The sequence below is a fragment of the Dunckerocampus dactyliophorus genome, chromosome 12 (assembly GCF_027744805.1).
Source record: "Dunckerocampus dactyliophorus isolate RoL2022-P2 chromosome 12, RoL_Ddac_1.1, whole genome shotgun sequence".
In the NCBI taxonomy this organism is placed as follows: domain Eukaryota; kingdom Metazoa; phylum Chordata; class Actinopteri; order Syngnathiformes; family Syngnathidae; genus Dunckerocampus; species Dunckerocampus dactyliophorus.
The window spans coordinates 1,774,541-1,979,634 of NC_072830.1; the positions used below are offsets into that span (position 1 = coordinate 1,774,541).

Sequence of the window (205,094 nt, forward strand, 5' to 3'; positions counted from 1 at the left end):
ATACGAGTCGGCTGCGCCTTGACTGCTAGTCGAGTGACGGTGGGAGACGACAATTAAGCACTGTTATTTTTGTCAACAAAACACAGAGGAGAGAAAGTCAAAGCCATCAGGTGCACAGTTTAGAGAGAAGAGGAAAGAAGAGGAGGAGCGGGGGCCAAAGATAAAGGTACGGTCACAGGATATGCTGGATATGCTGCCTTTGTTTTTTTTGCTTGTAATTGATTGCAATCACAGTATTTCTTCATAGAGTGGCTATCAGACCATTTCTCTACTCAACTGCAGAAAGGACCTGGCGTCTGTCTACCAAGCAGTCATGGTGAATAAATACGTCTTCAAAAACCCTCCGTTTCTTTACTTTTTTGTCGTACCTTGGCAAGAATCCCTTCAGATCAATTTTTAATCACAGGAATAAGATTAAAAGTAGAGACGAGTGTCAGCCGTTCCCTTTGAGGTTGTGCAGCCGCCGCCGTCGCTCGGGGTGACCTTTCTGCTCCGTGATTTCAGCGACAGATACACAAAGTGTGCACACTTGAACACCCCATCCATCACTGAAACGCTGCAAAGAACCAAGGGTGAAAACGCAAACGCCTATGAGGTTCTTGGCTGTGGTTTTTACACGGCCCCCCCACGCTGTGCGCTCATCGTAAACACAGCTAAGGACGCCGTAGCTGAGGGTTTGGTGGCTTCAACGCTTTTGGTCTGTCAGCCTCAAAACAGGTCATCTTTTACGTCGCTTAACGTGTCTGAAGCTGAGCTGGAGGAAAACAAGGGCCTTGAGCCACACACCCTTGCTTCACTCGTTTGCTGAAAGCTGTTCTTTCAGTCTGAAGGCTGAAATGTTCTAAGAAATTGGAAAGGAACGGCGGGACTCACTGATATTTATACGGTTTTTTGCTTTACTTCAATGTCAAAGATGTGGCTCAAATTTATTTATTTTTTCCCCAAATTGGGATTTCTTTCATTTCAAATATCTCTAACATGTCGTCAGGCTTGAATAGTTACAAGAGTGCATAACACGCTGCTTTGCCACCAACACGAGGTTAGGAAGTTAGGAGAACGTGCTTACACTCCGCATAGCCACATTTCACCACCTCAAGTAAGTGTTTTTGGAAAAAGGGATTAAGTTTGAACAAAAAAATGTTCACAACTTTGCAGATCTGCAGGAAAACTGGTTATTTTAACGACATTGTGGATATTTTAGTTCATGAGATAATGACAGTGTAGGATATGCTGCTCTGCCTCCAAATAAGTCCCTACCAGGGATGTGAACGATAAACCGATGCGACCGGACATCCGGTTTCGAGAGCAAATGATTCCGATTCGTCGGTAAAAGAACCCTGTATCGATAATAATCAGCCATAACTCTTTAGATTAATCGATTGTGGAGCCATGCACGGGCTAGCAATGGGTTGACAGTGTCTCATAATCAACATGAGAGCCTGGGCTGACGGCACTAGCTAGCTAGCTGGCATTAACTAGCTAAACAGCCGGCTTGCTGGCAGCCCAGGCTCTCCTGTTTATTATGACACACTGTCAACTGATTGCGAGCCGGTGTTTGAACGCCGACGTCTGGAACGTCTTTGGATTCATTTCAAGAAGGGTGCAAGCAGAATTCACCAAGCGTTGGATTGTTCACCCATTCATCGGGAAGGTGGGACCAGCCAGACCAACAGATGCGAGTATGCTAACTTTTCTGCTTCGTAACTTGATTACTAATAAACTTGATTACCGTTCCAGCAGGCTAGACTACTGTAACGCCTTCTCACCGGGCTCTCTAAACGAGTAGTAACACAGCTGCAGTACATCCACAATGCTGCTGCTCGAGTCCTGACTAGAACCAGGAAATATGAGCACATCAGTCCAGCACTCGGATCTCTGCACTGGCTTCCTGTGGCCCGGAGTATAGACTTTAAAGCAGCTCTGCTTGTGTACAAGTCAAAGTACTTCTCTGACATGTTAGCGCCACATAAACCATCTCGGGCTCTGAGAAGCTCAGGGAGGGGTCTCCTGCGGGTGCCCAGAGTCAGGACAAAACACAGTGAGGCTGCGTTTCAGTTTTATGCTGCCAAAATCTGGAACAGTCTTCCAGACGATGTGCGACAATCCTCAACTTTGGCAACGTTCAAATCCAGGCTGGAAAGACTTCGATTCAAGTGTGGATATGACATCTTTTTTTGGTTTTATGGAATGATTTATGGATTTTACCCTTCTCATCTGTAAAGCACTCTGAATGACCTTGCGTATGACTTGTTCTCTAGAAATAAACTTTAAAATGTCGCACCCTCCGGGGGCCTGGCCGTCGCGGTGGCTCGCCTGGGGCGGCCTGGCCTGTGGGGTGCCCTTGTCTGGTTCGCCTGCCCTTCCCTGGGGTGGCCCTCTGGGGCCTGTTGATGCCGGGGCTTGCGCCGGGGGGGGGCGGCTTGCGGTGCCCCCCCTGGACTGACACGTGCCGCGGGCGCCTCTGCGCTCTTGGGGCGGGTTCGGCGGTCTCCGGGGGGCGGTGCTGGTGCTTCGGGTGGCCCGTGTGCTGTCGCGGCGGCCGGTGGTTGCTGCGCTGTGGTGGCTGCTGGGGCGCCGGGCCAGCTGGTGGGTTGGGGCTTGGTCATGCTTGCGGGTACTGTGGGCCTGGGTGGCGGGGTGGGGGTGGGGGGGCGGGTGCCCTGGGGCCGGGCTCGCTGGGGGGGGGTCGTGCTCTGCCGGGCGCTTGGGCGTCTGTCGCCGTTGCGCTTTGTGTGCTGCCGGGCCGCTGTCTGTGTCCTCGCCTCCCCCGGTCTGTCTGTGGGCTTGTCGGGGGTGGGGCTCCGGTGCGCGGGTGGTGCGCTGTCGGCTCTGGTGGCATGTGGCTGGTCTGGCTTCTGGTGGTTTGTGGGGGCCGTCGGCTGGTCGGCTGCTGGTCTCGCCTTCTCGGCTCTGGTGCTTGGCCTCCCTGCGGCTTGGGGTGTGGTGCTCCCGCTCTCTCTTCGGGGTTTGTTGGCCCGCGGGTGTCGGTTGGCGCTGTGTGGTGGTTCGCCTGGCTGCTCGCCCGTTTTCCCGCCTGCCTGCTCGGTTTCCCGCTCTCCTCCTCGCTGACTCCCCTGTCTGCCTCGCTGGCGGCGTCCTACCGCTGGGGGGGTGTGGCCGGGTGTCTTCCTGCTCCCCGGCGGTCTGCGCTCTCCGCCCCTGGGTTCTGAATCGTATGTCTGGGACCCCGGGGTCCCCGGCTCCGCTGCTCCTTGGGTTACCAACGGGGGATAGGGTGGGGCTTCCGGGTGTCGGGCAGTCGACCACTGTGTGTGTGTGTGTGTGTGTGTGTGTGTGTGTGTGTGTGTGTGTGCGCGCTTGATTAAGTAAGAGTGTGTATGAGCGTGCGCATAGGGGTGTGTTTGTGCGTAAGAGTGTTTATGTGCGTGTGTGTGGGTGCGTAGGAGTGTGTATGTGCGTGCGTGTGTGTATTTTTATTTATTTATTTATTTTAGTTATTTATTTTGGGGGGGGGGGCATACAGGGGTTTGCTCCGTGGGGTCAGGTGCTGGGCGATACATCTCTGCCGCCCGTGCCTCCGCCGGGTGGGTGGAGGGTGTGCCTCCTGCATCCCTTGGCGGGGCGGCCCTGTGTCGGGGGTCGGGCGGGGGTTGGCCCGGGGCGGGCCGGGCTCCGCTCCCTGGGGGTGGGGGTGGCGGTGGGCGGGAATTGGCGCTTCCGGCGCGGGCGGGCCTCTTTCCGGCTGTGGAGGCGTCTCTGGGCCTGCCGGTTTGTGGCCCCCGGTACCCGTCTGCCTTTGTGGGGTGTGATCTCTCGCTGGTCTCAGGGGTTGGCAGTCCTCCGGCCCGCTGGCGCCCTGTCCTTGGCTGGGATTACCTCTCTTCGGCCCCTTACTGGTCTTCCCGGGGGGGGGGGCTCTCTGGGCTGGCTCTTGGGGCACTGATCTTTGTGCTGCCTGCCCCTATGGGCCTGGTGGCCTTCTGGCGGCCGGGGCCCGGCCTTGCTATTTGGGGCGGGGCTCTCTGGGAGGTGGAAGGCGGCCCCTTTCCTTTCATGCACTCTCAGTGACAATCACACGCCCACACATTCCTGCACCTTTATATATATATGAAGTCTTCCTTACATACAGAGATACCTGTACATGTGCACACTCACAGTACATACGTACTTCCCCACATTACTCACTGAGTTAACCAGGGTGTTATTATGTTGTTGGTTTTATTACAGCGACGGTGATTTCAGCAGTATGACTATATATATATATGTGTGTATGTGCGGTATATATGTGTATATGTATATATATATATATATATATATGTATATATATATGTATGTATGTGTATGTATGTATGTATGTGTGTATATGTATAATTTTTTTTTTACAATGATGTGCATTACAGTAACTTTGATTCTATTCACTATCATGGATAATCATTTCATTACTACAGTTATGTGTGACTGTTTCAATGCGGTATTATCATGGTGATCACTATCATAATTCATCATTTCATGACTGCTATTGTGTGCGACTGTTTCAATGCAGTATTGTCATTGTGATCACTGTCATAGTTCATCATTTCATGACTGCTATTATGTCTGATTGTCATTGACAGCTTTGTCATTGTGGTTGTTGATATTGATTTGTCCTTTATCCTTGTTCGTCTTTATAGTTGTCACGGACATTTATTTGCTGATGTCGTTCTGTATGTTTCTGTTGTTCTGTCACAATTGTTGTTGTTGCTGCTGTTGTCCTTGTCTCTTGTCTCTTGTCTCTCTCTTGCCCCCCCCCCCCCCCCCCCCCCCCCCCCCCGTTTCCTTTTCTCTTCTTCTCTGTCCCCTCCTGCTCCGGTCCGGTCGCTCCAAATTTGCTTTATAACAAGCATCAAGGTCGAATAAATTTTGTATGACAGGGGAAGTGTATATCACACTTCTCTCTGGCAGAGTAAATCTGTTGAGCACTTGACGGCATTTAGGTATACAATTCTATCTGCTTTAAAGGCTGGACAGGACAGGGGTAAAAAAAAAAAAAAAAAAAAAAAAAAAAAAAAATGTCGCACCCAGAGTGTGTTCGCTATGCACAGTCTGCAATGCTGTATGACAACCATTGTTGTGACATTTTCAGTATGGCATTGCTTACTTTTCCAAGCTAAATCAGCATTTCCATTGCACCCATGTGACAAATACTTCTATTTACCTGTACTTATCTGTGCTTGGAAGAGACGTGGCATCATTTAAGGGGCTTTGCACTCGGTATTCACTGCGTATTGTTAATTGGACGAAAGGTTAAGACTTTTTGAAATAGATGGATTGATGTTTATTGTCATTGCACACACAATACAAGCACACTTAGTTTGGCGGCCCCACTTTCATTTGTAGCAACATTAAGACAGGTTAAATGTTCCAAATGTAACAGGTATAAAAATATGCATATAAAAGATAGAATGAAAACATTGATCCCATCAAAGAAGTCTTTTTTGGATTTTGTTTAAACAATATAAACATTCGCCATGTTATTCTGCTGACGTTCTTTTTGCCAGTGCCTGACAGCATGATCCCCCCCCACCGTGTGGCCAACGTGCTAACCACTCGGCCACCGTGCAGCCTTGGACAGTCCACTTTTGTTTGTTTTTTTTTTTTTAGGAACACCAGGATTCATTTTGACCGAAAAAATGTGCCAAACTTGCTGTAAAAATTGGCCCGCGCTTGAGGGAGGAGTGAAAACATATGCTTACCGTATTTAAGCCAATTGTACGGATTTTTTTGCTCAAATTAAGCATTTTCAAGCATAAAGTGGCTAAATGAAATAAAATACAAATATAAGCCATTCAGAAGACGCATTCAAAGGCGCTGTGAATGAAACATAGTATTCTACACTGGTCAATAGGTGTCAGTAATTGTTTGGTGAGACAAGCACCAGACTTCATCCCTTGAACAACAGCAGGTTAAAATGATCTGACAATAAGCACAATAATAATAATAATAATAATAATAATAATAATAATAATAATAACTACTGTTGCGACTGCGATCAAGATAAAACTCAACTCTGAACCCCCGACTCACCTCCTGTCCTCCACAAGGAACACATTAGCTGCGTCTTAAAGGGCTTATTTTCTCTGATTTTATCAACTATGTTGGGTAACATTAATGTAAAGGCTCTAATGTTAAAAACCCAAATTTAGAAGGTCACAAGCACGTTTTCCATACTCCTGGTCGGGTCTGGAACCAATTAACTGCAATGAATGAGGGATTTCTGTTTCAGATGATGACTGTGCATGATATGCTGCTTTGCCTCCAAACAGGACATCTCCAAGTCACATTACCAAAATCTGGATTTGTTTTTACACCAAAAAAACGTTGTGAATCTGGTAGGGCCGGGCGGTGTTAGGTTTAGCAGATAATGACAGTGCATGATAGGCTGCAACGTCTCCTGAAGGGGTAGAAGAGGCGTGCGTAAAAGGGGCCAATCATGTCAGTAGTGTCGGGTAAAAGGCGGTGAATAACACTCAGCTTCAGTCTTCACTGTGGTTGTGCGCAGGCCTCGGTCTGAAGACAGCCGAGTTGTAATCACGGCTTCTGTCAGAGCGCCGCGACTGCCTAACAACAACGTCATTTGCTGCAGCGCACCTCCGCAGCCATCAGGGCGCCCAATACCTCCTCTGTATCGGTGCTCCAGTCAGGTTAACCGCCTAAAAGTGGTCTAACGTCAAGCCAAGGACGAACAAATGACGCTTGGAAAGTGGAGAGAGGGTGTAACGGATGCACAATGTGGGCCAAAAGTATCGGGACACGGCGCCACGACACCGACAGGAAAAGCGAGTCTGTCGGTGAAGCGCCAGACGATTCCGCCCAGCGAGCGTGGCGTTGAATATCGATCGCTTTCCGTCTGTCAGCTGGAGTTCAGCCATGAAAGAGTCTGCGGGGACGAGCGCTGCGATGTCTGGCTTATGGACGTTGACGTGTGGTGAAATAGGAATGACTGAGCGGAGGTGGCCGAGGTGCAGCGGAGGAGAACGTTGATCTTGGAACAAAGGGACATGTCACTGATACTCATGCTGATGCCTTTTGGCTTCCAGGCATTTCCTTTTCACTCCGTCTTTGAAGAGAAGAGAGAGAATAGAGATCGATGGGACATTCATTTGAAAAAACTGATTTCATTATTGCTGCATTTTGAATAAATGCTCAACTTTCGACCAATCAACGAGTGGATGAATATTTAACGTGCATCTTCGAACATGGAGCACGCTTTTTACATGTTTTATTTTCTATTTAATATCAACTTTACAGCCTGGAAAGGCTTCATAAAAAACTATTTAAAATCAAGCAATAAAATGTAACATACTTTGCACTAACCATAATATATAACAATTATTATAATTATATAATAAATCATAATTGTAATTATTACATATTATAAAATTACAAACATCCATACTTTAAAAAATTATATATATATATATATATATATATAATTTTTTTAAGTATGGATGTTTGTAATTTTATTTTTATCGGTAATTAGTCATAATCTGGTAATTAGTCATAATAACTCTGTAATTTCCAGTGTATAAGCTGAACATAAATTGCATGTTGTAACGCTCATGAGAGGGTGAGGACCAGTCAGCTCTTAATTTGACAGGAGCCAATCATGAGCTATTAATAAACTCACCATAAGCTTGTCAACGCATCGGAAATTGCAGGAGGTCATGACTCATAATAACAGTGTTAATAACAGACATAATAACAGACGGTGTCGTCTTACAAACAACATTAAACTCATCACACAGCAACTTAACACTCAAGCGTTACACCTCAGAAATACAGAAACACGTCCAACATTTGGGATATTTCGTTTTAATGCAACAGAACGCATCATCAGTAGGGTGAAACTAACCCGTCTCACGACGGTCTAATCCCGGCTCACGTTCCCTATGAAGTGCCTGAACAAGCCAACGCTTGGTGAATCCGTGTCGGAATTGAACAGCGTCCCATTTCCGTCAAAACGTCGGTGAGCTGTGTCCTCCAATGGCAGTAGTCCTACGTGAAGCAGCCACGTTTCTTTCGCCATCCATCCATCCATCCATCCACCCACCCATCCATCCATCCATCCATCCATTCATCCATCCATCCATCCGTCTTCTATGCCGCTGATCTCAAACAAATGGCCTTAACTATCTTAGTAAAAGCGTATGACATATTAGTATATACCCATGTATTAGTATATTAGTAGTAGTTGTGAAGTATAGGAGATGCCAAGAGATTAGAACGTGACCTCAGCAGGCACCGTGGGAAATGTAGTTTTTAGCCGCAGGCTTCAAAGTTTGAGGAGAAAGTATCGGCTTATACACCGGAATTTGTGGTATATAATTATTTTAGAAATCGGTTGAGATATTGTTGTTCATGTTAAACACTGGTAACAATCGTAAGATGACAGTCTATGGCAGGTGGTTAAAATATACATTAAATTCAATTCATTTTAATGCAAATGAGTGTATTTCATTTACCGTTTATTCCTTTCACTGCCAAACACTGTCTGACATCATTCTGTTAGCTGATTTAAATTATGTTCCCTCGTTTTGCTTCTGTGCGGTGTTCCCTCGCTCCATCGCAGATTTTCAAAGTGCATTTTGCATGTTCTTTTTTACAGCGTAAGAACGCGTAGGGTTCTGCGTCCTTGTGGTGTATCGCAGCCATCTATCGGTGCTCTGTTGAATGGGTCTGTTATTGCATTAACGACTGCAAACGGCTGTTTGCTAGCTGTAGGGCGCCACTACGGAATACTGTAAACGAATCATCGGTTCATGGAGGACGACGAGGAGCAGTGATCAAATGCTGGCGTCTGTCTGAAAAAAAGTGTATCAAGCGCATGGTGAGGGCTTTTACAGCCGGAAAACATATCATCATTGGAAACAAATAACGTTGGCTACTTGGTGGGTTTCACTTATTGCGGGCTTTTTTCGGAAGCCGTCCCCCGCGAGGAGCGAGCGAGCATTGTATTGATGACACCGCCTGGACATTGGGAGCATCTCAGCTCACAGCTGCTGGTTACTGGTTTGCATTTGCACTGATGCTGTCTTGTTTCGATGATTTCAATGCGACGTTGGAGGATTCACGGCTAGCCAGTTACTATTCTGTAGCGACGCTGCAATGAAACCAGACAGCAAGCTGACAACAAAATGATTACCCAGCGAGCCACTGGGGTGCCGCGGGCAAGGCAACCACAACACAATGAATTATAGAACATTTTTGGGATTAGTCCTTAATCCTTAAATGAACGGCCGGGGGTGTGGAAAGCACGCCATCATGTTTACACATTTTTGTTATGAATATATATTCATGAACAAGTACGTCGTTGCCTCCGTAGCAGTGAAAGCATGTCTGCTGCACGTACGCGTTGCGTCCTGATGATGCTGCAGGAGAAGATCCTACGCATCGATGAGAAGAGTGGGATTCCCATCATGCCGCGCAGATGCTGATACCGGGCTTAAGATGGAGCCTTGCTCTTTTATGTGAACCGTGTTGGCTGATTAGATGGAACGGTGCACCTCCACCACCACCTCCACCACCGACGTGGGGGGAGAAAGCAATGTTCCACAAGACTACACTTTCATTACTGCAAATAAATCTCCATTAACACAAATGCCACATGCATAATCAGGCTGTGGGAATAATTAGGCTTACCATCACTTTCTCCACGGCAACATCCTGACCAAATGATGACTGACACCCACAAAGGAAAGGTCTGACCTCTCGGGACGCACAACAAGTGTTTTTTTTAGTTTTTTAACAGTCATGCAAGTGTAAAAAGAAGTTAAAACTACAAAAAAAATAAACGACTCACTGGAAAAGACGGTGTTTAAGTTGTGGCATAGGCAAGTCATGCTTTTTACAATTCAGAACGGTCACACAAGTGGAAGAAGATGCTAACTACTGCATAAACAAGCTAAAATAAAAAATACAAAACTAATTCAATCCCAGACAGCTTTCAAAAGACAACCCCTTCAGTAGCGGCCATTTTGACTGATTTTTCAGGGCACACAGAGAATATAAAGAACGATTAGACGCCCGTCTTTCATCAGGAAAAAAAGGTTTGTTTCTACCTTTTTCCGTTCTTTAGAAAACAGCAGTAGAACACTGGTAAGTTTCAGGAAAATATCAGTTCCAGACTAAAACAGGGAGGAAAAACTGATTTTTGTGAAAAGATACATTTCAAGCATAACTTTCACTTTGACACAAATATGTTTTGCTTTTGTCAAAGCTCAAATATGTAAACAACTATACCAACTACACAAGACAAAAAAGGCTTGTTTTTACATCAAAATTACACTTTATTTGCAAATATAACACCATCAACTAGTTACAATTTTCACATTTGGAACTGGAGTCTGTGTGTGTGCACGTGAGTGCGTGTGCATGTGTTAAAATTTCCCCACAATGCGTCACCTTCTGTTCGCTACACTCCTCCACGCTCGCTCACTTCCTCCTCCCTGTCATGTGTGTTTTTCTTCCCAAATGCACCTCTGCCACCTTGTGGCTGCTTTTATGGCTCAAAACTGCTCTGAAGTGAAACCCATTAGTGTGGAGTTGCATCATCGCCGTTTTTTGCCTCTCGCGCAAAACAAAACAACCTAGAAGACGTACAGATACGTTGTTTGCAGTGTTCGGGTTTATAAAAGTACATCTTTGGTATGGAATGAGTTCATAAAAGCGACTTTTGCCATTTTTGTGCGTATTTTCCTGACTGTTTTGCTTCAATTCAAGGGTTTTTCTCGACCAACAAGTTCATGCGGTTTGTGGCGTTGCAACAAAGCAGCATGAAAACTCGCAGCCGGTGGTGAAAGCTGGAGCGGCGAACAGAATGCTGATAAGGTTTTTATCCAGAAAAAGTCAATCAGTCATGCAACACGAGGCGTTGCCGGGGCTTCGCTCTTCAGAAGCCGGCCTGCGCAGGCGGTGGGAACCTTGATGTGGTGCAAAAGCGCTCCGAGATCCCGCTGAGCCGTGCGGACCAGATAATTCACGTGAGAGCCCGTTATTAGTGCCGCGCCTTCCACTCCACACGCTTTCATCTTTTTCAGGAAACAAAGAGCTGCCCTCCCTTTTGAACCCGCCGGCTGAGGGCAGCACTGATGGTGTGAACAGGCGAGGGGGGGGGGTATTTTGCACAGGTCCGGTTATAATGCAGAGACGGGAAATGATGAGAGCAGTTTAACGTGGATGCAGGAGGGACGGAGGGTGGCGGGTTACGTCTCCTCTTTTCCATTTTAATGAAAGCGCTGGGAATAAAAGATAAAGCCGCTGACAGAAAATGAAAAATGTGTCTGCCGCCGGTGGGCTCCGTCCAAACACGCCCGCTGGAAAAGAACCACAGGAGAATCACACGGCCAGAACTCATCAGTCAGTCCATTCGTGGCAAATATGTCTTTTTCACCCCCCTTGAAAACACCCCCAAGAAGACGGCGTTGCGACACAGATTTGCACATATATTAATACCATCACCGTCATCAGTCCACTTTGACAGTTACGACTTTTTCACCAGAATGACATTCCCCTCCGTGTCGCTAAACCAATAAAAACACCTTTTATAATGCCAGCCTGGGAACACCGGCCGTGGGTGAAGGGACTTCCTGCTGCTAAATCTGTCTAACAGTCATTTGTAGATCAAAATTGCACAATAAAAGTTTCCAAAAAGGCAAATAAGACAAGCACGGTTGTGAGATTTGTCAACATTCCTTTAAGATGATTTCTATTAGTGTTCCCTCGCTCCATCGCGGTTCACCAGGGGAGAACCCGCCCGTTGTCTTCTGCGTCCTGAATCAATCTCCTTCGTGCCCAACGGCCGTGCTTCCTGTTGTCTGATCGCTAGCAAACAGACAAACTTGCAGAGTGTATTTGCACGTTTTCTCCCCGACAAAACCCACGATGTCGGCGAAACGTTCTGCGGCCAAAAGGCAGAGGGAGACGCTAAGCATCGCACAAAAAGTTGGACTTGTGGACACGCTGAAGGGAGGTAGACGTTACGCGGCGGTAGGGCGCCGTTACGGAATGAATGAATCAGTTGGAGGAGGAAAACACGACGACAGGAGCAGCATGTTTTCACAAGGATACAAAAACGCTTCAGCGGAGCAGCGCCAGGACAACGAGGCAACGGTCGGACGAGTGAAATACGAGTGAGTCTCTTCATTATTTCCTGTGTCCAACCTCGTAGGTTGATCATTAAAATTCTAACAAAAGGTTTGAACTTCTTTGAGTGTTTAAACAAGAGAGAAAAGTGAGAAAATGTTCAAGCCTGTCTGAGAAAAGTGTGTACAGCCTTAAAACACATTGAATCATTGTGGGCTATTTTGGGAACCTACTGTATCCCGCGTGATGAACGAGGGAAGACTGTATTTCTAACAAAGCGTACAGCCCTGATTTGAGCTAAAAGATCAAGCAAAGCTGCCCCTTGTGGCTCAAACGTGGACTATTAGATCTTGAAAATTCCCTTTAAATTTGTGCTCTTTTTTTATTTGCTCTTTTGTCTCCACAACACACACTTAAATGTTTTTGTGTGTTAGAAAGGGCAACACAGTGGACCCTCTAAGATTTAACAACATCTTTTCCAGGAAGCTGTTTGACCACCAACAAGTTTTCGTACGCCATCTCGGTGACGGCACTGCCAAACTGCACCTAAAAAAGTAGCAAAGCATTCACTCTGAAGAATGGATTGTGCTTCTTTTAGAGTTGGGACACTACAGAAGCATTCTGCCCAGGGAATCATTCAGCCATCTTTATTATGTGTGTGTGGTGTATTTCTTCATAGATCACACACAAAACGATGAACAACTCTGTGTCTGTCTCCTTCCTTCCTCCTTTCAAGCACTGCTGTGCGATGAGACGTTCAAGTGCAGTTTTTCTGTGTGTTAGAGGAACATTTCTGCAGCAAAAATGCTGCAGAAATGTTTCATTGGGGTGGCCGAGGCGAGACCATTACTCACATAGCAGTGGCAATAAGTTGATACCTGAACTGTCTAGATGGCCACTGGGGTGGCTGGAGAGTGACCAGGGGTGGCCACGACCACCACTAGCCACCCCGTAGCTCCGCCGCTGCTTTTGGACTGTCTATTTAAGCAATTAATAGCTGAGCAACGCACGGTTTCTGGATTCTGCTCACCATCATGGCGGTCAAACCCGCACGGGGCATAATACGGAAGTGGATGCCGATCAGCATTCCTGTTTTAACTCCGAACTTCTGCTACAGAAAGCTTCCTTTATTAACAGATTTATGTGCTTAATCACGCTTCAGAATAGTGAGTAAACTAGCCAGGAACCCACCAAAGTAATAATGGAAAACTTACCTACCGCTAGCAGTTCGTGCAAGAATCGCTTTAATTGACAGGTCCTCCCACTGATCTGTATTATAAATCTGAATAGACCATACGTCGCACCCGCCCGTGCAAGCAGCTGAAGCCACAGAGAGGCCATCTTAGCACTCACATCTCGTACGTAGCAGACTACATTGGCACAGCGTACATAGTGTACAAAGCAGATGAAGAGACAGAACATCTATATTTTAAGTAAAAAAGCGGGGAGATTCTCCCATTCCTTCAAGTAACGCAACCTTCGTCCCTTAAAAACCATTTGATACGTTATTCTCTATCTTTTGGCTATATTAAATGTACTTTTTCCCCTTCCAATTCTCATTGCCTTTGGGACAAAATTCTACTGTGCACCCTGGCTCAGCACTCCCCTATAGCAATGATAGTTTTACTCCTCTAGAAAGAGATTTTCATTTGAACTGCATATCCCATCCCTTTTTTCCACTAAAATCCATGGTCATGATCCCTTACTTTTTATTCTTACTTTCATACAATTCACTATGCTCTCGTCTGTACAACATATGAATCATCAAAGAGACAAGTTTTAAAATCATTTCACATTTTGATGATTTTTTTTGTTTGTGTTATGAAATAGAAATAACCTTTTTTCTGATATAGAAATATATTGGAACAAAAACCACAGGGATAATATGTGATATAATATGTAATAATATATAAACATTGTCTCCATATGGGAGTTCATTTTAAATTCGGGTAAACAAAATAAAAAACGTATTTTGTTATATTTGCAAGCAACCGCAAATGATTTAGTAGTCTAGTGGCGGTTGTTTGTTTCCATATCCCCCGCTGCCCCCTATGTAAAGCCGTTATGACTGAGGTATGGTATGATATCGACAGAATTTTAAAAAATGATCATACCCGAGTCCTTATGACTAAGCTCAAGCACACCATTTAGTGTGAGTGGGTAACAAACGAACAACACACTTAACTCGCAAGTTCTCACATAAGTCATTGTCCGAGAAGTGTTTCTTGCGAGTGGTAATATGGCGGCCGCGTGGCTTCACAAGTCATTGACCAATGGTGTATCCAGATATATAAAACAGATCAGTGAGCTCCTCCACACCGAAAGCGGAAACGGCGGTTAGGTTGAACTAATGTTCGGCACCACAGAGCCGCGTTTGTCAAAATCGTGGGGGTGGCCACTGGGGTGGCGGGAGAGTGACCCTGCCCCCCAGCTCCACTACTGGTTGCACGTGCTTCAATTTTGATAAGAGGAGAGAAACACGATTGAATCCAAAAAAGAAGATCGCGTTTGCTACAATTAGATTGTACACTAAGTAAGTTAAATGGTTAACAATGGTTGCAAGGGAGACAGTTTAAGGGAGACATGATAGGACACGATAGGACAGACATGATAGGACATGATAGGAAAGTGAGCCGGCCCACCTCTAACAGTCCTGTTTGCAACTGACTACAATCAAACAGTGTCCGCCTGGTTATTTCGTCCCCTCCCTCGCCCCGTCTTTGCTAGTCTTCATTAAAGGTAAAAGTGATGTTAAATGCTCCTAATCCCTTTCATTGGTAATTTATATACACAGTCATCCTTTGCTACATTAAGGTGGGAGCATCACTCCCTCCTTCTATATTGTTTCTTCTCCAAAATTAAGAAACAATTGCTGTTTCAAGGTTGACTGGCCTATTATTAGTCCAAAAATATTGAACGACAAGTCATATGTAGTATTCTGGTCGTTAGGCGTCAGTAACATTACCTTGATGAGGCATGACATGACATTAGATTACCTTCACACTGCATGTAGTCAGCCATGGCACGTCTGACATGATAGTGAACAATAAAGTTCTCTTCCCATTCCGTGTGGAAGTGGTACGTCACTTTGTCCTTTTTTCTCACTCTGTTTCAAACACTTTATGTTTAGAACAAATAAATGGCAGGCTAACTAGTTAGCTTGTTAGATTGCTACGTGCCCTGGCCTGTGCATTAATGTTGCGCAATGTGCTGTAAATTAGTCGTGATAAATGAGGGACGACTGTATTTTGCTTTGCTTTCTAAATGAAATGTTTTTTGTGTATCTGGAACGGATGAATGGGATTAATTAAATGATTTCTTAGTTGGTTTTCATCCAACTTATTGTGAGGGATGTAATGTTGAGGTTCTACTGTACTGATGAATCCGTTCCAGGGTCAAACTTACCCAAAACCTTTGTTTAGATCATAGCATTTTTAGGGGGTATTCTGCTAAAGTGGCTCCACCAACCCAGGCTTCGTACTAAAGATGCAACTCCTCAAACAGAATTAAGCGGTGGTTCGACGGTGGTCATCAGCTTGCTTTGTCAAGTCCGGTTTTCGGCTTTGTGCTCAGTGCGTGTGCACATGAAAGTGAAGCGATCCCAGTCAGTGTATTTGACACAAGATGAGCAAGTAATTATTATGGAGCGTTATGAGGAGTTCCAAAAGGATTATGCCTGCTCAAAGAAACACTGTTGGCGCCAACAGAGTGAGGGAGGACCGCTGGCGTGCCAGGGTGGAGCGTGTGCTCGACTCAACAAGTGAGCATATCTAGCATGTTCACCTCGCTTATGGATGAATATCATCAGGGAATGCTTCATTTCATTCTTTTACCCTCCATGTCCCCTCGCGGAATCCGTAGGTTCTCAAATGTGGCGCCATCTCCAAATTGGTGGGTATTCTGCGAAGCGAGTTTAGTGGGTTGGCGAGCCGGACTTGCATGTTCAGCGAAGGTAGCTCTCCTTTAATTTAAGCAGCTGTGTTACCATGGTAACTTAGGCAAAACTCATAACCTGGTGGGGACCAGGTTATGTCCAGGCTTTCATCTTAAAATCGGCTATGAGAGCGCCACTCTTTCACTGTGGCGTCATCATTTATTAAGCGAAAACTGGACTTGACTAAATGAGTTGAGAACCTGCGTTGCAGTACCATTTAATTCTGTTTGGGGAACTTGGGTTTTGTTGCGCGGCATCTTGAGCACAGAGCCTGGGTTAGTTGAGCCAGTTTGGCAGAACACCCCCCTAGTGTCCCACAAGTGTCAAATGCATTCCGTTGGTTCCAAATGTGCAACTTTAGAGACATTTTTTCCTCAAATCCCAAACTGTACAACCATAGCAGCGTTCATCATTGTTGGTTCCACTTTGATTTTTGTTTTGTGACCCAAACATTTGACTTCAGCTTAATATACAACAAAAACAACAAAAACAAAAAAGACAGCTCTGATGATATGTTCACATTTATTGTGCGGTGACTTTTTATATACATCCAATTTTATTTATTTTATACACCTAATTTACATGACGGGAAAATAAATTAACTGGACTAGCGATGTTCAGGCTGTGACACAGCAAAACGTATCGCGGGAGCAAACGGCACAAACATGAGTTGTCTAATGGTGCGTTAGTGTTTCTCATATATTTATACAGTAGACACGAGTCAAGAAGCAGCCGGTAGGAGTTGAAGTGGTCATTGCGGTGCTCCACGAGCCATAAACATAATATTGTTGTAGCGTCTGCATTAGTGTTGCATTGATCTTATTTGCGTGTCCAACATGACCACAAGTCTTACAAACTGCCTCTTTTTTTCTTTTTTTTTTTACGTTAGCGTCAACTACTACTAGTGTGCTACATACAGCGTAGCTTACAGACATACACGTGAAGATCAGGATAGGTCATTTGTTCTTTATAAAACTAAATTGTGTGGAAAAAAGGTGTACATTTTAGTGTGCGGAAAGTAAAAGACCAGAGAATCATCTTATGTACAACAAAACCTGCTCTTGCGGTTATTCTGTCTAAACATTCTACTGCTATTTTAGGATTAGAAACACCGACGACTAAAAGTGACATGCGAGGCCCCGCCCCCTCTGACCACACACACACACACACACACACATACACACACACGTGCACGCAATCACACACACACAGAAAGACAGAGAAGGTACAGGATACAATGACGGTGCCTCACACTAAACATGCATCCTACAGTACTACTGAGCAGATGGGTGGGTGGGTGTGTGTGTGTGTGTGTGTGCGCGTTTAGAACCCAGAGTTTGTTTTTATTACTGATTACATTTCTAGCACTACATGACCATTCTCAACATGGCTATTGGCGCTCTCTCATTAATGACATGTGATTATTGCACACGAGCACTGAACTTGCAAATGTTCATGCAGAATGAACGATGAGAACCAACGCACCATGTGACCGACGACTCTTTGGAAGAAGACTATTATACATTGTCTTGAGAGAGTGTGTGTGAGATGGCGTGAAGGAGGGTAGTATATGGTTACGTGGCACACTACCAATGCTACACCCTAAAGCTGAGCATACACTGCAGAAGGGTGGTTTTTCATTGGAAATTGAGGGAGTGTACTACTTGGTAGCAACCAGCAGAGGCGCTGTTGAGCAAACCGACTAAAGAAGGAAACATGACGTCGCCTATGGGAAGTTGAGCTACATCCACTGTGTCATGAGAACAGGAGTTTAGAACATTCAAAGAGACAACTATTGCTGTAGTTGCACTTTTATCCTGTAGATTCACAGCGTCATCTCCTGTTTCAGTGGCAGATTACTATCACTGCCCTGCTCCACTGATACAATGAGCAGATCATTCTTCCCCCGCGCCATGCAGCTTTAAAAGGCGGCTGTCTGTTGACTGGCAATGCTAATGCTAACAACAAAAAGAGACAAAAGCACAACCAACCTGTTCATAGCTTGATTTTAGCTATGCCTTGTGCAGGTGCAGTGAAGAGTAGGCTCTCTGCACAACTTTGCCGACTAAATAGTGAAACTACAATACTCCACTAACTACGTCTATTGCAATTTCAATTCCGTCGATTTACTTTTTGAGCTGCAGCGTATGGCCAGCTTTAAGGTGTTACGCATGTTTCCACCAATCGGTACATTTGCAGTCGCTTTGGTAGCTAATATGATTTAGTTTCACAGAGTTTGTCAAAAGTGATAAAGGCGAGCATGATAGATCTGTACTCCACCACCTTGCAGCAGACTTTCAGGACGCCACCTAAAAGGGTGGCGCTGAAGATGTTGCAATACACGGATTGGTCGAATGGAACGGAATGGGAGGACGACATCTGCGTAAACAAAGCTCGTGTCCTCGTCATAAAGAACATGAAATGGTGGTTGTTAGTGTCTTATCACCCTACGCAGTGTACCACAGCGAGCTAAAGTGTACTTCTTGGTGGAAGGGTGGGGGGTGTTAGTGTCATCATTCTAGCATGTAAAGTATTTTACATTCCAACATTCTACGCATTGTTTCTGTTAAAACACAAAAATAGTTAAGAACCACATCAAAAGAATCCAGGCAAAGAAAAAAAGGATGCTGGAATTCCATCTATTAAGAGAGGGGGGTTAAAAAACAATGCAGACAAAAAAATAAAAAAAAAAAAAAAAGGTGGAGTGGGTGGGTCGCACATTATCCCCCCTGCAAGATATTCCATGACACGACAGGACGAGTGGGTGTAACGGGAGGAGGAGAGAGAGGACGTGAGTGACTTGGAGATGTCTGCGTGGACCTTCATGGGGTGTGGCCTCAGGGGGACTGAGAGCCCGACCTGTAGCTCTTGAAGCTGCCCAGCAGACTCTGCACACCCTTCCTGACCCGACGAGCCACCGAGTCGGCGGGAGGGGTGGGAAGGCAGGAGGCCAGGCTGGGAGGACGGGCGTCAAGACATTTCTGGTAGCGGAGCTTGAAAAAACAAGAAACGTAGATCACATAAATAAAGATGAATGCTTTGTATGCCACCATACAGTCTACTTACACTCATGCATTACAACACAATGAATGAATGAAAAGCACCATTGGAATGTAGTTGCTCCACCTGGTGGTGATGAGGTATATTGCCGTTTAAACTATTTAAAACTATTCCTGAAGATTACAGCAGATTCTAGAGTAAAAGCCAGAGTCTCACCATGCATGCGGCCTGCACAGCTTCACTCAGGCTGGCTGCGTTGGGCTCGCACCAGAACTTGTGACAGGTGAACTCTCTGGGACCGTTGGCCATGATGAAGGCGAAAGTGCGCACGTCCTTGCCCACGCCCATGAAGGACAAGAAGCGGACCCTGCACTCCGACAGCACCTCTTCTGTCTGGGTGTTAAATTATATGTGTGTTATTGTTTATCAAATAAATAAAGCAGGGGTGCCCATTACATCGATCACAAGCTACCGGTCGATCGCATAAACGTCACTTTGTAGATGTCATACGACGTCCGTCAGCTGACATTAAGCTCCCCTCCCGATTTGCTCTTGCTGCCCTGCGGCAATGGTGAACATCATGTCTCAAACAACACACAGAGGTTAAAAAAAAAAGATAAGGTTACCCACCAGCGAAAAATAATGTGCATTTCAGGGACCACAAAATGGGTCAACAATTTAAAGCTGTTGTGCAGAAATGGAGGTGGATCAAGCCTTGGCAGTTAGTGAAACATTCTTACAGGCTAACTGCCTCCTCTGTCTGCATAAAAACAGTGTTGGGAAGACATTGCGGTACTATGCTCTCGTGAACATCATTGTACTGGAGGAAGTGATTTGTTGCTACAACAATGGCGAGGGCAAAGGGAATTAACAACAGAAGAGAGACAGAACATCTTAACACTTCAAAATGGAGAAATTGGAGTGTTCTAAAACGACTGACCAGTAGTGTACATGTACAATGTACATAAATACTCATTTATCCAAACCCTAAATACCGTACATATGTTCTGTATTTATAGTAGGAGGTAGTTCTTTGGGACTTGGTCATTTTAAAAGTAGCTCGCAGGTTGAAAAAGTGTGAGCACCCCTGAAATAAAGAATAAGTGCATCCTCTGGAGTGTTACCTGTTTTGAAAGTATTGTGAGCGTGGCGGGCGCCACATTCACAGAAACGGGAGTCCAGTCGTTTTTTTCTTTGCCCTCCACGGCAACCTCCAGAGCATCATTGATCACATCCATACCTGAGAACCGTTGTAGAATATATTCAGAAGGCCAAGGATTGATCGTAATGATGAGACCAATACAAATCTCAAATCCAAGACATAACGCGAGTGTTTTCTTACCCACAGGCTTTGCCACAGGCTCACTACCAAGGTAATAAACATGGAAGCGCTGGAAAAGTTCATTTTTTGGAGCTGGAAACTCTGGTGGGAAATAGCAAGGCATTAAGAGGTCAGTTTCATTCAAACAACAAACAAACTCTGAAAAGAAACTTTGTTTACCTTCAGGGATGCCCAAGGGTTTGCCAGTGTCAGAATTCAGGTGACTAACGCCCGGCCTGGATGCTTTTCTTTCCATCATTATCTATTATTCGGGAAATAAAGAGGTTTTGGTTTTGATTTCATGTGGTGTGTTCAGGATGCACTGACAGCATCACGAGCTTGACCTTGGAGCACATCTCGTGCAAAGTGGTGGCGATGTTCTTAGCCGGCGAGTCACAGCGGAACACGTGACACTTCAGGACCTGCGTCAGGTTGTCTCGGGCGACATAGGCAAAGTCTCTGCAGGAGAGAAAGCATTGTTAGCATGTGTGTGCGCCCGTCAGTGCAACTGCACAGTCCCTCACAATGTTGCGGTTCGAACATACGTTTTTGGCTGCTTATTTTGTCCTCCTTCCCAATTCAGATTCCAACCCATCCTTACGTTTAGCATAAATAAACTGGAGGCTAACTAGTTAGCTCGGTATAGTGCTATGCCTAAAGCGGAAGCCGTTGTACTTCAGAGATCCCGTAGCCCGCGCATAAGCGTGGCGAAATGTGATGTAAACAAAGCTAGCAGTAGTGTCGGACTCTGCGTATGCCAGATTCATGTTAGACTGGCATGAATGCATCAATAAAGTCATAGTGAGGATGGGTGAGAGGGCTGATGTACATGTTTTTTAATGCCATTACATTAGGGTTACGTTACGAGATGCTACAACAAGGAACTATCCCAATGCTAATGGTGAATTATTATTGCTTATCATGGCTACTATATTAGGTAATACAAGTAAAAAGGTGACTATAGGGGTGTTATTTCATGTTTACAGGGCTCTAATGTTAAAAACATTTTTGGAGGTCATAAATAGGTTTTCTCTGCTCTAACTACAAAAATATTCAATTTATTAATATTGCATCCTATTTCGTGGAAATGGACTTATCGCGGTCGGGTCTGGGACGAAATATATATATATATATATATATATATATATATATATATATATATATATATATATATATATATATATATATGAATACAAGACACACAGGAACATGACAAACTTCACAAAGAGAAAAATATATTGGAGTATACCTTTCCCTGTTCATGTTGGAAAAAGCAGCATGAAAGAAAACGAGTGTTAGAACAACGTGAGGAAAAGACAAGCAGCAGTTCATATACATGTAGTATCACAACAAGTCCACAAGAGGGCCTCAGCGTACACTAACGCTACAATTCCAAAGCAAAAGCTGGAGGACAAACAAAAAGGTTGCTAAAAGACCCTTTTACAGTTAAAATGCAAATAAATAAACTGTTACATTGTTGAGAACCAATGTAACCAATGAACCAATGATATAACTGCTGTCAAATCAAGGGTTAAGGTTCAAACAGTGATGAGGTTGGTCAACTGTGCCTTGATTGTTAGGAAACACACCTGCCGTTGTCTCTGCCGACGCCCCACACACGGATGCTGCCAATGGGCTGCGTGTGCAGCAGCGTCTGGCCCAATGGATCGATCAAGTTCATTGTGTCATTCTCCAGCACCATCAGCATGTCCTTACCCTGCAGGAGAACACACACACAGTCACGGATTAGCACACAACATTCAGCAGTAAACATAACCGGAGATTATTGGATGGTCGCACCTCTCCCCAAATTCCAGCAGTGTCGTGCAGGTTGTGTTTGTGGTAGGAGAGTTGCCTGATGCAGTTATTGACCGCCACGCTGCTCTTGCCCAGTGCCATGTCCTCCTCGGACATCTCCACCCAGCCCAGAGAACGCACTGCAAAACACTACGAGTGCACCAGCAGGCAGTCAACAAATGCTCTTTGCTGATTACACAGCAAGTACACCAAAACAGGCCTCCAAATGTATTTATATTTAGGCATGCCACATAAAACACTTTAATACCTTGCTCTCTAAATCAGTGCAGAGTGGAACAAGTTTCTCTTCCTCTTCAGACTGGGTGCAATTGTAGCTACAAAGTGAAGAACAGACAAGGACGTCAACAAGAGACAACAAGCCAGTGTACATAAATAACTTCAGCGTGACATACTTGAGGTTGATGGAAGCGTAGCGTAGCGTAGCGCCCTCAAACTCTCTCAGGCTCTGATCGGAGGTAACCTCTCCTTCCTCCTGACGACCAGGATGTGACAAACATCAGAAATGTTTGGCAATTAAGAGAGTTAAGAAGATTGGCAATTGCTACCGCTTCCATTCCTAAATGACTATTTGGACTTTACCTTCCACGCCGGCCCATCAGCAGCGCCTTCATCAGCACTGGAGAACTGAGCCCAGGATTCCTGGAAAACGTAGCATTTGACATTTAACATTTGCAGTCCAACATGCTGTGGAACATCTCTGGAAACCAGGCCACCCAAAACCACGCCGTTTCATGTAAACAGAAAGGCTTGTCTGGAATCTGACTTGAAACAGGATTTGGAGTCAGTGTGCAGTGGCAATTTCTTCCGATTTCAAGAATATTTGTCCCCAAGCCGATGCCGATAACTTCCTGCTTCTCAAGACAGATACCGCTTCAGAGAGCCGATAATAAGAGGGCCTTTTTATATTATACTATTATTTTTTAAATTTTGCTTGAGCTGTACTTTGTGCACACCTGGAGACAAGAACAACTCAAACTTGGATTTGACAAAGCGTACCTGTAGATTTGTCCTTCCCAAGTACCATGACATCACTACTGGCCAAATGTCTTCCTCTGAAACTGTGTGAAGCAATCCACGGCTTGTTTGTTGACAAGAGAGCTCAGGGGAAGTTACCACAGGCCGTTTGCAAAACGTCACAGAAAAGGAGCGCTTGATTTGCTCACACTAATCTGCCTACCTAATGAATCTCGCCTCATTATCTGAACTATTGTTTAATGTTATCGGAATGTTGACGTCATAATTCCTCATATCGGTCTGATAATTATCGTGCACCCCTAGTTTTAACTAACATTAAGATGATTAACTGTCTTTTAATGGCTAAAAACAATAAAGTACTGTTTCACTAACAAAGGTAACACAGCTGCACTTTGTGCATTTTGTCACACAAGCGTGAAAAGAAGTTAACCACTAGTAAAATGTAAAAAGAGTACTAGTTTATGTCACAAGATCTGGTGAGATTAGAACATGACAAGATATCTCGTTCAGGAAAAAAAAAAAAAAAAAAAAAAAAAACGCTTGTGGGCACTACGACAATAACTAAATTAATCACACAATACAGTAAATGAACATTAATTTGGCAATTTTGCCGGCCTCAATATATTGCCATGTGCATGCGAGTCCGTTTTCCTCGTCTCTCGCCTCCAAAGAGGCATGAAGAGGGTTCATTCTCTGTATTGCTTTCAGCACCTTGGCGTGTGTTCCATAAAACAGCGGCATGAACGGAGTGAGCCCTTTTGTCAGTCATACAGTTTCTTTGTCTCAGTGGGTGGAGACGGGGCAATTAGCATACACACAAGACGGCAGAAGCGTGTAGCCTCGGGACGAGCAAGGCAAGGCATCGTAGTTGAAATTAAACTAGTACATTAGTAGATTGCGATATATTGTCACATATATTTTTTCATTGTACTTTTCTTAAATGTTAAAATCTCATCTCGTCGACCCAATCTCGTGCATCGTCTCGTGAGACCTCTACCAGTTGGAAATGTTGCCCATTGAATACAATGGAATTAGAAGAAGTCTGTTCCAGTGGCAGCATATGAAAGGCAATGAATGTTTTGACTAAGATTTTAACAACCTTAACTGTCATAAAAGTGTGAAAAAGACAACACTCTTCTTATAAACAACAAAGCGATAACGCAATGGTGATTTATGTCAGACGTGTGCCTCGCACATCTTCATTTGTAGCACTGTTATTGTCACAGAAGTGCAAAACAAGTCAAGCACTATAAAATGGGAAAAACCACAATACAGCTTGTCACAGTGTTAACTTTCATAAGAAGTAAGGACGCACAGGATGACATTTTTGGACTGAGCACCAGTTAACTTTCTGTGCATGTTGTTCTTAGTGAGGCTGAGCCTTCTTTTGGAACAATGCATGCAGGACTGCAATGCCTGTCATTCAAAGTCCCTTTAGAGAGAAAGATGTTTCCCCAAAAAGTGCCCTAATTCAATTCATACAGTAGGAGGTTCCACGGTAATAATACTGACATCAGGATCTTCAAGCTCTTACCTCAGGCTCGTCGCACGGCGTGGTCTCCAGGGACATGGTGGAGGACAACATGGAGTCTCCCACTTGGCCCAGCGGGGAGGGGGGCTCCCACTGGGTGGTGCCAGTGGGGATGTGCCAGTAGTAGGTGCCCGACGTATCTCGCACCCTCATCCAGCCGGCGGGGAGGTCCGTGTCTGTCTCAAAGGCGCTGGAGTCCCAGAAGGACTCTTGAGAGGTTGATTAGGTTAATATACTTAGTACTATACGGTACCATACAAGGAACGTGGGTTTACCTCTGTTGCCGTTGGGCGAAACGTCAGAGGTGTTGTCCTGACACACGGCAGGCCAGTTGGACTCGTCATCGCTGGGCGTCCCGTTCATGTTGGCAAACAGAAGGCATGCGTTCCTCCCAGTGACGCCGCCCTCTCTCTGGGCCTCTTGAGCCCCTTCCTCCCCCCCAGCAGGAGTCTCCTCATCCTCCTCCGACTTCTCCCCCTTCTCCTCCTGTTCTCTCTCCTTCTCCTTGTCCTCCAGGCTGTGGATGACGAGCGGCTCATTGAGGATGTTCTTGGCCTCCTCCTGGCTCAGGCCTGGGGTCGTGGCTATTTTCGGAGACTTGGTCTGCTCCTCGTTGCCCTGCCGTTCCTCCTCCTGGCCCGGGAAGTCCTCCCGGTTGCCATTGTGGCTGATGTTGCAGTTGTGGTCCTGCTCCTGCTGGTTCTCGCTGACTTTGCGCAGCTGATTCTGGCCCTCCTTCAGCCACTTGGCATTGCTGCCCGTCGACTCCTGCTCGCACCAGTCGTTCAGTTTGTTTTTCAGGTCCTCATCGTGCTTCTGCTTGTTGGCCACCACGTAGGGCATGTCCTCGTCCTCGTGGCCACCCATGGTCACTTTCCAAGTAGCTGGAAGAAAAAGACAATGAGACTGGATGTTGTGAGGAACTGACACAGAGAGACACCATTAGTAAACCTGCTCCTGTTATTGTTTGGGATCATATTTATTTTGATCTAGCTTAGGGCAAAACAAGGTGCTAGCCTACCAATTTAACGCTTTGGTCATGTTTGCACATTCTGGCATTACATAAACCTACTATTGAACAAAATAAAACCCTGTGTTAACAATGGATCTGTCACTACGTTTATGTGCAGTCAATATTCGGGTTAAGGTCAAAATTACGGTTTCTGAAGCGTTCTGAATAACCCGATTACATGCATGATGTGGAAAAAAAACAAAAAAAACCCACACGGAAAACGTCCTGACGCAATGTGCTTCATTTCTGCTTCTTCCTGTATCCAAAGACAACAACAACACTGGCATGGTGGACAATGATCATTAATGGAAGGCAAGAATGTGAAGGAATAGGAAATGAAGCCAGAGCCGTGCCATCCATATCCACGCTACATCCCGGACACTTTTGAAGGTGCGTTCGTACAAACTCTGCTTTGCGTAACTTCTCGTTCACCTTTTGATAGATTTCACTATTGGGGTACTTTCTATCATCAATAAAAGATGTGATGTTCCTGTCTTTCACCACACTAACGAGGTGGCTTGTTTCCTTCTCGCTCCAAAAGTGTGGGGTTTTGCGTGTCGCCATGTTTACAAGTAGTTCCTGCCAAAGACACAAGATTACTTTCAAACCAGAATATGAGCAGAACAAAAAATAATTAGTATTCCTTTCGATCCAGATGTCCCGATAAGCATATACATGACCCAATTTTCAGGTTAGAAAAGGAGCACCGGAACCGGAACATGAGCATATTCCGTTTTTTCTAAAGGCTTATAAAGACGAGGAGGATGGACTAACACTTGGTCGCTTGGCAACCATGGTGAGAATGGCCAATGAACTTGAGCTGCACAAGAATGCGATCCTCTGATGTTCCGTTCATTAAACTTCTCAAATATAATGGAAGGGGGCATGTCTGATTATAAGAATATTCTGGCCCAGAAGAAAAAAAAAAAAAAAGAGAGAGCCAACAACTACCCATAACTATGTACTTCACCTGCACCGAAGCCGAAGACGCACGATCAGGGGAATTTAAAAATGCGCGCGAGTCACTATGAATCATTTCTAATGTGTCCAACCTCATAGATTGATCATTAAAATTTAATTTGTTATTTCTAAAAGCTATCATATTTTTCTTTTTATAGGAAAACGTTTATAACCGGCCTTGGATTAAGCAAGAGAAAATGGATGGAGGGACGTTTATATATTTATTTGTCAAATAAATGTTTTGGCCTAAAACAGGTTTTGATCTTTGGTTTCATTCTATAATACAGTAGTGTACTTTTTGTTTAATCTACAAAGATTTGAACTGAGTGTTTAAACGAGAGAAATGTGAGAAAATGTTCATGCCTGTTTGAGAAATGTGTATAAAGTGTGTGGTGAGGGGTTTTACAGCCTTAAAACATATAATAAACGAAAAACATATCCTGTAAACGAAAAAACATGCACTGTAAAAGAAAAAAACAAATTAAAAAACTTATGCTATACATGAAAAAAAACATTCGGTGTAAACGAAAAAATTCAGAATGAACGAAAAAATATACATAAAGAACGAAGATTTCACATAACACTGGTATATTTTTAACCTAACCCCCGTGTTAAACGAGGGAACACCAATTGCAAATGAAAAAACACCATTATGGGATACGCTGAATGAGTCTTCTTCTTAACCTTTTTGCCCGTTTGTACCTAATTGCTTACATACTTAGCATATTATATATTACTAATGGTGTTTTATGTGCTTTGTGTCTCTGCAACGCTTCGATTTGAGCAAATCTGAGCGTTTTACAATCCTAAATAAAGTAAATAAAAAAACAGAGATTGGATGTTGTTAGCATGCTAGCTTGCGAGCCAGATCTTCGGCTTAGGTCGTCACTGTGAGCTTTAATCGGTGTACAAGTGAGACAATATTAATCAATACTGACTAAAGCATTGCCACAAGTGACACAATATACACAAGATTAATTTATTTTTCAACCATTACTACAGTCAATTTATGTTTGCCCGTTATTGGCTTTAATCCTTCGAATCACGCACATACTTTCGCCATTTGCTAACATACCCTCCGTAAATAATATATGTTAAAATGGTGATGTACCATAATGGCTTTTGTTAGTCGTTATGCAACACAAACGAGCCTTCTGTAACCCACACAGCTCGCTGGGTGGTCAGCTCCATTTTTGGGATGCCATCGCCGCAGCTGGCTGGTAATAATAACGGGCACCAGCCACTGTCATCGCCGTCCTCCATCTTGGCTAGGCTAATGCTAGCTACCCAACGTCGCCACAGCGGCGAATTAAACGCCTCATTTGTAACCGAAGAGAAGGGGAAATATTCGCACTTACCGCCAGACCCTCCTTGGCTTCGAAGTATGTCGAATATGTGAGAGCTAAGCACATATTTCCATTTTGACGTGAGCGCTTAAGGTGCCATCGGTCTCTAGATGGTGGTGTTTGGGGGGCTGGTGATGGAGGAAGGCGAGAATGCGTCAGCTGCTTACGTCAGGACCAGTGCTCACGGCTGTGCTCGACATGACTTTTATGCATTTACTATAACTACACCGGAAAGCAATGTCATTAACATTGTGGCATTATATTACTGGATTTATACGGCTTTAAATTGTCCATAGGTATGACTGTGAGTGTGAATGGTTGTTTGTCTATATGTGCCCTGCGATTGGCTGGCGACCAGTCCATGGTGTACCCCGCCTGTCGCCCGAAGTCAGCTGGGATAGGCTCCAGCATGCCCCCGCGACCCTAATGAGGATGAAGCGGTATAGAAAATGGATGGATGGACGACAGGAGCCCTCTGCTTTTTGAGGACCCACTCCATAAATACTAGTCAAAATCCTCTAACAGGAGTGTGCTGCTGTTTTTAAAAACCTATGGAAGACATGCACCTCTATGTGACAGGAGCATGCCGCTGTTTTTAAGGACCTACTGCAAATACAAGAATCAAAGATCCCCTACAAACAGTGTTATGCTGTTTTTATGCATTAACTCATTATCTGACAAGACTGCTCTGCTGTTTTTAAGGCCATCCTGTGAATACACTAGTCGAAGATCCAATTCGGGCCGCATGTCACCAGTTGAATTGCCCCAGACTTGGAATTGATGGCCTCTGTCGTACTATGAATGAGCACTGAATGCACCACAACCAGGATTTTAGCTTTCATTTATGAAAACACACAGAAAAGCTACACGTCTTTTCCTTTTAATATACTCATATATATATAAATACATACATTTGTAAAGGTTGCTTTAGATTTTGGCTTCAGCAACCTGTGATTGGGCACAAACAAGCAGAGCTGGTGGAGGCACAGAAAGGACGAATGAGATACATGAGTGGGCCAATGAATGCAAGTAAGAAAAAGAAGCAGTAAAAGCCAGAATATTATCATAAAACAAGTCAAGAAACAATACCAATGCTGCAAGTATATGTGTTGATTTACAGTCTGGGAGACAGGATTGCATGTTTGCCACAATTCAACATAAAAATAACACGTCTCAACGCAGGCACTTTTGAATTGATGTTGTACAGCTGAAAGACTTCAATGTCATAATTAAATGCACATTTGGGGTAGATTTATTTATTTTTTTTTAATCGGGTGTTAAGTAAAAATAGTGGATTTATATTTCAAAATAAAAAGGAGCAAATTAGCAATCTGTAACACACTGAAAAAGAAAAGTAATTATTAGATGATGTCGGAGAAACACTTTGGATTGGACAGCTTTACACATCCTAACTTTCTGCTAGAAATGCTGACAGGTCTGGAAAAGACCTGCTTTGGGGTAGTATGTTCCACGGCACAAGTTTCCAGCGTAAAAAGACCATTACGATGCAAATAAAACCCGCTGAGGCGATGCGTGGTGCTCCCCTCCACAGGTTATATATTCAGCCCCTTGTATTCAGTCCATTCGATTACAGTCAACATGATGGAGAGTCTTGCTGAGCTCCTGAGAAGACTGCATCAGCAATGACGACAAAAAAAAACACATTGAAAAAAAAAAACTGCTGCTGAGAAGCTGTTACTCAATGCTGCGTTAAGAAGAAGAAAAAAAAAAGAAGTTTAAGGCAATACTGGCAAGTGCCAACATCCGTGGTAAGATGTCCACTACAAATGGAGGGGCTTCCTTTCACTTGTCCTGCATCTTTTCCAGAATGGGCACAATCATGTCAAATTTGGGCCTCTTGGCCGGGTCCTCGTTCATGCATATCTTCATCAGCTTACAGATGTGGGGGGAAATGCCGGGGGGAATTGTGGGTCTCAAGCCTTCCAAGGCCACCTGAAGGACAACAGAGACCAGGATAATTGTGGGTGTATAGGTGTTTACTAAACTGTCATAAAATAACCGCAGACGTCTCGAATGAGCGTTGGGTAAAAAAAAACAAAAAACAATGACATTAACAGCTGTGGCTGTAGACAACCGCTTGATGTAGTTTTTAACTCCACATAACGTCAGTCCATGCATTTCAAGTATCATGAATGGTCAGCCTCCAGTAGCTTTATCTATCTCTGCATGCGATTTCAAAATGTGGGTTGTGCAACTCAGCTGGTGGTGTGAAACTCATGCATGTTACATTTGTTGTGTACAACCGACGTGTCAGTGTGTCTGCTTCTAAGGTTCTAATGCAGGGGTGTCCAAACTATTTCCACTGAGGGCCGCATACTGAAAAATCAAAAGATGCGGGAGCCGCTTTTACATTTTTTTTTTTAAAAAGAAGCCCAAACAAAATATTTAATATATTATAATAAAATATATATTTATTCATTTTATCATTTATTATTATTATGAACGGTTTCTCCTCATATTACTTTTTGACTGTTTTTTTAATGTTTATTTAAGTATTTAAGTATTTCAATGTTCTCCATGTACATTTTTTTCCTCATACTAATACAACTTATTCTCATAATATTTTGACTTTACTATCATAACATTATAGCATCTACCCAACCTCATTTTCCTAAAATTTTAACTTAATTCTTTGTTTGGTTTGTTTCTTATATTACAACTTTTTCCTGTAATATTTCACCTTTATGCTATTTTTTTCTGTTAATATCATGACTTTACTCCCTTGATATTTTGTCTTTATTCTTGTAAAATTACCGCTTTTCTTCATTTTTGCTGTTGCTTTTTTATTTTTTATTTTTATTGTTTAATCGTATTTTTACAATGTGCCATGGGCCAATAAAAAAAGCAGTCGCGAGCCCCCGTTCTAATGCAATAAACACACTTCAAAGGTCCCTATGTGACAGGAGTTTGCTCCCCACTGCTATTAATAATAATAGATTAGATTTTTATAGCACTTTTCAAGGCACCCAAAGCGTTCACAATGATGTGATCCCATTATTCATTCACTGCTCAGTCACACACTGGTGGTGGCAATCTACATCTGTAGCCACAGCTGCGCTGGGGTAGTCTGACAGAAACGCAGCTGCCAATTCGCTTGTTAATAAATAACCATGTGGTCAAAAAGAGCAATGTTTTCTTTCCACATTCTCATGCACTCCAAATCATTATTAAACTGTTACATATAATGAGTTTTCAAATTCGGCAAGTAAAAAAAAAAAAACAGTCAATATGTCTGAACCCAAGACTACACTCGTCTTTTCTAACCTTCATGCCAATCTCCATGTTGGAGAGGTCTGCAAAGGGCACCTCCCTGGTCACCAGCTCCCACAGCAGCACAGCAAAGCTCCACATGTCTGCTGACCGTCGGTTGATCTCTTCCGGCTTTTTCTGCAGGGCTGACCACCAGCGAGAGCAAGCGTGCAACGTTAGAACCATGCAAGTCGCACAGATGGCCGTGTCTAATGTTTTGTTAAATTGGTGAATTATCGGCAGAAGCACCGCATTTCACACGGCAATTACATTTTTGTGCATCTGTGTCTTTTCAAAACATTATTCTCATCTCAATTCCTCTGTGCTTTCTTTCTAATCAGTTTAGATAAGACACAGTGCTTCTCTGGAGATGGAGATTGCATTTTATTTACAGAGTTGCCCCCCCCCCCAAAAAAAACACCATCATTCTCGCTCCAGCTGTCATTTTGGATCTGCGCGGCATCTGTGACACGTACCCTCAGGGGCGACCCAAGCGGGCGAGTACATCCTGCCGGGACACTGGAAGCTGAACTTGACGTCTGCCATGCTGATCCTGGCTGTCATGTCTTCATCTATCTGTGGAGACGCCAGAATAAAGATGTCACTCCTGTCCTGAGTGAAAGGGACACTGCATCCTCGCAGGACATTACATGCACTATATGGACAAAAGTATTGGGACATCATACCTACACGATGTGAAAATAAAACAAAATGTTGAGCTGCAGTTAAAACAGACTCCACTCTTCAGGCAAGACTTTCTGTAAGATGATGATGGACTTCTTCCACAACAATCTCATCCAAGCGTGCCTTTATGGCCCTCGCTTTAAGCACTGGGAACGGAAAGGAACCTTCCCAAACCGTTGCCATTACAGTACGTTAGTCGCATACAATCATCCAAATGATTTTATAGGTGGTGCAATAAGCAGTGGTCTCTCACGTTGCTCGATCCAGTTAGAAAGTCGATCAATTATAGTTCCATCAACCGCAATCGTTGTCCATATACTGTATTGTTGTGCACGTATTGTACATTTATGCATGACGATAGGTCTTCTCACCATGATGCTCTTACTGTTCAGGTAGTGGCGAGGGATCATGGGTTCAAGCGTGTGCAAGAAGGCCATCCCGCAGGCAATGTCCAGAGCAAACTTCACCGCCTGCGTCTGGTCCACCACAAAGTCTGACACCAGGATGAAGCACAAACATCACAAAAAGAAAAAGGCATTTACATTGAGATACATATAGAATCTAAGTATATACAATATAATATAAGTGGGTAATCATTTATAAATATGTGATAGTGACGCATATTATGTACAGCATAATAATACAGCATGAAGCATGCAACATGGCAGCGGTGGGGTTTCCACTCCATGTAATCGATCGTGGCGGTGCGCCACTACAAAATAAAAGCCGCCACACCTTAAAAATGTGTTGTTTTTTTTAAACAAGTAAGTTTTAAGTAATATATTGTATGAATTGATATATATGCTATATAGATACATTTACAGCCTATTATTTACGCACACATTGACCACAATTAGTTGAAAAGATGTAAAATATTATAAAAATGTTTCACTGCGCTTTATTTTGATAAGTTGCGGAAAACATCAACGTCAAGCAGGCAAAAGAGTTTGGAGGGGGAGGAGCGTGTAGCGGAGTCGCCTTGATGCAGCAGCATAAGCCACGCTTTATTAAGAGTGTCAAAATAGACATTTTTATGGGTGTCTCAATTACTTGTGTTTATTTGCTATTCACGGGTGGTCTCAGAATGTAATGCACGAAAATAGTGAGGATGTACTGTATAGACAGTGAGAAAAATAACGTGTGGGACAACAAGAGACAATACATGTGTGAAAAGTACTCACTGGTGCCCTCATGCAGCACGTTGTAGAGGGAGCCATAAGGCATCCAGTGTGTGATGATGATGGGGTGAGGGGCGGGAGGAGACTGACATGCTCCCAACATGGGTAGGACATTCGGGTGGGAAAAAATCCTGGGGTGGTGCAGCAAGGATGAGGACGAGGAGGAAGACAGACCCAAGACAGGTTTTGACATCAACAGGAGTGTGAGACACAACCCCAGTGAAACTAAACAGAACTCACAGTTTGGTTGAACAACAGACAAATGGGTGATCGCAAGAGAAGAGATCACAGAAAGAGAAAATAGACTTAAGATAAGAACCTGAGTTTGGGATACTCCTCGTTGAAGTCTCTGCTTTTCCTCGTGGTCCAGTCACGAACCTTTAGCACTTTGACCACAATCTCGTTTCCTTGCCAGCGCCCTTGCCACAACTAGATAATGACAGATGAAGTCGTATTCCATTCAGATTATTTGTATCAAAACAACATTGCATCATTAGTGTAAACGTACCTCTCCAGACTGGTTCTCATTTATTCTAGCCAGGAGAGAGAGCTGTTTATAGTCAATGCCCGCATGTTTGTTCAACGTGCCGTTGCCTTGAAACACGAGGAAGAAAGATACTTAAGTGACGAGTAGAACCATTTTCAAGAAATTAACTATTCATGTGGTAACTGACCCGGCATTATTCAGCAGCAGGTGGAAAAAAATAAAACTAAGTAGTGGACTCACGGGGTCGAGTTCTGGTGGTGCCTTTCCAAAAGGTGTCCTTGAAGGGAATTTTGGTCAAGTTCTGTCCCATTTTCTCAGCTTTTTCTGTGTGAAAGGGGAAAAATGAGCACTCAGAAGCAAACAGGAGAAATGACTTGAACTACCAAGTGGCGGGTGTGATGGGATACCTCTGAGGAGCTCTCGCAGATGAGGTTTGGCTTTATCCAGAGGAGTTTCCCCATATTTGTTACAGATGCTCACCTGAGCCCCATTGTTCACCAGGTCCTGAGTCAAGAGAAAGCGTAGTTCAGCACATTTAACAGAGACTTCCACTTGGACGCCACAGGGGGGCGCTCTAACCTCCGCCACTAAGTCTTGGCCCCAGAAGCAGGCGTAATGCAGTGGTGTGTTCCCGTGTTCGTTGGCTGCATTGGTGTCTGCTTTGCACTGAATCAGCTACAAAACAAACAAAGGATTAACTGTTGAAGAGGACAGGTAGAGTTTGTTTGGGTTGCGCGCACACAGCAAAGCCGGAAGAGAGCAGAAACACAAGAGGCTTGCTGAGACTGCAGCCTACCGAGATGTGCCTAATATTAAACTGCATATCTGCCTGGCGGCATTTCTAATTCCGACACCCTGCAGCAGTTAGAACTCATGCCATGGCACATCTGAGACTAACAAGCCCTGCCAACAATACCACCAACCTGACAGATTATGACAGGTTCCGAAGCAGACGGCAGAGCACGGTGTTCAGCGATAAATCTCTTTTATTTTGCAGACACACTGAGCTCTGCACATCACAACTACACCAGCAGGGCAAATTCTTACACAGGTAACTACAACAAAAAAACAAGACACAAAGTGGAGCTGAAGACAAGATGTTGGGTGTGTTTTGGACACAGGGTAGCTTCAAGCCGTCAGCACTTGAGCGCGTGAAATAAGCGACATCATTATATATTAAAAACATCCTGGCTCAACATGACATAAACAAGTTACAAAGTGCTTCTTTCATCTTGATGTGTGCAAGAACAGACAAGACAATGGATGAGACTAGAGCTTTCACAACACCCTATGATGCAATTATAAAGACACATCAACAATAAGGCAAGGCTGCATCACTTTGAGGTTGAAGTCTGACTCAGTGGTGCACGTGACCCAAAGTTTCTGTAAATGTACCTTGCCCACGATGTCCCGATGTCCGTGGCTGGCAGCCAGGTGCAAGGGCGTGTCGTCTCCGCGGTTCATGACGTTGATGCGGGCGCCTCTCATGATGAGCATGTCCACGACGCTGGAGCGGCCCTCCCTGCACGCCCAGTGCAGAGGACTGAAGCCGTGGTCGTCCCTGCAGTGGGAGAGACAGTGACATTTCTTTTTAATGCTATCGTCCAGGCCCTCGTGTGCAGAGGTGGGTCTTGGTCAAAAAATACCCTGGAATGGTTCTGGTGAAATATGAAATCTACGTGGACTAAATAGCGGAAAGCACATAGAAAAACTACAAGAGCTGGTACCTAGTCAGAGCCACAGTTTCCTTGCTGTACAGCTCTGTTTGCACGTTCAACAGAGGAACGTTGATGCTTTTTAAGTCCATCGTTTTTAAAACCGGTCCATGGAATCTAAGCTGAGAAAAATACCACCAAGACACATTATTGTTTTGGAAGCTTGAATTTCCTGCCACAATCCATCACGAACGCTGTCCGATCCATCACACTCGGCTGTGGTCCATAGCAGAAAATCAAATCACGATTGTGAACACCCTTGACAGCATCAAGATGACCTTAAAGTTTTTTCAAGGCACAACGTCAGAAGTGGTTATTCTGACAAACACGATCTCTTGTGATTTATTGTATCACAAATAGCTGGACGGACAACCCGTCTTCTTCATTGTGTGACATTGTCAGTGACACGTGCAGCACGGCGAGGCTTGTGTCAGCCAAAGAGTGATGGCGCACTGGCAAAGTCAATCAGGCTGGATCATAAAACATCAACCAGATCATTGGCTGCAGTCCTTATAAGGACAGTGAGCAAGGCTGCACAAGCATGTGCTCCATCTGCTCTGTGTCATTTATTCATTTCTCTGCTGGCTTTGGTCACCTCCCCACCGTTTTGTTATCCACTACCTCATCTCCTCCACTGACTCCTTTTTTTGATGGCAAGTCCGCATGCAGCACAAAGCAAGTCCCGAGTACTGAAGAAGCATTATGTAGGAATCTGAACCGCCCATTCACCGGCTTGTGTTAACATGTCTTTCATGGCTCAAAGTCCCACGAACACAGACCCCCTCAGTCCCACGACACAAGCCTATCAGTGCATCGAGCGGGAGAATTTCCTGTCTGAGCAAAAGGCCAAACCCTAAAAACTAATTAGTCCAACTTTATGAGGGCACAAATCCCTGCATAATCACTTTAAGGGAGGATGTCTGGTGCTAACTCAGACTACACATAATATACAGCAGTCCTAACCATGTCTGTCTGACATGCGCAAGGCAATATTATTCCACCCCAGGCCTGCAGATGGCAGTATTGCTAATTTACTGATCATAAACAGGCTAAAAGGACACGTTACTGTTGACATGTAGCATTATAGCAGGCCTTTAAATTATTCCCACAACGTAAGAAACGTGTCAAGGCAGCACTGAATGTTAATTGTTGGGATGCAATGAACATTCAGTCTGAAATGATGGACAAAGTGTTGGCACACTGGATGGACGGCGAGCAGCTCTCTGGTTTCTTGTGTGTATTTCTGCTCGCGGAGGACTTTTATGGGATGGATTTTCTCTTTAAAGCTGGGCTTCATCCACACACCCCAAAGGCAGTGCTGGCTCAGCCCCCTCCTCACTGGCTGTGATCATTTATTTCAGGCACTTTCACCTGCCAACAGCCCTCAGTCTGGCAGACGCAAAAGCCAGAAAACGAGCCCTGCACAGCAACGCCAGCTCTTCAAACAAGAAAATGACTTCTTAACATGGGATGATTCATTTCTATTAAATATAATAATCATTTTAAATGCCTAACCCAAAGGAAAAAAAACACCAATTTGAACTCATTCATAAAACATGTCCACAGGAGTTATGGCCACCACTAAAAGTCTGCTTAGTGCCGCCCTGACAAAGGGAGTTATATATAAAATCCCTATTCACCCTGTAAACCTCCCACCTTCCCAAACAAGGAGCCTTTGCTCTTCACACCACGTAACTCTGCCTGCGCCGCTACTGGAGGTAGATGTTTTTTTTAGCTAAATAAAGGCAAGAGCTAAGTCTGTGGTTTAGCTGTTAAGTCAAAGGAAACACGAAGCAAGAGCTCGCTCGCTGCTCTGTTTGAGGCAAAACACCTCACCATCCCGCCAGTGGGGGGTAGTTAAAGGTCAGAGGTGGCCGCTGCCGCCTCCTGGCTCGTTAGCGATGCCATACCGCAATCCTTGAGTGCAGCAGCTGAAGACTTTATATCAACAAGAGGGGAAAGGTATAATTAACTCTTACAAACACTGAGAGAGGAATGTTGAAAAAGCATGAGTGGAGGAGGGGGGAGGTGATGTGCATTCCTGTCACTGTGATACACAAACACGTACACGCTAAGATTGTCTGTCTGGGCACACTGAACTCCTCCAGTCCGGCCCACCATAATAATCCTCCGGAGGCGGCGGGTTGCTGCGTGTTATTCCTTGTAAGGAGATCCAGCATTCCGCTACTACGCTTCCACTGGTGCGTTGCATCGGCGTAAACAACCCGTGAAGTATTTCACTTAAAGATGGAGATAAAGTCTTGGAGGTCGAGCCCAAGCTGACTGCTTAATATTTGGAAGGGACTTTTTACTGCAGAAATTAATGGGGGGAAAAATCTGCTTGATTCCAGATTTGATTTCATGATCCTCTCTATGGACTAGTGGTGGCCCGATCCGATATGGATGACATCAGCAAAAAAATTAGTATCCAATTATATCAGCCTGCATTTAAACTCTCCAATTGTGGCACTCTGAGGCCTGTCACGATAATCGATAAAGCGATTCATCGAACGATTAAAAAAAATACAGGTCAATAACTGACATTTGCATGTATGCGTGTGTTGATAGGAGGGCTCACTCCAACATCATCACACATCTGAAGCAGCACCACAAAAAACACCATGAGGATCCTCGCACGACCACGGAGAAACAAACCGATACCAATATGTGTAACACACATGTCTCCTGTGGAGGAAATAACACATGTCTTGTGAAGCTAATGGATACAGCATCAGCAATTAGCTTCTCCACGTGGCTGTAAAAAACATTGTACAACATCTGAGAAATATTTGCGATTAGGCTTAGGCTGTGAGTAGCCATTCTTCATGGATGCCTAGCAGTCTTGTATTATATGTATTGGTTTCCACGCACCACTACAAATTGCATGTACATAGTCATTCTAAAATTATAATATTTCGCACCATCCGATTTGAATGAACGTTCATCTGCAGATAGATATTAAGGTGAATTTATATCCTCCATAAATTTGATCTCATCCTGAAGCTCCCATTCATGTGTTTGAAAGGCTTAAAGTTGGACTAAACATTCGAAGCAGTCGTATGAGTCGAGGTGGTCCAACGCTCCCATACGAAATTGAAGAGGAAGAAGTCATCTCCCTAACAAACATGCATAAGAATGAAAATACACCCGATATCATATGAAAAAGCAGCATTTTCACGGACGTCCCGATGGACTCTCCTCGTCGAGAGCGCACACACAGTGTCAGATTTCACCGTCGCTTACTTCCTGGAATGGTAACATTCCAACTAGTGAGGATAAACAGCATAAAAAAAATGGATGCATGGAATGGAAAGAGCGAGCTAGTTTGCTAGTAGCCACTCAAAGCTGCTTACACGCTTGGGAGGCGGTTTGATGAGGTCATCACATGCATGCCGGCAAATACGCACAGCATTAGGTTTATTATCAGCTTTCATTATAAGGAAAATCACGATATTGACCAATATTACATTTTTATACCAATATCGGGATGATAATATCGGTGGCCCTTACAACCTGGCTGCGTGCAAGGTTTTCCTGTGTGATCGCAGAAAATAATTTGAATCCCGACATTCTTCCGATGGTCTTTGCGTGCTGTCTGCGTGTTTGAAAATACGTGCGGGCCACATGCGTGTCTCTTGCGATTCTCCCCATTTTTGCACGTAGGGGCACGTGCGTTGCGATGTAAGGCCCGCTTTTCCACTGTAAATTAATAAAAACAAAACAATCTACCTCAGCTCAACGGGTGGTGGCGTATATGACTTTTTCTTCTTTTCATACAGCTTGTTGATGCTGACCCCTTTTCTTTGCAAAAAACCCCACTTGCACAAAGAGCACTCGCTGAGCCTGAGTCTTCCGTGACGTACGACAGCGGTTCAAACTCTTGATGGTTTGTGTGACTGTAGATGCATATTTTTTGCCCAAAATGTAGGAAATGTACAATGTCAGGGGTGTTCTTCTTTAAAAGGTTGCTCTGGATTGTAAACTTATACTCAAACATCACTGCAGCGTGGATGAAAAAGTGAAAAGCGCTCCAGCCGCTAGAGACGATATATCAGCCAGAGAGGGGGGGTAGGAGGAACCTGACATGATGCAATCGGCTAATGGAAAAGTCACCCATGGGGATGATTATATCCACAGACATTTGCTGCTGTGGAGCATATTTGCTCTGTCAAGGGGGTTATTAAAGACACAAAAAGAGACGTGGCATGAATTCTATGTTACTCGCTGCCGCTCTCATTTAGCCAGTACAAAGCTCCAAAAATTCCAAGCACCCTGATGGGGCATTCGGATCCCTGTAGCATGTTTCATGTGAGCGTTGACATGTCAGTCATTGCAAGGAAATGGCTCCATTTCTCCACACAGTCCTGTGCAGACGCTGGATGTCATCGGGAAGCCTGCTAAGTGCCAGCGTAGTGAGCTTCCTGTGCAGGCGTCACGCTTTTGAAGGATTCTGCTGGCATTCAGGACATATAAACACACGCTTCCGAGGAAATGGGTTCAATCCCAGGCCAGCATCCCTCAGGGGACAAACAAACGGGCTGCTTGCAGCAGAGAGTCCAAGTTCAAGTTTGCTAACCGTGTGCGGAAGTGACTGAAGGAACTGTGGTGAAGTCTACCATCATACTGACAGTTTAAACCACAGTTACTCAACTAAATTGGTGCTTGACTATTGGACCTATTTTGTATGCCCAGTCCTTCACATTTTTACTCTTACTTTAAACAAATGGCTTATATAGCAATAAATGAACAGGACATATACTATGCTGTCAAAGATCATCTATGTGACAGGAGCACTGTTAAGGACATCCTGCAAAAAAAAGCTACTCAAAGATTATGTTTTGAAGTGAACTCGCAGGCAGTTCTGACGTCATTCCGAGGCCAAATTTGGCCCACGGGCCGCCGGTTGAATGTGTAAACAGTGTAAAACTCACCCTTGGTTTAGGTCATTTTCGGTGTTGTCCAACCACAGGCGCACAGCCACGGCGTTGCCTTCTCGACACTGCGTGAAGATGTCATCCATCTTGGATGGGGCACTCGAGATTTTAAGGCGAACCTGAGAGAGTCGACGAAGCCAACGGTCGAGACGGGTGGTGGGGGGGGAAGGTTTTAGCCAGCGGGGGTTGTGGCGTGCATCCGTCCCTCACCCAAAACAGTGAGGGACACGACTGCACAGCCTTGAGGGGGTGGCGGCACTCACACAACCCTGAAATGTAAAAACTTGCGTTCAGGAAACAAATACACAATGGTGTTGTGTTGCTAACATGATAGCATCCAAGCTACTAAGGAAGAAGACATTGCACAAGTGTGTCACACTGGGTGCACGCACACACACCAGTCATAACGCTGACTCACAACACAAACTGTACACCCAGTGGACACGGCATTAGGTATACCATGAGAGTACAACGCCTAACAAAGACAATAATGCGTTATTGTGGCATTGTGACGTTATTGTGTGCAGCCCCTCCCATGCAGCTAAAAATGTACAAAATAGAAATCTCCACGTCGCGCTTCAAATTCAAAAACACATTCATTAATAAATCACGGCATTTCATGGTTGAGTACGGCCTATAATTACTCAAAAGCAGGCACATTTAAGCCAATGTTGTGTATTTTCCACCTAAATGAAACATCTTTAAACATAGAAATGGCTGAATGAACTCAAATACATATAAGACATTCAGAAGACACATTCAAAGACGTGAATAAAAGGCAGTACTCTGCACTGGCGCCAGTAGGTGCCAGTTATGATACTGTAATGTTCGCTGAGACACACAAGGACCAGACTTGATCGCCAAAGTAAGAGCCTTTTATTGCAGGTTTGAGTGAGCTCACAACAGGCACAATAATCCTAAAAAAAATCCTTAATTATACACGGGCTACTATTGCGGCCATTACCCATGCAAAGCTGCAACTCAACTCTGAACCGCTAATATCACTTACTGTCCGTCCCTCACTCAGGTCCCTGAGGGGAACACATTTATAGTAACACATACACATTATTTAGGTCTTGAATGATTAATTTACTCTTATTTTGTCCACTATATTGGGTAATATGACTGTAAAGGTGACTGCAGGAATGTTATTTCATATCTAGAGGGCTCTAATAATGTTAATAACCGTATTGAGAAAGTCGGGAACAGTTTTTCTCTGCTCTAACGTCAAAAATATACATTTTTTTTAATAGGAATCCTACTTTGCGGAAATTCACATATCACGGTCGGCTCTGGAAGCAATTAGCTATGATAAACAAGGATTCAAGTGTCTGCAAGACCGTTTTTTCAAGCCTTTATGATTAGTCTGAATTATTATTTTACAAATTGGAGTTTGTTTCAGCAGAGGGAGGTTATATAAAATGTGTACTGTGTTTGCTGTCAAAATATTTCCAGGTTCAAGGCCCTGAGAGCAGTTTAGGCCACAATTCCAGCACCCCCCCCCCCAAAATCACACATTTCTGTCATTTTAACACCTTTTAGGATCTCCCCTGTGGACTAAAGTCTTTTTGTTGATGCTTTTAGGGTCCTGCAAAAAAAAATACCACATATTTGCAGGTTGCAGCTTTATTTGTATATGTAAACATGCCAAACTCACAAATAGGTGTAGAATAACTGAGATTACAGTACAATAAGCACGGTATTATTGAAAATAGCTCCATCCTGCCTTGTCTGTTGATGTCATTCAAAGTTGTTTAAACTTTTAGAGCACTTTATCCCAAAATTCCAGCACAAATTCGGGAATTTTATGTCACTTTGACACTTAACTAGGTTTTTCCCCATATGCTATCGTGTTTGTTGATCCTTTCAGGGTCTTCTCAAACAACAAACGACAACAAAAAAATACTTGCAGGTTGCAAAGTGAGGAATTGTGACTCAAACTTGAAAGCGGCATTGCAGTATTAATCATTGCAGTTGCAATATTTTGTGTACTGACAGCTACGATTTATGTGATTAAAGTGCATTGATGGTTGATCTTTATGTTACATTTAAAAACGAAAACGCCAAGCTTAGAAATAGCGGTAGAATAACTAAGCCGACGTTCAAATAAGTATATAGTCATTGAAAATGACGGCAATGTGTTTGTAGTTTATCTATACTTTTAACATCGTATCGCTGGTTAGCAAAGATGCTATGAACGCCTCTCGCTAACACACGAAAATATCTTTAACTTTATCGTGTTGCTGGTTCTTTCCACGTCCTTCCCCCACCTCAGACGACAAAAGTAAACATCCAGGCTGGGTAAGACACCTTAATGGCAACAAAAAGGTACATTTTGGCAGCTTTAGCTCGCTAGCAGGCAAGCTAACCAACAATCTTCAGCGAGCGTCTCTCATTGGAGTAAAAAGTGAAACAACGGCTTCGTGGTTTACCGAACACAATACAGGAATAAATCAAGTCAGAAGCGAGAACTTACCCGATATATTAAGATGAAGTATCCGAATGAGAAGTTAATAGCGGCGTCCCAGTGTCTTCAAGGAGTGTGTACAGTGCCTACGTCCACACCCTCACCGCCGTAAGGACGTGTGGTAATGCAGCGGACCTGGAGGAAGAAGTGTTACGCCCCCTACAGGCGGCACGGAGCGTTGCAGCTAATATTACCATACCTCAGGGGATGGATTTTGGATGAAGTTATTTACATGTCTCCCAGGGAAAATTGACAATAAAACTAAATTAGTTTAATTATAGGAACATTGCTATGCTATAAAATGATCATCTAGCCTACCGATTGACCGAAGAAGAAGATTAAATAAATGGGATAAAATGTAATAAAGACATATGTCTTTACGACGACACATCATGACTATGATATCGCTAATATTTCTTGGTATGCAACGTGTTGTATTTCTTGACACCAAAAGGAAAACGATGTCCAATTTTATTTGTTTTATTTTTAACTTTTTTTTCAATCAACTTTATTAATGCCTTACAAATTACATTAACAGTGCATCAAACCACGGGCATTAAAAAACAACAGTTGGATAACACAAACACATAAAATAAATCATACAAAAATCGACATTAAAGAAATAAAAACGTAACAGAAAAGTGATAAATAAATAAAACAAATAAATAAAACAAATAAACAAACAAACAAACAAACAAATAAATAAATAAATACATAATAAGCAGTGTAAGAAGTGTAATAATAACAGTGTAATAATAACAATAATAATAAAAGTAAGATACACCAGGGGACATGAGCAATGAAAATTAAATTGAATTAAGGATACTGAAGTGGGAGAACAGATTTTTTCTTGTTATTAGCAGAGGATATTGATTTGAAGTACAGCTTTCATGAAAACATAAAAAAGGGGTTTCACTTTGGCAAATTTACATTTGTGGATGTAGAATTTTGCAAGAATTAAAATGAGATTAATTAAAAAATATTCTTTGTCAGCTGGAGCATCATTCTTTACGAAGGCAAAAAGGACATTTTGTAGGAGGAGCTCAAAATCCCAGCAGATACGATCTAAAATAAATCTATAAACATCTTGCCACAGTTTACGGGTATATTCACATTTCCAGAACAGATGAACAACAGTCTCAGTATGGGAGTCACAAAAAGCACATTTCAGATCTAAATCATCATACTTGAATTTGATAAAGAATGATTTAAATGGATAACATCGGTGAATGATTTTAAATGACACTTCTTTCACTTTGTTAACCACAAAAAATTTTTGAGGAAGAGACCAGATTTTTTCCCAACACAAGTTATTAACACGACTGGTCCAGTGAGTTATTACAGGAGAAGCAGAAGCAATATTATTTTGGAAAAGAGCACGGATTTTACAGTTGTTCTTACTACCAGATCGGTTGAAGCATATTTTACCAACTGGTGAGTCCGTTACGACAGTAAAGGGAGCATCAAGTACAGAATATTAACAGACATACTACTTTTGAACAACATGAGTACACCAGATGGAATGGCGTCAAATACTATGGCATACTGTTTGGGAGTTATAGGTATAACATAATATTGAAGAAACTCTTCATAGGAAAACAAGACACCATTGCCGTTGAATAGCTGCCTTACCCAAATAATATTACTGTTAAACCACTCTCCAAAGAATATGGATCTGTTCTTGTAAAGTATATCCTTGTTATTCCATATAGAGTATCGGTGTGGTGAAAAATTGTGTTTGTATATCATAGACCATGCAAGCAGTACTTGTTTATGAAAGCTGGAGAGATGAATAGGGATTTTTTCTATGTTATAGTTACACACTAAAATGAATTTGAGACCACCAATTTAAGAGAAAATACCGTATAATTGGAGATACAGTTCCATATTGAGTTTGTTCTTTTCAAGAATTGTTTGATCCAATTGATCTTAAAGGTATTATTTAGAGAAGCAACGTCCAAGAAATTAAGTCCCGCATTTTATTTTTAACTTTTGCAGAGTATCCGTGTTTCTGACGTCATCAACATGCGCCGTTGTTTTGCTTACAGCGCCATGCGTATGAAAACTGAGTGAGGGAAACGTGGTCAATAAAAGTAACCTAAATAAATTTTACATTCGTATTGACGGCTGTTAAACACAGCCAGATCAGGAAACGCTTGAGGGCAGCCGCGTTTTGGAGCGAGTGTGGACTCGTTTGACCGGTGAGTAAATATCCCGTACGTTAGCTTATTTAGCATAAAAATAAGTGCTAGTGTATAATATTGTTATTATTATGAAACGTATTTGTGTGTGATTTTTTTTCAGTGTTTTGGAAACCATGTTTAATGAGGATGAAGACTGGAATGATGCTGCAGACGTCCTGAGTGAAAGGTCTCTGCAAAAGAAGCCAAAGAACAGCAACGGCGTCAACGTAAATGTATGCGTGAATTACTCGTTTGCATATTATTAGTGCCAGGGGACTAATTAATTATAATGTGGTTAAAGTAACGTTATAGCATTGATAATCAAAACCAGACACACAATTTCTGCAAACATTAGGTTTGTTTTTCCAGAATAGTCATACTATCTTATTTGTTTGCATCTCCTATAGTCCAAAAGTGTAGGAAAGAGGAGTCTGCTACGGACACTGCAGACGCTGGGATCAGTACCTGACTGGAAGGGCGATGACGTCGGCCATCCGCCTGACAGCGACAGCGAGGCCGAAGCCACCACGCCTCCCGTTAAGACAAAGAAAAAAAGAAGGAAAAGGACAAAACAAACCACAACAACGGGAGAGCAGAACAGCAACGTGGATGTCAAGGAGGAGAAAACCGTAACCAAAAAGAAAACTGGTGAGTGCTTAAAGTTTGTGATTGAAAGCAAATGTATTATTTTGTTTGTATTGACGTATTATGTTCCTGAAGTGGTCCCAAAAGCTTTAAACACACCTGCAGGCCAGACGAAGGGCAACGAGACGCCCCAATTGGAAAAACAAGCAGGGGAAGCACAGAAACTACTAAGCAGGCAGCAGTGGAAAAACAAAATGAAGAACAAGAGGAATTGTAAAAACAAATACCGGCCTAATAAGCCTGAAGTGGAAGTGAAGGCAGCAAATAAACCACCGCTAACGACAAGTTTATGCATCAGCAACGACAAAAAATGTAACCAAATAGAACTGCAGGATGAGAAAAAGTTAAAGAAGCCCCAGAAGAGGAAAAATGCCGACAAGGACACAGAGACGTTACAAAGAAAAACAGCTAAAAGAGAGGCAATCATCACCAAACTTGAAAACACTGTAGTCAATGGCTCCAAAAAGGGAGCAGCTGAGTCCAAGGTAAAACTGCAAAAACCCGAAATGTGCAAAGCCGAGAGGCTGAAACGTGAGCATCTTCGGAAGCTTCTCCAGCGCCGCGAAACAGAGCAAGAAGAAGAAGAGGCAGCGTCTGAGAAGGCGGCGGCAGATGAGGAAGCGAAACAGGGACGCTCCGCCTCCCTCCGCTCCCGCATGGAGCAGCGCTTGGAGTCGGCCCGCTTCCGCTACATCAATGAGGTCCTGTACAGCAGCACCAGCGGCGAGGCCACGCGCATGTTCCGGCAGGATCCAGAAGCTTTCTGGATCTACCACCGGGGCTACACGGCGCAGGTGCAGAGGTGGCCCACCAACCCCGTGGACGCCATCATTGCGTATATTCGGCAAAAGTGAGATGCACCCCCTCATTGTATGCCGTATCACACCTTCATTCTTTAACAGTAATCATGATTTGGAGTGCATGAGAAAGTGGAAAGCCACGCTACTCTTTTGTGTTCCAGACCTTCCTCGCTGGTGGTGGCTGACTTTGGCTGCGGCGACTGCAAGATAGGACGCAGCGTCAAGAATAAAGTGCACAGCTTCGACTTGGCGGCAACCTGCGATCTGGTCACGGTGTGCGACATGGCCAACGTGAGCGTGTGTCCTGTGTGTGTTTCCGCTACAACATGTGCACATGCGCCAACATCCACTCATTTCCTCCCTGCAGGTCCCGCTGGAAGACGGCTCGGTGGACATCGCCGTCTTCTGCCTGTCGCTCATGGGAACCAACCTGGCGGATTTCCTCGTGGAAGCCAACCGTGTCTTGAAAAAAGGGTAAAAGCTCATTAGTGCTGCGTGTGTGGGGGTGAGTAACCGCTGCTTCCTGTAGGGGCGTGCTGAAAGTAGCTGAGGTGGCGAGCAGATTCGACAACGTGAGGAGCTTCATCAACGCTCTGGCCAACGTGGGATTCAAGATGGCGTCCAAGGTAAGGAAACAAGCATGAGATTTACGCCATATGAGAGGTCACTTCATTAGGTACATCCGCACCGCATAATAAGGACACATGCAGACTTTTACCACAAGAAATAATGTCCAGTAGGGATGTCCCGATCCACATTTTTGGCTTCCGATTCAATACGATTTTTTAAAATAGTTTTGCTGATCTGATCCCGTCTGGTACCGATCCTTAAAAATAATGCTAATAAAGTATTGCTGATTTACTTTTTTATTGCACAGCATGACCAACAATATTGTTTGGCTTTTGTAACAAACCTCTGTGAGTCAGGCCCCTGATCCAATCAAAGATAAAATTGGAAAAAAGTGAGCGTGGAAAATACTTTTAGGGTGGGGCTAATCATCTGACGTGGTTATAGATGAGTTTGTGGTGTGATTTACAATACAGGACATTGTCTTTTTTAACAAACTCTCTTCAAGGCAATAGTAATTTATTGACGGCCCCTTGTGTAAACAACCAGCGGTTAGAGCGGCACTTCCCGTGGGAGCTCCCCCCACCGTGACACAGCAGTCCGGGCACAGTGAGGGGGAACTACTGCCGTAGCTACGGACCCGAATATCTGACGTCCACCGTGAAACTAACTTGCGGGCGGCGGGAGTCGAGTGGCAACCAGCTTTGAGGCGCACCTACCGTGTTGGAGTATGGCCCGGAGTCACAACCGCGATACGGCAACCGGATCGGCCCGATCTCGCTATGAAAGCCGATTTTAACCGCTCTTCAAAATGCTGCGTATCGGCAGCCGATCCCGATCCTGAAGATCGGATGGGGACATCCCTAATCTCAAGTGAAGTAATTGCTTCCAGAATCACCTTCATACAGTAACTGTACAAGTAACTTTTTAACATTCTTAGCTGTCATTCAAGTAAAAAATCAGTTAGCCAGGCTATGATACGCCAAAAATAAAAGTAAGATAATGTCAAGCTACACTACACTTGAACTACACACTATGTACTGTACTTGATCGTATTATGTTTACCATCACACTTCTGTGGTACCTGGCAGAGGCTCCTGAGATTGGACTTCCTTATCTTGCGTATCCACATGTATACCTTATCAAAGAGATCGGACTACAGGTATACCTTATAAAAGTCATACTGTGTGTGACTTAACATAAGGGGGCGGGGGGTGTTTTTTTTTTTTTTATTTTAGGACACAGAGAACAGTCACTTCTACTTGTTTGAATTCACCAAGACGGGCAACGCTCCGGAAAAATTGAAGAAATTTGGACTGCAGCTGAAGGCCTGCTTGTACAAGAAGAGATGAAGCAGATATTTTCCCTAAAATGTACGATTTCTTACACTGCTTCTTGTTTTCATGTGCCCTGCGATTGACTGACCAGTCGAGTAGCACTGGGATAGGCTCCAGCATACCTGCAAGCCTAGTGAGAAAGTCTGTCAGATGTACACCATTGTTGAAAGATATCAGAATTTTGAAAAATGTCAAAAATTCTTTGTGATTGTATTTACTGTGACCTTATTTCTTCTTGTTCTTGAAATAATACTTATAAAAATAGGTACATTTTTATAATATACAATATTAAATTGCTTACATAAAATAGATTAAACTATCATAAAATAAAAAATATAATAATAGTCATAATTTCTTTCATATTTTCTTTGTTTCTTCCATTTAGCTGCTCGTGCTGCCAATAAAAAAGTAAATAAAATAAACCACAAAAAAGAAAATGCTATTTTCAATGTACTATACAGTAATCGCTTGTTTGACAAGGGAACTTCTGCAAGGAGGATTCCTTATTTATAAATGGAATATGTTCCTAGTTACAACACAGAAATCCCATTTACAACCTTCTGAAAGCATTATTAGAGTCCTCTAGATGTGAAATAACACCCCTATGGTCACCATTGTACTCGTATTACCCAAGTAGAACAGAAAATAAGACATATTAAAGCTGCAAGCAGCGTTGAACGAGCCCACACAACTCAGGGTTCACGTAAGTCAGAGGGCATGCGCATTCCATTTCCTGTTGCCACTGGGTCTGTGAAACTCGTGGCAGGGGCTAATTTTTTCACAATTTACTGGGGGCGCTACTGAGTGAGTTTTGGTGGCTCATGTTCGGGAGCATTTTTCGCCGGGCCTGATGCGCTTGCACATGTTGGTGAGTTTTCATGCACATTAAGGCCCTCAAAAATGCACTGAAATCGTGAGATTAATAATAAACAGCAGTTTCAACAGGGCCTTTGCACAGCTATCGCTAGGTGCTCGGGCCCTAATTAGACATACATAAGATATAAGATATTGTTTTTTTCGGGACAGCGTACTTCCTGTGGTGGCTATTGCCTCATCAATGCAATGAATGTACTGACACCTAGTGGCCAGTGTAGAATACTACATGTCACGTCTTTGGCTGCATCTTCAGAATGCCTTTGTGTTTTTGTCATTTAGCCATTTTTGGCGGTGTGGTGTCGGCATGTTGGAGTTCAGTGTGGTTGTGGCTTTGGGGAAAAAACTGTTCTTCAGCCTGGTGATCCTTATTTTGATATGAAATTTGCTTGAATATACACATTTTTGGACAAATAAAAGGCTGTAGTCAACCACGAAACCGCAATAATTAAAAATATATATATTATTCAAAATCCGTAACTGAATCAAGTCGCGCAACGTGGCCAGGGGTCGACTTGTTATTGCAATCGTAAGTTTGTCATTCATGCTTTACCACAAGGGGGCGTAGTAACACTGCTGCATCCTAGCAAGAGCCGCATTGATTGACGTTAGTTAAATGATTCAAATGGATCGTGATGTGAAAAGGTATCTTAGAGTCAACATTTTGTTGAAGTAGGCAACATTATATACAAACGCATCACAACGTAAACACATGATTATCTTTTTAAAGGCAACTGTATGAAGATATAATGATGCAATCACAAATCAAGACGCTAGATGGCGGTATAAATTCGTTCAGGCTAACCTGTGAAGGCACAACATGACCTGCTGACGTCATAATGACCTGCAGAGCGCATGTTGGGTCCCCAAAATAACCTAAAATGACCTCAAGGGAGTCATGTAGCATTCCTCCTGTTGAGACGGACTTTCCCAAATGAGCCCAGGCAGATGAGGCCCAAACTTTACAATTTAAAACCTCGGCGCATGGTGTGCTTTTTAAACATGCAACAAACAGCCAAGATGACAGCAATGGTGATGCCTTATAAAAGCTCAGACGCCTCCTCCTCCAGGTCGTGGCTGCTTTGTTGCTAGGCAGAATTCATATGGCATCATCACTGAATTTTACACAAGGCCCAACGTGCTCCTAATAAATAAACAGTGTGGAGAGATGTCATGTGGAAAGTTCTAGCGATGGAGAAAGACCCATAAAGCATCTCGCACAAATCCCACATCAGTGCTAACCGGCGTGTGTGACTCACTCAGCTGTGTTTCCAGCACAAAACTCAACAAAAGATAAGAGTTATGAGTCGTACTTCTGTATTCTCGGTCCAACGTCAGCTTGAATTTCGCCACAAGGGGGGAGCTTCCAATGTTTGTTTTTTTTAATCCTCTTCCTTTTGCAACATGACCCTGTTGGTAACAGGGATGCATGTTTTTGGGGGGAACACTGCTGTGGTGACACACGTGTAAGCTTTAGACACACTGCTTCCTGTTTGCAACTGACTTCTTGTCGGCTACTTCATGCGTGATGACTCATTTTGTCTCTCGTTTACTTTCATGTTGATCTAATCCCCATTTAAACACTACAACGACACACTAAACCTATTTCATTTGAACGTCATACAAGTGTCCACAAATATGTTGTAATAGCTGTAAGAAAACCACAGTAAAGTAAAACTACTCGCCCTTTGAAGACACCTGAGAGACATGTCGTGTAGACCAGTGATGTGTTGGTCGCAAATGAATCGGCTCCAAGAGTCGGCTCTTTGAAATGGCGACAGGAGCCAATTGGGAGCCGATTAGTATTTTCCTTGTCTTTTTGCTGTTAAAGGCGAATGTCATTGGTCAAGATGTGTGGCGGCGTCTCTGTTTCCACACTGAGCAGGGCCATAGAGGGGAGGGGTTAAACACACGCTGTGGTGCTCTTAGAGCCGATTCGTTCGTGACAAATTTGCATGAAGAGATTTGACCTATTTTGACCTAACTTGTCTGTTGAGATGGGTCTTTGTTTTAGTATTTTAGGATATCATTTATTTTTGTAGCTGAGGAGCCACTTGGGAGCCGAAAGAGACGGCTCTTTTTAGTGAGCTGAGCCAAAAGAACCGGCTCTCTGAAAAGAGCCAAAATTTCCATCACTAATGTAGACAGAGCACTGATCTGTATTATATATCTGGATACACCATTGGTCAATGACTTGTGAAGCCACGCGGCCGCCATATTACCACTCACAAGAAACACTTGTCGAACAATGACTTATGTGAGAACTTGTGAGTTGTTAAGTGTGTTGTTCGTTTGTTAGCCACTCACACTAAATGCAAGGTTAGTCTTCAGACTAAGGAGTAAATGAAGACAAAAATAGATGGAACGTAGATATGCTATCGCTAGAAAAGAGTCAAGGAAGTGTTTGTTTGGGCTGGTCGCGTTGCATCCCTCAAACAAGGCCGCCAGAGACCACCCAGCGCTCCGTTCCTGCTCGCTACACATCCTCTCCTCTAATACTTTTTTTTATTATTATTATTTTTCAAGGCTTAATGTCCTTTCCAGCAAATTAAGAAGAGCGCAGGCCTGTCTTGGATCAGAACAACGAGGCGAATGTTAGCAAAACACAGCCGTTAATGGGCTGGTACTTGGGTTTTGGACTCTGGAGCTTATCACCTGTTCCATCTGTTGGCCGGGGGCCCTGCCGAGGCTGACAGCAGACGTCTGGCCCACACAAGCCCGGGCAGGACCATTAGAACCCCAGTCCATTATGGAGCACATCAACAGCTCTCGCTGATGAAGGAAGTGACACTTCCTAACGGCTGCCAAATGATTAAAGACAGCTAATGAAGTGTTGATTTAAGAAGATGACATCTTTTAACGGTGGGACCGTTGTTATCTAGCCATGATCACACAAACACAGAGCAAGAATCGTATTGATTCTGAAGGAACTCTGTGGTCAAAGGTCAATAGCACGGTCGCTGGGTACAGTACATCTTTCCTCCATTTCACAGCATTCTTTGCCAAACTTTTTTTTTTCTTTGCTGTCTGAGCAAGAATCCTCTCGGTTTTAAAGGCTTTTTCTTCTTCTGCTTTACACCTGACGGCCGCATCATTGGCGCATTTGCAGAGAACGCAAAAGGAGGCCCTACATCAGGGCTGTGTTTTAAAATACAACCAAAAAATAAAACTAACACAAACAATCACGAGAAGTGTAAGAAAGAGCGGCCATTTTACAAAGTATTACAATAAAGTCATAATATTAACAGAAAAATTTTTCTACAAGCATAAAGTCGTAATTCTATGAGAACAAACCCAAACCGTTCTGAAAGTTAGAATATTAAGGACAACATATCTACATGGGTTGGTTTACAAAATGCCAAATATCAAAGTGGCCCCTGCATTCTTTGATTTTGGCGCATGCGGCCCTCGCTGGGAAACGTTTGCACACCCCTGCTAGCTAGATGATCTACCGGTCACAATGTTCAGCTGATCGCCAGCTCACGCTCACGTATTGTTAGTGCTCGGTGTCGGAGCCACATTTTGAAGCACACCTGGCAGAAGACGGCAGAGGAAGCTGAGGTCAAAGGCTAATCGACATCTCAAGCAGTCCCGAATTTCATCTGATCGTCACCTTTCAGGAAGCGTGTGTCAAAGCAAGAAGTGCAAGATGCTTGAGCTCAGGCTCAAAGGTAATCTGGAGCTAATTCTCCAATCCATTCACAGAGCCTACACACACACGCACACACACACAGCGTCTGCAGCACTTTTCTGACTCATATTTTCCCAAGCTTGCGCACCCTGCAAAGCCTCATGGGAGCAGCGGCGAGCACTTGGAGGTCTTCCACGAGGAGTTCTCCTTATCTTTTGCCAAAAAGCATTTTATTTATTTACTTTTTTTGTTTTGTTCCGTTTCATAAGGCTCCAGGAGTGGAGAGACTCGCCGCAGACGGGACGGAAGGCACGTCATCGTGTCACGTTATTGTGTCGCCACGGCAACAGGAAACAAAAGCGTGGCGGCCGCTCAACCGAAGCATTTTCTCCATGAGTCACGACTAGTTCTTCTCCAGTCATGACCCAGAATAAAACGCTTATTGCGGTCATCAAAGTGCCCCATTAAGTTGCATTTGAATTGTGTTACATTTCAGTCGTGTGTAATATTGCTGATTACTTGCTGACTGTGCGTGTCGCGTGTCCTTAAATGAGTGCTTTCTTTTGCGCGGCCTGATTTACGACCTGTCAGCACCCGCGTGGACCGGCCTGTGTTGGCGTTGCAGCTCTGCTGAGTCATGATTCCGGAGGTGGCCGTAACATTAGGTACACCTTCACAATCCAGTACAAGAGTTCCATAGAAAAGTGGTCAATTTTGATGGATACTGACAACAGATTCAACACACCCGAGTAACACAATTTTGGACAATAATGAGAAGTCATAAGGTCACCGCAAAAACAAACAAAAGCAGAATTGTGTGCAAATATGTTGTTGTTGCTAGCGTGATGCTAATGGACGTCCACTGTTGTGCTACTGAACGTCATGAGCACACATCCTCATTGTCTTATTATTTGATAGATGATCTGAATGACCAAGGTGAGGCTTAGCCATTTTAGCACGATTAGCTCACGTCAGGTCATCAATAGAAACAATGCAGCTTACAACGTCGCACGCAGTGTCTCCTGAAAAGGTCAAAAAGTTAGGCACCGGCAACAATCCGCTCAGAAGAAGACACTTAACTCATTCAATCCCAGCCATTATTCAAAAGACAAGCCCTTGAGTAGCGGCCATTTCAGGCCATTTGGACTGATCTTTCAAGGCACACATTGTGTTCTCTGGCGATAGAAACATGGAAGCCACCAAAAGAAAGATTAGACTCCCGTCTTTCATCTGGACAAAACGTTTATTTCTACCTTTTTCCGTTGATTAGTAATCAGCAGTGGAACATAGGGAAGTTTCAGGAAAATATCAGTTCCTGGAATCTCATTTCAGCCGCTTGTTACCGCGTTCTTTCGGTCACGACCCAAAGCTCGTGACCGTAGGTGAGGGTGGGAGCATACATGGGGGGTTAAATTGAAAGCTTTGCCTTCCGGCTCCTCTCTCTCTTCACCACGACGGTCCGGGACAGCGGTCGCATGACCTCATTCCACCCTCTTCCGACTGAGAACCGTGGCCTCGGATTGGGAGGTGCTGAGTCTCATCCCAGAAGCTTCACGCCCCAGTAAACGCTGAAGGTCACAGCCCGATGAGGTCGTCAGGACCACATCGTCTGAAAATAGCAGTGACGAGATCCTCGGGCCCCCGAACTGGACTCCCTCGACGTCCATGAAGATGATGAACAGAATCGGTGAGAAAGGGCAGCCTTGGCGGAGGCCAACGTTCAAACTGCGGCCTTGTCGCCTTTGAGTGCATCCTTTAATGCAGCAGGTGGCAACAAGGTTGACGGCCTCTTAAATCCACTTAAAGGCGGAGGAGTAAATATGCTGTATCAGTTGCTTTGTGCCCACCGGGCTTCATCATCATTTGTTTGCCCTTGTGGGTTATTGCCAAAATAAATGAGCCAATGAGCGTGGAGGAAGCTGACACACTAAGTGATAGCCGAGGTATAAAACATAGCGCATCATTTTGGGAGCCTTGGGGGCTTATTTTCGAAAGCAGCACACGCAGGAGCATCTCCATGAACTGTTTGAACCACACCTGCGACCACAACACCTGACATGCAAAAAAAAACCTTTAACGACCCGAATATGTGGACTTCAGAGGGCTGTGAATAAGATGATGTGGTCTTTAGCTCACAGACGGCACCCGAGTGCAGGAAAGCGTCCAAAGTGGACCGGTGACAAAGAAAGCACACTTTTCGCTTGAAGCTTCCAGCAGGTTGAAGAAAACCTTGCGGGCCAGTAAAGTACGACGCTCGGTCGCTGCGGATGTTCCCAGAATTTTCCAAGCATGCGGGAGGAAGTCCAAAGTTAATATGTCGCAGAGTGAAATACGGCGGCGCTTCGCCGAGCGTGTGTTAGATATAAAGTATGAGTGTGTGTTTTATTGTTGCAGGTGCACAGCCGTTGAGCAGACACATTAAGTATCTAATGAGAGCCAACGCTGCTCTGCCTCTATGAAGACATGATGCTGTTATTTCAAATGTGATTTTTTAATGATGTTCTAACAGTCACGTGTGGCCATAAAGCCAAATGCGAGAAAACCGATCATCTCCGTTTTTGTTTTCTCCACTTTTGAGAGAATTTCACGCCTGCTTTTGAAGTTGCAGCTTCCTCACGGGCATGAGTCCACACCTCGCTAGATAAGTCTACCCCATGTGTACGGGTAACCCGCCTGCTTGGCACTGCCCGCGCCCGGGCTTGAACACAGGACCTTTGGAATGGGAGACAAGGGCGCTGACCATTGGCCCAAAAGCCCGGACTGTCGACCCAGCGTTCAGCGCGGCTCTTAAAGCCGAGGGAGTGAGGTTTGCCAACGTACGCTTGTGCAGCCGCACCGGCTGGCATGCATTACATACGCACACCACTGTATAGACAAAAAGGCTTCGCTACACATCTTAAAATAAACCTCCGCCAACTATCAGTCAGTTTGATCATTTTGTTTTTTTTCAGTGAATAGGCTAACCTAGCGCGATGTTGCTGTTAAAATGTGAGTGTAATGTTAGCACTGTAGCGTTGCTAACGATTGCATCGTCCCGTCCCACTCCTCAGTGTTACGTTGTTGTATGTGATCTATGGCGTCTGTTGCACTGGACAAGTGCAGTGTTACGGTGAATTTGTAAAAAGTGGATCGAGCACACGACAGAGCTTCCTGGAGCCACATGCTCTGCCGAAGAGAGGCGTGGACAAACACAGCTCATTAGCATTAAAAATGGCATTTTCTTAGCAGGGCTTACTCAAAGCACTTTTCAACCGTCTACATTCCAGTATCAAGGTTAGATTTTGGCCAACACATTTCCAAAACACTGTCGTGGACCTCAGAGACGTATTTAAAACTGTTGAAAATTAATATAAAATGGGAGCTTTTAAAGGTTCACGTGATGAGTTTGTGCTTTTCCACAAAATAAAAGCGAGGTTTTGTGTAGTTTTCTTCATGCAGGGTGAGCGCGCCGTGTTCCTCGGACTGCATCATTTATAGCATCGCATCCCTTTTGGGTCCTCCACAAGCTGCATGCCTGCAGGACTCGCTCGTGCTCCCCCAACTTCACTTTCTTTCAGGCTCTTATGCGTGACGCTTGTTCAACAGAAACAAGCATGGCTGACAATAAGTCCTGACAGTGCTCTCTTTTACAAGCTGAGTGAGGACTCTTGGAGACCACGGCAGAACGAGAGCGAATGAAATGGGAAGACTGCCCACACGTTTGCCATTAGTGGTTTGTAAAAGCTGGTAGCTGGAGTAAGACGTCCAGCAGAAGTGCCCCACGTCAGACATGTTCATGTTTGTTTGTCTACGCTGCTCTACTGGCCATACCCTGTATGCCACACTTCCTCTTCTAGTATACAGTATATAAAATATACCACAGTAATATACCAGATTTATGAGATATTTCTATTTATTATTGTTAAAAATATGATTACAAGTTCTGCTTTTTTCTCAAATGATTTTATTATGAAATATCAATATTTTATTTTGAAAAATGAAATATAATAAATAGTAACTCATTCAATCCCAGCCATTTTTCAGTACTGATGTTTCAAGGCATGCAAAATATTGTGTTGTATGGCTGCACAAACATGGAACCCACCAAAACAACGATGAGACTCCCGTCTTTCGTTTGATTCTACCGTTTTCTGTTCTTTAGTAATCATCAGTAGAACATTGGAAAGTTTCAGGAAAATATCAGTTCCCCACTAAAAAAGGGCAAAAACCAGCTTTTTGTGAAAAGATACATTCCAAGCATAACTTTGACTTTGACACAAATCCTTTTGCAACTAAACCAACATAAACAATGCAAGAAAGGGGTTGTTTTACCTCAAAATAAGCACTTATTTACAAATAGAACACCATGGACTATTTTCACATTTGGAACCGAACTACGTGTGTGCACGCGTGCGCACGTGTGTGTCCATGCGTTAAAATGTCCCTACAATGCGTCACCTTGCGCACGCTTACACTCCTCCACGCTCTCTCACTTCCTCCTTCCTGTCATGTGTGATTCTTCCATCCACATGATCCACGCCGAGCTCCTCTCAAATGCACTTCTGCCATCCTTGTGGCCGTTTTTATGGCTTCAAATTGCTCTGAAGTGAAATGCATTAGTGGGGCGTTGCGTCATCACCTCTTCTTGCCTCTCGTGCTAAAAAAACGTAAAAGACGTGTAAATACGTAGTGGGGATCGGGCGTTGGGGTTTATAAAAAGGTACAACAAATTCTACGAATATACTACGACTAATATATAAATACACAGTAATATCGTTACTAGAATACAAATGATTATTATTAGGATTATATTGCTTTACTGTCGCTGTCAATCACTGGAGGGAAAATCTGTATGATTGTTTTTATGATTTTTCCAGACAAGACTCGGTTGAGTTGTGCACGGACTAAAAGCTCGCTGACAAACCCAGCGGGTCCTTACTGTTGAAATGTTGAGTACTTTTTGTTCCACAGTGCATACAGCTTTACAGATGCCATGTCTGCTCTGCACAGCGTGGATGTCACTCACATCATGTTGGTCTTTAGAATTAGGATTAGGGTAGTGTTAGGATTAGGGTTAGGTTTAGGGTAGGATTAGCATTAGGGTTAGATTAGGGTTAGGATTATGATTACGGTAGGATTAGGGTTAGGGTAGGGTAAGGGTTAGGTTTAGGGTTAGGATTAGGATTAGGGTTAGGATTAGGGTAGGGTTACGGTTAGGTTAAGGGTTAGGATTAGGGTAGGGTTACGGTTAGGTGAAGGGTTAGGATTAGGGTAGGGTTAGGTTTAGGGTAGGATTAGGGTTAGGGTAGGATTAGGGTTAGATTAGGGTTAGGATTAGGGTAGGATTAGGGTTAGGTTTAGGGTTAGGATTAGGGTAGGGTTAGGTTTAGGGTAGGATTAGGGTTAGGTTTAGGGTTAGGATTAGGGTAGGGTTAGGTTTAGGGTAGGATTAGGGTTAGGTTTAGGGTTAGGATTAGGGTAGGGTTAGGGTTAGGTTTAGGGTTGAGTTAGGTTTAGGGTAGGATTAGGGTTAGGTTTAGGGTTAGGATTAGGGTAGGGTTAGGTTTAGGGTTGGGTTAGGATTAGGGTAAGGTTAGGTTTAGGGTTAGGATTAGGGTAGGGTTAGGGTTAGGTTTAGGGTTGGGTTAGGATTAGGGTAAGGTTAGGGTTAGGTTTAGGGTAGGATTAGGGTTAGGTTTAGGGTTAGGATTAGGGTAGGGTTAGGGTTAGGTTTAGGGTTGGGGTAGGATTAGGGTAAAGTTAGGGTTAGGTTTAGGGTAGGATTAGGGATAGTCGTAGTCGTGTGCATGCGGTGTCTCCCTGTTGGGTGTTAAGTTGCTGTGTGATGACACCGTAAGTCAGAGCGTCATGTCGAGTCTTCATCTCCTCTGTTGACCAGTTAGCCACTTGGTTGAAATGTGACTCCTGACTGAATGCTTGATGCTCACCCAGACTCTACCGCCGGTGGCCCCCGGGTACGTTGCGTTTGAGACCCCTGGTTTAAGACATGTGAAACATTCAGGGGCGTAGCACGTGCTCGACATGGAACAGATGGCTACAAAAAACACATGATAAAATACAAAGAGATAACCACCTCAAGATGGCGCCCTCCGTGGCAGACGTCTCTGTTTCAAGCTCCAGTTTTTTTTCTATTTTTTTTGCTATTTTGTTGATCATATTGGACAGTCAACGTGCTGCGTTGCATTGCAACATAAGAGACAACCTTTTGAACATCAGCGGGGTTCACCATGAGCTTCCGTTCAGCCTCATGGACTGGCTTTCTTCTGCGTCGGGAGGACGCAGCAGCTTGCGGGCCTGGTGAGCTGAATGCGAAGCGTCCGGGGCGGAGGCGAGGCAGGAGGGGCGGCCTGCGTGCTGGGCTAAAAGCTGGAGCGGCTGGGCCACCGCTACCGGGCCTGCTGCTGGCCAGCGTCCGCTCTCTCGAAGACAGGATGGACAAGCTGCGAGCAAGGATTGGAGCTCTACGTGAGATCGGAGAGTGCTGTGTGCTCGTGGAGGCCTGGCTGGACGGGGGATATACCGGACTCGGTGGTCCGGTTGGGGACATTTGCCGCTTGCCGGGGAGATCGGACTTCGGCGTCTTGTGGACACAGAGCCTCGGGACTGTTCTCCCTGAATTTTACCAGCATGTAGGCTTTCCCACGAGGGCAAATAGCATCCTGGACCAAGTCTACAGCAACATGAAAGGTGCTTTGAAGGCTCTTCCAAGTCCCCACTTTGGAAAAGCTAATGTCTCTCCTGTTGTTGTTGCTTCATTTATTGGTAGTAATGTTTCTTCTGTTCTTATTCATTTTCTTGTGTTGTGAATGAACAGAATAAGAATTTCATTGCATAGCAGAACCACCAGTTTTACTGTGCATATGACAATACAACTCTTCAATCTTGAATCTTGAATCATTGAGACAAAAAGGCCTGATGTTTGTGTTCTTTGTAACTGTGACTGTGTCTCTTCCGGCAGCCTGATTGTTTCCTTGCGGGGGACATGATGCTGTGTCATAGAGCAGTGGTCCCCAACCCCCGGGTCGTGGGTCATTTGGTACCGGGCCGCACAGAAAGAAAAAATAATTTCCATTATTCATTTTTTTATGTTTTATTTTGAAAAGTTGCCGGATTCTCTCTGTTACATCCGTCTCACTTGACGCATGTCCATTGTGGGTGTGCTAACTTTATCTCATGCCGCACAGATAGACTACTACTGTATTTGTACCATTTTTCTTTCACCTCATATTTGGTGTCAAATGCTGATACTATGTGGGAATGCATGAAGGTAAGTTTTGATGACTTATTGAGTGCTAATGTGCACATTTGTCTCAAGTTAATTCATGCTAGCACACTTTCTTTTAGCACACACGTCAAACAGCCATGTCATCATCTCTCTGGAAACACTTGGCTGGAACTTGAACTGGTGGATGGTGGGTCGGCATTCATTTTGGGCTTTTAATTTGATGTTATTCATGTCTTAGTTTTACAGAATACATCATAAATAAGATAAATTAGATCGCTATAATGTACAACCCCCCGGACACAAGCCGGTCCGTGGGTCAAAACAGGTTGGGGACCACTGTCATAGAGCACCGTGTGCGAATGGGTCGCTTAGCAATCCAGCAACCTTTCCAGCAACCCACCAGTTCCACCAGGTGGAATGAACCACTTTGCAATTTAGGCAGGCGGGTGCAGGCGGGCCATGCATTCTCAGTTTCACTGAAGCAAGCTTATTGTTGTATATGACGCTGGTTTTTACAACTGACATAATATATACTATATACTATATTCATGAAAAATAGACTTTTTACATCTTCAAAACTTTCCTGCCCCCCCCCCGTGCTTGGAGCCCAGGGACACCATTCCAATTTTCCCCCCATTCCGACAGCCCAAGTGTCATCTTGTGGGCTCCAGAAGGAGTCTGTGAGTTGGATTAAAGCGGTGTCTTCACTCTGTGGACTATCATATTTCCGGAAGGTAAAAGTCAGGTCAGCTTCGACACACGGAACATTTCATTTATTTTATTATTATGTTTTTACACACTTGACACCCCCTCTTCAAACTGCTGCCATCACGTGAACTCACGTGACGTCCGCAGGTCATTTTTCAGCTAATGAAGCGACCTGAAGCGCTTCCTTCCTCCCACGAGCGAGCCAGTGAGCCGAACGGAGGCTGGAAGGAGAGTCCGGAAAACGTCAGCCTCTCTGGCCAGCCGGGCCTCGCGTCTGCTGGGGAATGTTTTTCCCAGACTCGGAGCTGACATGTTCAGGTGCATTATAATATGGAGCATTTAGAGATTTTACAGATGTGTATCCTTTATCGCGCTATCTTCCTCTGCGGACACGCATGCACAACATCAGATGGAAAAGCTGCTTGGTGCGCAGCCACCAATAACAAGTAAAACTGCTGGTGATCGACTTAACTTCTCCGCAAACTTTCTCATCACTTTACAGTCTTGGGAAAAAATGAGGACACATTTGTGGCGCCGCCTATGGGTTGTGCCCAAAACGCTTGGGAGACATGCTAGCATGCATGTAATACAGATGTTCTCATTGTTTTTGAACCAGAGCTCAGTCACTTACGAACAATTAGTTGCTCAGTCCAAAGACGTTGTGCTTGATGGCGGAAAAGTTTTTCAACCAATTCTGCTCAGATTTTATACACACGTGCTTGGCAGTCCTCTGATGGTGCGTAGTAAATTTCGTGGTGATTTGGCTAAATACCCTAAAGTTACAGTGGGTGTTTTGCGCAGCTGTGTGCGGGAAATTTCAAGTCAATTTGACTTATGGGTTTAATCATGAGGAAGTTGCAACACAGTACGGGTCTTGGAGTTCTGGCACATTTTCGTCCTTCTCTGTGCAGCGGTTCAGGAGTAGAAGAGTACATAAAGTCACGGAAAAAATGATTAGCCCAGCCTTGTTTCTTCATTTTATTGATCCATTTGAATGCCTGCGACAGCTAAAGGTACATTTGCTTGGACAAATAGAATGATGATAACAAATAAAGCTCACAAGAGTTTCATTTAGGAGCTGATATCTGGCAACTTCCTTGCTTTTCTTGATAACCAAAATCACTAACTGTAAGGTCTTAGATGAATAGCTGTAGCACTGCACTGCCAAAACATTGGAACTCTAATGAGCTGTTTTTGTTGTCATTGTTATATTTGTCCAAGCAAAGGTACCTTTAGTTGTATCAGGCATTAAAGTGAACAAGAAACTGAAGAAACTAGGGTGGTTTCATCATTTTTACCATGACTGTGCTGGACTGTACAGTCATCCCTCGTTTATCATTAGAGCACAGAAAACTTTCTAAATGTGTTTTTTAACATTATTAGAGCCATGTAGGCATGAAATAACACCACTATTTTCATCTTTACACTCCTTTTAGTCATTGTTTACACCACATTGCAACTCTAATGCTGTAGGAACTAGAGATGACTGCTAGCTAGCAAGCTAGTGAGCTAACCAGTTAGCCTCCAAATTATTTCTTCTAAACTTAAGAAGTCAAAAACTTACCACTTTCCCACGGGATGGCAGAACATTTTTTCACTCTATCATGTCCGACATGCCGTGGCTGACTTCATGACTTCTGGGGTAAAATGACGGGGCAATGACGGGGCAAAAACGAGTTCCAAGACCAAAAACCACTGCTGAACAAAAACAACATTAAGGCTCGTCTCAATTTTGCCAGAAAACATCTTGATGATCCCCAAGACCTTTGGGAAAATACTCTGAAAATACACTGGTCTGACGAGACAAACGTCTTGGAAGGTGTGTGTCCCATTACATCCAGTCACACCGCATTTCAGAAAATGACCATCACAGCAACAGTAAAATATGGTGGTGGTAGTGTGATGGTCTTCAGGACCTGGAAGACTTGCTGTGATAAATGGAAGCATGAATTGTGCTGAAGGAGAATGTTGGTGACCTCAAGCTGAAAGCAACTTGGGTTCTGCAGCAGGACAATGATCCAAAACACACCAGCAAGTCCACCTCTGAATGGATGAAGACTTTGGAGTGGTCTAGTCCAAGTCCTGACCTGAATCCTATTGAGATGCTGTGGCATGACCTTAAAAAGGAAAAGCCTCCAATGTGGCTGAATGACAACAATTCTGCTAAATTCCTCCCCAGCGCTGGAAGGGACTCATTGCAAGTTATCACAAACGTTCGCTTGCAAGTTTCATTGAATAACAGCATTTTGTGTTCGGTTGTGTTGTCACTGACTAATATTTCCATTTTTTTGATGATATGAAACATTGAGTGTGACAAACCTGCAAAAAAAAGAAACCAGGAAGGGGGCACACAGCTTTTCACCCCCCTGTGTATGTCGCTGCATGTGAGCTTGGGCACACGCAAGCCTTGTCTGTTGATGCAATTTATACCTTAAATAGGTATAAATCAAAATCAGATGCTCCATTTTTTGTTCCGAGCAGAGAGTCTTTTTGCATTTCTACTTATCGAGTGTCTGCGTGACTTCCTGTTGATGCGGCGGTGGACTTGAAACCGCCTTAATGATTGTTTAGTGGACGTCTAATGGTTGTGACAGTGATGATGAAGCATTTATTACACTGCGGCCACACAGCTGAGCGCATCGTGCCTTTTGGAATAAAGTAGCCTGCTCATTACCGAACGGAGAGGATGGCTGACGACTTCTTGAAATAGATTTAGGCAAAGGAATACGCTTTGGTGGCTCAGTGAAGCTGCTGGCAGAGCTTCAAGTGAGAATGTAAGTCAAATGGAAGGCAGATGGTTGTGCTTTGAGCACATGTTGTTTGGGAGACACGATGAGAGTGCTTGGGAACTTTGCACCCGCCCACTTTAGACCTGGCACCCATCCTGACGAATGCGCATCCCTCCCCCGTCCCCGCCACCCCCAGCCCAACCCCACAAACACACCGCAGGACTTGTCCATCAGGGTGATGAGGCGGTGAGGTACAGCCAATGAAGTGATGATGTTTATAACGGCAGCAGCACACGAGACGACCGAGCTGCAACACGCGCTTCGAAAAACTCAACATTGGCGATAGAAGCACAGTTTTAGCTTCAAAATGCACAAAAACGTGGCAAAAAGGAACGCTAATAATGAAAGACGTAACAATATAAGGAAATGAAATGAGATACGAATATATTTCAATGTTGTTTTAAATAAAAGAAAATAATCCTGACTTGAAATGCATAAATGATTGAAAAGGAGAAATATTCCTATTAAATAAAAATAAAAATAATATTAAATAAAAAATGTAATGCCAGAAAAAACAGTTCTATTAATATTATTCATATTTTCTCCACTTTCAAATGTCCTCTTCAGAAATACTCCTGAATATGCCTGAAAAACACGCATGGAGTATTCATCACATTTAGGAACTTCAACCCTTTAAAGACAAATATGTTTTCATAACTCCACTCCAAAAAACCCTCAAACCTCAAATACTTTCAATAAAATACATTCAAAAGTGTATTTATTATTTTTAGTTGATTTATTTATTATTATTATTATTATTATGCACTGAGATGGGTCAATGCTGCTTTTTGTGCGTAATGTTTTCTATTAAAAACAAAAAGCCACACTCAAAAATGTCAGCCTACATTATAAAGCCACTGTTTTTGGATCTAAAAACAGCCAAACAGCAGCAAGGCACCCTTGCAGAAAACAGAGGAAGGAGACATGACGCTGCATGCTTGGGATGGGAAAAAGTGGCGCCACCTGCTGGGCAAATAGACAGAAATGAAAAGTTAAAAGCTTGAAGTCTTAACTGAAAACTGAACTCTTACCAAAGGATTGCATTGCGTTAAAAACAATTAAAAAAAGGTATCTTCAAGGTTTCCAGTGGCACATTTTTGGTTACGAGGAACAAATGTGTCACCTAAACAAACAAAAGTGACTAAAACGCTTTCAAAGTGACAAAGTGACAACAAAGACAAAACGGCTGCAAAAGGAAAAACTAAACAGCACAAACGTCCCGAGGATGTTTTAAGGGTTTAAGATGTCAGCCAACTCTTAATTAAGGCAGGTGGGAGATAATGAGAGTTTTTTTCAGCTGGTGTGTGTGTGTTTGTGTGTGTGTGTGTGTGTGCATGTGTGTGTGTGTGTGTTACACTTAAGCTGACGCAACACAAAATTCATGCCCAACCTCAGAGCCGCGGGACAAATGACTGTTGGCGGCCAGCAAGCAGCAAATCAATAAGACTTTATAGCGCACGCTCCAATGTTCCTTCTTGGCTCGCCGCGAGAACCCTCATTGGTCACGCTCGCTCGTGCCTCTTTTAATGGGGGGGGGATTGCAGATTGGCATGAAGACTGCCCCCTACTGTATAGGCTGAACACACGTTGCTGTTCCACTAACGTGCTGTAGGTGTCGCTAACACAGTAGTACACATTTTCACTTGCAGCTCATTTCATTGTTACTTTGCCCCTTTTATTTTGACACTACGCAGCTCGGCACACCTTCACAGTCAACAACAGGTACTAGCAGGTACTAGCAGGTACTAGCAGGTACTGTCTGGTTGGCGTGATTGGAACGTTTGTGGATATAAATGACCAAAGCACAAAGACGTATGCTAATGGATGCTGCGGTGCTATAATCCACAGGTGCCCTCAGTCTCCTCTCGGATAAAATGAGTTTCTCTACTGTGCCAAGGAGTGCTACTGATACTTTGCGATGGGTTTTATTGCCACCTGAACTGTTGCCACTCTCAGACTTCCTGATAAAATAAAATAAAATAAAATAAAATAAAATAAAATAAAATAAAATAAAATAAAAGACCTCCGCCAAGCGCCACAGTTCCCCCCCATTTCAGCATAAATATTAGTCCTACATTTATGTGATGTACATATTTACATTCCTTGGCCATGAAAACACATCATTAGCAATTAGGTTCATCATGATATCAATATTAGTTTAGTAATTATTCACAAAAATCGCATTTTCGGTGATGGTGTTTTTCTTTGGATCTGCTCCTTAGCTATTATCTGCATCAGCCTTTGATATTTCCTACAACCTGTTGGATTCCTGTATTTTTTTTTCCAAGCGCTCTGACCATTTTTAGTGGAGTTCTATGCACAAATGCCAAAAACGCTCCCATCTCGCCATGTTAAAGAATCCTCTAAGACCATAGGCCCCCCAAGTGGGCTACGCATACCCCCAGGGCTACGCAAAGTGCCGTAGAGGGCACCTGGATAAAAATGTATTAACAATTAGCACCTAACACTCTTAGTTATGAGTGCGCCTGAACGCCTCACGGCGCAATGAGATCGGAGCTGCAGGAAGACAGAGCGTCGAGTCGTCCATCGCTTTGCGTGCATCACAGGAACAAAGAAGTACGCTTGATGATAATTGTGTGCATTGATATTGTTTCATCTTAAGTATTTCATTGATATCGGAGTTCCCATCCCCACACGGTGAGTATTTCATTGATATCAGTGTTCCCATCCCCACACGGTGAGTATTTCATTGATATCGGTGTTCCCATCCCCGCACGGTGAGTATTTCATTGATATCGGAGTTCCCATCCCCACACGGTGAGTATTTCATTGATATCAATGTTCCCATCCCCGCACGGTGAGTATTTCATTGATATCGGAGTTCCCATCCCCACACGGTGAGTATTTCATTGATATCGGTGTTCCCATCCCCCGCTTGGGGATTTACTGTATCGTTGGTTGCGTGTATTTTTGTACTTGGCATCCTGCTTTATTATGATTGTTAAACTTCCCCCTCCTTTTTGGTATGAATTAAACATGCAGACTTCAACCGCAGCCATCGTGAGTGGACAAAAAAAGTCAAGCGCAAATTCACTCCACTGAAACGGAAGGATGCCGACATCAGGCTGGAATGAAAGAGATGCAGGATGATGACTTTTCTATTAACCACAGCTCAGGGCACACGTCATCAATATGTGACCGTGCTAAATGCACGTTCGTGACCCGGAATGAACTAATTCACTCGGTTCAATATTTCAAGTTAGTTAAGGTGACCAGTGCAGTCAGCTGGGATAGGCTCAGGCATACCCCCACGACCCTAACGAGGATAAGCGGCATGATGGATGAATGTCACTTTTTGTCAATGTTTGTGTTTTTTTTCTTTCTCATTTGCCCGCTGGCACTCTTAGAAGCTGGAGCTTCTCCACAAGGCAACAACATCAGACGAAGTTGCTAATAGCGTGAATAGCTGTGCTCATAGCGAGTCATGTAATCAACGCAATGTGCTAATAGCTGTGCTAATAGCGAGTCATGTAATAAACGCAATGCGGCTCAAAAATAAACTTGCAGCTACAGGCTGGATGTGCAGTCACCAACTATGCACACACACACACAACAAACACACACTGAGGCCCTCAAAAATCCCTGTGGCGCCCCTCGTGTACGCCATAACCACTCAAGCGGTGCATTCCTGAAGCGCGCACACACACACACACACACACACACACACACACACACACACACACACAGAAGGACAACACCATCTAAAAGCGTTCCCACTGTAGCAGCCAGCATATTCCCGGTGTTAGCCGTACGTCCATACCGTACATCTCCTCGCTTCTGACCTTTCTTCTGACCACTGCTGACGCAGCGTTTTGCCGCGTGGCGTGAAGTGATGGCGCTGGCGGCTGCAAACAGCGTTTAGTCGGCGATCAGTCACAACAACACACGCCTAAGCGCCTGTTACAGTGTGGAGGTGATCTATCTCGTCTATCCGGGCCAATCAATTCTTCTAATGGCGGACGATGTCAGGATGTCGTTACATGTCGTACGTCATGTAGAAGGGTCAACGGCGGTGGTTTGGAGCGCATGACAAAGTGGAAACTGGGTGACCAAAGAGTTTCACACCGCGACCAACACTTTAAAGCGCACGCGGAGGTAGACAAAGTGGCTGGATGACGGCCACTTGTAATTCTTCAAAAGCTGCCATCTTGTGGAGTTAATTTGAAAAAAGTACATCAGGAGGTTGCCTACAGCCACAGCTCAATGTGAATTAGAGACCCTGGTGTTTATTGGAGTTTGTAGACCACGCACACATGCATGGACGCCATCTTCCTGTCAAATGGCATCACAGCCGTGGTCCCTCCGCCCCTCCCCTCTCCTGCACTGGCATGTGATTGGTCAGCGGGAGGGCACACGCCGGGATCATTAGCGCCAATAAACCCGAGCGTGCATGAAAGTGTAACCTGACAGGAGGGATAAAGGTGGTGGGGGTAAAAACGTGTCATTTGTTGGAAGTCCATCTGGTCCAGACGTGGATTGGAGAACAGGATGAGGCCTTTTATCTGACAAAGCCTAATCAAGCTTCACCCCCCCCCGTGGGCAGAGACAATGCAGGCGCTCTGTTTTGTCTCCACATCGCAGTCCTCTCTTCCTCGTCCAACTCCTGACCGGCGCAGCGTGATCGCAGCGCCGGACCGCGTTAAGTCTCCGTAATTAAGACTTCACGCTGCTCGACTTTAAAAGCTCCTAAATGGGCTCCCGCCGGCCCCCGACCCGCTCGGCTAAGAACCCATTCATTCGATTTGACACCGGTTGTGCTCCGCCTCATCCTCGCCTCTCCTGCCACGCACGCCACAATGGACTTCCTCGCATCCTTTTGTCCGCAGGGCTTTGTCGTCCGCCGCGCTCGGGTGTATGATGGCGGTTGTGTTTAACGAAGTCAAAGGAGGCTGTGTTTAAAAACAGGAGCGCCGCTGATCGTGAAGTCAAGCAGTCAATCAGGAAGTGATTGCGTCTGCAGGCACGAGTCAAAGATGACGAGGAGGAAGGCGGACTTTCCTCCTGGATCAGACCGACCTGATATGCATTCAAAGACACCGCTTTAGGTTTCATCAGTGGGGGGGTGAAGTACACAACCTTACTCCACATTACATATTCTATGATGAAACCTGTAACGCAACTGCAACGTGGTCCCTCGTTCATCGCAGGGATAGGTTCCCAAAAGAGTGAAGTAGCCGACAACAATTACTATCCAGTGGTGTGACAAAGTCTTTGCCTCCCTCCTGATTTCTTTTTTATTTCGCATGTTTGTCACACTTAAATGTTTCAGATCATCAAACAAACTTAAATGTTAGTCAATGACAACACAACTCAACACAAAATGCAGTTTTTAAATGAAACTTTTTACTATTAAGAGAGAAAAACATCCAAAGCTACATGGCCCTGTGTGAAAAAGTGATTGCCCCAACCCCCCACCCCAACCCGTATTCCCCCCCCCCCCACCCACTCCCCCCACCCCCCAACGCTGCCCTGCCTCCACAAAGACAGTAATTGACATCTATCAGTGGGGAAAAGGTTATGAAGCCATTTTTAAAACTTTGGGACTCCAGCAAACCACAGTGAGAGCCATTATCCATAAATGGCAAAAACATGGAACAGTGGTGAACCTTCCCAGGAGGGGCCGGCCAACCAAAATGACCCCAAGACCGCAGCCACGACTCATCCGAGAGGTCACAAAAGACCCCACAACAACATCCAAAGAACCGCAGGCCTCACTTGCCTCAGTTAAGGTCAGTGTTCATGACTCCACCATAAGAAAGACGCTGGGCAAAAACGGCCTGCATGGCAGAGTTCCAAGACCAAAACCACTGCTGAACAAAAAAATTTTTTCACTTTATCATGTCAGACATGCCGTGGCTGACTTCATGACTTCTGTGGTAAAATGACGAGGCAAAAACGAGTTCCAAGACCAAAACCACTGCTGAACAAAAACAACATTAAGGCTCGTCTCAATTTTGCCAGAAAACATCTTGATGATCCCCAACACCTTTGGGAAAATACTCTGTTGAACTTTTTGGAAGGAGTGTGTCCCATTACATCTGGTGTAAAAGTAATGCCACATTTCAGACAAAGAACATCATAGCAACAGTAAAATATGGTGGTGGTAGTGTGATGGTCTTCAGGACCTGGAAGAATTGCTGTGATGAATGGAAGCATGAATTGTGCTGAAGGAGAATGTCCGGCCATCTGTTGGTGACCTCAAGCTGAAAGCAACTTGGGTTCTGCAGCAGGACAATGATCCAAAACACACCAGCAAGTCCACCTCTGAATGGCTGAAGACTTTGGAGTGGTCTAGTCCAAGTCCTGACCTGAATCCTACTGAGATGCTGTGGCATGACCTTGAAAAGGAAAAGCCTCCAATGTGGTTGAATGACAACAATTCTGCTAAATTCCTCCCCAGCGCTGGAAGAGACTCATTGCAAGTTGATTGCAGTTGTTGCTGCTAAGGGGGGCCAACCACTTATTAGCTATAGGGAGCCATCACTTTTTCACACAGGGACATGTAGCTTTGGATGTTTTTATCCCTTGATAATAAAACGTTACATTTAAAAAGTGCACAAAGTGTTGAGTTGTGTTGTCATTGACTAATATTTACATTTCTTTGATGATCTGAAACATTTAAGTGGGACAAACGTTCAAAAATCGAAGAAATCAGGAAGGGGATAAACGTGGCAAACGGCGACGTAGCGAGGGAACGCTGTATTGCTTCAAATTAGGGCTACAAAGAATGAATGATAGACCGCAAGCTCGCCAGGGCAAGTTGGCCCCACTGCCCTGGCGAGCTTTTCAGCTGGCATTCATCAGCTTGCAGGAGGAGCGATCGCATGAACTAATCGACGTGTCTTTATGACGTGCGTGACTGTACTGCCGTGTGAGCGCGTTTGCCATGTTTCTGACTTGATGATGTCTTTCTATCAAGGTCACCTGTCATCTGCCTATCCGGGACATCCCATGAAGAACGGCAGAAGGACCGTTAGAAGCTTCTTTAAAGAAATACATGTACTAGTGTCCACTGTATCATAGAAATATACTGGTTCTAGTCTATTATTGGTTCATTGTCATATTATTTCTAGTTTGTTTTGGAGGTCTTCTCCATTATTATTATTATTATTATTATTATTACTCTTATTCTTATTATTACTGTTATTATTATTATTATTACTATTGTTGTTGTTGTTGTTGGTGTACAGTATTTGTTTTTATTTGAAATAAAATTGTAGAATGTGTCCATAAAATATGAATCATTATATTTGATTATTTATGATATTATTCATATTTTTCTCAGCTGTGTTAATCTTATTTATTTTAACTATGTGTGTTTATTTTTCATATTCAATCAAACAACATAAATAATTATATTTGATGATCATTATTTTATTCTTATGTATATTTTTCTGCATATACACAAATATATACATATAGACTACAATATACAATAATAATAATATGGAAATGTTATGAATAATTGTATTATTTATTATTTTGTTTGTTTTTTTATGTGTATTCCTTTTTTATATGAAATCAAATTGTACAAATGACAGATGAAATATAAATATTATAATATATTATTCATATTTTTGTCAGTTCTTTTAATTGTCTGCATTGTTATTGTGTGTTTATCTTGATATTATAATACATCAATTTCTAAAAATAACACATGAAATATGAATGATGTTGTTATGGGTGTGAGTGCAGAGGATGGCGGTGAATGTTGCTCAGGAAGATGCGTTATTCAAACACCGAGTAAACATCCTGTATGGCAGCGACTGGGTTTCATCGAGACATTTATGATATTAAAATAAAAATAGTGCGTTGGCACATGTAAACGCCGCCACATGTGAGCGTAAACTGCACGATTAAAACATCACAAATAGAAATAGAATGTTCACCAAAGCCTCCATCTGCTTTGAATACGCGCGCCGGCAGAAAAAAGGCCGTTAATCAGCTTGGTCGAGGCCGCACTGCTGGTGCCGTCGTTCCAAAAAAAACACATGTTCCCTCGTGGAGAGGATGCGTCAACAGCTGAGGGTGACAGGCCGGTGTGGCCCAGTCATGCTCGTCTGTGTTTCGACAGCAAATAAAGCTCAACACGCGTCGAAATCGATAATGACGACGCGTTACGACATCATCGGCGGACTTTGTGCTTTTGATCTGCTCCAAAGGCTTCCAAGCGACAGCCGCTGGTGGTGGTCTGCAGTCACGTGACGCGCACTCAGCTGGCGGTTGCAGAACAGAGACCGGCAGGCGCAACTGTTGGCGGCCAGACGAGGACGCACGGCGGGGAGGAAGTCACCCGTGGACGGATGCAAGCAGGTGACAGTAAACTCTGTTTTACGCCTAAAAATAACACAGCGGGAGGAATTAGGGAACAGAAGAGAGGCGACCGCTCCTCAATGTGATGGATGATCCCCCCCCCACACACACTTTGTAAAGCCAGAACAACGTTTGCATTGCCGGGGGAGAAGAGGACTGTGGCACTGGGCTGTTAAAAATAAAAGGAGGCTTCTAAAATGTGGGCCTGGAATTCTGCTGCCAACATGCATGTGAAATTATTCCACATTATGGATTTTTTTAGGCCTCTGCGGGGGGGGGGGGGAGTTCCCTTTACAGCAGCAACATGGGAACATTTAAATTACAGCTCCAGAACGACATGGTGGTTTGCAAAGAAAGTAGGATGAAATACTGCAAGACGCTGTGTGGTTTCCAGAAGATTGTTGGATCGTTAGCATGCATCGATCCACCCGCACGGGAACCGTACTTGATACTTTCAGCCTCTCGTCCACACGGGAACGCCGTTCTGAGTGACCTGAAACGGTATTGTTTGAAAACGGCTTCCAGAGTGGGAAAATGGGACCACATCGGCTTGTCGTTGCCGAGTGTACGGGCGACACCAAAACAATGACGTCACCGGCTTGCCGCCACCTCATCGCCGTCACGTGACCAGAAGTGAGCTTTGACGACAGGCAACATAATATCGGAATATTTCCACAGCCCTGACTCCCCCCAGCCAACACCCATCCATGCATCCGGGTACTGTCCCCGACTTCCACGCACTGTTGAAGAGACGTGTCAGCCAAGACGGTCAACATTCTCCTCAGGCTTTGTTGTCTTATGCGCCGTAATGACTCGCTGAAGTAACTCGGTGTGTCACGTGGCTCCGCCCACGTGTTCGTTCGCAGCGCCACACGTAGGTGCGCTTGTGTATTGCATCGTTTTCGCCCAGTGATTCCTTCCCGTCGGGGTTGCAACTATTCACTCATCCGGCACAGTATCTTTGTAAATTTTCTTTTTGGAATATGATGGCTTTATTTTCATAATATTTGGACTTTATTCCCATAATATCATCTTACTTTCTCCACAACCAAATTTGCTAAACATTAAAACTTTCATCATAGTTTTGTTGTCTTTTTTCTTCAACATTTAAAGTTCACGCTATTAAAGTGAGGTTATTTTTCTTCATAATGTTATGATGTTATTCCCATAAAATGACCATTTTTCTCTTCATATTTTGACTTTATTCTCGTAAAATTGCTGCAGCGTTTTTCTTTCTTGCATTTTCAGAATGTGCCGCGTGCCAATAAAAAACTTTGGACACCCCTGCTGTGTGGTTTGCGTGTCACATGCTTCCGTCTGTTTACAGCGCCACACGTAGGTGTGCCTTAGGTATTGCATCCTTTTCATCCGACCTGAAAACGCTCCCGTGTGGACAGGGCCTTCGTTGAGTCCGCAAAGCGGGTGGAAACAAAAAAACAACACAAGACACATGAAGCGTGGCCCCGATGCAAGCAGACTATAAGAGGAAAAACATGGAAATAAATTCCTTAATCAGCACTTTTCTGCAGGCCTGCTCCAAATGTAAAACAGTGGAACCCGTTTATGTGGACGCCCCACGGACCGACTGGCTGACGTCCGTGTGAGCGGCGGTCGACATCACCGAAATTGGAAACAAAAGTAGCCGTCGCTGGCACATTTGTATGTCTCGACTGAAACGATAATAAAACTTTCGTGCATGAGCAAATCTTTCTTGCGTTGGCGAACAATCTACTTCCAAACTGAAACGTCTCAGCTTGACACCACCACGCTTTTCATTGGACGCTTGCTTTGCGCTCAACAGGAAGTCACTGCGTGCGTGCTTTAAAGCTGTCGTTTCACGCTGCTCCGTGATCATGAGGACGTAAACAACAGACAACGTGACAAACTTTTGTTTTTCATTTTTCATAGTTAAGTTGTTTGTGCTTTCTGGGAAATGTGGGGGCTGCAGATGTCGGATAACACTGCTAGCAAACTAGCAGAAAGCAAAGTTTTTGTGCTTGGTAGAGGTAATTCCCTGCTATTGGTCAATTCTATCTTCCTTATCAATGCAATGAATCATGTTGACGGCGCTTTCCCCCTCCCCACTGCTCCTTTACCCCCAATGAATACGTACTGGCTGCAGCGTTACATTTGGGCCGCACTTTCTTTGTTGCTTCCTGTTCTACCCTGCAGACATTTCCCAGGCCGCATTGTTTTGTAGGGATTAAAGTCCACTCCAGCTCATATCTGCTCCAGCATTGCGGAATAATGTTGGGCGATGTGGGGGTCTCCGTGCCACAGGCCCACCCAATCTGATCACAGGAGTCTTATCCACTAGAAAAACTCCTGGCAGCGTAGAACCATGGAGGTGCCACTCTGGCACGCGTGTCTGGTCTGCAAAAGCTGTCTGCTTTCATACACGTCCACTGTTTTAAGACGCTTGAGAGCAAACCAGAGCCCAAAGTGTACCAAACTGAACCGTACTACTTTACTCCCACGCCCGGTGCGGCGGCGTGGCGTCCCATGTGACATTTTTGTCCCGACTGCTCTGTGCTCGTCCCATTCTCTGCGGCATTTCATTACTTCCGAAGCCGTGACCTCGAACAATTTGTCAGTTCAGCTCAGTCGGCCCCCCCAACCCCCCACCATCCCTCATGCTCATTAGCTAACAATCAGTGGTTTTGGAGCGGGATTTATCACGGAAAATAAGACTCGGAGACAAGCAGCAGCACTGTTTAGTGCTCTACCTGTATCGGTTGATATCGTTTGATATCGGTGATAACAATACAGTCGTCCCTCGCCACTTTACAGTTGGAGCATCGCTCCCTCCTCTATTTTCCGTTAATCAAAAAAGAGCTCATTAATAAGTGATCGCTGTCTGGAGGTTGTCTATGGTCTATTTTTAGTCCAAAAATATTGAAAGATGAGTCACATGTACCATTCTGGTCACGAGGCATCAGTAAAGTTACACTGATGAGACATTACCTTACGTTACATTACCTTAACACTGCATGGAGTCAGCCATGGCACGTCCGACATGATAGAGTCAAAAAAAGATCTCCTTTTCCGTGTGGAAGTGGTCATTTTTTGGCTTCTTCTTACCCTTTCTTAAGTTTAGAATCAAAAAGTTGGAGGCTATCTAGTTAGCTCGGTAGCATGCGACGCTTAAAGCGGCAGACGGTGCCTGTGCAGAAGTGTTGCATAATGTTGTATGCAGTGTTCACTTGCTCCATTGCGGGTCACCTTTCGCGGACTCGCTGTTTCACAGATTTTTTTTAGTGCGATTTCAGTGCTTTTTTTTTTTTTTTTTAACAGCATACGAGCGCTGTTACAGGCTGAGCCTGGCCCTTTAAGCGTGGGAAGCTGAGTGTTGTAGTTCTGTGCTTGAGCAGGAGGCGGCGGTGTCTCTCTATTCTCTCTCTGCCGTCTGCACCGCCCATTGTCTTCTGCGTCCTGATTGGCTGTAGACCATTGTCAATCCACCTCCTGTTGTGGTCATGGCTACCAAACTAGCTAACTGTGTGAGCTGCTTGCTAACCGCCAATACTGTAAACAGTAGAAGAAACGGAAGAAGCTAACCGTGAGGAAAATACGACGACGAGAGCAACAACTTTTAACAAGGATACAAAAACACTGCAGCGGAATTGCACCAGGACGGCAGGGTCACACGAGTGAAATACGTGTGAGTCAGTTAACAATTCCTTGTGTCCAACATAGCAGGTTGATCATTAAAATTCAAATGAAATGTGAACTTTGAGAGTGTTTAAACCAGAAAGAAATGTGAGAAAATGTTAATTCCTGCCTGAGAAAGAGTATCAAGTGTACGGTGAGGACCTTTACAGCCTGAAAACATATCATCATTGGAAACAAATATAGTTGGCTACTTTGCGGATTTCAATTATTGTGGGCTATTTTGGGAATCTATCCTCCGCAATAAATGAGGGAACACTGTACTCCAAGAATAATAGGCGTGTAAAGGTGACTATGGGGGTGCTACTTCATGTCTACAAGGCTCTAATAATGTCAAAAACCATCTTTAGCAAGTCCTAAACAGGTTTTCTATGTTCCAACTATGAAAATATTCCATTTACAGTCAAACCTGTCTTAGCGGCCACCTTTATAGAACGGCCACCTGCCTATAGCGGCCACTGAAAAATCCCCCACAGAAAATGTACGCATTATAGACCCTGTGTGTAGCGGTCACCTGTCTAACGCGGCCAGCGGCCACCCATTTTGTATCCCTTGGTCAATATCTGACCGCATATAGCGGCCAAAATGCCGACTCAAGCAGAAGCTTCATGCACGAAAAAGTTTTGTTTTTTAAGCGATGAAGCCGTCGTGTGTAGACTTTAATTACTGCGTCCTAGTTGGACAAAAAAAAAGTCGTCTTCTTACTTTGCAATGCCGCCCTGAAAAGATTCAATGACGGCCAAAACGGTAATATTCCCACTTTGCAATGCCGTGAATAGATTCTAGCCAAATAGCCAAAACACCTGAATAAAACATCTAAAATATCACTTAATTGCCGACTAATTAGAGATTAGAAGCCCATTCAATAAGAAAGGAGCGATGGTATTGTTAGTTTACGACGATCTTCGCACCTCCTCCGCACTCAATTGTTCACGCACACACCCATTCATGACTGCTTCACACGTATCCTGTACATATATCCTCGCGCTCGTTCACTAACACTTTTATTTCTTGCTTTTAAAATCGTGTTTAAAAAAAATCAAAGATGGAAATTTATGACGTTCTGCAGGACAGGAGCGAGCGTCCCCTGTCCTGCGCTCTTATTTGGCGAGCTGTGCCTTCTCCGGGGAGGAAGAGGCAGACGCTTCATGCCCGGTGGCCGCGCAGCTGCGGTCAATTAACATTTGTGGCCGATAAAAGGTTCATTGTTGTTACTGATATTACTAGTTTCCTCACCTCACCTGTCTATAGCGGCCACTTTTGCCGTTTCCCTTCAGTGGCCGCTATAGACAGGTTTGACTGTAGTAATATTAAATCCTACTTTGCGGAAATTCACTTATCGTGGTTGGGCTTGGAACCGACTGTACCGGTAGAGCAGATATCGGTAAGAAAGCCGGTATCCAGCATCTCTAAAGTAAACCATGACCGTTGGATGGCATGCAACCCCCAGGTGGGGGAAGGGACGGCGCTTTAACGACGTAACAAAACTAAGCACGTTTGCTGACGGATTCATTAAGTGTGGAAAAAAGGGCATCTGCCACAAAGTTGAAGGAGGTAACCCAAGCCCAGCAGCCACAATGCCTGCACCGACACGCAGACGGGAGCAGTGATGGATTAGCAATGGCCCGGGTTGTCCCGCTCAGACGACTTGGACGCTCAGGTGATGAAAGTGAAGTCCAAGAAGGGAGTTTTGGGGGCCGACATGCCTCTGAGGATTACATATCTGGTTTCTGGTCTAATCAGGACCAGGGTGGACCATTGTCACTTAGCTAAACAACACATTGACGGTGGTGCGTCCAGGTTAACCAAAGGGGATTAAAGACGGGCACTTAAGTGGGACAGCCTGGATTAGGGAAGCCATTGTATGAACTCGTAGCCTCAGCGGGATAAGCCGGCCATATTTGCAGGTCGCAAGTAGCTGTGGGTGGTCACCGACCTTTTCCAGGTGCGACACAAGCCGGCCCCTTGTTGCCTCTTGTTGCCTCCTCTTGTTCCCCCGCCGGTGATGAAGAGGGTGCTGAGTCGGACAGGACGAGGGCTGGTGTGAAACGGGTCAGTTAGTCAGCATCACAGGTGAGGACAGTGGCGGCGGATGAAGGTGACAGAGACAAACGAGGAGGAAGAGGTGTCACATGATCAACTTGATGCTCTTCACTGAACCTGACAAGCTTTTTTTTCTCTTTTGCTATTTTGGTTGGGTTCTTCTTCAGCTCAGACTGAATGAAGCCAAGCAGTGCCAATTTTCCACAATTAATGAACATTAAAGTGACTTTTTAACAAAGTGCTAACCGTAATGTACGGCGCTAGAGCCTGTCGACGAGCACCAAACACGAGGAACATCTGTCATCTCGTTTTCAGAGAAGAGGCACTCAAACGCTCGCTTTTCAAGTTGAGGATTTTCATGAAATGTGAGTGGTGCCCCCTATCTAGATGAGACCACCCCCGTGTATAAGCACGCCACTTTGTAAAAAAAAAAAAAGCAGGCTTTGCTACACATCTTAAAAGAAAGCTCTGCCAACCACCAGACAATCAGCTACAGGCATGGAAGGTTGATTTCTTTTGTTTTTCTTCAGCAAATCGGCTAACCTGGACTGATGTTGCTATTAACTCTTTCAATACCAAAGACGTATTTATACGTTTTTAGAATCCCCCAACGCTCAATCCTAATAACGTATCTATACGCCTTTTTCGTTTTGTTTGCGCGAGAGGCAAAAAGAGGTGATGATGCAACTCTCCACTAACGCATCAACACTTCAGCGCACCTTTAAGCCATAAAAACGGCCACAAGGTGGCAGAAGTGCATTTGATAAGAGCTCGGCAGGGATCAGGAGGAAGTGAGAGAGCGTGGAGGAGTGTAGCGTGCAGAAGGTTAGGACATGTAGAGAAACTTTAACGCGCACGCGTGCACACGCATGCACACGCATGCACACACATAGTTCAGTGAAAACTGTAAAGTTCATAGTGTTATATTTGTAAATAAAAATGTATTTTGATGTTGTGGTATAGTTGTTTTGATAGTTGAGCTCTCACAAAAGCAAAAAATATTTGTGTCAAAGTGAAAGTTATGCTTGAAATGTATCTTTTCACACAAAGCTGCTTTTCTCCCTTTTTTAGTTGGGAACTGATATTTCCCTGAAACGTACCTACAGTATGTTCTACTGCTGATTACTAAAGAAAGCAAAAAGGTTTTTTTTTTCGGATGAAAGACGGGAGCCGAATGGTTCTTTTGGTAGCTTCCATGTTTATATAGACATACAACACGGCCTTGAAAGACCAGTCAAAATGGTCTAAAATGGCTACTGAACGGGTTGTCTTTTGACAAATTGCTGGGATTGAATGAGTTCAGATGTGAGTGTGACGTTAGCACTGTAGCTCACATAGCTATGCTAGTGTTGCTAACTTTTGTGTCCTCCTGTCCAACCCGGTATTCGTCCACTGCTGTATGTGACATGTGGCATCTGTTACATTGGACAATAATGACAATAATACACTTTCATTAAAAAGTTTTCCAATACTTTTGAGTCCCATGTATTGTTCCCAAAAACATGTGGTCTTACTTATCTGTATATAAAGTTCATGAAGCCTATCTTTCTCCAGGAAAAAGCTCTGTTGCTTTGTTGTCAAAGTCTGATCACCTTCTGTTCAGCTTGAAAATATAATCCTCCATCTTGGCAGTCAAATTCATTCATTCATTCAGCAGAGCATAAAATATCTTTAATGCATTGGACTTGCGGCCCTCCAGCTGGTGCTGCTGCTGTCAAAAAACAAAAAACCCTGTGACAGGCACCTTCCAGCTCACGCATGTCCCCAGCCCCCATATCTGTGTATTGTATTGTCCCCTTAACAAGAAGAGTGATGTCACACTTCCATTACACAGGCTGTAGAAAGTCCTGGTGTGTAATAAATGTTTCTGCAACGTTATATTATTGGCGACATGCTGACAAACAGAAATTGGCAGCCATTTGATTTGTTGACTCTGGCTGAGTTCAATAAAGTAACAAATGTTTTAAAAAAGCAGGCGCTGGATTATCCTCTCTGTGGAAGGACAGCAGCGACAAGCACCTTCCGGCTCGCACACGCCCCTTCATGGGGAAGTAGAGTACTGCAGCGCCCATTTTGTTGCCTGATTAGCAAAAATAATGTCATTGTATTGTCATTGATGAGATTGCACAAAAAAAAGACTTATTCATGCTTAATTGTAAGCTGCTAGAGCTCCTGAGGCAAACCACAACACAAAGATGGCATTTGAAAAGCTCGATTTTGTTTAATTTAGCTATTACAAAGCGGTTATAAGGGGGGTTATTAGGGAATATAATATTTTCACAGCAATTTTCAAAGAAAGCTCGCTCAAGTGAACTGCCGAAAAAGGACCAGTCTGGGTTGTTTTGTCGAAAATCCGACTAATTTCTTGTAAAAACAAGCAGGCGTTAAAGGCACTATGTTCCAATCTTGCCTCTAAAGATGAGTGACATGCGTAATGAGATGTCACTGAAGTCAACATTGTGGGGGAGTGCATGAATGGACAAAAAAGAGATTTTAGTCCCTTAAGTCGGACCTCATAAGTGGGCTCTTAAAGGTTCAAAGTGAAGCTTCGTGTCTGGAAGGAGACACCGAGGACACGCCTGGGTGCAATAATGTGGATCTTTTTATTGCAAACACAACAAAACTACAATTTGACGCACATTCATCTGCACTTCCTGTGAGATCGCCGTCACCCGTACAAAAAATTCATAGGTCGAGAACCAAAAAAACGCACCAAATGCTCTGCTTGACATCCATCAAAGGCTCACAAGGTAAACTAATACTCTGAATATTAAACAAGTCATACAAAACAAACCAAAAAAAGAGATTCTCTTATTCTCATAACAATGCAAAAACCCCGTCAGCTTATTTACAGGACAATATTTTCAATCATTCTGGCTCGCTTGGTAACTTAACAAGTCACATGCGTCTGTTTAAAAAGCGTTTAAGGCGTGACAATCAACCTTTTGTCCCATTTCATGGTTTGAAACCTTAAATATCAAGATGGAGGACGCCTGCAGGAAGCATGAGTTTCTGTGCATCAGCCCATCTAAGGCACCAGCTGCTCGTTCAGGGGGGGAAACATCCAACTTAAAGAGCTAATGCTAAGCTAACCTAACAGCATTATGTACACAAAATGGTGACATTGGTGAAATAACTTAATATACAAAAGGTGAAGTTAAAGAAAGGTCTTGACATTCATCACTTGGTTCAGCTCACAATGTTTTCGATTCAAAGAAGGCGATGATGACTCAGGCGGCCGCGCGGGAAAACGTGCCGCAAATCACCGAGTGCGAGAGGCTAAATTAAAGTTATTTGAGGCGAGGGCCGCTCCTCGTATGTGGGCTGCATGTGCGCAGATGTGTGTGCGTGCGGCCGCTGAGGCCGGCCGACATTAAAGCGGTTTATTCTCAGGCAGGGCGGGGTGGGGCGGCGCGCGAGGGCGGGGACGGGATGCACCCACAAGCTGCAAAAAAAAACAAAACAAAACAAGGAGGTAGGAGACGCCTCGTCCGGGACGCACTGCAACACGTGTTTCCATGTGTCTGGACAACCCCCCCCCCCCCCCCCCCCCCCCCCCCCCCCCCCGCTCCCCCCCCGCTCCCTCAATGGATCCAAGTGGAGCGCTTTGATCCGTTTTCAATTCCTGAGGAAGAGCGGTGGAAAAAAGGTCAAATCAAGCGTCGGGCTGTGAGATCAGGGATGATGTCAGCGCTTCGTGTCGAGTTTGTTGTTAGTAGGAAGAGAGAAAATATACACAACGTTTCGGGAGGCACTTCCAATCTGAGACGGTTCTTCACGTCAACTTCTTGCAGCCGTGGATCACATTTCCAGGGAGCAGCCAAACTGTTCTGTGATCAGCAGTGATGTCAGCGGCCTAAAATGTTTCCAACGTAAGCTACAGGCGGCCCTCGCCCCCCCCCTGCGCTGTGTTATTTTCCTTATTCGCCAACGCGGATCCCGACGAGCGGAGCGAGAGCTGAAAATGGCGGCGGTTTAAGTCGCCGCAAAAGCCCCAAATGATGACAGCTGCGAGCGTCACATCTGCAACACATCGCTTTGATGTAAAATAAAGTACGAAGAAGGAAAAAAACAAAAAAAACCCTAATGATCAATTGGTGCTCCAGACGTGAAAAGAAAAGAAAAGAAGACGCGACGGCCACGCGGCCCGTTATCACAGCCAGCTGGCTCCCTTTCATGTTGTGTGCTTTTGTGACGACTAGCACGTGTCAGCAGTGATGCTAACGCATTACTAAGAAGTGGAAGGAAGCCCTCTCATCCCTTCCGTCTCTTCAAGTTGATGCCTCATGCAATAAGAGTCGCGCGTGAGGAGGGCCCTCTTTGGAATGCAGCTTTCCTGCCACTTAAGAGGTTTAAGCGCGTCACAAACGAGGGTCTCGACACCCGACATTCCGAGCTGCGCTTAAAGTCAGGTGCGCAAACACGACGCGCCGTCTCATTCGCCCACGCTCCTCCTGAGCCCAAACATATCAAATCGCGGAGGCGTCCCGGCTCGCCCGCAGCAAAGGCCTCCTTAAGGTAAAGTGGTTTACAGTCAGTGTTGTCCGTCTGTGTCTTAATTACTTCCTCAGACGTACCACTCCCGCCGCGAGATGACGGATCCGTCCAGGTGGGACACGTAGTCGCTGTCTGTGCAATTGTTGTAGCAGTCCTCGGGGATGTAAGGCGAGCCATTATTCATTACCGGAGGCCCACAGGGGTGCATGTTCTGGCCGTGGTAGTGATCAGGGTAGTAGTCCCCCTCCCGGTCGGCCCAGTCGTTCCTATCCTTGCTCTGCAGGACGTAGTCCGGGTAAATGATGTCTCCGCCCAGTTTGGGTTTCAGATCCTGGCTGCCTTTGCTCGCCTTGTCGCCGTACACCTCCTGCAGCTCGTGCGGCTGCAGCACGTCCAGCTGAGACTCCTTCTGCATGTCGGAGGGTCCCAGGTACTGCTTGGTGTAGTAGTCGCCCCTGAAAGTGCGGCGCTGGCGCATGAAGCAGACGCCGGCCAGGATCACCACCAGGACCAGGAAGAGCACGCCGCCCACGGCCCCGCCGATTATAGTGCCCAGGGTGCTGTCCTGCAAGGAGGCCAGGGTCGGGGAGGTGAACGGGGACCTCCGCTGGTCTGCTGCAGTGCCGGGTCCAGAGGTGTGGTGCGGCAATGCGGTGGTGCTGGGGCTGGCCGTGGTGGACGGAGGCTCTGCAGTGGGCACAAGCAACGAGAAGGTTAACAAACGAGACCGGACAGTCGTAAAAACGTTACCCCGAGCGAAGCGCGTCTGCACTTCATGCTCAGTAACAGTTTAACTGACACGGCAGCATTTGGTGAGATTCATTTCCACCGTCACACCGTGTGCCGTTAGGAGCAGACGGATGCGTCTCCCGGGAGCAGAGAGTCTGTTAAAAAGCTGCACTACTGAGCAAAAGAGGCGGAAATGAAATTTACACGCTAAACGTTGGAGCACAGTGTGGAGCACAGCAGAGATAAAAGCAGACAAGGAGGGATGGAAGGACGAGCATTTGAGTGAATCCCATTCACTCCCCCTCCCCACGCCTCCTTCCTAAACCCTCCTGCAGGGTCATCATGTGAGAAGATGAGACGCTGTGATCGATGTGAGGTCCCTGCATCTGATTCATCCTGGGGTCTGAGGGGGATAGGTCGGCGTTTGTGACAGCAGCCAGAGTGAGAGAAAAGGGCTGCGTACTGCGAAGGTCAGGAGGACCGTCTCCATTTTGACCTCCAGCCTGTGAGGCCACCGGCAGCCTGATACCGCCACTCCTCCTCCTCTGCAGCAATACATCACGAGCGTGGTACTATGCTGGATACCTTCTCCATCTGTGGTCCATCCGTCCAACCTTGGTCGTGGGAGCAGCAGTCTAGAGCTACGTTCACACTGCAGGTCAATTCTGATTCCGATCGGATGTGAACAGTACAGTGAACAGTGAACAGCTCCAGTTTTTTCTAACGCGACTCGGGCCTCGTTCGTATGTAGATAGAAGTCCGATACGTATGTGATGCTCCTGCAGTCTGAACCGTCAGGTCGCATGTATCCATCCATTCCATCCACATTGGGCTCCATAGCTACAGCGGTAGTTCCCCCTGACTGTGCCCGGGCTGCAGTGTCATGGTGCGGGGAGCTTGCATGCAGTGGCGAAGCTACGTGGTGGCCAATGGTGGCCGTGGCCGCCCCACAGGCCATCTCGATATTTCAGGTATCAGCTTATTGCCACAGAAATATTGATACTTCCAACACCAGCTCTTCATGCTCTGAAGTCAATTCTGAAATCAAAATATTGATACTTCTACTACTATACACTGCTCAAAAAAAGGAGGAAGTTTACTTCTCGGCCTCTCAATGACCCGGGTAGGCTACCGCATTATCCAATAATAATCAAGTTTTGGTGTTTGACCCGGAAAATATCGGAAGGACATCTGGCATCGGCTCCGGCCACCCGCGTTGCGGTGCACAATGGATGGATGGATTAAAATGCAAGAGAATGTTTGATACTTTCAAGGTTATTTTGAACTGTGACTTCTGTAATGTTTTACTTTCAAATGTCAGCGGAAAAAAAAAACAGCCAATGACTTGTGAACAATTAGTTGTCGAGTCCCGCCCAACATTTTGATTGAAGGCGGCCATGTTTTTAAACCCATCTTGCTCACATCTTACACACGTATGCTTGTCAGCCCCCTTAAGGTGTGTACCCAATCCCGTGGTGATTCGACTGAAAACCTTGAAGTGGATGTGATGTGAGCGCATTGAGTGTGTGAGAAATTTCAAGTCAATCCAAGTTATAGTGGTCCAACTGCCACCATGGGGTTTACTTGTTAGACCAATAACAGCACAAGCAACATAGAAGTGGTGGTCCACCCGAGACCAGGTGTGTCCAAAGTGCGGCCCGGGGGCCATCTACGGCCCGCGGATGTGACTTTATCGGCCCGCAGCACAGTCTAAAAATGTAATTTAACAAGGAAACTTAAAAAACAACAACAGCAGCAGCAAAAATGGGAAAATCAATCAAAAGTCAAAATATTGAGAGAAGAGTTGTCATCTAGCAAGAAAAAAGCCGTAATTTCACAAGAATAGAGTCATAGCATGAGGACAAATGTCATTTTAGTAGCATGAAGTTGAAATATTAAAGAAAAATGTTTTGTTTTTTTAAAGTCAAAAACAATGAATAAAGTTGTAATTTTTGGAAACTTAGATTGGGGGAACATTTATAACATAGCAATAAAATCAAAATATTAGGAGAAGAAAATATACAAGAAGAAAGTTGAAATGTTTGGAAAATTATACAAAAAAAATAAACAGCAAAAATTTTTACCAGAGTAAAGTCAAAATATTAAGAGAAAAAAAGGGTTTTCTCATGATAAAAAAGTTGCAATTTTATGAGAATAAACTTGTAAAATGCGGAAAATTATCATTAAAAATATCATTAAATGAAATAAAAGGAAATAAAGAAAAAATATGTTATTGTTTGAAAAGATATAAAGTTATGATTAAGAGAAGAACATTTACAAGAGGAAAGCTGAAATGAAGTAGTTGGAAAATTTTAAAAAAACAGCAGAAATGGAAAAAAACAGCTGTAGTTTTATGGGGATAAAGTCAAAATATTAAGAAAAAATGTCAAAATTGAATGAAGAACAAAAGTCGCAATTTTACTAGAATGAGCTCGTATTATTATAGAAAAAACGTCAGTTTTAGGAGCATTTCACCTCAATAGCTACATGTAGCTTCTTAGCATATCTCTATGTGTTGGTTTCAAAGTGGCCCTTGCATCCTTTCATTTTTTACAGTGTGGCCCTCGCTGGAAAACGTTTGGAGAGTTATGCTCTTAACCCTTGAATTAAAGGTCAGAGTCAGTTTTGCCAATTCATGTAATTTTTTTGCCTCACTTTTCACACCGGATGCTCTTCTTGATGCAACCCTTCAATTTATCTGGGCATGGGAAAGGCACCCACGGAAAATACCAGCGTACTGTACGTCATAATAAACGGCTGACGAAGAGCTTTAGAAAACTTGGCAAGAAGTCCGGTTTCAGTGACCCGAAACACAAAAATATGCGTATTTGGAAACAACATGGAGTGTCGCCTGGAGGCCGCAGGGTAATGACAAGTCAATGAACGGTATTCTGGTATTAACCTTCTTTGTCAGTTGCCATCGATTGCACCCTGCAGGGAGCTTTGGTGGCTGTGGGGGTGGGTGGGTGTGGGTTAACCCCACGTAGGTTGAGAGCATCTGCAAACACGTAGCTGATCATCTGAGAGAGCGAGAGGCCAAAAACCACAAGGCTTCAGAGGCAGGCGGGAATGCCAAACAGCAACAGCAAGCGGCCGCAGCGGGGGGAGGGGGTATAGCTGCCGCACACGAGCATGGCTATCTTTGCGGGGGGAGGGAGGCAGGCAGGAGGCCACAAGCCCGAGTCTTAATATTTGACGCGAAGCAAGATAATTGGCCGGCCAAGTCCTTCCTGGATGGGATGTCTGTCAGCTGTGCTTTCGTTTGGATGAGGACTCGGGCCTGTAAACAGATGGAGCATGACAGCTTTTTTGGGGCTCGTCCAGCTCTTTCCACTCAGCAGTGAGAAAAAGCGAGTGATCGGCACGGCCCGGGGGGATCCAAAAGCAGCAGTTGCTTTGTTTGGAGAAGGATTACAAAGGAGCGGAGGAGGAATGAAAATAAAAAAGAGGAGATGCGGCGTTCTCAGGATCCACACCCCTGACTTTGCAGTAATGAGCTCAAGCGGCCAAGAAGGGCCCGACACAGGAAGCAGACGTGAAAGCCGTAGGTTTCTACGGACAAGTACGGTATTTATACAATCACACTCAGGAAAACCTATTTGGATCCAGGAAAGTTCACTCTTTGGTCTTCACTTGATGTCACTGACATTTACACACACACACACACACACACACACACACACACACACACACACACACACACTGCTGTGAGGATTACACTGGAACACTTCACGGCTTATATACTGCCCATAACTCTTATGCCCTGCAAATCTGTCAATGCAATTTATTATGACTCTGTGAAACCTGAGCGTGAGCTAAAAAGCTACACGGGATCTTTTCAATATCAGACAAATAAAACGGTTCCAGGGCCGGACCCTGGGAAACTGTTAGGTTTACTCTTCATCTGCAAATGCTTGTCGTGACTGAGGCGTGTCGGATGCAGACGTTACCTTGCACCCACAGGGACACATCTTGGCTGCGCAGGCCGACGTCATTGGTCACTTCGCATCGATACACGCCGGAGTCGTTGAGCTGCAGCGGGCGCATGAACCTGAACATGTTGCTTACGATCTCAACGCCGTCAGGCATCGATCCGTCCAACCTGTGCACAAATGCAAACGCAGGAAACGTTCATTTCCGCTGAGAAGCGTGCATCTATGTCTAATACAGACTATTAGATCCGACTGCACTTCACAGACCAACAGTTATAAAAGGATGGAAAAATACTCAAAATAAAGATTTAAAGGGCCTTTAAAGTCAAAACCGGGGGCATAAGGTTTCACCGGGCAAGACTTCGTGTCTACTGTCAGATCGTCATGAGCCTTGTTTTCAAATCAGAGGACAACAAAGTGCCACTGCGCCAGAGTTCCGCTGATGCAGGAACCATTTGGAATCTTTTATTTATAGCTGTCAAGAGTCTTCCTGATGGCTGCATTCGAAGATCCAGTGTCAAGTTGTACTGTTAGGGTCACTTCATTTGGGTTACGACTCTAGCCCCTTTGACACTGTCTTTAAAAGCCAGCATTTGTCTGTATTTTTTTTGCTTTTTCTATACAGTAGTACTACTGGATAGCCGTGTAGGCTTACTAGCCACTGAAAATAAATCAACACACAGCCATTATTGTCTACATAACTGGCAACACAATTGAGTAGCAAGATAACTGTGTCTTGTTCACGGTCAAGTGCGGTGATGTTGATGAGACTCTTATGGCCTGGGGCTGCATGAGTGCTGTAGACATTGCGGCGCTGTGGTTCACCGAGAGGAAACATGAATTCCAACATGTACTGTGACTTTATGAATCAAAGCATGGTCCCCTCCCTCGGGAAACTGGGACAAAAAGCCCAAACACACCTCCAAGATGACAAGTGTCTTGCTGAGGAAGGTGAACGTGTTGGTGCTGGAGTGGCCAGGTATGTCTCTTCCAGACCTGAACCCAACTGAGCACCTGTGGAGCCTCCTGGAGCAGAAGGAAGGTGGAGGAGCGCAAAGTGTCTGACATGCACCAGATCCACCAGTGATGCCGTACTGGAGGAGTGGAAGAGGATTCCAGTAAGAACCTGTGCAGCTCTGGTGAATTCCATGCCCGAGAGGATTAAGGCAGTGCGAGATAACAATGGTGCTCACACTAAATATTGGCACTTTGGACACAATTTGGACATGTTGACCGTTGTTGCCAGTTATTTAGACAATGACGTTGTCACGTTGACTCATTTTCAGGAGATAGTAAATCTATACTGCGATACAAACTGTACACGGACTACTGTAAAACACATCCACGTCCTTTCCATAGCATTGCCCCTTGACAAGATAGAACAAAATACTTTGCATTTGCGAGATCATAATAACAATTATGGATTAGATTTTATATAGCAATTTTCTAGGTACCCAAAGCGCTTCACAGTGAATTGAACCCATTATTCATTCACTCCTCAGTCACACACTGGTGGTGGTACACTACGTATGTAGCCACAGCTGCCCTGGAGTAGACGGACAGAAACGTAGCTGCCAATTCACGCCTCCGGCCACCATTCATTCACATTCATACACCAGTGTGGGCAGCACTGGAGGCAAGGTGGGTGAAGTGTCTTGCCCAAGGACAACAGTGACTGGGTGGAGAGAGCGACCTTCTGGTTTCTGGACGACCTGCTTGACCTCCTGAGCCACTGCCGCCCATACTGTTCACTTCCACCTTTGGGGGTAGTACACTCATAGGAGGTGGGATACTGACCTGACCCATGTGTACTGGCGGGCAGGGGGGTTGGCCTGAGCGTCACACATGAACCCCACGTTTGCTTGCCCGGCATACCAGTTTTTCTCCACTCCTGTTATTGAGACCATTGGTGCAACTGTGGAACAAAGTGAAACAAAAGGTTGCTGGAGCAGCTACGACAGTAGGTGGGCTATGCTGACCAAAGCATATTGTACTTGCAAACAACACTTTGGGACTATATGCTCAGTTGGACACACAAGCGCTTGCATACGAGTCAAAACACAGCATGCGTGATGTTATATTGGAAGCACAGGAGCAATGACTAAACCTAAACTTTTTATTGTGGTGAAGGAAGCCAAGGACAAATAGTGAGAAGCCACTCGGAAAGAAGAAACTGTGCAGCTAATAAAGTCCACTGCCTGGAAGTGACAAAAATGAAAACAAAGTGAAACAGTAGGTAGTCCTAAATGAAGCCAGCACATGCTACTGTAATAAAACACGGCAAACACTGACTTAGATATCCAATTTTTCCATTATGATTTCTCTGGAGAACAAATGAGGAACTCATTACTGAACAAAAGCAGGACGCCTTGCCTCGTCCTACTCGCTGACCCCTGTCACACAGTTGAGCATTGAAATTGTGCTTCTTTTGCAGTTAAAACCCCCTTTGCTTGTGCCTCGGCGATGATTTATTGTGCTGCAAAGCATCATTCCGCCTGTATTAACCTTGCTTTGCCTGCTCCTCCGCCCACTGGCCCAAAGCACAGTCCTGCTACTGTGTGTCACTGCTGGGGGTTGATCGATAGTTCATAAAACCTTCATTAGCCGGCACTCATGCAGTCCAATAAGACGCTAACATTTAGAAGACGAGTACATGATTTAATCTCTGTTGGAACATCTCTGTGTGGACTCTGCATGTTCTCGCTGTGTGTGCATGGCTTCTCTGGATACTCATCCTCCCACATCCCGAATACATGCATGTTAACATACCTGGAGACTCTAAATTGTCCATAATGAGGACAAGCGCTTTCAAAAATGGATACACTTTTGTTCATAGAGCATTTGAAAGAAGACATGGAGCACTCACATTGAATACTGAGGGTGTAAGGTATGCGGAACTCCGTCTGCAGGGCCGGATGGTGCACGACGCACGTCAGCGTCTTCCCCTGGGCGGAGCTCTGTGGCTGCCACAGGTAGCGCACATGCACGCTGGTGGTGCCGTCCGGCTCGTCGCGGCTCTGCCTCTCCACCCTCCCGTGCATATCAGTAGTCTCCCAGGAGACCTCGGCGGCGGGGCGGCCGCGCTCGGCGATACAGGTGGCCACCAGCGACTCACTCTCGCCATGCAGCAGGGCGGCGGGGCCGGCGGAGACGTACACCTTCGGCTCCACTGTGAGAGGAAGGAAGGGAAATAATTTGGCTTTTTGGTACTCTTATGAATAAATCATGCCCATCATTAGACAAGAAGTGAAGGAAGGGGCCCTTGGTGGATTTAACTGCTGAGTGGAAAGATACCATTCCATTTACATACTGTCCATGCATTAAAAATGGATGCCATTCAATCATAAAGAAGATTTCAATGGACACCAGTAGTACACAGTATGTTGGCCCTGTTGGGATCTAATAGCTCTTGAAGTGCACATTCATACCTTGACATACACTTAGGCTGTACTCACTCCTGTTGTTGGATTCAATACACTCGAAAATGTATTTTAGACACTGCTTCACGATGCTGTGCACAGGTTTGCCACAGACTGTGGTCTTTGACATAGACGTTGACGTTTCTGTCGTTTTTCTAGATAATTCCATGATGCGAGGCGGTGGTTATCGTTAACTGGCAGGAGGAGTGATTGCATTCATCATACCACACATCCAGGACGGTTGCTCGTGCGTGAGCAATCATGCCCCACACTTACTCGTGTAACGGTGCTCATTAGATTGTGCAGTTTTGCAAACCGAATGTTGAGGGAGGTGCTCGATTTCCAATGGCCCTAAAAACTGCTGTCATTCAGCCTCTTCTAAAGAGCAGTCTTGATGCCACAGTACTGAACAACTATCGGCACATATCAAACCTGCCATTCTTGGGAAAAGTCTTGTATACTAACAGCTTACTAACCTGGTCCTGTCTAATAATGCGTTTGCTACGTTCCAATCAGGCTTTAGACCCCACCGAAGCACTGACACATCCGTCTGAACACAGATGCAGGCAAGGTCTCAGTTTTAGTTCTGCTAGATCTGAGCGCTGCCTTTGACGCAGTTGACCATGTGATCCTTATTATGGAGGTTAGAAAACTGGGTGGGAATCTTTGGTCTCTGGTACTGCTCTATACTGGTTCAAGTCCTATCTGGAGGAGAGGACGTACGCTGTTGGAATCGGTAACTGTGCCTCAGACCAAATGGCTATGACCTGTGGGGTCGCCCAGGGGTCAATGCTGGGACCCCTAGTGTTCGATCTGTACAAAATTCCTTTAGGCCATCTAATTTGCAACTGCAATGTGTCCTACCACAACTATGCAGACTACAGTCAGATCTACGTGTCACTGACGGCAGGTGAACGTGGGCCTGCAGATTTACTTTGTCACTGCATCAAACAGATCAGTTTATGGATCGTGAGACTCTCGCTCTAAAACCAAATCATCAGGTTGAAAATCTAGGGGTAATAATGGATAATAACATGAAATCAATACCACCACCAGCTTTTTACCACCTACAAACATTGCCAAAATGGTGGAATAGTGTCTAAACCAAATTTAGAGAGATTAATCCATGAGCTTTTGTCTCCAGAAGGCTAGACTACTATAACCGGGCTCTCTAAACGAGCTGTAAAACATCCAGAATGCTGCTCCTCGAGTTCTGACTAGAACCGGAAAATATGAGCATATTAGTCCAGTGCTTAGATCTCTGCACTGGCTTCCTGTCGCTCAGAGAATAGACTTTAAAGCAGCTCTGCTTGTGTACAAGTCTTTTCATGGTCTAGCGCCAAAGTACATCTCTGACATGTTAGAGCCACATAAACCATTTCGGGCTCTGAGAAACGCAAGGAGTGGTCTCCTGTGGGTGCCCAGAGTCAGGACAAAACAAGGTGAGGCTGCATTTCAGTTTTATGCTGCCAAAATCTGGAACAGTCCGGCCAGAAAACACTTCTGTTTAACTGTGCATATGACAACTGAAAGCATTTCACCCTTTTTCTGTAATGCACTTTGAATTACCTTTGCCTGGGTAATGGCCACAAAAGTAGCTCATTTTTTATACGGGCTTTTTATTCATTATTATTGTGCCTTTTGTGAGATACTGTAATTTCCAGTGCATAAGCTGCTACTTTTTTCTCTCACACTCCGAACCCTGCGGCTTCAACAATGATGCGGCTCATTTATGGCTAAAAGAACTACACTACCCATGATGCTTACAGTGCAGCTTCAGGTAGTGAAGTACTGATTTGGACGAGTGAAGTGGATGCTAATATCATGTTTTGAAGTCTTATGCAGCGATGCTGATGATGATGATCTGACAAATCTTAAGTAAGTTTGATCATGTCTACAATTTACTAGAGCTTCTGTTTGGGCAGCGGCAGACGTTGAACTCAAATCAAAATGAATCAAAAAAAGCATCTCATTATCTGCGCTAACAAGTGGCGCAGGGACCATCGAGTGGAGGTAGGATTGTAAGGGTTATAGTGTGTCAAAAAATCCACTATCACCAACGGGTTTCGAAAGGCTGGACTACTGCATGCTGAAGAGGACAGCTCAAGCTAAAGGGCTAATTTGCCTCAAAATTAAAATGATAGATAGATTTATTGATCTCCAAGAGAAATTCACGTCCAAGAGAAACTGGATGACTTTTCTGGTAGGCTACTGTTTAACTAGCCGTATTATAGGCACTGTTTGGAAAAGCATTTATTTAATCAAACGTTTCAATCATCTTTGTGGAACATCTTTCTGCGGACACCTTATATAGGCTGGTGCGGTGTATATATGTACAAATCTTGTTTTCTCTTTAAATGTAGTGGGTGCGGCTTACATACCTGTGCACTATATAGTACGGAAATGACGGTAATTCGAACCTGCAATAAAAGTCTGTTGTTCTGCAATCAAGTCATGTCCTTGTGTGTCTCACCGAACTTTACAGTACCACTACTGACACCCAGTGACCAGTGTAGAATACTACATATCATCAACGTCTTTGACCGTGTCTTTTGAATGAATGCCTTATATTTGTATCAATTCCATTTTCCTCTGCTTATCCGGGTCCGGGTTGCGGGGGCAGCAGTCTTAGTAGGGAAGCCCAGACTTCCCGGTCCCCCACCACCTCCTCCAGCTCCACCGGGAGGACACCAAGGCGTTCCCAGGCCAGCTGTGGGACATAATGTGGGACAGCGTGTCCTAGGTCTTCCCCGGGGCCTTCTCCCGGCTGGGCCCGAAACACCTCACCAGCGAGGCGTCCAGGTGGCATCCGGACTAGATTTGTATTTTATATTTAATTTGTATTTTACTTCATTTAGCCATTTTTATGCTTGAAAACACTTAACTTAGGCATGAAACATAAAACATTTGCTTAAATTGCATATTTTATGACTAATAATAGGCCGTATTCAACCACAAAACAGCATGATTTATTAATTAATATAATTCTGAAAAACTGTGAAGAGTGAAACCGCAAGTGGCTACTGTAGCTAACTATCCCACTGCTCTGTTATACAGGTAAACTAAATACAATTCTAGGCATATACTTAGTGTGTACTTTGCCTAGCCTATATTGATTACCAACTCTGACGTTACACTTTTTTACTACTTCACCAAGCTTACATCTACAGGACCGTACATTTAAAAAAAAAAAAAAAAAACTCTGCTTCTACTGTGATGTTCTCAAGACAGGCACACGTAGCATCATTTGTGGTTTTCACATTTGAAATACTATTTTTTATGAACATACACGGACATACTGTACAACTGTAGCATGAGAATCGATACCAAGCAACGTTGGTATTGGAGTATCGATGTTTAAATATCGCTGCAGCCATCGCTGAAGGGCATCCCGTAAACGTCTTGGTATGTTCCATGATACCTCTTTGTCTCCTCTGTCGCTGTATAAAAGAGCGCTGCTTCACTTACTGCAGCGCTGACAGTTTTAAAGGTGACACACGGGAGGGGGACCTGTCCACCGCCTAATCCACAAGACGAGGCCGTCACCTTTAAGGACATCTGCTAGCCTCGTGCCAGTCGAGGGGGGAGGTGCGACTGCAAATTCAAATAACTCCTGGCACCCCGCTCCTTAAAAATAACCAGCCGTCTTGTGCGTGGGTGGGGACGCCGCACTCTGTGCCCCTCCTAACAGGCTGGATCTAAAAACAGTAGCAGCTCTATGTTCGGAGCCGCACAATGACTAAATCAGACAGACATGTTCATTTGGAGTCCGAGTCAGGAAGGGAGGGGTTCGGTTGATGAGTGGAAAGGGTAACCATTTCCCCTCCTGACCACCTGCACGCTATAAAAACATTTTGCATGTGCATTAATAGCTGACTTGGTAGCACATTGTCAACACATGCTTGCAGGTTTGCATCTGTTCCTTTTGTTTTCAACATAAAGCTGGCTTCGCTTGAGCATGACTTGCCACTGGATGAGCGCTGGCTTTTCCATGAGTAAGCAAATCTCTATGCAGCAGATTTTTCAGCTTTCTGACTTAGCAAAAAAAAAAAAAAAAAAAAGCTGCTGCATCGTTGGCAGCATGACTGAGGAGACAACTTTAAAAGGGGGGGAAAAAATAGTTCATATTGGACCAATAAATTCCTTGAGCTGCTGCACTTGTCAACTTGGTGCACCGTTTTTAGAAAGTCCATTTTCTTATACAGCAGGTTTCCTATTAACCTGTCAGCAGTATGCAACAAAAAGGTCATTCTAATCCTTTTGGGTACTTGCATCATATATTTCCTGCCCATTGCTTACCAGTTGGGACATCCACATAGCTGCCATCCTCTTGGGCTGTTAGTTACTTCTATGTGAAAACCGTTTGTGTAATCCACCTCTTCTACACTTGACCCGCTGCACACAAAATGGCGAAAATTTGTCAAGACACCCCCCCCCCACTGTGTTGTTTGTGCTATTATTTTTTGGACAAATACACCACATGGTGGCGCTATTATCAAACCCCGAAGTTGGGTTGACTTAAAATTTCTCACACAGCTCAATCCACCCCACAAAACACCCACTGTAAAAAAGGGGTGTTTTGCCAAATTTTGTTGCAATTTGGCAAAACACCCCTACGCCTTTAGTAAAATCTGAGCAAGATGGTTGAAAAACATGGACGCCATCAAGCAAAACCTCTTTGCAGGAGCATAGGTGGGACTTAGCAACTAATAAGTGACTAACTTGACTAAGTCACTCACGCTGTGCACAGAACACATGGACATAAAACATACGGCAGTAAAAACTTTAGGTTTAGTTCTCCAATTTACGCACCAAACCGCTCACGTTGAAACCAAGTTTTTCTTTTACAGGAGTGCGTCAGAACCACGAGACGTCGTAAGCCGATGCCCGCCTGCATATGATCGTGGACACACGAAGATTCAAAATGGTTCATATCCATTTTATGGCTCTTAATGGACTCATGATGCTGATTCGACTCAGTGTCAACTCTCTGCTTACAAAGCTTGTGGAAGGTCTGATTGAACCCATGTGGCAGTAGACAGTCATTGTCTGCTTTTAGTGGCCCATCTGTAATCAAAACTTAGAAAAAAGGGCTCCTGCTCCTGTGCCAATTGGAGCATGTTAAGAAGTACAGAACACAATGAGGCAGCAAGCGGGGGTGTTTGTGAGGTTTGTTTGTACACAACCAAACCCGGAGCTTGTGTCAAAATCCCACATTGTATTGATAAAATGGTCATTAACAATAAATATAGAGGCTTTCCCGCCAAGGCCGAAAGAAGAAAAAAACCTCCAGGGCCAAGACATTTCACCATAGACAAAACTAAGACGTTGAAAACTCCATCCAGACCGGGCCAAGCAATTTAACAGCTGCGTGCTAGACAACAGTATACTTTTGTGTCTGCCTCCGCCTCGTGCCATTCCTGTATTGCACCAAACACAGCCACTCCAGCGGGTGACAATGTGTCATGCTTTTTTGGAAATCCTGATCTTGCAGGATGACGATAGCTGCATCACGTATACTGTATCGACAGTACAGTGGCGCCCGCTGATCTCATGCATGCTTCTGTGCTATGATTCAAGGGTTGAGCGGATCGGGGGCAGCGCCGTTTTCCAACCAGCTGGAGCCAGTACGAGAGAGGAAAAGTTCCCGAGCTGTGCTGGGTGCCTACATTTGACCTGAAGACACGTACGCCCTCCTCCTGCACACCTAAAAAACATAAACCAGTGTCTGTAAGCACACAATAATACACCTTGCCCTGACTTACTTCACTTGAAAAGGAAATCATGAGCACATGTCCTCATCAACTCATTCACCCCCAGCCATTTTTCAAAAGACAACCCCTTCAGTAACGTCCATTTTAGACGATTTCCACTGATCTTTGACACTGCCAGCACATGTACACCTACTACTGATGACGCAGCATCAGCAGCAGCTGGGGGGTTGCGTATCTTGCCCGAGGACACATCAACACAATCACAGGAGGACGGAGGATCGAAGCCGCAACCTCCAGGTTGGGAGACGACCACTCTACCACCTGAGCGATGGCGCCCACAAGGTCGGTTTCAGGAAACTATCACTTCCCAACAGGAAAAGGGAGAAAACGATACAGCTCAAGCGTAACTTTCACTCAGAAACAAATTAAAAATATATATTTAAAAAAAAAAATGTTTTAGTAATTAAAAAAAAAATCTACACAACTACATTACAACATAAACAACACAAAAAGGGTTGTTTTACATCAAAATGTATTTACAAATATAACAACATGAACTATTTACAATTGTGTGTGTGCAAGCGTGCACGCGCTGCGCGCTTGTGTGTGCGTGTTCATGCAGTATAATTTCCCTACAATCTGTAACCTTCTGCGCGCTACACTCCTCCATGCTCTTCCACTTCCCTCCTTGCTGTTGAGTGTGTTTTTATATGCTCTTATCAAATGCACTTCTGACCCCTTGTGGCCGTTTTTATGGTCTAAAACCGCTCTAAACGAGACATCCATTAGTGTGCAGTTGCGTCATCACCTCTTTTTGCCTCTCGCGCAAAAAAACGTAAAAGACGTATAAATATGTCCTTGGGATCGGGCGTTCGGTGTCATGTTTCGCAGGACAGGAGCGAGTGCTTCCTGTCCTGCACCTGTGTTTTGGCGAGCTGTACTTCCTACGTGGTGGCGGGGACAGCCACTTCACGCCTGGCGGCCGCACAGCTGTATCCAAATCCCATTAGCGCCTGTAAAAAGGCCAGCGCCGTCGTATGTGCGGTGCTGGTTCATTGCCATTGTCTTTGTTTCATTGACTCATGTTTCTCGTCTCATAATCAGTGCTGTCACGTGAACTATCAACTTACCTGGACTACCTGCACTTTTTGCTCCTGTTTTACACTATGAAAGAACCTTTATTTTTGCACTCCATCGCCTCGTCTCTGCACACTGGGCGTCAAGCTTCCAACAGCTCCAACCTATCGTAACATTCGGGTTTATAAAAATGTAGAAACTACGTCTTTGGTCTTGATCAAGTTAACTGCCGCTTCATGAATGTACGCACATACACCAGGACATGTGCCAGACCAGCTATATCTGTTGACTCATCCAGCTGTAGTGCTCATATGCGCTGTTGTAGCTATTTTCAAACAGCCTCTGCCATGTCAGAGATGTGCCAAGAAACAGTGTTGCTTGAAGAAGGCACGGTCTGTACTGGCTTACTGGCTTTAACTGTCACTCAATAAAAAATGCTGCGGCTTATTTTTCACATGCATCATATCATATAAAAGTCAGTGCATGCAGTCAAGAAGCAAATTACAGACTCATAGTTTGAAAAAAAAAAAGCACTAATTAGTCACAGCACCACACAAGAAGACCAGCTCTCATTTCGCACACAGCATGAATGAAACCTTCAAGGTTAAAAACTCCATATTACAGCATTATGTACGGCATGATCATCACACGCTGCAACTAACAATTATTTTCTTTAAAAAAAAAAATGGGTGTAAAATCCAGGTTAATTCCGATATTTTTTTTAAGCTTATTTTGTGCTGAACAGGAAGTCATTGTGTGGACATTTCAATAATAGGCAGCAGAGATGCAATGACACCTTTGGGTCTCAAACTTTATGTCAAGAAAATGTTTGAGTAATTATAAGAACAGGTTGTGGACCAGGGCTTCATGAATTGTTCAACATAAGCGAGCTGGCAACATAAGCGTGCCCACGTGAGTGGGTTCCACTGTAGTCACAGATAGTGTAGCCTGCCAGTCATTTCAACCAAGATGTCCACAGGGCTTTATAAGCATCACTTGTGTTTTATGTGATTGGTACAAACACATTTAGCTGTATTGAAACATCCGCCTCCACAAAGGGCTTGGCAATAAATGTCACGCAGGGCTCAAGCTCTCAAAAGCCAGTAAATCTGTCAACTAAGTCCTGTTCCAGCTTCAGCAGTTGGCCAGGGCACTCAAAGAAGCACACTACTCACCTAATACATTGACGTAGGTGGATGCTTGGGTATTTCCCAGAGGAAATGTTGACACTTTGCAGGTGTACAAGCCGATATCCGCAAAGTCGACTCCCTCAAGGATAATGCTGGCGTCATGGACAGAGGGGGAAACGAACGAGATGCGCTTGCCGTAGTCCGCAGAGATGGACGTTCCAAACTCCGTGTGGAACACGGCCAAGATCTCTTTGCCCGAAGGACGCTGGTGCTCCCAGGAGCTCTGTATGAGGATGAGGTCGGGGGGCGCCTCTATTCTGCAGCTCAGTGTGATGTTCTTGCCCAGCACGGCGTCCACTTTGTCGGGGACCACCAACAGGTTGCTGTTAACCCCTGCAGAGAGATGGATGTTGGTGTGAGATTCTTCTGTCAACAAGATTAAACTCTGCACAAAAAAATCTCCGATATAGAGTCACACTAACATGCGATCTACTTTCTAAATGACGATTTTTGGTGCATCACAAACAAATACAGTGTTCCCTCAGATTTTAACCATCAACCTACTAGGTTGGACACAAGAAATTACTAAGTGCCTCACGCCTATTTCACTCCTCTGGTCGTGCCTCGTCGTTTGGCTGTAGCGTTGTTTGTATCCTTGTTAAAACATATTGCTACTGTCGTCATATTTTCCTCACACAGTTAGCTTCTTCTGTTTCTTCTATTGCAGGGGTGTCCAAAGTCCGGCGGCAGTGATTTTATCGGCCCGCCGCACAGTCTAAAAATTTTATTTAACAAAGAAACTTTTAAAAAAAACAAAAAAACAACAGCAGCAAAAATGGGAAAATCAATCAAAAGTCAAAATATTAAGAGAAGAGTTGTAATCTAGCAAGGAAAAAAGTCATAATTTCTCAAGAATAAAGTCATAGTATGAGCAAAAATATCATTTTAGTAGCATGAGCTGCAGGAAAGAGGCGCCCCCCGACCTCATCCTCATACAGAGCTCCTGGGAGCACCAGCGTCCTTCGGGCAAAGAGATCTTGGCCGTGTTCCACACGGAGTTTGGAACGTCTATCTTATATTTTTTAAGTCAAAAACAATAAATAAAGTTGCACTTTTTGGAAACTTAGGTTGGGGGAAAATGTATAACATGTGAACAAAGTCAAAATGTCAGCAGAAAAGATGTAGAAATATTTGGAAATTCTATTAAAAAAAAAAATCAACTGCAGAAATTTTACCACAGTAAAGTCAAACTATTACGAGAAAAAAATCGATTTGTAATTTGAAAAAATATGAGCATAAACTTGTAAAATGAGGACAAATACCATTTCAGTAACAATGATGAATTAAAGAAAAAATACATTATTTTTTAAAAAGATATAAAGTTATAACTGCAAGAAGAAAATTTACAAGAGGAAAGCTGAAATGAAACAGTTGGAAATTTTTTTAAAAAAAATCAGCAGAAATGGAAAAAACAGCATCTTCGAATGAAGAACTGAAGTGCCAATTTTGCAAGAATAAACTCCTAAAACGTCCTTTTTAGTAGCATTTCACCTATTTTACAGATACAGTCAAACTTGTCTATAGTGGCCACTAGAGGGAGTCTGTAAACGTGGCCGCTATAGACAGGTGGCCTCTATAGACAGGTTGGTGTCCAGTTTGAATGTTGACCAGTAGAGGAAAAAAAAAGAAAAAAGGGGGGGGGGGGATAATAATATTGTTGACCAGTAGAGGGCACTGTGGGACTGCGGATAAAAGTTGTACAGCACTACTGATGTTTTTATTCTTTTTCTTGTGTTTTCTTTCTTTTCTCGGGAGAATGAACAGAATAAGAATTTCATTGCATAGTATAACTGCCTGTTTTACTATGTATATGACAATAAAACTCTTGAATCTACTAGGCTTGTTATTATCCACGACCCACAGAACAAAGCTGTGCTAGTAATGTCTTACGCTTGTTTTTAATATTTTACTTTTTATACGGCAGAGTGTCATTACAGCTTTAGTTCATCAGGAAGTGACGGGAAGTGACGGTGGGCGTCTCGAGCAGGAGAGCTAGGCTCAGTGCTAGCTGTGAGTTTGGAGAGAGTTGGGAAGTGTGTTTATGTTGGCGTGGATGTAAAGTCCTGCAGTGTTCTCCGCTGTTAATAAAGCCATTAAAGTGCATCGGCGACGTGAGTCTCTCCTTCCCCACAACAAGCGGCATTACAGTATTGACCAGTGCACACCAGGAAATAAACGGTGTCATTTCTTACAGGCATTGGCTGGACAGCTATGTAGTGGGGCTTGTTTAACCTTTGCCTTGTGGGCAAGCAGGAAGGAGAGACGATGCTGAGAGATGTGTGTGTGTTCTGAGCTGCTGTCTGGTGGCCGCGTTCAAGAAATAAAGTTGGCAGAAGCAACAGGAGAAGTTTCCTTCTTTGCTTCGGAGCTGAATAACACTGACAAGTTAACAGACTAGTAGCCAACGGAAAAGAAGACGGCTTTGTTTGTGTCGAATACAGAAGATGAGGACTTTGATGGATTTGTGGATGAGGATTGATGAAAAATAACGTGAGTACATTCTAAAATACTTCAATTAAGTACAACCCAACTCAGTTTTGCTCCCGCTGCCGCATGCATGCTAGCGTATGTTTTTTTTTATTGTAGCGTCGCTGGGAGCACGTCCTGTTCCCAGCCTACTTTGCGGTAATGTTTTGGTGCAAATGCTCTTAAAGTTACATGTTTGACCAGGAAATAGCAAACTCAAAAGAAGACGGGTTTTTTTTGTGGAACAACTGACAGTTTGTGTGGATCTTGTGAATGATTGTGACTGAGCTAGGACTCAGTAATTAAAGTCTACACACGACGGCGTCATTGATTGAAAAACAAAACTTTTTCGTGCATGAAGCTTCTACTTGAGTTGGTAATTTGGCCTCTATATGAGGTCAGATATTGACCAAGGGATACAAAATGCGTGGCCGCTGGCCGCGTTGGACAGGTGACTGCTATACACAGGGTCTATAACATGTACATTTGCTGCGGGGGATTTTTCAGTGACCGCTATAGGCAGGTGGCCGTTCTATAAAGGTGGCTGCTAAGACAGGTTTGACTGTATATTACAAAGATGAAATGCAGTTTTTTTCTTGAGCATCTTAGCATATCATATTGGTTTACTAAATATCAAAGAGGCCCTGGCATCCTTTCACTTTTCACTATGTGGCCCTCGCTGGAAAAAGTTTGGGCACCCCTGTTCTATTGCTTACAGTATTGGCGGTTAGTAAGCAGCTCACACGGTTAGCTAGTTTAGTAGCCATGACCACAACAGAGATTGATGGTCTACAGCCAATCAGGATGCAGAAGACAATGGGTGGTGCAGACAGAAGAGAGAGAATAAAGAGACACTGACGCCTCGTGCTAAAGCACAGAACTACAACACGCAACTTCCCGCAAGGGAACACTGCACTGCCATTGCAGACGTTGGCTGACACTTCCTACTCGCTCCCCACATCCTCCGGCGAGAGTTGGCGCCGATGCTCTGACTCTACCTGCTGGAGGCCACCAGCGAGTCTTGCCCGTGGCATCGATCATTCATCGGCTCGGAGGAGGAGCGATCACATTCATTTTCTTCTGAGTTGTCTTATTACTTGATTGTTTTAAGTCTTTTTAAGAAAAACCATTGGAAGTTTCTTCTGTCTTTCTCTTTTGAGGAGTCCAGTGGTAATAAAAAAATGCTAAAAAATGATACCTTATGATGCAAAACTGACTTTTTAAAGATGTTCTAGCAGGAATACGAGTCTCTTTCTGAGCACCAAGTGTGACAAAAATTACACTGGCTTTAATTTTGACATTTTCTGGCCAAAGGGCTTGATGATCAACGTCCCGACTAAGTAGAACGACTGCCTAATTTGGTTTTATATGCACTTGCATATTGGAGGAAAATGAAGATGCCTGGTGGGATACAGTGTGGTTGTCTTTCCCCATGTATTTACAGTTTAATGTGCCATTCAAGTGGAGAAGCTAATCTGTACTGGGTAATGATGCAATTTTATAAAATCTCTGTTTTATATTCACAGTTAGACTTTCAAAGCAGCACTGCTCGCTCATTCATGGAGCTCCTATTGAAACATATTTCAGAGCCATAAAGTCAAACATGGACAACACGCGAGGTGTTTTTCAGCACTCTTTTAGCTCTGCTGACATGTTTACAGTCCGTTAAGTTAGTTAAATTTGGGAACCATCAATCTGCTCTTTTGTATGTCGTCTCGGATGTGTGTGGAGTTAAAAAAAAAAAAAAAAAGTATAAAATTGGTGCACTGGCAGGTATTTTGGGCTTTTTGGCATGAATGTGCGTGGTTAGCCACAGCAATGCTAGCTTGGCTTTGTGAGGACGAGAGCCAAGGAGGCTGTAGCTCCCCCTGTGCGCCATTACATCCCTGTAATTTCACTGATTACACACACACACACACACACACACACACACACACACACACACACACACACACACACACACACACACACACACACACACATACGCAGGCACACAATACACACAACACATGCTTTCTCTCTTCCAAAATAAGGGCTAAGTGTGTGAGAGTCAGACATTATGTTTGAATGGTTACTCAGTGCTAAACGTATGTTGACTTGTGTTGTAAAGTTGCCAGTCGTGCTACAATACTCGGGCTTTCCTGACCCCCCCCACCCACTCACCCAGCGTTGTCCAAATATTTTCCGTGGGAGTCTGGCACCCGTCTGCATCGTATTGGGGGCTGCATGACCTAATAACTCATCTGCTTTATTTGAAAGAAGTGGTTCTTCAGGTGACTTTGGTATTCTATTATTATCGTGCTCGACTTTTAATTCCCTGTAAAAAAAAAAATAATAATAAAAAAAAAAGCAGCGCATGTGTTGACCTTTATTTACATGAGCCCTCTAGTGTGAGGGAGATTCAAGGTTGAATTTGTGGCTTTGGCTTTCTTCACTCCACAGGAATCGGAGCTGACCCGACAGCTGTTTGCAGACACGTTGAAAGTGCATCTCCTTGCTTAATATGCAGTATAGATAAACAGCACGCATTCGACTGGGATAAGAGTGCACATGATTATCACACCCATGAGGTTGTGTCACACGTGTGCCCACACTTGTGCCCGATGCACTGCTGCAGCTACCCGACCCGGCGCGCCAACTGCTACCGTACGACTTTTGCCTTTCTTGCGCCGTGTCCGCTTTCAAGCCTGTGTAAGCACAAGGAGAAAGGAGAGCTCCCGTGCACGCTATGTGCCGTTTGCTCTGCAGTGAGCATCGGGGCAGCACGTACATAAACACATACAGAGGAAAAAGGGTGGGGGAGCCGAGAGTGGACTCCACCCTGACCATTAGGGGGAGGAGAGAGACAGATGGTCCTCTGCGTGGGACACCTACAGCCGGGAAGGGAGTGGGGGGAAACTTGGCAATGCCATCAACAAGGCCATGAAGAGTGGAGCACAGCCTTGGTTTTGCCAACGAGAACCATGAAATATTATCTAAAACATGGCTGGAAAATCAAATGTAAGCAATGCCTTGGATAAAGCTGCTATACAGCGTCTCATGGAGAAAACATGCAAGCTCGGAAAATGTCTGGTGGACATTATCATCCCGTGCTTTGGAGCCCGCTCAGAGGCCGTTTACACAGTTTATAACTTCAAACATAAAAATAGTGTCTTTTTTGGACAACAGCTTTGGGGCTGTCTCTTAAGTCAGGGGTTTTCAAAGTGGGAATACACAAGAGCTTGAAAAAAATACAGAATAAAAAACCTGCTAAGCTAAGAGCTAAGCTTCAGTTGTGCCACAAAAAAAAAGTCCAATACTGTCAACTTCTGGTTTGTCAGCAACAAAAAAATATTCAATAATAATAAAACAAAATGGGCAAATGAATTGGTGAGGTTGCCATATGATCATCTATTGTTAAACAACATTTTAAAACATGAGATAATGTTGGAAAAAATGTTCTGTTTTACCCGTCCACACACAAAGGCTGAAGCCGCAGTTTTTGGATACCTCTGCTCTAGCCGGAGTTTTCCAAAAGCTCATCAAAAAGTTACTTTTGCGTGTGGACGAGAGGAGAAAATGCTGATAAAATATGCGTTTTAATAATCACATTGGTATGGACACGGCCTTAGCTCGTGAGACAGTAAACAAAGCCGAAAACTCCACAATACATGCTGCAGGAAATCAGTTTTTTGGGGAGAAGGAAGCCCCGACCATCTTATATCTGAGCGGAGGCTGACTCTGCCACACTTTGGTCTTATGTGTTCTGTGTCGGCATGTGCGAGTCCATCAAAAGCAAAACAACACTGGCCGCTGTGCTTAGCACGCTTCTCTCATGAAGTATACATTTTATGTTCAGTGTCCAGCTCAGTTGCATGACTTACATATGTCAAATTCTATCCAACACATGTGCCGCCAAAGGGGTATTCAGAACACGGCTGACGGATGAGACCACAGACAAGCAGTTGGCGCACATACGTGCAGTCAGACTGCTGACCTGGTTGTTTTTGTCTGCATTCTGTATAAATGGCACAGAATGGATGGAAAAATTCAACCTGGCAATTTGGAGCCCCCTGAGGTAATATCAGAGCCGTTACAGAGGCAGGATGACACCTGACAATGCCGAAACGTGGATATACAATTTATATACAATTTAACAGTCACTGCTGTTGAACTGAAAGCAACTGCCGCTGTCCGACAAATATTGCTTCTGATATCCGACTGCGGGATCCTGTGTGAAAGTGCACACATTTGCGGTAAAGTTGGTTCGCGGCCGTATCATCTGTTACAGCTCAGAATTTTGCAGGCTGCCTGTGTAAGAGGCTTTTGTTAACCGATAACGCGCGTGCACTTGTCTGCAAAAGCTCCCAAAGAGAAGGAACGGGCTGCACTTTTGCCCTTTTCCCCCCAACTCCGAGAAGCCCGGGGAAACAATGAACTCATGGGAAGGCTACGCTTTCTTTGAAGAAATGCTCCATATTTGTTTCTCTCCCTCATGACATCACTAATTGTGACAAGCTGCTCTGCGAGGCGCAAGGGTAAATCAAAACCTTCCTCTTTGCCTGGAAACCGGCTCAAACATTCCACGTGGGCCGCTTGATGAGCCGAATTCTCCGCCTGCCCGGGGATGGGACCAGAAGGAGATGCAGCGCTCACCTCCCCAGAGGACAGCGTCATCTGGACGGAGATCCACTCCATTAGGTCGGTACGTATGTAAGGGCCGGACGGGAAGGGAACATTCCAAACGTTCAAAAGCAGCAGCGAAGAAGACATTGCGATCCGATATCACGTATAGATGGTCGTAAGGGATTGATTTAAGGACCTCACAAATCAAGAATGCAGACTTGTGGTTTAGGATTGCGTGGCGAAACAAAGTGAATGTACATTACAACAACAGAAACACATCACGTCACCCGCTGGGGTCGTATTTTAAACCTGTTTGGTGGAGTGTAAACAAGCCAACTAGTGTTCACACTTGGGTTGTTTTCACAGCAGAATTACAGACTGTCAGTATAAAAGTGGCTTCTGTCCAAAGTCAGCAATCCTCCGGGGAGGGTGCTACGCTGGCCGCAGCCCCTCAGCCTCACCCTCTTTCCTGCCTGGATCGTTTTCAAGGGGGTGTAGCAGGTAGACATAATGAGGGGCAGTGTTTCATTACTGTTTAAAGGAGTGCCCACCGAGGCCTCTTGGTCCACCGTGGGCTAATGTAAGCGGACTATTAAACATCCATTATGTTCCATTAAGATCATTTCTGTGCTGCCGTGATTCTGATCAAGGACAAAAAAACACTAAAATGCCTCTCATAAATGACTCAGTGATTCAAACGGAACTACGAGAAGAGTCCAAGTTGTTAACAAGAGAAATTAGAGAAGAAAAATTCCCCAAATCAGACATTCAAATTCCTCTGGCTTGGCTTTGTTGGTTATTTGGGACTGCACACGGTGTCCAATAGCAACGTAAAGCCATTGTGTGCTATTGTCCCGTGAAAGTGGCTAACACACAAACACATAATGTGTACGTGCTTAACACGGTAGCACAGACGTTTGGCTTTATCTTTGCCAGACCTATAACTCTCCCCTCGGTCTGATAGAGACAGGAAAGACCAAGTGGCAAAGTGCCTCCTATACAGCGCGCCTTTATCATAAGGAATATTTGTGCAGGGTGACAACAACATTAGGCCGTACACCACCTCTAACCTGCCCCCTTCCTTCCTCGCATTGTGTCCTGCAAGGCAGTCGGGCCGTTTTTCAGAGGGCTCATTCACGGCGGAGACAAATACGCGGTGACAGGCCTTTAAAAAAAGAGGCAGGCGGGTCTCTTTCACTTGTCACCGACCTCTTCAGCAGCCTTTTCTCTTTGCTCCCCCCATTGCAAAGTGGACCTTAGTGCCCTTCTTGTCATCCGATTAAAGATTGGCGCTTAACAGGACAACATCAATAACAGTGACAACAATCAAAGTGTCAGGAGAGTCCGCTGCCGTGGTGTGGTGCTCATGAAGGACAATGTCTTGTGTACCCAGGAAACACAAACATTCCTAGTATCCCACCTTACTGTTTGTTGTGGGGGGTGTTTGTGGTATTTTTAGGGTGGACGCACAATGCATCACGCATACATGGCAACCATTCTATCTCAGGCTGGAGAAGTTTAAGAAAGCACACACTTTATGTGAACTATGTGCAAAAGACAAGGTGGTGCCTCGAAGATCATCAGCTCACTCCACATTAGAGCCAACGTGTGTGACTTACTAACATACGAGTGCAAAGAATGCACTGCAATCTTCACTACTGCACTGTAGTGGTGCTTCTAATCAGATCCTCTTGTCTGTGTTTTCACTAGCACATTTCTGCTAAAAAGCTGCAAACTAATGATCCTACAGGCCACAAGGACAGCCTCTTAACACAAACTATACAACCATAAATCACCACACTGACAAAGACAGCACAAACAAAGAGCCTCTGTCGTGATAAAGGACTAGCTGCTGGACGCTTGCTCACAACTTGCATCTGGTTGAGCTTTGTTTGGGCGCAGAGCGGAGAAATTTTATTATTTTCCTCTACCCGAACTGTGATCCCATGCAGGGATGCGTGCCGAAACCCGGTACCATAATGGCACCGGTGTCGGTGTAAATGGCAGTAACCGGCAGAGGTGTGGACTCGAGTCAGGCGACTTGGGCTAGGTTCACACTGCAGGTCAATTCAGATTTTTCCGCTCATATGTGACCTGTATCCGATTTTTTCATGTCAGTGTGAACAGCACAATTCCGATTAGTCAAATGCAATTCAGGCCTCATTCATATGTGGATAGAAATCCGATATGTGTGTGATGCGACTGCAGTATGAACGGTCCGACCTATACGTCGTCGAAAGACGTGTAAGGTACTCACCGATGTAGGCAAAAACCGAACAGACATTGCTGCAAGTTCTCCACAAACCGCCATAGCCAAAATTCTTGCCCTCTTTCTTCTTAATCTGCTGCGCAGGATCATTTGGTGAAGAAAATATTGACTCCGTTGCAGAAAATCCTTGAAATTGCCACAAACGCGGCGAGGAGCGCACGCACCGCCGTAATCTTCACGTCAGTCAACATGCGTGTGACGGCATGCTTGCGCATGCACGTCACTTCCCGGACGCTTTGCAATCACAACGACACGTCGCATTTCCACATAAAAATCGTATTTTAACCAAAATAACCCACATTGGGCATCATACCCTGCCGTGTGACCGTAGCCTTGGACTTCAGTCACAGTTTTGATGACTTGGGACTCGGCTTGACAATATCATCAAAGACTTACAAATCGACTTGGACTTGGACATCCATGACTCTGGAATTGACTCTGACTTTAGTCTGACGACTTGAAAATACTTTCTTTACTCATTGAATTCATGAATTCACATCCAATCATTTTAAGAACAAACAACAACTAGATAGATTACATTTCTGTGCACTGACTAAATCCTGAATGCTATGTCAGCACTATTTTTCTGTGACTTGTCATACTGGTCTTATTATATATGAAAAAAATAATAATCATAAACAAATTCAAAATGCATTCATATTGTTACATTTTTAAAATAGCACTTTATTTGGGAGACACTTAACAGTGCTTATGACTTGTAAGGACTCACAAATTTCAAGCCTATGACTTTGAAATTGATTCGACCTGTCTTGTTTTGACTTGAGAGACTTGCACACCTTTCCTTGAGACTTGACTCGAGGTTTGAGACTTGCAAACACTGACTTGCTCCCACCTCTGGAAACCAGACTGACTACTACAACTAATTCAAGAAAGGTGCACCACTTATATATCAAGACTTTTGGATAAATATTATCCAATTTGTAATCAAATGAACCTAATTACACTATTCAATACTTTCCCTTGCTTGCTGGTGGAGGCAGTGTCTGGCCAATTATACTTTCATTAGTACAAGTAAAACACAAGTGGATGCATAGTTTCCCACATACAAGTGAAACCCAACAGGGAATTTCATTGTTTTCCTTTCAAATCATTCCCATGATTGTCCTTTTTTTTCACATCCCTTGTATGATGATCCCCTCCCAATAATATCCAGTTTCATGAAGTGACAGCCACATCAGTTAGAAACACTCCACATTCACTCGCCCAGTTTGCGCTATTGTTGAGGTTACTCATTAGCAATGTGGTAGTTGTAGTTAGGAGAAAGTTGGATGTTTTGTGTTTTGTGTTTATTTTCAATTTCCAGGGCCAACCAAAAAGCAGAAACAAGGAAATCTGTGTCCCTGCCCATTTGGGCTTACGGGGCGGAAGTAAAGCCGCCCAACAAAAACCTCCATCTATACAGTGGTGAGTCAAAAAGAGTAGTCTGGTTGACGTGTGGCAACACACCAACATTATTCCGCCTGGTCAGAGGGAGTTCACGTTCTCCGGGACAACAATTTTTCCCAGCACTTAAAAAGATGAATGACAACCTTAAATTTACACTCGTGTTCACCCAAACAAATCCCGTGCCACTTCGGACACGTGGTGGAAAGACAGCAGTCTTAACTGACATGGTTTGTGCCTTCATGTGATGCCAAAAATACACGCACAGTGGAACCTCGCCTTGCAAACGCCCCAGTTTTCACAGGATTCGGTTGTTGTGCCAAAATTTTACGTCGCTTCTCGTACACTCTCTCAGTTATCAGTACAATATTACACATGACAAACTGGTATTTGACCCTTTGGGACGTTGAATCTTGTGGTGTTATTAAGATGTGGATGGATGACTCCCAGCATTGCCATATTTGTGGGTGAATGCTTGACGGGGAATCGACTTCTGGCGGCGGGGAATCGTCTAAGTCGTGGTGAGGAAACGACCATTATTACCATGTTATGTAAAACTATAATTGTTCTATGTTAAAAATGTTTTGTGTGGAGTAATTGGATTTACATGGTTTCCTGTGGGAGAAACTGTTTCAGTTTTCGTACATTTCGGTTTTAGATGGACCCTTTGGAATGGATTAATCACAAAAACAGAGGTTTCACTGCACTTCATGGAAAATAAACCTTTGCCCCTCCAGAGTTGAACAGACTGAGTTCCACAACACTTGTCCATCTCTGATGTGTTCATATTTAGAAACAAGAGAGAGGCCATTCTTCGGGTTACATGTCTGCTTTGAAATAGTGGTCCCATATTAAGAAGATTCCTGGGGTGGAGAGGACAAATATTTTGAGTACATAAAAGCAGCCCATTTATAGTCGCCCTTAGCGATCCTGACTGCACAGCTTATTAATGTTGTTCCAGTGCATGCGCGCCATGAAACTATCATGTCTTCCCACTGACCACAAGCCCGTGGGGGGAAGAGTGCAGTGCATTCAGCTACTACTTTAACACAGAAAATTAAATATGGTGGGTTCATGTGAAGTAGAGCAGGGGGAATACTAAACTGGCCAAAACTCAGTGTGGATATATTTGAGCATATTCTTATCGGGGCCGTTACCACAGGACATCTGTCTGAAGGACCGGGGCTGCTGAACAAACACAACCACAGCAATGTAAGCTAGGGGACTAGAACTGCCCCTCCCCTTGGCACTCCCCACCATGAGGTGGAAAGCTACAAAACTTGACAGTAATGAATAACATCACTACATGACTAATCCAACCGTGTTATACTTTTACCACAGGGTACGGCAGACATTTATTGATAAATGCAGGAATTGCCGCCTCCTGACTACAATGGGAAATGTTTTGGATGTTTTGGACCGCCATACACTGTGTGTAGTAAATAATGCATGCTGCGAACATTTCCTACTTCCTACGGTTTTGGACCTGTCACTCATGGAGAATGCACGCCACGCTTTCTGTCTTTTCGCTGTAAAGGTTTAGATGTATGTGACCGCCAAGTGGTTGTGTTGCTGGGAGTAGCAGCCACACGGTATGTACGTGCTGTATGTATGTACGTGCTGTATGTATGTACATGCTGTATGTATGTATGTATGTATGTATGTACGTGCTGTATGTATGTATGTATGTGCCACTGGGAAATGAGACAACACTACCAGCTCAGTTGCTTCAGTCAGCTTTTTCAGTATTTGACTGATGGTCGTTAATAATCCCCCACTTGGGTGGTAGGGGTGTGTCAGTGCTTACGACCGACTGTGCGCGCAACCCAAACACAGTAACCACCTGACAGCTGAATGACTGGACCAAATAGGACGGAATAGCAGCCACACCTGTTTCCCATAACCCCTTGCACCTCTCCTGGGGAGGATTGTGCTGACTCTGCACATCCTCGCATGTATACCTCTCTTTAATATAAACGGTGACGCCACAGTGTGTCTGACTGATCCTCGCATCAGGAGCATGCTGGGATGCCGCTTACAAAGCTGAAAAAAAAACCTTGACTCCTAAAAACAGCAGGCAAAAAAGGGCCACTCTCAGCAGGGAATTAACCATGGAAATACCTGGAAGCCTTTTTTACTGTGTAGCCGTATTTTACAGTGAGCCTCTCTCCGACAAAGTACAATCATGTGCATGCGAGTTGGAATTCATTAGGCAGGACACACAAGCTCGTCCTTCTCTGCATTCCCAATAGCCACTCATCTACGACCTCCTGATTCCGCTCATGGAAAGGCCAAAACACAAAGACAACATTACACACTCGTCCTCCAAAACACGGCGCATCCATTTAGTAATAATATGATACATTACTTAGAAATCGAGGAAAAGGCTTCTTGAGACGTCATCTGTACTTCTGTGTAGAAGGTGTCGGACGTTTCGCTCCTCATCCGAAGAGCTTCGTCAGCAAACTAATAAGTGCTGGTAGCTTAGGCCTTAAATACAGTAAGAGTGGGCGGAATTGGTGTGCCAACACCCTCCTCCTATTGGTTCGTTACACTAAGCCTGGGCGGAGCAGTGGTATAATCCTATCCTGTTATTCACACCTACGATAAAAGGGAAGTGTCGCTCCCTGAATTGGGTATGAACGACTCTGATACTGGCTTGTTAGCATCTATTGTTCTGGCTCGGCCCTGCCTTCACCTCATTTGCAAGACTAAGAGCTGTGGGTTTTGGTCTCAGTAACCTGCTGAACACAGGGTCCAAATTGAACCTCAAACCACCATTCCGATTCAATGATGGGTTCTGTTGTTTGACAAAAATAGCTTCCTTTACTCCTCTTTCAAACCATCTGTTTTCTTTGGCCAAAATCTTTACCTCGCTGTCCTGAAAAGAGTGATTGGTAGCTTTCAGGTGTAGATGTACTGCTGATTGAGGACCACTAGCATTGTCCCTGCGATGTTGATAAAGCCTTTTTTGGAGCATTTGCTTAGTTTCCCCAATGTAGTGCTCTTTGCATTCCTCATCTTTACAGTGGATGGAATAGACCACATTGCTCTGTTTCTGGTTTGGAGCCTTGTCTTTAGGATGCACTAATTTTTGTCTCAGGGTATTTACTGGTTTGAAATAGGTAGGAATTTTGTGTTGCCATAAGATCCTCTGGAGTTTTTCGGAGACCCCCGCTACATAAGGGACTACCACTCCTCTCCTTTTTGCTTCTGTGGGCTTTTGGGTTTCTTTCCCTACTCTCTTCTTTTGACATTTGTTAAAAGCCCACCGTGGGTACCCACAGGTTGAGAGCGCTCTCTGGACATGTTGTGTCTCCTTTTTCTTTCCCTCAGCACTAGTTGGTATTTGTTCCGCTCTATGTTGGAGGGTCCTAATAACCCCTAGTTTATGTTGTAGTGGATGGTTTGATTCAAAAAGCAGGTATTGGTCAGTGTGTGTGGCCTTTCTAAAGACCTCTGTAAGTAGCTGTCTGTCCTTTCCTATAATTACCTTGCAGTCTAAGAAGGCTAGTTGGTTTTCTTTAGTGTCCTCGCGAGTAAATTTGATATTGGTGTCCACCGCATTGATGTGATCTGTGAAAGACTGAATTTCTTGTTTTTTGATTATGACAAAGGTGTCATCCACTATCTAAACCAGTGCCTTGGTTTTGTCCCTGAGAAGGATGTGAGAGCCTGTTTCTCCATCTCTTCCATGTACAGATTCGCCACTATGGGTGAGACTGGTGAGCCCATAGCACAACCATGAATTTGTCTGTAGAATTTCCCTCTAAACTGAAAATATGTGGTGTTAAGGCAAATTTCCAGTAATTGGCAGATGTGGTCAGCACTAAGTTTTGTTCTCCGATGCAGAGTTGAGTCCTCGAGCAGTCTCTTCCTCACCACCGAGACTGCTGCTGAGGTGGGGACAGATGTGAAAAGTGAAGTCACATCATAAGACACCAAAGTTTCCTCTGGCTCCAATCTGAGGTCTTTGATGCTCGCCACAAACCCTTTTGTGTTCTCTATATGATGATCAGTGTTGCCTACCAATGGGGATAAGACTGTTTTTACATATTTCGCTACATTGTACGTGGTAGAGTCAATGCTACAGACAATGGGTCTGAGGGGAAACCCTTCCTTGTGGATTTTTGGAAGGCCATAGATACATGGTGTAGCCTCCCCAGGGTATAACCTATGATACATCTGTCTGTCAATTAGTTCTTCCTTCTCTAACTTTTGGAGACAGTGTATGATTTCTTTCTTATACCTACTGGATGGGTCCCTTTTAAGTTGCTCATATGTGTTGGCATCACTAATTAGACTTGTTATTTTTTCTTCGTAGTCCAATGTGTTGAGAACCACTGTGCATCTGCCCTTATCAGCTGGTAAGATGGTGATGCTCTCATCTTTCTGCAGAGCCGCTAATGCTTTCCTCTCACCTAACGTGATATTGGACGGTGGTGGTTTGGCACTACTGAGAAGGGCCGATATTCTCAGACGAAGGTCCCCTGCCTCTGTTCTAGAAAGGTTATTGTTCCTGATGGCCGATTCAGCTGCTGTGATATAGTCTACTGTGGGTATCGTTTTAGGAGTCACTGAGAAGTTGAGACCCTTGGTTAATACTGCCTTCTCTGTCTCCGAGAGGCTTCTGTCTGACAGATTTTTGATCCAATTTTCTTTAGTATTGGTCTGATTCCCCCCATCCTTAGTGTTTACGACAAGCTGTGGTCGATTTTCCAATAGAAGTTTCTGGAATTTTCCCTTATGCCTTTCTTTGGTTTTGCTATGGTGCTTCATATAACCTGATTTGGTAAATTCACAAACCTCCTGATAGGTTTCGTGCGTAAGCTTGGTTTGCAATCTCTGATAGAAGGTTTCTACTTCAGACTGTTTATTTTTTATCTCTATGTTAAGTCTCCTAATTCTCAAATTCTGTATTTTTCTGATGTAGTTTTGTTGCATTTTCCTTGCCAAGTGTCCTTGCTCAAGGGACGCTTGCCTCTTAGACTGCAAGGTAATTATAGGAAAGGACAGACAGCTACTTACAGAGGTCTTTAGAAAGGCCACACACACTGACCAATACCTGCTTTTTGAATCAAACCATCCACTACAACATAAACTAGGGGTTATTAGGACCCTCCAACATAGAGCGGAACAAATACCAACTAGTGCTGAGGGAAAGAAAAAGGAGACACAACATGTCCAGAGAGCGCTCTCAACCTGTGGGTACCCACGGTGGGCTTTTAACAAATGTCAAAAGAAGAGAGTAGGGAAAGAAACCCAAAAGCCCACAGAAGCAAAAAGGAGAGGAGTGGTAGTCCCTTATGTAGCGGGGGTCTCCGAAAAACTCCAGAGGATCTTATGGCAACACAAAATTCCTACCTATTTCAAACCAGTAAATACCCTGAGACAAAAATTAGTGCATCCTAAAGACAAGGCTCCAAACCAGAAACAGAGCAATGTGGTCTATTCCATCCACTGTAAAGATGAGGAATGCAAAGAGCACTACATTGGGGAAACTAAGCAAATGCTCCAAAAAAGGCTTTATCAACATCGCAGGGACAATGCTAGTGGTCCTCAATCAGCAGTACATCTACACCTGAAAGCTACCAATCACTCTTTTCAGGACAGCGAGGTAAAGATTTTGGCCAAAGAAAACAGATGGTTTGAAAGAGGAGTAAAGGAAGCTATTTTTGTCAAACAACAGAACCCATCATTGAATCGGAATGGTGGTTTGAGGTTCAATTTGGACCCTGTGTTCAGCAGGTTACTGAGACCAAAACCCACAGCTCTTAGTCTTGCAAATGAGGTGAAGGCAGGGCCGAGCCAGAACAATAGATGCTAACAAGCCAGTATCAGAGTCGTTCATACCCAATTCAGGGAGCGACACTTCCCTTTTATCGTAGGTGTGAATAACAGGATAGGATTATACCACTGCTCCGCCCAGGCTTAGTGTAACGAACCAATAGGAGGAGGGTGTTGGCACACCAATTCCGCCCACTCTTACTGTATTTAAGGCCTAAGCTACCAGCACTTATTAGTTTGCTGACGAAGCTCTTCGGATGAGGAGCGAAACGTCCGACACCTTCTACACAGAAGTACAGATGACGTCTCAAGAAGCCTTTTCCTCGATGGACAACTCCTGTACGACTGAGAGCCTACACAGACGCATTACTTAGAAATCTGTTATTTGTTTACCTAAAATCAGCTGCACTGCAAAATTATGGCTCATTTGGAGACGGATTAAAACCCCCAAATGAAGAATCTGCTTCTCCTCGGGACCCAAACAAAGCATGGATGTCCAGAACATCAACATGAAGCCTCGTATCCTCATTTTTTTACATGACTGACATTTGTGGTGTCCCCTATGGGTTGTGGTCCAAATGCTTTAATAGACATGCTAGCATACATGTAATAAAGATATCCTCAAAGTTTTATAATCATTAGCTCAATAGTCAAAGACTTATGGACAATTAGATGTCCCACCTGTGCCCCTGCAAAGATGTCTTGCTTGATGACGGCCATGTCTGTCAACCAATCTTGCTAAAATTTTACACACGTGTGCTTATCAGTCCCCTAAACGTGTCTGCCCAATCTCATGGTTTCGTGATTCGGCTAAACACCCTAAAGTTACAGCGGGCGTTTTGTACAGCACTTTGAGCTATGTGAGAAATTCCAAGCCAATCTGTCTCATGACGGCTCAAACCTTCGGATCTAACCACCGTGTGGTGTTTTTGTCCAAAAAATATTAGCACAAGCAACACAGTAGGGGTGCATGCTATGACAAATATTCACCCTCTTGTGCGCAATAATTCAGGAGTAGAAGAGTTAGCTTACGCAAACAAACAGAACTGCAACAATTAATCAAAGAACTGGTGATGAATTGATGATCCGATTACTGTAACTTCCGGACAATAAGCCGCTACTTTTTTCCCATACACTTTGGAACTACATGTGCCATTATGTTTAGCGTGCAGAAACAGAAAGTAGAAGCTAATATCACAAGTCTTGAAGTCTTAAGCAGCGATTGTGTTTTGATCTGACAAATCTTCAGTAAGTTTAACCAACTACAGCTTCTGCTTGGGACTGTTTGGACTGCTTGGACGGCGGCAGCTGTTGAACCAGAGCTAAGGAGTGATGGCGGGATTGCCAGGTTTGATGTGTGTCTTTCTGTGCACCGTAATGTCCAGACTATTGCGCGCACCTGAATATAAGCAAATCTAAACATATTTTGTACATATATAGGACACATCGGCCTATCAGCCGCAGGCGTCCACGGCGTAACAAGGGATATTTCGCTCACAGAAAGATGTTACAAAGAAAGAAAATGAAATCATGCTTTTTCCCCAACAGTGCTGGACAGTGCGTGTAATACGACTCGTTAAACAGTAGCCTACCAGAAAAGTCGCTGTCATTGCCGTCTTCATCCTCCTCCTCCTCCTGCGTTTAAAACCACAACAGAACCGAACAGCCCCACAATTCCCTCGCCACAAACCCCGCCAGTCTCTCTCCCCCTTTTCTTTTGTTGTCGCTCCCAGCGCCACCCCTGCCCCGAGGCAAATCAGCCTGGTGCAGGGGGTGGTGGGTGCAGCTTATATTCAGATGCACTCAAATAGTTCAGAACTTACGGTAATAGACTAACTAAACTAACTATTTTGGGGTTAATTGATTTGAAAGCGTAAAGTTCAGCCTCTCAAATGTGAATATTTGCCTTAGTCATCCACGAAAGCAGGCCTATTATCCTTGTGTTTCGGGCAAAACAAGATATTCACACGCATCAGCTTTGACTTTGGGAAACAGTGATCAACATTTTTGCCTCTTTTCTGATATGTTGCCGACCAAACCACCAACTGTTTGTGCTTGGTTCATATTGATTTGATCACATAACCGATTACTCGATTCATCAGAACAAGAACCCCACAAACAAACACATACGCTCAGTCAGACAGAGGCCACAAATCTCGTACAACAAGTGCATCCGGCATATATCCAGTAGGGACGTTTCAATTCAACTAAATGTTTATTATTTTGGTTGTAGAATTGCACTGCATCATATACATTTTGCACAAGGAAGGCAAACTATTGTTGATAAAAGTACAGATCTGACCTGGATAAAGAACTAGCAGACAATTAAGTAGGAAGTACAAACAAAAGCTAACGGTTTAACAAGACAAGACATACAATTGGGGTGAGATAAGGTGAAATTGGACGCTCACGGTCAGAATGCAGCTGAAACGTGACTTTTGTGCGTGCAGTAACGTCTGGTCAGCCATGTGTTTTCCAGAATGCACGCACAGAGCTGCCAGGCACTTTTTTTAATGACAGGAGGGCCAATGAGAGATGTGACATCATCTACCATTAGAATCACTTCACGTAAGGAATGAATTTGACCATTCGAGTCAGGACCTCTGCTTAGTATCTGTAAAAGATTACTGCAAAAAAATTTGAGGTGAAGTCACGAGCGAAAGGCGGGCAGGAAGGCAGGCGGTTACTCCGGCTTTCATTCAGCAGCGTGAGCTATAAATCACAGGAGTTATTGTCTTCTAATTTATTGCAGCCAGTGTCCAGACAGAGATAAGCTACAACTACAAGTCCCGGCTCGGAATTCACCAACGGACCACCACGGAGCACTTTTCTCCGAGGAGCATTTTAACGGTCACATCTGTCAGGGAAGGGGAAGCGATGGGTGGAGTCCTACAGAAGCCGGTGACCACAAGCCGCTCGCTCGCTGCGAAGCTCCACACTACGCCAGCAGGTCCCACAATAAAGTGACACTCTCATCTGTTGATGGAGAAAAACGCTGCGTGCTCTTTAATGAGATCAAGATTTGCAGTCTGCTGCTTCACAGCTGAGATTGAAAAAGGTCAGAAGAGGAGATCAGATGAATGTAACAGCTGAGGCCAGAGATGTTACACTAAAAAAAACTCCCTCTGTGGACAATTAACACTTGCCGCTGGACTAAATGTTCAGTGTAGGGATGGAACGGGTTGAGCGGTTTTTGATTTAGAATTTGAGTGATGTTGAGTCCATATTAATATGGACTCACTATGAAGTCCCTGGGTGCAGTCGATGGCAGGCTTGTTGCCTAAACTGGCTGCCAAAAACACAACAGAAAGTAAACTTTTGGTACAGGACCGTTATGGACTAAAGACAACCAAGTTTACTGTATGTAGGAGTGTCTTAGAATAGTCGACTACTCGACAATTGGATTCGGAGGAGTGTGATTTGATGATTAATCTCACCCTTGATTCATATGAAATGTCATGTGATCAAGACTGTACCATTCGGACTACATGGAGGTGCCAACGGCTGCGGCTGAGCACACATTTTTACACTGGAATGTCTTTGTTTCTGTTATTAATAGTTATTAATAATATTCATTTGTTTTAGTAGACAACTGAAAATGAGGTGTGTCTTTAACACAAGACCTATTCTTATGCAAGATGACGCCGCGTACACACAACAAAGCCCAGCGTCTCTTCCACATTCGCAGTCTGTAGTACTTTTTTGCTCATATCAAGTCTGGTTTAACATCTTACACTCAACAAGAGCTTTTGGACATTGAATTTCACAGTACCAACTTTTTATCACCTGATATTCGTCTCTGAGCGCCACAGTACCGGAGTCTACACACAGCACCCAGCCGGGCGGAGGTGCTTGCAAGTGGCAGGGAGAACGTAAACAAAGGCGAGGAAGGTGTGGACGAATACGAGGTAACACCAAGCTAGTGCAGCACACCGAGCATTTATCTTGCTAATGTGCGGTCACCATTCCACATCACCCACAGTAAGAGACTTTTGGACTGCAACGTCATCATTTTTACCGAGACATGACTAAACAGCGGACTATCGGACAATGCTATTGAGCTAGCAGACCGCCACACACTTTGGGCGGACAGAACAGCAGCTGGAACAGGCAAGACAAGAGGCAGACGACTGTGCATCGACAGTACAGGTATGTCAACTGCTTGCTGTTCTCTGTGTCACTAAATCAATAAAAGTTCTGTTGTTGCACACCTACCATGTTGAGTTGTTTTTCTGAGTCTTTTAGCCTTTTTTTGAGGTGGAAAACATCGCAAATGACATCTGTTGATTTGTAGCGTTGCTCTTTAAAAATACACGCATCAGCCGTAACAGTGTTTATGCAAAATTGACTGACAAAAACTGAATGGAGTGAGGTTCCCCTGGCAGTTAACTTTGACCCTTTTGTAGCATGTGCTTTCATATGTTTACATGCTTTTATTCCTCAACAAAAATCAGTGAGATGGCCCTTAAGAGCCAGACTGTGCATTTCAATGTCAAGAAGTTTAGCTCAGAGCCTCAAGCTATTCTACCACCTTTCTGCTGCACAAACGTTTAATGGTTAGCATAATATTAAAGTACATCATTTCTTCTGGAATGAAAATTTCAGTGGAAAAACATCCTCTCTTTTGTACTTCCTACCATCTAAAAATGAATAACAAATGCCAACTCAGCTATCAAAATAATTAAAACCAGTTCACAATTTCCATGCGTACAATCTACTTCAGCATACAAACGTTAAATGTTATTTACTGCTTCTTGTTTTTCATTAACACCCATCAGCAGTAAATCCTTAATGAATTAGCTCTGTCACTGCAAGGCCTCCTAAAAAATCTATTTCTGCTTCGAGCCTGTAATTTTGGTGGCTCCATTACTGCAATATTTATTTAGATGTGAATTATGCCGCCCGACGAGACCACACCACCAAACTACGGTCTTCAATTAAGAGACCTCACTGTTTTAAGCTCCGCCCTTGCTAGCATCGATCCCCACCAACAACTCCGTCCCCGCCTCAGGGTGCCTGAAAATGACAGCGTCAAGTTTTACTTTTTCTGCCACTAAGCCGTTGTCGTGCTCAGATAACCTCGGCAACAGAGGCTACAAGGAGATGCCATTGCCCTTTTCCACTGTGCCTGGTTCGGAGCTTTTTTGGAGCTGCTTCTCACTGAGCTCCGCCTCCCACATTCATACCATGCTGAAAATGTTGACAAATGTGAAAAATGTGGGCAATTTCCATAAAATTCAAATTAAAAAAGGCAAGGTAATTTATTTTTTGTATCGGAAAAAATATTGAACCATAACACAAACTTATCGAACCGAACCATGAATTTTGTGTATCGTTGCAACCCAATTGCACCTCTAACAATGGAAAACGCTGCAAAAAACCTGAGGAAACCCGCCGTCTCTTGTCCATTTGGACATCTGAAGAATTGCAGACGGAATGTGAAACGGCGACAAGAAGCCAGCCAACACTGGAACGCATCAAGAGGCAAGATGGCTGCTGTCTTTCAAACAAATAACAAACTTAAGAAACCAAAGAAGGAGTACAGACACCAAAAGAAAGACCCAGGCAGGGGTGGCAGTGGTCGGAGGAGAGCTCGACAAAGTTTTGCCAGCTTGCTGGTGAATGCTGGCAAATAAGTCCACCGAAATCAGGGGGATTTCAGACCTGCCTGTACCGCCGTAAGTTCTATTTGTTTAATTTAATGTTCACAGCACAGTTTTGGGTGTAAATATTAGCCTGCTGTTAGCATGCTAGCTTACTGTTGTCGAATGATTGAAAGCCTCGCCACCCTCCCCTTCTCATTTGTGCGTACGGTAACAAACTAGTTTCACTTAAAGCGATAGTCATGCAGGAAGTAACGTTTATTGTGCAACCGTGTTCTGGTTTCATACGTTTTTATCTTTCTGTCAGAAAACAATGGTGATGGGATGGGTCATCCTCCCCTCGCTACCAGCTCCCCGCAAACCCGAAACCTGCAATCTTTCTGTTCAAATGTTTTGCACCTGAATTTTTACATTTTTGCACCTTTATATTTATAATTTCACCTGTATAGCGTGCGGTGTCAGGGACTACAGTGAGTAATCAATCCATGAATCTGACCACCATTGGTCCAAATAAAACGTGCACAACTTGTTTGGGAGCTAATCTGGTGTTTTGTTGACTTACGGAGCAGCGTTTTGTGGTTACAAGTTGAAAAAGCGAGCTTAAAAAAGGCTGTGCAGAGATGACACACAACAAAAAACAAAGACCAAACAATCAATCAACCGGATTCTAGAAATGTAATCAGCATTTAGGTAAGTGAGAGCGTCATGGTACATTATTAAGGGTTTATGGGTCAGGGAAAAACACATGGAATCTGGAAATTCCTTATTTTATGATGCTGGGAAGTGTAAATTGCAGTGGGACAGTAAACGTCTATGACAAACACAGCGCTGTAAAAATGGTTTCATTTGATCCAAAGTATTTGTCTAAGAATATTACATGTAGTTTTGCTGTCAAATGGTGAGCTAAAATATGGAGAATGTGTCAAGACTACATAATTATACAGCGCCGCTACAACTACTTTAGGAAATCAAGTCAAACGCACTCGATTGTCTTATGTGAATATTTGCTGGAGTACAGTTTTATTCAGACTGAACACTTGCACGATATTATGCAAAAGTTCAATCAAAAATTCTGCGTTTTTTTTAATTTTTTGAATGCAGTTTCAAGTGTTACTGTGGTCAAGGGGAACCGCACTCCATTCACTTTCTGTTAGCGTTGCAGACATGCATGGTATTGCAGTATCTACAACAAACTAGGTTAGTTTATCAGACAAAATTGGCTTCTTTTCTTGCAGCGTTTACTTCCCGTTCCCGTTTCGAGGCCTCGGGCAGCCCGTTCAGGCATCGGGGAACGCTAATCCATTCTCTTTCCATCGGAGCACAACAAACTTGCTTACTTCATAATCACAATTGTTCAAAATGTTGCTCTTTCCTGGGGGGACCTCACTCCATTCCCAACTTGCTTTGTTTCTAATCCAAAACGGTCACATGGTTACACTGTTTTGATTGGCGTGGCAGCCTGTCTAGGCGGCAAATGAAATGATATTAAGCTGCAGTGGTTTCCCATGTCTTATGTAGCTAGATGAGGTCAGGCGCTCTACCAGCCCAATAGTAAACACGTTGTTCGTTAGTGACATCATCGTGCAGGTGTACCAAAGGAAGCGCACCATCTTGCATGCACGCCATACATTTGGGATTAACATTTTGTGTGTGGTTTTAAAGTTTCAGTAGCCTAAAAGCATTCAGGCAGACATCAATCAGACATCGTACCCCTTTGGTTGTGTCTGGTAATCCCAGTTTAGGACTGGGACGCAGGAACAAAAACCCCCAGGCTGCACTACTCGAGACAAAGTGTTTAGAGGAGAAGGGGGGGGGGGGGGAATCTCCAGCTGGCATTCAGCCCAACTCCAGGTCAATACTTCCAGAGACTGTGCGACTGCAGTGCCTCCCTTAGAGTAGGTCTTCATTTCCCCCTGCCTTCCTTCACGCCCCAAGCAGGGGAGGGTCTGTGCTCCCTTCCCTTAGTCAGTCAGACCATCTGCATCCCAGCATTCAAAGTGGCAACACATCATCTTTTACACCCATTTTTGTCCATTTTCTCTGGTTGTTTGAGAGAGAGAAAGCATCAGTCTCTGGGTGGACACTACTTACGCTGAAACAGTTGTCCCCAACCGGGTGGTTTCTCACTCATTTCTGACAAACAGGCAATGGTCATCTAATGCTACGGTCACGTACCGACTTGTAAAACACAGAAAGCAAAGTATCACATGAAAACACACACAATGAACACCGATTCACCACTGTGGGTTTTCCAGGGAGACTATGGCGCGGTTCGAAGTGCGAAAGTGACAGGGTGCAGCGTGTTTTTAACCTTCCATTTCGCTGGTGGGTGTTGTTTTGGTAGCGGTCAGCACCGAAAATCCTTACACAAGTGAAGGAAGTGTCAACAAAGCAGAAAGGGATTTGCCACATGAGATGCCTAAGAGCAACAAAATCATATTTTGCAGTCTTGTTTTGGTAGTGGTCAGCATGGGAATGTCTGCAAACAGAGAGTTCCTTTTCACTTGAATACAAAATGACTGAACAATGAACTTCCCATCGCACACAACACAAAAAGGGATTTGGCACATTAGCACGCCTGGAAGCGACAAAATCATGTTTTGCTCAATCATATTTTTAATAAGATGAACGTTTTGCATAGCCTCTTTTAACTTTTAATATAAGAACAAACTTCATAGAAACTAATATATTTTATCCATAATAAATGATATTTTCAGAATATGCTGAGGCCAGTAAAAAACGAGCTGCACTACAAGAAACTACTAATCATTTCCAAAATTCATACATGCTTACATTTCATTTGGCTTAAGCTATTTACAAAAAATAAATATTATGAAATAAAAGTTTATATTATTATATGGTGTATTTTCTGTCTGAATGTTTTTGCGGCCGGTTTGGCCCCGCCCACTAACGAGACGGGACCGCGTCCCGGTGGTTGGATACCCTGCTGCAAAAAATAAGAAATGTGGCATCCTTGGGAGATAGGAGAAGAGCCGAACGAATGCGCCGAGAAAGTTTGGTAAAAGGGATCCAAGTTAACGTGGAGGTGGTGATGATGATAACGATCGTTAAAGGAGCGAGGCAGCTAAAGTGAAGACAGACTGTTACGTTAGCTTCAACGCAAGCTAGCAGCCACGACTCGCCGGTCTAACGCGAGGGTTGCGAAGGAAAGCATAGAACTTCTGTCAAAAAAAAACCAACAACAACTTCATAAGCAAAGAGGTTCAACTCAACAACTCACCGGGGAGTCCGTAAAAGATGAGGAGCGCTGTGAAAAGTCGCAGTCGGAGCGACTGTACTCTCTCCATGGCTCCGTAGACTGGACTGTGTGGCGTGTGTGAGTGTCCCACCAAGACTGACTGACTGCCTGCCTCTCGCTCCCAGGCTTCCTGCCTCCACATGGGCTGTACCACTTGGTTTGTGACTCTCCTCTGCACTGCAAGGAGAGTGGACTCTTTGGCTACAAAGTGATCAAAGTTGAGATAAAGGCGCTGATGTTACAATGAAGATCACAGCACTTACTCAGTTCAATCAGACCGCGCTGACGATGCTCACGGCAATAGGTCATATTTGGCATGACGGTGTACAACTAAATTGGTTCATTTATCTTCCAGAGGCCCACACTTCACCTTTTACAGCGTTTTTACGTTCTGTTTGGAGGTCTTGACAGCTCGTTTACTATGGGAACGTCACTCCATTCACTTTCCAACCAAAATGTACTGTATTATACAAAGTTCATTGTCCAACATAGTCCAAACTTCACTCTTTCAGCCGTTACTTTCTCTTTTGAGGTCTTAACACTGGAAACTGTATGAAAAAGTGAGGAATAATCCTTGAAAAATAAGATTAAAATTCAATGGAAGTGATAAAAATGGACATAAATTGTTGGAATAAGTTAGAATAAGTGGAGACATTAAATAAGGCAAGTAAATCAAACACATGGAGGATGAATGTATAAATACTGGAGTAAAAATGTTGACTGAATTGCATAATTCTAAGTAATTTAACTATAAATTGAGCAAAAGCTTTTTGGTGGTAATTAGTCAATGAAATGTATTTCTTAATATTGTTAAAGGTTTTTTTTTGAGAGAGTCATCTTCAGTATTTGTCCAGTTCCTTGTTGACTTTGACAACAAATACTTTGGCTTCCTCCTGTCCTCCATTGAACTTGTAGATTATGGTCACAATGTTGCTCTTATAGAGTTTACTTTCTGTTTTGAGCCTCATTCCAATCACTTTCCAGCCAAACTGTACCATACTAGACAACAAACTTAGTCTGTGGTCCAAAATGTGCCATGACGTCTTCTCACAGTGTTTTTACTTTCTGTTTTGAATTCCTTGGCAGCCCGTTTAGGCAGTAAACTAGTTGGGGAACCTCACTCTCTTAACTCTCTATTGGTCAACAACAAACATGCTTATTTCATAACAGAATATGGTAAAAATGTTAATCTTACAGTGTTTACTTTCTGTTTTGAATTCTTTGGCAGCCCGTTTAGGCAGTAAACTAGTTGGGGAACCTCATTCCATTCACTTTCCAGCCAAAAAGTACAACACGAGACAACAAACCTGGTTAGTTTATGGTTCAAAATGGTCCAGACTTCTTCTCTCAGTCTTTAATTTCTGTTTTGAAAATTTTGGCAGCCCGTTTAGGCAGTGAATTAGTTGAGGAACCTCATTCAGCCAAATTGTACAATACTAGACAACAAACTTGGTTAGTCTATGGTTCAAAATGTGCCATGACGTCTTCTCTCACAGTGTTTTTACCTTCTGTTTTGAATGTTTTTGCAGCCCGTTTAGGGAGTAAACTCATTGGGCAACCTCACTCTTATGACTTTATATTGGTTAACAACAAAGTTGCTTATTTTATAACAGAAAATGGTTTTAAAAAATTATCTTACAGTGTTTACCTTCTGTTTTAATTCTTTGGCAGCCCGTTGAGGCAGCAAATTAGTTGGGGAACCTGATTCCATTCACTCTCCAGCCAAAAAGTACACTAGACAACAAACTTGGTTAGTTTATGGTCCAAAATGGTCCAGACTTCTTCTCTCACAGTGTTTTTACTTTCTGTTTGAATTCTCTGCAGCGTGTTTAGGCAGCATGCATGCAGTAACCTCACTCCAATCACTTTCTCAGTCAGCAACCAACTTGCTTTGTTTATATTCTAAAATGGTCTCGTGGTTACAGTGTGTAGTTTTGGCCACTAGGCGGTTCCACTATTACAACATGAATAAATAAGTATGTGGTCAAAGAGAGCTCTACATTTTCCTTCCCACTTTCTCATGCACTCCAAATCATTATTAACGTTATGCACTGTCCTCTTTGAGGTTTGGGTAAATAGACAGGCTAAAATTAAAGCATTTACGGCATGTGACAATTCAACAACAATATAACAGTATTATTCCAGATTAAATCTCCTCTAATCAGATTAGTGGAGATGTGTTACGTGCCATTCAGGCAAAACAATGGGTGGAGAAAATAAGCAGCTGATTTTTCTGCGGGGGTCCACTTTGTTAATCTTGTGGGAATGATTTTAAAAGGCAAAATATTGTGTGTGTTCAGCAAGTCTCTCGGGTGTTGTCAAGGAGCATCATTGAGTGATCGGTGTACAAATAGCATAAACAAGGAAGTGAAAGTTAATATAAAACCATTGGAGGTCACTTCCCGAAAGTGTTTCCCCCCCATGGGAAACACATATAAACTTTACACTGCTTAATACTTTATCATTGCTTAATACATAATCATTTACAGTACTAAAGATCATGTGTTGACTACACTGCTTGTCAGCGCTTTGAGGCAAGTACAGGTATGTTTATTCATCTAAGCAGAAGTGCTCCTTTCAGCAAGCTTTGCTCATGTTGAGACATTATTGTGGGTCTGTGTCTCCTTCATAGTGTGTTGTCAAGTCCTCTTTGCGTGCTCCGTATTCCAGGACTTCAGTGTGATTCAAGCATGTTAGCACACTATCTACTGCACAGTATACCCCCTGCCTTTACACCCTCTGGTGCTTTATTTATATCCCGAGCCAGCATAAATAAATCCTAAGGTGGGAAATGGTGCCCTTTCCAACAATCAATCCACACTCCCTCTTGGGTGGCTTTACATGGCAGCACAGCTCATTAACGTCTCAGATGATAATAGTGTTCATAACACACAAGCTTATTAACGCCGTTCATTTCGGCTGTATACAGCGTCTACGTAGAGAACGTGAACACACCACGGATCCTCCATAAACATGGAATGAGAATGTGCCGTACAACTTTGCAAGTGCCTTTTGGTTGCCACCACGGAAGGGTAGCAAGGTAAAGTTTGACGTTAACCACGGAATCAGAAATGGAACTCATTGCAACAATATGAGCAGCGATGGTGGCAAAGAAGTCAAGTGTGATGATAACCATAGAATCAGAAATACAGCTCACTGCAACAGTATGGGCAATCATTGTGGCAAATAGATAACGTGTGATGATAACCATAGAACCAGCTATGGAACAACAGCATGAGCTTTAGAAGTGATGACATATCACGGATATAGACACCATCAATTGATGCCAACATACACAACAAAACACAATACCCGTAAAACGCCTTCCTGTTACCTCTTCATGCCTGTTGGCAGTCTTGAAAAGGTGAGTGGTTTCACTTTATCGTAGTTGTTTTTGTGTGTGCGCTTTCAAGGTGCCATACCAACGCTCGGCTGCCGCAATAAACTGTTTATGAGCGTTTATGTCCCGCGACCTTTGTGATTGCACCTCCCTCACGTGAGGATTTTATGACGCAAAAAATATAGTGACCCTGTTCTTTTCTTCCGTTGTACACACGTGGCCAGGTCGGGTGCACCGTCCTTCCGCTGTGACCGGTGGCTGCACATCCACACAGAGTGTCTGAGACATTTGGCTTTACAGTCTGTGAAAACAGTCTTTGTTAAAACACAACATTCCTGACTAGTCACACCGGTCAGCCAGGGCCTGCATGTTCAACTTCTCCCACCCCCTCCGCCTCTATGAGCCACAATCGCACCTTCCCGCCAATGCTGGACCCATCAAGAGCGGGAAGAGCTCACCTAGGTGCTTATGTTTGCAGATCCACATGCAGTAGATTGTCCCCTTAATGAGCTTCCTCTGCAGTATACAAGTGACCTTTGGAAGGCTAATGCGCAGACAATTAGACGTGCACTTTGTCTTGCAGAGTCATGCCATTAAAGTGTGTGTGGGCAATATTATAAGATGGGTGAGTGCTTGAGAGAGATACGAGGATTAATGAACACGGGTATACAACATAAAGTAGCATATGTGGTGCTGCACGCCACTGATATTCCTAAATAAGGGTCCAGTGAATGACAGCAGCGGAAATGTGTACCTACATTGCCATCTGGTGGCAGAAAGTCCACAAAGCATCACTTTTTAAAGCATAAACGTTGAGCTTCATCGAGTTGCAGTGGCTTGAAATTGTTGCCAACCCGTGAAATAAATTATATAGTCACGTTTTCACATGATAGATTTATACTTCTCTATTTATTTTTTATCATGTTTCCCGTTTTTCTCGAACTGTCTAAACATAATGTTTTATTTTGTCGCTCTCTCCTTACGTATTCCGTCACTTCCGGTGTGCGTTTGGCGGGATTCTTCCTTTTGTGATTTCCGTCATTGCAAAACAACAGGTAACACTGGCAAGCAGTCCCCAATCAACACCGTGTATGGTGGGGATGGTGTGCTGCTGACCTCGACTCGAGATGTGGTGGACTGGTGGAAGGAATACTTGGAAGACCAATCCCACTGACACGTCTTCCAATGAGGAAGCAGGTGTCTGGGCACTGTGGGTTGTCCTATCTCTGGGGCTGAGGTGGCCAAAAAGCTCCTCGGTGGCAGGGCCCCGGGGCTGAATGAGATCCACCCGGAGTTTCTTAAGGCCCTGGATGCTGTGGGCGTGTCTTGGTTGAGCTCTACACTCTCAGCAGGGTCCTTGAGGGTGCATGGGAGTTTGCCCGACCAGTCTACATGTGTTTTGTGGACTTGGAGAAGGCATTCGACCGTGTTCCTCGAGGAATCCTGTGGGGAGTACCGGACAACCTAATTCACACTGTTCGTTCCCTGTATGACGGATCTCAGAGTTTGGTTCGCATTGCTGGCAATAAGTCGGACCCGTTTCCAGTGAGGGTTGGATCCCACCAGAGTTGCCCTTTGTCACCGATTCTGTTGAGTACTTTTATGGACAGAATTTCTAGGCACAGCCGGGGCGTTGAAGGGTTCCAGTTTGGTGCCTGCAGGATTGGGTCTCTGCTTTTTGCAGATGATGTGGTCCTGCTGGCTTCATCGAGCCGAGACCTTCAACTCTCACTGGATCGGTTTGCAGCTGAGTGTGAAGCGGCCGGGATGAGAATCAGCACCTCCAAGTCAGTCCATGGTTCTCTCCCAAAAAAAGGGTAAAGTGCCATCTCCGGGTCAGGGATGAGATCCTGCCCCAAGCGGAGGAGTTTAGGTACCTCGGGGTCTTGTTCACGAGTGAGGGAAGGATGAAACGCCAGATTGACAAGCGAATTGGTGCGGCATCTGCAGTGATGCGGACTCTACATCGGTCTGTTGTGGTGAAGATAAGCCAAAAGGCAAAGCTCTCAATTTACCGGTCAATCTACTGTACGTTCCTACCCTCATCGATGATCATGAGCTTTGGGTAGTGACCGAAAGGACAAGATCGCGGGTACAAGCAGCCGAAATGAGTGTTCTCCGTAGGGTGGCTGGGCTCTCCCTTAGAAATAAGGTGAGAAGCACTGTCATCCAGGAGAGACTTGGAGTATAACCGCTACTCTTCCACATTGAGAGGATCCAGATGAGGTGGCTTGGGCATCTGGTCAGGATGCCTCCTGGACGCCTCCCTTGGGAGGTGTTCAGGGCAAGTCCGACCGGTAGAAGGCCTCGCCAAAGACCCAGAACACGTTGGAGAGACTCTAACTGTCTCCCAACTGGTCTGGGAACGCCTCGGGATCCGCCGAGAGGAGCTGGACGAAGTGGCCGGGGAAAGGAAAATCTGGACCTCCCTGCTTGGACTGCTGCCCCCGCGACCCTATCTCGGATAAGCGGTAGAAGATGGATGAATGGATGTCATTGAATACTGTAACAACTTACATCATTTAAAAATTGCACACGTACAGTGAATATTAATGGTTGCGTAGCTTTTCTGGTGTGTAACTGCACATGCAAAATTATGTCATTTTAATTGTTCATTATGAGTGATTGTATGTAGAAATAGGTGAAATCCATATTAGCTTGTTACTACGTTACAAAGAAGACTAATTTGAATGGATATTTTGTGCCGTTATATATGAGTTTCCTAATTAACAATTCACAAAAGCTTAAGGTTGCTTTTGTTTTTTGTTGCTTATTTCTGTCAGTGTGGGTTAAAGGGAAAGATGAAATATGAGATCACAGCTGGAGTGAAGACCTGCCAAAGACGAGGACACGGCTAATTTGTAGTGAAAGGGAAGGCTGTCGAGAGTGTGAGAGTTTAGAAAATACAAACAAGTAAGTGAAACCACCGTTTTAGAAGAAACTCTCAAGACACCAGCATCTTTCTAGAAAGCAACACATGGAAATGACTGCTCTCCGTGGCGTCCAGGAGTGTTAAGAGGCAGTTTCAGGAAAATAATGTGTTTCCCTGACCACAGGAAACATTTTGTTCCCAAATCTTCTACAAAAAGAAGTTGTGGATCATACAGTATTTAGACTGCACAGTTCTGTGCTGTTTTTAAACCTTGTTTTGGAAAACCGAAGCAGCTTCATTTTTAGCACAGTTTCTAAAAGCTGCCACTTGTGCACCCCTGGAACAACATTGTGAACCTTCCTTTCTGTTATGCAAAAGTACACACAATGTGCTTTTATTTTGGCAAAACAACAAAAAAAAAATGTGATCACAGGAAATACACATTTGACTCAGACACCCCCTCAATATTGCACTCCTTTGCCAAGGCCAAGAAGATGATTGTTGATTTGATTGTATGTTTGATTATACACATGTGGTGTAAAGGCCATGGAAGAAATCCTCCTTGGCCCAGGCACCAACCACCCTTCCAGCAACGTTTTCCCTAACCATCCTCTGTAGTGGAAGTACTGCTTGACTTCTTTTGCGCCATTTCTGAAGACATAACACTTGAATTGTCAAACAATCAATCAAAACAATTTTGTGGGGATAATCATGACAAGACCGATGGTTCTACTTGGCGCCTTAGTCCTCTCTGAGGTAAGCCTCGGGCACGTCTTCCTCATTGTTACTCTTCTCCAGTGTTGCGGCGTGCTGAGTCATGGCCTCCACCTCCAGCACCTTTGCCTCAGCCAACTTCTTCTCCGCGTCTTTTGAGACTTTCTCCACCTCCCCAACTTGGGAGCGGGCCACCTGGATGTTGTTCTGCATGGTGATGGATGCATGCTCAGCCCCTACAAGTGCAAACATATAATATAACGTCACCCGTGTCTGTCTTCTCAGTTTAGTTTCAAGCATAAATCCATCGAGTGGCACCAAACGGGCCGTTTAGAAGTTGCAAGCGGGATGTTTTCTACTACACAGCAGTGTGAAAATGCACGCACAAACCATCATGGTTGCTTTTGCACACCTGAAGCGTAGGCCGCCTCGGCTGACGTTTCACACAGCTTGAGGGCGCTGACCCAGACTGACTCGAAACGCTTGCATTCTTCTTGTCTGTCATTGACCTATCACGGCAGAGAATAAACTATTTTCTGCTGGGGTGAAAGGTCGTATCAACCGCAAGGATACGCGGCAGGAGAAACCAAAGATGAACGTTGACTCACCTCTGCTCGCTGGCCGAGCATCACCTGCCAGATGGAGTCTTCCTCCGCTTGGCTCAGTTTTCCCAGCGAGGCCAGGTAGCGTTTTTGGAGCGCTATGAGCGTGTGCACAGCCTGTCAGCAAACAAGCAGAGTTCAGTCCGATGACTTCCTGGTCATCATAGTGGGTGGCATGATGGTCAACTGGATATTCATGGTGTAACGGTAATACAATCACACTTCACTACGACCTCGGTTTTAGGGTCAGCAACAGTATGAGGGAAAACATGCCCGTTGACTTCTTTATGCATGTGGGGTATAGTTTCATCCACATTGTAGTGGCAGCTAGGCATAACATAGCGAGCTTCCAGGTGCTCAATTAAACATTTAAACCAGACACGGCTCGCTCCTTTCTGTTAAAGCTACTGGACTTTTTGCCGTCCCGTGCGGGTTTCCCGTGTGAAGAGGTTGGTCATATCGGTCTTGCATCCAAAGTCTCCTTAAGAAGGCGCCCGATCCTCTAAGTTTCACCAGTGATTTTGAAAAAGTAAGTCAAAACAAACCCACGAAAAGCAGCAGGCCCAGACAACATCTCAGGACGTGCACTTCGGGTTTGCTCATCAGAGCTAGCTGATGTGCTTGCTGACATATTTAACCTGTCGCTTGCACAAGCATCTGTACCGACCTGCTTTAAGTCCACCACCATAGTGCCCGTACCCAAGAAGAGCAACGTGACCTGCTTGAATGACTATCGCCCTATAGCACTCACTCCTATTGTAATGAAGTGCTTTGAAAGAATAGTCATGACCCACATCAAAAAGAACATCCCGGCAACTGTGGACCCTCTACAGTTTGCATATCGCCAGAACCGGTCCACGGATGATGCAGTCAACACTGCCATCCACACAGCCCTTTCTCACCTACAGGGCCAGGACACATATGTCAGTATCCTATTTATAGACAATAGCTCTGCTTTTAATACAGTCAGCTCCACAAACTCACAAATAAGCTCCTCACACTTGACCTGTCACCCTCCCTCTGTAACTGGGTGTTTAACTTTCTAACAGGCAGGCCCCAGTCAGTCAGAGTCCACAATCGCACATCCAGCTCAAGAATTGTGAGCACTGGGACCCCACAGGGGTGTGTGCTGACTCCGCTCCTCTACACGCTCTTCACCTACGATTGCGTGGCCTCCCAGAACAACACCAGCATCATTAAATTTGCGGATGACACTACAGTCATCGGCCTGATCACTGGTGGTGTTGAAACATCATACAGAAGAGAGGTGGCGGACCTCATAGCTTGGTGTCGTGATAACAATCTCCTTCTCAATACAGATAAGACTAAAGAGATGATCATCGACCCAAGAACAAGGGAAAAGGAGCCGCATAGACCCCTGTTTATTGATGAGACTGAGGTGGAGAGGGTGAAAACCTTCAAGTTCCTTGGCACACACATCAGCGAGGACCTCACCTGGTCTCACAACACCCAACAAATTCTGAAGAAGTCCCAAAGGAGACTGTACTTCCTGAGAAGACTGAGGAAATTTGGCATGTCCACCACAATCCTGAGTTGCTTCTACAGATGCACTATGGAAAGTGTCCTTACCGCCTCCATCACTGTTTGGTACGGTAACTGTACAACACGTGATAGGAAGGCACTCCAGCGGGTGATCAAGACCTCACAGAACATTGTTGGGGCAGCCCTCCCCTCACTGCAAGACATTTATAAAACTAGAGTCCTACGAAGAACACACAACCTCATCAAGGACAGCACACATCCACAACACTCATTATTCACACTCCTACCGTCAGGCAGACGCTACAGGAGTTTGAAGTCCAGGACCACAAGGCTGGCAAACAGCTTTTACCCACAGGCCATCAGGCTTCTCAACGAAGCACTCACACACGCCGCACGCAACACACGCACACACTCTCATAGCACCTTTATTTATTTATTTATTTATTTGTATTAATGTCTCTTCTGTTGTTGTTGCTTTATTTATTGGTATTTATGTTTCTTATGTTCTTATTCTTTCTTGTGTTTTCTTTCTTTTCTTGTGAGAATGAACAGAATAAGAATTTCATTGCATAGTTGAACTGCTGTTTTACTGTGCATATGACAAGAAAACTCTTGAATCTTGAAATAAGTTTTTGTCTAAATTCGATGGCTCCCCTTTCATATCACATGCTCAGCGGTCACCAGGAAGCCCCCCCACGACCACGAGGCGCCTGCAAGCCTGCTTTTCGTTCAGGTTTTCAGTTCATAATGTGAGAACACTAGGAAGAAATGCATTGTGAAATACAAAGTGTGAGTTGGGGATACCAGCATCTTGTTATTGTTCGGGTAAAACAAGCATATTTGTTTTGTTTGGCTTGAAATAAGCTATGAAAATCAATGCTTTTAATTTTAAAATTTACACCCAATCTATGATAGGTGTCAGCCGATTTCACACGTGGATGATCGGCATTGGCAGCATAAAAACCTGATCAGAGCATCCCTAGTAATTACCTTCATTGCCATATTGATTTGAATTGTGAATTACTGAACCATATCAACTATTTGGATGACCTGTAAACTTTGAAACTTATTTAGTATAGTAGTTGCAAAGTTTACCGATTACATTTTGTGTATGCGACATGTTCTATAGTAAGAGGTAGATCATTTTGACTGTGTGCACCCCTGATGTACATGTACAATGTACATAAATACTCATATGTATAAGTAAAATAAATAAATATATATTGTCTATGTTTGTAGTAGATGGTAGATCTTTGAGACAAAAGTAGCAATACAGATACATACATAGCCTGTTATTTACATATTGACCACAATTTATTTGAAATAAAATATATCAAATATCATAAAAACGTTTCACTACATTTCTTTTGTAAAACATGCACAGGAATTGACCTGTCTGCGCTGTTGGCACTTGACAAACAAGGAGTGGAAGAAAAGGCCAAGAGAAAGGCATTTAAAGTGAATTAATGCATTTGTTGTTCAAGCCTGTGAAAATGACTCTAATGCTGACATTTTTACAGTAAATTTAAACATTAAAAAAATCCTGCCACAGAGACGCAGCAGCGGTGGCAGTCTGCCTCCCATGCAGCCCACCACCACAGCTTCAAAAAGTCCTAGTGGAAACCTTGCATGTTCATAATAGTCATGGGCCGTACGATGTTAGCTCATTTCTATTTACGTTAGTGTCTTCTTGGTTAACACTGACTTGTACATGCACACCATCTTGAATTAATTGTACTGCTCATCTTGTATTGTTGCACATCCAAACCCTTTCCTTTGTCTCTGTAAGTTCAATTTCTAGCTCTGTGGTTATCGTCACACTTTTCCTCTTAGCCATCCCCGGTACTCTTCTGTGGTGGTGTAACAAAACCATCAAAACACATTTATGGAGTTATTATGATCGCTGAGCTGAAGTCCCACAAGATTTGCTGATGTCACGCATATTTACAGTTTCAATGTGTTTTGTTGGACTTTTGAGGCATATTTTTTCCCGAAAAATTCGGGTGAACTCCCAGAGTGACATTTATCTTTTTCATCAAACTTGTAACGTTTAGAAACGCACCTTAGAATACTCCGTGATGGCATCTATGAGCGCTAAAGTGGTCTGAGAGAGGAACGTGCTGGAACTGTCCGTAACCAGAGAGGCTGCTCTTCTGATCAGAGATTCGTGAGAGAGACTTTGAACCTGCAGCACAGAACCAACAATCCCACTCACAAACAAGGGGGGGCGGGGAATGCTGTAATACACCTGCTGCTCTTACCTGAGTGAAGGGTACAGCGCACAAAAGGCCACTGCCCACAACCAGAGCTGCGCCGCTTGTGCATACAGTGTTTCTCCATCTTCCCACCTTGTGTCCTGCGGGTTTGCCGCTCCTGCTCAGTATGCGCGCATTGTTCCTGCAAGAGAGTTTACGCTCACTGGCCACAACATCTGGTACACCTGCACAAATCTAATATCGTATGAGCGGCATCATATAACTAGCATAAAATCCCTCATACTACATGACGTTACTACATAAATTATTCGATCTGTGCCAGTGTCAGTCAATTATGGGCTCTGTTGTCTTTGTGAAAGCATATTTGCTGATACGCCTCTGCTCAATCTCATTAGCTTGAGCAGGTGTACCTAACGTTGTCGTTTAAACACGTCATAGGCAGCTCACTAGTCTACCTTAATAGTAACTAACTAAAGCAAGACCAACAGTTTTAAAGGTCTTATGTAGAGATACGTCTGCATTTTTAATTATGCTATACTGCAGTTTTAGTTTCAATTGCGCACCTATTGCGTCAACCCTCGGGAGTTACAATGACTTCCGGTTTACTTTCCGGCCAAATACAAACGTCTAATTGATCGTTTTTTATTCCTAAAATACACTGTTGTTTGTATTTTGTTTTGATACGTCACGGTGGCAGAAAAATAAAACGTCATGTTAATTTAAACACGCCCGCCTACCGTAAGAAACGAAGGAATGCCGTTCCCCTGCCGAGTGCGGCCATGTTGGTCCGCCACAATAAAGCCTTCCCCAAACACATCAATTATTTCCTGTTAGACTTCCGGTGTTTGCTGCCCTCTTGTGATCCGAACGTTTTTCCACAATATATTATTTATGCAACACTAACAATGTATATCTTAAAACAGAAATCAAATATGTTGTACCGATTAAGAGCACATTCTTTTATTTAAGAACATTTTCTTGGAATGAGTTGGCGGTTCTGGTTCATTTATTTGGTTATATGGGATGTGCAATATGTTAACAACTGCTCTCATTTATGATACAGATAAATTGCAACCACTCTGTATATAGCTAAATTAATACCAGACAAAACTGAACTTAGTTTGCATACTATACCAAAGTTACATTATAAAAGGTCTTTTACTTCTTTTATTTATTGTATTTTGTCTTATTAGATTGTGCAGGTGTGCCTAGTGGTGTGGTTGGTGAATGCAGCAGAACATAAGATGTTTTATGAATCCACATATTGCATTATCACTGCCGCCTGATGAAATCTGTGGGTGCGTAATCGGTGGTACAAACAACATAAACATCAACACAGTCTTTGGATCATTACTGATGCAATTTGGCTCCTAATTGTTTGCAGTGGACTTAATTATTAACAAGTCTACTCATGACATCATTACATCTGAGAAAAACAAGCCGCAACTTAAGTCAACAGAGGATTGTTTGAATATTTTATGAGCACCTTTTACCTTTAATGAGTTTCAAGGGGGTCTTTCACGTTCAAATCCACATGGGTCACCATCAACACAATATCACGTCCCCCTTTGAGTCTCTCTTAGCTGCTGCTGACGACTGTACAAGCAAACAAACAAAACAGCGTCATGTCAATGACATTCCATTCAAATACAGACGTTTTTATTTTTTATGATGACATTTGAACAATGAAAAGAGGAAACGGTACGTACAAAACTAACGATTTATTTCAAGAAAACTACACAAAATGTCATCAAGATGTTTGATAGTCAAGAACACAAAGTCACAGGCGTATTTCATTCATGACATAACAGCACATATCATTTTAATAAAGTCAGGTTATCTTCTTTGTTTACCACGTAGCTCAAAACGCATTTATTCATCAAATAAATAGTCTTAAATAATGATCAATGCAAGAAGGATTACATATTGTCATTCATATGAAGCCAAAATGCAAATATTGTTGCTTTGATTACGAGATGGACGTATTCTTCCATCTTAGTCCTCTCGTAAATAAGCCTCATGGATCTGGTGTTCCCCGCAGTCCTCCAAGGAGGAGGCGTACTCGGCCATCCTTTGGATCTCTTCTACTTTGGTCTCGGCCAGCTTCTTATCCGCCTCCGCTGACAGTTTCCGGGCCTCGTCCACATGGGATTGGGCCAGCTGGATGTTGGCCCTTAGCGTGATGGACGCCTGCTCGGCTCCTGAAGCGTACGCCGCCTCCGCTGCCATTTTGCACAAGTTGACCGCTTTGATCCAAGTTGTCTCCGAGCGTTTACATTCAGAGAGCTGCTCGCTGACCTGTTGGGGCAGATCGGGCAACAAGACCATAATATGAGAGGAATACTATTTGCAAGTCCATTTCCTGGTGTTGTGTGTCCTAAATAGCGTCAAACTGGCTTCCAGACTGACCTCTGCCTTTTGTCTGAAGATGGCCTGCTGGAGCGAATCTTCCTCGGCAGGGCTCAGCTTTCCCAGTGAGACCAGATAACGTCTCTGCAAGGCAATCCGTGTGTGCACAGCCTGAGTAGAGACAAGCATGATTTATACACTCTACACAAACTCAGCCACATAAACTAGCGCCATTCACAGCCATTTAGAGGACCCATGGAGTATGTTTCATAACACTAATACAATATCAAATAGATTTAAATAAGATATATGTCCCGGTGCGTGCGAGGGTTTTCTCCGGGTACTCCAGCTTCCTCCCACATTCCAATTAGGATAAGCGGCATAGAAGATGGATGGATGGATGGATGGATGTTGTAAAATTTATGCATTATATAACTTCCAACAATGTTTCTGAATTCTAAAAAACACTTTCAAATATATACTATTTTAAAAAGATTCTAACATATATATATTCTAAAATATACTGTATATTAAAAATATATGTGCACAGTGTGGAGTATATTGAAAAATAGACCATATATTGTCATATACTACATCAGTATATATTTATAAAAATGTAAATAGTTTTTTTCAATAAATACACTCATTGAGCAGCATTAGGCACAACAAAGATACTAATGCTCAGTTTAGATTTTGTCAGAGAGGCAGTCGTTACCTCTGCAAAAGGCACACATGGGCTAATATTAACACAATAATCGAAGCATATTCATCTATTTGGTAACTTCATAGAAGGGGCGGGGCTGTGGCACACTAGAAGATTGGCGTTATGTGTTGGCGTATTCAGCCTATGTGGAGCTTTAATAACGTACTTAACTGGCTTTTGTGCGATAATCCTGCTCACAAACAACTAGAGCTCTTGTGCTGGACGTCATTAGCTTGCCACGTGTGATTGAAAAGTCACCTTTGTATAGCTGGCAGAGGCATCGATGAGAGCCATGGTGCTCTGCGAGAGGAGGGTGCTCGTGCTGTCGGTGACCAGAGAGGCCGCTCTTCTGATCAGGGAGCAGTAAGTAAGGTGCTCTGCTCTCTAGAAGAAGATACAGGAACACTTTAAGTTACCTTTGCCGTGATCAAATGTATAGCAAAATAAACGTAGGCTCACTCACCTGCATAGACGGGCTCAAACTCAACGACGCTGTGCTCGTGTGTGCAGCGTCCTTCCACTGCATCGTGTTCCTGTTTGCGGCCTTTCTGCTGCTGATGAAGAAACTGCTGTTAGGGGACAAAAACACAAAAAAAGTGAGCGAGCAAAGTGTGAAAAGACGCCACGTGACCATGCGTTGCCATGGTTCTCATTGCTTGTAAGCATGGAGGTTGTAGTTAAATGTACTGTACCCGAGGAAGCGGCTGCAAGATGCTCCCCTCCTGGGGATGCTCTTGTCGCTCTGCAGCACCAAAACATCTGCCTGCGACCTCAAAAGTCCTCCTGCGGCCCGGCTGGCACACGCTGAGCACTGCCGTACTGTTTGCATCTTGCACTCAGTCTACTACTTTGCTAAAACGTCTTCTAAGAGCTTCCGCCGTCTTGCTATCTGTCTTTTTCTGCTGCCACTTTGCTGCTTTTGCTTCCTCCTGTCGCTCACCGCTTGTATTTATGCAGCCAGCAGGCTCCATCCCATTGCGTAAAAGTCATTGATCTGTTGACTCTGACTGCAAATGTGCGCATTTAGCTTTATCTCGCAGGAGGGCACAGACACCACCTACGTGCAGATTGCAGTTAGTCAGGAGTAAACCACTCTCACTCCTTTGCGCACGTTGCTGGAAGTGGTGTTAGCAGGAAATCAAGATTTGGGCTAACCACAAATCTTCGTCATCTTCTCTCTCATCATTTCTGCATTAATAAGGTGCTACTGTGCTTGATGATAGACACTCAAAGCAGTCTGCAATTTTGTTTTCTCTGCGACTGCATCCAGATATGCATTTGCGGTGGCGTGCATCTGAATGCAACGAATGCCCACGATTTGAACTCATCAGCCATAGTGGCTACTAAAAGTACCTTGGTGTCAGAATAATCAGTGATGGACAAACAAGTCACCATGGCAAAGTTAAAGTTCGCTTGAAGAGTCTTGAGGATGCTTGCAAATTCAACAACGCTCATTCAGAGAATGTTAAAAATGACTGGAACCATGTAGAGAACACATTTATAACAGATCAGTGGACAAATATTTATGCTCTCATTATTATTTATTTCTTTTTCATGATGGCAGGTGAGGCTGTGCCTCCTCTGCAGCCACACTGTCGTTATTTTATTACGATATGCTAACTGTTGTGCATGATGAAGATTATATTGCATTTATACAGTTTGTAAAAACCCCCAAAAACAAACAGATGTTTGCACAAGAAGTCGGCTTATCTTGTGAGACTAACAAGGTTTCACTCCCTAAATCAGTGCTATCTGCGTTTCCTTTGGCTTGCTTTGTGTTTCTCTGTGACGGTGTGTGTGACGGTTGGAGTGTGTGTGTGTACGTGTGTGATGATAGCCGTGCAACCGCGAAAGGAACTTTTTGCAACATAGCCGTGGTGTATAAGCCACGAAAAGTGACAAAAGTGGTGTACACGGTCAGCGATGTAAGAGGAGCAACGGAATGTGCACCGCAAATCAGCCGTGTTTAGTGTTAATCGTATGAAGACTCACGTCCCAATCATCTAGCTCCCTCTGCACGTCCACCTCTTACACATCAAAATGTTAATGTTCATTTGACACTTGCAGGACAGTTCAAATGTTAGTGAAGTGTAGAATTAGTAAAGGTTTTATGATGGCAACAGTTTGACCATGGAATTGATGGATTTATATTTCCTTTATTTCCTATGCAGGACAATGCTTTTGAAGTCAACCAGCCTTCCGGAATGGAGTGTGTTCAACCTGTAGACCTTCTCCTGTACTTAACTGCTTGAACTTTCATCCCAAAAAGCAATTTAATAGCAAATTGGACGATTAAAGGTGTAGACATTGTGGCTCCCAGCTCATATTGGATCAGACTAATTCCATGTCGCCATCTTGTCTTCCATTCCCATCTAACCAACAGACAATCAACACTTTTTGATGTACTTCGTCACCCGCCTCAGTTTTGCCAATATGTGTTTCATAGTTAAAGGGACCGACAAGTGCCGACATTCAAACTTACTGCTCGCATTTGATCCCGCCTCTCTTTCAATGATTACGCCGACAGCAAGCATTAAAGTGAAACAGGCTGGCCATCAGCTGATCAAAAGTTTAAGACCACAGCTAAAAAAAAAACAACCCCCCCAAAATCGAAATAAAATGTTCAAAAAAGGGCTCAGTAATGATGAGTAGCTGTGCCATTCTTGTTAATCACCTCAAAAATGGGTTTGTGCGCGCTCGATGCAAGGGGGTTTCCAGGAGCCTCGTGGGAATGTTGCTCCAGGTGGTGAAGATGGCTTCACGGAGGGCATCCACTGTCTGGAACTGATGCCCATTTTTGTAAACTTCCCTTGCCATCCATCCCCAAATGTTCTCCATTGGATTTAGATCATAGGAACATGCAGGGTGATCCAAAAGAGTGAGCTTATTCCTCTGGAAGAAGTCCTTTGTCAGGCGGGCATTGTGAAGTGCAGCGTTGTCCTGATGAAAAAGCCAGTCATCACCGCACAGACGAGTCATCAGTCATGACGGATGCCCCCTGCGACCTCTCCACACAGCCCGCTGCCGTTTGACGCCCCTGCGCAACCTGAAGCTCCATTGTTCCATTGAAGGATGAAGATGGCGCCGCCTTGACTGTGCCTTGTGGAAAACATCTCAGGTGGGATCTCCCTGTCATGCCATCAGAAGCATCAAGGTTACATTTTTTTCTCAACAGAGAATCAAACTTTCTTCCACCTTTCAATGCACCATGTTTGGTGCACCCCTGCCCCGGCAATTTTGCGGCGTTGATGGAGAAGAGGCCTTTGAAAATGTTTTTTGTTCTTAAAACCCTTCTTTCGCAGACGCCGTTTGATGGTCATTGGACTGCACTCGGCACCAGGAACAACCTTCATTTGGGCAGAGGGTCGTCCCGTGTCTTGACGGACAGCTAATCGGATTCTCCGGCTCGTTTTAGGTCCACCACAGGATCTTTGAAGAAGTTTCAAATGACCGTCTGACTGCATCCAGCCTCAGCAGCAATGGTGCACTGCCAGAGGCCTTGCTTATGCGGCTCAACAACCTGACAGAATGCTTTTTTGCCTTTGCCATCAAGAGATGATGACACTCTAGCGAGTGGACACAACAGAGTGCTAGCACCAAATTAGCCTCGTCAGAAAGCATAGGCTAGCATGAACGAAGGCACAGAAGTGATGGTTTCTAGGGCGAGCGCAACAGCCGCAGTGCGGGAATATTTGGGTTTTAAACAGAATGAACAAGGTGAGCGCATGAACACTGACGACCGACACCAACAGTTTTCTCAACTGGGAAAAAAAACTACCGGAGCCTTCGTCCCGACAGCCAACACTGACTGAGGCGTTTGGTCGGCGCGGTCACAGACAGCGTCGCTCGCTACATTGCAAAAGAAATGCAACAGTACATTCAGTACAGTCATGTGGCGTATCCGGCATCCATTTTAAACTACATGCAGACAGGAAACGTCTGTGCTCTAGCTAATGTGGCTCACACGCTGGTACACCGCACTTGAGTACCATCTAGTGGTTCAAATGTGAATTACACCTCTCATGTGAAAATCATGAAAACATGGTCGATAATCGATATTATCGACGACAATCTGTAGCACAATCACCGACCAGCGAAATTTGAGTTTGTGACAGGCCTATTTGTGCCTGCTCGTCAAAAAGTTGCGATACTTGAGCGAGGAAGTTTTCTATGAGTTCACAGGTAAATTGTATTGTCCATAAATGGCTGTAGCTGAAATGTTTAAAAAGCACGTCAGTACTGAATTGATCACATATGTCACCTACTGAGTGGTTATTTTTCCTGTGAAAAAAGCCACTGCATTTATCTTAGTGTACGTACAACCATTTATCCATTCACCTCCTCTCTGTTCCATTTAATCGACTAAAAAAAAGTCATTTGCCAGATGTTTGGCAATGGCATTAATGCCGTGTATGATATCCTGCTGCTATTTGCTCCGGCAGCTTTGCTCTGAGAGTTTGTTTTGGACCGTTGCTTCTCTCCGGTCCAATCCCCAACAGTGCGTCCACCGGTGACGCAGAAGTGAGGCGCTCCCAGCAGAGTCAATGTGTTTGGCAAACAGTGGAGAACATCGGGGTTGCGCAATTAGACCCCGGCAGCTTGACGTTAATGATAAGCTTGTCTGGTAATTATTAAAAAAAGAGACTGGGGACACTGGAGCCTATTAGGAGTTTCATCATAGACTTGAAAAACAAAAAATATGCTGCAACTAATCTCCATACAGTGAGAAGGTGAAAAAAAGAATTAAAAACGCAGTAAGGACACGTTGCCCGGTCGCGCAAAACTTGAGTGCAGTGACTTCTGCGGTGTTAAATGAACCCACCTGAACAGTACCGGTCACAGCTGGGGTGAACCCGCTCCAACGTGGCCTCTGAACAGCAACATGGATGCCTTTCATTTAGGGTGATTTTGCCACGTTCACCTGATTAGTGCGCGCATGTGATGTTTTCCAGTGCACAACATGTTTACATGGGTTACATTAGTGTATGGAGCGAAGCACAGCTGTCACGTAGACAGTATGAATGTCTTTCTCCGTGGGAATACAAGGCGTCAAACATTACACACTCAACTAGAAAAGCACTCGCAGAGCGCAGACCTCCGCCAAGTGCCGTAGTTCCCCCCCATGTTGTGATTCACACCATAAATACTGTATTAGTCCTACATTTATTTTATCTACATATTTAGATTCCGTGACCATGAAATGGGATTTATAATGATATCAATATTAGTTCAGTAATTATTGACAAAAATGGCGGTTTTCTTCTGGATCTAGCGCCATAGCTTTTGAAGATACAACAAATCCAGATTCCAGTGTCTTGGCTATATTTAATGTATATATAATGGTGTTTGTTGCATGTTTAAAGCTTCATTTGTTGTCATCCTATGATGAAAATTCCAATTTTTTCATATTCTGGATGATATTATCTAGCATGACTCCATTATCTGTATCAGTCTTTGATATTTTCTACAACCTGTTGGAACCAATAAATAAAACTCTGTACACAAGGTTCACTTTTGTAGCTTTAGTGCTTTCATTTCCGTGCGTGCAGTAACTGTAACACCCAAGTACAATTACGATCTACAAATGTACATTTCATATGCTAAACGCTTTGGCTAGCCAAAACACATAAGTGCGAATATCACACCATCGTGTTTACATATTCAAAGTAAGAATTGAGGAACATCTGTGATTGCTATTTAAGTGCTTTGTACACACAGATACTCAAAAAGACAAAAGTTACCCACGGCTCAAACGTTTTAGAGCAAACAACTTGTTTAAGACCATGTTTCTGCACTTGCTAGCTTGAGCTTCTTCTTCAATGAAGGTTGTCTAACGGCGAGAGGAGCGCTCACTCTTGCCATCACTAAAACAATCCTTTTTGAAGACGATGTCTCACTTGTGACTTTTAAACCATAGCTTTTCAACAGTTTTCACTTATTTACCAACGATGAACTTATGTACACGTTTTAAACCGACCAATTACTCACGTGAAACCGCTGTCTCTCACCCGAAGGCTCATCTCATTTTCATCTTTTGATGTCAAACCAAAAACAGCAACAACAATTAGATTTACGTCACTGTTCCAGTGCTTATGGAGGGCAATGTATTCAAATAAACATGATCAGAAATAGTGTCACAAAAGCGTAAGTCCAACTATGTTGGAGTCTATTACGGACTTAAATGTATAGTGTGTTTGGAAAAAAAAGAAGCCACACGATTTTTTTGTAGATAAAATGGAACACATTGAAGCCTTACATAAATACTTACATACATACATACATACATACATACACACATACATACATACTTACATACTGTACATCCTTACATACAGTACATACATACTTACATACATACATACATACATACATACATACATACATACATACAGACACACATACTTACATACATACTTACATACATACCTGTACTTACATACATACAGTACATACATACATACCTGTACTTACATACATACAGTACATACATACATACATACTTACATACATACATACATACATACACACGCACATACTTACACGCATACTTACATACATACTTACACACATACATACACACATACATACATACATACATACTTACATACATACCTGTACTTACATACATACATACATACATACATACATACTTACATACATACATACATACATACATACACACATACTTACATACATACTTACATACATACCTGTACTTACATACATACAGTACATACTGTACATACATACATACTTACATACATACATACTGTACATACATACATACATACATACACACATACTTACACGCATACTTACATACATACTTACACACATACATACACACATACATACATACATACATACATACTTACATACATACCTGTACTTACATACATACAGTACATACATACATACATACATACTTACATACATACATACATACGGTACATACTTACATACATATGTAACGGATGCCAGCCTGTGAGGCTGTGCAAGTGTACATTGGTAAACCTCACTCCCTCTGCCTTAAGAGCTGCGCTGAAAACACGGTCGACAGTCCGGGCTTTTGGCCGTGTGGTCAGCGCTCTCGCCTCCCATTTGAGCCCCAGTGCGGGCGGTGCGAAACAGGGCGGGTTACACAAACATACATACATACATACATACATACATACATACATACATACATACATACATACATACACTTGTGAAAGGCTGGAGTCTTCTGGCATCATGTAAATGACACCTATGATTCTTTTTGAAAGCATCTCTGGGGCATTTGGGTGGCGGTGTAATCGTCATACTAACAAGGCTGAGGACATCAGATAAAAACGCGGTCACATCGTAGATGTGATTCTCACCGAGGACACGCCTCATGATGACAAGGTGAGCTCTCACTTGAATAATTGTACGGTCGTATGATGTTAATGGCTTCCATACCAATGTAAAACTATCACAGTTGTTTTTGAATGTGCTTAAACTTGAATGTAGTTTGGCTGTTATACATTTTATTGAAAGATGAGCTAAATCCTAAAGATAAATGTCACACTCTTGTCTGACAGCTGGGCTCCCCTGCACACAAAACGATGCAGCCTCATGACCTTGCGCTCAACACCACATCCCCCAGAAAGCTCTCCGTCATCATCAAGGTGTGTGCGGTCATCCCTTTCTTCTGCGTCTTCCTGTGCTGCATCGCCGTCATGCTCCGCGTCTTCGTGTCCCACCGCCACTTCCTGCACACGTCTCGCTACATACTGTTCACCTGCATGCTCATCAATGACACCATGCAGCTGCTCCTCTCTGTGCTGCTCTTCGTCCTGGCCATGGGCCAGGTGAAGGTGGTCCTTGTCGTCTGCATCCCCTTACTGTTCATGTCCACCGCCACCTTCCAGAACACGCCCTTGATCTTGGCCGCCATGTCTTTAGAGCGCTACGTCGCCATTGTCTATCCCCTGCACCGCCCCGCTATGTGGCGCTCGGATCGGATCTGGGTGGTCATCCTGGTCCTGTGGATGATCAGCTGCATCTTCCTCATCATCATGTACTCCCTACGGGAGCCTGACCCCAGCAGAGACGTCCTCTCCGCGCCTTTTCTGTGCAAAGATTCCATCATCAACTCCTCCCCGATGCAGACCATCTTCAAGGCTGCCGCCCACGTGCTCTTCTTCGCCGTGGTGGCTGTCGTTATCCTCTTCACCTACGTGCGTATCCTGCTGGAGACCAGGAAGCTGAGGCGGGACCGGGCCTGCGTGAGCCGCGCCATGCACACGGTGATGCTGCACGTCCTCCAGCTGCTGCTCTGCACGCTGGCCTTCACGCACCCCATCACCGAGAGCCTCATCGTGCTGCACGCTAACTGGTCGAGACAGGACGTGGCCTTCTTCAACTACTTCTGCTTCATGCTCATCCCCCGCTTTCTCAGCCCGCTCATTTACGGTTGTCGTGATCAGAGCCTGCGAGGCTACATCAGGAAGACCTTCAAGCCGGAGGTCAGGGCCTGAGATGGCCATGGTTTTGCGAGTGTCTAAAAGCTGAGACGCTTCATTAGGCGCATCTGCGCAATCTGATGAGATCCGACACAAGATTATTATTACAATATTATTTTGCTGATTAGAAACAGCTTCCATTATGATGCGATGCAGTTGTACACCACTAAACATATTGTTACACCTCTTCTATGGATAATGACTTCAGTTAACAATGACAATGTTATATTCCATAAACATGAATAAATGTCACCGAGGCCTACAGGTTACGCACACTTTTTAGAACCACTTTTTGTGCGGGAGAGACAATCAGCGGCGCTGGTTATCGAGCTATCGCTGTTAAAGATAAACCGGGTGCACACATGTCCGCAAGAGTTTCAGTGCCAATTACACAATTGTGAGAGTTCATGAAAGGTTTGTGCTCAGCCACTCATTTGAAATGATGTAAGCTATCGTGCGCAGGAAAGTCTGTCACTTGGATCAGTTTGGTGTGAGTTTTGCGTGCTATTTCTGCACATTTGTAATAAAACCTTGGCCTGTGTGCACTGCATGATCATCGTTTGTGGTGGCAATGACACCCATGAACTACAGTAGAAAAGCAGTCGGAGAGCGCAGACCTCCGCCAAGCGCCATACTTCCCCCCCATATTGTGATTCACACCAAAATAATAATCCTACATTTTTTGGATCAGTCTTGGATATTTTGTAGAACATGTTGGAAACCTGTCCTGTATTTTTTTTCACAAGTGCTCTGACCATTTTTTTGTGGAATTACAAGTATATGCACAAAAGCAGAAAATGCTCTTATCTCGCAATGTTAAAGAATCTTTTAAAACAATTCCTGGATCCAGACGGTAATCCGGATCACCCCTGAAATTCAATCAGTTCTTCCTTATCCCATTTCAGACAATTCCTGAAAATGTCATCCAGATCCATTCAGGGCTTTTCAAGTTATTTCATAAACATAACCTCCGCGCCTGCACCTGCCAGAGGTAATAAATGAATGAAATGATACCGAACAGGAAAAATGCTGCTGTTCGAGTGCTGACTAGAACTGGGAGATCCTGGGGCTCTTCTTCCCTAGAAGGTTTTTTTCCCCCCCCTTGCCTTCTTTATTCTTTCTCAAGCGGGCTTCAGCTGACTTTCTTTAATGTATGAGACTCATTTTTATTGGTCAAGTATGTTAAAACACACAAGGAACTGCTTGCCGGTAAGTACTTGAGTACAATTGCAAAATACACTTTAGAGTACAGGCCTTTCATGACTGTTTACATTGTAGAGCAGGGGTGTCCAAACTTTTTCTAGTGAGGGCCAAAAACTAAAACATGAAAGGATGCAAGGGCCATTTAGGTATTTTGTAAAGCAAAAAATAAAGTGAATTATTAGTATGAACTTTGCTCTTTTTTTCCAACAATTTTTCCTCTTTTTTTGCCAAATATTTCTTACTTTCTTTTTAAATAATATTCGGACTTTCTTCCCATAATATTCTAACTTTTCTAATTAATTCTAATTAATTTGTAAATTTCCAAAAACGACATCTTTATTTTGTTTGATTTGTTTCTGATTTTTTTTTTTTTTTTTTTACAAAAAAAACCAATATTTTGTCTTAAATATTTAAACTCTATGCTACTAAAATGACATTTTTTCCTCATACTTGTAAAATCATAAAACTTTGACATTTTTTTCTTAATATTTTGACTTTATTCCCGTAAATTTGCACCTGTTGTGACGGTCATCTGCTGCTGCGCCTCGTTCTCTCTCTCTCTCTCTCCCACAGCAGGAGCAGGGACAACTGGACACACCGGCAGTTAATCATCCTTCCTCCTACTTATACCTGAGTAGGAGCAGCTGTGAGACGCCGGTTCCTTCCTAACTGCTGAGCAGAGCTCTCACGGCATCGCTACACTAACCTTCTCAAGCTTCGGCGTCTCTACAGCTGGGTGCTCCAGTTGTCCCTCTGAACTGCCTTTTTGCATACCTTTTGTCTTTGCCTTATGTCTACCTTTTCCCTGGAGTTCAGCTAGCTACGGACTCCAGCGCTTTCTGTTTGCTCCTGCCAAAGACGATTAAAATTTGTCACCACTCACCTTGCTGCTGCACTTTGTGATCCGCCGCACACGCAAACGTAACACCTGTCTTACTATTTCAACTTTCTTCTCGTAATTAGCATTTTATTCCCATAATATTTTGGCTTTGTTTTCGTGACATAGTAACTTTTTCCACAACCTAAAACAAGGTCAACTTCACTTGTTTTGTTTGTTTTGCATATTAAATTTCATGATAGTAAAACTAAGTTATTTTTCCTCACAATATTACGTTATTCTCATAAAATTACGACCTTTTTTTGTTAGATCACAACTTTTTTTCTCGTAATATTTTCTGTTTATTCTTGTAAAATTACAGCTGAATTTGTCATTTTTGCTGGGGGTTTTTTGTTAGTTTTCTGGTTAAATAATACTTTTACAATGTGCCGCGTACATCCCTGTTGTAGAGTCTCCAAACTATGAATGAACACACGTGGAATGATGTACTTAGCAAAAGAAGTGTTCAGTACCTCTAAATATGTCTTATATTTGAGATTCCTCAAAGAAGCCACCTTTTGCTGTTTTGATAGCGCTGCAAGCCCTTCATGAGGTAGTCAGTCACCTGACATGCTTTTCACTTCGCAGGTGTGCCTTGTCGGGGTTACTTAGTGGAATTTCTGGCCTTATTGATGAGGTTGGCACCACGGGGTTGATTGTGTGTGTCCAAACCTTTGGCTTGTACTGTACATACAAAACAGTTTTGTAAGATATATGGTCTTTTCAGCTATAAACTCAGAAGTACGACTTACATAAAAGTCATCAGCTCTTTTCCCATATCCGAACAAGTGGCTCTGACGATTTTGGCCAAAGAATCAAGAGGCGCAGTGCCCTTCCGCACCAGCAGATGGTGCTGTGGTGAAGCAAATGTGTCGCTTTCTCTAACAAAGTAGGACAGTAACTCAGTTGAAATAAATCTGCATGAATACATTCAAAATTCCTTGCAGTGTTTTGGAGTAACTGACTTAGTGCGCGTCTGTCTGACCTCCTGCTTCTTGTCGTCTCTCCTTGTCCTTTTTCTGCAGTTTGTGCAACAGGTTGCAAAGCAGCTACCGTAGGATGCGCTTTTAAGGTGGGATTCATTGTGCTCTTGGAATTCTGCTTAACAACAAGTGGCCATGCAGTTTTCTGATGCGGTGAAATAAAATCAATTTTCATCCTGCAGTTGTATAAAAGGAAAAAAACAGTTGAGAGCACAGTAGTAATGTTTTGCTGTGCATGTGGGCCCTTCGCGGTCAAATTGCTGCAATTCATCAGCCTGCAGGTGTCGCTGTGTGTCCAATTACAGACGTGAAATGAATAATGCATGATTTGTATTAATTACTTTTATGTGATGTCATATATTTTTCTCTCAAACTTTGAAACATTTTCATGATACTTTCGACATGTGCTTTCCCCCCCTGCATGCATGCATGTATGATACACTCGCTGCAGCAAGTGATGGTGCTGTGGTATCAAGCCAGAGGGAGGGTCGTGAGTGGGGTGGAGTGGCGCTCAGCCCACTGAGGAGCACAAAGAAAAATAAGAAGATCTCCACACGTCTTTTGGGGGGTTGATTCGTGGAAATGAAGTGTGTTTGCTTCATTTGGGGGTCTCTCCTCTTCTTGTCCTGCAGCGTGGTCCAGATGTGCGCGGGTGAAATGTTCACGTCGCTGCTCAACGTGCGGCAGGCGATCAGCTTGGAGAGGAAGCTGATCGACGACCTGAAGACCTACATTGATCATGAGAGGGAGAGGCTGGAAGACATCAAGAGGTGAGTGAACATATAGTCCACGTGCACTCATTTACAGTTATTTTTTGGAGGTGCAGATTGGAGTGCAACATTGGAAACTCTGCTCAAGTCCTCATGAATTTAAAAAATAATAATTCACCAAGTGTACCTTCAATATCGTCACTTAATGTGGCGCCCCATAGGCGAGGTTTTATTTGGCTCCCCCCTCCATCAGCTGTTTTTCCAGAGGTGGGATGGATGGGAGCAAACCAATGTTTTGTAAGTCTCGGGTCTTTAATATCAAGTCTCGAGTCAACTCTCAAGTAAAGGCATGCGTATGCAATTCACGTCTCAAGTCAAGACAAGACAGGTCACGTACAAAGTCGTAGGCTTGAAATGATATTATTCTAATGATAATAAGTCATAAGCGCTGTTCAGTGTCTCCCAGATAATGTGCTATTTTAACAATGTAAAAGTAACAAATACAACGTTCCCTCGCTCTATCGCGGAATTTTTTTAAGTACTTTTTTTATTACAGTTTATGAACACTCTCTCTCTCCCTTCCTTTACTCGTCTGTCTGCATGACCAATGTTTTCTGCGTCCTAATTGGCTGTAGACCATTGTCAATCAATCTCCTTCGCACCGCCCTGCCGTGTCCCTGCATCGTACGTCACGGCGCCGCCATATTGGATGTGTCAAGGCTGCTGTAAACAAATAAATAAATTTGATTTTCTCAAATGTTTGGTGCCTAACTGTTTCCCAAGTATATTAGTGCGTGTGTGAATGTATAAACGAATGGAATTAAAGTAAATATCTTTGTAGAAAGGCTTGTTATGAAAGCAAGTACATTGACTTGTGGCAAGTACAGCGCAGCCTTTCCACATCCAATATGGCGGCGACGTTGACGTACGATGCAGCATCTATATATGTCTATGGCGTCTCCTGTGTCATCGCTAGCTTACTTGCTTGCTAGCTTGTAAATGAATCTTCAGTTTGGACTGCAACAGGAGTACTGCAGCAGTATGTTTTAACAAGGATTCAAAAACGCTACAGTACAGCTGAATTTGCGTGAGTGACTTAATAATTTAATTATTAATTTCATAATCAATTGTAAGTTGATCATCAGACAGTGTTCAAACAAGAGAGAAATGTGAAAAAATGAGAAAAGTATCTGAGAAAAGTGTCTGAAGTGTACGGTGAGGGGTTTTACAGCCTTAAAATATTGTAAAAAAATTAAGTTAGCTACTTCGTGGATTTCCCTTACTGTATTGAGGGCTATTTTGGGAACCTATCCCCCGTGATAAACGTGGGGACACTATTTTCACTGTTGTCTTTATAGATAACATGTCATCCAATTTACAAGTTAAACAAATTACAAATGAATGCAGAAAAGAAATACAACAAAATACAATATAAATACCTTTACCGCAAAGTAAAAAGCCTGTAAATAAGTCAAGAAATAATAATCGTAGTAATAATAACATAACATTTTCTCAAAGTAGCGCCATCTCTAGTAGTAATGAGGAGACACCTGAATTTGACTGTGAAGGTGTGCCTACACAGTGTGTTCAAGTGTTAAATAATGTGTGTAATGCGTAACGCTGACTCCCGCTTTCTCCTGCAGGTTTTATTCCAAAGTGTCACACCTTCACAGCGACCTCTACAGAGGCCCCGCGAACGCCATGGCCAACCCTCTGGTGGCGTTCACCCTCATCAAGCGTCTGCAGTCAGAGTGGGTCAACGTGGTTTACAGCCATGAAGCCTCAGAGAACGCACAAGGTTGGCTCACACACACACACACACACACATACACATCTGGTGATGATGACTCAACATCCCCCGCTTCGTTTCTTGCCCAACCCCCCACCCACTCTATCTTATGGCCTGTGTCCAGCCCTTAGGTCCAGTTACGAGGAAGAAGAAGCCAACTTGCCCAAACTGGAGGACCTGCGGGGGGCCGCCAGGGGCCTGATGAGGCTGCAGGATGTGTACTCTCTCCACGTGGCCAGCCTGGCTGGCGGTCGCTTCCAGAGAGTGGCAGACGGCAAACTGGTCGACATTTACACACCGGCCGTGTCCGTGCCGCTATCTGGTGATGACTGCTTCTTGGTTGGAAAGGTACGTTCGTACTGACGTTGTGCAATATGTCCACTGATTTCATTATAATGACAACTTGCATAGCATTTTTCATACACACAAAACACAAAAAACATTGCTGACTGCACAGATGACATTCCTACCTGTCATACAAGCGTAACAATATGTTAACCAAATATGTGTTCTCGCTTGCTGGATGTGAAGACAACAACATCATACCATTTGTCTGGCATGCTACTGTACTTCCTAGCGAGAAGCAACCGGACCTTACCATTTATGATCCTGGGTGGGAGGAATTGTTAGATTGTGAATTGAATTCCTAAATCGGAAATGGATTTCACCAACTAAAGGAGAAAAACTGCACGAGTTTTTTTGTGTGTTCGTAAGGATGCTACTTCCTGGACTGCACCATTTGTGATTCTGAGAGGGGGGAAACATTCAGTCGTGAATCAATCTGCAAAACAAGTCAATCAAATCCTTTCATGGGGCGGCAGTGGCTCAGGAGCAGGTTGTCCAGAAACCGGAAGGTTGGCGGTTTGATCCTCGCTCCCTCCACCCAGTCACTGTCATCGTGTCCCTGGGCAAGACACTTCACCCACCTTGCCTCCAGTGCTGCCCACACTGGTGTATGAATGCGAATGAATGTTTGGTGGTGGTCGTAGAGGCTGTAGGCGCGAATCGGCAGCCGCCTTTCCATCAGACTACAGCGGGGCAGCTGTGACTACAGAAATCCTCAAGGTTTGCTTGTGTGTTAGTTTGCATGATACTTCCTGGCGTAAAGCAAGTGGACTGCGCCATTCATGAATCTGGGTCCACATTTTATCCTGAATCAAGCCAAAATAAAAAAAACAACTAACTAACTGAAAAAAAACTGAGAAAAAGTGTTGTAAACATTCTAACTTGAATGAATATTAGCTAGGCAAGAGGTTTTTCCTTGCCTCCGTCACCATGTTGGCCATGTTGGTCTCATGAATGATGAGCGTGCTCGTGGACTTGCCGCACTTGTAAAGTGCTTCTGTCATCACTCGTCACGCTATAAATATGCTTGACTTGCTAGCATGCGCAGCAACATCACATCAACGGAATCGTGCATCCACTTGTTGCTAGGCAGAATTGGTCGCAGTGACTTTCAGACAACTGGATTCCAAAGCGTGTGGTGGTTGGAATCCAAAGCTTCAGCATGGGGGCGGACAAGGAATCTTATTTCACGTGAGGATGAGTCTACAGTACGAGAAGCATGAGGCCACAATACCACAGCGCATTCCAGTGTGGATGTACAGCGGTGTGATGTGTCCGGGCAGGGAGACGAGTGGAAAAGACATCATCTCACGCGGCAACCAGTGTTTGGACAAAGACTTCTTCTCCCCGATGAGGCCACGTGCGCACGTACATGCTCGCTCCTGGGGTGTTGTCAGTCAAACAGCTGCCCGCACGTGTCTTTTCACACAGTCGTGTACCTGTTCTTGGAAAGCTTTGACAGCCCTGCGGTTACTTGATGACTCTGTGAAGAAGTGCATTGATTCTCTTAGAAATCAAAGATCGGAAATTGCATGTGAATGTGAGATGTGTCATCAACACCCTGCATCCCAGCATCATAGCATCATTTCCCCCCAAGGCAGTGAGCAGCATGACACCAGAGCGCCGTGACTGGATGCTAATCAGGGCTATCTTTTAGTGCGTGGGCCCATATGCGACCGGCTCAATTCTTTACTGGCCCACGGCACATTGTAGAAATTAAATTAAGCAATAAATAAATAAATAAATAAATAACCCTGCCACAATTGAAAAAATTCAATTTTGTTTTTGGGAAAGTAACTTGGAACAATAACTCTTTTAAAGTCATTTGCCCAATGCTGCTAATATCTGGGAATTATATTTTATTTTAATAATGTTATTATTAGAATATGCCGAGGGGCAATAAAAAAAAAAAACACATTTTTTTCTGACTTTTTGCAGAATAAATAACATATAAAAATGTCTAAGTAGCACCCCTATGCTTTCATTTTTACCTCTTATGTTTTTACCGGAGTTTATCTGTTCTGTCTGTTTGTTTGTTCGTGTTCAAAATAACTTGAAAAGTTCAGAATGGATTTGGATGAAATTTTCAGGAATTGGCGGAAACGGGATATGGAAGAACTGATTTGCTGATTTTGGGGGTGATCCTGCATCAAGGATTTTTTAAAAAAGATTCTTTAGCGTTGTATGATAGGAGCATTTTTGGCATTTGTGCATAAAAGTCCACAAAATATGGTGAGAGCATTTGGAAAAAAAAAAAGGACACATTTCCAACAGGTTGTACAAAATATCACTAGACTAGACTAATCCCAAAAATGTAGGATTATTATTTTGGTGTGAACCACAATGTGGGGTGGAACTATGGCGCTTGGCGGAGGTCTGTGCTCTTCGCGTGCTTCTCTACTTCGGTATATTGTGGTGTCATTTGTGCAAGCAATACAGTGTAAGCTTCAAAATCAAACAGACCAAAAGGTTGAAAAGTCACACCAACATTTTCTGGAGCAGAGTGCCCCAAAAGTCAAACAAACAAAATTCGGAGTCCAAACCCTCATGGCTTGTGACATCAGCAAACAAGGTGTCAGCTCAGTGATCATGTAAAGAATGAACTCCACAAGTGTGGATGGCTTTTTCTTTGACTTGTGTGTGTTTTTTATGGCACCGCCACAGAAAGGTTGGAAAAGTGCGATGGTAACCATAGAACCATATAATGTTAACACATGTGTGTACTGACACAGGTGGCCTATGAGCAGGAGGATTACTACCACTCGGTTCAGTGGCTGGAGGAGTCGGTGCAGCTCTTCAGAGGCACGGGAGGACAGTGGAGCCCTGAGAACGAGGGCACGCTGGAGGACGCCCTGGACCACCTGGCCTTCTCTCACTTTAAAGTAAGCCGACACGCACACGCAGTAAAGACTGCATCGCTGTCCTCTGATTGTCTGTCATTGTTCCAGACTGGAAACATCTCCCACGCTCTCAGCCTGTCTCAGGAGTTGCTGCATCACGGTAATCATTTCCACAAGCATCACATAATCGCTGTTCAGTAATCACAACTCTGCACCGTTCAGACCCCATGAATGGACGGGTCTTGGAAAACGTTGAGAAATACGAGAGGCTACTGGTGACGAGGCCGCCCGTGTCGCTCAGCGGCCGCGGTCTGATTCGACCTACGTCCAAATATTTAAGGACCAGGGATGCTTATGAGAGACTGTGCCAGACCCAAGGCTCTCAGGTGAGCTTTAAAGGGACAGTTGGGATTTTTAGACATGAAGTTGCATGACATCCCCATCAGCAGCGTAGCACATCAACGGTGACTTACCCCGCACTTGGTCCCGCGAGCCCAGTTCTGTGCGCTGTCGGCTGTCCATTGCTGTGTATGTGATGAAAATGGCTGAGACCCTCGCCAAGTGGGGGGTGAGTCACCATTGATGGACTACTCAGCTGATGGGGACGTCATACAACTTCATGTTAAAAAAATCCCAACTATCCCTTTAACAACCGCTATCTCGCACTGCGACTCAACCCCAAATTATGCGATACATATTAGAAATCATCTGTTCCAGGGTCAAACTGTTGCCATCTTAAAATATTTATTAGCAGAACCCCAGACTCTTCTGCGACTACTTCACCAACGGGAGCCCGGCGCTGATGCTGATGCCCGTAAGACGCGAAGTGCTGAGCCTGCGGCCGTACGTGGTCCTGTACCACGACTTCATCACAGACGCTGAGTCTGAGGACATCAAGAAGCTCGCCCAGCAGGGAGTAAGTAACGTTTTTATTATTTACAGTATGTGCTGGAAACTGTGTTTCCATACACCTCGTCTCCTGTGCCGAACTCCTACATCGACTCAAAAAGTAACATTTGTGTGTGATAAAAGTATGTTCGGGAATCAGCCGTCATCTGAAAATATCCACAGACTACAAAAATCATTCATGATTTGTTCTGAAAGTTCACAACTGAAATAGAATTTGATCTATCGAGTGGACCTTTGCCATTTGTTGCCAGGCAGAATTCATAGAGCACAACGACTCAATAAACTACCCCCTGGCACCATTCATATATTTTTAAAATCTACACATGGCATGTTTTTCTTAATACATTTTAATATCGCCGTGGGATCCCAGCTCTGTATTAAATATGAACACATACTGCATAGTACTGCAATAAATACCACTGCATTCAATTGTCATGCTGCGGCCATGGGAACCCCCACTGTTTGTTTTATGAAACTCCATGTGAGCATGTCATCCAGCACGTACACTGCAGGTGACAAGTGGTGGTTCACATTGCAGCACGTGACGCGTCCAGAGGCCACGTCCATGTCTGCAGTCAAGTAGAGAAGGAAAACAGAAAAGGGGAAAAAGGCTGTCGTCCTTCATGACCCTTAAGGTTTTCCAGCTGGAATCTACCATCTGCTTTGTCGCCTTTCCTTGAAAAGCCTGAACAGATTTGGCACATCCTGTGACTTTGAATATGAGTCCATCCAGACCCTGATTTCCTTCGGTTTTGCACGCAAACACATCTATGCGTATTTTGATGTTTTCGTTCCCTCATATCCTCGCTTTTATGCAGCACTGGTGAGACACGCAAGACCCATTTCATCAGTGTATGACGCTCTGTAGCACGGCTGTTCAACTTTGACTGGCACTGTTGCACTAAAGAGTCCTTAAAAACTGCAGAGCTCTCCCGTTATATAGAGGATCTTTGACAAGAATACACACATTGCTTCTGTTTCAATGTATGACTTTATGACTATATTTATTAGGGATGTTTAGATTTTGAGTCCCGATCCGATACTTTGACATTGTTATAGATCAGGGGGGTCCAAACTTTTTACATCAACTTTCATCTTAAATAATCTTTGTAAATTTTCTTTTCATAATATTATGACTTTATTCCCATAATATTTTGTTTTTATTGCCATACATAACTATTTTGCTAACCTGATTTTCCAAAAATATAACTTTTTTTTTTCTTTTATTTGTTTGTCATGAGTGTATGGAAGATGACCTGCATTGCTCACGTGTCCCAAAACCTTTGTCAGTGTGGTGGGTGCCAACCAGTGTGCCTTTGCAGAAATATGCTGTTAAACTTCACTCCCTTCCACCTTGGGAGTCGCGCTGGACATTGAGTTGTCAGCTCGAGCTCTTAGATCGATGGCTAGCGCTCTCAACTCTCATTCTGCGGACTGGTTTGAGCGCGGGCGGGCTACATCAGCATAACTTACGTGTATTGTTTGACGTGAAACAGGAAACATTTTTCTACGATGAGTGTTAAGATTCTATTTGTTTGTTACAGTAATGTGGATGTTTACAGTAAACTGTGTGTTTGTTTTACTTACTGATCCACTCTCTCCCTCTGTGTGTGCATGTGCGTGTGTATGAGGCTCTTGGCTTCAAAGTATAGCCTGGAAGACTCTCCTACCAGGACCACCGTGCATAGCGGGGTTGCTTTAAGGCTCCGGGAATACATAGAATGAATTTTTGGCCGGGCAACACAAATGATTCTCCTGGGTTCTGCTGGCACGCGTTTCTTCATCTATACGCTGTTTGTTTCAATTCAAGGCTTTTGACCACACTGAAGCTGCCCCAGTTAATTTATGTGGGGGCTGCTCGGCTTTCACAGTCGCTTTCCTATACGTGCTGTGGCTTTGGCATTGCTGAGTGTGTTTTCCAAACTTTGCTTTTTTCATGTGGCGGCTTATTGAAAACGCGGAGAGCGAATATCGTTTATTATCTGCCCATCGTGGAGCGTAGCATGGCTTCATGCAGCCGGCCTATTTGACAATGACACTCTTAATTCATCACAGACGAAGCAAGCCCACAACATCTGGAGCCTTTTGGCCGCTCTCAGGAGCTGCAGCTTCATGTACATTTTGAAGCATTAATTATCATAAATTTCACATGTGGCAGCTTTGGGAAAGTGTTTTTCATGCCAGTGTGTGACACCATGTGCATTTTCTGTCCACTGCCATCTCATCATGTGTTGATCTGCGCTTGCCAGCGTCTCAGATAGAATATGTTTTTATTTTATTTGGAATTCTTTTTTGGTGTGTTGCTGTCAAGTTGAGGAGATCCGTCGTGGCAGCTGGAGAGACTCAAGCGACGGCAGACTATCGCATCAGCAAGAGGTATGTTGTTTATGATGTGTTTGTTAGGGGAACTTAACGCTCAAGTCATTCATTCAATGGGTCCTTTATTTGCTATTTTTACATACTATTTTACATACCATTCTTAATTCAATACTACATTCATTGATGATAATAATTAGGGATGTCTGATATTGGCTTTTTTCCCGATAACCGATATGCCGATATTGTCCAACTCTCAATTTTCCATCCCAATATCAACCGATGCCGATGTGCGTAGCATCATATCTCCTGTCATAGAATGAACACATTGTGGTGACCCACAACACTGTAAAGCTTAGACTCTCGTCCTTCATCAGGAAAAAAGGCTTGTTTCTACCTTTTTCCGTACTTACGTAATCAGCAGTAGAACATAGATATGTTTCACACAATATCAGTTCCCAAAAGATACTCTACACAAGCATAACTTTTACTCTCACGCAAATGTTTTGCTTTTGTGACAGTTCAAATGTCTAAACAACTATACCACAGCATAAGCAACACTAAAAAGGGTTGTTTTACATCAAAATAACAATTTATTTACAAATATAACACCATGAACTATTTGCAGTTTTCACATTTGGAACTAAACTGTGTGTGCATGCATGTGTGCGTGTGTGCTTGCGCTAAAATTTCCTAACAATGCGTAACCTTCTGCACGCTGTGTCATAGGTAAGTGTCATAGGTAAAAAACCAAAAAATACCTTAATAGTTGCGGTCGTGCATCCCTTAAAGAGCATGCAAACTGCATATACTGCATACACCGTACATGCATACACCGTTACTGCTTATCGTTCCAGTGCGTGGCTGAAGGGCTCGGCACACTCCATGGTTGGGAAGCTGGACCGCAGGATCTCCGTGCTCACGGGTCTAAACGTGACGCACCCGTTTGGCGAGCACCTCCAAGTAGTGAATTACGGCATTGGTGGTCATTATGAACCTCACTTTGATCACGCCACTGTAAGTTACACGAATAGACTTGACTCACGATGACCCACTGCAATGAATGACCTTCACGGTGAATGCTTCCGCAACCAGTCCCCCTCAAGTCCTGTGTTTCGGCTCAATACTGGCAATCGGGTGGCCACCTTCATGTTGTATGTAAGTATTTGAGTGGGGGTGATCAGTGCATGGAAATATTGGACTATTTCTGCAACAAAATCAAGGCATATTTGCATCATTGTTCTGGTATGCTCTAAATTCATGATCACTTCTTTGTTATTTTAGCAGAGGCAGCATCTCCCCGTACATCTATTGTGTGTTGTCACGCTGTGTGTTTAAAGAAAAAGAGGTCATACTTTGGCTGTGAGAGCTGCTGAACTTTGGAACAACTTCCCCTATGAGCTCATCCTCAACACAGCCATGCTTTTAGATTTATCTCCTCTTTCCTTCAACCGAGCATCCTTCCAACCTCCAATTGGGACTTTTTTCATTCTTTTGTGCCTTGCAAGAGTTTTAAAAGCATAATTGGATAGCGTCAATCTCCAGTCACCCCACAGAGTGTCCAAGCAGAGGGTGTATTATGAAAGCATGAGGTCTTCTTATGTGTTTGTGTTTGGATCCGCAGCTCAGTTCTGTCGAGGCTGGTGGAGCCACGGCGTTCATCTACGCCAACTTCAGCGTTCCTGTTGTGAAGGTAAACACACAGGAGCTGCCTACATTTTTTTTTTTTTTTTGCACGATGTGTGAACACCACACTGTTTCTGTTTAACCTTTGACACACTTAGACATGTGTTCATCTACTCAGCTAATTATTTAATAAGGCTTTATTTCTATAAACGACTTTTAAGCGTTCACTAAGTTATTAGATTCATTGATTAAACAGTTACATCTAAACTGTACTTACTGTAAGGCACTCAGCCAATTTCAATCAACAAACATCAGTGCAAGCAGTTTTCTAAAATCTACTTGTAATAATGATTTACACAGAGTTAGTACATTTTTGCCTACGGTGCATTTATATATTTATTTACAATTACTTTTGAATCCCTGATTAACAGTATGTGTATATCCAAATTTACTACTATAAATTATATATTTGTTGTATTATTTAATAGTTAACATGTTTCAATGCAGAACGTCATAGACAATATACAGTACAGAGAGATAGATACGATACTTTATTGATCTTGAGGGGAATTCAAACATCCTGTAGCTGACGTAGATTTTACTTTACATTACTACATTCATACGGTACATCCAAAAAATGCCTCGTTTAAAGGAAAACTGCACTTTTAAAAAAAAAAATTTCGCCCGTCCTCCAAAATCCTTATGTGAAACATGAGCACATTTCTTTCCCTTTTCTGCGTGTTCTAACGAGAGAAAATAAGTTAGCATGAGCCAGCTAACATTGCACGCCATGGGAGGTAGCTATTTGGACTATGAAGCACGCACTAACAAGTACATTGATGATAACATGTAGTACTTCCAGTATCTTACCGTATTTTGATGAAACGTCTTTGCATTGATTTCACTTATATAGCCTGTCGGAGCTAACGCTATTTCAGTAAACAACAGCAGCATAGAAAGAGCGACGACACTTGCAATGTTCGCTCTCATTGGGATGGTCGTGTCTTTCAACACAAGACTTGTGCTCTGGTCCCCAGGTAAAAAATGCTGACAGCAAACGAGCATCTTGTTGAGTCTTCGTTGCGAAATAGAGAGCCAGTAGTATCCACTCTTCCATCTGTCCCGTTGGAGTGGCTTCAGGCGTTGTGCGTGACGCTGAGACGAGCGGCTAGTGAGGCGTAGTGTTACTACGCCAGATGAATATAGTTTTTTGTGTTTGCTGCTACAATAACAATATCGCTGTATCTTGGTTAAAGGGATAGTTCAGATTGTTTGGCATGAAGTTGTATGACATCCCCATCAGCGGTGTACTCCACCAACAGGATGTTGGGGTTTAGGGATTAGGAGGGAATTTATAGAGAGTTTATAGAAAATCAACATGCAACTTGGAAAGAAAAAAAATCCTCTTCAATTCCACTCCCACCATCTACTGGTACTGAAGGAGCACAACCTTGCTTGATCATATATTTATTAGCATTGTTTTGTCAATACTAGCACTCATTGACAAGTTTGATTTAAACCAACCACAGAATTCTGCCATCTTCTGGTGGAATCTGCATAGAAACGGAGGAGGAGACGATGACACCCTGCACGCCGGCTGCCCTGTGCTTATTGGAGACAAATGGGGTAAGACACGATAGACGTGTACAATATAGCACAGCGCCAATAGCGAGGTCCCCTTTTGCGTGTGGAGCCTTTTTTTTTGTTCTATAGGAGCCATTGCACATGTGCTTTGTTAAAGGTTTGGTTCACTCACCGAATCCTCGTGGAAGTTAACCATGTGCTGCTGGTTAGGCGCTCAGCATTTCCAACCTTGTCACCATTAATATGACTTCTTATACTTGATTTTTTTATACATCAGCCAGCAGAATGGATGATTATGTTAACATTTTCTCATCTGCAGCCATAAAAAAGTCAAAGGAAAAGCTACCAATAATAAACACGGCGGAAGCCACATATCTCGACGCCCCTTGGAACACAAGATAATATATGATTGACAGGCAAGCAGTGTGGGTTATTTAGATACGGTTTGGAAACACATTCTCTAGCTCAGGGGTCACCAACACGGTGCCTGCAAGCCTGCTTTTCATTCAGGTTTTCAGTTCTTAATGTGAGAACACAAAAAGAAATGCATTCCGAAATACAAAATGCCACTTGTGGATACCAGCATTTTGTTCATGTTCTGGTAAAACAAGCATATTCGCTTTGTTTGGCTTGAAATAAGTTATGAAAATAAATGTCACAAAAATGAGTACCGTAGCGGTAAAAGTAGCTCTCACAGCGCTAGCCTCCAGCGCTAGCCTGATGACCAGGCTAAAGGCTACACTGACTTTGATTCTTCCATTATCATTCATTAGTAGTGAGTACCTGCTGTATACATTTTAGACTTGATTAAGTGTGTGAGGCATATTTAAGTCTGAAACCTGGATTGCAAATAATGGCAATTGAAGAGAGAAGGGCGGGGCTCTGGAGCTGAAGCTAATCTAATTATTACAATAGTCACTTTTATTGCAAATGTTGATTCAAAATCAGAGGAAACCATCAACATCAAGGTAGTTGTGGTTCAAAAATAAATCCAAAATCTTTATGGGTGGAACAATTACTCACACGGATCTACTGTGCTGTTTTTGTGTGAGATGGCCAGCCACTGGCCTGGCATGCATATAACAGCAGTTTCAATGCAGGCCATTATGAGCAGAGGTTGTTCTTAACGTAAAAAAAAAGACTTATTTTTGTGCAAACATGTCCATGTAGAAGCAGCAAACACAACAGCTGCAGATTCTTTCCAACATGTTGTTTGTTCTAGTGGCAAACAAATGGATCCACGAGCATGGCCAAGAGTTCCGACACGCCTGCAGCCTGAATCCTGATGAGTGAGATGGGCGGAGTGCGTTCAGCGGGGCCCCGTTGGATTCAAAGAAGCAGCTCCTGCGATTGGGAGGCGCACGTGCAGGCGCCAAGCAACCGTCAGGCCACACGCCAACCAACCAAAGTGGATCACACAAACCTGAGCTAAAGTTACAAAGACGTTTTTGCGATGAACCTCCAGAGGCAAAGCCAGCTGTGCTGGCCAGCTCCTGCAGATGGACACAAGATTGGGAACACTGCTGGATTCACGTCATGGTCTCTAGCTGCAATGAAGCTTGTTTGTACGGAAATAAAAACATCCCATAGGCGGCAGTGTCTCTTGACAGAGACAATTCCAGAATCAGAAGAGATGAACTCAGCACTGCCGAGCTACGTGCAGTACAGGTTTGGAAGTGTGTGAGTTGAGGCACAGCCAAGGTGAAATTAGCTTGCTGTGTGTGGCCGCATTGTAATTCACGTTGCTGCCACCGACAGTACATGACTGGGGTGGAGTGACCGCATCCAGTTATATCTAGGTTTTAGCTATTAGTTAAATTAGTAAAAAGTGTTAACTTGTGTTTAAAAAGGTTGCTGAGCCACAGGAAGCAGCACACGAAGTTTATAAAAATAAAAATGATTCCCTCCGCCTTTTGTTAAATGTCTTGTTTTTCATGTAACAATTGTACCCATTTGGGAAGAATTCTGCTTCTTAAACTGCTGTTCAGTAGAACCCAAAGCTGTGATTCAAATGAACAAATGTGTTGTTTATTTTAGGTCACGAGGCAGCTGTCGGGTGTCCTCTGCAGAGTTCTATAACGAACGTTGCCTCCAAACTCCAGTGAGGTGGGAACCAGACTCTAGTTTAAAATCACTGTTTGGCTCCAAGGCACAGAGGGGCCCCTGAGTGTATGTACAGGTATGTGTGTTCTAGACGCACCGTGCTGCTTCAATGACAGGACTGTGAGAGTGAAAAATGAAGGGGGTGCTCCTCTTGCCGGTAGCAAAGTAATGTGACAGTTCAGAGTGTACTTAAGCACACACGCTTTCCATAATGGCAAACATATTAGACCCACATGGTTCCCTCTGAACCAATGGGGGGGGAAATGCTTGGGCAGCATCTCTTTCTGTTTTTCACACAAATTAATTATTATATGGATTATTTGTATGTTTTAAATTTTTGATTTAAATTTGATTTTAAATTTTAGTTTAATCAAATGTAAAAATATAATACCATAATTATGAAATATAATATTGTAATCACTTTTTATTGCCAATTGGTATGGTAGAGAGAAGGGGCAAAAAGTGAATTCACAAAGTAACCTTATCTGATCTCTTCTATCTTCCCACAACCAAACCGGGGTTTTCCTTCATTCTCTTGGACTTTTAAACTCTTCTGCCACCTTGATGACCTCGTGCCCATGGTAACTAAACAAACACGCCTGCAGTGAGATTTGTTGCCAAGCAAGAGAGACATTTCACTCTGCTGTCCAAAGACTGCCTTAAACACATGACACCGGACCTTAAAAGTGGACAGTGACTATTTGTTTTATTTCTGAAAAAACATTTATCTCCAAATACGTGTACTTACTAACGCAATGATAAGTAAGTATATTCAATCCCTGCATTAAGAAAAACTACTGCACAACGTGACGCTGATGGGCAATGACAATATTGTACAACGGCTGCCATCTGCTGGTGATAAGGAAAAGCCTTCCGTCACTCTTGAACTTCGTTTCCCATCATGCACCAGTGAGCGGCAGCGGAAGCGGGACTTTTTCTTAACAGTTGGGCGCGCTGGAGAGAGAGAGAGGGGGGGGGGGGCAGCTTGTGTTGATAGTTCACCGCCACACGCTCCTTTTACCTTTTAAACGGATTTTAACTTTCTTCCCTGTCATTTATCATGCTTACCAAAGGCCTGCTGGCCTTGTTGGCAATTTTTGCCTTTTATACCCCCTAAGTGGCGGCATGTATAACCGAAGACTGAGGTCTGTCAAAGTCGGGGACTCCAAGAAGAAAGGTAAGCTCTTCTTGATGTTGTAGCATGCTAGCTAAGCTGTTACGTAGCTATTAGTGAAATTTATCACCTAATATTGCTTATAGTACTGCGTTTTATTACCTTAAATTGTGTGCACGGTGCAGGTTGAGCTCTTATTGATGCAGCCGGTACGTTATCCATCCATCCATTTTCTATACCGCTTCTTCTCTTTATCATAATAGTGCAATTGAAGGCTTTTGCATAAGGACACTAACTCAGGTTTAGCTTTAAGGAATGTAACGTCCTCTGTCTAGCGTATGGTATCTTAATGTTGGTATTAGTCAAAACCACAAGAATATGTGGTTTATTACTTCTGCAACATTGATCATTGACTCTTTCTTGAGGAAGTCCAGCATTCTTGCTGAAGTACTGTGCTATCAAAACACCGCAAGACCAACGGTGAATAATGGCATCATCGGAAGATCAAAGCAGTTACTACCGTGTTTAATAGTCTAATTTATCCACATGATTGTAAATGACATTTGTAGCACCCTGTATGGCTTGTGGTCAAAATGCTTTGGAAGACATGTCAGCATACACGTAATACAGATTCCCTTAAAGTTTTATTATCGTTAGACAAATCATCAATGAATTAAAGCCAGCTAGTTTTTGCCCAAACTTTCTACACATGTGCTTGTCATCCCTTCATCCCTTCATGGTGTGTACCAAACGACGTTCCAGTGGGTGTTTTAGTAGAGCACATTAAGCCGCGTGAGAAACTTCAGGTTAATCCAATTTATGAGTGGTCAAACTTTGGTGTATAATAATACTACCGTGGGGTTTTATAGTCCTCAACTGCATTTGTTGAAATTCCTGTCTCTGCAGTCCCAAGCGATGTGCCACCCTCCACCAGCCTGCCCCCTCTGGTGGAAGGTCAGCTCAGATGCTTCCTGCGGGTGACAGTCAGTCAGCTGCTGTGGACAACCCCGAAGCCGCCTCCGCTAGCGACGTTTGTCAGGCTGCGCTGGTGGGGAGAGTCGTCCAACGGCACGCACTTCTACCCGCGAGATGCTTCACTCTCCGTGCAAAAAAATGTCAAGACCACCGCACGATTCCCGGTCCGCTGCGGCCCGAAGCAGTTGACCTCGTACCTGGCAGGTAAACAAAGATGGCTTTTCATACGGGTTGCAGTGAGTATGTTAATGAGTTTGTCTCTTTTGGCAGATATGGGGTCTTTGGTGCTGGAGGTTTTGAACAGACAGGATCATTTGCCGATAGCACGAGCTCAGGTGACAGAAATCTCCCGCCTGTCTCAGTTGCACGCCATCAGTGGATTTTACACCCTTGTATCGCCAACCTCGAAGAAACTTGGGGAGCTAGAGGTCAGTGGAACTGCTGTTGTCTCCTGCTGGCGGGCTGTTTGTGTAATGCAATGCTATTTATTTATGTGTTGTGTATAAACATGACCACTGACGGTGTGAAAGCTTAATATGAGGGTTAGGCTTAGAGAACGACTGCCAACCACACACTGAGACAAAATGATCACTAACACTCAACACACGCATGATAACGTCATCAAACCTCAGCTTTATGCATTCACACTCAGCGCCATCATTTGGGGACAACGATGGGATGAACGATGAAAACTGGCAGCATCGGAGAAACTGACACTTTGTCTCGGAGCACATAACTATGGTGCGTTCACAGACCGTTGGGAATAAATGCTCCGTGAAACATAATGAAACAGAACAACATAAACATGCAAAACCTAGATAGATAGATAGATACTTTATTGATCTCCAAGATCATTTTTAATTTCCAAAATGTGTGCATTTACTAGGGTCGTCTCAATACAACTTTTTCACTTCCAATTTGATACCGATATTGCAGCCTTGAATATCGCCCGATTACTGATATCAGTCCAATATCAGAATGTAAGCCTGTCAAGATAGCAGATTTTTCAGGACGATAATTGTCCTCCAAATTGTTGTTGATAATCAATATTATTGACAACATTTTTTTGGAGACCATTTTTTCATTAATTACAAGGCATAATGATGAGAGTACGTCGTATCAGAAGCGATAAACTTTAATTTCTCAGTACTTAACATTGTAATTGGAATGTCAAGAGCTTTTAAATAAATGAATCAACATAATAAATTAAACAAACAAAAAAAGACAAAAAAAATTCAATGAAAATAAAATGGACTCTGTCTCTGTTAAGAGAAAAAAGACCCCAATAAAAACCAGACACATGCAGTTATGTAGTGTATTGTTAAACTGATGTTGGGGGTCATATTTGAGCTGGACCACAAAGCTGTGGTGGCGGAGTAAAATACAACGTTTTTGAAGGCCTTCAGCGCGTCTTCTTTCACTTGGTTGTACATTTCCAGAACTGCTGTTTATGACATGTACTGTACGTGTACGTTCCCAGGCAGTTCGGACTGTCCGTCAAACATTTCTAACATTTCCAAAATGGTGCATTTCTTCTGCAATGTAGCGAGCGACACTGACTGACTGTCAGGCTTCTTTCCACTTGCGTTGTAGGTGTGCATACAAGTGGGTCGTGTTCCCCTTCTTCCTCGTCACAGCTTTCGAACAAATGCGACATATCGGTTTGTCCGTGTTCATTCTGTTTAAAACCGAAATATTCCCATGCTGGGGCTGTGGCATTTGCTGTAGAACCCATCGCTTTTGTGGCTTCATTCATGTCAGTGTATGCTTACTGACGAGGCTAGCCCCGCCTCCACGTGCTGGGACGAGGAGAGGGGGGTTCACGCTCTCCGTTCATTCCACTGTAGCACCAACACGCAGAGTGAACCCTCTTCTCTTCTAGCATGAAAGTGAGACGAGGAAAACAAACACGCATGCTTGCATGTGTCAATTTATGGAGGCCGGCAAAAATAATCAACTTCGTTTTTTGTTTTTTTTGGTCATCTGGTCATCTTTTCTGTTTTAGCTTATAACGTCTTGTCGTCCCGTGGGAGTTTCCTGCGTGACGCTGCTTCCAGTGCGCAGTGAGTTTGGTTTTCTATTAAACTTGCCCGGTTCTGTGCCACCACAGGAAACTTGTGCATGACAAGTTTTGCACTCAGCTGCAACGTATTTTTCCGACTGTAATGACAAATACGCACGACCGACATCACTCCTGCTCCTTGCTTAACACATTAGCACACACTGTTGTTGTGATCACCTGGGCCGGATAGATGTGCTGGGGCGGAGTCAGGAATCGACTGCCTGTATCAGAGATTTTAGATTCAGGCCAATATAATCCAATAGTCGTTTTTTTGCTGATATCAGACCGATAACCGATATTAATCGGATAGTGACATCCATAGCATTTGTATAAAATAAAATACGATGTAGTTATTTTCAAAACTATTTTTAAAAGTGTGTCTGTTTTTATTCACTGCTTTGGAAAGTTTTCGGTCCCGCCCACGGACCGGTACCGGTGGTTGGAGACCCCTAATTTGTGGAATTGGCTTGCAGTGATGTTCGTTCATGTGTCGAATCGTCAAATACTTTGCAAATATCAGATGCTATACCTGATAAATAAAGAGCACTCCGCCAACACACACCTCTGCCACTTTGTCACCTGCAACATCAATAGAAAAGTGTTTAGCAGTCAGATGCTATTTGCTTCATAAACACAGCTGTCATTGTGACTACAATGATATCAGAACGTCAATAAAACATTCCACACACCTTAGAAAGCTCACATGGGCAATGACGTCTGCACCAAGTGAGGAGAGAAAGGCACTACCGATCGTAACATTAGCAACACCGGAGGCGGAAACGACGCTTTCAAAGTAAACAGTTTCAATAAAACATACACTTGCTTAAACATGAAGAATTCTTTGCACCAAATGTATTTGTGGCAGTCAATTTTATTAGCAGCGGGGTGCCAACAATAAATGAATGTATGGAAAAAAGGAAGCGGAAGGAAGGCAACATAAATGCAGTATCAGTTGTTGTTTGTTTCTGCTCCATAAAATATTCCTGAATCTGCAGCATATTTTATTTTTTTTATTTTTTATTTATTATTTATTTATTTTATTTTTTTTAACCCCTGTCCTGTCCAGCCTTAAAAGCAGATAGAATTGAAGATCTAAATGCCGTCAAGTGCTCAGAGGGGGACAAAAAAAAAAGAGAGAGACAAGGACAACAGCAGCAACAACAACAATTGTGACAAGAACAGAACAACAGAAACATACAGAACGACATCAGCAAATAAATGTCTGTGACAACTATAAAGACGAACAAGGACATAAGGACAAAGGACAAAACAATATCAACAACCACAATGACAACGCTGTCAATGACAATCACACATAATAGTAGTAATGAAATGATGAACTATGATCGTGATCACAATGACAATACTGCATTGAAACAGTCACACATAATAGTAGTAATGAAATGATGAACTATGATAGTGATCACAATGATAATACTGCATTGAAACAGTCACACATAATAGTAGTAATGAAATGATGAACTATGATAGTGATCACAATGATAATACTGCATTGAAACAGTCACACATAATAGTAGTCATGAAATGATGAACTATGATAGTGATCACAATGACAATACTGCATTGAAACAGTCACACATAATAGCAGTCATGAAATGATGAACTATGATAGTGATCACAATGACAATACCGCATTGAAACAGTCACACATAATTGTAGTAATGAAATGATTATCCATGATAGTGAACAGAATGATAATAACTGTAATGCACATCATTGTAAAAAAAACTATAGTCATACTGCTGATATCACCGTCGCTGTAATAAAACCAACAACATAATAACACCCTGGTTAACTCAGTGAGTAATGTGGGGAAGTACGTATGTACTGTGAGTGTGCATATGTACAGGTATCTCTGTATGTGAGGAAGACTTCATATATATAAAGGTGCAAGAATGTGTGGGCGTGTAATTGTCACTGAGAATGCATGAAAGGAAAGGGGCCGCCTTCCACCTCCCAGAGAGCCCCGCCTCAAATAGCCAGGCCGAGCCCCTGCCGTCAGAAGGCCACCAGGCCCACAGGGGCAGGCAGCACAAAGATCAGTGCCCCAAGAGCCAGCCCAGAGAGCCCTCCCCCCCGGGAAGACCAGCAAGGGGCCGAAGAGAGGTAATCCCAGCCAAGCACAGGGCGCCGGCGGGCCAACCCTGTGGGCCAACCCCTGAGACCAGCGAGAGATTACACCCCACAAAGGCAGACGAGTACCGGGGGCCACAAACCGGCAGGCCCAGAGACGCCCCCCCACAACCGGAAAGAAGCCCGCCTGCGCCGGAAGCGCTAATCCCCGCTCCCCGCCACCCCCACCCCCAGGGAGCGGAGCCCGGCCCGCCCCGGGCCAACCCCCGCCCGACCCCCGACACAGGGGCGCCCCGCCCAGGGATGCAGGAGGCACACCCTCCACCCACCCGGCGGAGGAACGGGCGGCGGAGATGTATCACCCAGCACCCGACCCCATGGAGCAATCCCCTGTATGCCCCCCCCCACCCCCCACCCCCCGCCCCCACCCATTTTAAATAACTAAAATAAATAAATAAATAAATAAAAGTACACACACGCACACACATACACACTCCTACGCACCCACACGCACGCACATACACACCCCCACACGCACGCACATACACACTCCTACGCACTCAAGCGCGCACGCACGCACACAGTGGTGGACTGCCCGACACCCGGGAGCCTCACCCTATCCCCCGTTGGTAACCCAAGGAGCAGCGGATCCGGGGACCCCGGGGTCCCATACATATAATCCAGAACCCAGGCGCGGAGAGCGCGGACCGCCGGGGAGCAGGAAGACACTGGGCCACACCCTCCCAACGGTAGGACGCCGCCAGCAAGGTAGACAGGGGAGCCAGCGAGGAGGAAAGCGGGAAACTAAGCAAGCGGGCGGGAAAACGGGCGAGCAGCCAGGCGAACCACCACACAGCGCCAACCGACACCCGCGGGCCAGCAAACCCCGAAGAGGGAGCGGGAGCACCGCACCCCAAGCCGCAGGGAGGCCAAGCACCAGAGCCGAGAAGGCGTGACCAGCAGCAGACCAGCCGACGGACCCCACCAACCACCAGAAGCCAGACCAGCCACATGCCACCAGAGCCGACAGCGCAACACCCGCGCACCGGAGCCCCACCCCTGACAAGCCCGCAGACAGACCGGGGGAGGCGAGGACACAAACAGCGGCCCAGCAGAGCACAAAGCGCAACGGCGACAAATGCCCAAGCGCCCGGCAGAGCACAACCCCCCAGCGGGCCCGGCCCCAGGGCACCCGCCCTCCCACCCCCACCCCCACCCCGCCACCCAGGCCCACAGTACCCGCAAGCATGACCAAGCCCCAACCCACCAGCCGGCCCGGCGCCCCAGCAGCCGCCACAGCGCAGCAACCACCAGCCCCTGCGGCGGCACACAGGCCACCTGCAGCACCGGTGCAACCCGCCCCAAGAGCGCAGAGGCGCCCGCAGCACGTGTCAGTCCAGGGGAAGCACCGCAAGCCCCGGCATCAACAGGCCCCAGAGGGCCACCCCAGGGAAGGGCAGGCGAACCAGACATAGGCATCCCACAGGCCAGGCCACCCCGGGCGAGCCACCGCGACGGCCAGGCCCCCGGCCACACCGCTGACCCTGGCGGGCAGGCGCCGCGGTGCACGAGGCACCCCAATCCAGCCCGCCCCACCCTTGTATGTGATAAGGTGTGATTGTGTCTATAATGCAATTAAAAAAATAATAAATAAATAAAATAAATGTATATGTATATGGGGTGTATGTGGATGATAGCTAATGATGCAATTAAAATCGGGGGACAGCTGCCGCTCGGAGGGTCCCTCACCTGACCAGCCCCCCCAAACTCTAAGTGTCTACTCTGCGATTAAAATCGGGGGGGCAACAGGTCAGTGGCACGGCAGGAGCAAAGGAGCCCCGCAAGGCAGCTCCCCTCCCCAACGACGCCCGACCGTAGGCCACCCCCCAAAGTCCTATATATATGTGAGGTGGTGCAGTGGCACAGGAAGGATGGGGGCCCCATACCCCAACGCCGCCCAAACCGAGCAGGGGGGGGACCAAGGACACATGACCGACCAGCCACCCACCACAGCCCAGGCTCGGGCGAGCCACAGGCCGCAGGACACACCACAGGCCCTACCCGGCCCGCCAGGCTGCCCAGTCCGGCCCACCGAACCCCCCAGAGGCGATACCCCCAGCACCCCCCAACACCGGAGCCCCACCGGAGGTAGTGTCCACAGCGCCACCCCCAAACCGCCAAACACCACGGACCAGCCACACGCCCCAAGGCAGATCCAACCGCCACCAGGACAGCAGGAACCGCGCCCACGCGCCTCCCGCATACCACCACGGCCGGCAAGGGAGCAACACCACAACAACCACAAGAGCACCGGACCCCACATAGAGCGGAGCACGGCCACACCCACGAAGCGAGCCAGAGGCGCCAGGGAGGGACAGAGAAGCAAGCACCGCACGACAGGGCCCACGAAAGGAGCGGCCCCCCGCCCGGCGCCCAAGCAGATGCCCCCGCCCGCCCTGCCCCCCACCACGCCGCAGACCGGCCACCACTCCACCCCCCGCCCATCCACCAACACGCCAAGGGAGAAACCCCGGAGGGAGAGAGACAACCGCCGGCCAGGAAGCAGAGACCAGCCAGACACCAGCAGGCAGCAGGGACCGCCCGCCACCCCCCCGCCAGCATATTTTTTTAAAAGCAGCATATTTTAAGGATTTATTCATTGGCTCATGCTTTCCCCTCATCAAGGTTGAATGGAAGTAAGTTGAGTTTGTTAGTTTTTGCTTCATCCTGCTGGCACACTGTTCAACTACTTTCTTGGCTTTGGTGGGAAACATATTCTTAAAACATTTTGACTCAGTTAATTGGATTTTGACGAGGAATGCTGTGGTTAACGTCACCGATGCGTCTGCTAACCTACCAGGTTTCCCTTCATTTGGAGCCGCTGGTTGAGGTCCACGAGAGCACCAGCTCTGGTCCAACTGCAGATTTCAGCTCTGAAGGACTTCAGGTCTCCTCGCTGGCAACGTCTGCAGAGCCTGCAGCTCTCAAAGCAAGCAGTGAGAAAAAATCAGACCGGTGCAGCGAGGGAAGCACGTCAAGGTTCATGCTTAGCATTCTTTTAACACTTCTATCATGGAAAGAACATCCTCATTTATATTTCTGCTTCCAGATGGAAAGAGCGCCTCTATTCCCAAACAACCCGGACGGATAAAGATGAGCCAGGAGAGAATGTGAGGCTGGTAGAAAAGAGCCTGATGGCTTTGCGTCCTTCCAGTCAGGAACCCTGTGGCCAACCGAGCAATGACATCCTCTCAGGTATGTCTCAACTTCAAGTTCTCTTAGCATCTCCAACAAATTCACCCTGTTGTCTTTTGCTCAGTTGCTGTGCTATGGTATGGTTTATTTGTTGTTGGACATTCTTAAAAAAGTCAGATTAAGGAGCATCACATGACTACATTTACCCCATTCAACATGTCCCAAAAAGGAGGAGGACGACGCAGAGCTTATTTAATCCTAACCCTTATCCATATTTATTATAAAAACATTTTTTTCAATAATAACCTTTTATATCTTCATGTAAAGAAAATGTATACAAAAAATACAAAATAAGCAAATGGGAGTCAAAAACTGAGTTAATATAGCTTGTGCAGCGATAAAGAAAAAAGTAGAACATTAAAGATACAAATAAAATAAATAAGTAAAGAGATTAAATCTGCACGTTTGAATGAATACTGAAGTAAAGAAATCTGACAGAAGCATGTGATTCATCAGTTATTCTAGAACGTGGGAGCAAGCTTAGGGACGCCATGGTGGTGTCTGCCTTGAAATGTGACATGGTTTCTGCGCCGGTTCTGAAAGACCTCCAACTCCCTCTGCAGAGGGACAACACCCGACCCCCTTCCTTGTGAGTTTCACAAATAAAAGTGCTTTAAAGCTTTCTCTGAGACATAGTTACACATCTCTTTCTTGTGTCTTCAGGCCCTCTCCCTCTAGAATGTTCCTTGAAAATATCCTGCCTGCCGATTCAGCTCCCAAGCACACAGACGATGCCGTCGTCACAGACGGCTGTCTTGATAATCCTGCAGAGATGGATCACAGAGCTGTGGATCTCCTTCTTGGCAGGTACCTGAAGGCATACGGTTTATCCTCAAAAGTTATTTTTTACTAGTGTCATTTATAGCCAGTTCCCTTCACCCAAGGACACTTTCTTTTCAGATTGAAAACGTCTCCTCCGCCTCTCTGGGAGGGTGAACCCCGCTTCCCAGAATCTCCATCCAGTCATAGCAGTGTCTGCGGAGACAGTGAGCTCAGCGACCCTCAGTATGATCAGAGCTTGCTGGAACATTTGTTTTACACAACGCCCGTGAGTCTTCCAATCACATTTGTCGTACAGTGCTAGGTTTTGTGCTTTTTGTTGCAATGCATTTTTTGTTTTTCCAGTTGTCAGGTTCAAGACTAGATGACACATCGGTGGACGCCCGAGAGCAGAAAAACAGTTCATCCAAGACCGAGAATCGGTTAAGACAGTCAGGGTCAAGGACGAGTGACAAGTAAGAGTCTTGAGATTTTCTAGTGTACCTGATACGACCAGGACTCATTATTTACACTGCCGGGACCTTGTCTAGTCCAGCTGGGGAGCCTCAGCACTCTCTGGGTGAGGTTGCTGTTCTTCTAAGTCCAGAGCAGCTGACGTTTCTGAGCTTGATGCGATTGGCCAAAGTGAGCATCAGCTCCATGAGTGTACCAGCAGACGGAACAACACCCCCAGCAAGAAAGTCATTGAGCAAAGGGAAAATTCCTCCACTGCAACGCAACAAAAAATTGTACGTCAAGTTTTTAAAGGTCCCGTATTACGGTGTTTTTCAACAAAGTAAGTCTCAGACCAAGATACTGTCTCTCTTATTTTTGGTAGCACCTATTTTGTGGAGTATACCTTCCCAAAGACCTCGTCTTCCAGTCGAAATATTGCGGGAGACAGGGAGACAACCAGAGTTGTTTCCACTAAAGTCACAGAAGGAGGTACGACCTGTTGGAATCAGCCACACAAGTCTTTTGTTTTTTTTAAGCAAAGGTACTGTATGTGACCCTTACGTTTGTGTATTTTTAGTGGTGAGGTTCCATCAGGACTCTGTGTTTCCTGTGCACTTCAGTAAAACAGCAATTGAGCAATGGTGGGCAACGGATCTCCTTTTCAAAATTTACTCCAGAAGAAGTGACCAGAAGAAGGTGAATCTGTGACAGTTAAGATGGATAACGATGATAATGTATTCTTACGAGTGCTGTTCTTTTTGCAGGTGGATGTCATCGGACAAGCCACTTACCCACTGCGTCGTCTCCTGCAGAGCAAGCAGCTCAGCCAGTCTCTGGCTCTACCAGTGTACAGGAGGGAGGACAACAGTCAAACACAGGAGCTAGGACTTCTCAGGGTAAAGAATATATGCCTTAATTGAGCCACTGCTGCTTCCAGATCAGATTAGTAACATGTCATGTTTTCCAGGTGCTGCTAGAACTTTCTACCAACAGCAGGGACTCCTCTGAAACAAGAGACCCCTCGTTGCTGCACGTTGCTCGCAGTCCTCCAAGAGAATCCTCGCATGTCAGCTTTTGCGTGGAGGACTCGCCTGCTCGCTCTTCAGAAGACTTCACAGTGAATGTTACAAACCAGCAGAAACTCTCCAAAGTAGCCACCCCACATCTTGGCCCCCACACATGTGCATCTCAGCAGCAGGTGGCAGAAGACCCAGAGGTCCTGTTGCACACACTGCTCATGGTGCCGGATGGAAAGAACTTCAACAGTGGGCCCATGCAAACTGTCAATGTGTACTTGAACTGTAAGCTCTTCTGGTGCAATGAAATGGCGAGGTCTGCGGTCAGCTGGGGGTGTGCAAACCCGTCCTTTAACTTTGCCCAGGTAAGCCCCGTAGACTTAACTTCATTTTACATGACCAGGAATTTGGACCTCATTTTCAATGAGCTTCTTATCTGGACTGTTAGGTAACTCCTGTGGCTTTGACTACAAAGTTACTGGAGAGGATGAAGAATAATGTGATGGTCATTGAAGTGTGGCAGAAAACTGGATGCTCCAATAATGAGAGACTTCTTGGTCTTGTCAAACTACCTCTCCACCAGTTCTACATGTCGTTTAGGTAAGTTTTGGTTTGTTTTTTTGTTTTATTTGGTTTTTCTGGCAGCAGTGAGGCTTCATGGAACCTTGCTAACTCACCACCCTTTCCTCATCCTCTGCAGAGACCACAAGATCGCCCACCTTCTTCTCCAGGCGCAGTACCCTGTTTTAGGGGTGGACTGCTACATGCCAGTCGTGGACGTGTTTTCAGGCAGTTGCAAAGGACACCTCAGGGTCACTCTGGCTATGGGACGCTTCGAGCAGGTACTCGCTCTGCAGCGCACCAGAGAAGACGAAATGGATTCACTGGGCCGCCTCGGGAGACCGCTCCATCTGCTCGATCACCAACCTCATGCACCGACAAAGGTCGGTGGTACCGCTTGTATCACTAGATGTTCAAGCTCAATGTTGTACAGGTAGCTTTGGTTTAGAGCGTGCTGCTTCCAGCGTCCTGCTTCTTTACTTGCTTCCTGTTACCTCCTCAGGTGACTCCAGCGCAAGCACGAGCAATGAAAGAGCACGTGTTTTTGATAAGGGTTGATAAAGTCATCGGGCTTACCCCTCTCCAATCGACGGTGTGGGGTGAGGCTGACTGTTACGTCCAGTACAGTTTCCCTTGCCAGGAAGGTGCAGAGGTCCACGCAGCCCTGGGTGAGCAATGTAAAGCATTTTGCTGCTATTTCTCCTGGGTATTATTCTTGACGTGGTATCTCATCTCCAACAGACATCAACCTGAGGCCTTTTCGTACCACCACCACTCTCTGTGTTCCTGACCCAACATTTGGCCACACAGAGACGCACGTGCTCTTGACCCCTGAGGGAATGCCCGTCCAGAAGTTGCTGCTTAGCTCTCTTTCAAGCCAAGGCCTTCATAGCGGCGGGGGTGTCCATTTTGAAGTGTGGTGCAGGTGTGTAGCCATAGGGCAGGGGTGTCAGTCTCGTTTTCATTGAGGGCCACATCACAGTTATGGCTGCCCGTAGAGGACCACTTGTGCCTAAATATGAATATAACCTCATGATACTATTACACAATGTCATATGCATTTTATGATTCATTCATTTTATGATTTTATATTATTGATGGATAAAGTGCTTTGAAATGTGAAGCGAAGTGAGAATGTCAAGGTATTCAGGTGCTTTTGATAACAAACAATGCTTGGAATATTTAGTTGCATGAGCAGATAATATTAAAGTTAGAAGAACTGCACACAGTACAAATATTCTGTCAAAATGAAAGAACTAATACATTTAGAAGAAAAAAGGGGAAGTGCATTACTGACACACGTTATTCCCTGGCTTTCACGGGCCACGTCCGGCCCCTGAACCTTGAGTTTGACGCATGTGCTTTAACGTTAAGTCGAGCACCTTTCTCGAAACTCAAGGACACTTTACAAGCTACAGATGAAATAACCAAGTATAAAACCATCATGTAATAAACATTTTGTAGAAAGGTTAACTAAAAAAGCTTTGTGTTGTTAGTTATTAGTATTAACATTTTAGCTTTTTCTCTTTATATTGTGCTTTTTTTGTCCTATTTTCCAATTTTTGTTGAGTTTTTGAACAACAAATGAGCCACGGGCCGCACCTTGGACGCCCCTTGGTTAAAGGGTTAGGCAACCCTTACATCCTTTCAACTTGCTGACGTTTTTACAGATACTATTACCCGAATGTCAGAGACCAGCTTGTGGCCAAAGGAATTCTCCCTCTGTCCAAATTGTGTGCCATGGTCACCATGCATGGACAGCAGCCTGATAAGCCCCAGATGTTCTCGTTGCCCCTGCTACCCAGGGCAGACAACCCCTCAATGCACCAGCCTCAGCCATCTGGTCTGCACACTTCCAGATTATCACTTCCTCTTCTATGGACAAGCATTTAGCGTTTAAATGGTGGTACCCTTGCATGTATGTTTTATCAGGCCTGCTAGATGTGTGCGTCCAGTATAAGTCCCGCCCTGTGAGAGCTGATGTGCAGACTGGCAGAGGAGCTGCTTCTAGTCAGGTGACACTGGTGGTTCAAGTGCACAGAGGGTCTGGTTTTCAGGCAGCAGCCAGGTACTTCTCCACTGTCATTTTCACAGCGCTCTAAATATCTTCTCATTTCTCATGGTGCTGCTGTGGATTTGTGCTGCAGAGTTGTAGCCCAGCAAGACGAAAGGTTCAGTTACTTTGCTGCCGTTGGAGTGAACTCCTACGTGACCATCCAGTTGTCCCTCTTGCCTGAGGAAGAGCAAAGATGCACCCGCATGGCTGCCAGGACCTTCTGCCCCGAGTATAACCACCACACGGAGGTGTGCTGCGCCGTGCTCCTTCACAAGAGCAGTGGGGAGACCTTTTGTCTGGCTGAGCAGCTGGCGGAATCTTCTGCTGTCTTCACTGTATGGAACAGAGACAGCCGCAGAGGTGCATTACCGCTTGTTCAACCTGTCGCTAGTAAGAAAGTAACTTGAGATGCAATCTATTGTAGCTTTAGTGGGCTATGTTCAGGGTTTCCACAAATGCTTGAAATTCTCTGTTTTTATTACAGAAATTGCTAGAATTTTGATCAAGTTCTTGTAAAAGAGGCAACATTTTGAACCCAAAATAAATAATTTGCTTGGTAAATGAAGAAGTAAAATATGTGCTCTGATCTGTTCATGAAACATGTTTTTCTGTCTTTGCAATCTCCCTGTGGCGTTTGCTTAGAGCAGATTATCTCTCGAGTTACATTGTTGGTATGATTGGGATGGAGAACGCAAGCATGTGGAATATTTATACAATCATAAGCTGCTGGAACAGCTTCAGACATGATCTGGAACTCCACCTTGGAAAAGTGTATTAACTCTTGTTTGGAACCTTGTCTGTAAAATATTTCTTCCAGGCAGTACTTTCAAGCCTGCAGATGTGATATTGGGCACAGTAAAAATACCCCTGCTTGAGCTCCTCAGTAAAACAACAGGTGAGCTCCACTCCACTCACTCGGAACTGTGTGGTAGTTTTTTTTCCCCCCACAAATACTCCATAATTGTGTTTATTTCCTGTACGTTCAGGTATTTCTGGCTGGTTTGGTGTCCACACGCCACAAGAATCCACACAAAGTAATCACGTGTTGGTCGGAGGCCTTGAGATCTCCATTGCCTTTGCCCACCACTCAGAACGCGAACGGGTCATTCGGGCCGCTCTGGATTTGGGTTGGGACCCGGCTCGGTTCCTTATTGACAATGAATGGCCGAATGAACAAGGAGATTGGGAACACAGCGCGAGAAAAATATCCCTGACCTTTTCCATGCCCAGAGTTTGGATCCCTGTCCACTGCTTGCTTCTACCGGGACATGCGAAGCTGCAGCGCTCCACGTACTGCTACTTCCGCTACAAATTCTACGAGCAGGAGGCCTTCTGCTCGCAGATGAAACACCCGTGTGTCAGCGAGGAGGGCGAGGGCGACCGGGCCACAGTGACCTTCCAAGGAAGTCGCACCGTTGAGCTGATGAGCTCCCAGCCTTTGTTGTGGTACCTTCAAGAGGAGCGGCTGGAGGTTCAAGTGTGGGTTGCTTTCCAGAAGGACAAAAGCCAGCGCCCCCGTGACACAGACCGCCTGGTGGGCTCTGCCTTCATTGATATGTCCTCTCTTGCAAAGATCCACCAGCAGAAGTTTACTCTCAGTGGTATGATGTCACGATCAAGCATGTACTGTAATTATTCAGTACAGATAGATTTATATATTGCTGTTTTTTAGGAGTGTATCCACTGTTCAGACGCTCAGCGATAGACCTGCAGGGAGCCGCTCTCAGGGTACACATCAGCCTAACGTTAGGCTGCGTGCCGACTGTCGAAGACGACCAGGCGGACTCTGACAGCCAGGAGGAGACTTTATTAGAGGCGCCAGAGTCAGCACATCATACCCCACCTCCTTCCCCACCCAATATAACATGTTCGGAAACTCCGGATGTCGCTGTACCTCAGCCTGCCAAAATTAGCGAGGAGGAGTCTTTCCCGGTGGATGTTGCAGTGGAGAGGGCCATGCACCTTACTCTCAAAGGTTAGCCTGTGATACCTTGAAATGTAACTGTGCAGGTGCAGTTTGGAGCTGATCCATATTAAGATTTGTACGGTAGGTCTTTTTTGCTCACTACCGAGTCTGCTTTGTTGTTAGGTTGTCCGCAGTCTGAGAGCAGTGAAGGCGAGCCATGCTGCTCTGTGTCATACGTCACTGCTGACTCTGCAGAAGCAGTGTCCACCGCTGTGGTGGCCAACACAAACTGCCCGGCGTGGAACCATCAGCATAAATGCAGGTCGGTTCCATTTGCCAGAAATGACACAGGACCTCCCAGGCAGTATACTCACGTTGCGTTTTTGTTTTTCCTCAGGCTTTCCAAGCAACTACTAGTTGATCCAGAACAAAGCCTGGTGTTCAAAGTCTGGCATAAAGGCGACAGAGGAGGCAGGTTTCTTTTTTTGTGCTTTAAAATGAAAAGGCAATTCTTTTATTCACTCTTCTTGTTTTGTCAAAAACAAGAAGTGGAGCAGGTGATTGGCTTCGCCTCTGTAGACCTGTCCCCTTTGCTGTGTGGGCTCCAGTCGGTATGCGGCTGGTACAACGTCACAGGTTTCAGCGGTCAGTGTCACGGTCAGCTCAAAGTCTCCATTACACCACTCGAGTGTGTCCAAGACCTTCGCGAGCAGAGAAAAGCTGCCTTTGACAAAGCCGGCCAAAACTCAAGTGTAGGAAAAAAAGCCAGTCCTACTTTAGAACGGACTTTTAAGTCCATATTAATAACACGTGTTTCCCCCCCAGGTTTTATCTCGGACTGCATCTTGCAGCTACCAGACCACAGCCACGTACAACAGCTTCCCTTCTCACATCAGCCGATACCCGGAGCAGCACATCTCATCGCCTGACCGCATGGGCACACTATTTTCCAAAACGTATAGAATCCCACAATGATGCATTCAATTCACAGTTTAACACAATCACAAAAAAATGCTGTGTCTCATCCCTAGTGAGAGCGACCGTCACCACGAGCACATGCAGAAAGTGCGTCTTCATCATCAGAGTCTTCAGGAACAAAATGCAGAACATTCGGTCTGCAGCAGCACCAGTGGCGTCATCAACCCCTCCAGCTCTTTGCTCTTTTTAACACTCAGGTATGCAGGCGCAACGTCACCTCTCTCTGCGCAGTTTGCTTCCAAGAGTCACAATAAATTTAGCTTCTTCACCCAGGAAGAATCTGAGCGAGCTGGCCAACATCCAGAGATATTTCAGCAGTAAGATTGTGGGTCCTGCTTTGTCACCCACTAGGGAAGCGAAATGCCTTCACAAGAAAGACGCACATGAGGACCATGAGCTGCATGTGACGTCCCAACAAGTCCACACTGGTGAGTGTCTTCAACCGCTTGTTCCCTCTGTCATTGCTCTCGGTCCTCCAAAAGATGCTGCGCTCGAAATGTGGCTTGCGACTCAAAACCTTGCCTCAGTGCATTAAAGCGCATGTGTACTCACAATCGAGCATTACAGGTGATACTATAATAATCCCTCGTTTATTGCGCTTAATTGGTTCCAGACTCCACCGTGATAAATGAATCTATGCAAAGTAGCATTCCTTATTTCGAAATGGAATATTTTCATAGTTGGAGCATAGAAAACCTGTGTACGCCCTTTTAAATAAGATTTTTAACGTCATTAGAGCTTTCTAGACATTAAATAAAACGCTTATAACTCTTACACCCGTATTAGCCATATGGTAGACATAATAACAGAAAATAAGCTATTTAATGCATAAATAAGACTCTCACTCGTGTGTGTTGCTGTGAATGCGTTCCGGGGGCGCAGACAGGAGGTGACGTCGGTTGTTCAGAGTTGAATTTTAGCTTGGCGTGGGTTTATCATGCCTGTTGTGAGAAAACTGCAATAAAAGCCTGTTGGTCCAGCGATCAAGTGCGGCGCTTGTGTGTCTCACTGAACATTACAGTAACACAGTAACATTACTGACACCTAGTGGCCAGTGTAGAATACAACATACATCACAGCATCTTTCAATGCATCTTCTGAATGCTTTATATTTGTATTCTACTTCATTTAGCCATTTTTATGCTTGAAAATGCTTAATATATGCAAAAAATGTAACATTTGCTGAAATATGCATATTTTTGACAAATAATAGGCGGTATTACACCACAAAACCATACCAAATTGTACTTGCATGCTGAGAAGGTGTGTGCACTCCTGATATACGTGTATAATGTACATAAATACCTACTCATATTTAAAAAAAATAAATATAGTGAATATATATACTTTCTCTATTTATAGTAGTAGGTAGATCTTTGGTACTTGCGTATTTTAAAAGTCGCTCGCAGGCTAAAAAAGTGTGAGCACCCCTGCTCCAAACCCTATTCTTAAAAGACATTTGAAGTAAAATAAGAAACAATTACAGGCATGCAGTATACAGTATTGTACATACAAAACGTGCAGTTACACAACATCACGTCTTGTTAAAGCATCTTTCTGCTGGAAAATGTTGAGTGACTTGACATGTGAGACAGCGCCCTCTCCTGGAGTCATAGTAGAACCACTCTTTTATTTTTTATTCTGCTGAGATCATCACCATCAAACCACTCTCTTTTTAAGTTGCAACACAAAAACACATTATTTACATTTCAAAGCAGAGAAAAGAAATCTGCAGGGAATGCCAAGCTGAGAGTGTGCCGGCATCTATTCTATTTATTTGCTCACAAACTTTTTGCTCTCAAAGGTCAACGCCAACCAGCCATATCCTCCGTCCTCCATGGCAGCTCAACATTTTCCCCCACCAGAGAGAGGAACCCTCACACCGTCCCTGAGATCATCTCCAGTGCACGCAACACTTCCGTGTTTTCCCAGGAGTCGTCATCTTGTCCAACGAAGTGTGCGGGCCTTGCTGCAGACGGTGTACCCCAGGAAGAAGCAGAAGACACGGGCTCTGAAGAATGTAAATCACCGTGCGGGAGTGAGGGGGATGATGAAGAGGAAGATTACGATGAATTTGTGGTGAAGCCGAGGCATTTGAACGAGGTGACAACTTTGACGGATAAGACCAGTCCTTGGAATAGCATCCTATCAGACTCGGCTCCGGTTTCGTCTGGAAGCCCGGAGGCAGAAGAGAGCCAGGTTCACAAGGATGAAAGTCAAATCCAAAGTCAGGACTCCGGCAGAAAACACGCCAGAGAGGAGAGTCGACGCTGCTCGGCTGACAGTTTTAGGGACTCTTCAGAAGAGGCATCAGACTCAGGGAGCGACGAGGACGTGACGCTGCAAGCTGTCGATACCACTAACATGGCGGGCGATGCCGGCTCACCACGCACAGCTGTGCACGCCGATGACCCCAAGCGCCAAGTGTATCCTTGACTGTTATTTTCTCTCTCTTAGGCACTTGTGGGGTTCCACCATCTGCTTTTTTTGTTTAACTCTCTTCTCCTAAAGATCGGTCCCCAACTTTTTCCTGCCTTCACACCAGCTGGAAGCCTCTCTGAGGGTCGTACGCTTAGCGCCATCTTTCTGTCATGCATCCAGCGACACGGTAAGTGTTACTGTGAATTCATGTGAAACCGTTTAAGAGGAGGGCGGAGGTTGTAATAAATACCCCATGTACATCAGGCAAGATGAGTGACACCGCTTAAATAATGAGTATGCAAACATCATCTGTTAGCATGTCAGGCTTTGTGTGTGTGTGTGTGTGTGTGTGTGTGTTCCATAAAACATTACCAGTTAAAAGAGAACGCCTGCTATTAACACCATTTCAAGTCTTGTGTCCACAGCTTTGACAAATCATGTCAAAGGTTGGATGTTTATATCTTGTTGGACTATTTCGAGCTGTGACTGTGGCAGAATGAAGGTCTGCAGCTGCTTTTGTTTTTTTGTTTTAAATAAAACACCCCTCGCCCCCGCCCTGATAATGAACTCCTTCAAGTCAAGTAACAGGTGCTGTAGTTTGGAGCTCAGATGACTATAGATTTGTAAAATACTTGAACTTGCACTTAAAATATAGTGTGTTATTTATTTAATTTTTTTTTGTATACACCACGAGCTGAAATGTAAAAGTGAACATCAATTTTACCTGCAGCCTTTGTGCTTTACTAACCGCAGTGCAACTCTTGCTCCGCTCTTGCAGGACTGCCGTACTCCACCTCGCATTCCTCGCAGGGGGCCTCGCCGGTGTCCCGACATGTCGCCCACATCAATGAAGAGAGAGACGGAAAGATTTGCTCGAATCATTGCCACTCACTTTGATGACGACGACGACGATTAGTTCGATAACGTGTGATTATTTAACGTTAATTCTTAAGCATGTATGAGGACACTCTAGTGTTCTTCTGTAAAGTAAGTGGAATATTTTTATAAATAAATATTTTTTGGTCAATTGAGTGTGATGCGCCTCTGTGACAGCTTCTTGTTACAGGAACTCGTCTCAGACTAGAACAGAGAGCACACGTGAGGTGTCAGCCAGTTAATAGCGCAGGTTGAGTGGCTCATTTGCATTGGGGTGTGTTTGCTTTCCTCGCTCGCAGTGCCTCTGTTAAAAAGCGAAGCAGCTGTTCACCCGGCTGAATCCAGTCTCTCCATGAGCGCACACACACACACAATCACGTCTTGACTGGTTGCTACGGATTTTTACTTTTATGTTGACAATGGCATGAGCAGCTGGCCACTGCTTGGCTTTTGAAGGAATAAGTTCCTATGTCCTGGATCTATCAGAGCAAGCCTGATCAGCTGGGAATAACCTCCTCAGGGCACTCATGAGGCAGTTGTCTTTCTGCTTAAGGACAGCTTGATTTCCACCGTTTGTCATGGTCAGTGGCGGTTCCAGCGATTTGACCCCGACCGTGCCCGTCAAGATTGTTTCGGCTGGACTCGCCGGCTGCGTGGCGGACCTGGTCACCTTCCCGCTGGATACCGCAAAAGTCAGGCTGCAGGTGAGGATGACGGACCAGTATGACTTTTACATTCCATACATACTAACACCATCCTCCTGTACTTTAGATTCAAGGGGAAGCCAAGCCTTTGGTGAAGGGTCAGAGGGCAACATACAGAGGCGTGTTTGGAACCATCTTCACCATCGTGAGAACCGAGGGGCCCAGGAGCCTGTATAATGGACTGGTGGCGGGTCTCCACCGACAGATGAGCTTCGCCTCGGTCAGGGTGGGCCTGTACGACACCATGAAGCAGTTCTACAGCAGGGGCTCGGAGAGTAAGTGATACAGCTGTGTGAAAGGATGCATGATATAAGAATGATCAGACACTTCACCGAAGACTAGCAAATACTTTCATTTGGGTCAACATGTGAGCGCACGAGTCCTGACTTGCATTTTAGATAGATCAAGTGCGCATTCCACTGGGTTCACGCCACAGGCCTTCTCCATATAAGCAGCGTCATTCACATAAAGTTGACAGCTAAAGAGTCATAACTGCAGTACAACACAATCCGTTTCTCCCCTGCCGATAACCAGTCAGACCAGTTTGAAATAAACGCTGCTTACATCCTAGGTGCAGCAGTCTATGTTTTATCTATCTTTAGCATCTATTCCATCTTCTACCGCTTATCCGATGTCAGGTCGCGGGGGCAGCAACCTAAGCAAGATTCAAGAGTTTTCTTGTCATATGCATAGTAAAACAGGTGGTTCTGCTATGCAATGAAAAAAAAAGAAAGAAAACACAACAAAATGAATAAGAACATAAGAAACATAAATACCAATAAATTAAGCAACAAGAACAGTAGAGACATTAATACAGATAAATGAATAAAGAGTTATGAGTGTGTGTGTGTGTGTGTGTGTGCGTGTGTTGCGTGCAGCGTGTGTGAGTGCTTCGTTGAGAAGCCTGATGGCCTGTGGGTAAAAGCTGTTCGCCAGCCTTGTGGTCCTGGACTTCAAACTCCTGTAGCGTCTGCCTGACGGTAGGAGTGTGAATAATGAGTGTTGTGGATGTGTGCTGTCCTTGATGAGGTTGTGTGTTCTGCGTAGGACTCTAGATTTATAAATGTCTTGCAGTGAGGGGAGGGCTGCCCCAACAATGTTCTGTGAGGTCTTGATCACCCGCTGGAGTGCCTTCCTATCACGTGTTGTACAGTTACCGTACCAAACAGTGATGGAGGCGGTAAGGACACTTTCCATAGTGCATCTGTAGAAGCAACTCAGGATTGTGGTGGACATGCCAAATTTCCTCAGTCTTCTCAGGAAGTACAGTCTCCTTTGGGACTTCTTCAGAATTTGTTGGGTGTTGTGAGACCAGGTGAGGTCCTCGCTGATGTGTGTGCCAAGGAACTTGAAGGTTTTCACCCTCTCCACCTCAGTCTCATCAATAAACAGGGGTCTATGCGGCTCCTTTTCCCTTGTTCTTGGGTCGATGATCATCTCTTTAGTCTTATCTGTATTGAGAAGGAGATTGTTATCACGACACCAAGCTATGAGGTCCGCCACCTCTCTTCTGTATGATGTTTCAACACCACCAGTGATCAGGCTGATGACTGTAGTGTCATCCGCAAATTTAATGATGCTGGTGTTGTTCTGGGAGGCCACGCAATCGTAGGTGAAGAGCGTGTAGAGGAGCGGACTCAGCACACACCCCTGTGGGGTCCCAGTGCTCACAATTCTTGAGCTGGATGTGCGATTGTGGACTCTGACTGACTGGGGCCTGCCTGTTAGAAAGTTAAACACGCAGTTACAAGAAAGCAGACAACAACAGAGAGTGAGGAAGAGGACCCTCTTCCCGATGCCCAACAAGCCAAAAGGCTTGCCTATCTGGAATTTCCCCTTGTGAGAAGAATAAAGGAATATCGTATCTTATTTTATCTTAAGCCCAGACTTCCCTCTCCTCGGCTACTTTGTCCAGATCCTCCCGGCAGATCCCAAGTCGTTGAGGCCAGTTGAGAGACATAGTCTCTCCAACATGTCCTGAGTCTTCCCCGAGGCCTCCTGTCGGTTGGACGTGCCCTGAACACCTCGTCAGGGAGGCGTCCTTACCATGCCTGAGCCACCTCATTGGGCTCCTCCCAATGCGGAGGAGCAGCTGTTCTACTCTCTGAGCTTCTTCCGGATGACAGTGCTTCTCACCTTACGCCTTAAGGCAGAGCGAGTGAGGTTTACCAACGTATACTTGCACAGCTTCACAGGCTGGCATCCGTTCCACTTGTACCCACTACATATCTTTATTATCTTCCCTGCAGCTGTCAATTGAAGCCAGCGCCGTCTGTGCTGGCTTTTTTTCCACATTGTCATGCTGGAGAGGCCTGTGCTTTTATCCCTCCATCAAGTCGTGTCTGCTTGCATCACAGGTGCCGGCATCGGGTCTCGGCTCTTGGCGGGCTGCACCACGGGGGCCATGGCGGTGGCCGTGGCCCAGCCCACTGACGTGGTGAAAGTCAGGTTCCAGGCGCAGATCAACCTGCCTGAGTGCGGCTCAGTGAAGAGGTACAGCGGCACCATGGACGCCTACAAGACCATAGCCAGGGACGAGGGCGTCCGGGGGCTGTGGAAAGGTAAAATGTGATGACAGAACAATCGTTACTGGAAGAGTGTCAATGTAAAGCGTCTTGTGCACAGCCAGAGTTTTGCTGAAGTTCTTGTCCTACTAAAAGATGAACAGTCACCCCCGTCCCAGATGTTTTTCATCCAGGATGTGTCTGTACGTTGCTGCATTCATCTTTCCCGCTAGCCCAATTCCCCTTTTGCTACCACGGAAAAAACATCCCCACGTCCTGATGCTGCCACCACCATGCGTTCATGCCATAGAGCTCAATCTTTCAGGTGCCCTTCGGCAACCTCCAGGCAGGCTGCCATGTGCCTTTTGTGCCTCAGCAGCGGCTTCTGTTGCTTGGCCTTCTGGAAGGTTCTGCTCGCTCCACACAGAACGGCTGGCCAGCTCTCAGAACGTCTTCCATTTTCGGAGGATGGAGGCCGTTGTGCTCATTAAGACCTTAAAAGCAGCACACATTTTTCTTTTCCCTTGCTAGATTTATACCTGCAGACAACCTGTCTCAGAGGCTGACACACAATTCCTTTGATTTGATGCTTGGTTTGTGCTCCGACATGTACTGCCAGTTGTGAGACCTTTTCAAGTCTCGAGTCAGATCTCAAGTCAAGACATGCAGGTCCAAGCCGAGTCTCACGACAAGTCAAGTCAAGTCCAAAGTCGTAGGCTTGAAATTTTCGAGTCCTTACAAGTCATAAGCACTGTTTAGTGTCTCCCAAATGAAATGCCATTTTAACAATGTTTGACAAATACAATGAATGCATTTTGAATGGTTTTATTTTGTAAATAAAATAAGACCAGAGTGCTTACAGTGCTTAGGATTTATGTCATCCATTCATTCGTTGTTAGTTCTTCATCCTGATTGGACACTGACAGATTCATTCAATGCGGCAGATTCAAAGGGAAAATACGTGGTCTTGCTGGAAATTACGTAACGATTCCGTTAGTTGAATACTTTGAATGGAGACACACTTTACTCAATCACTGAAAATCTCAAGTCTTTCTTAAGTCATCAGACTAAAGTCCGAGTCAGATCCCGAGTCATTGATGTCGAAGTCCAAGTCGAGTCAACACTTCTTCCTTATACAGACGGTGTGTGCCTTTCCAAAGCACGTCCATTCAATGGAATGTACCACAGGTGGACTCCAACTATGCTGCAGAAAACATCTCAAGGATAGTCCGTGGAAAAAGGATGCACATCAGCTTCATGGCAAAGAGTGTGAATTAGGGCTGCAACAACCGATTAATCGGTCGATTACTTTTCGCTTAATCGATGAATCAGATTTTTTTTTTTTTTTAAACACACATTTTGAATTTCCACCTCTTTATTCAGAAATGTGGTTTTGGTTATAGTTAATTTATTTGAACGTGTATGCAAGTTACACTGGAATTCATCTCATATTACAATTCCCACTGTAAGTATGTCTGTCACTGCAGGTTGTCTGCCCAATATAACTCGCAACGCCATCGTCAACTGCTGTGAGATGGTGACCTATGACATCATCAAGGAGCGCATCCTGCAGTACAAGCTGATGTCAGGCACGTACAAACACTCTTCTGCAAGTTTAGAGGTCATATACAGTGGTGGGAAAACGTGTTTGCCCCCTTCCTGATTTCTTATTTTTTTGCACGATGGTCACACTCAAATGTTTCAGATCATCAAACAAATTTAAATATTAGTCAACGACAACACCATTGAACACAACATGCGGTTTTTAAATGAAACATTTTATAATTAAGGGAGAAAAAAATTCCAAACCTAAATGGCCTGTGTGGAAAAAGATTGTCCCCCTGTCGACTGAGATTAATTGAGATCCGTCAGTCTGGAAAAGGTTATAAAGCCATTTCTAAAGCTTTGGGACTCCAGCGCACCACAGTGAGAGCCATTATCCACAAATGGCAAAAACATGGAACATTGGTGAACCTTCCCAGGAGTGGCCGGCCAACCAAAATGATTCCAAGGACGCAGCCACGACTCATCCGAGAGGTCACAAAAGACTCCACAACAACATCCGGTATCTGGCATTTCAGAAAAAGAACATCAACAGTAAAATATGGTGGTGGTAGTGTGATGGTCATTAGGACCTGGAAGACTTGTGATGAATGGAACCAGGAGAATTCGGCCATCTGTTGGTGACCTCAAGCTGAAAGCAACTTGGGTTCTGCAGCAGGACAATGATCCAAAACACACCAGCAAGTCCACCTCTGATTGGCTGAAGACTTTGGAGTGGTCTAGTCCAAGTCCTGACCTGAATCCTATTGAGATGCTGTGGCATGACCTTCAAAAGGAAAAGCCTCCAATGTGGCTGAATGACAACAATTCTGCTAAATTCCTCCCCAGCGCTGGAAGAGACTCATTGCAAGTTGATTGCAGTTGTTGCTGCTAAGGGGGGGGGCAACCACTTATTATTAGGTTGGGGGCCATCACTTTATCACACAGGGACATGTAGCTTTGGATGTTTTTATCCCTTAATAATAAAAAGTTTCATTTAAAAAGTGCATAAAGTGTTGAGTTGTGTTGTCATTGACTAATATTTACATTTGATGATGATCTGAAACATTTAAGTGTGGAAAAAAAATAAATCAGGAAGGGGATAAACATCTTTTCACACCACTGTACGTTTTGTTTTGGCCAGTGCAACCAGTTGTCCTCATGTTCCAAAGACTCCCTTTCTTGACACTGAGGTCCTTTTTTAATTATTTTTGTCCACTAGACAACATGCCGTGTCACTTCACAGCCGCCTTTGCCGCAGGGTTCTGCACCACCATCGTGGCTTCCCCTGTCGACGTGATCAAAACGCGCTACATGAACTCCGTGCCGGGCCAGTACAGCAGCGCCATCAACTGTGCTTTCACCATGCTGGTCAAAGAGGGACCTACGGCGTTCTACAAAGGGTGTGTGCTGTAGCGCAAGTCATTGACATGTTGGACATGTTACAGTTGTATTCATTGTATTTGTTTTATTTTGATTTTTTAGATTCATGGCCTCGTTTCTCCGCTTGGGTTCATGGAACATCGTTATGTTTATGAGCTATGAGCAAATTAAAAGAGGTGTGGTGAGGCTGCAGCAGTCGTTGCAGTCTGCACTCTAACCTTTCCTGTCGGTTGTCACTTGGGCCCTCAGTGAGCGAGACTCAAAGCCCAAATGCTGTCCAATCAGCCTGCACATGTTCCCCTAATGACTCACAGTAGCATAAAGGGACACTTCAGGGATATAAATAACATGTTTTTATAGTGTCTAACTGGTGCAGTTGGGGTTTCAGGCGTGGGGGGTTTTCTCTGTTAAGTGGAGTTCTTAAGGAATTTGATGAAAAGTGTCTGGTGTGGTCTGTGAGTCCGCTGTAGGCAGTGATGTCATTCATAACATCGTGCATACAGCATGAAGTAGACATCAAGTACTGGCTGGACAAGCTTGACAGTTTCATCAACGTTGAGGAAGTATTGCCTTTTTGTGGAGGAATGCGCTCTAATTTCACTACATGCTTGTTGACTTGAATTCCTCACATTGTATTGAAACATGTCTTTGATCTTGTTTGTCTTCTTAATGACTATGAACTGCCATGTTTGCTCAAAGGTGCTACACAAATAAACCCTCTGTGACCTTGACCTTGTATAGCGTGTACACAGCAGTGACAATCAGGATTGTTCTTGTTGAAGATGGCCCGTGACCAAGAAGCAGTCCATCCACCTGACCCAAAATGGAACGATAGTTGAGATTCTCAAAGCCAGCGTGAGCACGTCTCCTCGAACGGGAAAGTTTATGGCCTCAATTGGCGGAGAAAAACAAGAATCCTGTTTGCAGAAATGAATAGTTTGTGTGATGTCATGCTTCTTGGCTTGCGGATCAAGTTTTTCAGGACGGTTGTCTCTTTGCTTGCTCTTACGCCTTTTGCATGGACACTGTCTTTCCATGCGTGAGAGCACAACAATTCTATCCTTCGGGCAGATCTGTTTGTTTTTCCACACTTGTCATGTATTGCGACATCACGCCTGGCTGCTTTTTTGGCAGAATTAGCGATGTTCCATTTTGCATGTTTTTTCGTTTCTATGTTGCAAATCAGCATGCGGTGCACTTGACTCCATTTGTGTGAATGGAGTCACATGTGTTTCCCTGCCCTTGGTCATGTGTGGCTTTTTAGTGTCTCGCTCAGGTGGATTCTGTGGGGATAACTGTGCTCAGCTGAGCTATATGCGGCCTCACTTAATCCCAAAGACAAGCGCCCTGCCGACGTCCCTTCCAGATTATCAGTGAAAGTTCTGCACTGAGACACAAAAGGTGTCCCACCTCCTCCTCCTGATGAAGCACATGAGGCCCACCTACCACTTCTGTGTAAGTAGCGTCCAATCCCACCCTGCTGTATGTTGTTTCTGTGGAGCTGCATTCTGTTGATGAACAAACAAATGTTCTTTATCAGATTAACCGTCTGTGGTGGCGGTACAGTACGTAAAATAACGCTGGGGTGCAAGCATGTGCAACTTGTAACGACTTGAATGCTCGTAAACCGTGTTGCATAAGAAGCTTTCCAGCTCTCAGCTCAGTATTTGCAACAGTGCAGCCTTGTTTAATTGAATTGATTCATTCCATTCTGTTTTATTTCCAAACACCACATGGCTACCAAACTGCTGGGTCGTGTTCAAGTGCGGTTCTGCAACACTGCACGACTACAGCCACAATGCTCCGCTACTGTGTGTTGACAGCTCGCCAAAAGAAGTACGCTTTCATATGCAGTGTTCCCTCGTTTATCGCAGGGGGATAGGTTCCCAAAATAGCCTGCAATAAGTGAAATCCGTGAAGTAGCCAACTTCCAAACCCCTCACCATACACTTCTTACACCTTCTCACATTTCTCTTGTTTAAAGACTCAAAAAAGTTCAAACCTTTGCTTGAATTTTAATGATCGACCTACAGGTCAGACACAAGAACACACGTATTTCACTCCTCTGACCGTGCCTTATCCTGGCGTCGTTCCGCTGTCCTGTAGCGTCTTTGTATCCTTGTTAAAACCGATTGCTGCAGTCCTTAGAACCGAAGATTCATTTACAAGTTAGCAAGCTAGCTAGCGATGACACAGGAAATTGACAATGGCCTACAGCCAATCAGGATGCAGAAAACAATGGACGGTGCTGAAAGATGAGAGAGGGAAGAGAGACACTCAACTTCCCACAATGCGATTCTTCTTAAAGGGCCCGGATCAGCCTGTATCATTATTACCTTCGTACAATCTTGGACTTCATTGGATTGTGGATTCTGGTGACTTTTATGACTTTATTTTTGACATATTTGTGAAGAGAAATCTTTACCAGAAGACTTCATGTTCCTCATTCATTTTGCCCAGAAGACATAATGGAAGTACAGTTAATCTGCTCCAATGTCAAACTGCGGTCGCCATCATGGATCGTTGACGTGACTTGTTTAAGCAATTGTAATATCTTGTTTTCTTACACTTCTGAGTGTCATTTGTTAGCATGCATTCATGTTTACGGGGTTTCCGCTACATGTGGTTGATCGTGGCGCAGCGCTTTAAAAATGTGTTGTTGTTTTGTAAAAACTTGAAAACAATGTTGGGTAATGTATTGTATGAATGGATATGTGTGCTATGTACTGTAGATACATATGTAGATGATTGTTTATGCACATATTCACAATTTGTTTGAAAACAATTTACAATATCATAAAAATGTTTCACTGTGCTTTATTTTGATAATGACGTGTGTGACCAGATAAAAGTATGCTTGTGTTGTCGTTCACTTTGTCTCATATTATGGAGAGAATGAAAAGCAGTCAGCTAGCAGTAGCAGACAGTTTGCCACAGGCTGAGCTTATCAGTTTCAATCCCATTCGACTTTCTCGCATCTTTGTTTACACATTTTGCCTGGCTCTCTGGCTGTAGATAGCCAGCTCATTTTTGTCCCACGGGCGAGCTACAAGTGGCTATCACGTTCATGGTGTACATGCTAACTTGCTTTTTCAAAGTGTCCCTTAATCTTGCTCTCTTGTTATCATTGTAATACTTCCGGCTTGTCTTCAAAACACTAGCTGTGTGTCGAAGTTGTGCAACAGAAACACGTAGTGTGTGTGCACAGCTTTAGACAGTGATGCTATCACAGGGGTTTCCAACAGGTAGCTCGTAAGCTAGCAGTAGCTCGCCAGCTGACGTTGAGTAGTTTACCAAAGAATATTTGCTTTCATAAGTGTTCTATTCAAACATGACGCTGGTATTTAATGACAAAGGAGCACACTGGGTGGAGATGTGCTTTGTAAATAAAGTACAATTAAAATGTTGGCAGTCACATAAAACAAACAGCTCACCTCTCCTTTCTTTTTGTCAAAGTAACTTTGTTGTTATTTGGAACAAAAAAATATATTATTGAACAATTCATTTCCCATGTGTTCGTATTACTCTAAAACTGTTTAGGTTTGTGTCAAACAGTACAACATGTTGTACTTTTGTACTCGTCACAGAGTGCTATTGGACTAAACAGGTCGGGTAACAACAAAAGGAGGCTCCACATTCTACATAGACTCACGTTTGAAGTGCTCTCTGCAGCTTTGCCATGAAATTAACAGTTTAGCAATGTTCTCGGTTCATGTTCTGCTGGTTGTTGAAAAAGGTTAAATAAATAAGTTAAGAAATAAGTCATTAATATAATTTGTCAGAATTAAAAAAAATGAAATTGCAGACATAGCGGCGGCAGTCCGCCGTCCCATGCAGCCCACCACCACAGCTTCCAAACATCCTAGGGGAAACCCTGCGTTCCATTTGTTGTGAACGTTGTTGCTGTAGTCAGGACGCAGTGTGCTGCCCTGTTGATGTTGAACATGTCAGTCCTGTCTGTTGTTGAGCCTTCGGTGTTTGCCTGTTGACGTTTTTGTTTATTAAGCATCAACTGCTTAAGTGGAATGTACATCTTAGGGGCTATCCACACGCAAACGTTTTCACGTCAAAACGGCAAAGTATCTTATCGTTTCAGCCTCTCATCCACACGGGAACGGTGTTCTGGGTGAAAAAACTGAAAAGGCCGCCTCGCCGTTTCCGTATGGACTAGCAAATCGGCTACAATTTAAAAACCATGACACTAAAGGGATAAAAAGAGTAATAAATGAATACTTAACATTCTCCATCTGCTATGTTGCTTTCTCTTAGCGCATCGATGCTTCCCCTGTGACCTTCCACCCTCTCTGAAGGCCGTCCAGGCAGGGCATCATGAGCGCCGACTCCGAACACCACGGCGAGCTGGCAGACCTGGTGGCGGCCATGAACGTGGCCTCCACCCGCGCCACCACACCCAATGGCTACCGTCCCACCACCTCCCACCGAGCGCGGCTCTCCGACAGGAAGATGTCTCTGCAGGAGCGAGGGAGCCGCATCAGCCGGCAGCCAACCATCGAGACCAAGCGGGTGTCCATCACGGACGCTGACGTGAGGGGTGACACACACACGCACACCCACTCGTTGTGTTGTATGCATAGCAAGTGGAACACCTGTTTACATAAAATGATACACTCACTGTACAAAGCAGTGATGGGTGATTGTATAACAGTAAAACACATTATAGATAATATACAGTATTAGGCTTTCAGCTTGGGCAGGAAACGGAATGCTTTTAAGTGTACTATAACTTACTATACAATGTATTCTGAATTATACGCGGAAATATTACTAGTTCAACAATATAGATACATACCATTTATAGTTGTTCGAATTCATATACAATAATATTCAACAGGTACATAATTCAAGTAACAATGACTAACATTCAAATTAGACAAAGCATATCTTAAAAGTAATCAAGTACGCTTTTAATGATAAATGTATCCAAAGGCTACAATTTCAAACCATTGCTTCAGCAGGTTTCGTTGTTACATTTTGGTAGAAGTAAGGCACACTTGACTCCAGCTAACCGCGTCCAACCGCAGGTCCATTGAAATGAATGGAGGCGGCTAGCTAATGCTACATGCATTGTTTCTTTTTCCCATTCGGCCTCCTAAATGTTTAATTCGAACCATTAAACGCGGAATTGTACAGTAGATGGTTGAAAAGAGGTTTGAACCAACCCGTAGTCCTAATCGTGCGTGGGTGTGTGAGAGATCCTCCCCACTGCCACACACAGAAGGAGACGCCACTTTTAACCGGTGCGCGATTGGTCGCGCCACACCACGTGACCAAATGACGGCACACAAACTGATAGCGAGATTTAACTGACAGCAACAAATGGGAAAAAATAAGGATACTCAATAGTGATGGATATTTTGGCTCTTTTTTTTAGAGAGCCGGTTGTCGGCTCATTATTAAGAACCGACTCTTTCGGCTCTCAAGTGGCTCCTCTGATTTTTTTTGTTGTCTTAAATTAATTTATTACCAAATTATGTATTGTGTAAAAACAGTTACTAATGTAAAAAAATACATCATATCAAATGTTTATTATTTACATGGATTTATTTAAATACTTGATGAACAGCTACAAAAAATATAATAATATATTATAAAATACAAGAACATCTCAATAGACAAAGTCAAATGTCTGCATGCAAATTTGTATTTACAATCAAATTACACAATATCAACAACACACCATTCAACAAAACATAAATGTAAAAGTGCAAAACAAAAAGAAAAAGCAGCATCCAGGTAACAGTTGTGTCTTTAGTGAAGATTGGCATTCAAAGACTCCTCCTCTGTGTGCTCTGTGTGTTTAACCCCGCCCCTATGGCGTCACACTTTAACAGAAAAAGAGAGGAGAAAAAACTAATCGGATCTCAAGTGGCTCCCAACGAGGCGAGCCGGCTCTGAGGGCCGCTTCGTTCACAACCGACACATCACTGATACACAGGCTTTGCACAGAATTTGTTTATGAGACTGCATTTGTCCTTTATTGTCTCCAGGATTGTGTCCTGCTCAACCAGTACAAGCTGAAGGAAGAGATTGGAAAGGTAAGAAGCGGCCACCAGATGGCGCCGTTTTCCCTTTTAGTAGCAGCAATCTGTCAATAAAATCAATAAAAACGGCAAAAATGGGAGAAATCGCGCAAAAGGGACAATGCAAGGAGAAAAAACTTCAATGTTTATACTAACATTAAAGCAAATTGGGGCGTCCTAAACAGCATATCATCAGGAATGGTTCCAAGAAAGCAGATTACCCTCAATGATCTATATGGCAACGCTCTAAATGATAATACGAACGAGGTAGTTGACAGGTTCAAGAAATACTTTGTATACATATACATTGGACCAAATCTGGAAGAAAGGACCCCAAGAGGGGTCAGCACAGACAGGGACAGGAGCAGGATAAATAGACTGATCAGGAGAGCGAGCTCTGTCCTGGACGGTCCTTTGGACTCCGTAGAGGAAGTGGGGGAGAGAAGGATGTTGGCTAAGCTGACATCCATCATGGACAACACCTCTCACCCGCTACATGACACTGTTGTTTCCCTGGGCAGCTTCTTCAGCACACCCACGGTGTAAGAAGGAGAGGTTCCGCAGGTCCTTCATACCGACCGCTATCAGGCTTTACAACACCTGAACCATTTTGTATTCACTATGTCTATTCATTGCATGCATTGTCTATGACTATGCATTCTTTACTTGTGTACATACTTGTGTATCTTGCTTGCTGCTGTAACAGATGAATTTCCCTGCTGTGGGATTAATAAAGTACTACTACTACTACTACTACTACTACTACTACTAAATTCCTTGACAGTGGAGAACGGGAATGAAAGCATAGACGCATCCCACCTCCATGTTCCCCACTGATGTGACAAAAGAGGACATCATTGACATTGTCAATAAATGTAAAGCAAAAACATCAACTGATTGTGATGGAATCGGCATGGAAACTATTAAAAGGTTCATGAATGAGATTGCATCACCACTGATGTAAATCAGTAATCCACCATTTCAGATGGTAAATTTCCAAATAAAATAAAAATGGCTAAAGTAGTACCAATTTTCAAAACTGGAGCCAAATATTAATTTACAAACTTCCAACCAGTTTCTTTATTGCCACAATTTTCTAAAATCACTGAACAGCTATTCAACAGCAGGTTAGACAAATGTATAAATTGGAATTAATTACTCGAGACAGCCAATACGGATGCAGAGCTACGCTTTCAACTTATGGCACTAATCGAAATAACCCAGGAAATTACCGCTGTAGCGCTATAGACCGCAGAGAGGGCACAGCCGTGTTTATGGATCTCACAAAAGCGTTTGATACAATGAATCACACTATCTGAACTGACAAACAAGAAAGGTACGGAATCAGAGGGTCCGTTCTGAACCGGGTAAAAAGTAGGGATGCTCCGATCGATCGGTCGCTGATCAAAATTGGCCAATTTCCGCGAAACGTTACGTGATCGGCGTAAGCCGATGAATGCCTTTCAACCTGTGGTGACCTGTGGCTAGTACGTCTCCTCCCACTTTCTCTGGCAGTGCGCGGGCGTGCCAAAACCAAAACAATCACGTCTGCAGTGTGGAATTCAAGTGCCACACTTTATTTCAAGCATGACGTTTTGATTGTTTCTTTAAAAGAGCACAGAGTTTTACCAAAGTGGTTGAAGCCATCTTTTATTCATCTAAAAAGGCCACTGGTGTCCATAAAGGATGACAAATGAGTTTAATAATGTTCTCCTGTATTCTACACACTCTAGGGCTCTTACGGAGTCGTGAAATTAGCTTATAATGAAGACTCGGAACAGTATTATGTAAGTGGTTGCCTCTTTTCCCACTCAGTGTGTTTACATTTGACTGAACATCTCTTGATGTTACCATAACATCTCTTTTGGTATTGTGGTCACCTAACAGCATGTTTTCCTCCATCCAGGCAATGAAGGTTGTGTCAAAGAAGAGGCTGATGAAGCAGTTTGGATTTCTGCGTGAGCAACACGACAACAACACGTTTAACTCGTGACGTGTTGACATTGCGGTGATGCGTTCGGGTTCCTTTTCAGGTCGTCTGCCTCCGCAGGGGTCAGACTCCCAACAGCAGGAGGCGGCGGCCTTCCCTAAAGCAGTGCTTCCTCTAGAGAAAATCTACCGGGAGATCGCCATCCTGAAGAAGCTCTCCCACCATAACGTTGTCAAGCTGGTGGAGGTGAGTTGGACAATGAGCACCTGCGACGATGGCAATCTACATCGTATAAATGATGCTTGGCATGAGTGACACTACTACCACTAAGCTACTTTTGTGCTGATGTGCTTTTGCAGGTGCTTGATGATCCTGATGAAGACGGCCTGCACATGGGTAGGAGCTTGTTTACGGTTGAAAGTGTAAGTTATCTCCTGGTGGGTAAACCTGGCGTCTTTCTGCTATCATGTCCTCAAGCCTTCGAACTGATGACAAAGGGGTACGTTGTTACTCGTGGATGTCGTCTTGTAAAGTTTCCGAGGAAGAGCAGATACAATTTGATGTGCCTAACTTTTTATCTTCTCTTTTGTCTCCCCCCTCAGTCCAGTGATGGAAGTGCCCACAGATAATCCCTTGACGGAGGAGCAAGCTCGCTTTTACTTCAGAGATGTCGTCCTGGGCATAGAGTATTGTACGTTGACATAAGTGTCTTTAGAGGTACCATCCATCCATCTTCTGTTCCGCTCGTCCTCATTGGGTCGTGGGATACACCACGGCCTAGTCGCTGGCCAATCAGGGCACATCGTGTATTGATAAAGAAGCATTCACACCTATGGACAATTTCAAGTCTTCAGTTCCTTGCACACACGGGGAGAACATGCACACGCCACACAGAGAGGCTCACACCCTCGACCTTTGGAATGTGAGGCCAACATGCTAAGCACTCATGCATGCGGCCTTAAAGACCCTTCCAGTCCCACACTAGTACCATGGAGGTTGTTTTGCCTTCATGACATAACCTGGAAGCGGAGCAAACGAGTGAGGGAGATGGTAGATTTTTCTTACGTCTGGTGCTCATAAACGCATATTACCGTTAGAGCTGGGGTGTGCAAAGTGTGACCCGGGGGCCATTGGTGGCTGGTGTTTTTTTTATTGGTCTGCGGCAGATTGTTGAAGTAAAATTACCCCCCAAAAAACCCAGCAAACATGGGAAAAATAGAGCAAGAAGCCACAATGCAAAGAGAAAAAGGTGAAATGTTGATACTAATAACTCCGATATTACTAATAATATCAAAGATTTGTCTTTAAATACTGTAACAGTGTTCCCTCGCTCTGTTGCCATTCACCTTTGGCTCTTTCGCAGATTTCTTTGTGCAATTTTAGTGCATTTTAATTTTTTTTTTTACAGCGTATGAACACTGTTAAAGGCCAAGCCTGGCCCTTTAAGAAGAACTGCATTGTGGGAAGCTGAGTGTCTCTCTCTCTCTTCCCTCTCTCGTCTGTCTGCACCACCCATTGCCTTCTGCGTCCTGATTGGCTGTAGACCGTTGCCAATCAACCTCCTTCGTGCCGCCCTGCCGTGTCTCCTGTGTCATCGCTACCTTGCTTGCATGCTAGCTCGCAGGCTTTGTGTTGCTGCAAGTTTCTCACCGACAAAGCCCACAAGGTTGATGAAACGTTCTGTGCCCAAAAGGCAGAGGAGGATGCCGACCATCGCACAAAAGGTTGGGCTTCTGGACCTGCTGAGGGAATGTAGAAGTTACGCGGCTGTAGGAGGAATCTTCGGTTCGGGCAGGCGTGCTGCAGCAGTATGTTTTAACAAGGATACAAAACGCTACAGTGCAGCGGAGAGGCACCGGGATGAAGACGCACGGTCACAGGAGTGAAATATGCGTGAGTGAATTAAATTCAAACGAAGGTTTGAACCTGGCGTGTTTAAACGAGAGAAATGTGAGAAAATGTTCATGCCCGTCTGAGAAAAGTGTCTAAAGTGTTTTAGGTGTTGAGGCGTTTTACAGCCTTAAAACATACAGAATCATTGAAAACAAATAAGGTTGGCTACTTTGCAGGTTTCACTTATTGCAGGCTATTTTGGGAACCCATCCCCAGCGATAAACGACACTTTTGCATCATAGGGGGCCTTTATTCAAATGAAATGACTGTTCGCATCTGCTGTCGTCCCTTGACTAGTGCACTACCACAAGATCATCCACAGAGACATCAAACCTTCCAATCTGCTGCTGGGGGACGACGACCACGTCAAGATCGCCGACTTCGGCGTGAGCAACGAGTTTGATGGCACGGACGCCCTGCTGTCAAGCTCGGCGGGGACGCCGGCCTTCATGGCGCCAGAGACCATGACGGAACAAGAGCAGGGCTTCAGCGGAAAGGTGAGCGTTGCGTGACGGGCCGCAAATGATTGTTCTGAACTGCGATGAAACCCTGCTGGTGACCTGGGCTTTTTTTTTTTTTTACAGGCTTTAGACGTGTGGGCGATGGGAGTGACGCTCTACTGCTTCGTGTATGGGAAGGTAAACAAGCTTTCACGCTGAATACCAACCCACTCACATTCAGCAGTCATAGCATTCACCAAATGGCCTCTACTCCTGCTTCTCCTCCAGTGCCCTTTTTATGACGAATACATTGTCTCCCTACACAACAAGATCAAGAACAAACCCGTGGAGTTTCCAGAAATGTAAGGAGAAAATCTCTTTTGGGAAGCACCGACTAAGATTGTTGTACTCAACGTTGTGCCTTCTTTTCTTCCTCTCCACAGTCCACCAATAAGTGTTGACCTAAAGCTTCTCATTGAGAAGATGCTGGATAAGAACCCTGAAACCAGAATCACCATCCCTGAAATCAAGGTGAGCTGCCAGTGAATTACGCGAGGGGTGTGGCTAATACGTGATGTGCACGGTCACAGCTCAACCCGTGGGTGACCGAGGGCGGCGCCAACCCTCTGCCCCTGGAGGAGGAGCACTGCACAGCGGTGGATGTCACGGAGGAGGAGGTGCAGAACAGCGTCAAACTCATCCCCAGTCTCTCCACGGTGGTGAGTGACTACGTAGGCCCGGTTTCTCACGTAAAATATTCACTCTGTCAATGATGTTTGCGATGAAATAATGTGCATATTGGCACATATGTGCCCTGCGATTGGCTGGCCACCAGTCCAGGGTGTACCCCGCCTCTTGCCCAAAGTCAGCTGGGATAGGCTCCAGCATACCCGCGAGGATAAGTGGCATAGAAGATGGATGGATGGATGGATGGATAGATAATGTGCGTATTTTCCATGAACTGCAGATCCTGGTGAAGTCCATGCTGAGGAAGCGCTCCTTCAGTAACCCCTTCGAGTGTCAGGCCAGACGGGCAGAGAGGTCCATGTCTGCCCCGGGTGGTCTTCTTATGTAAGTCCCCTCTCTCCTGACGCCCTCGGCAAATCCCATCCGCCTCACAGCAGCGGATAAAAATACATTCCTTCAGTTAAAAATACGCACGTCTCAGCCATCAAGATTGGGCTGCATTCTTTTGATGTACGGTACTTTTTTATTGCTAAACTGTAGGCTCTACGCTACTGTACTGTACGCTAAAATGTGCATCCAAACAAGAGCCTGAATGTTCCAAAAGGTCCAAACCCTTTGCAGAACAAACTGACTCCTAACAAAAGTCCAGCGTGAGACGACTACGATGTGTGTTTGTTGCAGTGGTTCTTGGGGCCTGTTGAGGTCCTCGCCTCTGCTTCATCCTTCTTTGAGGTACATTTGCCTGCAGCACGTAGATCAACTCGTCCAGTCCTCCGTTGTCCAAAGTGTCCAGAGAGACGACACAAAGCTCCCAACAATGCGGAACAATCGTTTATTGAAGAGCTTTGCGCCGGCTTCACCCGTCCCGCTCATCTGCCTAACGTCTCCTCATCCCCAGCCCTGATTTATTCTCATCCCGATCTTGAACTTTTCATCACAACATCCCAACTTTTTAAAAACTGTTAGCCATAACTCATCCCCAGTTGGTCCTCATGCTTATGCCAACTTTTTGCTCTCATCCTTGTCTGAAATGATCTTTTTCTCATCCCCAACTTCTCTTCATGTCTCGGCCCAAGTTTATTCTCATCCCCACCTTCTCTTCATGTCTCAGCCCAAGTTTATTCTCATCCCCACCTTCTCTTCATGTCTCAGCCCAAGTTTATTCTCATCCCCAACTTCTCTTCATGTCTCAACCCAGGTTTATTCTCATCCCCACCTTCTCTTCATGTCTCAACCCAAGTTTATTCTCATCTCCACCTTCTCTTCATGTCTCAGCCCAAGTTTATTCTCATCCCCACCTTCACTTCATGTCTCAGCCCAAGTTTATTCTCATCCCCACCTTCACTTCATGTCTCAGCCCAAGTTTATTCTCATCCCCACCTTCTCTTCATGTCTCAGCCCAAGTTTATTCTCATCCCCACCTTCTCTTCATGTCTCAGCCCAAGTTTATTCTCATCCCCACCTTCTCTTCATGTCTCAGCCCAAGTTTATTCTCATCCCCAACTTCTCTTCATGTCTCAACCCAGGTTTATTCTCATCCCCACCTTCTCTTCATGTCTCAACCCAAGTTTATTCTCATCTCCACCTTCTCTTCATGTCTCAGCCCAAGTTTATTCTCATCCCCACCTTCACTTCATGTCTCAGCCCAAGTTTATTCTCATCCCCACCTTCTCTTCATGTCTCAGCCCAAGTTTATTCTCATCCCCAGCTTTCTCATCCACATTCATGTCTTGTCCTCCCTTTTGTTTCTCCCAACGTCGAATGATTCTCATCTCCAACTTCTCCTCATCCTGATTCACGTTTACTCGTTATTGTTCCTCCTCGTTTGTAACTTTTTCCTCATGCTAACTTTTCATGGTCACCCCCACATGGTCACTCCTTATCTCCGACTTGTCCTCGTTCCCAGCTTCCTCATCATAACCTCATGCTTATTTCCCATCTATCCGTTTTACTCATCATTGCCAATCTCATCCCATGTTTCCTCATCCCCATTCCTGGCTTTTTTCCACTCATCCCAACTTTCCCTGATCCTCATTCCCGACCTCTCCTCATCCTTATCCCACTCGCACTCATCCCGATTTTTCTCTCGTCCACTATTTTGCTCATCCTCATCCTAACTTCTCCTCACTCTTACCCCCAACTGAGCTGAATCCTCATGCCCAGCTCCTCCTCATCCCTGCTCAGCCTTCATGTTCATGACTCGGAAGTGTCTGCTTGCTCCGCAGGAACATCAGCCTGGAGGGCAGCAGAGACGGCGAGCTGGAGGACTTGTATGAAGACGAGGCGTTCACGGAGTGCATGGATGACAAGGAAGCATGAGACGGTCGCTGGTGTTGCCATTGTTTGGTCCGTTTCTCACAGTAGCAAAGACAATTAGTGATGTAAAGGGGGGGGCGGGGCTGGATAAGGACCAGTTACAAAAAGTCCACACTAAAGTCAGTCAAGGAAGGCAAAGAGGTCAAGGAAAGGAATGATCATACCTGTCGACCCTCCCATTCTCACAGGGAAACTCCTGTATCTTGTTTCCTGGTGCCCTCCCTTGTTCATCGTTTCCCCCATTCCAAGTTTTCTCGGGGAAGAAAGTATTTCTGGTTCTACCGGATCAGCCGGTAGAACCAGAAATACTGGTACGGTGAAGTCAGGCCAAATTAAAGGAAGCACACCAGTAAAATAACATATTTGTGAAATTCTAGTGGAAGTTCTTGCGCAAGATCAGAATCTCCCTCATTTCCTCTTACTTTTTTGGAACATTTCTCTTGTTTTCTCATGCAAATGTTGGCAATGATGGTAATTATGCTTCCTTGGTTGTCTGTTCTAAACCAAACTAAGTGTGCTCTGTAAAGAAGATTTGTTTACATTTTCCTACTATAATAAAAACGTCATCTGAGCTATTGCTCGCGTGTGGCTGTCGTGTCGCCTGTGAAACACTAGATGGCGGTATATGACTCTCAGTCATCCGGGTCATGGTAGTCCGTGAAGGTTGAATCCAGGTAGTTGGACTCCTCTTTGTTGAAGACGTTTCACCTTCCGTCTAAAATGTTAGGTGTGGGGTTTCTAGATATTTGTCTCCGGTGGGTACGTCCCGTGGGGGTGCTCACAAGCGGAAAAAAGCCGGTTCACCCCAAATTCAGAGACAAACTCAGCAGTGTTCATTCCGTGCAGTGAGGAGTGCGGTGACCCCTGCAATTTGTCCCCAGCTGGGACATAAATTGGGAAACTCAACACGTAAAATTTTAGGACTCAAGAAGCCTTGCAGATGAAAGGTGAAACTTTTTCAACAAATAAGAAAAGCCTCGTTTCAACTTGAGTGGACTTGATGTTGGTTTATGTTTATTCTCCCTCGCTCACGCTTTCCCACAGGAACTAGGACGTTCCATTTTCAATAATGCTCGCAGGCCTTATGCTGCTGGGGAAAAGGCTTTAAGTTGATGACAGTTTTGCATTAGACTAGGATTTTATGACGCACCGAGAGCAATATAAGTGCAATTTCACGGGGGGGGTCTGTGCGTGTTTAGCCTCGCCCCTCTCCCTGCTCAATGCGAACAGAGAGACGCACGCCGCACATCTTGACCGAAGACATTCGCCTTTAGCACAAAACAAGACAAGGAAAAAGCAAATCGGCTCCCGATTGGCTCCCAACAGTGCGAGTCGGCTGCTGCCGATTCGTTCGCGACCAACACGTCGCTCGCTAACTAGCACATAAACACACACTGAGACAGGTGGAGCAGCACACGTCTTCATGAGTACACAACACCCTCTGCTGGCAGCTGCAGTAAATGCAATAACGCACCGATGCATCGCGGTAACACACCACAAGGACGCACAACACAATGCACGTTCATACCCTTTTCAAAAAAATATGCAAAATTGCACATAAAAAATCAGCGAAAGGTGAACCGCGAT

At 44.5% G+C, this 205,094-nt stretch overlaps 11 protein-coding genes across 23 annotated transcripts; 6 read left to right on the plus strand and 5 right to left on the minus strand.

The window, feature by feature from the left end:
- Window positions 1-16,518: 16,518 nt before the first annotated feature.
- Window positions 16,519-28,150, minus strand: apbb1 (amyloid beta (A4) precursor protein-binding, family B, member 1 (Fe65)). The gene is made up of 14 exons (XM_054795018.1): window positions 27,991-28,150; window positions 24,936-25,544; window positions 24,664-24,869; window positions 22,734-22,793; window positions 22,547-22,626; window positions 22,402-22,468; window positions 22,137-22,283; window positions 21,926-22,053; window positions 20,681-20,795; window positions 20,517-20,598; window positions 20,358-20,438; window positions 20,140-20,255; window positions 19,232-19,408; window positions 16,519-19,008 (listed from the first exon to the last, which is right to left on the minus strand). The coding sequence occupies exons 2-14, from the start codon at window positions 25,525-25,527 to the stop codon at window positions 18,853-18,855; spliced, it is 2,007 nt and encodes a 668-aa protein (XP_054650993.1). The 5' UTR covers window positions 25,528-25,544; window positions 27,991-28,150; the 3' UTR covers window positions 16,519-18,852.
- Window positions 28,151-28,842: 692 nt separating this feature from the next.
- Window positions 28,843-42,865, minus strand: ilk (integrin-linked kinase). Its single transcript, XM_054795005.1, has 13 exons — window positions 42,723-42,865; window positions 40,244-40,515; window positions 34,993-35,158; window positions 34,177-34,272; window positions 34,005-34,101; window positions 33,838-33,921; window positions 33,619-33,704; window positions 33,430-33,539; window positions 33,114-33,241; window positions 32,304-32,425; window positions 31,725-31,824; window positions 31,264-31,394; window positions 28,843-29,931 (listed from the first exon to the last, which is right to left on the minus strand). Exons 2-13 carry the CDS (start codon window positions 40,330-40,332, stop codon window positions 29,782-29,784), a joined length of 1,359 nt encoding a protein of 452 aa, XP_054650980.1. The 5' UTR covers window positions 40,333-40,515; window positions 42,723-42,865; the 3' UTR covers window positions 28,843-29,781.
- A 1,862-nt stretch (window positions 42,866-44,727) lies between these two features.
- Window positions 44,728-48,462, plus strand: rrp8 (ribosomal RNA processing 8). 2 transcript variants are annotated; one of them, XM_054795004.1, is made up of 8 exons: window positions 44,728-44,914; window positions 45,018-45,129; window positions 45,304-45,544; window positions 45,617-46,391; window positions 46,503-46,632; window positions 46,709-46,815; window positions 46,871-46,967; window positions 48,147-48,462. In XM_054795004.1, the coding sequence occupies exons 2-8, from the start codon at window positions 45,031-45,033 to the stop codon at window positions 48,258-48,260; spliced, it is 1,563 nt and encodes a 520-aa protein (XP_054650979.1). In that variant the 5' UTR covers window positions 44,728-44,914; window positions 45,018-45,030; the 3' UTR covers window positions 48,261-48,462. The 2 variants fall into 2 exon arrangements, with proteins under 2 accessions (XP_054650979.1, XP_054650978.1); XM_054795003.1 differs by having other exon boundaries at window positions 45,304-46,391.
- A 32,633-nt stretch (window positions 48,463-81,095) lies between these two features.
- nectin3a (nectin cell adhesion molecule 3a) lies at window positions 81,096-123,683 on the minus strand. The gene is made up of 6 exons (XM_054795237.1): window positions 123,451-123,683; window positions 98,061-98,408; window positions 89,542-89,844; window positions 88,473-88,590; window positions 86,694-86,845; window positions 81,096-82,701 (listed from the first exon to the last, which is right to left on the minus strand). Exons 1-6 carry the CDS (start codon window positions 123,608-123,610, stop codon window positions 82,085-82,087), a joined length of 1,698 nt encoding a protein of 565 aa, XP_054651212.1. The 5' UTR covers window positions 123,611-123,683; the 3' UTR covers window positions 81,096-82,084.
- A 6,106-nt stretch (window positions 123,684-129,789) lies between these two features.
- LOC129191164 (diablo IAP-binding mitochondrial protein-like) lies at window positions 129,790-135,574 on the minus strand. The gene is made up of 6 exons (XM_054794248.1): window positions 135,453-135,574; window positions 134,761-134,896; window positions 134,562-134,684; window positions 131,003-131,113; window positions 130,807-130,903; window positions 129,790-130,630 (listed from the first exon to the last, which is right to left on the minus strand). Exons 1-6 carry the CDS (start codon window positions 135,530-135,532, stop codon window positions 130,422-130,424), a joined length of 756 nt encoding a protein of 251 aa, XP_054650223.1. The 5' UTR covers window positions 135,533-135,574; the 3' UTR covers window positions 129,790-130,421.
- Window positions 135,575-136,227: 653 nt separating this feature from the next.
- LOC129191256 (diablo IAP-binding mitochondrial protein-like) lies at window positions 136,228-138,709 on the minus strand. Of its 2 annotated transcripts, none has more exons than XM_054794447.1 (5): window positions 138,460-138,709; window positions 138,231-138,333; window positions 138,026-138,151; window positions 137,125-137,235; window positions 136,228-137,013 (listed from the first exon to the last, which is right to left on the minus strand). In XM_054794447.1, the coding sequence occupies exons 1-5, from the start codon at window positions 138,594-138,596 to the stop codon at window positions 136,711-136,713; spliced, it is 780 nt and encodes a 259-aa protein (XP_054650422.1). In that variant the 5' UTR covers window positions 138,597-138,709; the 3' UTR covers window positions 136,228-136,710. The 2 variants fall into 2 exon arrangements, with proteins under 2 accessions (XP_054650422.1, XP_054650421.1); XM_054794446.1 differs by having other exon boundaries at window positions 136,237-137,013; window positions 138,231-138,336; window positions 138,460-138,707.
- A 6,644-nt stretch (window positions 138,710-145,353) lies between these two features.
- Window positions 145,354-146,268, plus strand: LOC129191446 (odorant receptor 131-2-like). The gene has a single exon (XM_054794814.1). The coding sequence runs from the start codon at window positions 145,354-145,356 to the stop codon at window positions 146,266-146,268; it is 915 nt and encodes a 304-aa protein (XP_054650789.1).
- Window positions 146,269-149,877: 3,609 nt separating this feature from the next.
- Window positions 149,878-163,337, plus strand: p4ha3 (prolyl 4-hydroxylase, alpha polypeptide III). 3 transcript variants are annotated; one of them, XM_054794268.1, is made up of 13 exons: window positions 149,878-150,086; window positions 151,670-151,824; window positions 151,940-152,163; window positions 154,893-155,042; window positions 155,109-155,160; window positions 155,223-155,386; window positions 155,752-155,916; window positions 158,221-158,285; window positions 159,083-159,242; window positions 159,321-159,383; window positions 159,850-159,918; window positions 161,381-161,477; window positions 162,658-163,337. In XM_054794268.1, exons 1-13 carry the CDS (start codon window positions 149,899-149,901, stop codon window positions 162,726-162,728), a joined length of 1,623 nt encoding a protein of 540 aa, XP_054650243.1. In that variant the 5' UTR covers window positions 149,878-149,898; the 3' UTR covers window positions 162,729-163,337. The 3 variants fall into 3 exon arrangements, with proteins under 3 accessions (XP_054650243.1, XP_054650244.1, XP_054650246.1); XM_054794269.1 differs by having other exon boundaries at window positions 155,755-155,916; XM_054794271.1 differs by lacking the exon at window positions 149,878-150,086 and adding an exon at window positions 150,971-151,113.
- Window positions 163,338-164,520: 1,183 nt separating this feature from the next.
- Window positions 164,521-184,219, plus strand: c2cd3 (C2 domain containing 3 centriole elongation regulator). 3 transcript variants are annotated; one of them, XM_054793802.1, is made up of 33 exons: window positions 164,521-164,715; window positions 165,559-165,831; window positions 165,898-166,055; window positions 172,644-172,822; window positions 172,893-173,038; window positions 173,495-173,627; window positions 173,702-173,845; window positions 173,939-174,086; window positions 174,164-174,273; window positions 174,349-174,546; window positions 174,636-174,794; window positions 174,874-174,949; window positions 175,018-175,149; window positions 175,221-175,634; window positions 175,718-175,869; window positions 175,970-176,213; window positions 176,333-176,498; window positions 176,572-176,755; window positions 177,501-177,673; window positions 177,763-177,898; window positions 177,978-178,246; window positions 178,704-178,781; window positions 178,873-179,487; window positions 179,559-179,861; window positions 179,976-180,114; window positions 180,190-180,263; window positions 180,339-180,544; window positions 180,618-180,748; window positions 180,824-180,967; window positions 181,044-181,198; window positions 182,575-183,196; window positions 183,282-183,378; window positions 183,970-184,219. In XM_054793802.1, exons 1-33 carry the CDS (start codon window positions 164,664-164,666, stop codon window positions 184,105-184,107), a joined length of 6,348 nt encoding a protein of 2,115 aa, XP_054649777.1. In that variant the 5' UTR covers window positions 164,521-164,663; the 3' UTR covers window positions 184,108-184,219. The 3 variants fall into 3 exon arrangements, with proteins under 3 accessions (XP_054649777.1, XP_054649778.1, XP_054649779.1); XM_054793803.1 differs by having other exon boundaries at window positions 181,122-181,198; XM_054793804.1 differs by having other exon boundaries at window positions 174,636-174,742; window positions 174,831-174,949.
- A 181-nt stretch (window positions 184,220-184,400) lies between these two features.
- On the plus strand, window positions 184,401-190,449 carry LOC129190968 (dicarboxylate carrier SLC25A8-like). Of its 2 annotated transcripts, XM_054793812.1 has the most exons (6): window positions 184,405-184,771; window positions 184,839-185,046; window positions 187,129-187,332; window positions 188,763-188,864; window positions 190,040-190,220; window positions 190,303-190,449. In XM_054793812.1, exons 1-6 carry the CDS (start codon window positions 184,646-184,648, stop codon window positions 190,415-190,417), a joined length of 936 nt encoding a protein of 311 aa, XP_054649787.1. In that variant the 5' UTR covers window positions 184,405-184,645; the 3' UTR covers window positions 190,418-190,449. The 2 variants fall into 2 exon arrangements, with proteins under 2 accessions (XP_054649788.1, XP_054649787.1); XM_054793813.1 differs by lacking the exon at window positions 187,129-187,332 and having other exon boundaries at window positions 184,401-184,771.
- Window positions 190,450-191,505: 1,056 nt separating this feature from the next.
- camkk1b (calcium/calmodulin-dependent protein kinase kinase 1, alpha b) lies at window positions 191,506-204,078 on the plus strand. Of its 6 annotated transcripts, XM_054793811.1 has the most exons (17): window positions 191,506-191,655; window positions 194,470-194,745; window positions 196,209-196,256; window positions 197,975-198,028; window positions 198,148-198,199; window positions 198,275-198,417; window positions 198,531-198,567; window positions 198,649-198,670; window positions 198,774-198,862; window positions 200,362-200,561; window positions 200,649-200,702; window positions 200,793-200,866; window positions 200,948-201,035; window positions 201,095-201,223; window positions 201,472-201,575; window positions 201,873-201,923; window positions 203,417-204,078. In XM_054793811.1, exons 2-17 carry the CDS (start codon window positions 194,530-194,532, stop codon window positions 203,508-203,510), a joined length of 1,455 nt encoding a protein of 484 aa, XP_054649786.1. In that variant the 5' UTR covers window positions 191,506-191,655; window positions 194,470-194,529; the 3' UTR covers window positions 203,511-204,078. The 6 variants fall into 6 exon arrangements, with proteins under 6 accessions (XP_054649786.1, XP_054649782.1, XP_054649783.1 ...); XM_054793807.1 differs by having other exon boundaries at window positions 198,531-198,670; XM_054793808.1 differs by having other exon boundaries at window positions 201,873-204,078.
- Window positions 204,079-205,094: the final 1,016 nt, after the last annotated feature.

Bases quoted from the DNA above. Each gene is read 5' to 3' on its own strand.
- apbb1 (XM_054795018.1), bottom strand. From the start codon at position 25,527: ATGGGTGGCCACGAGGACGAGGACATGCCCTACGTGGTGGCCAACAAG. The intron at 22,284-22,401 runs GTATTAAAGTGT...GTGCACTCGTAG, and splicing joins GCACTGATTTAGAGAGCAAG to TGTTTTGCAGTGCGTTCTCT. The intron at 19,009-19,231 runs GTGAGACTCTGG...TGTTTTTTCAAG, and splicing joins CTGTGCAGGCCGCATGCATG to CTCCGCTACCAGAAATGTCT.
- ilk (XM_054795005.1), bottom strand. From the start codon at position 40,332: ATGGATGACATCTTCACGCAGTGTCGAGAAGGCAACGCCGTGGCTGTG. The intron at 33,922-34,004 runs GTATCCCATCAC...CCTTTCACACAG, and splicing joins TCTGCGAGAGCTCCTCAGAG to AAAAAGCTGAGAAAATGGGA. The intron at 31,395-31,724 runs GTACGTGTCACA...GCTGGTGGTCAG, and splicing joins CGCTTGGGTCGCCCCTGAGG to CCCTGCAGAAAAAGCCGGAA.
- rrp8 (XM_054795003.1), top strand. From the start codon at position 45,031: ATGTTTAATGAGGATGAAGACTGGAATGATGCTGCAGACGTCCTGAGT. The intron at 46,392-46,502 runs GTGAGATGCACC...TTTGTGTTCCAG, and splicing joins ATTGCGTATATTCGGCAAAA to ACCTTCCTCGCTGGTGGTGG. The intron at 46,968-48,146 runs GTAAGGAAACAA...TTTTTATTTTAG, and splicing joins GATTCAAGATGGCGTCCAAG to GACACAGAGAACAGTCACTT.
- nectin3a (XM_054795237.1), bottom strand. From the start codon at position 123,610: ATGTGGAGGCAGGAAGCCTGGGAGCGAGAGGCAGGCAGTCAGTCAGTC. The intron at 89,845-98,060 runs GTGAGTAGTGTG...TTCCTCTCACAG, and splicing joins CACCTACGTCAATGTATTAG to TGGAGCCGAAGGTGTACGTC. The intron at 88,591-89,541 runs GTGAGTGCTCCA...TTTGTTCCACAG, and splicing joins TTACACCCTCAGTATTCAAT to TTGCACCAATGGTCTCAATA.
- LOC129191164 (XM_054794248.1), bottom strand. From the start codon at position 135,532: ATGTGTTTGGGGAAGGCTTTATTGTGGCGGACCAACATGGCCGCACTC. The intron at 134,685-134,760 runs GTAAGAGCAGCA...TCTGTGCTGCAG, and splicing joins GCGCTGTACCCTTCACTCAG to GTTCAAAGTCTCTCTCACGA. The intron at 130,904-131,002 runs GTGAGTCAACGT...CTGCCGTGATAG, and splicing joins TGCTCGGCCAGCGAGCAGAG to GTCAATGACAGACAAGAAGA.
- LOC129191256 (XM_054794446.1), bottom strand. From the start codon at position 138,596: ATGCAAACAGTACGGCAGTGCTCAGCGTGTGCCAGCCGGGCCGCAGGA. The intron at 138,337-138,459 runs GTACAGTACATT...GTCCCCTAACAG, and splicing joins TCTTGCAGCCGCTTCCTCGG to CAGTTTCTTCATCAGCAGCA. The intron at 137,236-138,025 runs GTGACTTTTCAA...GTCTCTACTCAG, and splicing joins CCTCTGCCAGCTATACAAAG to GCTGTGCACACACGGATTGC.
- LOC129191446 (XM_054794814.1), top strand. From the start codon at position 145,354: ATGCAGCCTCATGACCTTGCGCTCAACACCACATCCCCCAGAAAGCTC.
- p4ha3 (XM_054794268.1), top strand. From the start codon at position 149,899: ATGAAGTGTGTTTGCTTCATTTGGGGGTCTCTCCTCTTCTTGTCCTGC. The intron at 150,087-151,669 runs GTGAGTGAACAT...TTTCTCCTGCAG, and splicing joins AGGCTGGAAGACATCAAGAG to GTTTTATTCCAAAGTGTCAC. The intron at 155,917-158,220 runs GTAAGTAACGTT...GTTGCTGTCAAG, and splicing joins AGAAGCTCGCCCAGCAGGGA to TTGAGGAGATCCGTCGTGGC.
- c2cd3 (XM_054793802.1), top strand. From the start codon at position 164,664: ATGTATAACCGAAGACTGAGGTCTGTCAAAGTCGGGGACTCCAAGAAG. The intron at 175,635-175,717 runs GTAAGCCCCGTA...CTGGACTGTTAG, and splicing joins CGTCCTTTAACTTTGCCCAG to GTAACTCCTGTGGCTTTGAC. The intron at 179,488-179,558 runs GTATGATGTCAC...GCTGTTTTTTAG, and splicing joins GCAGAAGTTTACTCTCAGTG to GAGTGTATCCACTGTTCAGA.
- LOC129190968 (XM_054793812.1), top strand. From the start codon at position 184,646: ATGGTCAGTGGCGGTTCCAGCGATTTGACCCCGACCGTGCCCGTCAAG. The intron at 185,047-187,128 runs GTAAGTGATACA...CTTGCATCACAG, and splicing joins CTACAGCAGGGGCTCGGAGA to GTGCCGGCATCGGGTCTCGG. The intron at 187,333-188,762 runs GTAAAATGTGAT...CTGTCACTGCAG, and splicing joins CGTCCGGGGGCTGTGGAAAG to GTTGTCTGCCCAATATAACT.
- camkk1b (XM_054793805.1), top strand. From the start codon at position 194,530: ATGAGCGCCGACTCCGAACACCACGGCGAGCTGGCAGACCTGGTGGCG. The intron at 200,867-200,947 runs GTAAGGAGAAAA...TCCTCTCCACAG, and splicing joins CCCGTGGAGTTTCCAGAAAT to TCCACCAATAAGTGTTGACC. The intron at 201,224-201,471 runs GTGAGTGACTAC...CATGAACTGCAG, and splicing joins TCCCCAGTCTCTCCACGGTG to ATCCTGGTGAAGTCCATGCT.